The following is a 288,358-nucleotide window of genomic DNA, read 5'->3' on the forward strand; positions in this document are numbered from 1 at the left end:
TAAACCTCAAACAAATTCCATCTACAGTAGTTGAGTGTGTTGGTCATAAAAACTTATATTCACTTGTACTGACTCTATCAATAGTGAAGTACCATGGGACCAAAGTACTAAACTGCATAGGTTCAACACTTGCCATGTAGTACACTAGTGTGCAAGAGAAGAAGAGGATGTAGGTTAGTCAAAAAAAATGGTAGGGAATGCCAGAAGAACCTAATAAAACTAGACAATAGCACAACATGAGAGTGTATGATATTTAATGTAAAGAGATGCAAGATGATATGTTAAAAGGAAAAAGTTGAACAACTCCCAGAAATAAAAATAAGACAGAGAGAGAGAGGGAGAATGTAACAGTGTGTAAAAAGTGGTATAATATTTTCAGTATTATTCTTTTTATTAATACTACCTGTTTCTTAAACGCTATGGACAACTCAAGGAAGATATCTGCACAATTCACAACCATGGTTAAAAAGCAGACAGGATTTTAGATTATATTAAGAAAGGATAATACTGAAAAGTATATCATTATTACAGTCATCTTGAATATGGTGTTCTTTTCTGGTCACCTCATCTAAAAATGAAATTTATAGCAGAAACAGAACAGGTCCAGAGAAAAGCAACACAATTCACTGGATGTTTGGAAAGACCTCCACCTGATGAGCAATTAAAGAGGATTATAACAATTTAGCTTAGAGAAAAGAATAAGAGGTGACATGAGGAAGACATGTAAAATAACGAATGGCATAAAAGAGGTGAATCAGGTGCTCCTATTAACGTTTTCATATGCTACAAAACCTAAGAATCACCCAATGATATTAAAAAGCAACAAATGTTAAAATGATAAAAAAAATACTTTTTACATGATGTAAAATTAACTGTGAAACGTACTGTGACAGCTTGTGGGAGGGGTACCTGTGTCAAATTATGAATTCCATTTTAGTTTGTTTTAGAGTAGTAGCCGTGTTAGTCTGTATCCACAAAAAGAAAAAGAGGACTTGTGGCACCTTAGAGACTAACAAATTTATTTGAGCATAAGCTTTTGTGAGCTATAGCTCACTTCATCCCCGGAAGCTTCACCTCATGAAAGCTTATGCTCAAATAAATTTGTTAGTCTCTAAGGTGCCACAAGTCCTCCTTTTCATTTTATTTTGTGAATGCCTTTCACTGAGGATTAGAGCATCTGTTTTGCTGCCGGACCTTGACAGCTAGTGGAGAGACTACATCTGCGAAGCTAGGATAGACCAATTAACAGCCATCAACACTGAATGGCTCTCCCTACTAGAACAATAGGTGTGCTGCCACTAGGTGCCATTTGAATGACTCTCTACCTAGAAGTCAATGGAGGGGCTGGGCCTGGAAATTCCCCAGTGGAAGTGCATGGGCAAGAAAGGTGGCAGAGACTGACATAATTGATGTAGACACAGTGGCAAATTGAGGACTGACACATACAAGGAATTAAGCAGCAAGCTGCAACTGTTATTAGAGTTTAACACAAGGCAGGGGTGTTACCCGCCCATCACCCATACTCTCCATACTATACCAGGCATTTAATTGGTTCCAGTGCAGGAGTTACAGAGCTCCTTACCGTATAACCTGTAACTTGCACCAGGGTTACAGAGCTCCTTAATATATATCCCAAAATGCAGGGCAGGCTCTACTCAACCTACCCCCCAGGACTCAGTTCACTCTTAGTCCTAACACCCTCCTCCCTTTATGAGGGGGACAGAGGATGCATCAGGGTGGGCACCTTAGCCTACCAGGGCCACAAGGTCTGACCTTGGCCCACAAAGGCCACAAAGTCTCACCCTATCACATTAAGCCCAAGGCCCATCACCAAAATCCCAGCTCTTTTACCTCTGGGAACCATTCATTTTAGTCTCTTAACCACACTGGAAACCAGTCACAAGTTGCAGCAAATAAACACCACTACACCAGTACCTCAGTTAGATACCATGTATGTTCCTACTTAGCCCACTGTGGCTTGCAGGTGTTTTAAGGAAGGCAATACCCTCCCTGGTCCTTCATCAGTTGACCCACAGGAGAAAAAAATCTTTCCTAACCCCCTAAACAGGCATCTGTCAGGACAGGTTCCCATTCCTAGTTTGGGTGATTAAGGTGGGCTGCTGGAACAGAGCTGAAAGAGGCTCCACATGGCCCCTCCAGTATGCTAAATCCTGAGAGCTGGGGAATTCTGGCCAATCAGCATCCCTCTCCCCAGCTGGCCAGTAGGTGCCAGATTCCCAGGGGAGGAGCTACCTATTGTTGCTTGATGAGTGTCTCCCTCCCTTGCTACTGGGACTGTCCCCTTTTCACTGCCAGCCCCATCAATTTCCCCCACCCATTGATGTGGATGGGTGGAATATGTTAGAAAGGAGGCTGTTTCTTTAATCAAGGGAAGCCATTCTGCCACCTGAAGCAAGATGGCCAGGATAATACAGCTGGAAGGGCTGCCTGGCCTAAGGATTTGGATCAAGGACTCAAAGGGTAGCAAGATCAGACCAGGGGGGTTGTGTTGTGTTTAAAAGTTTGTTGATTTCCATAGATCTGTAACTCGGTTGTGGCTTGTTTAACAGTAAAGTGTTTGTGAATAGGAAAATCCTTTGCTAAGCCTGTGCTTCACCTCATGCTAAAGGGTATGCCCCTGTCCAGCCAACTTCATGCTGGCTAACGTGTGTTAGATTTAGCCGCAATCACTAGGCAGCAGATGGTAGGTGCCTACATTGCTGCTATTCAAAGCAGCAGCAACATATGACCCACAACATAGTGTCCTGGCAATACCTACAGAATCACAGCCAAATCCAGAGTATTCTTTCAGCAAAAACCCCATCATTTTGAATTGCCTCGCTGGTCAGAATATGATTCAGCCAAACAGGGATACCGTACTCCTTAGTGTACTGCTAGATATGTGACTCCAATTACTGAATTTGCTATTAAAGAATGTTTGTAATTAGTGTCACTGACAAAGTCTGAATTTGCTTTCAGAACAAATTGTCTTTCTGGATATGTGTTTCAGCTCAAAGATAGCCTTGATAAGATCGAACTACAGCTTCATTCGGAGCACAGAGACACACCAGCTGATTTCAATCACTAGTTCCTAGATAAAATATTCAAATAAGTGAAGCAACAAAGAAGGTTGAAAATCTTTTGCTTTCTGATAATGGTGTGTGTCATGCATAGTTAGGTATTGCATTATTAACATGCATGGTAATGAAGGCTTGAGGTGCTGTTATTTATCATACCTGAGTTTGTATTTTTTTCATAAAAAGATATTAAAATGATTTGCTATGAATTTTTGCTGACAACAATAAATTTTATATGACCAACTACTTCATGTGAAGGGTGAAGGTCTTCTGCCAAATTAGTTTCTAATTTTGTACCTCATCAAGAACAACAAAATCATCTTTCAGGGAAATGATGTCTTCTAGCATATGATTTTCATTCCACAAGACATTTTATAACAGACTTATGGACATTTTGAGCTGGATTTGATTTTTTTAAACGTAAGCGTATTGAGAGAAGTGTTCAAATAAAAAAAGCCTTCCCATGCAGCATGTTTTCTATTAAGATTGTTAAAGTATTTCACTTGTTGGCTATGGGTGCTAACTGCAAATACAAAAAGTTCAGAGGAGTTTTTTTTTAAAACCCAAAAATTTAGGTTTTAAAAAAGCATCATCATAATCTGGTAGTAAATTTTAATTGATTGTGAATCAAGATCCCATGTGTTCAATTAAGATTGTTCTTAGGAAATCATTTGCCAAGTCACTCTAGATAAAAGTTTAGGTTTATCCACTTGTGCAAAACTATACATAAGTGGTTTGAATGTGAGCAGCCTTGCATCAGAAACTTTAAGTTATAGTTTGGTCAGTATGTAGTATAATGGATTTGTCCTATGAAAACCTATACAGGAAAAGTCAAACCATTTTAATTATATTTTATCCAGGGACTCTAATGAAATAGAAAAAAAACAGAGCAAAAAAACCCAGAAAATAATTGCTAATGTCAGTCTATCCAGACAATATTATCTTTTATCTGCAGACTGCCTGTAATGCTTACAATAATCACTTGGTAGGCAAGGCAACACAGCTACATCAGGATATGGATGTGATCTCTGAATGGGAGTTCTCTGTAAAGTTAGCATTTCTTTCCACTATGATTCTCAGTTAAAGAATCTCTTCAGTCATCAAACAAGAAACTATCCCCTATATTGTTTATGTTACTGTTAATATCAGTGTGCACTGTTACGAAGTCTAATGAAGAAGTCAGCATCTGCTATGTGGCTTTTCTTTATTCAGGTTAAACAATGTGCATTTATTAAAAACATTATATGTCTATTAAACATGTTCCCCCCTCTGTAATTCTGTTCCATGGAATTTCTGCCTAGTGTAAATCAGTTAATCTCTGCATGTACATACACCATATGGCACAGTGCTACAAATGAGATGAGAGTAAGTTAATTGGCCGTATTAGACCAAGCAAAACAAATTTTAAGTTTGACTATCAGAAATAGTAGACTTTTCACACCTTCACACAGCATACACATTCTCAGTTGCCTTAACCATGGAAGAACAAGCATTTGCACAAGTAGATTGTTTGTTCAATCACATGTGGTATTCATTGTTCAGGAATCCCACAGTCAAAGCTGTCGGTCTCTTTCATATGTAAGAGATCAGTCCATATTAAAGAACAACATGGAAATGAAAACCTTAACTCTATGTTTGTTCTGTGAAACGCTAGTCTGACCGTGAATATTACATAGGTACAACAGGAGTGCATATAACCAAGAACGTAAACAGCAGTATTGTGTGCTAAAAGGCTAAGTGAAGTCACTCACTGATACCAGTACATGAGGACAATGTAAATTTTTGTAGTCCTGTAACCATAATGAAACATCATGAGTTCTAGGGGCATTGGAATTAGGTTCGAAGATATTGTAAACATAAATGCCTTTATCAATTTTTGGCTAAGTGGTGTAAACATTTTATTGTCTTGAGATGTATGGAATGCATACAACGTACTAAGAAATGCTCATGTGTCACTTTTGACATATGGTATATATGATAACTTATTTTTTCATTCAAATGATCACTTTGCTACAAGGCATGGCCCCTTTAGATTATAAATACTACAAATACACAGTCTCTCCCAACCCTCAAAAAGTAGCTTGTCTATTTCCTTTCAGTAACTAAAAAAGCCCCAAGACAAAAAAATTTGCCATACAATTGCCTTTAAATTTCACTTGAGCATTTGCTGTAATAAAATATGAGAGGGAACAATTTGTGTCTTTTGGGCATTGTTCTAATGCAGAGGCTGTGTTTACAAGATATTTTGTAAGAGAAGACTTTTATATTTAGCTACTGCAGAAAGTGTTAGCATTTTTCTAGGCAGGAGAAAAAGTAAAATTATTTTGGGATATAGTAACAAGTAAAAGAAATACTTTGCTCTTACCAAGCATACCATAAATCAGATGTTTGTGCGCTCCCTGCTGCTTATATGTGGTGTTGCTCAATTCCACAGCTGTATTTTAAATTTGAAAAGGCATTTCATTTTTAAAATTCAGGAAATAATTCATCTTGGTGTAACTCAAAACATTTAGTAATGGTGTGATGCAAACAACATGGCGGACAAACATAACTCGTTGAGATCATCCAGTAATTGACAATTCTCAGAGAAAACATCCAACTTCACTAGATGGGAAAATAGGTAGTTTCATGATCCGGTAACTTCCAGTGGTTCATACAGCACAACCACGAGTTCCTATTTCTGTGTTTACTGAATGCAAAATATTCATGAGTGCTGGTTAAAAATCATCCCATTCCAGCTTAGCTGGTCATGCCACTGATTTACTATTTCCCCTAGGTCAGGGGTGGCCAACCTGAGCCTGAGAAGGAGCCAGAATTTACCAATGTACATTGCCATAGAGCCACATGTAATATGTCAGCAGCCTCCCATCAGCTCTCCCCTGCTCCCAGCACCTCCCACCCACGAGCAGCCCCGCCAATCAGCACCTCCCCCTCCCTCCCCGCACCTCCTGATAAACTGTTTCCTGGCATGCAGGAGACTCTAGGAGGGAGAAGGAGGAGCGAGGGCATGGCAGGCTATGGGGAGGGGGCGGGAAGGGCTGGAGTGGGGGCAGGGCCTGTGGCAGAGCCAGGGGTTGAGCAGTGACCACCACCTGGCCCATTGGAAAGTCGGCACCTGTAGCTCCAGCCCCAGAGTCGGTGCCTATACAAGGAGCCGCATATTAACTTCTGAAGAGCCGTATGTGGCTCCAGAGCCACAGGTTGGCCACCCCTGCTCGAGGTTTTCTTTTGAGGATGCCTTATTGATATGTTGCCTGTATATAGCAGCTTCTCACCTTTTTCCATTGGGATCTTCCTACTCCATCAATATGACAGAGCTTTTACTGGGGAGGGAGGACTCTGAGGACGATGCAGGGTAAACTCACAAGAAGTTTCTTCACAAAGTTTCCCCTCACAAAAAGCCTCTTTCCCGTGGCTTTTGCTGCATGAAAGGGATGATCTGGGAAAGAGCAAGCACACAGAATAAGCAGGCACTCCTCTCAGAAAATAAGTCTGTGTGATTTCTGCTAACCTGGGGTAGGGCTCTGCCAATTAAAAATCAGAACCAATATCATGTGACCAGTGATGACCTACCAAGCAACTCAGGTCAAAGAGAGAATGAATGTTCACCACACATTTTTGAGTCATCATTTACATTGCAATTTTTTAAATAAAATTTCTTCCATTTCACAAAAATATCATAATCTCAAATTTCACCCATTTACAATATAGTTATGATGGAGGCTGGGTGAAATCTTGTGGAAGTTGGTGGGTGTAAGAGCTGCCCTTCATTCAGGGTAAAGGTCAGAAGCAATAAAGTTCCATTTTAGAGTAAGATAGCTGAGACAATAGGAGCCTCCAACCAGAACACAGGTCACATGCAAGGCTGCTCAGAAACTGCGCTATGGAGACAGAGGAGTTTCATTAAGTATTTTTTGTTGGAGGTGTGTGTGTCCATGAGCTGAAACACCCAGAAGCAGCAAAAGAAGCAGGAGAAGCATCCAGTGAAGCACTGGAAGTGTGGCCCTGAAAGAAAATGAAGAAAGAAAGCTTTTGGGACTGGCTGGGAAGTCAGGCTTGGAAATGTGAACAAAAACTTCTTTCTGTTTGATTCCTACTGTGTTAAGGGAAACAAGACTTTATGTACACTCTTTGTAAATTAACAGGACTGCATGAATAGACTACCCTGACTCCATCATCAATTTCTCCTACTAATGTAAACAACCTGCCCGCACTCAAATATTGGCTAACCACTCAGGCCAAAAAGGGTAACAATATTGTTTGAGCTGGGTTAAACCTTGTTATGGGTTGAATTGAAACCTTGTTGAAAATTATGTGTGAATGCACCCTTCATTTAAGATAGTTGTGAGGGACAGTTAAAGCACCGCACCTAAAATAAAGCATAACTGAGTCTGCCCAGAAACTAGCAACATGTAGATGGCAGATTCCACTGGGCATTGTTTCTGCTCCCACCTGGAACCCTCCCTAGAGCACCAAGTGTGACTAGCCACTCGGGTCAAAAGGGTGCAACTGTATTTACTGTGCTCCTAATGAAGTTTAGTTTGCACGATGGCACTGATACAAAAATATTTGTTTTTTCCTCATGATATGAATTTTTTTCACCAAAGTAATTCATTGTAGCGAGACAACTAAACGCTTCATCTTCCTCTTAATGAGAATTGGTTTAATAAAAGATTTTTCAAACATTTGTTGAAGTGTGACAATATTGCTTAAAATAAAAATTCGAAAGGCAAAATATAAGAAATGAGAAGGAGAAAGGATTTTTTTTAGAATTTCACTTTTTATATGTTCCACCCTCTGAAAAGCATAACCACCAAAGCAAATAAAAGTTTAATAAATAATATATACATATACACACACATTTAAATGAACAACCATGATTAACTTCTTAAGAATCATTAAGTGTATAATTACAAGGATTCTATTACATTAAGATACCAATTTCTTTAAAGCCAGAAATAATACCTGCTGAAACTTTAATTATTTAAATGAGAAAAGAAAGAGGCATGTTATCTTCTCTGACAAAGATTAAAATCAATTTAATTGCTTCTCTGCTGCATTGACATGATTCTTGCTGTGAGTCAAGCAACCAAAAAGGGAAATTAACAGTGCAGCTGTTAATCAAGTGATATTTGTGTGCTCCATCTTATTATAGCAGGAAAAAGAATAACTGCTACTTTGGGGAGAGTTTGGCCACACTGTACTTCATATAATTTTTTTACTTCAAACATTCAGCCAATTTACTTAATTTTTAGAATCTCAAGTATCTCTAGATGAAGTGCAGCCTGAGAAAATTGTATGTTGCATTGTTTGATCCCCTAATAAAATTTGTGATGTCAAGACCAAGGTTTGTTCCAAATTAAATTCACCCTTGGGTATCTGACTATAGTGTAAAATTTTGAAGTAGCTCAAAAAATAAAAAAAGAAACCAATCGGTGGGGGATGGGCAGAGGGTGGCAGCTATGAAGCATAACAGTATATTTACAAGCAAGACAGCAGCAGCTCCTAGAGGTCAAAATTCAACAATTTTACTAAAATTAGAACATGCATTTGAAAGCAAATAACTGTGGAATATGTAGCACCAACTCATGGCTTATTTCTGCTGATTTAAAAATGTTTATCCTTGCAGTGCCTTTGTTAAACCTCAGCACAGAGTGAATATTCAGCAACATCTATACTCGACAAACTAATGTATCTGATTGTAAGAAAATGGTATTGTGAAATATTTATGAATTCTGAAATACAAACCGGTGTGGTGCCTCATCATCTCTTATCAGCCCTTGTTAGCTTTACAGATGATGAGACGCACGAGAATAACTGAGGTTGTCAAAACTAATAGAATTCAGAGACTCTGCACCAACGTAGTTCAATTTCATCGAGAGCTCATTTACTGGAATTTTTAACTCCTTCACTTCTCATCATTGGATTTGTATCAGTTTCATTTTAGGGACTGTTTATTTACTATACATAGCAGAAGTGGTCATGGTACTTCCCTAATTGCAGACTGGACAATCGACTATGGGAACTTTTGGGGGGAAATAATTTGGATTGTAGTGTAACTTTAAGCATCTTCACCAGTGATGGACAAACCTCAAGAAATTTGGTTCAGATAACTGAGATCTGGATGCTTATTGTATGTGAACTTCTAGAGTCTGTGGTCAGAACAAAGCTGGAGTGAAACACTCATGAGAACTTGTGAGAACATATGTAACTGTACTTCCATGAAGGCCTGGGAATCTCGTAAAAGCAGCTTTTCACACAGCATTTCAGCTCTTGTAGGAGAGCATCCTCTCACAGTAGCTCAGTACCTCTTCTCCCAAACAACCTAGCAGAATGATAAATACTTGAACTAAATTAACTTTTTGAGCCACAAAAATTGTTTGATTTGGGTTTGTTTCAAAGAATAAGCAAAGATCAGAATCAGGTCTGCTACCTCTGAAGTGGTTGAGCCAACCCTAGTCTTTACTTGGTGCTATAGACAAAGCTTTGTAATATTGGTAATTTTTCAGCAAATACTAATCATTTCTGAAATTGATCACATTGTTGCCCAGCCTTGTGCTGTGCCTTATTCAGTTTGGCCAAATGTGGCATGTTACAGATGTCCAAAAGGAGTTTACTGCTAATAAAGCAAAGTTTCAGTGGATTTTAAATGACAATCAGAATTTCATAGGCAGTCTGATTTTATATGTTGGCAGGCTTTTATTAAAAATTATCACTTTAAACTGAAAGCCTGAAGGCTCCATTAGAAAGGTTCAAGGCCTTATGTTGAGATCTAGTAGAGAAAATATTAGATTGCAAAAACCTAGTGTTGAAATCATTGTACAATCTGAGATCAGGAATCAAGAGAGGTTACAGTTAGGGTTGTGCAAAGCATGGATTGTTCAATCTGTGTATGGGGTTCAAGAACCAAACTCTGCGCTTGATTCACAGAAGATGGATATGAACTAACTCCTAGACGTTTACTAGATATACTAAATATCACTGAACTCAAACTAAGGGAAACCCGACCACCACCGGAGCCTTCTCCTTACTCTATTGCTCCTACTCTAATGAGCCGTAGGACCTCATTTCCAGTTTTAGGTGACTCCAGATAGATCCTATTGCCTTTTGGGGGGTGAGGAGGAAGAAGAAAAGTTCTTGTGGCCAAAGTTTCCCTGAGAAAATATTTCTTAACTTTACCCAAGCATGTGCTAGGCACCTCCCAGGACAGATGGAAAGACAAGATCCCTTACTCAAGAGCTTACAAACAAATTTTGGATACAACAGTGAGGATAACAACAAGACATTAGGAAGAATGACCAGAAGCAACATTAAGGTTACATATTAACTCAGCAATATTAGTGTACACTATGGAGGAGAGTTTTTGGCACATTTTTTCCTAAATATGTAGGATGAATAAGTAGGAAATTTAACTGGCAAATTTCTTGCCGGCCTCACAAAAAGAAGTGGGTCTCCAAGGAGGATTTAAGAGAAGAGCAGGTAGTGGATCTGCAGACCAGCACAGGCAAGGCCTTCCATGCGTAGAGGGGCCGTGTAGAAGGAAGTGTAGAAACAGTTGTGGGAAAAGGTGATAAGCAGAGTGATGAAGCTGGCATCCTCGGACTAGCTGAATACAGGATAGGGTTGGGAAGATAAAAGCTGGGAAAACAGTGCAGGGATTCAAAGAGCAGCTACTGTGGTCAAATTCATGGGTAAGGGAGAAAATCTTGGTTTCAGCATTTTGTACAGACTGGAGCAGGACACTGTGGGCATTAGAAAGGTGTCAGAAAAGAAAGTTATCAAGATGGGACAAGAGAAAATTTTATAGCTCTCTGGACAAAGAGAAAAGGATAGATCTTAGAGATACTATGCAGGAAGAAAAGGCAAGTTTTGGACATGATCTTGCAACTGTAGACAGAGATTATGTACAAACACATTCCCCTCAAATGCAGAATTTGTGGGTTATCAAATAAATGCAATATTAATTTAGGTGTGGATTAATGTAACCAAAAATCTTACTTCCACGGACATGACAAATATATCCAATCCCAGCTGTGTCCTCTGGAGCTTGTAGTACAGACTTTCACATAGGAAAATTCCAAAAATGAAAAGAGTGTAGTAATGAGTTGAAAATAAAACAGAGAAGAAACCAGAAAGCACTGGTGAAGGAGAGTGACAGTATAAATCCAATTTTGTTTTCAGCAAAGGAGATACAGGAAGCCTTCAGTTTCACATACTCTGATACTGTCAGAAGGTCTCTGTCACCAGGAGACAGTCTGTCCATTTTCTAGGTTAGAAGTGGGATTGGTTTTACAGGTGGCTTCTCAACATTCTTGCATATAATCTGACATCTCTGTCTGAATAAACAGAGGAGACCCATCTTATTTTACAAGCATAAATTTTATGTTCCTTTAGTTTTCTTTTGTTTACTTCCCTATAAAGCTTACTCATCTCAACCATGTCTGCCTTCAGCAACAACCAAAGATTACAGTGATGAAAGGAGTTCTCTGAACACACACACACACACAGTGAAAACCACCTGTTATTTGGCAGTAACTTTCTGCCTAACCAAAGGGTCACCATTACTGTATGCCTTGATCACTACATGAAGAATTTGTCACCTACCATCTTACTGTAGCTTAGCAACTTCTCTAGGAAGATAGGAGCAAACAATAACCCAGGAAAAGTGGTGAAGAGCCATAAAATTATTTCCAATAATTGTGTGAGATATTTTACACATTTCTGCCTTTAAAAAGTTTAACAAAATGCCCAGAACTCTGGAGAAAATGTAATGCAGAGATTACAGTTTAGATTGGTCAGATGTTCATCTCTAAAAGTCAATTAGCTATAAGCTTCATGCCCCTTTCTAGGAGGCACTGGTGTGTCTTTAGAGAAACTTAAGAAGGGATGCAAGTGTTTTCAAATTAGTTCTTATTGAGGTACTGGAGAGTTCAAGTGCTTGGAAATCAAACATAAAGCCTCTGAGTTCTAGGACATCAATTTAAATCGAGCCCTGGGCAGTAGCATCTAAGGGTATGCCTACACTGCAATTTAAGGTGTAATGTCAAGTTATGCCTACCTGTGCTAGCTTTAATCAAGGTAGCTCATGTAACAAGGGCAGTGAAAACATGGTGGCGCAAGCTTCAGCACAGGGTAGCCACCCAAGTACAAGCCTGCCAGGGACCCCAGGTATGTACTTAGGAGGCTAGCCTGCACTGAGGTTTGTGCTGCCATGTCTTCACTGCTCTTGTTATCAGAGCTACCTAGATTCAAGCCAGCACAGGCAGATATATCCAAGCCTCAGTTACACATTAAATTGCACTGTAGATGTCCTTGGTGAGTCTTCACCATCAGATGGCTGTTTGGTGTCCTATGCAAAGTGAGCTAGAGGCCATGACCCAGTACACAGCTGACAGGGATCCACTTCACAAAAGCCACCACAATTGGCACTAGTCAGTTACACTGTTGGCATTCTCAGCATGAAAATCAAGGACTGAACGGAATCTAAAACCACCTTCCTACTGTACAGATGGTGGTTCCAGTTGAAGGGCGAAACATCCTGGTGAGGTAGGTGAATTGCAGTGCTGTTGCCTGTGCTGTACGTGTTTCCACATTGTCAATCTACAAGCAACAGGTGACCTGGAAAAAAATAAAAATAATGCATGCTATGTGCTACGTGCACCCCAAATGGCATTTGAACTAAATTAGATGGAGAAAGGAAATGGGAGATTTGAGTCAGAAAGTTTCAATGGCTAAGATGCTGAAACACATGTCGTTCCTGGGAAGCTGCCAGAGCAAGAACAGCTTTGATTGTTTATTTAAAAAAGTAGAAAGAGCACATTAAGGAGGAGGCAATTTTATGGGGCATAAATATATTCTCAACGTGCATTTTGCTACATTATGGTGCAAGTTTTCCTAACAGGCATTCTTTCCTTCCGTATACTTCATTTGCCTCAACAGTAGACGAACATGACTTTTTGTCACTAGCTGTCAGACTAATATACTCTTCAGTTCCTTTCAGCAGCCTGGATATTAATTCAGATTGGATTTCCATTGTTTTTTTCCCCCTCTCTCTAAAGATCAGCAAAAACATTTTATGGAGAGTATTATAAAAACCTCTGTGCTCAAGCTGGTGCTAAGTTATGAACATTTTAACACTTGAAACACTTTAACCGGGATATGACTATTGTTAAACGTTGATTTAAAAAAAATCTATTAAGATCTTTCATGTGAACTTAGTTTTAGTGAAAGATGATGGATACCAAAGTCCTCTATTTACCGACAGAATATATAGCTACTGTACAAGCATCTCCATACTGTCCCCTCTTATGCCCAAACCCAAACTCTGACCTGGAGCAGGTGGGGGTCCATCTCTGGAGAAAGATTTTGGAAGACAGTTCAGTCTACATGTCTATTCGGTTCTTGTTTGTTCTGCTTAGTGAGGCAAACAAGCATGTAAATTAGTTCCCTCTGTGAACGTGGTTTTTGAGTACTTGTCCACTAGGAATGGGATCATAACCGCAAAATATGAAGCACAGCTATATGAAACAGTAACATCTTCCAGCCTAGGGCTGGATTTCAACTGGCAATTTAGAGGTAAGGGACTAGATTCCATTACCAATTCCTTGAGCTGTCCAGACTTGCCAAAGTCAACAACATTGACTAAAATAATAAACAGTTCTAATAGGTGTATTGACCTCCTGTGTGCAGATAAGATTGTTGATCATGTGCAGGTGGCAAAGAGTCATGAAAATCCCCTTTCAGTATATTAAAAGTAGAAGAGAAGCCCTTAAGGGGGTCTGGTCTCCAGCTTTCTCCTTGCCATACTTAAGGCATGCACAATCCATTCTTCCCTCCACAATGTAATGTTTGTTTAAACACTGAGAATTGCAGTAGGGCTAATGGGAGTGGGACTCTGACATTTTTATATTAATATTTGCGGATTATGACTGCCCGGTTGGAAGGACAGCCACTTAAGATACATTATTCCCGATTAACAATATTACTACCAGGGAACACTGAAAAATTGCAGAGAACAATGTTAAAAGGGGTGGGAGTCTACCGGTCCGATTAGAGAACTGGGAACCAGGAAACTCCCAACTTCACCTGCCTGTTCAAATCCTATAGTGATGGATTCTATGAGAACATTTGTAACGATTAATTCTGGTTTAACCCTAAGTCACGGGCAAGTTGAGCAAATCAACCCCTCCGCCTCAGTTTCCCCATCTGCCAATTATGCATAGTACCTACCATCATAATGGTCTTGTGAGGATTCTTTAATATTTTCAAAGGATTCTAAGGATAATAAGTGCTAATGTATTATTAACCTGTAGGAACATCTCCTTTTTTGTGACACCTGTGCGAGTACTTCACAGACAGTGTAATTCATGCCTCCATAAAACGAACTTGCCTTCCTTTTTGCACAAAACATGTAATTGTGGAGCCAACAGAATCTGTTGTAAGTGGCAAATTCATCACATTTGCTTCCCACCCACTGAGTGGAAAACTTTAAACAAGTTTATAGATCTACAAAATGGGTATATAGGAGAAACATGCAGATTTCTGGAGGGAATAATAAAGCCATATTAAGCAACAATACATAGATATTTCCAAGATAATTCAAATGATGCACAATGAGGCAGGAAAGTGGGAGACCCATATTTCCAGTCCCAAGCACTATTAAGAGAAAAACATTGCAATGACATCTGCCCATTTTCCAGGGCTTTGTGAATCACAGCAAGCCCCATCAGCCAGTATGTAAAAAACTTGTAGTAACAGCTTTCAAACAGCATTGGAGGCTTTCCAATACATCAGTGATGCGGCTGTATAAGAACATGAATAGTATTGAGTGAAAAGCCCATTTTATTTCTTTTTAGATAGATACTTTGACAACTAGAAGTACAAAAAATTGCAACAGCAACTTCATTCTGAGCAGACAGTCCCTACACTCATCATATACACCAATGGTACTGTTCATTAAGTGTGACTTTTCCATTTGTTCTAGATACAGATCTCTAATATCTAGCTGGACTAAACCTGCAGGGCTCCTACTTCTTTCACAGAGTCACAATGTGGGTACACATGTGTACTGTAGCATCACCTACTGCCTGTTAGCGATATTGAGAGACTGTTTCTACTTAGGGACTCAAACAGTTTTAATTTTGTTAGGAAGTTGTAATAAATATAAAAGGAAGGGTAACCACCTTTCTGTATACAGTGCTATAAAATACCTCCTGGCCAGAGGCAAAACCCTTTTACCTGTAAAGGGTTAAGAAGCTAAGATAACCTCGCTGGCACCTGACCCAAAATGACCAATGAGGGGACAAGATACTTTCAAATCTGGAGGTGGGGGGACAAAGGGTTTGTCTGTCTGTGTGATGCTTTTGCTGGGAACAGATCAGGAATGTAGCCTTACAACTCCTGTTAAGTTAGTAAGTAATCTAGCTAGAAATGCGTTAGATTTCCTTTTGTTTAATGGCTGGTAAAATAAGCTGTGCTGGATGGAAAGCATATTCCTGTTTTTGTGTCTTTTTGTAACTTAAGGTTCTGCCCAGAGGGATTCTCTATGTTTTGAATCTGATTACCCTGTAAGGTATTTACCATCCTGATTTTTACAGAGGTGATTCTTTTACCTTTTCTTTAATTAAAATTCTTCTTTTAAGAACCTGATTGCTTTTTCATTGTTCTTAAGATCCAAGGGTTTGGGTCTGTGTTCACCTGTACAAAATGGTGAGGATTCTTATCAAGCCTTCCTCAGGAAAGGGGGTGTAGGGCTTGGGGGGATATTTTGGGGGAAGACGTCTCCAGGGCTCTTTCCCTGTTCTTTGTTTAAAACGCTTGGTGGTGGCAGCATACGGTTCAAGGACAAGGCAAAGTTTGCACCTTGGGGAAGTTTTTAACCTAAGCTGGTAAGAATAAGCTTTGGGGGTATTTCATGCAGGTCCTCACATCTGTACCCTAGAGTTCAGAGTGGGGAAGGAACCTTGACAAAAGTATACCTCTAAAGACACTAAAGGACAATTAGTGTGTCACCTAGATCTGGCCCTTAATATCCAAAATACCTAAACAAAGGGTCATAAATAAGAAAAAGGAATAAATCAAGCTATTTTATAGTCCATATTATAAGGAGTAGAACAGAACTGGAGTTAGCAATTCTAAACAGGAACAGGAGGATATGCTGAAATACTACTTAAAATAGAGCCTTCAGAAACATTAGGTGTAGATTCAACTATGTTTGAACTTCATAACACTCACCATACCATTAAAAACACATTTGTTTGAACAGATACTGATAGCAGATTTCCTGTTCCAACTTACTACATGACACTAGAAAACAGGAACTAAAATGAAATTCAGTATAATGTAATCCAATGCAAGATTATGTGAAAATGGCCTTACCGCAGGGCTATGCATTGAATGGGCATTTAAATCCTATTATGTCTGATTCTCTTGCAGTATTTGGGCACGTTTGTAAATAGCTATAAAGAAACATTATGCCTAGTGCTGTTAAGTCCCCCATGTAGCAGATGGTTTCTCTGTTGTGAGAATGTATGTTTCAAAGTCAGACCCAATGCAGAAAGAGGCAACAATGGAAACCATGGCATCTGGTTTCAAAGAAGCACAGCTCACAGCTAGTGGGAGAAATCAGACATAATACAGAGAGATAATATAACACTGATTTACCAGAACATTTGCAGCAAGTAGGGGAGCCATAAGAAAGATGTTCATGCTTTCTTTACCTTTGTCATGACTGAGAGCAGATGCACAGAACAGAGCAGAGAAGTGGGAATCCAAACAAATTAGTTATTTTAAGAGAAAGTAAGTAGTATCAGAAAAACAGAATTGCCTGCTGTAATCCTAGAAGAAGACCTGGTAATGATGAAGAGAAATGAGTGGCCCATAGAAAACAGATCTATAAGATCAGCGTAATTCAGTGAGGGAAACAAATACCTTTCTAAACATGTCAACCAGACCAATGTAAAACATAATAAATCTAGAACAAAAGGTAGAAGATGTACACACTTTATAAAAGAGAAAGCAAGACAGCCCTGACAATGGGCCATTAATTTATAATGCTTATGACATCATGTAATGCCTGTGTGTGAAAGTCTGGCCCCATCCAAGTCAGTGGCAAATCTCCTATTAACTTGAATGGGGCCAGAATTTCACCTTTTGTTTGCCTAGGTATCCTTGTAGGCAGCAGCTTTGCACCAAAGAAATTATTCCAATCATAGCATTGGGCAGTGAACAGACTAAAAAAATTTTTGGTATCTATGTCTTTCTAGAACTCAAAATAGAAGACATGATAATTAGGTTTCACAGTAGCCGCCGTGTTAGTCCGTATCTGCAAAAAGAACAGGAGTACTTGCGGCACCTATGCATCCGATGAAGTGAGCTGTAGCCCACGAAAGCTTATGTTCAAATAAATTGGTTAGTCTCTAAGGTGCCACAAGTACTCCTGTTCTTTTTGCGGATAATTAGGTTGTTCATCTCATTTTGGTTCATGCAAAGGATGGAATAAGCCAAGAAGCGGCAAGCCTCAGTTGTGCTTCATGGCCATGGTATTGAAAATGAATTAAAAATAAATTTAAAAAATTGATTGATTTTTGGAGGGCTGGGGCAGCAGGGAAGGGAGGTGTTCCTGAATATCAAACAATTGTATTGATGTGCTTTTTACCCATGATTTGTGCTGTATGCTGGCTGTGTTGTGGAAATGATGTGTGAACATGTATTTTAAAACTGTCATAAAACACATGCACAAGGGGGCCAAATTAAGTTTGCACGGGCAACCTTACTTCTGACATTTCTTAACTTTTGAGTGCTTGATTTTGTACCCTTCATAACGTTCTTTTAACATAGTATTTTTATATGTTATTTCCTGGGTTTTAATAAATTAAACTGAAAAAACAAGCTTTATCCTGTGGAACCATGTTGACTCCAACACAGTTCACCAACAGGGTGGGAAGCTTTAGATCCATAACACATATCTTTGCCACTTGATCTAACAGAGTAACTGATAGCAATAGTAGTTTATCATCCTCTGTGAGCCAGCCAATAGAGGGAGATGAGGCACATATTTTGCTAGTGGGTTTCACAGCTATTTCCTTCCACTAACAGAATAGTGAGACTGGAATCCTGGGTTCTATTCCAGGTTCTAAGGCAAATATACTCAAGTGGTCAAAGACTCTTCTCTGCCCCTGTTCCTCCTGCCCAAGCCTGATCCCTTCTCCCTCAGCTCCTCCAGCCTCGATTCATAGATATTTAGGTCAGAAGGGACCACTATGATCATCTAGTCTGACCTCCTGCACAACACAGGCCACAGAACTTCACCCACCCATTCCTGCAAAAAACCTCTCACCATTCATCCATTCCCCATCCACTTCCATCAGCTTCATGCCCTGGTCCCAGACACACGCTTACTTGCTATACCCCAGGGCCAGCTCCTCATCCCCTTCTGCATTCCACAGAAGAACTTCTTCCTCCATGCTGCCTGGGTAGCAGCAGGAAAGCATTGAGAGCACAGGAGGGATTATCCCTATCGATTCCGGTGCCCAGTGTGATGGGATGGGTCACAGAAACCCCTTTGGGACTGCCAACTGATGTGCTGAGACTACCTCTGAGCCTGTTTTCCCTGCCAGCTTGGGACTTCAGTACCTTGCCTTGTTTGAGCCAGACACGCTTGCCTGCTGCAAACACAGATCCAAGTCTGAACCACGTCCCCCACGAGCTGCGAGGCTTAACTGAAAACAGCTTAAGAAGTGTTCCTGTCTCCAACACTCAGATACCCATCTCCCAATGGGGTCCAAACCCCAAATAAATCTGTTTTACCCTATATAAAGCTTAAACTCATAAATTGTTTGCCCTCTATAACACTGATAGAGAGATATGCACAGCTGTCCCCCCCCCCCCGGGTATTAATACTTACTCTGGGTCAATTAATAAGTAAAAAGTGGTTTTATTAAAAACAAAAAGTATCATTTAAGTGGTTCCAAGTAATAACAGACAGAAGAAAGTGAATTACCAAGCAAAATAAAATAAAACATGCAAGTCTAAGCCTAATATAGTAAGAAAACTGAATACAGATAAAATCTCACCCTCAGAGATGTTTTAACAAGCTTCTATCACAGACTGGACGCCTTCCTAGTCTGGGCCCAATCCTTTCCCCTGGTACAGCCCTTGTTTCAGCTCAGGTGGTAGCTAGGGGATTTCTCATGACTGCAGCCCCCTGTGTTCTGTTCCACCCCCTTATAGATCTTTTTCACAAGGCAGGAATCCTTTGTCCCTCTCTGGGTTCCCACCTCTCCTTCTAAATGGAAAAGCACCAGGTTAAAGATGGATTCCAGTTCAGGTGACATGATCACATGATCACTGTAAGACTTCATTACCCACTTGCCAGCACACAGGTATACAGGAAAACTTACAAGTAAACAGAGCCAAAAAACAGTCAATTGTCCTGGTTAATAGGAGCCATCAAGATTCCAACCCACCATTAATGGCTGACACTTTGCATAATTAAAATAGGACCTCAGGGTTATATTTCATATTTCTAGTTTCAGATACAAAAATCATACATTTATACAAATAGGATGACCACACTCAGTAGATTATAAGCTTTGTAATGATACCTTACAAGAGACCTTTTGCATGAAGCATATTCCAGTTACATTATATTCACACTCATTAGCATATTTTCATAAAATCATATAGAGTACAACATCACACCCAACACCACAGCATTCCACAGAAGACCAAGAAAAGGAGAAGTCCTGCTCAGCCTCTGCAGGCTGTGCTCATGCTCAGTTGCAATGTCGGAATGGGATATGCACAATCCAGTCATCTGTAAGAGCTATGACAGAATGGAGCGTGCTCAGCAGAGACAGACTCTTTGGGAAATTTAGATGCCAAACTCTCTACTGAGCCTGTGAGAACTGAGTTCTTCAAAGGCTCATTACTTGGTCAAGATTTTCATGGGGATTGTAAAAGAAATGTCCAACACCAAAATTACCCATCTGCCAAATTTCTGGTCACTTCTCCAAAGTATAGGGATGGTATGGCTTCTCAGCAAAATGGCTGATGTGAGATATTTTTAATGTGGGCAAAACAATGTATTTTTCCATAACATCATTCTGAGAAATAGCTGAAGTTAAAAAAAAAAAGCAGCTAACTTCAGGCAGAACCAGCACGGAACTTCAGGCTGTAGCCTCAGGCAGACACCAGCATGGAACTTTTCAACCCAAACAGTTAAAGTTTGGGAAAGTTACAAAAACAAGTGAAAACCAGATCTTATACTAGATACTGCTGGGCAACTTTAATTACAGGCTTTGCTCCTTGCACCACCTATAATACAGTTTGTCCAAGTACACTGGAGAATTGTGGCATTTGTGTATGACTTTTTATGAGTAACAGAAGTGAGGACATTAGGAAAGCCAATGTGTTTTTAATTTGCTAAACTGTGCTTACAGGTCTATTGAATGCTATTGTGAGATTGCCAAAGAGTAAAAAAAAATTCAAGTGAACAAAGTGATGGTTAGAAGAAGGGGTCGAGATCTGAGGAATCACAATGGTCTTCCAAGAAATCAAGTAACCCTTCAGACTCCAAAGTTAAATTGACTCTAAAGCTTTGGAGACAAAGGCTGAAATTCTGTTCTCGAAGAGGTGCGGCACACAATTCACAGTCCAGGAGATGAGTGGGGCAAATGTGGCTTTAAGCCACCTTTGAGCCCTCATGATCCTGGGCTTCTCCAGGACATCCAGCATAACTTAAACAGTCCTGGGGCCTTGTTTAAGTTACAGCTGCCTCCCCAGGCTAACCGATAGTTCATGGTGCTACACACTGTGGCCCTGACCCAACATGCTCCTCATATACCCAGCATGCCCCCTGCATCAGGGCTGGCAGAGGAGTACTCAGGAAGCAGCCTTACAGCTGTCTTCTGCAGTGCCGGAGGTAAGGAAGTCCTCCCATGGTCAGAACTGGAGTAACTCTTACATGGAGTAAAGTGGCCAAAGTGGGAGTGAAAATCTCACCCAAAGGGCTGGATTTGCCTCATTGATTTCTGTGATGGTATACAGATTGTTAAATTCAAAGAGGAACTGCAAATTGTTATAAACTGTTATAACCCTACATGGGCAGATTTAAACCAGCTCCTACGAGGAGTCATGCCTAGGGAAACACTGAGTTGCCTTTGTGAAGAAGCTCAGTGGCCCAAGCAAAATCCATGACCAGGAAAAGTTAAATAAAATCAGGGAGAAGCTGTTAGATAAAATTCTCACAGTCTGCCCAGAGAAAGCTGACTGGACCAAAAATTAGCACCTGTAAACAAAGTAAAAATAAGAATTTGAATAAAACCCAAATACCCTCACCACCACATTAAAACTATGTTAATGACCTTCCAGCTCCAGAACATATAGGGACCCCATAATAGCCGCCCATTGCAGGGGGGGAAGGGGAAGGCCAAACCAAGGTCCCCACCATCCACCCCCCCTAGGGACCCAGTGATGGCACGTGTTACTATTGCAAGCAATTGGGCCATTGGATACAGACCCTACTGCCCTGGTCTATCCAAAAGCGGTAGGAGTGGGGAATACTCTTATTCCCCACCCTGCCTCTTCAAATCTGTCCATTTCTATCGGTCTTTTGTTTGACCGTCATGCTTGCCTCCTAAGTCCTTGTTCACCTGCTAACCTTTTGGGAAAAGACTTGCTGTGTAAATTAAATTGTATCAACGCGTGCTTAATTTTTCCACGACAAGATTGCTACCAGTGTGAAAGGAGAAGCAGGCTAGAGTTTTGTGTTTGATATCCCAAGTTAAAAAGGAATGAAAAAAGGTTTATGTATTTTTTCTTCCCCCAAGTATCTTCAACAAGATGGTATGGGTTATTCCACTACGGATGACTGGGCCTGTGGAAGCCCATCCTAATGTAAAGTCACCTTTGTCAATATGCTGCAGGGAAACAGTTTTGCAATGAAACTAGGCTGTATTTGTAAGGTATTACTGCATATTGCTGTGTAAGATAAGGAACAAGCACTACTATATACAACAAGAGACAGGCTGAAGTACTCAGTATGGTATGAATTCTGTATGCAATACTGTATGTCAGTTATATCTCAAAATTGAGAAGTAGTTCTTTGGTTTTCCTTTAGAAGTATACACAAGTTAAATATGCTGTTATTGTGGATACAATATTGCAATCAGTTAATCTAGAATATATTTACTAAAATCTTAAAGTAATATTTAAGTATATTATAGTTAAATATATTTACTAAAAATTTAGTTCTGATTAACATTTTTCTAAATGTTCCCCAAATGTAAAACATATGTTTGAAATCAGACATTCGATCTGCTACGTTTAGCTGTATTTTAAGAAATCAGTACGAGTTACTATATTTTTATTGCATATTACATAAGTGAGAAGTGGAGGTGCCACAGCCCATCTCTTCTCTAACTAGCAAATTGGTATTTAATTTTTTTGATACGTGGCTGTCATAAACTGAAGTCAAAATATAACTGTCTTTCATGTAACTGACATATTTAACATATGTATCAATTAAGCCCTTCCTTAAAAGAATGAATACTGAATCTATGGCATTTTCTTGTAGAAGTGTTATGGCTTAGACTTTAACGTGTTTGCAAATGTTTGTCTGGGATTTCAGATGTCTGTGTGGAGAAGTCTGTGAGGAAGTTTCATTATATATGCAGCATTTATGATCATGAAAGGCTAACTTCATATTTATAGAGATGGCTGCTGGCTGTTCATGAAAAAGCACAGAATCTCTCCCCTTCATTGCGGGAAAGAAGGATCTCACAGAACATAGAACAGTTAATATCAGCTTTATCTGAATTACGTGATTGGTCATTAACAATTAATATGGACTGCAGGATTGGGCCTTAGGTGTGAACAGCTACATCCTTCCCCCTTAAATTCCATTCACTGTTGGGAAGTAGCCAATGTCCTCATTCAGAGGGAAAAATAATAAGTGTGCGTTATTTATACCCAGCTAAGAACATTCTGCTTAAAAAAACACAAGATTCTGCCACCTTGAAATCTTCAATTACTTTAGAAGTATTACATGGGAGTTTTATATTTTGTGTGCCAGCAACTACAAATCAATAGAGTCACACACTTATCCACTTCATTATATACTCCCCCTGGCTAGACTGAGCTTGTCCCAAGCACCTACGATTCAGTATTTTTACACTGTTTACCCAATGTGCTGAACCCACTCACATAGCCTGGCTCAGTGGCTCTCAACCTTCCAGACTACTGTACCCCTTTCAGGAGTCTGATTTATCTTGTGTACCCTCAAGTTTCATCTCACTTATAAATTACTTGCTTACAAAATCAGACATAAAAATACAAAAGTGTCACAGCACAGTATTACTGAAAAATCACTCACTTTTTCATTTTTACCAAATAATTATAAAATAAATGAATTGAAATATAAATATTATACTTACGTTTCAGTGTACAGTATATAGAGCAGAATAAACAAGTCACTGTATGAAATTTTAGTTTGTACTGACTTCGCTAGTGCTTTTTATGTAGCCTGTTGTAGAACTAGACAAATATCTAGATAAGCTGATGTACCCCTTGGAAGACCTCTGCATACCGCTGGTTGAGAACCACTACTGCCAGCAGCAATCAAACCCAGGATTTTTGGTTTCAAGAGCACAAGACCCTAACTATTTAAAAGTGACATGCAGCGTCTTTACACCTTGATCTTATGAAACAGAAACCAAGGAAGTTGGGTGTGTGTGTGACGTTGCACTCTGTATGATTTTATGAAAATATGCTAATGAGTGTGAATATAATGTAACTGGAATATGCTTCATGCAAAAGGTCTCTTGTAAGGTATCATTACAAAGCTTTTAATCTACTGAGTGTGGTCATCCTATTTGTATAAATGTATGATTTTTGTATCTGAAACTAGAAATATGAAATATAACCCTGAGGTCCTATTGTAATTATGCAAAGTGCCAGCCATTAATGGTGGGTTGGAATCTTGATGGCTCTCCCATTAACCAGGACAACTGACTGCAGATGGCTCTGTTTACTTGTAAGTCTTCCTGTATACCTGTGTGCTGGCAAGTGGGTAATGATACAGTGATCATGTCACCTGAACTGGAATCCATCTTTAACCTGGTGCTTTTCCATTTAGAAGGAGGGGGTGGGAACCCAGAGCGAGACAAGGATTCCCGCTTTGTGCAAAAGGTATATAAGGGGGTGGAACAGAACAAAGGGCATTGCAGTCATGAGAAATCCCCTAGCTACCACCTGAGCTGGAACAAGGGCTGTACCAGGGGAAAGGATTGTGCCCAGACTAGGAAGGCGTCCAGTCTGTGATAGAAGCTTATTGAAACATCTCTGAGGGTGAGATTTTATCTGTATTCAGTTTTCTTACTGAATTAGGCTTAGACTTGCATGTTTTATTTTATTTTGCTTGGTAATTCACTGTCTTCTGTCTGTTACTACTTGGAACCACTTAAATGATACTTTTTGCATTTAATAAAATCACTGTTTACTTATTAATTAATCCAGAGTATATATTAATACCAGGGGTGGGGGGGCAAACGGCTGTGCATATCTCTCTATCAGTGTTATAGAGGGCAAACAATTTATGAGTTTACCCTGTATAAGCTTTATACAGGGTAAAACGGATTTATTTGGGGTTTGGACCCCATTGGGAGTTGGGTATCTGAGTGTTGGAGACAGGAACACTTCTTCAGCTGTTTTCAGTTAAGCTTGCAGCTTTTGGGGGAGGTGGTTCAGACTTGGATCTGTGTTTGCAGCAGGCAAGCGTGTCTGGCTCAAACAAGGCAAGGTACTGACGTCCCAAGCTGGCAGGGAAAGCAGACTCAGAGGTAGTCTCAGCACATCAATTGGCAGTCCCAATGGGGTGTCTGTGATCCAACCCATCACAGTGTGCATGTGCATAAGTGACAGCAAAATAAAGACCCTGGACCAAATTCCTCACCTACTCAAGTGCAATTCCTCATTGACTTCATCAGGAATTGTACGTAAGAGCAGAATTTGATCCCACCCTAACTTTTCTTAGCAAATACTCCATTAAAATCTAAAAGCAATTGATGGACCTTTCATCCAAGCTATATGCTAGACACAACTCTCCCGTGTTGTCAATGGTTTCCACAGTTCAGTAGTGATCTACACTAGGTTGTACTTCTCTGCATACCAACCAAACAGAAATCATTAGACTAAAGAGGTTTTACTCCTTGACAAAGCCAACAAGTGATCAGAACATTTGCCGGTCACATGAAGAACACATTTATACAGTTGTAATCATTTTCAGATAGTCCATATTTTAAAATCTATTTACAGTACAAGACATACAAGTCAACTATATTTTACAGTGACATCAAATAAATTTTACACGGGTTTACACTATTAAACATAACAGTATTTACTGTTTTTTAATGCCACAGTCACAAGCTGAAAATAGCAGTAGAAAAATATTTGTTCCTATACAAAAAAATTAAAACTTAATATTGTGCAAGAAAACTTCATTGGGGTTTTATCACATTTTGTCCTTGCTGAATAGTTTTGGCTTCAGCAGCTGCTATATGAAATGTAACTGTCACTACAGTGAATAAATAAGTAACTCTTGCTATAATACAGCTGACCCTAGTAACAGCATTAGGGTAACGCCTTTAGGGGTAACCACAGGCCAAAACAGAAGTGCATTTTGACTGTATAAAGACGTGCTTTCATGTCACAGAACATCTCACTCCATGGGCTATAAAGCATATGTGCCAGAACTGATAATTGATTTCCCACCTCCCAGCCCCCAATCCCCATTCAGAGCGTATAGAAGAGAACTGGTACCTTGTCTGCTCTTCACATCAGATTTTCTCCCCATAAGATGTTTCTAAATGAATAATGTTTATAGTGTTATTTACCTCTGACACACATTTGTAATATTATAGGAAAGTTACTCTTCTTAACAATTATCCTTAATAAACAAGGACCCTTGAACTTATGCCTTTTCCTATCATGTGTTATAATGTGAACTTCCACACTACCACTTAGCGGGCTAACTATGGAAGACAGACTACTTCAGTTTGGTAGGCAACAATTTGATTTACATGTTTACCTGTATCTGTTTACAGCATCCATATTAGTATTGGAAGACATATATTTTGCTTTTTAAAAAAATCAACATCAGCAATCCAATAAGCAACTATACAACAAACCAGTGCTCAGGCAGAGTATGAAAAAAAAAGCTGGCAAGGAAACAGATTTATTTAAGTTTTACATTTTCAATATATTGCTTATTTTAAATATAAGAGAATACTTTGGCACTGTCCTATTTAATTCTAGTTTGGATTCCTTCTGACAGCAAGAAAAGTACCTCTATGGTACTTCTATGGTAAACAAGCTCTCTTCATAGAAATAAAAGATGGTGCTTTCAGAGTGCTGTTCTGAGAATGTTTGACTATAGTAAGGCCTAGAGTGTCAAATTTTCAAACATCCACTCTGCACTATAAAGCAAAACAATAAAAAGTAAAGTAAATTAGTTCCTCCCAGCTAGGTTAGAAGTCTTGAAGTTGATCCACCCAACACTATCTATTAGAGAACAAATCAATTTAGTTTCCTCCTGGTTCCGTCATAAGCTCCCTGCAGGAATTATAAATCACACATAACTAACTCCCAAAGAGTTCTGTTGACCAAGTTTAATCACCGTGCAGAATAACTTCAGTCCTACTGATGGTGCTAAAAGAGTGTTATAACATAACCATATTTTTGTGAGATAGAAGGACCTGCAGCTAACATGTTAGATTTAATGGCAAGGTGACAAAAGTAATTTGAAACATGTTCATATTCATATGTGCAACAATTATTAACATTACATATTCAACAGTGTCCTATAATTAAACTTTTTAAAGCGGTTACAGGAAGAGAGATCATATATATTTATGTTTTAAAATACACCAATCCCAAGCTCTGGGCAAATGTACCAAAAAGAAAAAAAAACTATTAACTTATGAGCTGGTCAAAACTATTTAGGGTTTGTCTCAGGGTTGTCCAAAGGAGAAGTTAAAAACTATATGTGCATTTTATTTTACATTATACAGGCATCATTTTAGTTCTATATTTAAATAAGTCCAAAAAAATACTAAGCAGAATACTTTCCATGGCAGAATACAGTTCTCTTTCTTTCAGCTACATCCATGCAAATTCTAACTCCATTTATCACTCACTTATGCTTAAAGTGCATAATGACAACATACCTAAGTACATGAAAATGCTTGGGCAGGAAGTCAGTGTGTTTTTGCCTCTCTGCCAATGGTTTCTGCTAAAGACTTACCCAGACACTCTTAAAATGTGAAAAGTTGTAACAACAGTGAACAGGGACCACTAACAGGGAGTTTTGAGAGGGAGTTTTCCAGGTGAAGGAGGAGCAAATACGGGACCTTTGGGGTAAGTGGCTGTCTGTAGTGTGTGTTCGTGTTTGGGGGTTACTTGCTGTATGCTGAGCTTGTGTTTGTTTGTTTGTTTGAAGGACCATGTGCTGTGGCCAGCATTTGGAAGCTGTGAGCTTCTAAACAAGGTTTGAAATCTATAAGCCTCTGTTCATTGGTTGAGCCTTAGTCAGGGGGCAGGGCTATCAAGAAGGCCAGGGCTTTATAAAGCCATGAGCAAGCAATCAGGGAGCTTTGCGAACAGGGACTGCTAACAGGGAGTTTCGAGAGGAAGTTTGGAAGGGGGCGAGGTACACTTGCCATTCTTTAAAACCCTTAAATAAACAATAATCAAAACTTCTTGATTTAAACAAAAAGCCTATTAACCTAGGTAGCTGTAGGAGAAATGCAGGCAGAAGTCCAGCAGCAGAGTGGGGGCTATCCTGTTTATTGCACTCAGTGTAGCATGTATGATTACCTGCCCTGTGGGCGGGTGGTGTATGTGTGCATTTGGTGCAAGGAGCTCCTGACCCTCAGAGACCATGTACGGGCTCTGGAGGCCAGGGTGGCGGAATTGGAGGAGCTAAGGGAGGCAGAGAGGTATGCTGATGAGGCTTTCCGGGACACTGTAGATTTGTCCCACCTCCGGTCAGACAGCCCCTGCGCTGTTAAGGAGGATGAAAGGCCCAGAGAAGGAGAGCAGTCAACAGGAACAGAGGGAAACCTTCCCATAGTTGGGACCCTCCTTCCAGATGATGTTGGGGTATCATCTTGCACTGAGGTTACCTCCCCGGGGGAGGGAACTCCAGTCATTAGGAAAAGGCAGGTGTTAGTAATGGGAGATTCGATCATTAGAAACATAGATAGCTGGGCTTGTGATGACCGGGAGAACTGTATGGTGACTTCCCTGCCTGGTGTGAAGGTTGCGGATCTCTTGAGGCACCTAGATAGACTTATGTGTAGTCCTGGGGAGGAGCTGATGGTCGTGGTACATGTAGGTACCAATGATGCAGAGAAGAGTAGAAGAGACGTCCTGGAGGCCAAATTTAGGCTGCTAGGAAAAAGACTGAAATCCAGGACCTCTTATGGTAGGATTCTCAGAAATGTTTCCAGTTCCAAGCACAGGGCCAGGTAAGCAGGCAGACCTTCAGAGTCTCAATGCGTAGATGAGACGATGGTGTAGAGAGGAGGGGTTTAGATGTATTAGGAACTGGGGAAACTTTTGGGATAGGGGGAGCCTATACAGGAAGGATAGGCTCCACCTAAACCAAAGTGGATCCAGACTGTTGGCACTTAACATTAAAAAGGTTGCACAGCAGTTTTAAAACTAAGAGATGGGGGAAAGCTGATTGCTGCAGGGCCGCACGTGGATCAGACAGAGACGTCTCTTAGAGGAGAGTCGATTGATAGACATTCTCTAGGTTTTAGTCAGGAGGAGGGGATGGAAGAAGATAAAGTATGGGCCAGATCAGATGAGAAACATTCACATAAAGAATCTGACACATCAGAAAAGGGCAGACAAATAAATAGTGACAAGTTTTTAAAGTGCTTGTACACAAATGCTAGAAGTCTAAATAATAAGATGGGTGAACTAGAGTGCCCCATGTTAAAGGAGGATACTGATATAATAGGCATCACAGAAACCTGGTGGAGTGAGGACAATCAATGGGACACAATCATTCCGGGGTACAAAATATATCGGAAGTACAGAACAGGTCGTGGGGGGGGAGTGGCACTATATGTGAAAGAAAATGTAGAATCAAATGAAATAATCTTAAATGAATCCACATGTTCCATAGAATTTCTATGGATAGTAATTCCATGCTCTAATAAGAATATAACAGTAGGGATCTATTATCGACCACCTGACCAGGAAAGTGATAGTGATGATGAAATGCTAAGGGAGATTAGAGAGGCTATCAAAATAAAAAAACTCAATAATAGTGGGGGATTTCAATTATCCCCATATTGGCTGGGTACATGTCACCTCAGGACAAAATGCAGAGACAAAATTTCTTGATACTTTAAATGACTGCTTCTTGGAGCAGCTGGTACAGGAACCCACAAAGGGAGAGGCAACTCTCGATCTAGTCCTGAGTGGAGCACAGGATCTGGTCCAAGAGGTAACTATAACAGGACCGCTTGGAAATAGTGACCGTAATATAATAACATTTACCATTCCTGCGGTGGGTACACCTCAACAGCCCAACATGGTGGCATTTAATTTCAGAAAGAGGAACTATGCAAAAATGAGGAGGTTAGTTAAACAGAAATTTAAAAGGTACAGTGACTAGAGTGAAATCCCTGCAAGCTGCATGGACACTTTTCAAAGACACTATAATAGAGGCTCAACTTAAATGTATACCCCAAATTAAAAAACACAGTAAAAGAATTAAAAAAGAGCCCCTGTGGCTTAACAACCATGTAAAAGAAGCAGTGAGAGATAAAAAGGCATCTTTTAAAAAGTGGAAGTCAAATCCTAGTGAGATCAATAGAAAGGAGCATAAACACTGCCAAATTAAATGTAAAAATGTAATAAGAAAAGCCAAAAAGGAGTTTGAAGAACAGCTAGCCAAAAACTCAAAAGGTAATAATAACAAAATGTTTTTAAGTACATCAGACGCAGGAAGCCTGCTAAACAACAGGATGATCGAGATACAAAAGGAGCACTTAAAGACGATAAAGTCATCGCAGAGAAACTAAATGAATTCTTTGCTTCAGTCTTCACAGCTGAGGATGTTAGGGAGATTCCCAAACCTGAGCTGTCTTTTGTAGGTGACAAATCTGAGGAATTGTCACAGATTGGAGTATCACTAGAGGAGGTTTTGGAATTAATTGAGAAACTTAACAGTAACAAGGCACTGGGACCAGATGGCATTCACCCAAGAGTTCTGAAAGAACTCAAATGTGAAATTGCGGAACTATTAACTATGGTTTGTAACCTGTTCTTTAAATCAGGTACTGCACCCAATGACCCAATGGAAGATAGCTAATGTAATGCCAATATTTAAGAACGGCTCTAGAGGCGATCCTGGCAATTACAGACCAGTAAGTCTAAGGTCAGTACCGGGCAAATTAGTTGAAACAAAAGTAAAGAATAAAATTGTCAGACACATAGAAGAGCATAAATTGTTGCACAAAAGTCAACATGGTTTCTGTAAAGGGAGATCATGTCTTACTAATCTATTAGAGATCTTTGAGGGGGTCAACAAACATGTGGACAAGGGGGATCCAGTGGACATAGTGTACTTAGATTTCCAGAAAGCCTTTGACATGATCCCTCACCAAAGGCTCTTATGTAAATTAAGTTGTCATGGGATAAGAGGGACGATCCTTTCATGGATTGAGAACTGGTTAAAAGACAGGGAACAAAGGGTAGGAATAAATGGTAAATTTTCAGAATGGAGAGGGGTAACTAGTGGTGTTCCCCAAGGGTCAGTCCTAGGACCAATCCTATTCAACTTATTCATAAATGATCTGGAGAAAGGGGTAAACAGTGAGGTGGCAAAGTTTGCAGACGATACTAAACTGCTCAAGATAGTTGAGACCAAAGCAGATTGTGAAGAACTTCAAAAAGATCTCATAAAACTAAGTGATTGGGCAACAAAATGGCAAATGAAATTTAATGTGGATAAACATAAACTAATGCACATTGGAAAAAATAACCTCAATTCTCCCTACAATATGATGAGGGCTAATTTAGCTACAACTAATTAGGAGAAAGATCTTGGAGTCATCATGGATAGTTCTCTGAAGATGTCCACGCAGTGTGCAGTGGCAGACAAAAAGCTAACGAAACCGTAGGAATCATTAAAAAAGGGATAGAGAATCAGATGGAGAATATCTTATTGCCCTTATATAAATCCATGGAACGCCCACGTCTTGAATACTGCGTACAGATGTGGTCCCCTCATCTCAAAAAAGATATACTGGCATTAGAAAAGGTTCAGAAAAGGGCAACTAAAATGATTAGGGGTTTGGAACAGGTCCCATCTGAGGAGAGATTAAAGGGGCTAGGACTTTTCAGCTTGGAAAAGAGGAGACTAAGGGGGGATATGCTCGAGGTGTATAAAGTCATGAGTGGTGTGGAGAAAGTGAATATGGAAAAGTTATTTACTTGTTCTCATAATATAAGAACTAGGGGCCACCAAATGAAATTAATGGGTAGCAGGTTTAAAACAAATAAAAGGAACTTCTTCTTCACTCAGCGCACAGTCAACCTGTGGAAATCCTTGCCTGAGGAGGTTGTGAAGGCTAGGACTATAACAGGATTTAAAAGAGAACTGGATAAATTCATGGAGGTTAAATCCATTAATGGCTGTTAGCCAGGATGGGTAAGGAATGGTGTTCCTAGCCTCTGTTTGTGAGAGGGTGGAGATGGATGGCAGGAGGGAGATCGCTTGATCATTACCTGTTAGGTTCACTGCCTCTGGGGCACCTGACATTGGCCACTGTCGGTAGACAGGACACTGGGCTGGATGGACCTTTGGTCTGACCCAGTATAGCCATTCTTATGTTCTTACAACCCTTCTTTGCCCTTTCTGCCCCACCAGCTGATACTCATATAGCTAGTACAGAGTATTGCTGGAGCCATGAACATGGCTGTACAAATGGTCAACAAGGGTTGTCACAATAGTTTCCTAAGGAAAGATTTTCAAAAGTCAACAAATTAGACAGCTACCTTGACCTTTCTACAGCACTGAAGAGAATATAGCTGGAATCCAGTCAGACTGAGTGTTACAAGGCTAAACACAAGACAAGTATTTTGTTCCTTAGAGAAATTGCCCACACAGAGAGATCAAAAACCAGAAAGGAAGGAAACAAAGGTGGAGGATTATTCTTGGATGGAAGCGGTTTCCCTCAGGTGACAAATAATCTAGGGGGAATGTCTCCTTGAGCCTGGCTGCAATTTGCTGGTTTGCTGTGTTACAGCTGTAGTTAACACTGGCAGCATTTTGCTGTGGGGCTTCTGCCCCCACCAGTGAGTATCACTGTCTATTTGTGCACTCAAACTGGAGAATTTATGCTTAAAGGATGTTTGGTTTTTGTGTTTACATCTGGGTAACACTGAATTCTCAACACATTGTTTTAAACAAAAACCCGTAATCCTGAACACATATTACAGTATGGAAAAACAAAGGGCCAGATCCTCAACTGGTGTGAGTCTATTGAGCTCCAGTGACTTCAATGAGCTAAACCCATTTACACCTGCTAAACAGCTGGCCCAAAATAATGTAAAGTGAATATAAGCATTATGTGTAAGTCAAGGGGGCACAGCTGATTGAAGAATATACAATAGGGCAAGGGCTTGGTTTTCCTACTGCAACATCCCTCCTCCTCCCTCTTCACTGTGTAAATTAGACTCATTTTGTACATCCAGTGACTGCCAAATCATTTTCTGACCAACTTCTATCCAGAATGACATATCTTTAAAAAAAAAGATAAAAAACCTTGTGAAAATGTTATTTAGATTGCAGTTAAGCACTCCAAAGTTAGGAAATGCTATCTCCTTATTTCAACCCCTTGCATGTATTCAGTATGATAAGACTTTAATTACATGATCACATGTTTTCAACATAACCTCCACCTCCTTCAGTGCACAGAATAGAGGGTGCTCAGAGAATGAATAAGGGGTTGTGTAGAGAAAGACTGTTGTCTCCAGACTCTTGCCTTATTTGTTGCACATGTTGCAAGCTGCATAGTGAATGATATGGGGAACTGTGGAAAGAGAAAAGATGATCTCATGGTTTAGGGAATTGAATGCCATCCTGGAGAACTGGCTTCTATCCTTGCTCCTGCCTCAGAGTTTCTATGTGATGCCGGGCAAGTCACTTAAATCAACATTTTCACACATGGACTATATGCTCCTGTTGCTGAGTGCACCTGGGGTCTGATTTGCAGAAGTGCTGAACCCTCACAACTGCAGCTGAAATCAATAGGAACTGTACTTTGAACATATGAAGTGCTATAAATATGCTAAGTACTCTGAAAAAGAAATCAGGTCCTACGGATCTTAAATTGGGTACCCAAAAATAGTGGACACTTGACAATTTTGTCTTAATCTCTCTGTGCTTCAGTTCCCAGCTGTAATATTATGATATCATCTAATCTCAGATGGGTTTTGTGAGGATGAATTCATTACTGTTTGTGAAACACTCAGTTACTAGGGCAGTAAATGCCATAGAGATGCCACGTAGAAAATGTCTATATTGCAGAGTTTAAGTAGCAGGTAGTAAATAAGGCGTGGGACACACATTGAATAATATGGGGGGGGGAGGAGTCTCTTCTCTAAAACATGGACATGTTACTGATTCTCAATGAAACAGTGGCAAAAATTAAAAAAAACAAAAGAGCACTAAGAAAATGTATTTTTCCTCTGATCTTGTTCTTGGAAGGTGGCTGACTTGTTTTGAAAAAAAAATCAGCATGAGGTAGACTCCTGGTAAGGAACACTTCAGCTCAGACACTTAAAGTTTGCCAAAGTTACAAGTGACTGAAAAACATGTCTTACGATGGAAAGTCTGTGGCAACCTTAATTATAAAATTACCAGCTCCAGATATAATTTAAATTATAGCTTCTTTTATACCCCCACAGGATACATTTTCAGCAGTCTGGACCACATCTTAATGGCGAGCTTTTCTCGTGGACTATCACCCATGCCATTGTATTTTGAAGTGTTGGGGTTTAAATTGGAAAAGTGTCACAAATCCACCCAATTTAGGCTTAATCAATTTCTGTCTTTGCTTATACAATGTCAGATAGAATTATTGTCACTTATAGTGTCTGAACATATATTTATGCCAGACAGTGACAGCAGACAAGATTGAATTGGTAGGGGGCTCCAGTTACAACATTCCAGGGCACCTGTAGTTCATGATGGTGGTCACCTCCTCTGACTCCTTGGTCTGGTCCTTCAGAGCCATTTCTTCAGTTTCTGCTCCAGTGTTTCTACGATTTGGGCCTTGTTCACTTGGATTTATATACCTATCTATATTACACCTTTCTTACTTTTTTCTAACCAGTTTTCAGCACATCAAGCCTTTGTTTTTTTATGTAACCCATACATTATGCATGTGCAAGCTTCAGTTTACACAACTTGTGTGCGCTTTGCAGGTTATGCAAGTTTTATGTCATGTTGTTTTGTGTCACCCTGAGTCTCCCAGAAAAAGTCTTCTTGTTGTTATGGTTTTGTGTGTTTTTACCTCAAAACTTCCAGCACAACATGTTACCTTTGTTCTGTCAGCAATACCATTTTAAGCAGATCAGCAATTCTATGTAAAAAAAGAACTGGCAAAACCACACTTATGCCAGCAAGGCCTTGGGCTAAGTGTTATCTCATCTAAACTCATTCACTAGCCTTAATTACAAATTATTAAAATATAGCTATTAAAGCACTCCAAAGTTAGGAAATGCTGTCTCCTTATTTTAGCCCCAAAGTTTTGTGTTACTTTTACTGTTTAACGATTCTTCATTTTTATATTTCAATATTATATTCAGCATTCGTATCTCATCATACCCCCTTAATCTATTTGGGGGAGAGTTGTGGGGAAAAAACAATGATTCTTTAATGTCAACATTTTCTTTTTCTTCTTTAAATATGGGTTTTCAAAGGCCTTTTTATTCAAAGTCCAGTTTTGTTTGCAAATCGTTACAAAAAAATGTCATTACAAATTTTTCTTTGTTGCATTTTGAAGAGTATTTCAATTTTAGGGCCTGAATATTTAGTGACTTTTAATGGTACCCCAAGAGTGGATGATCTATCTTCCCATCTGTACTTATGTAACATCTCTGTAGCAGCTTACATAAAAATATATTAAATACTTCTAAAATAGGCAGCTGGGATTAAGGAGGAGAGCCAGCACCTGCCAGCTCTTCATAGATCACCAGGAAGGATTCTGCAGACCACCGCATGGGAAAATCTGTCCTAGACACAGTATGCTGTATTTGTCCACTACATTCCTCCATACACAGTCTTTTCTTACAGTCTCCTCTCAGCAGGTCACAAACTCAATTAACATTTGAGGTGAATTTTTAAAACCAGCAATGTAGGTATTCCTAAATGGAATATCTAAAATCAGAACTGGAAAACTAAACATAAATGTTGCTATACAGAAACCAAATTAAAGGTGTGCAGAACCCAATATGCTAGCTACTCCATTGTGAGAGGGTAGAATAATTGTGGATAAGAATTTCCCAAATAGGAAGCCAAAAGTTGAGTTCCTAAATTCATAATTAAATAAGCACGATGGTTTTCCAAAGTTTTGTGCTTGCAGCAGCTCCCGTGGTCCTGCATAGGCAATGTTGTGCACTCAGGCCTTTTTTGAACCCTGTTATACTTTTGGTCTTTACAGCACCCACGGCAACAAGTTCCACAGGTTGACTGTGCATTGTGTGACGAGGTACTTCCTTATGTCTGTATTAAACCTGTTGCCTAATTAATTTCACTGCGTGACCCTGATTCGTGTGTTGTGTGAAGGGGTAACTAACACTTCCTTATTCATTTCTCCATACCATTCATGATTTTATAGACCTCTATCATATCCCCCCTCAGTCATCTCTTTTCCAAGCTGAGCAATTCCAGTCTTTTTAATCTCTCCTCATATGGTAGCTGTTCCATACCCCTAATCATTTTTGTTGCCCTTCTCTGTATTTTTCCAATTCTAATATGCCTTTTTTGAGATGGGGTGACCAGAACTGAACACAGTGCTTAAGGTAGGGGAGTACCATGGATTTGTAAAGTGGCATTATGATATTTTCTGTCTTATTATCTATCCCTTTTCTAATGGTTCCTAACATTGTTAGATTTTTGGTCTGCAGCTGCACACTGAACAGATGTTTTCAGAGAACTATACATGATGACTCCATGATCTCTTTCTTGAGTGGTAACGGCTAATATAGATGCCATCATTTTATATGTATAGTTGGGATGATGTTTTCCAAAAGGCATTACTTTGCATTTATCAACACTGAAGTTCATCTGCCATTTTGTTGCCCAGTCATCCAGTTTTGAGAGACTCTTTTGTAACTCTTTGCAGTCTGCTTTGGACTTAACTATCTTGAGTAATTTTGTGTCATCTACAAATTTTACCACCTCATTGTTTACCCCTTTTTCCAGATCACTTATGAATATGTTGAACAGTTCTGGGCCCAGTACAGACCCCTGGGGGACACCACTGTTTACCTCTCTCCACTGTGACAGCTGACCATTTATTCCTATCCTTTGTTTCCTATCTTTTAAACAGTTACTGGTCCATGAGAGGGTCTCCACTGTGATCCTATGATTGCCTACTTTGCTTAAGAGCCACTGGTGAGGGACCTTGTCAAAGGCTTTCTAAAAGTCCAAGTACACTTATATCCACTGGATCACCTTTGTCCCTATGTTTGTTGACCCCCTCAAAAAAATTTAGTAGATTGGTGAGGCATGATTTCCCTTTTCAAAAGTCATGTTGACTATTCCCCAACACATGGTGTTCATCTATGTGTCTGATGATTATGTTCTTTACTATAGTATCAACTACTTTGCCTGGTACTAAAGCTAGGCTTACTGGCCTTTAATTGCCAGGATCACCTCTGAAGCCTTTTTTAAAAATCGGCATCACATTAGCTATCTGCCAGCCATCTGGTACTGATGCCTTACAGCATGCGTGTGTGTCTTGAAGCCCTTATTAGATTTGTGCTCCATGTTTAACTTTGATAGGTTTCTATAGCATGTCCATCACTGGACTACCCAAGTATGTCTGTCTTAATTCATTTAATTATGAAGAGGTGGTAATGAGGTATGTCAAGACACCATTGACAGAAGAATGCAATAGCTTTTGAATGTTTTGTTCTTCTAGTTGGAAAATAATTGACAGAAGAATGCAATAGCTTTTGAATGTTTTGTTCTTCTAGTTGGAAAATAATGTGAGTTTGTAAAGAGCTGGTGTATGGTTAAAATGTATCATTTTAACTGGTTTCTCTCATTTTGTCCTCTCTCTTTTCCTTGTCTTTTCATTGACTTTTACTTTCTGGTGGGATTATTTCTGAATCTAAAGAACACATTTTACAGAACACAAAGACCCTTTCTTAAAAACAGCAGTGTAGATCATAAGGTCTTTTTAGCTGGAAGTCTGAACGCAGTTACCAATGAACTGCTTAGGGAAGGTATTTTATGTTTCACATTCTAGGCAAACAGTGATCTTTTCCTCCTCTGAAACCTTCCACTGCAACATCTCAGTGTACTAGCAAACCATTATATAAACTAGTGAGAGTTGCTGAGAGAGTGACTGAGCCCTTAAAACCGAGTAATATGCCAACATGATTATACCAAACCGTGTGCTTTTCTTCTCCCATAATTCAACAAGGAAGAATTCATTTGTGCTACTGCCAACCTAAATATGTACAAAATTATAAAAACAATGAGATGACAGAAATGAGAGCTAAAAACTTCTGCCAAAGAAGAATATATGATGCTGAACTTCAAGCAGAAAGGAGTGAGCACTTATGTTATTTTACTGATTTCCTTTTCAAACAAAACATAGACAATAGCACATACCCAAAGCAAGTCGTAACAGACTGGCAGGAACTAAAACATCATAACATCCAGTAAGCAAACAATCTGCTAACAAAGTAATACTATGTGTGTACAAAATATAAAGGTATAACATACATGAAGTGCACATAAAGTTCAGGTGAAAGTCATGCAGGGAAAGAATTCCAGGTTTCAGATCTAAAGTCTCCAGTCAGAGATGAACAATGTTTTCATATATTTTGGAAAGCATGTGGTATGCCTTTTTCTTGACAACCCAATACTTTACTCTCCAGCTGAAGTATTTTTTTTACTTTGTATGATTCAGCTTTTAAAAATGTACCTTTACCCAGCTTGGTTGCTTGTTGCTGTACAGAGCACCATAGACCTGATTATAGCATTATGATTTAGTGTTTGTGGAGATCCACTGTAGTTGATAGATGTACATAGGGAAAGGCCACCTTATAGATAGATGTGAGTGGAATGAGAACGAGAGCTTGACTGAGAAAAAACAATCTTGAGAATCCATCAGCTTGAGGACACCAAAACTAAAATAGTTAAGGCTAGTGATGCAGTCATAAAAAGAGGCAAAGAAAATGGCTTAGGTCAGAATAGACTAGAAAGCAGAACATGTTATATAAGGCTTAATACCACACTGTGCCAACTAGGCATAGGCACATGTGGGACAATGCGGAGCCGTACCAGGCCAGTGGGAAGCATTTTGGCTCATGGAAATAATGCTTTCCAGCACTTCTGGCAGTACAGCTGCTATGTCACTCCTTAGGAGAATGCAGCATGAGGGGAGGAGATGAGCAGGGTCATGGCCCTGCCCCTTTTGAATGGAGTCCAAAGTCCCACAGAAAACAAGAAGCTATTTGTACTTGCTGGCTTTGGCCACTTTTCTAGTGGTTTGTGGGAAGAGGGTCCATCTGACTGCCACCAGACAATCCCAGGTAGTGAGGAGCAGATCAACCAATGGAACCTCCCCTCCACCACCACCTTTAGTTGGATTATTACTCTGGAGCAGGGTTTAATTTGTGTCAGGGCTTGCCAGGGCTGAGCCCCAGCAACTCTAAGCTTGGCAGTTCATAGCTCTAGCACCTCTGGGCTTGCTGCATCAATTATGAATGTAAAAAAGTTGCTTAAGCCCCAGCACCTAATTGCTTGAACCCTGGCACCCCTTTCATTACAAATTAAGCACTGCTCTGGAGTATGCATACTAAGCAATTATTCCAGTGGTGAGTTGTTCTGATAGGACAGAGTACCTCCAATTTACAAAGACAGTGCACGGTGGTGTGTCCAAAACAGGTCAGCTGGTAAGTTCTAGGACACATCTTTTCCCTCCAAGTTTCACATTATTAATTATGACCTCCTTGAGCTCAGCCTTACGTTTAAGATAAGTTACCAGTAATTAGCAGTTTTGTCCAATCAGCAGTTAGCTAAGTATATCCACCTACCTCATCTACACATTATAGTTCTAGTCTACCCTGGTGTTTTAGGATCATGAAATAGTACTGTGTTTAAATAAAGAGAAAACTCAAAAAACAAGAACAAAAAACCCAAACTCCTCAGTTACTTGTGTCAGCACATCAAGACCACTAACTCTTGGAAACAAAAGCTTCATCTAAACAAATCCAACAATGAACACAAAGGTCTTAGAAACACCTCACTTTACAAACGAACAACAATTTTCAATAAAACCATTTGCGCACTCCAAGTTGACTGTCACCACTGATTTACACACACTGTATTTTTGTATAATATTACCATTATAAAAACCATGTATTTAAAAAAAGTTCTTTTAAAAAAAGGAGTGTGTGTGTGTGTGTAAGAGAGAGAGAGAGAGAGAGAGAGAGAGTGTGCACAAGAGTTTCTGCTCTCACAAGAGGGGAAAACAACATGTAAACAAAAAGAAGACAGAAATGCCATTTAATTTTCTTTTCTTTCCTGGCAGAATTACTTGAAAGCTGAAAGAATACATAACCTTACAGGACAAAGAGGCATTTGTTTTGAAACAGCAACATAGATCATATTGACTTTTCACCAGAGATGCTTCTAACAGACTGAACAACACAGGAAATTAAGAATGGACAGTTCTGGGAAAGCATTTTACAATTCACATTCTAGGCGAGTGGCAATTTTTTCTTCCCCTCACAGCACCCTTCCACTACAAATAGCTTAGTGTATAAGAAGGCTGTCATCTGACAGCAAGAGGTCATGTGGATAAATTAAAGTAATACAACTGGCTGATATGGGTCAACTTGATGATAGCAAACCTTTTGATTCACTATTGCCTTAATTCAACTAACAAGCAAGACTTTTCCACTGAAAGGGTAATCAGAGTAAAAATGTACCAATAAAAACAGGGACTGAAAAGAAAAAGCACCTGTTTTGTGATGCTAGATTTCTCTTTCACACTAAAATAAAGGAAAAATCCTTAGAACATACCTTTTTATTTTTCATTAATATGCAACAGATGTGGAAGGAAATCCAAAAAGAAGCACAAATCAAGAGCTCTAACCTCTTTCCAAGGCACAGTCACGCCCCTAGAGTCAGTATGACTCTCACTCCTTAGAGTAACTGGGCTCCCCAAAATTCTTCTCTTTGAGACAGGGCCCAAATTAAACAATCCTCAGTTAACTTTTCAACTGCTCAGCTTCCAGGCTCTCTGCCCTGGTCTCCCACTTGACTGCAGAGGGGACTGACTCCCTCTTTCACTCTTCTGGAAGCCACAATTCTCAGCCCTCAAAGGACACTGAATCCCAACCCAGGTGTTCTGCAAGCTCTACTTCAATTGGCAGAGTCACTTTCATCTCCCATTTCCAGGCCTCCCAGCTCTATCTCACAGCACCTGCTGGCTGTTCTCTGCAGGTATCTGCTGTTGTCACATTCCTAAACCCGAGGTTCTTATTTACAGAGACACCAATAGCTCCTACCCACTCAGCATCTTTTCCTTCCGCAGATTAAGCAGAGACCCAATGCATATTCATTCCCAGGGTGTTTCCTGGGATCCCTAGCATAGCCTGGCTCTCTTCAAGGCATGCATTCACTTGCACACTCACTCTCTCACTCACTATCAGAGGAATAACCACTGCAATCTCTCTCTCGCTCACTGAAAAACAGTAAACTCTTATTTCCTTAGCCTCCTTCCCAGCATGCTTTGCACTCCAGCATAAAGTTCCTACAGCCTCTTGAGGAACTACATGTCCCAAAACTCTTATTCAGTGCTGAGCCAGGAATGGGGGCCCATATTTGCCCTACAGCCCCATTAAAGGGCCAGAATCCTATTACATTCCCACATTCCAGGTTTTATCCAGCAGTGCCATGACAACCCTGATGGACAACTTTAGTTTGTGAAGAGAAGACAAGAAGAATTAGAACAAGGAACACACACACCAACTAGTAAAAGGACATTAAAACAAACAAGCAACCCCCTGTATAAACATAGCCTAAAAACATGCGAAAGCACACACCAAGCCAACTATACAGATCCAGTGAGAGCAGAACCTCATAGAGTTCAGAGTTTGAAGACTAATCTGAAATCTGTGCTCTTGATTATAGAATGAAGTCCAAACCAGTAGTAGATGTACCTTGGTGATTTCAGAGGGCAAATTTCACAACTGAAAACAACTATGAACCAATTCACCTGGAGGAAAGAAAGAATTTAAATAGAAAAATGTAAGTAATAATTGGGAACTGTTTAAAACCATTTTACTAGATTACCAAAAATCCCACAACCCTACATCTGAGATAACAACCAGAAGATCAGAAAGAGTCTGGCTGGATAAAATGGGATTATTTGCAACTATGAAACTATTTAGATTGACACAAGCACCTGTTGAGGTGTCTGAAGAAATCAGGCCTGCCTACACGATCAGGGACAGTATCTTACACATAAGATAGATGGGTGTCGGCTGTTTTAAAATCCTTTCCTCTAAATGCTTTCTACTTAAAATTAAACAATACTTTGGTCACTATATTCACGCTTCCCCCACCCCACTGAAACTCAGTAAGTCATTAGAAGGAATTAGGAAGAACCCAGCAAAAGAGGGGAAAAGAAGCGCGCCTACCCTCAGACTTTCAGCAACTAGCCTCCACAATCTCAACACTGTAAGTGGGTGCCACAGCTGCCACACAGGAAAGGGACATTGAATTGAACAGAGAGTGCAGTGTCCTGGCAAGGTACAGAAATAAGAATGCTTCTGTGCTTGCATACGCCACAGCACTACCCAGGCACACTCTTGTGTCATCATGCCAATACTCTACCCAAAGGGACTGAGCAGCTTTGTGACACGCTGGGAATATGGCAGAGTGGAATCACAACACCATTAAGACAACTAGAACCCCAGTCCCAAAATCCCAGTTCTAACGGGCATGTGGAAACACCATTCAAGCAGGAGAACCAGCAGGTTTGGCCCTAGCATCCAGCATTTACCATCCATTCTCTGACAAAATCTTTGCCCACTGCACCAACAGCCTATGTAGCAGGAGATAAGAAGTTCAAACTTTTGCTGAAGAACAGAAAGTCAGCATCCACAAAGCAGCAGCATCCACGATCTGATTTCAGATGAGAAACCAGGCCTTACCTGCCTTAGCAAAATATGCCACTACACACCATTGCCAACCCAGTATCAGCCTCACAGGCATGAATGGATTATTCACAATAATACAGTCCAAAAAGGAGTTAAGAGCTAATAAAAATAAAAAGGCGTATGGAAGGATGGCAGTAGCATTTAAACTTCTCCAATTTCAGATGCAGAAGAGGCCTTACCCTGTTTACCAAATCTTTCAAGTGCATCCACATGATCTTGGGGGCAAGGGACAAAAATAATTCTTGAAAACATTCACTCACATATGGGCAGCATGAGAGACATAGGCAAGAAAACTGCAAGAGAACCAACTAAAAAAGGAAAAGAGAAGGGGGAAAAACAAGACAGAATTTCTTTCGGTATCAATAAGGTCTTATCTTAGAGCACCTATTTGCTAAAAGTGGCCTCTTGTATTTTTTCTCTTGAATTTCTAATGCTCTTTTAAAAAGCATTACAAAACACTTCAGCCTGCCTATTTATTTGTTATTTTAACTAAAACCATAAACAAATCTTGGCTGGACCTATTATTTGTTGCCAACTCTTGTTATTTTGATCTGAAGTAATCACTAAGCAAATTAAAAGTATTTACTTAAGGCCCAAATCTATTGATAATAGAGGGAGCTACAAAAAGGAATTGAGGAAAGAACATGCTCCTAAGAATTCAAGAAACTGTAAAAATGGATTGAACTTAGAACTTCCAACAACCCGTGCTCAAATCTGTGGTGATCTAGGACTTCACAGTTATTAATATGCTACTTACAATAGCCACAGTAGAGGGCAATGAAGTACATGTGTTATTTCACAAAAAAAACCTTTTGTTTAACCTTAGTTAAGGATACTCATAAATAAACTGTAAAAAAAAGTTAGGAAATACAACTTTAAGGAATAAAAAGAATTAAAAGGTTGTGGTATCAAGCACTCAAGTTAGGAAATGGCAAATGAATGTTCCCTATGCAACCTCGTGAGTTTGCATTATGACACAGTCTTTAATTACATTATTTTTATATGTATATACAAGCACAGGATCCTTGGTTCATTCAGTTCACAGGACAGATCTGTTTTGTGGGTGAATCAGGGTTGTTTAGCAAAGGAGTCTTGTCTGCAGGACCTCTGCCTCATTTATTGTGGTAGTTGGAAGATTTGCAGTGAATTGCAGGAAGGAAAAGGATGGTCTCATGATTACAGCAGTTGAATGCCATCCTGGCAACTTTGACTAAGCCACCAAGTTCCTGTGTGATCCTGGGCAAGTTACTTAAAACAAACTTTTCACAGCTAGTAATTTCTGTGTGTAGTTAAAGACAGTATCATAATGCATATGTATAAAGGGGCCAAATTAAGGTTCCATGGCTAATGTTCATTCTGTCATTTCCTAACTTGAGAGTGCTTAACTATACAACCTTTTAATCCTTCTCTTTGTATTCCCTAACTTTTCATGGTTTAGTTTACTGATGACAGCAACCTTAACTAACATTCTTTTCAATTTTTATTTTATTCCCATTGTTATCTTTGCAACATTCCATATTTGACCACTCAGTGCCATGCTGACCAATATGGTGAAACTAATTAAATTGGATTAAACGCTTCAGTTATAATTTCCCATTTTAAAAAAAGGCAAACACTCAAGAAACCCACAGTCCCCAATTTGTAAGAAGCATATAATCAATGCGCATGAAAAGTAACCCTTCTATCTTATTGTCAATAAACGCTTTTTGAGGAAAGTAACAATCAAACCATCTACCCTTTAAAAAGAAACAGTGTAATTTACCACAACACAAACCTAAAGGAGCACAGCAGGATCTTATCTAAATCCAGTCTGTTTCATTGCAGTTCCTCCTGTGACCCTTCTTTGTAGTCACGTCACAGCTGTCTGAGGTAAATCAGTTATCAAAGACAGCCACTGCCATGACAACCAGAGGAACAGTGACTCTTCCAAGGTATGCATATGAACTGGAGGGCAGTAATGATGAGTGGCTCAGTATCTCTGATATCACAATATTAGGCAGCAGCTGGGGGCAGTGAAGGTATGCTATGTGGAAAAAATAGGATTTTCGATACATAGGCTATTCTAGTTTTCCCAAAATTCCTAAATATCCATACCAAAAATACACATTGGAGATCATTCCATATTCATATTAATTAGTGGCTGAAATTTGGTTCAAATTATCTATGGCATGTTTACAAAATAGGGTTACAAAAAAAACCAAGTGGGACACCGAGATACAGATCCCATAAAACAGAAAATTCTGATACAACCTTACTATAGTCTCACTACTTGCAAGATCTTCCTATACACACACAGGTCAATTCATTACAATATCATAGCTAGTAATTCTAAGTAACAAAATATGAAAGGAACTTGATCCTCTTAAAAAAAACTCTTGAAATAATCTTATTTTGAAAAGCATAGTCACAACTAACATTGTTACAATGTGATTGAGAATTTCTTGCAGATTCTAGATACATATTAGATAGATCTCTGAAGGGAGTGCAATTTAGGATTTTCCTTCCCCTGCCCACCCCCACAATTAGAGAAACATCAACTTGCAAGAGTATCACTTGCTGGACCTGCAACAAGATTTAACAAATACTATTCACCGTGTTGATATCAGTGAGTCCAATGGAGAAACCAAGGAAGTAAACGAATGATGGTCCCCACTCAGCACTCCTCACAAATGCTGTGAATTATACTTGATCGGTCGTGCGCAGTTCGAGTCTAGGCTGAGGCACACGAACAAAGCCCACAACCGCAGAGTTCCCAAAGATATGAAGTTTATTATGCTCGAGCGTGGTGCCCCCCTGCTAGTCAGAAGGGGACCCCGAATGCAGGTTATACAAAGATTATATACCTTTTAGCAAAGCATGTTGCCCTCATGCATTGGAAACCTTAGCCAATAGACAAACCCTTTCCTTATCTACCACCTATCCCTGCTAGGTACATTCCCCGTGCTAAACTATTACTTCAACTACCCAACATGGTCCTAAAGCAATGCATCAGTAACCTTTCTTATCAGGATGGGGGGCCCACATCACGAGGCCAGGAGGCAGGGAGTTAGGAACAGCCAAAGAACAGAAACCGGGAGTCGAGACAGGCTGGAAACAAGGGGGAGGGTTTTCACAGGAATGCAGTATCTAAGGAACACTCCTCCTGGTGCATGATGTGCTTGCTTTTAGACAATGGAGGGCCCCAAACCAAAATGGAGTCACATATACTAACTTTTCCTTAACACAAAACTCTCATTGAAGTCATTTGGGAGTTTTGCTGAGTGAGGAATGCTGACAGGTCCATATGTTAATTTCAACTCCATTGAAAATGCTGTGGTGAAATTGCAATGTCTGCTAATAAAAACACACACACACAGAGAATAACACACAATATTTATATATTTTAAGAAGTTAAAAAAAAGTTTCAGGAAATTGTGTCATGAATCACAAACTGTCCAGCTAGGTGACTTCAGGGAATAAAGGGAAGAAGAGACTCACTGATGAGGTAAAGAGGAAATAATGGGAAATAATAATGCCTGTGAAACGTACCAGATTGGTGATCTTAGACTCTGAATTCCCTCCTGTGCCACAGAACTGTTACATCACAGGTAGTGGCAGTACAAGCTCCCACATTCTGACCCCCAGTGTGTTCCTAATTTGCAGGGGTAAGGTATAGGAAAGAATGGATAATTCAGTGTCTGGTCCATTCAGGCCCTGATCCAGGAAAGCATTCTGATTCAGAGCAGCACTTAAGCACAAGTTCAACTTTAAGCATACACTATGTCCAACTGGCTTCGCATAGGACTTCTTTTCTTGAAAGCAGTGCTCACTTTGTGCCAGGGCTTGGCAGTTCATAGCCCCAGAAGCTCTGGCCTCCTGGCCTGCAGCCACCATTCTCTAGCTGCCCAGTTCTGAAGACAGCACCAGCAGTTCCAGCAGCAGCACAGAAGTAAGGGTGGCAATACACCATACCACGCCACCCTTACTTCTGCACAGCCGCTGGTGGCAGCGCCGCCTTTAGAGCTGGGTGCCTGGCCAGCAGCCGCCACTCTCCTGGCCACCCAGCCAGTGCTTAATTTGTACTAGCGCTTGCCGGGGCTGAGCCACGGCACCTTTTTTTATTACAAAGTAAGCACCGCCTGTGCTTTCCTGAACAAGGATGAATTTAAGATTGTGCTTAAGTGTTTTCCTGAATCAGTGTCATAATCCATAATTTCTCTGCTGTGTAATCAGGACCAGCTGTGGGCTAGTTATTGTTGTCTGAACAGGTATCCAATGGGAAGTGGACTGAGATCACCAAATCATGAAATATGAGCCACTGTGCATCCAGAGGGTAACTTTCAGGCTTTGTTGATTTGGGCTGAATTCAAGTCAATATTGTAGAGGAGGCAGGCACTTTATATCCTATTGCCAGACCCCTGTGTCATTCATTATCCCTCCCAGCCACAACAAGGAGGCAGATTAGTTTTGGTTCAGGCAGTCTTGCAAAATTCTACTACCCGCTCATCCAAGGTGAGCACTTGTTTGGCTTTTTTACAGGTAAATAAAATATTTGTTTTAACATTATCATTACTCTTCAAGAGCAGATGAGATATTGTGTGCATGACAATTGCAAAGACTGGGTATATTCTGAAAGGAAACATAGGAAAATATTTTATGTATATGCTTCAAAAGAAAACAGTCTCTTATGAAAGGCAGGTTCTTATCATTTTCCACACACATATAATATATCCCATGCAGAACTGACCTTTCAGATAGATATTTTAACTGCATGTTCTAAGTAAATACAGCTAAGCCATCACACAAGTACAATTAATGTCAGTTCTGCTGAACAGTGATACTAAAAATAACATTAGTATCAGAAACTTTTGGAGAAAACCTCACTTCCTTTACAGAGATTTTATTTTCTATTCTGTCCATCACAATTCCTATGCAAAACCAAATTTCTGGTGTCTTCTATACTGAGATTCACTGAGCTAGAAAATGTAAGATAGGACTTTGCTGGGGTGCACCAATGGGTTGAGGAAAGGGGCAATAATAAGCATTTCAGCAAAAGGGAAGAATAATATTTTGCATTTATTATATGGTACTTTTAATCTAAGGATCCGACAGACATTAAGGCTCAAGTCCTGGCACTGTTGAAGTAAATAGGAGTTTTGTCGTTGACTTCAAAAGAGCCAGGGTATCACCCTAAACCTCAGAACATGCCTGTGAGGCGGTATTATACTCCTCTGATAGGTAGGGTAAACTATGGCAAGAGGAATTAAATAACTTGCCCTCACATGGGTCTCAATTCAGCAAAGCATTTAGGGATGGACTTATGTACGCACATGCATAAATGCTTACTGAACAGGGATGGACTGCTAAACTGAGCCAGAGTCAGCCAGCCAGCGATATAACTGATAACAACCCAGGAGTCCTGTTGTCTAGGCTTGTGCCTTTTCGACTCAACAATGCTTCCTCTCTGAATTCAAGCGGTTAGATACTGAAATCCAGACTCTACTATAAACAGGACACAAATCCTGTAACAACAACCTTTCAAAGTCCACAAAGGGGCACCAGTCAAAAACATTTAGGCCCAACATCTAGGCTTTGAATAAAAGCTTAATGAATTTTCAGTTTCAATTAAAAGAGCGTCATGGATGATTTTAACATTCCTTTGCGGTGTCTGCATCCCAGTATCAGCAGTGTACTAGAGCATAAGAACCAGAACTGTAAAATAGACCAGCCTAGTTTCACGGAGTCAAATTCACTTGTATCAGCATGAAACTAAAGTAATTCCACTGTCTGCAAAGGAAATATATATTCATACAAGTGTGCTGTACCAGAAGGTCATCACTGAGTTAAAGAGGGTCTGCAAGTTTAAAAAAAAAAAAAAAGGATTTATGCCCTATTTTGCTTCTCTAAGATGTACCCTCAATGAGACACTGGATTTCACTACTAAAAGCACCCCCTACTTCCTTTTTCATAGAATATCAGGGTTGGAAGGGACCTCAGGAGGTCATCTAGTCCAATCACCTGCTCAAAGCAGGACCAATCCCCAACTAAATCATCCCAGCTTGGGCTTTGTCAAGCCTGACTTTAAAAACCTCTAAGGAAGCAGATTCCACCACCTCCCTAGGTAACCCATTTCAGTGCTTCACCACCCTCCTGGTGAAAAAGTTTTTCCTAACATCCAACCTAAACCTCCCCCACTGCAACTTGAGACCATTACTCCTTGTTCTGTCATCTGCTACCACTGAGAACAGTCTAGATCCATCCTCTTTGGAACCCCCTTTTAGGTAGTTGAAAGCAGCTATCAAATCCTCCCTCATTCTTCTCTTCTGCAGACTAAATAATCCCAGTTCCCTCAGCCTCTCCTCATAAATCATGTGCTCCAGTCCCCTAATCATTTTTGCTGCCCTCTGCTGGACTCTTTCCAATTATTCCACATCCTTCTTGTAGTGTGGGGCCCAAAACTGGACATGGCACTCCAGATGAGGCCTCACCGATGCTGAATAGAGGGGAATGATCACATTCCTCGATCTGCAGGCAATGCTCCTACTTATACAGCCCAAACTGCTGTTAGTCTTCTTGGCAACAAGGGCCCACTGTTGACTTACATCCAGCTTCTCGTCCACTGTAACCCCTAGGTCCTTTTCTGCAGAACTGCGGCCGAGCCACTCGGTTCCTAGTCTGTTGCAGTGCATGGGATTCTTCCGTCCTAAGTGCAGGACTCTGCACTTGTCCTTGTTGAACCTCATCAGATTTCTTTTGGCCCAATCCTCTAATTTGTCTAGGTCCCTCTGTATCCTATCCCTATCCTCCAGCGTATCTACCGTTCCTCCCAGTTTAGTGTCATCTGCAAACTTGCTGAAGGTGCAATCCACGCCATCCTCCAGATCATTAATCAAGATATTGAACAAAACCGGCCCCAGGACCGACCCTTGAGGCACTCCGCTTGATACCGGCTGCCAACTAGACATGGAGCCATTGATCACTACCCGTTGAGCCCGATGATCTAGCCAGCTTTCTATCCACCTTATAGTCCATTCATCCAGCCCATACTTCTTTAACTTGCTTGCAAGAATACTGTGGGAGACCGAGTCAAAAGCTTTGCTAAAGTCAAGGAATAACACGTCCACTGCTTTCCCCTCATCCACAGAGCCAGTTTTCTCATCATAGAAGGCAATTAGGTTAGTCAGGCATGACTTGCTCTTGGTGAATCCATGCTGACTGTTCCTGATCACTTTCCTCTCCTCTAAGTGCTTCAAAATATATTATATTATATAAATATATACACACACAGTAAAAGTTTTAAACAAACAATTTAATACTGTACACAGCAATGATGATTGTGAAGCTTGGTTGAGGTGGTGAAGTCAGAGGATGGAAGGGGGTGGGATATTTCCCAGGGAATGCATTACTGCTAAATAATGAACTACCGTTTGGCTGAGCCCTCAAGGATTAACACACTGTTGTTAATGTAGCCTCACACTACAAGGCAGCAGGAATGGAGGGCAGGGACACAGCAAGCATGGCAGACAAGAGACAGAGACACACACCCTGTGTGTGGGAGAGAAATAGATGCGCACTGCCCCTTTAAGTAAGCTGATCTCATTTGTAAGTGGATCAGGAAGTTGAGACAGCAGCTGCTGCCCCAAGCTCTCTCTGTCTCTCTCTGTCCATGTCCCCAGCCTACTCTATAAGGAGAAGGAAGGGGTAAGTGGGGTGCAGGGGAGAGGGGGACACCCTGACATTAGCCCCCCCAACCCTCCCTTTCTTCCCCTCCATCCCCGCACAGCAAGCAGGAGGCTCCGGGGAGCAGCTCCAAGGCAGAGGGCAGGAGCAGCACATGGCAGTCGGGGGAGAGATATCTGAACTGCTGGCAATTGGTAGCCTGCTGGGCAGCTGCTGCCCAGGAACTTTGGGGAGCGGGGAGCTGATGGGGGGGCTGCCGGCCCACCCTGGTTCCAAGCCCCCACCAGCTAGCTGCAACGGGCTGCGCTTCCTGCAAGCAGTGGACAAAGCAGGCAGCTGCCAGACATTAGAAGGCGTTAGACGCTAGACATTGCACAACTTTAAACGAGCATGTTCCCTAATTGATCAGCAACGTAACAACGAAACAACATTAACTGGGACGACTTTAAGTGAGGAGTTCCTGTAGTTCCCTGGATCCTTCTTCTTCCCTTTTTTAAAGATGGGCACTACATTAGCCTGTTTCCAGTCATCCAGGACTTCCCCGGTTTGCCATGAGTTTTCAAAGACAATGGCCAATGGCTCTGCAATCACATCTGCCAACTCCTTTAGCACTCTCGGATGCAACGCATCCGGCCCCATGGACTTGTGCTCGTCCAGCTTTTCTAAATAGCCCTGAACCCACTTCTTTCTCCACAGAGGGCTGGTCACTTCCTCCCCATACTGTATTGCCCAGTACAGTAGTCTGGGAACTGACCTTGTTCGTGAAGACAGAGGCAAAAAAAGCACAGAGTACATTAGCTTTTTCCACATCCTCTGTCACTAGGTTGCCTCCCCCATTCAGTAAGGGTCCCACACTTTCCCTGACCACCACCTTGTTGCTAATATAACTGTAGAAACCCTTCTTGTTACTCTTAACATCTCTTGCTAGCTGCAACTCCAAGTTTGATTTGGCCTTCCTGATTTCACTCCTGCATGCCTGAGCAATATTTTTATACTCCTCCCTGGTCATTTGTCCAATCTTTTTCACGCATATGTTTGTGATTACATTATTTAAGTTACTTTAAAAATGTGGTTTCTTAGCACAGTCCCCAAACAGACACAATGTGGGCTCTTTTCTCAGTTCAGTGCTTGAGAATGTATGTAGGTAACTCCCATTAAAGCTAGTTTCTTCATTTAACCCCGATAAAAATCAGCTAAATTTGAATGAATAAAATTCCCCAAATATCTCCAAGAGACTATACCTCTGCCCTTAAAAAAATAAAGCTCAGACAAGATTGTGTCTATTTTAAGCTGATTTTAGCTGCAAACCCAGCAGGTGACATTGTAACTCCCACTACAGCCTCTGTGTGTGGTAGCATACAGGAAATGTAAAAGCCCTGCAATTGGCTGGGGGAGAATTCCGTTGACAGGAGGGGAACAGCAGAACAGTCCATAGGCAGACCTGGCTTAGGAAAGGGTACACCCTGAAGTAGAGCAATTCCAGAGGACAAAAGCAGGATGGATTGATTTAAGTCACCAAGTGGAAAGCCTCGATTTAAATCATCAATTTTAATTAACTTTTCCATTTGTACTTCAGTTATTTTCTAAAGAACCCTCACTGGTTGATATAACTATTAAAACACATTAATTTACAACAAAATAGAGCCTTTACACTAGATTTGGTAGATCTTTTTTCTACCTAGGAGGGTACACTGTAAGTATCTATGATTTTTTAATATAACTCAGTATTTTCAGATTCTTACTAATTGTACATTTTTAGTATGATAGAAAATGGCAAATGATACATTTGCTTATATACTAGATCATTAACTTTTTGCTCATGATTTGTCAAGCTGCATTAGGACAATAACTGGAATTTAATTAAACATATGAAACAGCACAAAATTTATTTGTGTTAAAACAACCTTAAAATATTTTGGATACATAGACTTCTCTTATATAAACATATTTCACATTACAAGTACATAATTTATTAAACAGAGGGATTAACTATAATCAGTGAATTAAATTGATGATTTCAGGTCAGCCTGGGAAATTTTTCAGATATGCCTTTGTGAAAGAGACTCAAACTTAAATTCCTAGTCTCACCTAAATCTCTTGAAAATGAAACAGTTTCTTAAGTTACTTAGGCTGACCTATTGTGCCATATTTACAAAGCTTGACCTCAAATGTTAGAAGCTTTTGCCCTTGATTCTTTCTTTATATAGAAAAGGAAACTTTAACTCAAAGTCTTTTTTAAATAGGCTCATGAATTCAGCATCTTTAAGTGTTTTAAGAAAGTATAATAAATGTAAGCATTCACATATTACATATTAAATTCAGATTTCATTTTAAACAGGTTAATTTTTAAAAAGAAAAAAATATAATTTAAATAAAATCCAAAGACTCTGATTTAAATAAAAAAATTATTTTTTTAATTACCAATTTTTATTCACTCTGGTTAAAAATGATTTAAAGCCACCTTTGCCCCACTCCCTCACTCCACCCCAGGTTGCATCTTCTTTGTTGCATCTTCAGAAGGTGCAGTAAATGGGTCTTACACTGTTTGTAAAGAAGAGTATAAGCTTACAGCACCCTAAGAGAACAGTACTAATCAGAGACATCCTGTCCATAGGATGGACTGGGGCAACCGCCCCAGTCTCCGCGCTTTCGGGGGGGGCCACGCTTCAGGACGCGGGGTCCAGGGCAGCCAAGGGAGCTAGTTGGGGGCCTGGCGCTGGCAGCAGCGAGCGACCTGGCCCCAGTCCGCCCCACTCCACCCCGCCGGCCCCTGGCGTCACTTGGGGGAGGGGGTGGAAGCCAGAAAGAGGTGAGGCAGGTGCGGGGGTTGAGGGAAGGGGTGGAATGGGGTGGGAAGTGGGTGGAGCAGGGGCCGGAAGAGGTGGGGTGGGGGCAGGGCAGGGGCATTGGGGGAAGGGGTGGAGTGGGGCAGGACCTGGGCTGGAAGGGGGGTGGGCTGTCCAGGGCCCCACACACCCCTGGGGACAGCCCTGGTACTAATTAATAAAAATATATGAATTTAACTGGGGAAGCAGGAAAAAAGGGTTCATTACAATTGCTAGTTTTGTACAAGTGGTAGATTCTCATGCAATAATTCATATTGTCGTGTGATCTCAAGGTTTGGCATACAAAACTGAAAACAGCTATACACTTCTTTGCAGCAGCATCCCTGATTCCTAAGTCAAACACTAACATTTTCCAATTATGACCACAAAGTAACTTATTAACAAAAATTAGCTTCACTAAAATCAGAAAACATTACCTTATTATGATCCTTTTTGCAAACCTCATGTAACGTTGTGATAGGGCGGCTGCCCCTCACTGGCAGAAAAGGCGTTAAAAGCAGCCCCAGAGCAGCTGCGCCGGAGGCAGCCAATTAGAAAGGCGCTGAAAGAAGCAGCCAATCATGGCCAGGCAGGCTCATATAAGAAGGGCTGGAGAGCAGTAGCTGACTGGAGGTTGACGGGAGAAGACAGGCTCCTAGAAGGAGGAAGGAGTGCCAGCACCTGGGACAAAGCAGTGCTACAAGCAGGGACCAGGGGAGCTAGAGAGAGCTCCTGGCTGGCTGCAAAGGCCTTCAGGCTGAGGCCCTGAGGTAAGGGAAGAAGAGGGTTATGGAGCCGCATGGGAAGCAGCCCCAGGACAATGGAGTGCAGTTGCCACTGATAGAAGTGACTGGACAGAAATTGCACGTCACCCCGGAAGGGAGTAACACAGAGTGTGGCATAGCTGGAGGGCAGTTTTACTGAAGAAGACACTGCAGTCCTGGGAGTGGCAGAGGTCCTGGAACAAAAGTGACGGTGGCAAGGCACCACCAGAGGAGGGAGCACTGGCGAACAGAGTTAATCCCCAGGACAGCCAGCAGAAGGCGCCACAGTGGTGAGTGAGCCCCATCACAGACATACACAGTAGAAATATACTGGACTCTACAGACATAATCAAATACTGAGTAATGCTATAGTGTTTTTGAATCATAAATAGACAATGCCTTTAAAAAGCACCACCCCATTTGAGCTCCATTATACATGCATGCACAAAGAATACGGTCAACTCCAACCCTGCCAATTGCACCTACGATCTTGTGCAGTGCATAATATTGCAAAACTAGGAACACAAGAATAGACCAGTGCTGCATCTAGCCCAGTATCCTGTCTCTGACATTGGCCAATACCATATGCTTCAAACGAAGGTACAACAAACAATGCAGTAGACATTTAGGGAATAGCCTGTTCACAGGAAAAACTTCTTTCTAGCCTCCATTAGTTAAAAGATGGCTTGTGCCCTGAAGCATATGAGACATTCTATGGTAATAAAATATATGGAACTCTATAGTGTCTGGTAGCGCAGAAGTGAATATTTTTGTTATTAGTGTAATCTCTCCAAGTCCCATTTTATAAGTCTGTGTGAAGCATGGAAGCATAAGCACTGACTCCATGGGTGCTCCGGGGCTAGAGCACCCATGGGGAAAAAATGGTGGGTGCTAAGCACCCCCGGCAACCCCCCTATTAGCTTTCCTGCACCCCCCCAGCACCTCCCGCCCACCGGAGGGCCCCACAGATCAGTGCCTCCCCCCCTCCCTCCCTGCGCCTCCCGCCCACCACAATCAGCTGCTTCACAGCGTGCAGGAAGCTGAGGGGAGGAGCGAGGATGCGGCGTCCTTGGGAGAGGTTGTGGAGTGGGAGCAGGAAGAGGCAGGGCAGGGGTGGGCCTTTGGGGAAGGCGTGGAGTGGGGGCAGGGCAGAGCGTAGGCAGCGGGGGACCTTGGAGTAAGGGGTGGAGTGGGGGCGGGGCCTGAGGGAAAGCCAGGGGTTGAGCACCCCCCGGCACTCTGGAAAGTCAGCATTTGTGTATGGAAGTGTAGATAGTTTTGAGAGATGGAAGTCACACACTGACATAGTCCAACAACAAAGATGGCATCAGAAATGAGACGCACCAACTGCCACACACAGTGACTACCGAAAACCTAAAGAGGTTTGGTGTAGTACCTGTACAGTGTTCTTGTTACTGTAGAAATCTCAAGACAGCTATGCCATACAAAATGCAAGATGGTTTCCATTCTAAAAGTGAAAGTGAAGGGACTCAAAACAGCAGCTGAAGTTATTCAGAAAAATCAGACTGGCTATATTATGAAGCAAGGCAGCATTATGGCAAACACGTCAGAAAGACTGGATGGATACTGAGAAGGACTAAGGAAGATGGCGAAATGTAGCAACAAGAAGAAGGAAAATGTGAAAGGAGAATCTCAACCCACCCTTAGGTTAGGATGAATAGACTGAGAAGAGGCCCAGGACACACAGTACCCTGACAAGCAAATGAAAAGGAAGCACTGAAAGAGGAACAAGAGGCAAATTACCTTGACTGATGGCTTGATGGTGAGGAGTGAGAGCTGGGTTATCTATGACACAGAAAGATAACAATGATATCTCTGCAAGGACATACTGTTCTGTAGCAGAAAAAAAGCAAGCATTAAGAATAAGGAAGGAGCACTGATGCACTTAAAGGGAACCTGGAAAGCAAAACCCTAAACAGAATTAAGCACAGAAATGTTTGCTTCACTAGCAATGCATATAAGTTAAACTGTGAGGTTTGTCCCCTATTTGTGCTAAATTTTTTAGTTTGCTTTTTCATGTCTACCTCCTTGACAAGCTACAAGTGTGTTTCTCCCCTCCTTTGCTGTATGTGGAAGCTTCAGACAAAATCCCCTGGGCTATATGTGTTTGCTTAATCCATACAACAGAGAAGAGCTAAGAGACACTATCTTGTCTTCCGAAAAGAAAGAACTTTGTACAGATTCATCAGTGGGAGGGACAGAGTTGTCAGGGTGCAGCACTGAAGTTCTGTAATCATAACAGGTGACAGATGTGTGTGAGGGATTCCTGGAGGAAACAGGGCTGAGGTTTCTGCATCCTGCAGTCTCTCTGATTTGTTTCATTGTGGCAAGAAATTCTTTTCCTTCTCACTCTCCTGTATGTGAACTTACTTCTGAGGCAGCAGAAGAGCTTTGCCAGCTAGTAGCTTGAACCTGAACTCTCTTTCTGCAGTAGAAGATATGAAGACAGAGAGTTGCAGCTTCAGGTTCCTGAGTCCCAGCAATCCCTTGTGTACATTTGTCTTGAAAGAATGGAAGGAGATGGCTTTCTTTTGAGTGTTGTGTTGGGAAACAAGATGCATGCCTGCAAGATGAATACCTTGTATTCCTCCTATAGTATTTTATTTCTGTGAATATCTGATTTCATGACTTTCTAATAATATTCACCAAGCTCATTATCAGAAGCAAGCTCCCCACAGACCTGGACACACCATCTCAAAGTGGCACCAGACCCTGACAGAACAACAGATAGGCAAAACCTGCCAACGTATCTGCACTGCTACAATGATCAACACTTCCCACAACACACCTTTCAGATCCATGGGCCTGACACATGTCTATCACAACATGTGATGTACCTCATCCAGTGCACTAAATGCCCCAACAGCAGCTATGTGGGTGAAACCTCCACACTCTCAAATGAACTCACACAGGAAAATGATAAAAGACGACAAAAAACACCCCACTCACCTGTGGGTGAACACTTTTCATAAACCAATGACTTTATATCTGACCTATCAGTCCTCATCTTCAAAGGAAATCTGCACAACACTTTCAAAAAACGAGCCTAGGAGCTTAAATTCATAACTCTGCTAGACACTAAAAATCATGGACTGAACAGAGACACTGGATTTATGGCTTATTACAACAATCTGTAACCCACTAACCCCCTCTTTTTGTGCTATGACTGCAGAGGTGTTAACAGGCCACTCTACCTTGAATGGTCCCTTATAATGTGTGCTAACTGCTTTTGCTAACAATCTGTTCCACCTTACATTTAGCTGTGATACTGGGAGCACCTTTCATAGAGACCTGAAAAAGAGCTCCATGTGGCTCGAAAGCTTGTCTCTCTCACCAACAGACGTTGGTCCATCAAAAGATATTACCTCACCCACCTTCTCTCTCTACTTTCTAATAACTCAAACAATAATAAAGTTTTGCAAATATAATTTTATTTCCTTACAATAGACCTTAAATACTTATTATTATTCTCTGTCCAGTACATTTTAAGCAAAGTTACTTAATAACACAGCATCAGTCTTAATACTAATAAATATTATATATTCCCTCCCAACTGTTTGATCTCCTTCTAACTTTTCTATGTTAATGAATCACATCCTTTGTCTGCTTTCTGTGACGTAAGGAACAAAGGGTCATGTCATTTTTTTTCACTTATAATGAGGACAAAAATCAAAAGGTAGAACTTCACCAATGCCAAGTACCTGACATACTCCTTCCTCCCTCTCTTGTATAGACATACACACAAATGAGCCTCTGAGAACCATATAGAGCTTCCTGCCACCTATCAGGACTTTGATTTTATAAACATAGGGAGTATATTTAAACAATAGTGTATTTTATATCACTGTATCTAGCCAAGGAAACTAATTTTTAAGCTTTGTTATTATTTCTCAATCTATAAATGTGCTCTTCATTAGTACCACACCCAGAAACTTTAGAATTCAATTCGCATACTTGTCATCTCTTTGCCTTTTTATCAGCCTATGAAGACTTCTCCATTTTTATGGATGAATTCTTTAACATTGCTTACAGCACCCAAGTCTGAATTTAGAATCTTCTTCCACACTAGTGTTTCCTTAGGCGGATCCTCCATCATATTCCAGAATTGGATGTGCCATATAGAAACCTGTAATAAAGGTGAGTTGTTCCACTACCAACACCATTACCAGGAGCCAAAACGGCAATGTGCAGAAGTTAGATGTTGAACCACTTTTCTCCATGTAACAAGAGCAGGTTTAAAGGGAAGATTTCCCTTGTGCCATGTGGCATGGTGAAGACATATTCCCAGTTTTCTCCTGTTCTTTCACAATGCATATTTATAGGTTGCTGAACACAGCTGAATGAATATTCCATAGGTGGAACTGTGTGATTATTCTTAAAAGTCTAATATAGGCGTTTTCTTTCCTTTGTTTCTGACAAACAGGGAAAAGCACACTCCATTAAATTCCTCCTGGCTAGTACAGTTTCCATTATCGGTTCTTAAGGCATATCTACACTACCTCACAGTTTGGAGTAAGGGGAGGTGAATAGCAGTGCGCACCAAAGTGCTGCACTATAACTCCACCGTGTGGACACTTCAGGCACAAACTTAAAGGTCTTGAGTTCACGGTGCAAATTATGTAATATTGAATATATACAAACACATATATAAACACAGAAATAAAACCTCGCGAGCAAGTGATGACATACCTGAATTAACAATTTAATCAATTTTTAATAAAACTCTTAACATAAAAGCCACATCATGGTCCCAATACACTATTCATTTACATAGGTGTAAATCAGGAGTAACATCACTGAAGTCAAAGGATTTATGTGGGAATAAAAGCAGAGCCAGTATTACCATGTTGAAAGGGAAACCCAAATTCATTGAGGTGCTCATAGGGTTGTCAAGGAATTAATTGTGGCCCTTGATTCTCCGGGTTGATCTGCACTCCCTTGAGAACTAGCCCTTAGCACAACTGGAGCACAGCATGCTTTAGCCACACTACCAGAACTGTCAATCTCAAGTATTTAAAATTATGAGACTGGTTTGAAGACCATGAAATTTTAAAACAAATAATACATGTGAGGTTCTTTCTGTTTACCTTCTGGCTGTTTAGACTTTAGGGTTCACATTTTTAAGCTTTTCTCTGTAGTCCTACATCTCTCCCACCTCAACATGCCCAGCTGCTGTGGCAGAAGTGGGTAATGGTGCAAGAGTCAGTTATGCCCCTGTATACTGGTGGATGGGATCATCAGCCTGGGACAAACAATCAGACACACCCAGTTCCATTTTCAGCCCCTTTTCTCAAGGCTCTGTTTATATTCCAACACAAAAGTAAATGCAGCTGAGATTATGGGACCCTCTGATAACAAAAGGGTCTGAACATCCCCAGCCTGAGGGTCCACAGAGCCTGCTCACCCTCACCAACTGCAGCCACAAGAGAGAATGCTCCCAACTCTCTCTTAGTTCCCTACTTCTCGTGGTGCTTTGGCCCTTTTTTATATTCTCAAGCTAGATCAGCCAATTCCCAGCACCTGCCTGCTGGGCTTCCCTCCAGAACAGGGCCAGACAACCCTGTTACACGCACCCCCTCAACCCCACCCCACCCCCCATCCTGCCAAAATTCTCAACTGACCTCACCCAGCTTGCTGGTTCATTCTAGTAGCATAAAGGGGCCAAAACAAAAATGATAATCTGATGCAAAATCTTCCGTTCCTCTTCGCCAACCTCCTGCTAGAGAAGTAGAGTCCAGCTGTTTGTCCCTTCCTAAGATAGAGGTCTGTTTATACCAGTTTACATTTTCAAGGCTATCTTGGCAAGGAGAAGTGCCAGAAAATTACTTTTTTGGGGGGGGGGGGGGGGGGGGGGAGCTAAGATCCTCCTTTACATTTCTAGTTTCCCCAAATAAAAGCAGCCCACGCTATGTGCTCAAAGTGGGGCTCAAAGTCCAGCTCTGTATAAATAAGAGGAAAAATCAGGGCCTAAATCTTCCTGAAATATATGCAGTATGTCTGTGATTACTGGTGGAAATGTGCCATAACATGCGTCAACCTAATTTTGGAAGCAAAATATCCAACTGGATGGCATATTGCTAGGGTTTTTTTCCCCCTTCCCTGTGATTCTATGCAAATCTTGTAGTTTTTTCCATCTCAGAATTGTCTGCAGCCATCAGAAACACTGACTTCTGTACATTTAGCTTTCATATGAACTTGACAAGAGCCAACACTTTTGATCGATGCAAATAATGCTGATGGAGAAATTGACAAGATTTACAGACTACAGCAGTCTGTGCCTCCCTTCTCTGCTTGTCTCCCCCACCATGCCACAGTAGACAGTCCCCAAGCAATTGTTTTCCATTTCCTCCACTGTTTGTCATTAAACCTAATTAGCCACAGGGAAGAAAGAAATCCAGGCAATATTTAACATCTTCAGTTTTCATAACAACTTGCTGCAGCTCTGTTTCATACACAAAACCATGAGTTCAACAGTCAAAAGAAAGGTGAAAGAAAACCAGAAGTTTGTTTAAATAAATCTCTTTGAATCAGAGATAAGGAACAATTTAGAGATAGAGTATTTAAACTGGACTTGTTTATTTCTGTGTTAACCTGGTTTTAAATGCATTTAGAAAAGGAAGTTTACCTTCCACTGTGTTCAGCGTTCTAAATTTTAAATTTCAGTGTGATGTAAATCCACACAACACAGAGACAGTAAAAATGATCAAGCCTTAATATTCTTTTAAAAACATAGGCTGGCCATTACTTTTTTAGCATGATGTTTGCTTGCTTTATCAGTTTAACAACTGTGATGTGTCTCTGGACTATAGGGCTAATATAATTAAATCCTATTAACACATCAGGAATAAAATCCTTTAATAGACATATGAGGCTTTGAGAGGCAGCTCATTCCTAAGCAGATTTAATATCCTTAAATTAAGCAAATGTGAATAGGAGAATGAATCTTATTAAAAACTTAAATCTGATTAAATTTAAAAATTATTGGTTTCTTAATGTAATAAATTATACAGTACAGGCTAGAACAAATAATATAGACCAGTTTCACATAACTCCACTCCGTAACAAGTGACAAATGAAATTAAGTGTGACTGTGGGGCAAAAAGGAAGGTCTTTTTATAAAAGTCATTTTGCGAAATGAAACACCTAAATCATTTTAACAAACATTTTGGGTGAAAAACGTGCAAATGACAGTGTTGGAGTGGGCGTCATTATTCCTCTTCAGAAAAGGAATGGGAGATAGTGGTGCTAATGTTGGTTGTTGGTTTTTTTAAATGCCATTCTGACCAATTTGTTATAAATTTTGAAAAGAAAAGCTGCAGCTTATGTTGTTGGTAGCTTATTCCTTTTCCAGAAGGCTAATGCAAATGTAAACCATCTGCCACACATTCTGCTGATAAAGCTGTAGTACCAAACAATGGACCAACAGTATTGGAATACTAAAACATAAACTGAACACTAAAAAAAAGTTTGAAAAGGATTTTAACTTCCAGCAAATGTAGTTTTTCGCTCTTCTTCCATCCAAAAACAAGTTATACGTAACATATAACAAGTAACATGATTACAGAGATTTAGGAAGAGGCAAGGATTTCTATTTAAATCTTATACTGAAGTACAAGTCAAGTTAAATCATTAAAATAAACAAATACATAACAGCTTACAAACTTAGCTTACTGATTTTGTTAAATGAAAACTGATCTAAATCATTAACAATTGAATACTGTATACATTTTTCTTTAATATGTTAGACGTGGATTATTTTAAAGGGTGCTGGACGGCCATTCAAAATCCATCAGTTCGACTAACAATAGTCTAATGCAGTGACCCTCAAAGCTGGTCCCTTGGCCTGCGCCGCTTCCCACAGCCCCCATTGGCCTGGAGCGGCAAACCGTGGCCAGTGGGAGCCGCGATTGGCAGAACCTGCAGACACAGCAGGCAAACAAACCGGTCCAGCCCGCCAGGTGCTTTCCCTGAACAAGTGGCGGACCAGCTTTGAGAATCACTAGTCTAATGTACTTTTGGGAAGGCAATACTAAAATTCCAGAATAGTGGGCCTGATCCAAAGTCCATTGAAGTAGATGAAAAGATTCCCATTGGCTCCAGTGGGCTTTGAATCAGGCGCCATGTCTGTTGTCCTGTTTTCAAGTGTGCAAGCAGAGGGAGGGTTTAATTCAAAAGCGCCTGAGAAAACAAACATTCTAAAATGTTATCTAACTGATCCTCGAACAACACCAAGACATTTGTATCAAAATAATTTGCTATGAATGTAGACAAATGAGTGGAAAAGAAAAATACTATAGCAATTTCTTCATAGCCATATTAAAAATCAACACATGACAAACCAATTCATTGTCTCAAAAATATGGGGTCTTCCGATACCAGGGTGATGGGCACCAGTGTAATAACCTGGGGACGCAAATAGATTGTACGACGTCACCATTGTGGCACTATTTTATTCTTGTAAAATACTCTAGTACTAATGAAACTAAGTTGAGTACAAAACATATTGCATAATAAATGTAATACTACAATATACTTTAAAGTTTTTTCTGTGAAAAGTGAGTGTCCACCACAGTAGATTTAAAATAAAGTGGTCTGAAAGCAGCAGTCAAGAAGCCAGAATGGTTTAGAGAACAATTGGCAACACCAATCATGTGCTGATTATTCACACACAGGACGGAAAGAATGGTATTTAATCATGACAGTCATATCTGCTCTAAAATTTGGTATCAGTAACATAGGAAATATTTTGCAAAAGCTGTTTACATACCTGTCCATTAATGTTGATGTAATTTCAAATAGATAAATAGGCATTATTCAAAAGGATATGGAAGAACCCACTTTAAAACCTCAAGGATGATTATACAATCTTGGCATGTGATCTCCATATGCACACTAATGATTTGAGTGGATATCGTATGAAAAAACATAATATTTCAATGAAATGACAAATCTGTTTATTTCATGAAAAACATATGCTATGTTAATTTTTGAAGGATACCATCTCCCACTTAACATAAATTCACTCTGAGGAAATCCACTAATCTCTGAGTGGAATGTGTATATTTTAGATCTCCAGTTCTTTTTTCCTAGTTCTCTTTCTACTTAATTATTTATTAAATCTGAATAACAAATAAATGTATGTTCCACAAAGCAAAATAGGTTATTCCAGAATAAAGTACATCTATTTTGCCAGAATTCCTCTCTCTTTAAATCTGAAGAAAAAAAAACAGAGAGAGTGTTCTGGTTGTTTTTTAGATGGATGACAGATTTTGTTCTAATTAATCTAGAGCACTGTGTATAGAAATGACTGCAAAAGCAAACATGTCTATTAACAAAAAGCAGTGATTACTGCTTGGCATTCAGCCAGTAACTCTACATAAGCAATGAATTGATGCCTGCAACTGTCTCAGTGCCATATGGGTTCTGCTGTAGCAATGAATTGGATCCAACGCAAGGTTAAGATGTGTCAAATTTAACTGGGGTTTAATTGATACTGGTAAAGAGGCTCTAAATAAAGAAACAGTGTGTGTGCTATTAGAAACAGGCTGCATGTCAGCCTGCATCCCCCAGCTTGTTGGCAAGAAAACTACACTGAGATATCCACAGGAGTTTCCAAACTCTACTTCTTTCAATAAAGAGAGAGAGAGAGAGAGAGGATGCACAAAACTTCAGGTTAACAAGTTTACCAGCATCTAATTGTTACTGAAGAGATACTAATCAGGTGTACATTACGACAATCCTAATTTGTTTTTGCTATACTAATTAATCTCTTTTTACAGTGAAGGCAGTCATTTTGCCAAACTAAACATTCATGTTAATGCGTCTATCTTCTCATGCAAAAAACTGCATTAAGAGAATGGCATGTTTGCAAGGTTCAGCACTGAAGAGCCAGGAACTGGCAAAGTTTTGTATAAGCAATACAATGTATTAGTTAATTACAGGATGACTTACTTTTCTCAAACAGTAGTAACAGAATATGATACAACCTTTAAACAATTTTTTTTTTTAATTCTTATGTTACTCCCACTCCTTTCTTTGTCGCAATAGACCTTGTATACAAAGGTCTTTTGACCTTTATGCTCAAAATTGTTCAATGGTACTGGACTGGTGCCCAGCAGTCTGAAAATCTAGGAGCTACAGAGATGGCTGTTGTGGTCCCCTTGCTCTTGGGCTGCACTGGGGTCAAATAGCAGGCCATCTAAATCTGGTCCATTGAGTATAATACAGTCAAGATTGAAAAAGAGCATCCTCCATGTATCCTACAGCAATCTTAAAATGAGTTTATGCCCACTTTCTCCTTCCCAGGGCCAAAATCCTGACCCCACTGAAGTCAATAGCAACACTCCGATAGATTTTATTGGAGCCAGGATTGTGGCTCAGACTTGTGCATGGGCCCAGCACTTTATCACTGTCCGGCGTGCAGGTAGGCCAATGGCTCCTCCTGGATACAGTTGTACATACTCTCAGAGTCCTGCTAAGATAAGCATGTAAATATAAGCAAAGGTCAAGCAGATCTGATAATATTTTATAAAAATTCAAGATGTACAAATGTTTGAACCTTCCCAGTTTGAAATATCTAATTTTTATCGGAAAAGTTTTTCTAAAATTCCAAAATGGAAATCTGGCAGCAAAGCTCACTAATAATCTGGGGAGGGGGGAACATATGAATGCCCTAAACTCCCACAGAAAATCATACAAACTTCTAGAAAGCTTTTAGACGTTGTTAAAATGCCCCCTCTCACCTTCACTTCAGACTGTGCTTCAGTAATCTATCTAAAACTGCAGTGATTTCCACTAAAATTTTCTTGTAGTTCAAATTCCGACTTTCAGATCTGGACAGGTAAATGTGCAGCTGTCTTGAACAACAAATAGTAGTATTTATATAATGCTTTCCCCTCTTCCTGATCACTGGTGAGGGAAACTGAGATACAGAGCAGTTAAAATGACTTGTCCAAGGAACGTAAAGGACTACCAGTTCAGTGCCCGAACACTGTGCCACCTTGCTGCCCTCATGTCCCCTAATGAAGAGCATATTTGAATAAGAACAAAACATGCCCCATCTTGAGAATTACTCAGTGTCTTCAAAACTCATCAAAGCCAATGGGAGTTGAGGGTGTTCAGCACTTCCCAAGGTCATCCATATTTTACAGGATCAGGCCCTACAAGGCTATATTCCATCAAGATATTGCACTTTATAAAGAGTGAATTTCAAAAACATTAGAAGTAGGATCAAATTAAATACTCAAATTTTGAGTGGTTAGCTAAATGTAAGAGCTCAGTATTATTATTAATAAACAATATTTCAAAGTTATCTGAACTTCTTTGAATCTCACAAAAGGGTTCACTTTCAGTTTGGGATGAAAACGTAGGTCAATTCTTATTTTATCTAAACCATTTCACACAACCCTACTTAAGGTAACAACAATAAAACACAACAGAAATTTTCAAAAATGACTGCAGACACCTTAAAGGGGACTTTCAGAGGGTAGCTGTTGAGCCATTTCTGAATATTCATCCCCTTTTAAGGTGTCTCAAGTTGGGCACCCAAAAAGTGAGACACCCAGAATCACTAACCACTTTTGTGGCTCATGCTGATCTTTAATTACTTAAATGAAATTTCCATAAATGTTGTGAAACTGACATATAAGAGCATGAGACAATTTTTTTAAGACTGAATAAATTTCTCAAACTAAGACTGCAGGAAGCTACTGTACAATCTTTAGGAAGTATTCTTCTAGTAATATGTACACACACAACTAAAACAAAATGTACCTATTTGTGGCTCGGTTTGAATTAACAATCTACTGTACATCTGAGCAATCCATGGCTAAAGTGGAAGGTTACATGCTGGTCTCAAATACATATAATTAGAAAGATGAAATAGCTAGTCAAGGAGACTGATGCCTATTAATCAAAGCTTTTAGTTAAACTATCTCAGCACTGTGCTCTTATTAGGTATCTCCCTTATTTAAGTAGCAGGAACACCATATAATTTGAATTCCTTCAGAAATTTCTGTGCTTTTGCCTCCCAAATCAGTACACTGAACATCAGTGTTTACAACCTACAATTCGGTTTTGCGTTCCTACCTCAAGCCGTATCAATGAATTTTTCTAAAACAACCATTTACTCTTTCCCCAGCATCTTATGCCTTTCTATCTTCCATTACTTCTCAGCTATTCTGCCAACTTTTTGTAATAATATCTTATTTGTGCAGCTTACTTTTTTTTTAAATTTTCTAATCTTTTTGATGGAATATTGGTACATTTTGCCAGACGTAAAAAGTTTTAAAATAAATTGTAACAATTTCTGTTTGCCCTGCTCTGCTTAGAGGGTTCTAATCCATTAGGTACGTTTTTGTTTGTTTGTTTTTGGCATCGTTTTTAAACCTGTAGGGAATAAAGATTATGTAGAACAGCGCTGTTTCTGAGATGTAACATATTAAACAGAAGAACTGTTTATACTTAAGAGACAGGGCACCATTATTTATACTTTAAAAGGCCTCCTAGGTTGGAAACAGAAGAAAAATTACTGTATCTATAGAGCCAATTCTTGATATTTGTCAGAAAGATGTAACAGAGTCGTTCTAAAATTCTCTATATGCAGGAACTTCAATCAATACACTTCTACAAATAAACCTTTACCAAGGAAAAAACTTCTGTGTTGCTTATTAACGTTCAGTAGTATTATGTGCTATAAATTTTTAACCAAAATGTGCAACCCAATCTTACGTAGCCTATAACATAAACAATGAAAAAATTATTTACTACTGTACTTTTAATGCCTCACTGAATAGCTCGCCTGGAAACTGAGCTAGATTTTCTTCCTCTCTGTCCTTTGAAAGAATGTATGTGTCTGAGAGACAAGATTGCCATGTTACTGCCAATTCTCTAATACACAGTCTTGTACACTGGAAATCAGTATGGAACACTGCACTCACATCTCCTGTAACTTTTTACAGCCTTTAAATTGCCAGTCTTCTGACTACATTTCTTCAAACAATATTGCCATCTGACTGATATCAATCAAATAGTACTGCCCTTTGATGTCAGGACTCACAGAGTCATGCCACTTGACTGAATTCTGATTACCTCTGTATTCAGGAAAATAAATGTGATTTTTTTTTTTTAGATCACAGCCATGAGCTGTGAGTATTTAATAAAAGCAATTCTGACTTCTCATTTGGAAAGAATAATGCCAAAAATATTACCCTTGGGCATATCTGCCTCCAGAGAAGCTTCTTCCTTTGTGTACTCTATTTAGTTAATCTTCATGAGGCTAGGCAAGTTTCTAGCAGCTGATGATAAAAATGCAGAAGTTTAACCTCTGATTTAAGTTTTGATCTGCCATAGGCCAAACTGGCTCACAAATCTCCCACATGCCCCTAGTACTACAGAGGAGGAGCTGTACTCGGTAAACATTCCCTGTGCTATTTTCTACTATGCTGTGATAGGGCAGATTCCATCAGCTATCTTTTTTTCTTTTAATTGAGTGTTTGTTGAAGCATGACTCAAAGATAGGAGCCCTGGCTCAGAAATAAAAATTGGAGCTCAAATTCCCCATTGCTTAATTCAGACAGGGAAAGAATCCTATTGGTTTTGCAGGGCTTGGGGAGCAATGCGCAGAAGTTCCACCCTGAGGCATTAGAAATGCTGCTCAAGGTGAGCATTGCAGCCACCTAGACAACATGGAGGTGGAAGGGGGCAAGAAGCGGGCAGGGACATGTCAGGAGGCATTTGCCCACAAAACTGTGTTGAACATTAGACTCATAATGAGGAATTCTCTGATCCTTTGGAGAAACCAACTTTTGAAATTTTTTTCCTGCATCTCCCTCTGTCCCTTTGTGTCTCATCTCTCCATTTTTTTCTCCTCTCTGATTTCACACATACACCCCATTCCCAACAAACATAAACAAAATAAACAGAACTTATAGAGGTAATTTACCTTTATAGTGCATCCAACTCCTGGATCCTGCCACAGTGTTACTTTTTGTCCTGCTCCAGTGTTGCCAGTTCTGCTGCTCCTCTGCCCCCAAATCCTGTCTGTGCCCTGGTCTACACTAGGAGTTGAGGTCGAATTTAGCAGCGTTAAATCGATTTGACCCTGCACCCGTCCACACGTCGAAGCCCTTTTTTTCGACTTAAAGGGCTCTTAAAATCGATTTCCTTACTCCACCCCTGACAAGGGGATTAGCGCTGAAATCGGCCTTGCTGGGTCGAATTTGGGGTACTGTGGATGCAAGTAGACGGTATTGGCCTCCGGAAGCTATCCCATAGTGCTCCATTGTCATCGCTCTGGACAGGACTCTCAACTCAGATGCACTGGCCAGGTAGACAGGAAAAGGGCCGCAAACTTTTGAATTTCAATTTCCTGTTTGACCAGCGTGGCAAGCTGCAGGTGACCATGCAGAGCTCTTCAGCAGAGGTAACCATGATGGAGTCCCAGAGTCACAAAAGAGCTCCAGCATGGACTGAACAGAAGGTACGGGATCTGATCGCTGTATGGGGAGAGGAATCTGTGCTATCAGAACTCCGTTCCAGTTTTCAAAATGCCAGAACATTTGTCAAAATCTCCCAGGGCATGAAGGACAGAGGCCATCACAGGGACCCGAAGCAGTGCCGCGTGAAACTTAAGGAGCTGAGGCAAGTCTACCAGAAAACCAGAGAGGCGAACAGCCACTCCGGGTCCGAACCCCAAACATGCCGCTTCTATGATGAGCTGCATGCCATTTTAGGGGGTTCAGCTACCACTACCCCAGCCGTGTTGTTTGACTCCTTCAATGGAGATGGAGGCAACACGGAAGCAGGTTTTGGGGACGAGGAAGATGATGATGATGAGGTTGTAGATAGCGCACAGCAAGCAAGCGGAGAAACCATTTTTTCCGACAGCCAGGAACTGTTTCTCACCCTGGACCTGGAGCCAGTACCCCCCGAACCCACCCAAGGCTGCCTCCTGGACCCACCAGGCGGAGAAGGGACCTCTGGTGAGTATACCTTTTAAAATACTATACATGGTTTAAAAGCAAGCATGTTTAATGATTAATTTGCCCTGGCATTTGTGGTTCTCCTGGATATACTCCCAAAGCCTTTGCAAAAGGTTTCTGGGGAGGGCAGCCTTATTCCATCCACCATGGTAGAACACTCCAGACCAGTAGCAAGTACTCGGGAATCATTGTAGAACAAAGCATTGCAGTGTATGTTTGCTGGCGTTCAAACAACATCCGTTCTTTATCTCTCTGTATTATCCTCAGGAGAGCGATATCATTCATGGTCACCTGGTTGAAATAGGGTGCTTTTTCCTGCTGGGCTGTTTGCCTGTGGCTGAACAGAAATGTTCCCCGCTGTTAGCCACGGGGAGGGTAGAGGGGCTAGCCACGCGCTGGGGGGAGGCAAAATGAGACCTTGTAACGAAAGCACATGTGCTATGTATGTAATGTTAACAGCAAGGTTTACCGCGAAAGAGTGTACCCATTGTTCTAGAAAATGTGTCTGTCTTTTTAAATACCACTGTCCCTTTTTTTCTCTCCACCAGCTGCATGTGTTTCAAGAATCACAGGATCTTCTCCTTCCCAGAGGCTAGCGAAGATTAGAAGGTGAAAAAAACGCACTTGTGATGAAATGTTCTCTTAGCTCATGCTGTCCTCCCACACTGACACAGCACAGACGAATGCGTGGAGGCAGACAATGTCAGAGTGCAGGAAAGCACAAAATGACCAGGAGGAGAGGTGGTGGGCTGAAGAGACTAAGTGGCGGGCTGAAGAGATAGCTGAAGCTGAAAGGTGGCGGCAGCGTGATGAGAGGAGGCAGGATGCAATGCTGAGGCTGCTGGAGGATCAAATCAATATGCTCCAGCGTATGGTTGAGCTGCAGGAAAGGCAGCAGGAGCACAGACCGCCGTTACAGCCCCTGTGTAACCAACCGCCCTCCTCCCCAAGTTCCATAGCCTCCTCACCCAGACGGCCAAAAACGCAGTGGGGGGGCCTCCAGCCACCCAGCCACTCCACCCCAGAGAATTGCCCAAGCAACAGAAGGCTGACATTCAATAAGTTTTAAAGTTTTAAACTTTTAAACTGCTGTGTGGCCTTGTCCTTCCCTCCTCCACCATCCCTCCTGGTGCTTCCCTCCTCCACCACCCGTCCTGGGCTACCTTGGTAGTTATCCCCCTATTTGTGTGATGAATGAATAAAGAATGCATGAATGTGAAGCAACAATGACTTTATTGCCTCTGCAAGTGGTGATCGAAGGGAGGAGGAGAGGATGGTTAGCTTACAGGGAAGTAGAGTGAACCAACGGGCGGGGGGTTTCATCAAGGAGAAACAAACAGAACTTTCACACCGTAGCCTGTCCAGTCACGAAACTGGTTTTCAAAGCTTCTCTGATGCGCACCGCACCCTCCTGTGCTCTTCTAACTGCCCTGGTGTCTGGCTGTGCGTAACCAGCAGCCAGGTGATTTGCCTCAACCTCCCACCCCACCATAAACGTCTCCCCCTTACTCTCACAGATATTGTGGAACGCACAGCAAGCAGTAATACCAGTGGGAATATTGGTTTCGCTGAGGTCTAACCAAGACAGTAAACTGCACCAGCGTGCTTTTAAACGTCCAAATGCACATTCTACCACCATTCTCCACTTGTTCAGCCTGTAGTTGAACAGCTCCTGACTACTGTCCAGGCTGCCTGTATATGGCTTCATGAGCCATGGCATTAAGCGGTAGGCTGGGTCCCCAAGGATAACTATAGGCATTTCAAAATCCCCAAAGGTTATTTTCTGGTCTGGTCTGGGAATAAAGTCCCTTCTTGCAGCTTTTGAAACAGACCAGAGTTCCCGAAGATGCGAGCGTCATGTACCTTTCCCGGCCATCCCACGTTGATGTTGATGAAACATCCCTTGTGATCCACCAGTGCTTGCAGCACTATTGAAAAGTACCCCTTGCGGTTTATGTACTCACTGGCTTAGTGTTCCGGTGCCAAGATAGGGATATGGGTTCCATCTATGGCCCCACCACAGTTAGGGAATCCCATTGCAGCAAAGCCATCCACTATGACCTGCACATTTCCCAGGGTCACTACTCTTGATATCAGCAGATCTTTGATTACGTTGTCTACTTGCACCACAGCAGCCCCCACAGTAGATTTGCCCACTCCAAACTGATTCCCGACTGACCGGTAGCTGTTTGGCGTTGCAAGCTTCTACAGGGCTATTGCCACTCGCTTCTCAACTGTGAAGGCTGCTCTCATCTTGGTATTCTTGCGCCTCAGGGCAGGGGAAAGCAAGTCACAAAGTTCCATGAAAGCGCCCTTACGCATGTGAAAGTTTCGCAACCACTGGGAATCGTCCCAGACCCGCAACACTATGCGGTCCCACCAGTCTGTGCTTGTTTCCCGAGCCCAGAATCGGCGTTCCACCACATGAACCTGCCCCATTAGCACCATGATGTCCACATGGCCTGGGCCCGTGCTTTGAGAGAAGTCTGTGTCCATGTCCTCATCACTCACGTCACCGCACTGATGTCGCCTACTCGCCCAGTATCGCTTTGCCAGGTTCTGGTGCTGCATATACTGCTGGATAATGCGCGTGGTATTTAATGTGCTCCTAATTGCCAAAGTGATCTGAGCAGGCTCCATGTTTGCCGTGGTATGGCGTCTGCACAGAAAAAGGCGCGAAACGATTGTCTGCCGTTGCCCTGATGGAGGGAGGGGCGACTGATGACATGGCTTACAGGGTTGGCTTACAGGGAATTAAAAATCAACAAAGGGGGTGGCTTTGAGAAAAATTGAATGACCCCCTCAAGGATAGAACTCAAAACTGGGTTTAGCAGGCCGTTGATTTCACAGAGGGAGGGAGGGAGGAGAAAATTAATACAAAACAAATCTGGTCTATTTCTTGTTTTGAGCCACTTCATCTATCTTTATACATCTTGCTGGCGGCAGACTGTGCAGTATGACCGCTAGCCATTGTCAACACCTGGGTGCTCGGCAGAAGACAGTGCAGTATGACTACTGGCCATCATCTTCTGCTAGCTGCAGATTAAAAGACAGTGAGGGACTGAATCGCCACGAGACGAAACAAGGGAAATGACCTGGCTGAGTCACTCCCATGTTTGCTCAGGCGCCTGGTTAAAAGAGCACCCAGGACTACGTCGATGACGGCTACCAGTCATACTGCACTGTCTGCTGCCAAAAGGCAATAAACTGCTGCTGTGTAGCAATGCAGTACCATGTCTGCCAGCACCCAGGAGACATACGGTGACGGTTAGCTGAGCGGGCTCCATGCTTGCCATGGTATGCCGTCTGCACAGGTAATTCAAGAAAAAAGGCGCAAAACGATTGTCTGCCCTTGCTTTCACGGAGGGAGGGAGGGAACGGGGGCCTGACGATATGTACCCAGAACCACCCGCGACAATGTTTTAGCCCCATCAGGCACTGGGATTTCTACCCAGAATTCAAATGGGCGGCGGAGACTGCGGGAACTGTGGGATAGCCACAGTGCAATGCTCCGGAAGTCAACGGCTGCCTTGGTACTGTGGACACACTCCGCCGATTACATGCACTTAGAGCATTTGTGTGGGGACACACACAATCAACTGTATAAAAACGCTTTCTACAAAACCAACTTCTATAAATTCGACCTAATTTCGTAGTGTAGACATACCCTGTGTCTCTTCAACAGGACTCCACTTCTGCAGGAATCTACTACTTTAAAAAACAATGTCTCTTTTCCTGTGTGATTTCTACAAACTCTACAAGAAATACACACACACACATCCTGCCACCTCCTCCTCTATATGGCATTGGGCCAGAACTGCTCCTCCAAATTGGCTGAGAATCCAAGAGCTCTCAAACCAGTCTCCTTGCAAGGAACTACATGGATCCCCTGCTCATATACATCACACATAAAGCTTCCATAATCCTAGCTGCAAGAGCAGCTCCCATTGGGCCACTTTATTTAAAGAGCCCCCTCTTTACCCAATCAAAGATAATTGCTTAGGTAGAAGTAATGACTAGTAACAATCGCAGTGCCATGAGTAACTGGTGGATACATATGAGGGACCACACCCACAACCAAATTGGGATTGAGAATAAACTTCTTGGAGAGTAAAAATTGCCTGCAGTTAAAATGTTCTGGTGTTTAATATTACACAGCACTGTAAGCAGTGAATCACCATTTTAGTTATTCTCACCCTCCTCTGTTCTCCATTTTGGACAGGCTACTTGTTGTCCCTTTGTTCCAATTTGGTGCCCTTTTTCCAAGTACTTGTCCCTGATTTGACAGTCACAGCTTTGTTGGTGTTTGAAATTCTTTAGGCGGTTGTGTAAGTAACGGATATTGTAATCTGACTGGATACTGCAGGCAAGTTTGCCCAGTAACCAGAAAGAGTGGGAAAGGACAGGTAATCAGTGTGAAAATCTATATCCTAGTGGCAGCCTGTGTTTATGTGTCATCTAGGGTTGCCAGCCTTCCAGGATTGGCCTGGAGTCTCCAGGTATTAAAGATTAATTTTTAATGAAAGATTATGTCATGTGATTAAATCTCCAGGAATACGTCCAACCAAAATTGGCAACCCTAGTCTCATCAGGGGAAAGCAGGGCTAGCTGCTTAGTACTATAGGACTCGGGGAAAGCAGGGGTAGCTCTGTTAGTACTGAAGAAGGTCACAGAAGGAGAAGACAGAAGACCAGTGTGACTTACCATCATTCCTGATCCTATCCTTGACAGAGGTGTTCCTGATGGCGAGTTCATGAGCAGTGGCTCTGGGTTCCTGGCGATGGTTCCTGGTCGAGAGTTCGGGGTTCTGGGTTGGTCCGGTGTGCTCACCTTGGTTCCTGTACAGATACAGTATTGCGTTTATGGTCTTTATATTCTTGTTGCATACTCTTGTTTTGGGGTTTGGGTTCAGCCTTCATGCCTTTGTTGCGTTAAACCTATTGAGTGGTTTGTTAATAAATTCCCTTTTGGTTAAGTATATCACTGTGATACTTTTCACTGTAGGGGAAGGTTAGTGGAGGTGGGAGGCTGACAGTTGATAGATGCTGTTAGGGGGCCAACCTAAGATGGGAGAAGTCCTATTGATTTGGATTCCTAACTGCCCAGGCAGTTCAGGACAAGTAAATGGTGTAACTCTGGGTGAATTGTGTAATGACAAAATCAGTCTGAACTTTTAAGTGGATAGATTAGTCATAAAAGCACTAAGTGTAGTAAAACCTGCACCAAAGCAAGAGGCCTACACACCACCACCAAAAGTATTGTAACCCATATTGCCACACCCTTGTCCTCCAAAGGAAATGGTACTCTCCTATTTCCAGAGACCCTATTGCTTTGCAGTAGCTCTTTTTCACTTAATTTTTTACTTTAATAACTGCTCTGAAGTCACTTAGGATGGGATTCTCAAAACACTCAATATTGACCTAACACTACGCCATTGAAATCCATGGAAGTTTTACGTTATTTCAGTGGACACAAAGTTAAACCAACATTAAATGCTTTTGAAAATCCCACTGTTACAATACAATCCAGAACATTATTTGATAGCAAACCATCAGTGAAGAAAAGCAAAACCAAAGCACCTTCTGTGTACTTCTCAGCTCACACACAGTCTTTTAAATGAGCAGCTTGTTTAACTGTTCATCATAACTTGATCATTTACCTAATAATATGAAGATTCTTCACTCTTCATATTATTAGGCTTTCTCTAAACTAGTCCAGTTCTCATAATTTATGTTTCCGCTTAAACTGTGGCCACCTTCTGCTTGTGTCTCTTATGAAAACTCAAGTTTTTGCCAGTACTTAGCTTGTGTACCGGTTGCACACTCATTCAGTCATTGCTGCTAATCTGTAAAGTTCCTTGGCAGATGAACTGTTTCTTTGGATGGGTCATTTGTCCAGGAATGGCATATGTCACAAGACAGATCAAATTCCCTAAATGCTGAATTCATTCCCAGCCAGTAAATACATCTCTGTGCCCTTGTAGACAACCTTCAGTCCCTGAGGGGAAGAAGAACACATTTTTATCAAATCCATCTTTAACACTCGTGGCGTAACTACACCCACTCGCTTATAGGTTGGACCTCTTCAAACAATTTGTTCATTCCTGATGTGGAAAAACAGGATGACTTAAAAAAATGACTTGTTTTGATTCTCACCATCCAAAATGTTCACGGGGAATATTTCAGGGATCCAGTCAGTTTCTTATCTAACTGAACTTCTCTGTCTTTCCCCAGAAACAGACATCTATGAACAGTCACAGCATCAGCTTCTATCTTTGTGTCAATGAAACATTCCCTGCCCTGATTTTCAACCAGCAGTTTGTCCTCACCTGAGCTGCACAAGTTTCTTAAAATCATATTTGGGGAATCACTTTAGAGACACAATATACTTCTATTGGTAAGCTATATGAAAACAGGATAATATGAAACCTGGCTATGCCAGTACCACTGTTAGATGTTACACTGCATGGCCATGCTTCAGATCATAGAATATTACATGTGTAGAGCTGAAAGCGACCTCAGCAGATCATCTAGTTCAGTCCCCTGCACTCAAGGTAGGACTAAGTAATAACTAGCCCATTCATAAAAGGTGTTTTTGTAACTTGTTCTTAAACCCCTCCAATGATGGAGATTCCACAGCCTCCCTAGGCAATTTGTGCTCACCTAACCTGACAGGAAGTTTTTCCTAATGTCCAGCCTAAACCTCCCTTGCTGCAATTTAAGCCCATTGCTTCTTGTCCTATCCTTGGAGGTTAAGGAGAACAATTTTTCCTCCTCCTCCTCCTTGTAACATTTTATGTACTTGAAAACTGTTCTCATGTCCTCCCTCAGTCTTCTCTTCTCCAGACTAAACAAACCCAATTTTTTCAATCTTCCCTCATAGGTCATGTTTTCTAGCCCTTTAATAATTTTTGTTGCTCTCGTCTGGACTTTCTCCAATTTGTCCACATCTTTCCTAAAATGTGGCACCCAGAACTGGACACAATACTCCAGTTGAGGCTTAATCAGCATGGAGTAGAGTGGAAGAATTACTTCTTGTGTCATGCTCACAACACTCCTGCTGATACATCCCAGAATGATGTTTGCTTTTTTTTGCAACAGTGTGCTACTGTTGACCCATATTTAGCTTGTGATCCACTATAACTCCCAGATCCCTTTCTGCAGTACTCCTTCCTAGGCAATCATTTCCCATTTTGTATGTGTGAAATTGATTGTTCCTTCTTAAGTGGAGTACTTTGCATTTGTCCTTATTGAATTTCATCCTATTTACTTCTCCAGTTTATCTAGATCATTTTGAGTTTTAATCCTATACTCCAAAGCACTTGCAACCCCTTCCAGCTTGGTAGTGTCCACAAACTGTATACATTTACTCTCTATGCTATTATCTGAATCATTGATGAAAACACTGAACAGAACCAGGACCAGTCCCTGCGGGACCCCACTAAATATGCTCCTCCAGCTTGACTGTGAACCACTGATAACTATTCTCTGGGAACTATTTTTCAACCAGTTATTACCCACCTTATAGTAGTTCCATCTAGGTTGCATTTCCCCAGTTTGTTTATAAGAAGGTCATGCGAGACAGTATCACAAGCTTACTAAAGTCAAGATATACCACATCTACTGCTTCCCCCCCATCCCTTTGTTACCCAGTCAAAGAAAGCTATTAGATTGGTCTGACATGATTTCTTCTTGACAAATCCATGTTGACTATCACTTATCACTAAGGCTACGATTTAGTCATTTTTAGTAAAAGTTATGGACAGGTCACAGGCAATAAACAAAAATTCACGGCCTGTGACCTGTCTATGACCTGTACTAAATACCCCTGAGTAAATCTGGGGTGCTCTGGGAGGCTCCAGGGGCAGATCTGCTGCTCTGGACAGGGGGCTCTGGGGTGCCCACTGGTGCTGGGGGCTCCGTGGAACCCGCTGGTACTCGTGGCGGGGAGGCCTGGGGCACCCGCTGGTGCTGGGGAGGGGCCTCAGGGGCACCCGCTGGTGTACATGCTGGTGCTGAGAGGAACTCTTGGGCGCCCACTGGTGCTGGGGGCTCTGGAGCACCTGCTGGTACTGGGGGGGGCCTCCGGGACACCTGCTGGTTCTGGGGGGGACCTCTGGGGTGCCCACTGGTGCTGGGGGGAGGCTCCAGGGCACCCACCGGTGCTCAGGGGGAAGGCTCCTGAATGCCCTGAATGGTGCTCAGGGTGGGAGGGCAGCCTGGGACTACTGCTGCTGCTGCTAGCAAGGGGCAGCCCAGAACCTTCTCCGCCGCTGCTGGCAAGGGGTGGTCCGGGACTCCTGCAGCTGCTGCTGGAGGTGGGGGGGGCAGCCAGGGACCGCTGCTGTGGCTCGGTGGGGGCAGTGCACATGGCCCCAGGGCTACCAGAGCTGCTTGGTCAGCCCTGGGGTCAGTCGCACCTGCCGGCTGCAGAAGTCACAGAGGTCCCAGAAAGTCACATAATCTGTGACCTCCATGACAGACTTGCAGCCTTACTTATCACTTTATTATCTACTAGATATTTGAAAATTTATTTCTTGATTATTTGCTCCATTATCTTTCCAGGTTCAGAAGTTAAGCTGATTGGTCTGTAAATCCCTGGGTTGCCTTATTCCCCTTTTTATAGATTGGCACTATATTTGCCCTCTTCCAGTACTCTGGAATCTCCCACATCTTCCATGAGTTTTTGAAGATAATCGCTAATGGCTCAGATATCTGCACAGTCAGCTACTTGAGTATTCGAGGATGTATTTCATCAGGCCCTTTTGACTTGAAGACCTCTAATGTATCTAAGTAATTTTTAACTTGTTCTTTCCTTATTTTAGGCTCAAATCCTACCTCATTTTCACTGGCGCTCACTATGTTAGACGTGCAATTGCTACTAGCCTTTTGGGTGAAAACTGAAACAAAAAAAGTCATAGAGCGCTTCCGCCATTTCCACATTTTCTGTTATTTTCTTTGCTCCCTCATTGAGTAATGGGCCTGCCCCGTCCTTGGTCATCCTCTTGTTTCTAATGTGTCATTAAAACATGACATATCTACATTGTTTGTGTCTTCACACTTGTATCAGCTTTACTCCCAGGCTTCCTTTTATGGACCATATTGAAAGCAAACCCGTCCTTTGAGTTATATACTACATTATGAGAGAAGCGTCAGTGTTAGCTCTCTACTTCTGCAGAAGCTCATTCCTATACCTACATGCAGTCCCACCCAACATGGAAACTTTGCATGCTTTTAAAATACATCATGAATGTCAAATCTGTATCCTTTACTCCATCTACTAGCCCACTTCTATTCTCTGATTAAGCACATTTAAGCAGAGATACCAAAGAAAATTTTTCAAGGATTGAAATAAAAATCATGGGATAGGTGCAGAACTGGGGCTTGCTCAAGGTGTTATATCATGTAAGGCCAGCTGTGCTGGAGCAGCCCAACCATCTGTCACTGATCAAAATCCTGCACTACTATTTAATTCTGGTACACAAGCCATGTGTGTGTTTTCTAAAACCTGTGAAAAATCTTATGCTTATTGTATTAGGAAATGATGTACTGCTTTCCATTTGAAAACATGAAAAGGTTTTAGGTCTACAAAATCATTATACTTTGCACTTTCCCAGGTGCTCAGCCAGTCTGCCTTTTTTATCTAGGGCTACATTTCCTCTTTATCATAAACAAAGAGAAATAGATGGAGCTCAAGCCTCTAAATCCTCAGAATAGTAACCACATATATGGAGTGCTTAACAACTGGCAGAGCACAGCTGGTGAACGGAGATGGAAAAGCAACAAGAGTGGTTGAGAAAACCCTTTAAGGTTAATTATCAAATCTTATGTGCACCCTAAAAATTGCATTGCAAAGAAATGATATTGGTGATGCATTACTGTAGCAGACATTCCTCCCTCTGAGGCTATGGCTATACCACAGCGGCTACAGTGACACTGTAGCACCATAATGTACACTGAGGTAAGGGTTTTTTCTGTCCCTGTAGTTAATCCACCTTCCAAAAGGCAGTAGCCAGAAGAATTCTTCCATGGCCCTAGCTGTATCTAGTAGGGGGTTAGGTCAACCTAACTAGATCACACAGGGCATCAAAAAAAAAATTTCACAGGTCAGTCTAATGTTTAGGTGTAGACCAGCCATCACTACTGAAACAATACCCAAGGCAGGTCTCACTCTGCACTAGACCTGGTATCTTTTGGAAGAACAACAATATCTGAATCCTGAACATTTGTGTCTATTAAAGATCTCGTTGGATTTTTTTTTTCCCCAAGAATAGGGATATTACACTTCGGTGTCCTGACCACCAATCTGGGCATTTATATCCTGACTTCCTTACTTCCTCTCGTGGTTTCAGATGGATATGGTATTCTTCTTTACTTCCCACCTGAACTGTTGTGTAGTTTTTCTATAAAGCTAAACTGCAACACCTCCAGAAGTGGCTGCATTTCATGGATGCTGTTGGTGAAATAATTCCTATATATATATATAGGCCAGGATCCTGCAAAATGTAATGCAGAAGCAGACATTTGCACCTGCACTGAAATCAATGGAACTCCACATAGGCACAAGGGTCTGTCCAAGCAGAGCCCTGGCAGGATCACAGCTATGGTTTGTAAAATGATAAGGGTGCCTTTGGGATGGAAGGTGTTGTACAAATGTAAAAATGAAAGATACTACTCCAGATAGGATTCTATTTTCCAAGTGTAAGAACTTCCACACTATATGGCCCTGCCTATATTAGGGGCATTTTTCAAAAATTGACCACAGGTGTTAACACTGGGCCTCCAGATGCCAATGCAGGGTAAGATGACACGGTCCTTAAAATTGTGATAGCTAGGGCTCCCTGCCTGTGATCAGCTCCCTGTGTTGTTAACACTGTTGGAACTGAACCACTGTTACAAATGGTGGGAACTTTGTTTAACGTTGTCCTAGTGTAGACAGCACCTATGTTTTCAGCAACAAAACCTGCCTGTATGTGAGCCAAACTCTCCTAAGAGTTAGTGATTAACTTTTTAGGGCAAGCTCAGTCAGTGTTTTCTGGATTTATATTTCTTCTTTACCAGTATGGGAGCCTGACCATAAATTTTAAGGGTATTATTGCTTCTATTGTGAGAGCAATGCTGAAGAACCAGGGGCTGTTGTTAGAGGGTGTATGACACTCAAATCCTCTGTGGAATAAACACAGAGGGGGACACAAACACTGACCAGAGGGTTACACTTCAATAACCAAAAAAACTTTTCTTACGCTTCAAACATGGCATGGACTTTAGTCCTCCCTTAAAGAGTGGTGCTTGGAGATTTTAAAATAAATATTGATTAAAAATTAAGTTATGCACATCTGAAGATGGTGTATGCTCTACTCTATTAACTTTTTAACAATGCACTGAGAAGCAATGCTTGGATGTAGATGTACACAAGCAATGCTCAGATATAGGCATACAGAAGAAAAGCTATATCTGGAGCATCTCACATTTGAAATAAACACAGCTGGACTTAATTTCAAGGATTATACATTCAAATAAATGCATAAACACTCCTATATTAGTGTGAGAACATTCAAATAAAAAGCACACTCAGAGCATTTGTTTGAATGTGCAACTGTTTGATAATTCCAACAAATGTACTCAGTGGGTCAAATTTTGTACTCAGAGATATGTCAGTTCAGCTCCCACGGAAACCAGTGGTGCTAATCTGCTTCTTTTCAAGACAGGCTCAAGTGAAAACATAGAATCACTGGACTGGAAGGGACCTCAAGAGGTGATCTAGTCCAGTCCCCTCCATTCATGGCAGGACAAAGTATTATCTAGACCAGTGGTTCTCAAAGCCAGTCCACCGCTTGTTCAGGGAAAGCCCCTGGCAGGCCGGACCGGTTTGTTTACCTGCCGCATCCACAGGCCAATCGCGGCTCCCACTGGCCGCGGTTCGCCGCTCCAGGCCAATGGGGGCTGCGGGAAGCGGCGTGGGCCAAGGGACATGCTGGCTGCCCTTCCCGCAGCCCCCATTGGCCTGGAGCAGCGAACCGCGGCCAGTGGGAGCCGCGATCGGCCAAACCTGCGGACACGGCAGGTAAACAAATTGGTCCAGGCTGCTAGGGCCTTTCTCTGAACAAGCGGCGGACCGGCTTTCTCCAGGTTGTCCAGAACATTTTGAACTTTAATCCTATCCTCCAAAGCACTTGCAACCCCTCCCAGCTTGGTGTAATCCACAAACTTTATAAGAGTAATCTCTATACCATTATCTAAATCAGGGTGGGCAAACGTTTGGCCCGAGGGCCACATCTGGGTGGGGAAATTGCATGCAGGGCCATGAATATAGGGCTAGGGCTGGGGCAGGGGGTTGGTGTGCGGGGTGCAGGCGGGGTTTGGAGTGCAGGCTCCAGCCCGGCACCACTTACCTCAAGCGGCTCCAGGGTGGCAGTGGCACAAAGCGGGGCTCAGGCAGGCTCCCTGCCTGCCTGCCCTGGCCCCGCGCCACTCCCTGAAGTGGCCGGCACCATGTCCCTGTGGCTCCCGGGGGCAGAGGGCTCCGCGCGCTGCCCTCACCTGCGGGTACCTCCCCTGAAGTTCCCATTGGCTGCAGTTCCCCATTCCCGGCCAATGGGAGCTGCGGGGGGCGATGCCTGCAGGCGAGGGCAGCGCGCAGAGCCCTCTGCACCCCCTCTCCCAGGGGCCACAGGGATATGGTGCTGGCCGCTTCTGGGAGCCTGCCTTAGCCCCATGGTGCCACGGGGAGTGGCAATCCCGCGGGCCGGATCCAAAGCCCTGATGGGCTGCATCCAGCCTGCAGGCCGTAGTTTGCCCACCCTGATCTAAAACATTGATGAAGATATTGAACAGAACTGGACCCAGAACTGATACCGGCCGGACCCCACTTGTTACGCCGTCTAGCATGACTGTGAACCACTGATAAATACTCTCTGGGAACAGTTTTCCAACCAGTTTTGCACCCACATTATAGTAGCTCCATCTAGGTTGAATTTCCCTAGTTTGTTTATGAGAAGGTCATGTGAGACAGTATCAAAAGCTTTATTAAAGTCAAGATATACCAGATCTACCACTTCCCCCCATCCATGAAGCTTGTTACCCTGTCAAAGAAAGCTTTCAGGTTGGTTTGACACAGTTTGTTCTTGACAAATCCATGCTGACTGTTACTTATCACCTTATTATCTTCTAGATGTTTGCAAACTGATTGCTTAATTATTTGCTCCATTATCTTTCCGGGTACAGAAATTACGCTGACTGATCTGTAATTCCCCAGGTTGTCCTTATTTCCCTTTTTAGATTGGCACTATATTTGCCCTTTTCCAGTTGTCTGGAACAGATCTGAATTTTGAACAAGGGAATGTTCTCAGTTGTTTGGATCTACGGTTTTCATTTGGCCCATCATAAAGATGGGCTCATTTGCAAAATCCAGATCAAGGTTTAACTATGGAACACTCCCAAAGCTCCAGCGTGTTCTGATCCAGGGTTTAGTTTGACCTACCTCTAGTTCACTTGTGTTAGAGTTTCCACATTATATGCAATCAGATCTGTCTCTATTAAAAGCAAGAAAATCAAACACAAACGTACCACATTAGAGCAACAGGACTGCTGAGATTTAAGTCAGGATGTTCAGAGGTAGGTAAATACTGGAGCACCGGTTAATGGGAAGAGAATTCAGAGCCTCTCTGCAAAAGAGCGGTTTCAGAGTAGCAGCCGTGTTAGTCTGCATCTGCAAAAAGAAAAGGCGTACTTGTGGCACCTTAGAGACTAACAAATACTCCTTTTCTTTCTGCAAAAGAGGTTTCAGCATGGAAATGGCAAAGCTATAAAAGGTGAAGGGTAAAAGAGAGGGACATGATGTGACCAACAGATGGGGAGGCCTCATTAGCCATACCTTTGTAAATTCAGTCCTGTGAGAAACACCCAAATAGTAAAAGTGAGAGGTGAGAAGGTGTGAAGACACCTGACCATTTCACCTCAAACTCTTCTCTCTTTTTGAGACACTGATGAAAAACTAGTGAATAATTAAAATGAGGTGGAGGAAAACAAGATTTTGGTTCTATAATACGTCTGTATCAGGTGATCCAGAAGGCAAAAGGTCAGTTTGAGGAACTACAAGGAATTGTTCAAATCAGTCAGAGGAGTTTAGCACCAAAAGATACAATGCAAATGGCAATTTAGGCAACTATCCAGGAGTACTTGATACCTGTTCTTTAAAAACTTGCAAAAAGCCTGGAGATTTTGTATTGTGCTGCTAGCAAACTGCTTTGATAATGTGTATTTGGACTGGCAGATCTCTGTTTTGCTGTCTATTTAGAATTGATTCCTGTTTTGCAGTTGGACACTTTAAAGATGATAATAAATGAATGAAGTGCACTTTTGTGTCACATCTCAAGTTGGTTTGGGATATTTCTTGCCTGCTTTTAAGTTTCTTTGAATGGTCAATCTCCAGACAACTTATTCTTTTGATTTTCAGGTTCAAAACAGCACAAGAGTACCACTTGGTGACTACTAGTCTTGATTATTACTTTTCCCAAGCCCCTGCCAGGTATCCCCTCCCCCTGACTTTTCATTTCTTTTCCACTCCCTTCCCTTGAATTTCCATAGCACCATATTATTACTCTGGTTTTCCCATAGATGTTCATGCTGAGCCTTTTCTATACAACTATACAATCACAAGAAAAAAAAATCTGCTGCCAACATTTGGTCCCTTGAGGCTGCTAAGTTCCTAAAAGTCAGCAGAACACCACCATTTACAGACCACTAGATGCTAGTAAATATGTGTGCACTAGAACATATTTACATTCCCATACAAATAGTATGTGGTTATTCCTATAGTGATGGTTTACACAGCCATATAGCAACTGGTACCTGTATTAATAGTTCAAATCTATTGTTATAGCAACTGTCAGGAAAAATAAACATACAGTCTTAATTTCACCTCTTGCCAGTTCAGAATCAAATATGTTATAAAAACTGCTTCAAAAATCATCCCTTGTTGAAAGCTTTTGCTAGATACTTATTTAGGAGGTGAAGTCTCTTGGGTGTGTTAATCAGTCCAGGAACCATTAAATTCCAGGTTTATTGCCTATTTTCTGAATCCAGTGGTGCTGGAACAATTTTTACAGTGGGATCCTGAGAGCCATTGACCAGACTGTAAATCCTGTATATGATGGAAACCACTTCAAGCCAGGGGTGCTGCCGCACCCCCTGCATTCCCAATTCCAGCACCTATATATGAACCTATATCTTAGAACTATTACCAGACTGCTTCTGGCTCTTCCAAAGAATTACCAGTCCCTTACCTTACTTCTGCCAACTTTTTTTCATTTCCATCTCCTCCAAGGACTTGCCAGTTCCTTTCCTTCCTTCTACCCTTGGCCTTAATGATTTCCTGGAACTGGAGATTTAGCTCTGCCAGGCCAGTCTTTTTCTTAGTCCTCTCTCTCCAAAAGAGCCTCACTCCCCATACCTGAGTTGCTCATAAAATCATTTGTTGCTTTCTCACATGCCACCAAACAGCCAACAAATGCTCACAACTTTTAGTCACTACCCAGCTACAGCTGGAGTCAAACCTGTGACTTGGCTCAGGACATTAGTAATGGAATATAGTGACTATATAAAAACAACAAGGAGTCCAGCGGCACCATAAAGACTAACAGATTTATTGGGAATATGCTTTTGTGGGTAAAAAAGAGAGGAAACAGACTGACAGAGCGAGAAGAGTACCCAGAAGTCACTTACTATAAGACAGGCCCAACAAGGAAAATAACAGAACACCACTGGCCATCACATACAGCCCTCAGCTAAAACCTCCTGAATACTGTTAGAAGCCTACAACTTTCCCTCTCCTGGAATTGACACCTCGTCATCAATAATTGGGAGTGGACTACATCCACCCTGATTGAATTGGCCCTGTCAACACTGGTTCTCCACTTGTGAGGTAACTCCCTTCTCTTCATGTGTCAGTATAATGCCTGCATCTGTAATTTTCACTCCATGCATCTGAAGAAGTGGGTTTTTTACCCATGAAAGCTTATGCCCAAATAAATCTGTTAATCTTTAAGGTGCCACCAGACTCCTTGTTGTTTTTCTGGATACAGACTAACATGGCTACCCTTCATACTTGACAGGCTATATAGGCTTTACCCTTAAGCACTCCACCCACATTTTTTCAGGCTCCAGGCAAGGCAATTACCTAATTATTATGAGCTATACAGGACTAAACATTTCAAGTATGTAAGTCTCTGCCTCTCAACCTCTTGTTTGAATTTAGATTTTAAAGTGTTAATTTACTCTGGCTGGCTGGGTAAATCCTCATACAAGCACCCATTAATGGACGTAAGCATGTCTTTAAATACTTTCTTGAATTGGGACCCTGGTGAAGGCCGTGCTGTAGGTCTGGGTGGCCTTCCTTGTGGTTGTCCCTCTTTTTGGAATGCAGGATACCAGACAGAGTAGTCACTGCAACATGTTTTAAGAGCACCATGGGTGAAGGGACTTCCTAAACCTGCATAAACTGTGTATTCCGTAGACCTGAAACCTTCCCCAGATTTAATTCCTTCCGCAATTTCTACACCAGGAAGATAGCATTTTGGAGGAAGAAGCTTTTATGACATACCAGTAATAAAAGATGGCATCTTTGGGGCAGGGACTGCCTTTTTATTATTTGTTTGTAGAGTGCCTACCAGCAGGTTCGTGGCCCATTAATGGGACTCTTAAATGCTACAAAATTACATATAATAAATAATAAAAATAAGACAATGACGACCTTGCACGTTCACTCATGCAAGCAGTCCCATTGACTTCGGTAGCCTGCTCATGTGACTAACAGTTTGCAGGATCAGGTTATATATTTAATATAAAATACTGTCTTCCTTCTAACAGTATTCAAACTTGTGCATACACTGCTGTGCTGCAAAGGAATAATAGTGCTCTCTCCCTCTCTCTCTCTCTCTGTTCCCTCCTCAACCCTAATGTGCAGCAGAACAAAGAAGGTATCTGCTAAGTGGGGCAGGATGTCTGAATAGTTTCTTCCTACAGTATTTCACTACCATTCCCATCCCATCCCTATGACTAGTTGCTTCCTTCAGCACTACCATGTTATTTCCATTATGACATAAACTGATGAGGCAAAGGGAAAAGACCTATAATCACAGAGCAGCCCAGTGATAGCCCAGCTAACAACATGAAATAAAAAGTCCTGTGTTTCCTTGCTCTTGTAGGAGAAAATGATTAAGCACAAGCCCAGAACTCATCATTCAACACTCCATCTTTTTTAAAAAATAAGGTACCACATGATGACTGAAGAAGAACAATTTTGACTAAGCGAAGGCGATTGTTCCATTTTCTGTATTACACAACCTGTAATTTTTAAGCTTGACTTTGTACACATACTTGTAAAGTAGTCAGATCAGACAAAAACAGAGGAACGCGAAGGTAACTGAAAATAGACCAACTTCTCAGCAAGCAGTAACAGCCATCATGTTACAAACAGCATGTATCGTTTAAGTTTTGCATATGGTTTATCCCCAGTAGGATCAAACTTCAACCCATTGCATTTTCTATTCACCAAGAAGTGCACTTGTGATGCCAATGAGGAGAGAGCATTATTTTCTGTTGTTTATTTGCCATAAAATTCTACCAAAAACATTTATTTCCTTGGTATTTAGTCTTTTTTTCCACAAAACTGATAGAAAAATATTGCAGTAAAGTAAAAGAAAGTCTTCCTTATCAACTTCTTGCTCTTCCAAGACAAATAATAAGTAATAATAATTCATTTACTTTTGCTCAGCCAGCACCACTGTTTTTGCTATAAGTAAAAAGAAGCATTTACCAGTGAAATTGCTTTCTACTTGATGAAAACAAAGATCTAAAACTGGCTGCCTCTTGAAATAAAAAACACGCTGAAAAATGACAAAGAAATAAAACCTTTTACTCTCCTAATTTACTGTTATTTCTATAAAGAGAAACATTTACCTTTAATATATTATTGTCTGTTCAATCTTGGGTACGAGAAAAGCCCTTGTAGGAATGAGGGAAAGTTTAAACGTCTAAACAAACAGAAAAATGATTATGATAGCTATGGAACTGAACGTAGTTCAAGTAAAATTCTGCTTTTTTAGTCTCTGTGATCATACAACTATGAAAATTCTCTGTTATCCTTTATTAAAGCCTATAAATGACCAATGAAAACAAGAGCCTAGCTAAATCTGAAGAATGAAACACTAACAGTTATTAACATCCATTTCAGTAGGAAGAACCCATTGTGAAAACCATACATCATTCACACCATAAAATCTACACTACAAAATGTTAAACTGTGAAGAACCTAACCCAGCAGAAATACAGCAAATGCACTGTAAATGGAAACAATATACCACAGCTCCTCCCATACCCAGTAAAAACATTGCACATTAAAGGTTTAATCCTGCAAAATGCCAATTGTCCTCAAGTAACATAAGTGTCTATGGAAGCTGAGGGCACTCAGCACCTACAGGACTACATCCTGAAAAAGTACTTTATGTGGGGATCTGTAGCATCAGCTGTAGTAGTGAAAAACATGCAATAGAATGTTTTACCATTAATTGTGCACTGATAATGTTTTTAAATTTTTAGTTGCCATATTACAAAGAATGGTTAACTCATTTCACTTACAATTTGTGTCAAAGATTTTTCTAAGCTTTTAAAGAGCTGGTGAAGTTTTCATTCTGTGGTGGAATATCTTGAAGGACCTCATCCCAAGAAAAGCTAGTACCCAGTAACCATCAAAGACATGAGATCTGGATTCAGTATGTTGGAGACCTAACAGGTGTTTCCTGTCTCTCATGTCTATGATTTTAAAAGTAAGGCAGAATTTCTGTGGGTTTTTTTGTTTTTTGTTTTTTTTTTAACAAGGAGCATTGTCGAGCACAGTGGACAACTTTAGTATGTATAATATGAAATAGGACTTTTCTTTGAATTATTTCCCTACATCTTAAATATTTAATATTCCATCCCAGTTACATAAAGTTTTACCTTTTGGCATTCTCTGCAGTGCACTGTGTGTACACAGATTTCATGTTCTTTGTTGATGTTTTACAGAGGATTTCTTTTTTTAAAAAAAGGAAAAGGAGAAGTCAATTTATTAGATAAAAAAGTGTATTATACTCTGAAATGGCTGCTTCCCACTATCCTGGGGGCCCACATTTCTTAGCAGCATTTTCATTTTTATCAGTGTTTCATCAGAGTGTAGCCCTGCACAAATGAATGGATATTGCATATCCTGGGGCTCACAAACAGTTGAGAAAAAGATCTACCATTATAGAAATATATAAATGACAGATTTTAATAAAAACTCTATATCATATGTATGTAGACTTTATATATACACTTGCATTACATACTGGTGTTATAGATGCATACATATTATACAACTGAAATCTGATAAAGAATTCATGTCCTGATTTATCCAGATTGTATGTCACCAGCTCAGGAGTGAGAATCACTCAGGCATATACACACACAAAAATAGTAAGAGTGCAGTAGCAGACCACATTTATACATAAAGTGAAATTCACCCCTGGACACAAAGCTAGCAAAAAGCCTATGCAACACCCATTTTGATGGCTTTTTGCACAGAGGAGAATTTCTCTCTTAAAATGCATTGCACATCAATTTGGAGGTAAATGTCGTCTCTTTATCTTTCTATCTGTTCAATTAAAGCAAGGGGAAGAAGGCAACTAATGTTAAATGTTTTTATGATGCTTTCCACACAGGATGCAATACTCCATCAGAACTCATAGAATCGTAGGGTTTAAGGCCAGAAGGGAGGGCCAGATCATCTAGTCTGATCTCCTATATATCACAGGCCACCAACACCATCCAGCACCTACACACCAAAACCAACAACTGAAATTAGACCAAAGTTTTACAGCCCGCAGGAGACTAGACTACCATATGTCCAAGACAGAGAATAGGAGGGACCAAGGTGCGCCAGTGCACTAGGAATGGAGGAAACTCTTCATCATATTTTGGCTAAGGACATTGTACTTGACCCTTAGACAGCCTTTTGGTCCTTAGTAGTTCTTAACATACCAGCTGGAGGGTTGATAAATTTTCATACCTGGAAGTCTGGCTGCAAGAAGCCTCAACATTTTCCTTTATTGGAAGAAATATATTCAAGGCAACAGGACAGCAGAACTCATCTTGCAACGTGATATTCATTTTATAACTTGATGATGGAGGCTTTACTCACTACACTGTTCTTGGATACAGAATCATGTTTTGCTTGTTTCAATGAAAAACTATTTTGGGTCTCATAAGACTCTCCCTCACTGTCTTGCTCTCACCATCTCTCTGACAAAAGATGTAGCTTTTTATGACTTGTTTTTTGCTGCAAAAAGCCCCTATAGAAACCTCATGTATAATCTCTATTGGTTCCAAAAATAATTTTATATTTGGGAAACTATTTGACTACAATGTCTTTGTACTCTTGCTGCAATGGGGTAGATTAATGATGGTTTCATTTTCCATATTCTGTGTACTATCTTTCTAGGTTATTTCAAGTAAAGTATAAAGAACAGAGTCATGCCCACAAGTACTAAATGAATAAGAGCTCTTAGCAGTGAGAAGGGTCATGACTTGGGGAAAAGCTGGTGCAGTGTGCCCAGAACCCAGGATAAAGGTATCCTGCTTGAAATGCCTCATGCACTATATTTCTATACATACCATCCAATATGCCTCATAAAGCAAATTATGCATATAGATATGTTTATTTCCTATTCATAACCCAAACCTCCATTCACTCCTAGGCACACACCTAGCCTGATACCACACTGACCTTGTGTTTCAATTATTGCAACTGTATGGTATATATGTTATTGCCAACTTTTTGAGTGGCTTTCACTTTAAAAAGCCAGATTTGACCCTATACATACATCATAAAATGCTCTTTACAAAATATCTGATAAAAGACAGAAACTGTTATAAGAACAATACTTTGACCGCAAAATAAGGAGCTGAACAATTGTCTGATTTAGTAAAAGAAGAAAAAATATAGTGAAAAGAACTAGTTGGCACTATAATAGTTTTTGTCCATCCCACAGATATTGTATAGTGAAAGAAATACTCAGTACAGACAAAAAGAAGAACACACAAAAGAGAGCCGTGCACACCAAGACTTTATCAAAATCATGTTTAAAAACTGTAAAGTACAGTAAATACATTCAGATTAATATGAGCAAGGTGCTACATTTAAGAATGTAGCATTTCATTAGGAGCAAATAGCCTTCTGATCTGAAAACCCAGCATGCAGGAAAAGTGTGGTTTGCAGTTTTTATATTCTATAAAGCATCCTATTCTGCAATTCATAACAGCCCTTCTTATTCTTCCATAGGAGAGTCCTTTCAATAACCCACCTGTGGGATGTGCAATTCCAAACCTATCTCTCCATCTGCACTATACCTTTCTAATGCACCCATCACTGTATTATCCAGCCCTCATATACACATGAAGAACAGCAGCATTTCAATTTCAGGTGGTCATATTCTGCACTTTTCCCTTATTTATACAACTTCTTTAGGTGATAATTATACTTAAGGTTTGTTTCTAGGAGAAACATGGGCTGGTTAATTCTTCCCATTCTCATGTGGCTGAAGAAATAGGTCTAACATTGAGCCACAAAGATAGCAATGCTTTGTCTTACCCTGTCTATGCTGATAGGGAATTCCACAGCTGAGAGCCTCCCTGAGATCATCCTGCACAGCTCCCAAGTATCTCACCCTGAGACCAAGTGACCACCTGTATTTCAAGAGAACAAAGGACACTGGTATGAAAAAAGGGAAAAAATAAATATTTAAGAGCTAGTATCCCACAGAGCCTTATTCATACTATAAAATTGTACGTGTGTGACTGCATCAGTGTTTACAGGATTAATACCTGGAACTTCACTTTTTATCTAATAAAATGCTTTTACCAGCTCTTGGATACGGTTGGTGGAACTTAGGCACCCCATAAGGGATGTCCTGTAAGTCAGAGGATGGGTGGGTGCTCTGGAGACCATCACGCACAGTTCCCATTGAGAGCAATTGTCTTGGCTTGGAGAAGGAAGAGGTTACCCCAGAGTTTTACAGATTACAATCAGGATCCTGAGGCAGTGCTGGAACAAGATAGTCATCATAGTAGTGCACAGCAATGACATCATGTGAGCTTGGAACTGGATACAGTCAGTGTAGTACTGCACAGAGCAATGATGTCATGTGTCTTGGAACTGGATATAGTCAGTGTAGCACAGCATGGAACAAGGTCATCATGTTAGCTTAGAACTGGAAATATAGTCAGCACACAACAGCATGGAACAATGATGTAAAGCATATTTGGATTTGGATATGGTCAGCATAGAACAGTATGGAGCAATAACATAACGTGTGCTTGGAACTGGGTAGTCAGAGAAGTACAGAACAGAATAATGACAAAATATGTGGATGAATTGAATACAATCAGCGTGGAACAGCATGGAGCAATAACATAATATGTGCTGGGAATTGGATACAGTCAGCAAGGAACAGCATGGAGCAATGAGGTAATGTGTACTTGGAATTGGATACGGTCAGCATAGAATAGCATGGAGCATTTCTGTAGTATGTGCTTGGAATTGGGTACAGTCAGCATAGAATGACACAGAGCACTGATGTAATGTGTGCTTGGAATTGGATACAGTTAGCGTAGAACAGCACAGAGCATTACTGTAATGGATACTCGGATTTGAACAAGGTCAGCATAGAATAGCATGGAGGAATGCTATAGCTTGTGCTTGGCACTGGATACAGTCAGCATAATACAGCACAGAGCAATGACACAGTCTGTGCTTGGAATTAGATACAACCAGTGTAGTGAAGCATGGAGCCAGGCCAAAGTGTGTGCTTGGAAATGGATAGAGTCAGTGTAATACAGCATGGAGCAATGACATAATATGTGTTTGTTGCGATATCCTTCTTCCCTCAAAAACAGATTGCTGACATTTGAACCAACTGAAATAACTGTGTAGCATCTACAATCAATAGTGAGTAGCACACATTGCAGCAAACTAGCTGCAAAGCCATGGAGGTGATAAAGACGTGGATTATTGAAGTTGGGTTCACATCTGAAAGGAAATGCCATAGTCTTTATACTTTACTGGTAAGCAAACACTGAGAAAGGCATTCTCTCGACAATGCTATTTGGGTACCTAAGAGCAGTTGATAGTCCAGAAGGGCCCCAAGAGTTGATAGCAGCTTGGTAGTCACAAAGACCGATGCCTGAAATAAAGGGTGACGTCATAACTCCAGCCAGCTTTGTAAAGTATTGCCTCCTTCCTACCAGCAGGCCTTCTACCTTCCTCAGGTGATTCACCGGGTGGTTCAACATTCTGATATCCATGATTCCAAACCGCATTAATTCATTCCCATTTGACTCCCTTTCCTTTGGCCCACCCCTCTCAATAATTTTTACTCTTGACTTGTGTACAGTAAATTGCAGAGATGCCTTCCGTCTGTAGCACTCTGCAATATATATTTAACTGCTGGGTAAAAGTAACACAAGCTACATCTAACAGAAAACTTCCCTGCCTTATGAATCAAAGAGCACCTTGTGTCAGGGTGTTACATGCCCAGACTTAAATGTGAATGTTGTCATCTGCTGTGAAAATTATTTGTACAGCTTGGCTATAACATTTGCCTAAGTCACAATTAAAATATGAAGAATATCATTATACTTCTTATTCTAATTTGAATATTTTTAAAAACACATGCTCAATGGAGGCAATAGCTTGCCAGAAACACATGATGCTCTAGGAGTTACCATACATCCCCTCTGTCTGAGCAGCAGCGTTTATCCCCTGCAGCTCATTGCCTGAAATGGGACAAATGTTGGAAAATCTCAACTCACAGCATCAAGGAACTACAATATAAGACAATGTTTGTTTTGAAAATAAGATTACAACATATACAGTGATTCATAAATATTTGCATTTTATAATTGTTTCTACAAATGAATTGGCAAGTCAAATCATACAGGAACTCCCCACCCCCACGCTGTACAAAGAGGATGAGCAGCAGAATTTTAACTAGTTTCATTCTCAGTATCTGTGAGCTCTGGTCACTTCTCTAATACACTGTACTGCTAAGATTAGATTCTCTTTCAGAGCTCTCTCTTCTGGATTTTATTACCCCCCCCCTTTTTTTTTTTGGTAGATCTTCTCCTTTGGTGATGTATGTGTTAGTTGAAAGTCATCCTTCTCCAAACTAGGGACTGTGTGTAGTATGAGCAGGAGTAGGTGAATGGTGCATTTAAATAAGTAGAAGATGTTTTATTAAGATCATAGCAATTCCTTCATTGAATCACATAAGAGAGTTCAAATTTGATGTTATTTTGCCAGAAAGAGGTGAACGTGCCACCTTTGTTTTGCCAACAAAAAACTCCCCACTGAATTCCTGGGGGAAAAGCGGACTTTCTTTATTAGCATATATCAACAATGATGCTTAACAAAATCACTGGCTGTTTCTACTCTGAACTAGGAATAAAAGTAATACTAAACCCATGGCTCTAGAGTGGCATGCAACTTGCCAAGGACCTGCATGTGCCTGTTCTAGAGTCCATAGGTCTGAAATGAACACAGGAGCCCTCCATATGCTGCCTGACAGACACAGCTATGGGGAAGTGCTGAGCAAATACTGTGGAGACACTGGGAGCCCTCTCTATCCTTCTGAGCAGCCAATTGGGTGTACTGGGCAGGAGAGAAACAGATGAGACACACTTTTCCACTGCCTCCCAGCATTCAGGATTGGAAGGGAAGAAGCTTCCAAAATGTCAAAATGGAGGTCAAGTCACAAAACTATTGTGACACAACAGCCTGGCAGTCACATTTTCAACGTGACATGGCATCAGGATATGATAACATTATGTGGACATTACAGCACAAACAGTGAGTTCAGTGCCAGAGGACATCAGACACCACAATGTTGTGACTTACTGCAACATCACCAGTGATGAAACCATTCTCCAGGTCTTCGAGGTCGAGTGCCACTGCTCCTGAGAAATGAGAAAAGGGCATGCTCTGGATCGCATAATTAGGATAATCACCTTCAGGGTTCCCCTCTTCCTCACGTAACCTTCCCACTCTCTCTCTCTCTCTCTCTCACACACACACACACACACACACACACACAGAGTCTCTTCTGGAATTTGGTCATTAATATTTTCCTTTTCTCTGTTGAACTGGAATCTCTAAGGAGAATTCAGATAAGAGAGACCAATGAGGAACATGCTCCTGTACTCCCAGCCTCACTGTTGATGAGTGGGAGTTGCTTTCTCATAACCTCCATAGCATTCATTCTGTTTGTTGAATAAAACATGTGGAGGGAAACTGAAGTCAAGCATGCTTGAGTTTGAAGGAAAACAAACACATACTTAAGACCACACTTAAGAAACTGTCCACTTTTATTTATAGAAAAGCAGGACTTCTATTATGCCTGAAACCTTGACCAATGACACACACTGAAACCAGGGACACTTTTAACTTATGTAATTAAACCAATATTTCAAATAAAGTTGGTTCAAACAATACATGCACAGCAACTGACTTGTCTAGGTCAGTTCTCTCCTAGTAGATGCATACTCTGCTGCATTTTGGACATATTCTCTTTCCTTTTCTCACCTGGCATACCTGGCAAGTTCCCTGAGATGCTTTACAAATTTTAGTAAGAATACCTATTTCAGATCATTTGAATGAGGTTGCTGCTTAGCAACATTTTTTTGTTGTTGTTGTTCAAATTACATTTTAAAAATCCAGGGTGTTGTGGATGTGAATAGAGGCAGAAGTGAGCTCTTAAAGTTTTGCTAATGCTATCAAAGTTTCCCTAACAAAAGAGGTTGAGAAGTAAGATTTTCAAGTTTTTGCCAAATAATACCTCACAAGAAGCTCATTTTTTATGGGAGCCCAAGTTCTGTGCAATTTTGGTTCCTATATTCTTCTGACTCTTCACAGAAAAATAAATGATAGCCTGTTTGTTAATAATAATATGATGCTATCACTTCTTGCATACAGCTCATCCTACACTTCAATGATCTCCATTGCTACCCAGCTTTCTCACATCTCTCCTTCCCCTTCCCACATATTTCTGTTCATGTGGGAAGGTATAATGGTTCCTTTCCCCTTTTGATTTCTTACATCGTCAAAAAGAAAATACAAGCACGAGCTGATCCAAAGATCATTAAGCCAATAAAAGACTTTCCTCTGATTTCAATGGGCTTTGGATCAGCCCCTAAGAAAGGAGTTGGGCAATTTGCACATCTCCTTACAGACACTGCTGATAAAATTATGAAGCAGCTTCTGCAAAGAGGCTCATTAATTTAAAAGGGTGGTTGATCCCTAAAGGGAAGACCTGCTTCAACTGGAAGGTTGTGATGTCACAATGGGATTTCATTAATGCCCTGGATAGGAAAGAAACTAAAATAAAACGTAAATAACTAGCTAATTATGCATACACTACAAAATAGAGTGCCTCCAAAGTAATTAGAAATGTCCATACAGGGCAGTCAGCACTGTAAGCTAAGCACAGAGGGTTAATGCTTGCAGGCTACAACAACTGAGTGATCACTGAGAGTTTCTAGGTTGTGATGTGCCAAAAGAGATGGCTGTTCTTAAGTGCACTGCCCATCAATAAATCTGAATGAATAAAATTACAGAGGATTGGAGCATCCCTCAGCCAAGCCATTCCAGTGCTGCCTGCTCTGGCTGAGCTCCATTAGAGGGAAAGCTGAGGTTGTATTTTAAACCCAGCAGGAAGGATTATTGTTGGCAACAGCATGTATTTGAGGAAGCGACTGAATGGTCCTGTGCATCAATGGTGGAAAACAGGGTGGGGGCTATGAAAGAGGATGAATTTAATAATAGCTCAAGAGCTGAGAGGTTTCCTCTTTCTCTTCACCAATTAAAATTCTCTAGTATTTTAATGTCATCATTCTGCCTGTAAAACTATGAGACTCGATGTAAACACTTCATTATTTTCTAGAATTCCTTGTTTGACCTTTATTATCTTTGGCACAAAGAGATGTCTTTTTGAAATTATTTTCATTCCAAGGAGTTTCAGCTTTGCTTACAGAAGTAGGAGGCTTACTCTGTGGAGCAGTGTTTCCCAAACTTGGGACACCGCTTGTTCAGGGAAAGCCCCTAGCGAGCCAAGCCAGTTTGTTTACCTGCTGCTTCTGCAGGTTCAGCCGATCGCGGCTCCCACTGGCCACGCTTCGCCGCTCCAGGCCAATGGGGGCTGCGGGAAGCAGCAGCCGGTATCCCTCGACCTGCACCGCTTCCCGCGGCCCCCATTGGCCTGCAGAGGCAAACCGCGGCCAGTGGGAGCTGCGATTGGCCAAACCTGCGGACACGGCAGGTAAACAAACCGCCCGGCCCGCCAGGGGCTTTCCCTAAACAAGCGGCGTCCCCAGTTTGGGAAACACTACTGTGGAGAATAAAACTACACAGATTGGGACTTATTCTGCTCTCGGTTACTCTCACAAAACTCCATTGGAGCCAACAAAGCTGTATGGGCATCTGAGAGCAGAGTTTGTCATATCCTGTGTAATCTCTCAATTTTCTTTACAGCATTTTCAAAATCTGTCACTTCCTTCACAGCTCTACTGCCAAGACATTACCTCTGTACTCCTACAATTTTGCATCTTGACTACTCTAGTTGTCTCCTGTTTGGCAAACCCATCTCTTATCTTCCCAACTCCAGTTAATCTTCCTCTTGCCTGTAGCTCTATCCAAAGCTCCTCGGCTCATAAATTTACTGTACTTGTTTCCCTTCTGCAGAAAGTCAGTGCCTCTCATTTCTCACCTTTTGTCTGTCTTGTCTATACAGACTGGGGCAGAGACTGTGTTTTACTATGTGTCTGCACAGCACCTAGATTAACTCAACCCTGATCTTAGTTGGGCCTCTGCGTGCTCCTGTTACACAAATAATAAATTATAAACGTTCCTTCTCACATTCCAAGTCCTTCATAACCTACCTTGTTTTCATCCATGCCCTGATCTCCTACTATATCCCTCCCACTTCCATTGGTCCACATAAGCTTCCCTTCTTACTGTTTCCTTTGTCCACTCTCCATTTCTCTACCCAATATATATCTGGAAGACCTCTCCAGCTAATGAAGGCCAAGCTCCCCCTTTCTTTTCTTTTAAAATTCACTAAAGCCAAACCTTTTCCATGAAGCATTCCAGTTAAGGTTATATCCACCATATGCCATCCAATGTTTGTACAATTCCTTAAACACCATAGCCTTCTCACTGTTCAATTCATGTTGTATCTGTGCTCAGAGTTTGTTTCACATTTTACCCAATTCATACCTTAGACTGAAAACATCTTGTGTCAATGTATTTTTTATGTGTTCAGTCCACTTCTCCCATCAAATAGCACTACTGTTTATACATTTTACTCCAGGGGGCATTGTGTCCCCAAAAATTATAAATTCTGCACAAAATATTTTAAAATTCTGCAACTTTTATTTGTCAAAATAATGCTACATAATCATGCCAATTTCAATTATTTTGTTAATTTATTTCAAAATACCTGGCAGCAAGTAGGTCTGTAACAATACAGACACACTCAAAAATTCCCCAGGGAGTAGAGAGTTAAAGAAACCCCCATGCGACCAAGTTCCGGTTTCTCTGCCCCATCTCTCACCCACCCTCAGCGCCAGAGCCCAGCCAGGGGCCAGACACCCACAACCTTCCCCCACCCCAACCCCACCTGCGGGGCCCCCCAGCCAATACACCCAAACACCCTCGTCCCCAGATACCCACATCCTCTCCCCCCAGAGTCCAGGGATCCAGAGGGAGAAACAGCCTGACGCTTGGTTCCAGGCTTGCACAGAGTTTCCTGTGCACCACCATCTCCTTCCCTCAGGGCACACTGGGAACTGCCGCTGCCAGGAGCCCTCTAGCTCCCTCTCCTTCCTCCCAGCAGTGTCTTCTATGTGCGAGTTGGGCTCTGCCGAGTCCAGTGGCCCCTACTGGCGGCTAGCAGCACTGCAGCCCATTTCTGTGGGGGAAAGGAAATTCTGCATGTGCAACGTTAATCTCTGCAAAATTCTGCATTGCTCATTGGTGCAGAATTCCCCCAGGAGTAACATTTGCAGAAGTGCAAATGACATCCAATACTCATGATATATATGTAGAGTTCTTGCACAGAAATGGCATCAAATAAGAATTTGTTTGGCATTGAGGTACCATGGTGTTAGGAGAATTAGAGATATATAGATTATAAAAGTGATAATAAAAGAATTAATATCACACGTAATTCAGAATCACAAAGCCCTGAAAAGTCCATATGAGATAAATTATAAGCAGCTTTCAGTGTATTCTACCTATATTTCCCAAACCATGCCTTAGATGTGTGTTTATAAAGAAATTGCTATGGTACTTTTTTTCTCCCCCTAACTGTGCTACTAAGTAAGCTAAAATATTAAAGTAGTGTCAAATACACTTTATGAAATAAAGAGGTATGAACAGTAGATTGAGGGAACAAGTTCCAATTTTGGTAACAAGACTGGAAGGTTATTTTGGGCTTGACTACATTCTTGTATCATCTTTAAAAGCTTGGTGATTATTTGCTTTTGTTTTCAGAAATACAGATACAATAATTTTGTTTTACAAACAAGAGGAAACATGTATAAGAACAAAAGGGGGCAAAGAAAACAGATATTGATGAAAAACACATGCAAACCCTAGCAAACCCTGCAGAAGGGCACAAATTCATGTAACATATGGAGGAGCCAGGAGGAGAGGTTTCTTAACATGAAGCTCTGAATCTCACAAGTAACGTATGTTCCATACTATGTGGCAGTTGCTATGGTAACAGCCTTTATTTTCTGAAGCAGAATACACAGATGTGTACAACCCACGAACTTGCTGGTTGTAAATTATTGCTTTCTCAGGGGTTCAATAACTTATGAAGCCTCCTTTCTGGAAATTGTTTGAAGTTTTCTTGTTATTAAATAAGCCCTTTTTGGGATACTGAAATTCCACCTGTGGCAAGAAATCATGGAGATCTGAAAGGTCTACATAGAGGCAATAGGGAATGAGTGGTCAAGAAATGAGGAATGCTGGTAGTAAAAGCACATTGTACACTATTTAGTTCAGAGAGTTCATGTAACTCCCACTGAAATAAGGAGAAACCATTTGAATGAATTATGCAGAAAAACAGTGCTATGAAAATAAAATTTAAGCCAGTCATGTTATGTATATAATTGACTGATTTGTTCTTGCAGTGTCTGACAGCATTTCCATTATAAACCCACATATCCAGGGAATTATTAATAGCATGTAATTTTTTTAAAAATCAGTGTAAAACTTAGTAGAGTGAAAATTTGCTCTAAGCTGAAACTAAGTGCAGAGTTCAGAGCAAGAAGAAAGTGTACTTATTTTTAGCAATAATGTTCAAATAAAAATAACTGTTCCTTTTTTAAGCTGTAGGAGTGAAAAACAAAGTTTCACATTTCACATGAATGCTCTGCACACTCCTAGAATTTTAAAAAAAGAATTAAAACTCATTCCTACATAGAATTACTTTATTATAGAAATTTGAAAGTGCATTTCATATAGATGATTTTATTGTATCAAATGTCTTCCATGAAACAAACCCAGAATTGTTAAGCCAGAAATCATTCCATTCTCCTCCTCTAGTCAAGGGGCGTCAACGATGGATTTTTGAAGAAATCATGCCTCCAAAGTTAAATTTCTTCTGAAAAGTGTTTGCAGTATGAGCACAGCAACCAAACTTACAACTCAACATCTTCCGCCATTCCCCATTTTTAGAAAGTAGCAAAAAAGCCTTCCCTGCATTTCAGGCTGCAACATTGTATTGTAGGTAGGCTAGCAAGACACCTCTGATTCAGAGAGTACAGTAATCAAAACTGGCTTCCTGGATAATGATACCATTTGAAAGTGTTTTACACCTAAATCACATAAAAGGTTTACAATTAAATTGTATAAATACTCAAAATAACCTTGTAGTAAAGAAGGTGAGGAATGCCAGGAGGAATAAACACATAGCAAGAAATCATGTTCGGACAAAAAGAGAGAGTGATAATGGTATTTTTCTAATAGACTTGGGTGGTTTGTTGAAAGTTTTAAATTCCTTGGTGATATTGTTAAATTATAATTATGCTTTATCTACTCAAGTCATTATGAGGGAGATTTAAGTTATCACTTGCTGATGGCTTGAGCTAATACTAGGAATACACTGGAAAAAGGAAGAGTTCTTCACTGCTTGCTGTATCCTGAAAGTATAACTTAAATTACATTTAAGTCATTAGGTAATTATGAACTTTCTTCTCCCTTATATTTATATGGAATATTTATTGAATTGCACAGTACGCTTTTACAATAAAGTGCCTTTTACGCTGATTTCTTTCTTCATCCAAAATAAAACTGACAGTTATCCTTTTATAAGCTATTCTGAGAACATTTTCTCTTCTTTGAAACTGATTGATGCACTACTTTAAATGTTCCTGCAAATATCTTTACAATTCAAGTTTCTGCATAATGTAATAAGAAGATAAAAGAATTCTATACTTCAACAAGAGACATTACAAAGCAACTAGAGACATTATCAAGGGCATTAACATGCTCCTAATAGCAATAAAACCTTTTAACTGTCTGATGTAGAACATGCTCCCACCAAAGCACCACATATTATGGTAATTGGCTCCAATTTCTGACTCTTTCATTGTAAAGTTACAAAGAGTTAGGTAGAAGTGAAAAGTGAACCAGGAATCCACAGTTTGGTAGCTTACCCTTTTTAAATTATTTTTATTATGTTTTCTTTATAGTATACAAAATCAGCTCCAGCCCGAGCTGCTGCAGCATTTTATATCCTGCTGTAACATTGCTGCATGCCATCCCATTTTGATTTCTAAATATTTAAATATATACGTTTTTAAATTACTCCAATTTCTACCATTAAAACATAATAATAATTCAAACTATGTCAAGTTTCAGGGGAATAAAGGAGGCTTATTGGATATGCTAGAGTCAGATGTCAGTCACTTTATATGTTCACTGAAGATGACATTGTCAGCTTAGAGACTCAAATATGATATAACTTTTGGGCTCCTATTTATCATGCAAAATGTCTCAATAGGATTTTTTGTGACCCTCCTCAAAAATATGCTAAAGCTGATTCACAGTTCTGTAAAAGTTAAATATTTTTACCTCTCATATAGTCAGCAGGAGAGTGGAGAATTGACTTCAGTCTCCCTAGTGATTAACCTGCAGTTTAAGGCTGTGGGTCCAGATGACATGGCTATCTCACAATAAGGTTGTTCAGAAGCTGGCAACCTGCCTGCACGAGAAGGGCAAATCTATCAGTACATAGAATCATACTTTGAAGCAGGAGCTGTCATTTCCTGTCCCTAAAACACCCCTGATTTAATATACAAGATGTCAAAAAACAAAGAACAACAAACAAAACCCTAAAGAGAGAGAACTGTTTACGTTCTGAAGCATTACTACCCCAAATCTTGGAAATCGTAGTCTGACAGATTTTGTGCACTGTCTGTGTCAAAGTGATTGCTTTTTAAAGTGATTTCTTGGTGCTTATGTCTCAGTGCAAGACAGAAGAAACACACCATCAAGACAAGACAACTGTACAATACAAACTTCTTTTTCACAATATAGATTTTATATTTTGTTACTGAAATTCCCAGCTGGCCACATGAAAGGTGTTGACTTAGAAAGCCCTTAGAAAGCCCATTAAAAAAAATCCAAACAGCATGGAATTTCTAACCATACTAAAAAGAAGCAGTTTCACATATTTTCTGGAATGTTTAAATGACACAAATCTTTTCACTACAGAGTATTACTGTAAATTAAAATAATCCTTTATTACTGCCATTTTCAAAAGCTGCTTTAATGAAACACTCAAGTGTTTCTTAAGATTTTTAACAGAATACGTAGCTAACAGATAGCTAGATATAACCATTAACCTACAAGCACAGTCTAGCGGTTAAATAACCTCCAGAAAGCCACCCAAAAACTAAAACCATGACAAACAAAATAGCTTTTCTTTCCAAAATCCTTAAAGGGCTGTGCTCTGATCCTTGCAACTATTAGGTATATGTAAAGAAGAAGCTATGGGAACAATATTAGCCAAGATATTTGCTTTCATTGTAAACTTCTTCTATATTATATCACAGAAATACCATAACTAACTATGGCTTTCACTTACAATAAAAAAAATGAAACATTTTCATTTGCTACCCGAACATTTTCCTTATTAATTCCAGTGAAATCTGTACAATGTTGTGCCTTGTTTGCTAAATTAGTCTTATTCTGATCAGCCATATCTCTCAGCGTTTTTGTTTTGTTTTCATTCCTCATTAACTATTAATAGTGGGAGATACTGAAAGTAAAAATTAAATTACTTAATGCCCCATTACCTTATAAATTACCACAGCCTACTATTTCTGTCTCTTCAACTAAGAATCAACCTTTTTGAATGGTGGCATTTTTAAGAATTTCACTGTGAAAGCAGGAACTTTTAAAACTGTGTCTTTTACATGCAAGAGGCAGAAAGGGCACAGGAACCTTCTCAGAACAAAGGCGAGGAAAGAAAGATCAGGCAGCATAATGCTTTCTTTAATATATGTTCAAGATAAAAATCACATTGATGTTGCTTAAAAGAAAGAGAGACATATTATTTCTCCCCTGTAAACACGTTAATGTTTAGATTATTGATAAGACTGAATGACAGCTAAGCCTTTCCAACAAACCGCCTGTTCTAGAATGCAAGTTTAAATCATATTAATATATTAGAGGGGAAAAAATCATCCTGGGAGGCACTTGGAAATTAATTAAAACCCTGCATTCATTTGTTTGTGAAAGAAGATAAATGTCACACATGGGAAAATAACCCTGACATCCCCCACGTAGTTTGAAAAGCCAAAATTAGACACTGCCAGCGATGTCTTTGTATTGCTTTCCTTGGGGTATGATATACAGATATATAGAATATGAAGATTTCTGATAGAAGTATTTATTACTGACACTTCCGAAACATTCCATGTACAGCATCAGAAAGACTGGTACTGTCAGATTTTTCTTCTAGATGTTTTTTCTAACATCAGTTTCTTTAGAAGTTCAACAGCAACCCCTAGTGGAAAACGATAGCACTGTAAAAACCACGCTGTACACTGTTGCTTGCGAGACCAAAAATAACTGTGAAAGCAGCACACTGAAACTGCATTAAAAAAGGCAAATTATGCTAGCGTATATACGTGGTGCCACAGAAGTGCTGTTACTGGCATGTCAGTAATAAGAATGTGACCTCCAGAACGTACAAATGGAGGCTTCTGTCATAGTAATCGTTCTAAATTTCAGTGGCTGTCACTTTGAAAAAATATATAACCAACAATAAACATCTGTCTGGAATGTCACATTCATTTTATGCATGAAGACCAATAATTACCTACTAAATAATACAGGAGGACGTACTTTTGAATAATGCTCACCACAGCTCAAGTCAAAGCAAGAGATGGCACAAGCATAAGCCTATTATCAGCTTTTGTTTAGCACCTTTTATGGTGGATTCTGCTTTGTATCTTTACAAATGAGAAATACAAAACAACTGTAATATATGCCAAAAAAGAAGTTGTTTGGGTCACTCTGCAGAATGGCACAGGTTTTAGTGAGAATGCATGGGAAGGCCTTGGAAGCTATATGGCTTGAAGAAAATATAGTCCCTTTGTTACTGATATTGCTGCTAGAGAGTATAATTTGTGTGCCCTCTGGAAAAAGTTTTGCTAACCCAGCAAATGGGATTGCCCCCTGGAATTCAACATTATAGACCAGTACAGTGGGGATATCCCATACTGTACTTCAATGGACCAATGTATGGTTTATGCCGATATGAAATCCCCATGAATTAAACCCACTTTACAAGAGAAAGAGAATTCACTTCAGCATTTAGTTGCCCTGCTGAAAGTCCAGAAAAGATTATTTCTTCTCTCTACAGTCCCACCCGATTTTCAACTTCTGGCACTGATGGTGTATTGAGAGAAAGCTAAACAGGAAATGTTCAAAACAGCTTCTCTTTTATCCAGATAAAGTCCTCTCATTAGCAACCCTATTCTTTAACATGAGGACTTTAATGGGCCAGACTGGAGCTTATGAATTCGGAACAGAGTGACCAGCTGTCCGGTTTTCGACCGGAACACCCAGTCGAAAAGGGATCCTGACGGCTCCAGCCAGCACCGCTGACCGGGCCATCGACTGTCCGGTTGGCAGCCCCGCGCAGCAGGGCTGGCAGGCTCCCTGTTAGCCTCCGCACCGCACGGCTCCCAGGAAGCAGCCAGCATGTCCCCACTCCAGCTCCTACACATAGGGGCAGACAGGGGGCTCCACACACTGCCTCTGCCCCAAGCACCACCCCTGCTCCCATTGGCTGGGAACCATGGCTAACGGGAGCTGCAGGGGTGGTGGCTGTGGATGGGGCAACACGCAGAGCTGCCTAACCATGCCGCCGCATAGGAGCCAGAGGGGGGACATGCCGCTGTTTCCGGGAGCTGCTTGAGGTAAGCACTGCCCGGAGCACCCTCCTGCACCCCAAACCCCTCATCCCCACCTCCACCCCAGAGCCGCCACCCCCAGCTGAAGCCCTCACCCCCTCTCGCATCCCAATCCACTGACTCAACCTGGAGCCCCCTCCCACACTCTGAACTCCTCATTTCTGGTCCACCCTGGAGCCCGCACCCCCAGCCGGAGACTTCATCCCCTCCCGCACCCCAGTCCCCTAAGCCAGCCCAGTGAAAATGAGTGAGTGAGGGTGGGGATAGTAAGCAACAGAAGGAGGGGGGATGGACTGAGAGGGGGTAGGGTGACCAGATGTCCCGATTTTATAGGGACAGTCCCGATATTCGGGGCTTTTTCTTATATGGGCGCCTATTACCTCCCCACCCCGGTCCCGATTTTTCACACTTGCTATCCGGTCACCCTAAGCGGGGGCAGGACCTCAGAGAAGGGGTGTGGCATAGGCGGGGCCTCGGAGGAGGGACGGGGCAAGGGTGTTCAGTTTTGTGCGAGTAGAAAGTTGAGAACCCTAATTCGGAATAATATTGAAAATCTAATGGTTGAAACTTAAACAATGCAACTAGTTTTCTACAAACAAGTGCATTTGACCTTTAGGGCCCAATCCTGTAGTCCTTATTCAATTTAAGTTTCTTCTGAATAGGAACTACAGGGCAAGAGCGCAAATATCAAGGACAAAGTGATCTCCTGGGTCACAGGCACCTGTTTTTTCAGTCAGCTATTCTTACAATGGGGTGTCCTTTGCAGAGACAGTTCTGTACTACTCCACACCCGAACAGCTATTGGAATGCACTTCTGTACTATCATCCAGCCAGCTGAGCAGTAGATGCAAATGCCCAGTGGCTTGGGCTTAACTGTGTTTGTAAAGAAGATTGTTTAACTTACCATGTCTGGGCTGGGCCTTCCTTTGCGTGCAAGGTAACATTAGGGTAATGAGACTAAGTTCAAGTTACAGAACCAGTTTGACTATTACTCAGAAAGATCAGGGAGAACAGACACTCAATTTAAAGAGAATAAAGAGCTACTTTTTAAGATCCCATAAGGTGGAGCATTAGTTGATTAAAAACTGCTAGTTAACTGACATCAACAGGTACATGTAAGTTTATGGGGGACACTGCGCCCCTCAAACGCCTGGATCAGTCAGGTTCCTTGCCATAGATTCTCTGCCTTACTCTCTTCTTTTACACCCCTATAATGTCCATGTACTATCGCCTGGATGTTCAGGAATAAGGAAGTAAACCATGTAATGTCCAACACAGGGTGGCCCAAACAACCGTATGGAGACAGGTGAGCACCTCATGTGGACTCCAGGCCATGTCCAGTTAGCTCAGGAGATCAGACTAAATGATCAGAATAATCCCTCCAGCCTTAAAAACTATTAATTATCTTCTTAGAAAAAAGAATAAAGTGACCACAGCAAGGTATCATCTCTCCTAACCTGCCCTCCTTCCCTGTATCATAGGCAGGGAAGCATGGGCTAGAAAGTAGCTAGTAACTCCAACAAGATGGCTGAGTCTGTTTTGCACACAAAAAGAAAAACCTGAGCCCTCCTGTGGAGCTTAGGGGACAATGGCATCAAAATTACACAAACATGTTCCTATCTTTGCTTAATGGTTTTTTTTCTTGTTGTAGAAAAGTAGGCCAAGCACTATTCCAACCTGTTATTGGAAATCTGCTATTTAGAGCAGTTATAGAGTATTTAAAATGTGTCCCTGCTCAGGAGATAGAATTCTCAAATGCATTTTGGCAAAACAAGAAAACTATACCAAAGAGACTTGCCTCTGTGAAATCCAAAATCTGCAATTACGAATACATTGCAAGGATAGTTCCAAAACATCACCACTGGAAAAGCAAGAGTCTGATAGGGACATTCCAAATAATACCATCTAAAGTAGATCATGATATTATTTGGGGGAATAGATGGATGAAATAAATGTAGGTTACTGAATATAATCTAAGGAAACTGCACTATATAAACTGTGTTCCAGGATTTTTGGAATTTTAAACTGCTGTCAGTTTGTCTACAAAAAACACAAAGTGTAAAGTTTTTAAAAGTTAACATCAGAGTTCCATCAGTGATGCTCTGAAGACAACTTTAGTTCTCGAAGTTCGTTTTTTCCCCATTCTTTACTCTCCCTCCATTTTAAAACCTCTTTCTCTGGTACAGACACAATGGACCTCCCAGCAGGAGACACCAAGGTTCAAAATCTCTGTTTCAATGACTCAAGTATCAGAGGGGTAGCCGTGTTAGTCTGTATCCACAAAAACAACGAGGAGTCCAGTGGCACCTTAAAGACTAACAAATTTATGTGGGCATAAGCTTTCGTTGGTAAAAAAAAACAACTTTTTCAGATGCATGGAGTGAAAATTACAGAAAATTTCAATGACTGTGATAGAATGCCTAAGGCCCCATAATCATCTGTCTTATGGAAAAAGCAGCACTTCCCCAGGGGAAGAAGTAGGGAAAATCAAGGACACCACAGGAAGGCCCTAGACATGGTCTGTACAGACATAAAGGAGCCTGTGATATCAATTTTCAATAACTATATGCCTGTTAGTCAACAAGACCAGGCAGTGTAAACCTCTAACTGCCAGAAGATGGAACTGCACGACAAAGGATGGAGCACTCAGAATTGTTTGGTTCTGTTCATTCCCTCTGAATCATCTAGCACTGGCCAATGTCAGAAGTCAGGATACTGGGCTAGACGGACCATTGGTCTGACCCAGTATGGCCATTCTTATGTTCTCTGCTTTCCCTAGTTAATGCTTTTTTTAATCTTCTGCCTGGAGAGTTAAGGGAAATGTCCTGTTCAGTCTCTTGTCTTCTTTGGTAGATATAAAAAGAAAAGGAGTACTTGTGGCACCTTAGAGACTAACAAATTTATTTGAGCATAAGCTTTTGTGAGCTACAGCTGTAGCTATAGCTGTAGCTCACGAAAGCTTATGCTCAAATAAATTTGTTAGTCTCTAAGGTGCCACAAGTACTCCTTTTCTTTTTTGCGGATACAGACTAACACGGCTGCGACCCTGAAACCTGTCATTTTGGTAGATATGCATCACCTGAGTAAATCTGATAGCTAGTTTGGCTTCTGTCATAATTGTTGACACTTGTGTCAGATTTAGAAAGGTTATTGTCAAGGCTTGTTTTTATCATAAAATTTCCATGGCCTACTTATGCCATTAAAAACAGAAAATTATCACAGAATGAAGCATAAGGGAATTTCAAAAAAATTGAAAATATGGGATTAGGAAATTCACCAACAATATCTATTGCATTGACAGATGACTTTATTAAAGTTCATCAACCTTAATTGACTTATTGTTGAATGACTTCTGCATGTAATTATCAACAGTCTAGAGATTGCCTCAGGTACAATATCTAGTGTGGTCATGTACTTTGAATCCTATTAAAACCAAAGAGATCTAGCAGAGATTATTCTTCCCCTAAGAGTAAGGAAGTGATAAATAACAGCTGGGGATAATATTTTGCTCAACCTAAACAATAATGTTGATTTCTCTATACCATTCCATGACTTCCCGGGCTGTTTTGGTACCATAGATACAGGAATCAAGACAATGAGATGCCAGTTCTAGAGCACTGTCATTTATCTCAAGGACAAATGAAAATTCTTACACCCCACTAGAAAGAAAAGGCCCGTGGCATGATTGCTAAAATGGGATTTAAATGTCATCTTATATTTAACAAACTAAAAGATGGATACATCAATGTCTAAAATAATAATTCTTAGATTATATTTATCATAACTAGGCAGAGCTGGAATTATAATTTGAGAAAGTCTAGGCTCAAATATTTCATGAAAATACCCAAGGGCTGATGAAACAAAATTCTTCCTTTGAACTTCTGTACCAGGGATCTTACTTTCAGAATTTAAATGTTCACTATCAAATAAACTTTTTGTAGAGGTTTTATACCAATACAATGTCTTGGAACCCCCTTCTTATCCCGCTCCTACTACATTTTTCCTAGAAAAAAAACTGTAGTTCCTTTTGCTCCATTGCACCAGACTTAAAGACCCCACTGTAACAGTATACAGCCTACTGCTCTGAATCACTGAATAGAACAAACAACTGAATAGTCAGTAACTTAAAAATCCATACCATATAAAAAATATCAATTTGTGATTATACTGGGAGATTTTTTTTTCAGTTGTCTTTAAAATGTAATCAAAAGCTTTAATATAATTTTCTATTGTTGTTTCCATATCACAGAAATCTTATCTCAAAACAAAAATCAAACAATTAAATTATGTGCAGAAAAAAATCTGTTTCAGATCTACCAGAACTCTGCACAAGGGACCTTCTAAGGAATTTGATAGCCGGAACAGTGTTTCTGCTGTGAATATAGTACCAGTAGATTTCAGAACTATGTGCTATTTAGTAGCTGAAAATACAACATGGAAAGCTGTATTGCATAATGCCTTGCAAGAAGAAAAGGGTTGCATTGTGGCAGACAGACCCATCAACGGAAATACTTTACTGCACATTACAGCTTTATCAGGTTGCTCGATTTGATGTTGTATGGTACACAGGATATTACGCCCCTTCTATAAGGAAAGTAGCTCCAACAATAAATGCCTGAATAAAGACAAGATTTCTCACATATTATTTTCCCTTGCCACTCCTCGTGTTGCTTTTTTCCCTGAGTTTATTAGCATTAATAACTGCAAACACTGATGTAGCCTTTTAGGGTATTAGACCAAACCTGTAAATTAATGCATTGGTTCATCACAATTCATTAATCAAGCCTGTGCTGGATTTAACAGACAGCAGATTATTAAAGTCACCAAATTACACAGATGAGAAAAGCCAGCTCCCAAAGGGTCAGATGTAATATGAATGGTTTTGCATAAAACCATAAACCTGCTATTAAATTAAAAACAGGCAAAAATTATGTCCGCTGCTTATCTAAAGTAATTTTTTTAAAAGGGATGTTACGCTAATTTACTTCTTAACTGGCCCTGGTTACACAGCAAAGGACTAAAGGTTAAATGCAATGGTTCCTCTGATGCATGGTTAAGCAACTTACACTTACATATCCTGACTGAGGTGAAGAAATTAATGAAATTACTACTGTAATTCATTACTAATGGAAAATTGTCAATCCTTTCAGCCAACAGTTCACACAAATTCTCTGCAGACATGGAGACCTAGCACTGTGACTCACACTATTGGACTTGCTACTCCTATTTCAAGTCCTGGTGCCATTCATCAAAGCAGGACTTTATGCCATGCTATCCAGTAAAGTTTACCAACCTTTGACCTCAATAGCTGAGGTCACCACTTCTGTGACAGAGTTTAGTCTCCCCATGAAGGAATCAACAATAACATGTAATTTTTACCATCAATACAGGGAATACTAGAATAAAGAGGGAATAGAGGCAGAACCATTCCAGAACCCAAGAAGCAGTAAAGCAACAGAATATTGTAATTTGCCAATTAACGGCACTGAAAGCAAACAGCCCACATCAGTATAAAAGACAAACTTACTTTTTAATGAGGAGAATGTTAAAAGAAAGCAGAGGTAGGCTAATGAACTTGAAGGAGACTGGCTCTTTGTGCTACATAGTCTTTTCCTGTCCAGTACTACTTTATGTCTTTACTAAAATACAGGATAGAATATCAAGTTGATTATACTGTCTGAGTTAGGATAGCAAAGTCTGTCAGTGTTTAAATCTATCTCCAAAGATATATTCATCTGTGACTTGAAGCAAATTACTTGAGTACAGATACAAGGTGGGTGAGGTAATATCTTTTATTGGACCAACTTCTGTGGGGGGAAAATGCAAGCTTTTGAGCTACACACAGCTCTTCTTCAGGTCTGGAAAAGGTACTCGGAGTGTCACAGTTAAGCACAAGGTGGAACAGGTTGTTTATCATAAGTAGTTAACATGTATTCTAAGAGACTATTCATGGCAAAGTGGCTCCCATTAATGCTTCTTCAGTCATATGACAAAAAATGGGGGTTAGCAGGGTTGGTCTAGTAGGTTGTTGTAATAAACTACAAATCCAGTATCTTTATTAAAGACCACAATTTTTAGCATCTACCAAAGTTATGAATTTATGCTCCCAAGCTCATTTTTTAAAGGTGTTACGCTGGTTTCCTTTCAGGAGAAGGACTGAGAGGTCAGATATGGAATGATCGTTTTGTGAAAAGTGATATGGTGTTTTTGTCTTTTATCATTTTTGTGTGTGAGTTCATTCGACGGCATAGCAATTGTCTGGTTTCACCCACATAGATATTATTGGGGCATTAAGTGCACTGGATGAGGTATACCATGTTTTGATAGGCATGGATCTTGAAAAGTGTGTTGTGGGGGTGTTGATCATTGTAGCAGTGGAGATATGTCTGCAGGTTTTGTACCTGTTATGGCAGGGTCTTGTGTCACTTCGAGCTGGTGAGTCTTGGTCTGTGGGGAGCTTGCTTCTCATGATGAGCTTGGGAAGGGTGGAAGGTTGTTTAAAGGCCAGAAGAGATGGTTCAGAAAAGACTGAATACAGATGACAAACTCCCAATAGGAGTACTCTAATACGTCAGCTTATAGTATGATGTTGTTTTATGGTTGTGGTGGTTATGCTGGAAGGAAAGAGCAAGGTGAAAATCCTATTCCTTATGATTTTCCTGACTGTATGTTTCTTTTTTCTGTCTATGAGGAAGAAAAATACTGTGTATGATGGGTATCCATACTGAAAAGAGAGAGCAGAATTGTTTATGATGGTCCCTTGAGTATAACGAGGAACAATGGAATGAAATTACGTAAATTAAAATTAAAGTTGAATATTAGGACATTTTTCCTTAACAACAAGATCATACCATTGGCACAAAGTGGACACAGCAACTGGCTATGGGCGACTCACACCAATGCAGAGGGGTCCTTCACTGAAATAGAGCCAGCAAAGTAGCTGTTATGTCACGCCTGTGGCAGCCCAGGGGTTGTGGCTGAGAGTAAGTGAGCATGGCCAGTATGTCCCTATTAACCACTTATCCAAGCTGATCTATCAACCCCTCGGGGCTACAGCCAGCCAATGAAAGCTAGAGCAGCCTTCAGGTCTTCATAGTTTAAATATTAGCATTTCTCACAGCTTTCTCTCTCTCTCTGCAAAGGGTCTCTCAAAAGTTCTTTTAACGTAATCCCAAATGGTACTGGGGAACCAGTCTATTAGTACTGAAATGTGCCAAAGCACTGAAGAGACTAATTTCTTTCCTTTTTTTCCCTCCATTTTGCAGATGTTATTTTTGCTGATTAGAAAAACCATAAACTCAAAAATTAAGTAATATCATTTAGAAACCACAGTAAAGAGCGACTGTAAAAATGAAGTGTGTTCCATGTTTGCTTTATCAAAATGTCTACAGTTATGTTGTCTAATACATTAATACAAGTTAAATTTTTAAATCTGTCATTTTAATTAAAATCAGTCATCTGTTGCCTTTGTTTATATATCTATATCAATATCAATGTTATATCAATCTGTGGAACTCTTTGCCAGAGGATGTTACGAAGGCCAAGACTACAACAGGGTTCAAAAAAGAACTAGATAAATTCATGGAGGATAGGTCTGTGACGTTACCTGATAAAATATGACCATGTAGATCATTGTTGCTACCACTGTTATATAATTGCAACAAATCTTGTATAAATTATGTCAAGTGTCTATGGAAAGGTTATGATTCACTGAATATGATTATGCTATTTGTATGCATGTATCACTTTTGTAGATGAAGTTAGGAGTATTAACTACGTGCCTGTATTTCTATGGTGTTTGCTTCAGGGTAGCACGAACAAGATGTTTAGCCAGCACACTGTGAAGGAACTATTCAAATAGATTTCAGAGTGGTAGCCGTGTTAGTCTGTATCAGCAAAAAGAACGAGAAGTACTTGTGGCACCTTAGAGACTAACAAATTTATTTGAGCATAAGCTTTCATGGGCTAAAACCCACTTCATCGGGTGCATGGAAAATATAGTAGGAAGATAGATATATATACAGAGAGAACATGAAAAAATGGGTGATCTGTTAAGGTGATCTATTATCAGAAGGAGGAAAAAAAAACTTTTGTAGTGATAATCAGGATGACCCATTTCCAACAATTGACAAGAAGGTGTGAGTACAGTAGGGGGGAAAAATAAGCCTGGGGAAAATAGTTTTACTTTGTGTAATGACCCATCCACTCCCAGTGTTTATTCAAGCCTAATTTAATAGTGTCCAGTTTGCAAATTAATTCCAAATTCAGCAGTTTCTCCTTGAATAGAATGGCCCATTGAAGAACACTTAACTCATAATGGAAGACACCTACAGGAATCCCTAACTTAAAAGTCGTCCAGCGTTGCTGATCAATTAGGGAACATGCTCGTTTAAAGTTGTGCAATGCCCCCTTCTAACATCGTTGGGCAGCTTCCTGCTTTGTTCACTGCTTGCAGGAAGAGCAGCCCATTGCAGCTAGCTGCGGGGTGGTTGGAACAAGGGTGGACTGGCAGCTCCCCGCTCCTCTAAGTTCCCTGTGCGGCAGCTGCTCAGCAGGCTATCAATTGCCGGCAGTTCAGCTGTCCCTCCCCGCAGTGCCATGTGCTGCTCCTGCCCTCGGCCTTGGAGCTGCTCCCCGAGACTCCTGCTTGCTGTATCGGGGAGAGGGGAAGAAGAGGGGGGCTAATGTAAGGGTGTCCCCTTGCTCCTGCACCCCGCTTACCCCATCTTCCATAGAGCAGGGGGACACATGAGGGAGGGAGCTGCTGCCTTAGGCAGCCCTGCCAGTTGGGTCTCAGCTTGCTGATCTAATTAACAAGGCAGTGTACTTCTGCCTCCACTCTTCATACTTAAAGGGGAAATGCGCATCTCTATCACTCAAACACAAACTGGGGTGTGTGTCTCTGTCTGCCCTCCCTCCTTTCCTGCTGCCTTGTAGAGTGTGAGAGTTAACACTTGAGGGCTCAGCCAATTGCTAGTTCATCATTTAGCAGTAAGGCATTCCCTGAGAAATATTCCACCCTCTGACTCCTCCACCACAACCAAGCTTCACAATCATTATCGCTGTGTACCAGTATTAAATTGTTTGTTTAAAACGTATACTCTGTGTGTGTGTGTGTATATTTATATACATATATATATATATAATATAGTCTTTTGTCTGGTGAAAAAAATTTCCCTGGAACCTAACCCCCTCATTTACATTAAGTCTTATGGGGAAATTGGATTCGCGTAACATCGTTTCACTTAAAGTCGCATTTTTCAGGAACATAACTACAACGTTAAGTGAGGATTTCCTGTACCTACTCTTAATGGAATTTCCTGCTATGACTAAGCGAAGTCATGCCTAGATATGTGACTTGCTCATGTGACTCCAAACTCCGTCTTTTACCTGTAATATTCCACTAGCTGTGCTGAGGGCTTTGTTTGAAACAATGGATTTCCCTCCATGTGGCAGAAGCTATAAAAGGTGCTAAAAACATCTCAATTTTGCCTCTTTCCTGCTCAAACCTCTGGACTATGAACTTATAATAATGGGAGCATTCTAACCAACGGACCAAGGCCGTCCCTAGCCATTTGGGTGCCCAGGGTCTGGGAGGCAGGAGCTATGGGGAGACACTTTTGGGGGGCCCCACAGGTCCAGAGGATTAGCGCGGGGCTGGGAGCAGCCTGCTCTGCTTCCCCTGCCCTGGGCCCAGCCGTGTCGCTCGGGGGAGGAAGGGATCCCCCCCGACACTCACCGGCAGTGGCGGAAGTGGAACAGCCCGGTCCCAGCCCGCTCTGAGAGCAGGGGGCAGTCCTTTCCCCAACCCGAGCGACATGGCTGGGGCCGGGGCAAGGGAAATGGAGCGGGCTGAGGCTGCGTCGCTCCGCTTCCCACCACCAGTGAGTGCGGGGGACAATCCTTTCCCCAACCTCCCCACACTCACCGGCGGCAGGAAGCTGGCAGAGTAGAACGGGCTAGGGTCAGGTTGCTCCGCTTCCCACCGCTGCTGGTGAGTGTGGGGTTGCTTGGGGAAGAGGTGAAATGGGGGCGGGCCAGGGGCAGAGCAGGGGGGAAGGTTAAGAGGCAGGGCGGAGGGAGTTTTCCGGGGTCCCACCCCACCTAGGGACGGCCCTGCCCCTTGCAGTGGACGCAGCCCGTGGGGGGGCCAGCCGCAGGATATGGCTGGTCACCGGGGCTGGTGCTGCCCCACATGCAGCACGCAGCTGCCTAGGGCACCATGAAATTTGGGGCAATTTGGTGCTCCAAATTTCATGGTGCCTTATGCAGCTGCATATGCTGCGTATGCCTAGGGACTGAGGACCTTCCAATGATTTGGAAGCAACCAGAGACTTGACTTAAGCCAGCAGTTTATTCCACCACTGCTACAAGCCTGAACCAAGAACTTTGCATTTATTACATGTATTTGATTCCTTTAACCAATTTTAACTCTCATCTTTCTTTCTTTTTTTATAAATAAACCCTTAGATACTAAAGGATTGGCAACCACATGATTATTGGGTAAGATCTAAGTTATATATTAACTTGGGTGTGTGGCTGATCCTTTGGGATCAGAAGAACCTTTCATTTGATTAAATTGATTATAAAGAACCACTCATCTTAAAGTTTAGTGTTTTTGCTGGTGATATAAGAACTGGAATGCCTAAGGAAACTGCTGTTATGACTTCTTGTTAGCCAGTGTGGTGAAACAGAAATTTACTTTTGTTGCTGGTTTGGTATATCTTAAGGGAGAATAAAAAACGGTTACTTACTTTCTCGTAACTGTTGTTCTTCAAGATGTGTTGTTCACGTCCATTCCACATTAGGTGTGCGCGCACCACGTGCACGAGCGTCAGAAACTTTTTCCCTTAGCGGCTCCCGGCAGGCCCCCCGAGCGGCACCACTGTGCCCCGCTGGCCCAACCCCCTCCAGTTCCTTCTTGCCAATGACTCCGACAGAGGGGTAGGAGGGTGGGTGGTGGAATGGACGTGAACAACACATCTCGAAGAACAACAGTTACGAGAAAGTAACCATTTTTTCTTCTTCGAGTGCTTGTTCACGTCCATTCCACATTAGGTGAATTACAAGCTTACCTCTGGAGGGTAGGAGTCACGGAACAACTGCTCGGAGGACCGCTCTCCCAACTGCCGCGTCCTCTCTGGCCTGCTGGTTGACTGCACAGTGGGTCGTGAAAGTGTGCACCAAGGACCGGGTGGCTGCTCTGCAGATCTCCTGGATCGGGGCCTGTGCCAGGAAAGCCGTGGAAGTCGCCTGCATCCTGGTCGAGTGGGCCGTGACCACCGGGGCCGGAACACCTGCAAGCTCATAGCACGCCCGGATGCAGCTTGTAATCCAAGACGAAATCCGCTGCACCGACACTAAGAGGCCTTTTAACCTCTTGGCCACAGCCACAAAAAGCTGGGCGGATTTGCGAAAGTGCTTGGTGAGCTCCAAATAGAACGCCAGCGCTCGACGCACATCTAAGGTGTGCAAGCTGTGGTGACTCAGGTCCGTATGGGGTTTTGGGAAGAACACCGGCAGACAGATGTCCTGGCCCAGATGGAATTGGGAGACCACCTTAGGGAGGAACTTGGGTTGCATCCGGAGCTGCACCTTGTCCTTCTGAAATACTGTAATCGGTGGCTCAGAGGTGAGGGCCCTCAGTTCGGACACCCTTCTGGCCGAGGTAAAGGCAACCAGAAACACCACCTTCCAGGAAAGGTGGAGGACAGAACATGTAGCGAGGGGCTCGAAAGGGGGTCCCATGAGTTTAGAAAGGAGCAGGTTAAGGTTCCATGGAGGGACTGGGGGGCGGGAGTATGGGAACACCCTCTCCAACCCTTTAAGAAACCACCCCACCATTGGATGGGAAAACACTGAGTACCCCGAGAACCCCGGACGGAAGGCAGAGATGGCCACCAGGTGCACTCTGAGTGAGGACGGGGCTAGCCCTTGCTGCTTGAGGTGCAGGAGGTACTCCAGAATGGCCTGCACCGGGACCTGGCCCAGCCACACCTGTCGGGGTTCACACCAACACAAGAACCTTTTCCACTTGGCCATATAGGCCACCCTGGTAGAGGGCTTTCTACTGCCAAGCAGAATCTGCTGCTCAGGAAGAGAGCACTGGCTCTCCAGGGCGTTTAGCCACAGAGCCTCCACGCCGTCAGGTGCAGTGACTGCAGGTCGGGGAGGAGAAGCCACCCGCCGTCCTGTATAATGAGGTCCCGGAGTAGGGGCAGGACTACTGGGGCCTCCACCGACAGCTCTAGGAGTGATGTGTACCAGTGTTGGCGGGCCCAGGCTGGGGCGATGAGGATCACCACCGCCCTGTCCCTGTGCACCTTGAGCGGGACCTTGTGCACCAAGGGGAGCGGGGGGGAAGGCATACATCAAGCCCCCTCTCCACGGGATCGCAAACACATCTGCGAGTGAGCCCGGGCTGCGGCCCTGGAACGAGCAGAACCGCGGGCACTGGGCGTTGGCCCTGGTGGCAAACAGATCTACCCAGGGAAACCCCCACCTGCAGAAAAGCAAAAGCACGACATCCACCCTGAGCGTCCACTCGTGCATGCGGTACGACCTGCTGAGGGAGTCCACCAGCTCGTTCCACACCCCCGGGAGATAGGACGCGTTGAGGTGAATCACATGGGCTATGCAAAGGTCCCAGAGGAGGAGAGCCTCGCAACAGAGTGGTGAGGAATGAGCCCCGCCCTGCTTGTTTATATAAAACATGGCAGTAGTGTTGTCTGTCAGAACTGTCACGCTCTGACCACTCAGAATGGCGTGAAAGGTCTGGCAGGCGAGATGAACCGCCCTGAGCTCCTTCACGTTGATATGGAGCGACCGCTCTGCTCCAGACCACAACCTCTGCATCATGTGGGCCCCCAGGTGAGCCCCCCATCCCTGGTCTGATGTGACCGTCACCAGTGTCAGGTCCGGAAGTGGGCAGCAAAGGGGATGCCTTTGCAAACCACAGGCTGGGACCGCCACCACAGTAGGGAGTCCAGCACATCCCTTGGGGCTGTCACTACCAAGTCCAGGGGGTCCCTGCCTGGGCAGTACACCCGAGCGAGCCACGCCTGCAGAGTCCTGAGTCTCAGTCTGGCATGCCTGACCACGTGCGTGCATGCTGCCATGTGGCCCAGCAGCCGCAGGCAGCACCTGGCTGTTGTTGTTGGAAACTGGCGCAGGAAGGTCACCGCTTGCTCGATAGCCCGGAATCGGGATACTGGAAGGCTTGCCCTGGCCTGCACCGCGTCCAGGACTGCCCCTATGAATTCCACTCTCTGCGTGGGTATGAGTGTGGACTTGGGGACATTGACCAGGAGCCCCAGCTCGCGGAACAATCTCAGGGCCACCTCCACATGGCCCCGCACCTCCGCCTCGGATCAGCAACCAGGAGCCAGTCGTCGAGGTATGATACACCCGGATTCTCTGCCTCCATAAGAAGGCCACCACCACCGCCGTGCACTTCATGAACACCCTTGGGGCCGCGGCTAGACCGAACGGGAGAACTGCAAACTGATAATGTTCTCGGCCCACTGTGAAGCGTAGGAACCGCCGATGTGCTGGGAAAATGGCGATACGAAAGTACGCGTCCTTCCTATCGAGAGTGGCGTACCAGTCCCCCAGATCCAGGGAAGGGACGATGGTGCCCAGAGAGACCATGCGGAACCGGGCCTTGACCAGGAATTTGTTGAGCCTGCTCAGGTCTAGGATTGGGTGAAGGCCCCCTTTGGCCTTGGGGATGAGGAAGTACTGGGAGTAGAACCCTTTTCCCCTTAGACCATGAGGCACCACCTCTACCGTCCCCACCCGTAGCAGCGAGCGGACTTCCTCCTCTAGGAGATGCTCGTGAGAGGGGTCCCTGAAGAGGGATGGGGAAGAGGGGTGGGAGAGGGGGAGGGAGGCAAACTGCAGCGAGTACCCGTTCCGCACCGTGCATAAGACCCAATTGTCCAACGTAATGGTGGACCACGCACAGGAGAAACAGGACAGGCAGTTCAGGAAACAAAGGGACGGATCCGGTGAATGGTCTGGTACACTGTCCTCGAGCGCACCTTCAAAAACCTGGCTTAGTGACCAGCTGAGGCTTGTGCTGGCCTTGGTTCTGGCCCGACGCATTATTGTTATTGTTGTTGTGCCGTCGCCTGTTATCCCTGCCTCACCTACAGTAAGGCTCATGCCTATGGGGAGGCTGGTACTGGCGTTGAGGGTGAGGCTGCGGCTTAAAGGGCTTCCTCTGGGTCACCGGGGTGTGCATACCCAGCGACTTGAGCATAGCCTGTGAGTCCTTGAGGCTATACAGCCTCGCATCTGTCTGGTCCGAGAAGAGCCCGGACTCTTCGAAGGGGAGGTCCTGGAGCGTATTCTGGACCTCAGGGAGCTGGCCTGACTCCTGGAGCCTCGCCGAGCACCTCATGACCACCCCTGACGTGATTGTTCTAGCCGCCGCATCTGCCGAATCCAGGGAGGCCTGGAGAGAGGTCTTGGCTACTGCCTTGCCCTCATCCACCAGGGCCATGAACTCCTGTTGGGAACCTTGCGGGAGGTTGTCCTTAAACTTCCCCACCGCCGCCCAGGAGTTGAAATTGTGCCCGTTGAGGACGGCCTGCTGGTTCGCAATCCTCAACTGAAGGCCCCCAGATGAGTACACCTTTCTACCAAAAAGGTCCAGGCGTTTCGCCTCCTTGGCCTTAGGGGCCGGGGCCTGCTGTCCATGGCACTCCCTTTCGTTCACCGCCGAAACCACTAGGGAGCATGGACTCGGGTGGCAGAATAGGAACTCATAGCCCTTAGATGGGGCAAAGTATTTACGCTCTACTCCTTTAGCCACTGGAGCACTGGAGGCCGGGGTCTGCCATATAGTCTTACAGTTAGACCGAATCATCTTAATGAGCGGGAGCGCTATTCTGGATGGACCTTCGGGGCTCAAAATGTCCACCATGGGGTCCTCCTGCTCAACTGTCTTCTCAGCCTGCAGCCCCAAATTTTGGGCAACTCTGCGCAGCAGTTCCTGGTGGGCTCTATGGTCTATTGACGGAGGGCCGGATACCTCTGTACCTGCCACCGCCTCATCGGGGGAAGACGAGGAGGTTAGCTGCTGCTCGACCCCTTCTGGTTGGTCCTCCTGCTCCCCATCTCCCGTGGTAGGGGCCCCCGGCTCAGGCTGGGGCGAGAGTCCATGGGACAGGACTGGGCTCAGTGCCGGACTCTCCGGTCTATGCTGGGGGGATGCTGGAGGCCTGGATACTGTTGCCTCCGGCACCGTCTGGCGTCGGTGCGGGGACTGGGACCGCTGCACCGAGTAACCTGCCCTGGACGGGGCCCCTTGGCTCTCCTGATAGGCCCAGGGGGTCCAGAAGGGCCAATGATCTAGCGGCCCTCCCATTGAGGTTGCCAGCTCCCCTGAGGGTCCCTGCTGTCCGGGCCCCGGTGCAGGTAGCTATAGCGGCCGGAGCCAGCGCCGGACTGTGGCGACGCCGATCGCGAAGGCCATGGCAGTGCCAATGATCTGCGCCGGCAGGAGAACGAGTGGCTCCTGGCTGAGCGGGACTGGGAGCGGTACCGGGAGCGGTACCGGTACCCCGGAACCGGTGCCGCCGTTCCCTGGACCGTCTGCGGGAGACCTCTGGCGAGGGCCGTCTCAACTCCTCCTGGTGCCGGTCTCTGGGTGGTGCCAGAGAGCGGTGTGCCCTTTCTGGCGCTTCTTCACGTCGACCTGCTGCCAGTGCCGCAACCTCCTTCTGGGCCACTGGCAAGTGCGAGTCTGCGGAATTGGAGCTTGACCGGGACCAACTCCAGGAGTGGTGCCGGGACGGTTCTTCGAGTGGCACACCATTGCCAGCTTACCCCTCAACGGCGCCCAAGGCATGGGTGCCGGAGGGTTCTCCCCATACAGGACGGGGCTCACCGCCGACAGCTCGATGAGGTCCTTTGCGGGTCAAAGGTGCCAGGCGTAGAGGGCTGATCCGTTATGCCCTCGAGCCTGTCGTCCACACTGAGCTTACTTAAGTCTGGGCTCGGTGCGGCTTGTGCCGCCGGGACCACCTGTGTCAGTGCCAGTACCACAGCCTTTCCGCTCTTGTTGGTGCTCGGTGCCATAGGAGGCGCCAGCCTCCTGTGCAGGGAACGACCATGCCTTCCTTTAGGCTGCGCCGGGGGCCGCACCGGGGAGAACAATTTGTGCCAGGGCCTAGCCTGGCGCTCCGGGGCTGACAGTTTACGGTGCTTCGCCGGTGCCGGGTCTCCCGACGGCTACGGGGCACTATGCACTGAGGAAGCCTGAGCTGGCATCGGGCGCTCCGGGCCCAGCAGCTGCAATGCGGCCTCCCTCAACAGTTGCTTTAGGCAAACGTCTCTTTCTTTCCCTGTCCTTGGCTTGATCGCCTTGCAAATCCTACACCTTTCAGTTTGATGTCCGTCCCCCAGGCAACGTAGACACGAGTCGTGGGGGTCGTTAACTGGCATAGGTTTGCAGCACGTGGCCTCCAAGCACCTAATCACTTAAGTGTTCACAATCTATATGTAAAGGAACTGATTACAGCTACTCTAAAGGCTAAGGGACTGCTCTTCTACACAGTCGGTAAGAAGGAACTGGAGGGGGTCAGGCCTGCGGGGGTATATATGCGGGGCGCAGTGGCGCCACTCGGGGGGCCCGCCGGGAGCCGCTAAGGGGAAAAGTTTCCGATGCTCGTGCACACGGCATGCGCACACCTAATGTGGAATGGACGTGAACAAGCACTCAAAGAAGAACCACCAGTTTTGGAGTGTATCTGCCCTATTTCTCAGCAGTTTGTCCTGAATTTGGTATTCTCAGTTGCAACCCACAGAGGCATGGTTAAAAGGTCCATCAATAACTATTAGCCAGGATGGGCAGGGATGGTACCCCTAGCCTCTGTTTGCCAGAAGCTGGGAATGGGCGACAGGGGATGGATCATTTGATGATAACCTATTCTGTTTATTCCCTCTGAAGCATCTGGCATTGGTCACTGTCGGAAGATTGGATACTGGGCCAGATGGACCTTTGGTCCAACCCAGTTCTTCTATTCTTATGTTCTTTATTAAGAACTGCACCTTCTGACTATATCACAATTTCAGAATATTTAGGATCTGAACTTTTATGTGCTCCAAACTCAGAACTCACAATAAAAAACAGTTACTCACTTCTCATAACTGTTGTTCTTTGAGATGTGTTGTTCATGTCCATTCCAAACAGGGGTGTGCGTGCGCAGGTGCACATTGGCTGGAAGATTTTCCCCCAGCAGCATCCGTCGGGTCAGCCTGAGCGCCCCCTGGAGTCGTGCCTCCATGGTACCTAATATAGAGCCCTGCCAACCCACCACCCCCTCAGTTCCTTCTTGCCGGCTACTCCAACAAAGAGGTAGGAGGGTGGGTATTGGAATGGACATGAACACCACATCTCGAAGAACAACAGTTATGAGAAGTGAGTAACCGTTTTTTCTTCTTCGAGTGGTTGTTCATTTCCATTCCAATCAGGTAACTCCCAAGCCAAATTTAGGAGGTGGGGTCGGAGCTATCCACTGATTGGAGTACTGCTCTTCCAAAGGCCACATAGTCCTGCCCTGCCGGGTAATTGCATAGTACATGGTGAAAGTGTGTTTGGAAGAACACGTTGCTGCTCTGCAGATTTCCTGGGTGGAAACTTGAGCCAGGAACGCTGTCCATCAAGCCTGTGCTCTGGTAGAGTGCGCAGTAATCGGAGGCACGGGAACCCCTGCCAGGTTGTAGCACTCACTGATACAGGACACAATCCATGATTAAATGTGTTGAGCCAAAACTGGGTGACCTTTCATCCTGTCCACCACTGCCATGAAGAGCTGGACCGACTTCCTGAATGGTTTCGTTCTCTCAACATAGAAAGCCAGCGTTCTGTGGACATCCAGAGTGTGGAGTCTCTGCTCCCTGTTGCCAGAATGAGGATTTGGGTAGAAAACTGGGAGGAAGATGTCCAGATTGATATGGAACTGCGAGACAACCTTTGGGAGGAAAGCAGGCTGGGGCCTGAGCTGAACCTTGTCTTTAAAGAACACGGTGTAGGGCAAGTCTGAAGTCAGGGCCCTGAACTCAGACACCCTCCTGGCTGAGGTTATCGCCACCAGGAACACGACCTTGTAGGAGACGTAGAGCAGGGAGCACATTGCTAAAGGCTCAAATGGTGGCCCCATGAGCCTAGAGAGGACCAAGTTGAAATCCACACCTCTGGAAGACTAAATTTGCAATGTCCAGGTGAAAGGACCACTCGTGGCTGCTGAGGTGGTCCGCCAGTTCATTCTGAATCCCGGGCAGCCCTATGCAGCAACTGCTGAAGTACTCTGTTGTCCTCTAACGCATGGGGCAATGGCTGTCCCCACCAATGCTTCGTCCGGTGACAAAGAGGAGGAAGCATTTACTGGGAGTGGAAGCTCCCTGCCATCGACCCCTGAGGGGTCACCAGACTCTCGGGTAGCATTGGTGGTAGCGGTAACTGCAACGGTGCCAGGGCAGTGGACAGCGAGGTACACGTTGGTGCCGTCGTCAGTATGATGGGAGGGAGCTGCATCGGTACACTCACAGGAGCCAAGGGAAGTGGAAGGCCCAGTGCCGACATCGGGGTTGATGTCAACAATGGTGCCAGAATGGGAGACGGGTGTGAAGACACTGTCAAGGGCGATGCCGAGGTCGGAGCCGAGCACGGTGCCGGAGTCAGAGGCGTCAGGACAGTAGGCGCCGAAGGCAGGTGCGCAGCAGATGGGGGAGCGAAAGTGGCGGATGCCACAGAAGACGTCGCAGAGCGGGGACCCTGGGTTCCTCCTTGTCCTTGGTGAAAGGCCCGGGGGTCCAGGAGGGCCACTGAGGTGGGTTCTGCCACTGAGGAGGCCACGCCTGGGGTTCTCTCCTGGACCTCGATCTGCGACTTCTGCTCCTTCCAGAGTGACAGGAATCGGACTCGGACTCCGAGGTCTCTGACACAGAAGCCCATGGAGGAGCCAATCGTCGGTGTCTCGAACGTCGAGAGCTCGGGGAGCAGGTAGGCTCTCTGTCCAAGTGAGTAGGTGCCAAGGGACATGGTGGGGGGGAGCGCCTCAACATCAGAGCCAGCTTCACCTTCGACTGCACCGGAGGATGAGGCAGGTCTGCTGGCGTTGGGGGTTCCTCCCCCCCGGCCAGCGAGAACGGTGCCGTAAGATGGAGGAGGTCCCGAGCAGCCTGGTACGCTTCCGGCATTGACGGGAGCTGTAGCTATTCTGTAGGCACCGGTGACCGAGGTGGGGCCGGACTCGACTACCTCACTTGGGCAGGAGTTGACACGGCCCCGGCAGGGGATCCAGAGGAGTGGCCTCCCTGGGGTCTCACTTCTCTTGGCTTAGCCAGAGGTGAACGACTGTCTGTTTTTTTCTTCTATTGAGGCACCGGCGAGTGGGAACGGTGTCTACTATCAGACAGGCCCCACGAGGAGCCATGTCGGTGCCGAGCATCTCGGAAGGAGTTCTTTCTCAGCACCGAACTCGACGATGGTGCCAGGGCACTCCACATCGAAGACGACGCACTGGGAGTTGTGTCCCCTGAGCCTAAGTCAGAGTGGGGGCATAGAGCTGCCTCCCTGAGGATCACCGCGGCAGATCTTACAACGATCTTTCTGATGGGTCTCCCCAAGGCACTGTAAACAGGACGAGTGCGGGTCACTCTTCAGCATGCGCTTCGTGCAGGCCACATAGTTCTTAAAGCCCGAGGACCACGGCATACTACAGTTCCGGGGAGCTGGAGTGGGGGGAGGAACCCCCAACAACTGTATACTAAGATACTAACAACTCTAACAAACTAACTATATACAACTAGATAAAGGATGAAGTTGCTAAGCAAGAGCTAGGGAAGTTCCAGCCACCGTCACTGGTGGTAAGAAGGAACTGAGGGGGTGGAGGGTTGGCAGGGCTCTATATTAGGTGCCATGGAGACGCGACTCCAGGGGGCACCCAGGCTGACCCGATGGATGCACGTTGGCCGGGGGGAAATCTTCCAGCCAACATGCATGTACGTGTGCACACACCTGACTGGAATGGACATGAACAAGCACTCGAAGAAGAACTTATGCTATAAAACATATCACATATATATATCTTCTCTGCCAACTGCATAAAAATCAATTTAAAAACTTGTTTTATAATTCAGTGGAATTGTCTATAAAGTTTCATTCTGAATGCTAAGATGTCCTTAAATACTTAAACCATCATTCAAAGGTTTAGGAAAGAAGCTGAGTGAGTGCACATACATTACACCGGTGTAAAAGCTGGACTTTTCTGTCACGTGTAGATGAAAACGAGGATTAGTTTAACAACAAAGCTCATTTCCTAGCACTAAAAAAATTATACAATTTTAATGTTTAATGTGTTCTTAATTATATAAAATTCTGCAAAGAATAACATCCTTTAAATTTACTATGCAAATGCTCTTAATTTATGACAGATTGCTACTTCAAATACAAGTATTAAATCTCTATTAGGTTTGTTGCGGAAATGCACTATTCTCCATCACTAAGGTCTTAACTTTCTAAGTAGCAATAGCATTTGTTCGATGCAAATAAGGATTACCTTAATTAAAACTCTATCCCCAGCATCTCAGAAGATTTAGTCCAAATCTTTATATAGGGCAGGTTCATTATCTGTCTCCTGTTAATAAAAATATGACCTAGTTTGGTTACCTTTTAGAATTTAATGTTGATTACTGTTTTGTTAATAGAAATAAAATACTAGAGACTTTAAAGACAAGCTAAAAGCAATTTTGCCAGTCTAATTAAAATACTATTTAATAACCTCATAAGGAACTTTAGGTGTATACATAATTATATAATTAGTTAATTTTTTAGAAATGTTAAAAATAGACTACATAAGGCACCAGACACCTAAATCATTGATACTCATCACATTTGAGATATATAAGAACATAAGAATGGCCATACTGGGTCAGACCAAACGTCCATCTAGCCCAGTGGCCAACATTCAAACGGAATGATCAGAACAGGTAATCATCAAATGATCTATCCCGTCACCCATTCCCAGCTTCTGGAAACAGAGGCTAGGAACACCATCCCTGTCCATCCTGGTTGGACGTATCCTCCATGAATGTATGTAGTTCTTTTTTTAACCCTGTTATAGTGTTGGCCTTCACAACATCAATATTCAGTGATCTAAAAATACAGCTCCAAGAGATTCAAACTAAGGCTCCTACTGCCCCATGTGCTCAACTTTAAGCATGTGAGTATTATTACCACAGAATTAAGTCAGTGCAAAAGTAAGTACATGCATATGAGTCTTTGCAGGATCAGGGGCTAACCAAATCATAAAATTCCAAATGTAACTTAATTATTTTGCAAAGAAACTATAGGAAGTAGTTGTTTTAAAGGAGAACTGATACATCTGAATATTTTGATATGCATTAGAGCCTAGCAAATACAAGATAATATCAGAATAGATTAAACCATGTGCTTTCAGAAATTGCAACTCAATCACTCTAGATTAAATTCTGCACCGAACATACTGAGTAAAAAGAACGTGCTTGGGGGAAGTCCAGTGAGTGTGCATCCTCCCCCCAATGCTTTGCTAAGACCGTATTGCAGCACCCCAGGACGTGGATGGAACTGAAGGGCTTTGGCCAATGGAATGATATGGTCACAGATCCATTGGCCTCCCAAGATCCACAGAAATGCTGCCTCCAACCTTTCCCCAACCCAGAGTACAGATATCCCCCAAAGGGCTGTGCAGCAAAAGGCAGAGACACAGCATACTATCCTCCTCATCCATACAGCAAAATTGGACCAGGGGCCTCTGATCCTCTAGAGATGGAAAGGTCAGGCTTTGCCTTTTAAGGACCTGTGCATAAGAACACAAGAATGGACGTACTGGGTCAGACCAAAGGTCCATCCAGCCCAGTATCCTGTCTACCAACAGTGGCCAATGCCAGGTGCCCCAGAGGTAGTGAACCTAAAAGGTAATGATCAAGTGATCTCTCTCCTGCCAATTAATTGGTATTCTATTAATTATTCTGTCAACACCACATTTTTCTATGCAAATACATAATTGAGAAAGGACTGAAGAATCCTGCTGTTTTCAAGAGACAAAACGTTTGTGGCACTTCACTAAAAGTTATTTGCCAATTCTATTGCTGAAAAGCTGCAAGTACTATGGATGAATAATGCCACATATATATCACCAGAATACTCACCGCAAGTAGAAATTTCCAATTTAATTAAAAACAATGGATATTTTTTTCCAATTGATCTCATGTGATAGAAAAGGCATCTGTCCAGACAGCAAGGGATTCGAACACTTTCAGGGCTGCAGCTAGGATTTACTGTGGCTGGGAGACTATGACAGGCGATCCAGGAAAAGCAATGGAGGCTACTGACATTTGAAAAGGAGTAGACAAAAACAACATGTAATGATGTGCGCAGAGTCTATCAGCTGCTGGTAAAGCTCCTTATGGGAAAAAAGAAGGGTCTTAAAAGAAGGGTTTAAAACATAAGATTCAATAACATACCAGATATTAGCATTTAGGCTCCAGAGCTACCAAGTTTTGTGCTGCTGTATGTGTGACATTTTATGCAAATTAATGATAATTTTCATATTTGCATATAAACATGAATTTCAGCTTATGGTCAGTGCACCTTGCCCCAACCAGTGATGGTGGTAAGACACAGATGAGGCAGTGAGAGGTGTGTGGGTGCTGGGGCAGACATTGGGGGCTACTAGAAGGTGTTTGGAATTGCTGGAGTAGGTAGGTGGGTGCTGGCGTGTCTTGGGCTGCTTGGGTCTGAGAGTGCTGGAGGTGTTGGGTTCCTGAGTTGTATGGAGGGCTGGGTGCTGTCAGGGGATGGCTAGGGGTAGGTGGGTGGGTGCTGGAGGAAGCTGGCCCTGCAGTAGGGGCAATGTGAGATGTAGAGCTCTAAAGAGCCTGGGGCTAGAGTCTCCCTGGGGCCTGACTTGGAGAGTCTGGGACTGGTATTGAGCCTCCACACTTTCTGTCCCCACTGCCACTGCTGCTCTTTCTCTGTTCAGACCCAGCTAGTGGAGAAGCCAGAAAGGAGGTAGACAGGCTGCCTGAAGTTGAGTTCCACAGTTGCATCTAGTGCCCTCAGGAGAAAATTCATCATGCTCGCAGCTGGATGCGTGACAATCCAGCTGAGCTGCAGGAATGCGACAGGGTTGCCAAAATCATGACTGCCACACAAAATGCATGATACTTGGCAGACCTGAGGCACTGATCCTGTAAACTACTCCAAGTGGGTATATCCTGACAGCCACACAAAGCCACATTGCAGTCCTTTTTCTCCAAATTTTCTTCCTTCAAACATATTCTTCTCTATTTGGTGGTCTCTCTTCCTCAGTCTTTTCAGTGTCAGTTTCCCTGCCAGTTTACTCTTCTTTTCTATTTTAGTCTTTCCATTCATTCATCTCTCCTGGTGTTTATTCCCCTTTCTCTCCTGATCCATGATTAGGACCCCTAGCCTCTACTGTAAAACAAATAAATAATCCCCTTCTCCACACTACTTTTTCTTGGGCTCCTCTCCACTTTATTCTCTGTTGGCTCTCCCATTCTGCCTAACTCACTATCTCCCTGGTAACCAGGTTCCTCTTTTGCTTCCTCTCCTCCTATCCCTCCCTTCAGCACTTCCTTCTTTCCTCTCCCTACTTTCAGGGTCATAATGGGCAACAGAATTTTCCCTCAGCCTCTTCCACCATTGCATGACTGAGGTGAGTTCTACCCATCCCCAATCACCACCTGCAATATCCAACAACTCTTCTCCCTTCTGAATGGCTGCAGACTGTAGCTGCTGCTCAGGCCCAGCATGATTCAGGGGAGGGAAAGATAAAGATCTCTATGATAACACTGCTCAGAGTCATAGAGTTTAAGGCCTGAAGGGACTGCTAGAACAGGGATACTCAGACTTCAGTGGTTCAGGAGCCAAAAGAGCCACAGTAGTGTGAATTCATTGTTTCATTTACTATAGTGCTATTATTCATATTTAAACAGTATGATGGGGTAAATATTAAGTTATATACATATATATTATTCTCAAGGCAAAATGACTGACCAAGTATTATCATCAATTACAATTGGTTAATAACATAGTAAAAACATCCTGATTTAATTATTAACCAATCTAAGTTATTAACCAATCACACCGTATTTTAATATCATGTGCTGCAAAGAGCCTCAGGAGACACATTAAAGAGCCACTTGAGGTCGCGGGCTTCTATCTGAGTATCACTGCGCTAGATCATCTAGTCTGAAATCTTACATATCCAGACCCCAAATCCCTAACCAGACAGTTTCCTGCTTTGCCTCCTGATGGCACCCCTGAGCACTATATCAGTTTTGGCATAAACCTGTGGATCTGGTCTTCTGAATATTGGACATCTAATCATTAACCACAAGGAGTTAAATTTTATTAGAAGATGAACTTTTTTTTTTAAACGCCTAACAAACCTGATGACATTAGAAAATGCATTGTAAATTCTACATTAAGAGATTATTGTCTTTTCATCATGTACATAAATGTCACCCGCTGAAAGACTGTTGTCACAGATGTCTCCCAGAAGTGCTGGATTTAACTGTAACACAGCTTTGGCCTGGTGTCTCCAGGAATTAAAGATTAATCTTTAATTAAAGATTATGTCATGTGATGAAATCTCCAGGAATACATCCAACCCAAAACTGGTAATTCTAAGCTCACTAGATGCTCATTCTTCTACTAACCTGCACTTAACAATTACTCATTCCTCAAACATTTAAAATAGGCCTTTTCAATTGTGCTTTCATCTCCCTTGGTCTCTGCAAGAATCTAAGCGTACGCAGATCACAGCTCCCTTTTTTAGCTCTCATTTTCCAAGCTGAAGAAGATGCCCAACCAAGCCAAAAGTCAAAAACAGACTTCCCCAGCAAAAATCAACCTCCCAATAATCTTTAACAATCTAAATCCCAGGTCTTGAGCCTGAGACAAGGGGCTCTAAAATGCCATTAAGATCAGAGAACACATAAGAAGCAAGGATTTTTTCTCCTTTCAGTTATCAACTTTTCCTCCCCTAAGAGAAGGCAGATTGGGCAGAGGAAACAGACACTATTCCAGCAGGTCTTTCTACACTGATTTTCATAAACTGAGAATCTGGAGCTTCATGTTCCTGCCATTTCACTGTGTTGTCCATTTACAGCTTTTTCCAATCACTTTCTTGCATTTAGCAACCATATTTCATAACAAAAGCGCAAAGGAACAACGTGTTGGGATGCAAAATTCTGTGTACAGCACTATACTTTTTTAAATCCCTTCATTCCTCATAACTATAGAATGCACCAGAGTTCCAACTCCAGAATTTCCCCATGTAAATATAAGTACTTTGGCATCCTGGGTAGTTACGGGGATCTACTGTAAACATGTTAGCTTGTAACATCCAGTTCAAGAAAGCTATGGCCTTTTAACATTTTCTAAACAAATCAGTGCCTTGGTTTCTCCCCTCATAAATGCAGAAGTAGACAGCAGTAAACATAAGGAATAGCTGTCACTCCCATACCGAGACCTTCTGTACTAAATTCCATCCTGCATGACTTTTTTGCGTTGAAATTATAAACCATGGATAACAGAGATTTATAATGAAAACACGGATAAAATTTTGACTACATTCCTGTGATCAGCAACGCTCAGATTCAGTATATGAAATGCTTATTTACGTTAAATTATGTGTAACAAATACAAAACAAAGAAAAATGTAAAGCTTGCTGACATACAGGCATCAAATTAAAGTCCCTGAATGCATAATAGTTCCATACCCAAAATATTATGGGATTTTATTCTTAGAGTCCAAAGAATCCCTTAAATTAATATACTAAATTATCCTATTGTATAAGTAAAGATTTTTTTTCTCTGTCTCTCTGAATAGACAGCTCTTTGCTGGAGGATAATGCTGTGAGTGAGGCTAGACAACACAAACTAGTATTGCTAGAAAAGCCCACATATCAGTACAGCAAAAAACAATAACTGCAAAATGCTATTAGCATATTTACATTTCAAGTTCCATTTATGTCTATAAATCCTATAATTTAGCTAGACAATACGTAATTCCTGCATAAGATAACATAAAATTAAGTTTACATGTAAAATAAAAAACAAACTACACAGTGGCAGCAACACTACTGGTGTTAAGCATGAAGGGAGACATCATAATAATATTTAACAGTATTATAAAATATATGACAGTTGATTCCAACATTTGAGATATTTTGTAATAAAGGCAATTTCAGCTTTAAATTCTTATAAAAATACAAGATGTACAACCTTTTATCATCTTATTACAAAACTAGAACATTACAGACTAGAACATTATTGTCTTAATATTTTTACAATACAGTCAGAACAAGTAAAGGGATTCTGTCAACTTAAAAATCATCCACTTCTGAATTTTTTTAAACCTAGTGTTCTTTAAAGTAACACTTCAGATGACCATAACCAAAATATCTTTCGCTTCTTCTCAGTTAATTTACTTTGTGCATTTGACAGCACTTTGTACATAGTCCCCAACAGTTTTGGGAGGGGTCTTTCACCAAGAAACAAGGAGAAGAGAAATATGTTTTCAATCACATTTTTCTGTTTTAAAGCCACAAAAATTGGCAGAGGACTCGGAGGCAGATGTAGTACCTGAAATTACTTTCAGCTTGTTTTTCAAGTAACTAGATCAGGAGTTCTCAAGCAGGTAGTCACAAACAGGTAACAGGGAATTATGACCATATGTCATTATCATAATGCTAAACAGAAGTGTGGGGGGGGGGGAACCAGGATGTTCTTGGTATGGAAAAGGGGGTTGCAGAATGGAAAAGGTTGAGAAATTCTGGATTATATTGATAGTAGTCCCTTAAAAATCTATTTTCTCCTAGTCTAGGCTATTGCATTTATTCTACTTGCAGGTAGGTTATTCTCATGAATGCGAGGCTACTTTCCAATACAATAAAAAGTGTGTATAGTGATATAAAGGTTTCTTTGCACACTTATGATGCCACAGAAATAATGAACAATTAACCAAATATAAATACTATAAATAGTGCTGATACATTCCAGGGTTTCTTTCCCCTTCTCTCTTCCACGCCACAAAAAAAGAACAGTTTTTTACCCACAGACCTCAGCCACGATGGGAAAGTAGCTGTAGGGAGTTATCCTAATCAAAGGCACTATAAAAGAACCAGGTTCCTGTAGTCTGTGAGCGGCCTCACTGTGTTCTGTGTTTCAAAAGCCAGGACTGGCACGCTATATGTGGTTATTTGGACCGCACTGTGCCCCTGTGGTTCCTTTATATTATGTTTGTTGTGTAAAGAATAAAAGACACAAAAGTTCCTCAGAATTCCTGACTCTGGGCTATACCTGTTTGAGGCTATGGGGAAACCCTGCTTGTAGCTGTTTGAGAAACCCCTTGCTGTGCTCTTTTGACTACATTTATATATTGATAAACATATAGCCTTGATTGATCAAAACCATTCTGATTTCACTGGAAACGGTGATATCAAGATGCCCTTTTGCTTTCATTCATTATGTTTAGGTTGTCAGAAGGCTGGCGTGTTACATATATTTGAACTACAAACCATAGACTGTTTGGCCTCACCTGGCCACATCTGATCAGATTTACTACACAGGCTAAAAAACAATGAATGAATAAGCATGCTTGCCTTTTGCTTCTTACAAACCTGTCTGAAATAGCTAGTGAAGTGGGTTTGGAGTTCTCAGTCTAGTCACTAGTGTCTACCTATCCATATTACAAAACTATGTAAGTTTAGTACAACCTGTTCTTGGCTCAGACAGGCCTGGACTCTGCAATGGCCCCAGACATGCCTGGACTTGTGGTCCCCAAGCACATGGAACTGAGGGTACAAAACAAAACACAGTGGCCACATGCTGGGCCTTTCTCCTTCACCCACCTACGCTGCAAGCAACAAGGACACCCTGAAGACTCCTTCTGAGGGGACTGGCCCATATTTCAAGGGTGAAATCTGTGTACTATGAACTGCAATGTCCAGTGGGGTGAGAAAAACTGCTTAATCTAGATGTTGCCCAGTCTAATAGGGTTGAGAGTTTAGACAGCGTGCTTATATTTTATTTTATTTTGGTAACTAACTCTTTTTGCCTATAACTTATAATCACTTAAAATCTATCTTTTGTAGTCCATACATTTGTTTTACTGTTTATCTTTACCAGTGAGTTTGCCTGAAGTGAATGGTAAATCTGCTCAGGTTTTACAAAGGCTGCTGTAAGTCCACTTTCCATTGATTAAGTGGCGAACCAACTATTAAGTTTGCATTGCTCATCTTGAGCACTGCAAGACAGTATATTCCTGGGGTACGGTGCTGGGGGGATATGGCTCTGGTGCCTTTCTCTGTGTGATTCATGAGTGGTTCTGGGAGCATTCATGCAATCTAGCTGGGTGTGGGTCTCCACAAGCGGTTGTGCTAAGTGATAACAGCCTGGAGGGGCTTGCTGCTTGTCACTAGCAACGCATTGTGAGAGACAGCCCAAGCTGGAGAAAGTTAAGGGGGCACAGCAGTCCCACAGTCCAAGGAAGCACCCCGGGGATCCTGTCAGTTTCTTATTGCCCAGTCCCCACAGAGCACATCACTAATGGGCAACTTTATGTGACTGGATCCACCCCTGCTCCACTCAATGTGCAGAACCAAACAGACAGCTAAGGAACTTGGAGAGGGTGGATGTGTCCAGATTAAGTGCAAGGTCGGAGATGCATAACTGAGTTCCATTGTCTACATCAAGATACCATAAAAGGCTTGAAGATTAGGCTGAGTATTTCACTGTTCCTGCTCCAAAAGTTATCTGATCATGTCAATTATGAGGAGAGGGTTTGGGTTTTTTAATATTTTGTAACATTTCCTTATAATTATTGTAGCTGGCCAGTACACCAAAACCGTAGGGTGCCAGTAGCGTGCCTGGTGTGCCACAACTCAGGCAAGCATTATAGGTGTCTGAGCAGCTAGGCCTCGTAGGTGCTAACCCTGGTGGGTCCCAGTAATCATTCAGACATGGCTGAGTGAGTGTATTTTAGTAGGGCTGGCAGGAAAAGGAAAGTCAGCCTCTTTACCTAGAATATCTGCAAAAACAGTTCAAAGTAAGTAACAGTTCCTGTCTGAGTTCTTGGGCAGTACAATTGAGAGTTAGAGGCCTCTTCACACCAAGTGTCTTGCAAATTGGGGCTTGCAAATTTCCAGCCCAGGCTCAGCTAGCGTCTCTCATTGGGGCTCCTCTGCACCAGCCCCCTGCCCAGCCCCTAGTGCTCCCCCAACTCCCACACAGACCTGCACCCAACTGTATCACCTGGCAGTTACAACCTGTTCCACATGCAGCTCTACCCACAGTTCCAGGGGCTTCTCTACAGCTCTCTGCTACCATGCAGCTCCCACTCCAAGAGCCAGGCCACTTCCTGGTTCAGTACCTTTCCCTTTATCTGGCCTGGGGAAGGGGAAATGCAAAGGAGGGGTGCTGGTGGGAGTTGTAGTCCCCTGCTTTGCAGATCCATCACATACGCTCTTTTTTAATTTGGTTCAGGGTTCAAAAACCCACACACAAGAGCTCAAAGAGGAGGAGGGAGGGGACCAACTAAACCTCAATTCTGAATTATTTAAAATTGACCAGTCAAATAGCTAACTCTCAGCTTTGTTTCTATAGGTATTGCACCAGGAGCCTGAGCTCTTATTTGCTAAACTTGGCCTTTTTTTTTTTTTTTTTTTTTTTTTAAAACATGTGAACTGCTTGATTCAGATGGCTATAGACAGTATATGCTTTTTACATACTGCCATGTGCATTCCCATAATTTTCTGGAGTTTGCACACTGTTCAGCTACTGACACTGCACAAAGGTAATAGATGATCAACATAATCATGGAGTATCACAATTCTTCATGCTATAGTGAAGAACACTAGCTGAGAGAGGTCTATACAGTTTACATATAAGGCAATAGCATAATATAATAATTAGCAGGTTACGTGTTTATATACTATTTCCATTACCAGCTATAATTGGAGCTAGCCAAACTACAACCTCCATACCAGACCCAGCCTTACCAAAGGTGGCTCATAGGCCAAAGGGTGTGAGAGTAGCTTACCCAATGTTTGCACTCCCTGAAGCTTTATAGCAACAGCAGCACATGAAGAAGACAACAGACCAACACAGATAAGGAAAAGCAGAGAAAGAATGAAGGTTTAAAAAAAATCAGAGCAAGGAGAAAACATAGAAAAAATAAAAGTTGAAAAAAACCAAGAAATGAGAAAAGTAAAATCCCAAACATTTTGCTAAAACGTAGGTGTGTATTTGCAGAATTTACTTATTTTTCACAAAGATAAAGGTGTTTCAAGACTACGTGATATTCCTTCTGCTCCTCCCAATTCCTGCTGCACTCTTCTTTTTTTTCCATTTCTCCTTTCTCTTTGGAAGTCACTGCTATTTGGCACCTCAGCGTGTGCTTCTTGGGCCAAAAGGTTTCCCCACTTTTGCCATAAACATACATACAGCACATATAAACAAGTCATCATTAATAGATAACTCCAGCCTTTTCAGAAAATAACCACCTTTAAAAATACTATTTGCCTGAATACAAGATACCCTCATACTCTTCAAACTAAATGACTGATTGATGGGTAACAAATAGCATTTGCTTTGATAGAATCAGGCTGCCATCTAGTTTGTTGTTCTTGTTCTTCTGTCTAAACAGTAGCATACTGATCAGATTTGTAATTCTTTAAAGCATGTCAAACCAAGCAGAAAAACTTTAGTCATTTCTTATGCTGAATGGATTTGTTGATTTGGCCAATTTAAGTAAAATGAGGAACAAATTAAAGAGAGTACAGAAGGCTAGTGCATAAAATGCCTTTGCTGACTCCTGAAACTGACAGATAATCAAGCTTCTTGGAAAAACTAATCAACCGTTTTTGGTAAGAGGATGAAGACAGGTACCAGAAGGGAAGTGCAAGTTTCCCATGTCCCATTTGTGCTACAGCTTTTCATACTGGCTGGGAGTGTGACAGGAGTACCCTCTTGGAGGAACAATACAACTTCTTATTGTTGTCAGAGTTCGAGGTGCAATCCAGACCAGTGAGGGGTTTAGTCACTGACTGCCCTGTAACCCTGGGTGCCTCAAATGCTTTCTTACTGAAACTCTCTGCCCGGGACATTCACAGTCAGCAACACTCATGCAGGTCACACGCTGAGTGCCAGCATATAACTGCAGACCCTGGTCCAGCAACTCTGACCTCAACAGCCAGCCAGCAACACACCACACTCCCTAGTCTCTAGCAGTCTTGGTTACTACTTAGGGGGTGAATACAACACATTCCCAGTCCCAAATTTTCCCAGAACTGCATCCTCTGTAATGTCCAGCCCCCTCCTAGACAGTTCAGAAAAATAATAAGGTTTATTTGTTCCTTTAAAGACACAAAAGCACATCACAGCTTGTTGACTTAATTGGGATAAATACACCCTTCCATTTAAACAGCACTGGATTGGTTTACAGCAGGGGTCGGTAACCTATAGCACGCATGCCAAAGATGGCACACGAGCCGATTATTAATGGCACGCTGCTGCCTGCCGAGTCCCAGCCACCAGCCCCGCTCAGCCCGCTGCCAAACCCAGGCCGGGACCCCAGCAGGCAGCAGCGTGCCATTAAAAATTCTGCCAGCCCCGGCCCGCTCTTCTCTGCCCCCCCTCCCCCGGGGCAGGGTGAAGAAGCTTGGTCCTGCCGGCTGTCGCTGCAAGGCAGGCAAGCTCCCAACCACCTCTTCCCCCAGCGTGCTGGGTTCCTGCCCTTCCTCCTCTCCCTCCCTGCCGCTGATCAGCTGATGGCCCTTGCAGCTAGAGGGAGAAGCAGAGCCCTAACACCCTGGGAGGAGGCGGAGAAGAGGTGGGGACAGGGACGGGGTTGGAATCAGGGCATATCCCCTCCAGCCCCCTGCCATGAGCCGCTCAGGGCAGGAGGCTGGGAGCACCCCCACGACCCCAGCCCACATCCCCAGCCCTCTGCCCTGACCCCTGCACCTCCCCACACACCCTCCTAGCCCTATGCCCTGACCCCTGCACCCCCCCACACACATACCCAGCCCTCTGCCCTGACCCCTGCACCTCCCACAGACCTCAGCCCTCTGCCCTGACCCCTGCACCCCCCACGACCCCAGCCCTGACTCCAGCACCCCCACACACACACCCAGCCCCCCCACAGCTCTTGCCCTGACTCCTGCACCCCCTCACATGCCCCCAGCCCTCTGCCCTGACTCCTGCATCCTCCTCACACACACCCAGCCCCCTGCCCTGACTACTGCACTCCCCGCTCACATACCCAGCGCCCCCACACCCCATGTCCTGACTCTTGCACCACCTACATTCCCACCCCAACCCCTCACACCAAATGGGAGCTGCCCAGGTAAGCACTCCATCCCCAAACCTCCTGCCCCAACCCTGAGCCCCCTCCCTCATTCTAGCTCCTGGCCAGACCCTACACCCCAAACCCCAGCCCTGTGCTCAGTGCACTCAGTGCAGTATTATTGCTGATTTTTTTTAAGTTATTGAATAGCAAAAGTAATAGATTTTTCTAGCTGTGCAAGTTAAAGAACCAGCTTCATAAGGATATATTTGAAAACAGAAGAATGAAAACAAATATCTTGACAAATATACTTTAATTACAGGACAATTGGAGATGATACAATTCTAACTGAATCTCAGAGAAAAGGAATGCTGACTTTCTCCACCATCCTTCATATTTGACCTAACAGTTCAGCTGTTAAACTCAGCATTTCCTGTCAAAAGTCAACGCACAGTCAAAAACATGATCTTTTCATAACATGTGAATTGCCTTTTGTGTCTTGCAAGTAGATGTCTTCTTCTTTGGCATTTTGCTGCAGAGAAGCTTTAAAGATGTTCTCCAACAAACATTTCTTTTTATCGTCTCACTTTTTACAGTCAACTGCTGTTATAGTCAAAGATTCCAATGTCTTCTTACAAATTTACTTTAACAAAGCAGGCACAAATTCAGAGAAAAGCTCAGTAAGTCCTGCAGCTTCAAATTCTTTTTGTAGCTCATCCAAAGTTGAATATTCTTTGACTTCAAATGCCTGAAACCTACATTGTACAAGAAAATACATGAATATGCCTAGATTTGTCACAATGTAATTATCAAGTCGGTTGCTTTTCTATCTGCAATAATACTAAATTATACCTTTTATGCTCTGTCTGTACTTTTGTTTCACACAGTACACTAATCATTTTCTCTTTGCATTTCTTTCCACTTGAGTCCACATCTACCTTAGAGGTTTTCTGAAGGATCAAGTATTCCTAAATGACAAAAAAATCAGAGTATGAAATGTCAGCTATAACATCTTGGAGATATACTTTAAGATCTATTCTACATGCACAGAGACTATTTCAGAACATTCCAAACAAACTTGGAAAGTGCTCATCCCAAGTATACAGAGCCTGATCGGATTTGACAGGATTACTCTCAGTGCATAAAATTAAGCACATTCTTAAGTGCTCTGATGGACTGGCGCTTCACAAAGGAAAACATTGTTCTAGCACAGGGGTTCTCAAACGGTCAAAAGGTAATTACATGGGGGTCACTAGCTGTCAGCCTCCACCCCAAACCCCGCTTTGCCTCCAGCATTTATAATGGGGTTAAAGGTGTTTTTAATTTACAGGGAGGGGTCGCACTCAGAGGCTTGCTATGTAAAAGGGGTCGCCAGTACAAAAATTTGAGAACCACTGTTCTAGTAGGGCCAAAGAGATAAGACCTCAAAAGCGTTCAGTATAAGCTCATAGCGTTCTGAGTGATAGAAACACTTCTGTTATTAATCTTTCACCACAGGTTTTCTGAATTGGACTAATATAAAAAAAACAAATTATTAAATGCTTGGAGCTGCCTCAGAAATGGCAATATGCCTATGCTCAAGTGAGCTACAGTTCAATATAGACTTCCTCTCCTTTTTTGATCCATATGCTAAAAGACAGGTTTCAGAGTAACAGCCGTGTTAGTCTGTATTTGCAAAAAGAAAAGGAGTACTTGTGGCACCTTAGAGACTAACCAATTTATTTGAGCATAAGCTTTCGTGAGCTAAGAGACTAAGCACACTGTAGCGATAACACATACAGAATCTGAAATTATTTGGTTTTGATGGGCGCAGATCAGACAACTTAACTGGGGGGGGAAGAAGGCACCAAGCTGACAGAAGAAGAGGTTACTCATCTTGTAGTAACTTGACTTCTTCTGTTCTCCCTACATGGAGTGCACTTCAGTTCCTTCAGGTTGCACATGCACTCAGAACCAGAGATTTTTCTCTAGCGGTGTCTGTGTCGTCCACTCACATGCCTTCACTCTCCTCGTGCTCCTATCAAGGCAATAAAGAGGACCGCTGCCATTTTAGTTCCTTCTTTACTGTTTGTTCCCAGTAGGGGGAAGCCAGGTAGCAGGAAAGGAGGGTGGGTAGTGCACTATACATAGGGACAACACATCTCAGAGAACTCAAGTCACCCCAAGGGAGGAATCCCTCCTTTTTTTGAGTGATTGTCTCTATGTGTAGTGCAATTCAAGTGATTCCCAAGCAGGAGCTTTATGAAGACTCCAGGCATTGACCTCCTATGATACAACAGACTGCAGAACTGTCCTGTGATACAACAGACTGCAGAGGCATCAGAAGCAGCTGCTTGCACCAGTGCATAGTGTTTAGTAAAACCATCAACAGAACTCCAAGCTGCTGCTCTGCAGATGTCAGTAATAGGAACATCTCTAAGGGAAGCTAACAATACTGCATTAGCTCTATTCGGGTGAGTTTTTACACTGCCCTCAAGAGAGATGTTCATCTCATAGCAGAAAAGGATGCACCCTGAAATCCATTTTGACAGCCTCGGGGAGGAAATGGCCTCTCCTTTCATACAGTCCATGAATGAGACAAAACAGTTTAGAGGACTTTCGGGAAAGTCTTATTCTGTGCAGGCAGAAGGCAAGAGTCCTATGCACGTCCAGTGAGTGCCACACTGCTTCTTCTCCTTTACTAGAGAAGAGTTGAGGGTAAAACACAGGTGGATGGATCCTTTAGTTGATGTGAAAGTCTGACACCACCTTCGGGACAAACTTAGGATGCAGCTCCTCAGAAACCTTGTCTTTATGCAACACTGTACAGGTATGGTAAGTCATGAGCACCCCAAGCTCCCTGACTTTTCTGGCCAGCACGATATTAACCAAAATTCTACCTTCATAGAAAGATGTAACAGAGAGCAGGATCCCATGTCTCAAACGGAGACTTAGTGAGGGCTGATAAAATAAGGTTCAAGTCCCAGGATGGTACCAGTTTTGATACCAGAGGGAAGTCTTAAACCCTTCAGGACACGGGCAGTGACTGAGTGGGAAAATACAGAGTAGACGTCTATTGGAAAATGAAACAAGCTGATGGCCAACAGGTGTACTTGGAGGAAGCTAATAGGTAACACCAAATATTGTAAGGACAAGAGGTAGCCCAGTATGTCTGGGGTCTTAGCCTGTAAAGGGGAAATTCCTTGTTGTTTACACAACAACATAAACCTATTCCACTTCACTTTATAACATCTCCTGGTAGAGTACTTTCTACTGCTACTCAGGATGTCCTGGACTTCAGATGAAAGGGCCCTCTCTAACTCCAACAGCTTCCAAATACTATGTCCTCAGATGAGGCATGACTGGGTTGAGAAGGCTAGTCCATCCTTTGTCCTGGGTTAGTAGCTGATGTATCAGGGGAAGATAGACAGGTCAGGCCGATAGCTGCAGAAGCACCGGGTACAAGGCTTGTCAGGCTCAAGCTGCCACTATAAGGATGACTTGTGTTTTGTCGGGGCAACAATCGAGGTAAGAGGGGAATCAGGGGGAATGCGTACCACAAGACTCCCAAACATTGTATAAGAAACATGTCACCCAGAGAGCCCAGGCTACAACCACCTCTGGAACAGAACTCCTTGCACTTATGGTTCAGATGGAACACAAACAGGTGCATGGATAGAAGACCCCGCACCTGGAACACCACCTACAGAGTTACATCATGCGGCTCCCGCTCATGTTCTGTGGAGAAAGGTCTACTCAGAGAATCTGCCAGGTGTTACGGATCACAGGGAGGTAGACGGCAGTTAGGGTAATCTGCATGGGAATACACCAGTCCCAAAGGGCAATGGCCTCTGTACAGAGCTGTGAGGAGTGTGCTCATTGATATAACAGCCTGCCATAATGTTATCTGATAGTACTTGGACTGACTATCTGCAGATGCAAGAAAGGAATTGTTTGCAGGCCAATCTGATTGCTGTTAGCTCCAACTGAAATGAAGCATAGATCCCTGAGTGGACCACGTTCTTTAGGCAACCTGACCCTCTGGAGGTGCACCCCCAACCTAAATGGGATGCAGCTGTGGTGATAGGCCTTGTTGGGAACAGTAGGTTGAATGTTACCCCCATTACGCACACCCTTGCTCTGTCCTCCCATGAAGTAAGGGAGGTTAAGACGCTGTGGGAATCATATCAAGCAAGTCAAGACTGTACTTGTCTGGAGTGTAAGCAGGCCACAGCCAGCCTTGTAAACATCTGAGATGAAGCCTCATGAATGGGGTCACATAAGTGCTCATGGCCATATGACCCACCAGTGTCATGCAGGATCAGACAGATGTTCTGGAGCTCAAAAGATTTGTACGATGATGGAGAGGAAGCAGCCATCTGGCAAGTATGCTGTAATAGCACCCAACCTTGCCCTGATGAATTCTATTGACTGTAAGGGTTCCAGGGTGGACTTTTCCAGGGTCACTCTGAGGTCCAGCATTCTGGTTGCATCCCACATTTCCTGGTAAGACTGCACTTTAGCTGTCAGTCATCTAGGTAAGGGTAAACAATTTCCTGTTGCCAGTGAAAGTGAACTTCTACCACCAATAACACCTTAGTAAACATGCACACTGCCGTCAAAAGCCCCAAAGGGGAGGACCCTGGAGGGATAGTGCTGTTGTCTGGCCAAAAATCTTAGGAATTTCCTGTGTGCCAGCTGAATGCCTATATAAAAGTAGGCACCTCTGAGACTGAGGGCTGTGAATCAATTGTCTAGATCTAGTGATGGGATAATAGATGACAGGGTCACATTCCTGAACTTTACACAGTGGATAAACTTGCTCAGTTCCCTGAGGTCCAGAATGAGTCTCCATCCCCTGTTTTCTTGTGGACAAGGAACTATCTTGAGTAGAATCCCTTTCCCCTTGCTGCTGGAGATACTAGTTCTATTGCCTCCAGTTCCATTTTCCCTCATGCAGAAGAATCCTCTTGTGAGAGGGGTCCCTGAAGAGGGTGGGGAGGGGGATGAGGTTCGGCAGGGAAGAGAACTGGATGATGTACCTTGAGGAGATGACCTCTAGCACCCATTTGTCCACTGTGATTTCTGTAGTAGGAAAGTCAGCCTCCAGAGGAGGGGAAAAAGCAGAGAGGTTGTGTAGATCTGGAGGGACAGTTGGTGTACAGCTCTCAAACGTCCCATCAAACACTGGTTTCAAGGATAGAAGAGGTTGGAACATGAACAGTTGTTGACTTTTGGCACCCTATGTGTCTGACGCTCCTCTGGGATTCCCAAGGAGAAGAGCCATGACAAGCATCTCATCACCACTGCAGTCGCAATGTATCTTGCCAGTGTGTCCGCCACGTAGGGCCCTCTGAAGTGCCGATCTCGTTACCAGCCTACCTTTATCAATCAGGGCATGGAACTGGTTTTTAACATCCTGAGGAATCTCCACAGCGAAGCTGGTAAAGATGGTGAAATCATATCTGGTCATTAGAGTTTGGCAGTTGAAAATTCAGAATTGTAGGCAGGCTGAGGAATACTCCCTTCTCCCAAAGAGGTCAGGCCTCTTAGCTTCTTTCTCATGCAGATTAGACCTAGATTGTTTCTGTCTAGTATTCTTGGTGGCCACTGACACCATCAAGGAGTTGGGAGATGGATGAAAGAATAAGTATTCTAACCCAGTGGTTCTCAAAGCCGGTCCGCCGCTTGTTCAGGGAAAGCCTCGGCGGGCGGGACCGGTTTGTTTACCTGCCGCGTCTGCAGGTTCGGCCTATCGCGGCTCACACTGGCCGCGGTTCGCTGCTCCAGGCCAATGGGGGCTGCGGAAAGCGGCGCAGCCCAAAGGACATGCTGGCTGCCCTTCCCACAGCCCCCATTGGCCTGGAGCGGTGAACCGCAGCCAGTGGGAGCCATGATCAGCTGAACCTGCGGACGCGGCAGGTAAACAAACCGGTCCGGCCCGCTAGAGGCTTTCCCTGAACAAGTGGCGGACCGGCTTTGAGAACCACTGTTCTAACCCATTCATTGGTACAAAATACCTTTTTTCAGACTGCTTGGACATTGATGCACTTATGGCAGCTGTATGTCTGAGGGCCTTGGCAGGTTCGAGGATGGCCTTAATTATAGGAAGAGCCACTCTGCTTGGACTCAAACTATGTAAAACGTCCAGCAGTTTGTGTGATGCTTCCTGGACCTCTTCAAGAGGAATCTGAAGTGACTGCCGTTCTGCTAATTAAGTCCTGAAAGGCTTTGGGATAGTCACGGTGCAGCTGGGAAGTTAGAATCACCACGTCATCAGAGCGAGAAGAGGACAAAGTCGCAGAAAGATTCTCTCCCCTCACTCCTCTTCCTCATGCTGCTGGAGCTGTGGCTCTTGAAGAGGTTGATAAAGTTCCTATTCTACTCTGGAAGCCCTAGAGTCCCTCAGGTCTTCACTATCACGGGGTTGATATATTGGACAGAGATCTTGCGAGTCTTCCAGGACACAATACTGCCACTGTAGGATCTAACTGCTCAGAACCAGCTCCCAGGGTATTGGGTACCAGTGGCTGTAGGGAGGTAATTCTCTAGAATTAGAATAGTAAGATGTGCTGGATGCTCCTGATACTGTCTGGGCTGAATCCTCTCAAGGAGCCTCTCTGGGCAGGGTGTCTATCGTAGTCCTCTTCCAATTCCAAAGTTTCTGATCCTGGATCCAGTAGGGGAGCCTTCAGTACCAGAAGAGGCAGAGATGGCCTGCCTCTATTCGCTCACAGTACCAAAGACAGTCTGGCTCAACCCCTACATGAGGGCAGGGATGGAAAAGTGTACTGAACTGATAATTGGTATTCGCTGGAGTCCTGGTTCCAGCCATTAAAGCCTAGAGAGGGTGCAATGACACTGGTTCCAGGAGCAGTAGATGATCTTCTAGATCCAGGAGGCAAACTGGAGTTGATAGAGATGTCTCCACTGCTCAGATTTCCAAAGAGGATGCCCTATCCAACAGTAACAACAAGGGTTTTGGTGCTGAAGAAGCAGCCCTCGTACTAGCGGATGCTGCGGTTTTGCCCTTAGAAGAAGTCCCACTCTGGAGCACAAAGCACGCAACGACTTGGTATGGGTCAGGGACTTCTGCCTCTTTTTAGAGGACTTGGATGGGGAACCTTTCCTCTTGTCCTTATGAGAGCACTTATGTCTCCCTTCCACACCCCACCGTACCCCGCGTCTGCCCTAGCCCTGCTCTCCAGAGTCTCTTGGAGCCAGGGAAGTGAGCACGGGGAAGCAGAGGTCTTGGAACCACTCAGAACTGAAGAAGAAGGAGAGGGGCCACTCCTGCCTTCTTCAGGTAGTAATACAGGTGGTCTCTCCACTAAGAGGTTGCTCCTGCCTTCATGGCTTGCTCCATCAGGAACTTGCAGCACCAATACTTCCTGGACGGTTTAGTCCTACTCAGGAACCACCTGCAGATACTGCACCTGGAAGGGATATGCTCTTCCCCACGCAGTACAGACAAGTGTTGGGATAATCTGTGACTGGGAATGACTTGTAGCACATATTGTAGCTCCTAAAGCTGAGGATCCTTGGCATACTTCACACAACTGTTGGAAGGCTGGGGCAGGGCAGATATGGAAAATGGCTCCTCACCTCAAACGGGGATTCCCAAGGGAACCAACCCTTAGAACTATCTCCTAATGAAATAAATTAAGAAAATTAGCTAAGAAGAATTTTAAAAGTATTTTGAACAGGAAAAGTCTGAAGTAGTTAGCACAAACACTGAAGCTCCATCCTAAAGCATAAGTGGTAAAAAGGAACTAAGATGGTGGTGGTTTGGCAACCCCCTTTATTCCTTTGGTGAAGAGCACAACAAGAGCTGTGGTGAATGCACAAACCACATGGACATTGCTAGAGAAAAATCCCCAGCCCTCAGCGCATGCACAACCTGAAGGAACAAAAGTGTACTACACATAGGGGCAATCAATCGAAGAAATAATAGTTCCATTCTATTGAGTGTAAGTCTATATTTTTAAGGGGTTTACTTTTCCCAGATAACATGAACTTATATAGTCATTTTATATCATATTCCTCCACACATCCTTACCAATGGGAAAAAACAACCTTAAGATTTTATCAAAACACAGTATATTTTAGTAATTTTCCAGTCATTTTAAGATATCCCCCACTTCTGCTCCTGCAAGTACAAAACTCCTATTGGCCTTAGAGATACTTTTTGTTTTGTTTTTTAAAAAACACAGCATTTATAATCCAAGACTTTTCAGATTAGTGATGATGAAAGATGAAGTAAAGACAGCCACTGAAAGAAAACTGGAGCTTGCAGGAATAAAGAAATGACTGGCCTATGTATGCCCCAATCATCAGTCAACCTGCTTCCAAAATTGGTAATGTTAGAAAAACAAACACAAGGTATTCTATTCAAACACACAGCTCTCAGCAGTAAATCAACAGGACTAGTCAACATTCAATGTTTTTGCACCTTAATGCCGGTTCTGTCTCCTTGCAGAAGAATCAGTATCATCTTGCCCATAAACATCAGTCTTCCAGTCAGCCTTAGATCTGAAGTCCATTTTTCCACAGTTTTGACATATTTTGCCTTAGCTCTCATGTGATCTAAATGCAAAAGGATAGTCCATATACCATCCTCTGTATTTATGCATCTTGACAAAGTACTTTTTTCATTGCAAACTGAAGTTTCTGATTGCCCAATGATGTGCTTAATATTCTGTTGTATCCAGAGGACCAGCTCATGTACCATGGGTTCAGAAAGATGTCTCTTGGCTTGCTCAAGTAATCTTTCTTTCACATCCTTACACTGTGCCCTTGTAAGCTGTTCTGAATTAATGGAGATATTCGGCAGGCTTGAGGGATAACTGACCGGCAAGTGAAATGACATCTTTAACAGTATATCTGAATCCAAAAGTCCTTTCACGCTGGTTTGAATTCTTAATGTGATTCCATCTGTCTCTGGAAGGCATCCAAAAATAATCATAAACTGCATATAAATTACAAACTTCAGTAGCACGTAAGTAAATTAATACATTATTTTCTTTCTTAAAAAATGCAATTCAAATGACTGATACTCTTCATAGAAAATTTCTGAAGTCTCTTACAACTCGTGACTTAAGCTGCAAGTCTCTTGCTTACATGGAATCCTGAATGAAATATTTGCATTCCATTCTAGCAGGAAAGTTATTAACATATTCTAAGAAAAAGAGTCTTGACAAGTCAATAAAACAAACGATTTTCTCACAAGTAAAAATCTGTATGAGGGGGGCAACAATGAGGGCAACTGAAATAAAGATTTTTTTCAAAAGCACTCAGCATTGTCTTAATTCTGCTCCTACCAAAGCTGATAGGAGTTTTACCATCAAATTCAGTGCGAGTGAGGTTAGGCCAATGGTGAGTACTTGTGAAGATTCCACCTTTAAAGAACAGTTCTACACTAAAAATAACATTCTGGGGTTCCATGTTCTCAGTGACTTCCAGACCAAATTTTCTCAATTTACAAGTTAAAAGGTGTTTTTTCCAAACTCTTTCTTGGATTCAAGTCAAGCTTCGTTTGTGGCTCATCATGAGTAATAAAGGTTCTGAAGGCCAAATTCTATCCACAGTTATACTTACACAGCCTTCAGTGTAGTTGGACAGTTAGACACCCGAACAACTTTAACTCTGCTCTGTAGTGACACTATAAGAAAACAATATGGAATAGATCTTCAAAAATCTAGTTAATCTCAGCTGGACTGACAAACACTCAAATACCTCCATCATACTCATATGGTTGTTGCTTGATGTCACTACAGGGAAGAGTTAAGGTTGTTTGAGTTTCCTAATTGTGCGTTTCCATATCCTAACATGTTTAGATTTCTTTGAAGTTGAACCTTAGCTCTGAATTTTCAATGTTTACAACACTTGGTTTGGGAGAATGAGAATAACAACATTTCTGTAGTGCATTTTACCCTAAATTACTTGTATGCATTCTCAATCTTAACTCCCTCAAAATAGTTTTTTGTTGGTTTGGTGGGTGGGTTTGGTTTGGTGTTTTTTTGGCCTGGAAATATTTTAGAGTAAAAATCATACTTGAAGTGTTATAAAGGGACATTTTCGAGTAAGTAACGTACAGACCTTGCTCCATGCTAGAGTTGGGATAAAATGACTCTAGACAGCATTACAGTTTGATTCCCACATAAGTATAAAACTGACGGTCACATAATAAGTCACATAAACAAAGGCAGTGAAATTGGAAATTGCATATACAATTATTTCTGTTATAAAACCCTTTTTTGATTAAGATATGGTTCAAAGAGAAATAAAACAAAACTTCATTACATAAAAGAGGGGACAAAGACCTAATCTGGCTACACAGCAATAAGAGAAAAAGAGGGTATTCAAAAAAGAAGCTCTTCCTCAGATCATCTCTGCTTCAACCTTTTGATGTATTCCAAACACTTCACCCCATTTCTTAAAGAATTGCTAAAATGTCAAGTTGTTTTTAAAATGAGGGCAAGAGGAGACAGATTTGAAAGGCAGAGTAAAGCTGACTTAAGTTTCAGATGAGTTCTTTTGAAGTGACTTGTCTTCTCAGTGCCCTTGTTTTACTTTCCCTTACATGATAGGCAGTTGAAGAATGTCTAATTGTCATTGCTGACATTGCCAACCAACCTCAGTACCCTCTATAAAATAACAGTTGAGCCCTGTTTAATAAGTGAAACAGCCTGAAAATGATCTGGACACTCTTTTAAGAGATCAGCCAGAGTTTTGTTTCCAAAGCCTCATCCTGGTTCATATGCAGAACCCTCTGTAACACTGTAGTAGAAAAGAAAAAGAAAAAGAAAAGAAAAAGAAAAGAACCAAGCCCTTCATACCGAATGATCAAACACTAACATTACATTCAGAAAGGTCTCCAAACACTCTCAGTCATCCTTATTCTGAATAAAAACACAGGGCCAAATCCACCAGTGGCACCAGCAGATGCAAATCCATTGAATTCAGTTGAATTGTACCGTCTTATGCTGATAGTTTGTTTGGCACCTGAGTACTAATACCAGGATTTTCAAAAGTGCCTGTGGGCATTAAGGGCCAGATTTTTAAAGGCATTTAGGCACCTAACTCCCATTTAACAGCCCAATCCTCATTCGCTTTCAAAAGGACTCCTTTGAAAATCCCAGCCTTTACAGTTTTTTAGAAGCAAATTTAGTGTTCATGAAAGGTGCAGGTTGAGAGCAGATTAAAGTCTCCAGATCTATGCCTAATGTAGACACATCCAGGCTCTCCCTCTACAGGCAGCAGCCCGCTGGCCAAGCAGTTGTTGGCCCACAACACTTCCAATGAACCTCAACCCCGACCTAGAAAGATTGCTTCTCAGGGTAAGAAATGAGTTCAGTATTCATCCCCTTTCAGTCCTTGGCCTCTCTGCTGAAATTGCCCATTATTATTATTATTATTATTATTATTAGTTTTATTATTGTGAGAAGTTTGTGTATAGTTCACATTTGTTTGTTCTCTCTCTCTGTATACATATAATTTCATAAAAAGTTAATAGGGAAAAATATTATTTGTTTTGTAGTAGCGCTAGGCTCTGTACATACATATACACACACGATAAACCCTGCCCTGAAGAGTTTATAGTCTAAATACTATAATGTGTAATTACAATCTAAGTAACTATGATGGTAGTTTTGTATAACATGGACAACTGGACAATAAGAACTATAATAAGACCGTCATTTTGTCTCACACACATCACTAAATAGCAATCAATGGTAATTACTTGGTCATTACCACCTTAGGTCAGACTCAAACTGGAAAAGGGCTCTATATTCCATTTCCAATCTTTGAGTCACACAGTCCTCCCCTCCCCACTCTGCTTTCTGACTGAAACAATTTATATTATATTCATAACAAAACATAAGTGTTCACCATTAATGTCCAGACTCTCTGGGCTGACATGAAGGGGGAGGAATCCTCACACAGACCACAGTTCTGCTATGGAGTCTCTATACAGCCTTCTCATTGGGGAGACAGGAAGATCCATCTAGCAGCAGATTCTCCAGCTTTATCACTGGCCTCCCCGTGCCCCCAACATCTTGTGTACTGCCACACAGGGACCTGGCACATACTTTAGCTCTCTACTGCACATGGGATAACCTGCACATCCTTCTCACTCTAGCCTCTGTCAGCACAACAGGTGCATTGCCAGCAAAATTGAAGGCTGTATTTGCCCCTAACAGTACTAATCATTTTTATATTCCTCTCCTTGAACCATCTTACTTAACAGTGTTGCCAGTGAATTTTAAAGCTCAGACACTAAAATCAATTGGAGAAAAATTCATTTCCTGTTTAATTACTGCAACAGAAAAAGATGTTGCCATTCTGGTAATCCTACCATGTTTTTTTCACTAATTTGTGGTCCCAGATCTCACTGACTCAGAAGTAACTGATAGGGAGACAGACAAGCCAATCTTACCCCTCCGGCAAGAATCTCATGCTGCAGCGATCACATCCTTAAACCTACAACAATCTCACACCTTTTACTGTGGGAAACACATTGCTGTGATGGTGAACTAATCTGAAAGAAGCAGCACAGCAGCAAATCTAGAGGTGTATCACTCTGAGCCATCATGAAAAGGGCAATAAAAACCAGCCACACTCATTTATGTCTGCTGGAGGCAGTTACTTTTAAACAGAGGACTCGTGCAAAATCTTTGTGGTCTTAGAATATTTAAAAAAATCTAAGTATATTTACAGTTGATTTAAGCATGATATTGGCCCTTTTATACACTCAGGTTGTAGACTGCTTGCAGCACAAAGACAGCAAATGATCAGCACCCTTCACAAATGTATTCTACAGAAACTGTTCCTACGTTCGCACAAACTACAGCACCTGAGTTGACTTCATATCAAAATGTGATAGCCGAAATAAAGAGCAGCGTATTACCATTCTGATGACATTTAATGTGCTAATAAAACTGAGCCCAGTACAATTTTTTTCAAACATGTCCTCCTTCCCCTTCCCACTTACCCCTAGCATGCTTATCAGTAAATTCAGCTCTGGCATACTTCAGATTTTTTTTTATGTTCCATGTCAGGCAGAGAGATCCCCTCCTCCTCTGCCAAAATGCACTGTATGCAACACATACATTCCATTTTTAACTCAGAAACTACCTACAAAAGTACAAGCTTTGAATATGTACATATATTTTTATGGAATTTTATCTGTAATACTAATCCTTCCAAAGAGGCATGTAAAGTAAGAGAGACATACTGTAATTAGCACATTTAAATTAATCAACACATCATTTTTAATAAAAAACATCTTTTGCATGTTGAGCACATCATTGTTAAACCTTGGAAAGCTAAAGGTTTTAGTCTACCAAGAGATGTGCAAGAGCTTCTCCTTACATCCCTCAAAACCATCAGTCCCTAAAGGCCCCTTTTCTGACCATGTGAATCAACCCAGGAATAACCTAAATTTCTCAGAGATCACATCATTTAACACAGAAACCTTAATGTAAAGTATCTCTGTGCACTGTTTATTAAGGACAAGTTGTATTATCAGACAAAATTAAGCATAAGCAAATAGCATAATATAATAAATAACATAAGCTGTAAGACCTTAGTTTGCACAAACTCAGGGATTCTGCATCTCTAATCCAAAAGAGCTGGAAATTCCCTACAAAATCAATCAATTACAAAACAATGTCCACACCCAAAGTGTTTTTCAGATTCCAGTGGAGAATGCTAGAGATCAGTCTGAGAAATAAGAGACCAATGGATCGTAAAGAGAGCTTGGTTAAAAGCCATGCAAAGTCATATAACATTAAGGTAATTTAAATCTAGGAAGGCTTTTGAGCCTTTTACATTTAATCACTTATGAACATCTGAGACTATTCTCTCTATATATGAAAAAAGGCACAACAACTCTAATAGAATCCAAGAAATACATGTGCGCAATATTTGGGAAAGACTGGTATTTTAATACAATAACCCACTAAATTAGTTAACTATAGTCTGGATGCTACAGTTTAAAATCATGCTTGGAATAATTTTTCTGAAAAATCCAATTTTTGTTTTGTAAAAATTAAACTTCAGCTGTTTCAGTTAAAATGTTTTAGCTAAGATGTTTTAAAACCATGACTTTTAATTCTAGTCTAGGAAAACTTTAATGTGTGTCATGTCAAGGGTACCCAGTTACAATACAATTCTATTTTGCAGTGCAGATAGATCATTAAAAGTGCCCCTGATTCGTGCTAATTCCTTTGGCTGTCTAAGAGTTTGTGTACAAACTACCACTGAAGTAACTCAATCAGTTTAAATCACACCTTTTATTTTGGTGCAAGTCTGTGTGTGGACATACATTTCATAATAAAACTGTCTTACTTTGATTTAGTTTAAGTCAACTGAAAGAAAAGTGACATGGTAAGTGAGGTAATATCTTTTAATGGACCAACTTCTGTTGGTGGAAGATACAAGCTTTCAAGCTACATGGAGCTCTTCTTTAAGAGCATCCACACACAAACTTGCACCAAAATAACAAAGACATGAATTAAAACCAGTTAAGTTATTTCAGTCCCAGTATGCTTGTAGATAAACTCTAAGGCTTGATCATGGTTTGGGGATAAAGCTATGGTCTTCTTTAAACGGGGTCCTGCAGCTCTGATTGTAACTGTAGGGTAGGCCCCTTTATATCACTCCAGCAGCATAAAGGGATCTTCACGTGGGTAAAAATGGCCCCCTCAGAATATCTTATGTGCAGGGGCCACCCTGGAGGCTCTAACAGAACTAGTGTAATGGCTCTACATTTACCCTCTTCCCAAGACTCCAGCATAGGGGGCCTGACCATAGTGCATATTATGGCTATTCTCTGCTTCCCCAGGGCTCATAGGGAGTCCTGGGAAGCAGAGCATAAATTACAGAAGACCTGAGGATGGTCTAACTTACACCAAGCAGACCCCATGCAGTTCAAGAATATGGGGAACACAAACGTGCACAAAGCCACCTGTGATCACCGCACCAAGTGTAGGGCGGGAGTGACTGAGATTCAGGCCCCATGTGCGTAATGATAACTACCACCTATTAAACATTATACAATGCTATGTGGCCTCCAAGCCTTGTTACTTATCTGAAGTATAACTGCTAATCAGTTTAGTTTACTACTGGCAGGTAGCAAATTCAGATTGGTGTCATTAGCCTATTGTTATTTACTGAATGCAGGTGAAATGCTGGGAACTAGAGGAGATAGCAAATTGTGACAGGAGAGTGACACCCATTACGATTTACCCTGTGCCAGAGATGCAAACAGTAAAGATACATGGTAGGAAATTTACAGGCCTTTCTGAATTTGCTACCACTAATAAAAGGCAAGAGATTACATGAGTACTTACAGTAGCATTTTTTGTGATGGGAAAACATGCAAAAATAGATTAAGATGTCAGAATTTGCTATGAAAAGCAAATTCTGACAGTCACGCATTTTATAATGCTACAGTCCAGAGAAACTGTTTCTCCAACATATTGGAAGCATATTTTATGGGCATTCGTATTGTTTAGTAGCCTAATAGTGAACTTCAGCAAAGCACCACAGAGGAGTCTAGCGTTCTTCAGCGGTGGCCGGCAGCAGAAAAGAATGTTTAGCTCAGCTCACAAGCAGATGCTAGGAGACAGGTACAATACAAGGGGTAGTGCTTGCTGTGAGGGTATATTATGGAAAGGTTTTTAATTTTCATAGATATTAGAGACCTCTTAGATCATCCAGTCTATTGCCCTGACAGCACAAACCTGGAGAGAAAGTGCATCCAATATTAAACAGACAAAAAAAGGAACCTGATAAAAAAGGAACAAGCCTGGGAAAATCATTAAGGGCATGGAACAGCTTCCATTTGAGAAGAAATTAAAAAGATTGAGACTGTTCATCTTATAAAAGAGACAGCTAAGGGGGATATGAGAGAGGTCTATAAAGTCATGAATGGTATGTATGGATAAAGTAAATAAGGAAGTGTTTTTATGACTTCACATAATACACAAACCAGGAGTCACTCAATGAAATTAATAGGCAGCAGGTTTAAAACATACAGAAGTACTTCTTCACACAACACACAGTCAACCTGTGGAACTAATTCCCAGGGGATGTTGTGAAGGCCAAAAGTATAAGTGGAGTTTAAAAAAGAATTAGAAAAGTTGATGGAGGACAGGTCCATCAATGGCAATTAGCCAGGATGGCCAGCAACACAACCCATGCTCTGGGTGCCCTAAACCTCTGCCTGCCAGAAGCTGGGAACAGATGGATCACTCTGTAACTGTCCTGTTCATTCTCTCTGAAGCATCTGGCATCAGCCACTGGCAGAAGACAGGATACTGGGGTAGATGGACCACTCCCCGACCTTATAATCCACAGAACAGCAGAGAGTTAAAGGAACAAGATACCAGTTTTCCAGAGGAGAAGACACCCGAGGAGGTATCCCTTAGAACTTGTCTGACAATGCTTTCCACAGACCAGCACAACATCCTGCACAGGATGGGATCCCTGAATTCAGGACAGACTTGGCAAAAGTCTGCTTAGGACTGGGTGGGAAAGGGGGAGCTATGCCAAATACTGGTCGGATTAGACACCCACCACCTTTGCCCCATCCCACCTTCACTGACCCGCTCACCCACTACAACTGATAGGAAATCTCCACGGACACTCAACCCGCGAAGGGGCCAAGTCAGTGGGCAGGAAAGGAAAGGAGGCGGGGAAGGGGGCAGTGGGGGACTTGCTACGAAGTGCTGCCTAGCGGTCAGAGGCTACTGGCTACTCGGCCTTGGGCAAAGTGACATGTCTGCGGGGAGAGGACCGGGGGCTGCGGAAACAAGCGCTGGCGTGCGGCCTGACCCAGCCTCGCCCCACGGGACCCGCGCAGGCCGGGGACTCCCAGCTCCCCGAGCAGGGTCTGCGCCGCTGCGGGTCGAGCCGTGCGGGCAGCCGGCACAGCAGCCCCGCCTGCGGCCGCGACAGTCACCTGACACCGCTAGCACCGCGCACTCATCCGGCTGGCAGTAAATAGCCGTCAGAGCCGACAGCTCCTCCAGGGCCAGCGCCGACATGGCGACCACCGGCCCCTGCCAAGCGCTCCGACGCCCGCCGGGGCGGCCTCCACAGGCCTCCTCCCCTTCCGCCGTCGCTAGAACCCGCCTCCGCCCTGCGGCGGCGTGAGCCGGACCCGCGGCCGCCAGGGGGCGCCCTGGCCCCTCCCCTCCTGTCGCAGCCGCCGCAGGTCAGTGAGCCGGCCGGGCGGAGCGAGCCGCCTGACTCGTCACCTTCCCAGCGCGGCTCTCAGCGGGGGGCATTCCAAGGCAACGGGCTCACTGGCCGCAGAGCGCCTTTGATGGGCCTTGTTCGTGTTCAGCTCTGCCACCTCCTTGTTGGTGGCCTTGCACAAACTCCTTGAACCTCTCTGGGCCTCAGGCTACTCCTCTCTAACATGGGGATAAAAACATTTATCAGCCTCACAGGAGCGTTGTGAGGCTTAAGCAGTGAACAAAGCTAGCAAAGTGCTTTGGGACAGGCCATGAAAAGCACCATTTGGTACTAAACAGTAATAATAAAAATAAATAGTGTAAGCAGGGGGATTATAGTGTTTATCTGGTAGCAAATGCTATAGTTGAAATGTCCAGTGAGGGGAAAGAGACTGCAGGGCACCTAGCACTTTTGCCTGAGAGATCAAGTACGGTTTGTGGAATCCTAAACTGTCAGTGAGTAGCTTTTCTAATTGCCCCCATCTGAATGGACACTTCCCTATATTTAGTGCTGAATCAGCTTAGTAGAGACAGAGCCAGTTGTCAGACTTATTTCCTTTTTTAAATTGTTGCCTTTAATCAACATAGTGATAGCATTAACAAAATTCTTCTAAAACCATTAATTCCAAATATTATTGTTTGTATTGCATTGGCATTTAGTGAACCAAACCATCATGCTGTGCTAGACATAGTAAGAGACAGTACGTATCCTGTAGAATTTACAATCTAAACAGACAAGGTGGGGAAATTATCTTCTTTTTACAGATGGGAAACTGAGGTACAGAGAGAGGAAATTACTTATTCAAGATCACTCAGCAAGTCTGGGCAGAGCCTAGAACTGAACCTAGGTCTCTTAAATCTCAATCTAATACCTTCATCACAAGACCATCCTTCCTTTCTAATGGTCGGTCTAGAGAAGGCCCCTCTAAATTCTCTCTCATAGATATAAACCTGATAATTCCAGCTAACACCAAGATAGTATAATGAACAATAAGATAGTATTAAATATTTTCGGTATTTAAAAGTCCCCACACTCCATATGTGGCAGGATGTTATAAAGACTATACAAAAACTGACATCAGTGGGGCCCTTTTTTTTTTAATTAAAATTTTATTTTAAAAGCAGTTTCTGAAAACTGCAACATAAACCCGCTGCTATTTTTAATTCCTTAAATCCTGTTAAAATAATGAAGAAATATTGGGAGGCTGAGCTGCAAATGAGTGAAATAGTGTGAAAAAAACAGAACTGAAGCTGTCAGAAGAGTTGCTAGGTAGTTCCTGAAGCTGTCAGGAAAGCATCTGTGGAAATTAGCCTTAAAATCGCCTCATTCTGTTATTAAGAACGTTCTTACCACTAGTTCCTCCTCCACACTTTTCCTAATCCACTTTGCATATTTCATTTTACATGTTTAAATAAAAAAAAGGTCAATGTAAACGTCTCTTAAATTGACACTATCACAAGACATTGAGGTCTCCATGAATAAGTTACTGCACTCTGACATTTGGAAGTCATCAGATAAGACAGTATAATATTAGCTTGATATTTCTCATAGTATGAAAATATCAGCTTCACGTCAAAGATCTAAATTCCAACTTAATGTAATAAATTTTCTTGTATTCACAGACTGGTGAAATTACTTCACATTTATATGTGAACTGAACTTCTGCAGTACAGCCAAGCTTTCATATTCCATTATTATTAAAATGTAAGTCAAGATCTCTTTTCCTCTTTTTAAAAAATTCTTCAAACATTATGTTTGATAGAATATCATTAACCGCACTGACTTCTTCAAACGGATGCTCTCCCAGCAACACAAGAGAAATAGTTCAAAATTCCTCAGTTCTTTTGAGTCAGTCTATCTTAAAACAGCTCTGGCATCCTGTCATAAAATGGATTTTACTCTGATGGAGCTAATATTTTCCACACATAGCATACAGCATTTGGGCCTTAATATATAAACACCAACAACTTTGGCAAGACTCTGATCTTCCCAGGGCCTTTAAAAAAATGATATTGTCCTACACTATGATCACCTGCCCCAACAACTGAGAGACTGCATCATCACTCATTATTGTGTATATATAAAGGGCATTTTAGACCTCTCTATTCCCCCAAATTATTTGACTTGAAGAGGAACCCACAGCAGAGCAGCAGGAACCCAGCTGGAGAGGAAAGAGTAGCATGGAATGTTACACGCCATATATTTACCACCAGCTTCTCCACTTATTCTCCATACAGGCTGCCTGTACAAAACTGAAAAGAGGGCGGCCTTGCTACAGTGGACTGCCAAGGAACAGGTGGTCCATGTGCTCCATTTCTCTTTGTAATGGACACCTGGCACTTTGTAGGCATCCCTACAAATGTGTAGAAGAAGGATTTCATTCATTATGCTCAAAGTGTCATTATCTTTCCCCTTTTAGCGGTCACAGAACACAAATCTTGACTACAAGCCAATAATAGCATTGTAACTTGGATGGCTTAGATGTGGGGGTGAAAGAAGCATTGAGGGGTAAGATTCTCTGTATAACTCGGGAGGGTTCCACTTAATTTGATCCAGGTTTCCAATCCCTGACCTATGTCTCCCACCCTCTACAGCACAGGCACTAATCACACCAGAATATGGGCTGCTGCTTCTGAAACAGATCCTCTAATCCTCCCCAACCCTTCGGGAAAATGCTACCCCTTGTCTCCCCCCGCCCCCCAACTCCAGAATCTTTTTATACTGAGCACAGAAAGTGAGAGCCATTAGACTCTGTTCTGACAAACACATACATGAGTAACTTTACACGAGTATAAACTATGAGCTCAAAAGGACTAGTCACCTATGTAAAGTTACTCGTGCCTAAGTGCTGAATCAGAATCATAATTAACTTGTGGGACTTTTAATAATAGCATAGTTGCTTTATGACAACATTGTGGAGTGCTATGCAAACGTGACTAACAGAATAAAGAGTGCATTTTTAATAAAAGCTTTCCATTACTCTGTAATGTAAAAAATGCATAAAGATCTCAAGTAATTTGTTCTTGGGACAAAGCCAGAGAACATATGGTAAACACATATGGTATTTGTAGCCTTAGCTGAAATGAGAAACCACAGGTTACCTAATCCATCCAGGGTATGAATATATGGCTTACAATTTCCAAGCAGATGCTTCACCAGTTTGGAAGAGCTTATTTTACAGCTTCAGATTAGATGTCAAAACAACAAGCACTTGTAAGTCTCTTTATAACAATAAAGTTACTGATGAAAAACCAACTGCACATTATACATTGTAAAAGAACTTTGATTTTAACTTTAAAAAGTACTTAATATCTACCTGACAGACACTGTACTTCTCAAGGAACTCAATATGCTACTGTATTATACTGCCGTTTATGTTAGGAAAAATAAACCTGTTGTGCACATGTCATTCCCAGACTTTCTAGACAAACATGAAATTCTACTAACTTGACAAAACATTTCTTCTCTCACTTTCCCAATACACACATTGATAGACACCACATTAATTTTGTCTACAGTAGCATTTGTTGGCAAATCTCCTCCTGTTGCACCAGGAATAGTGCAGATCCTACAATCTCTGCTGACAGAGCACAGGCATTTTTACCACATAGACTTGTTCTGTGTAGGATTAGATAACATGGAGGTTTGAGTTAGCAAATGGTCGATATTAATACTTCCACTGTAACAGTCTTTTCAAAACAAAATTGGTCTTTTCAAAACAAAAATTTTGTCAGAAAAAATTATTTAATTTGAAATTAAAAAATAATTGATGACAAACTGAAAAACACTTTTACAAACAAAAAATTGTTTTAAATGTTGGTGTTTGTTTTTTGAAACTGAATATTTTGGTTTTTGTCAAAAAGGAAATAAAGGATCAAGATGCCTAAGAATATAGAAAATATCCGATGGTATTTGGCAAGATTTCAAGGATAGGCAAATATACATGAGCTAAATTGATGGGTGGCAGCATTTCAGTAGCAGACAAGAAGATCCCTATATATCTCATTGTTACCTCAATGTATTGTGGTAGTACTGGAGGCTTTCAGCAGGCAGCAAGGTTCCATTAGGGTAGGCACTGTATACACATCTAGTAGAAAGACTGCTAGTCTCAAGAAGCTTACAATTTAGTTATATGATGACAGAGAACAAGACGATTAAAACAAATAAAGGGCGCACAAGATAACGGAGACAATTATGATAAGCTTGATAAGCTGCAGTCATGGCACACTAGCTGCCCAGCCACAACCACTGTGCTGTTTCAGGCATTAAGTAATTATTTATAAAGCACATTTAAATCCTGACAATAAATTCATTATGTAAATATCAGGATTTGTATGGAAGAGATGTGCTTGTATGTTGTGCTTTGCATGTTCTGTACTTCTGTATTTTACCAGTGTGTGTCAGCAGAAGCTATGATAGCAACACAAAAGTGTATTTCATTCCTGTATATAGTTTGTAAAGTACTTTGGTAGCCACTGTGAAAAGAGCACAATAGTAATAAAGAAAAGGAGTACTTGTGGCACCTTAGAGACTAACAAATTTATTTGAGCATAAGCTTTCGTGAGCTACAGCTCACTTCATCGGATGTATCATGAAAGCTTATGCTCAAATAAATTTGTTAGTCTCTAAGGTGCCACAAGTACTCCTTTTCTTTTTGCGAATACAGACTAACACGGCTGCTACTCTGAAACCTGTCACAATACTAATGTAAGCTTATGCCTCAGGTAATACCATTGTTGCCAACTCTTGCAATGTTATCTCAGTGTGCTGTTTCTCTTAAAGCTAAATGAGAATCTCAACTTTCATTAAAATAATAATAAGTTGCTAGCTGTCGTGGTTGCAGAGAAAAGCTTGAAATCATGAACCACATACACACTAAAAGCTAAGAAATTGGAAAACAAAATGAACCCATTTTTAAAAAACCTCATGATTTTTTGAGGATTGACTGGTTTTTGAAAATGTGGGATTGGCAGTGCTGTAATATATAGAGCTTTTCAACCATAGATTTCAAAGAAGTTGGCAGAGCTGGATAAGTATCATTATCCCCATTTTACAAAGGGCTGATAGTATAGTAAATATGTTTTCGCTCACAAAGCAAGCATCTGGCAGAGCCTGAAACAGAACTCAGGTATCTGGACTTTCAGTCTGGTGCACTATCAGTTGGGATAGGTTCCCTCACCATGGAGCCACAAGAAGAAATCTGTCCTTTCTTTTCCCTTCCTTGTCTGGTTTCTCATTTCTTTCCTTGGGCTACCCTCATTTTTTCTTGAGCTTCTTGCCCTCAAAACATCCCAGATCCAACTGCCTTCCCCTACTCTAGCATTTAAAGCAATAATTCTCCACTATACAGAATTACCCTATAAGGACTTCAATCCCTTCTAAAGGTGACCCGCAACAGATGAAAATGGACTTGTGACTTGGACATTTAAAGGTGTGAAAATTTGGGTTTGTTTGTTTTAAACAGGGATGTTTCAGGGCCGGTGCAAGGATGTTTTGCGCCCTAGGTGAAACTTCCACCTTACACTCCCCTCCGCCCTGAGGCGCCCCCTCCCCCCCGCGGCAGCTCCCCGCCGCCCCCCCCTCCCTGAGGCGCCCCCCCTGCGGCAGCTCCCCGCTGCCCCCCTCCGCCCTGAGGCACCCCCCCTGCAGCAGCTCCCCGCCCCAGCTCACCTCTGCTCCACCTCCTCCCCGAGCACGCCACCGCCGCCGCTTCTCCCACCTCCCAGGCTTGCTGCGCCAATCAGCTCTTTGGCATGCAAGCCTGCAAGAGAGAGAAGCAGAGCGGGACCACGTGCTCAGAGAAGGAGGCGGAGCAGAGGTGAGCTGGGGCGGGGAGCTGTTCCCCTGTGCGCCACCTCCCCCAGCCCCGTTACTTGCTGCAGGCAGCCCTCCCCGCATCCCTCTGCCCCAGCTCACCTCCGCTCCACCGCCTCCCCGGAGCGTGCTTTTGGTTGCCCCCAACCACTTGGCGCCCTAGGCGACTGCCTAGTTGGCCTAGTGGTTGCACCGGCCCTGGGATGTTCTGCTTTTTTACATTACAAATTCAAGTCCTTTTTTAGCCTGGAATACAAAATAGTAACATCACAAGAGTTAAGAAAATGTAAGCTGAGTAACTCTGGGGGGAAGAACGTTTTAGATCAGGCTGTTTAAATGTTTGCGGTTCTGATGTATGAGAACTAACAACTTCATACTCTGAGATACTCAAGTTCTCCAGCAAAACTACAAAAGACCTGTGATGATGTTTCTGATATTCCTCAGATAAAATCAACACTTACCCTCGCTATTTGGAGCTAACATTAGTCCAGTTATCTGAAAAATAAAATGATCTTGAAGTATTTTCAGGTCTAAATTTTTATGACCTAAAGGGACTCATTTTATGAGAACACTCCCCTTCCTTAGTGTTTGAAAAAAGTAAAGCTCTGGCTACACTGCTAACAAATCTGGGTCTGTGCGACCCATGCCTGGAGACTTGGTGTTTCCAAACCCGTGCTTGAGCATCCACGCTGCATTGGAAAGCTGGGCCTCACAACCGTGCTGGCATGTCTATACTGCACTACAGACCCATCACAACTTCTGGGGGCTTATCCCAGGGTTCCTAGTGCTCTTGCCAGCTGTAGCCACTCTACAACTTGGTTCATAATGGTTTGTGGGAGAACTTATCTGTCCAGCTCATTGAACTTGACCAGAAGTGGGTTGAGCCCAACACATCCAGCTAAGACACGTCTGTATCCGAACACTCCGAGCAGCTAGGAGTCATCAACATGAACCCTGACCCAGTGGAAGAATGTCTTCAGCTCACACTGTCAGTCCTATTTCAGGAATCAGGCAGAGCATCTGTGAGACACTGGCAGTGATATCTGATCTGCCAAAGGCAGATTTCAGAGGATGCTATTGACATGGCAGCCATGACGCAACGGATGCAGTTCATGCCTGTTGCCGCAACCTCACATTCCCCAGTGCTTCTGGAGCAGAGCCACAGACACAGACTGGTGGGATCACATCATCATGTGGATCTGAGATGACAAGCAGCAGCTCCAGAACTGTCATGAAAAAGCAGACATTCTGGAGGTTTGTGATCAGCTTGTCATGACCCTCTAACACTAGGGTCACACATTAGGGAGGCCATGCCAGGCCAGAAATGAGTTAATATAACCATCTGAAAAATGGCTATTTAGGACTGCTATAGGTCAATGGCTAACCAATTTGGAGTTGTCAAGTCACCTGTGGAGGCTGTTGTGGCAGAGGTTTGTGAGGAAATCAGGAGTGATGTACCCAAAGGTTGTGGGCACTACAAATGTTTCTGAAATAATTGCTGGCTTTGAGAGAATGGGCTTTCCCAACTGCACCAGGGCCATTGACAGGATTCATATGCCCCCAGTTTGCCCTCCACAAGAAGCACGAATACATAAACTGCACACTCCACTGTTATGCAGGCACTGGTCAACCACAGAAGCAGATTCATTGGACACTAACATGGGATGCAGCAGCAAGGTCGAGGGACGTGATCGTTCCCCTCTATTCGACATTGGTGAGGCCTCATCTAGAGTACTGTGTCCAGTTTTGGGCCCCACACTACAAGAAGGATGTGGAAAAATTGGAAAGAGTCCAGCGGAGGGCAACAAAAATGATTAGGGGACTGGAACATGTGACTTATGAGGAGAGGCTGAGGGAACTGGGGATGTTTAGGCTTCAGAAGAGAAGAATGAGGGGGATTTGATAGCTGCTTTCAACTACCTGAAAGGGGGTTCCAAAGAGGATGGCTCTAGACTGTTCTCAGTGGTAGCAGATGACAGAACAAGGAGTAATGATCTCAAGTTGCAGTGGGGGAGATTTAGATTGGATATTAGGAAAAACTTTTTCACTAGGAGGGTGGTGAAACACTGGAATGCGTTACCTAGGGAGGTGGTGGAATCTCCTTCCCTAGAAGTTTTTAAGGTCAGGCTTGACAAAGCCCTGGCTGGGATGATTTAGTCAGGGATCGGTCCTGCTTTGAGCAGGTGGTTGGACTAGATGACCTCTTGAGGTCCCTTCCAACCCTGATAGTCTATGATTCTATGATTCAAGGTGCATGATGCCAAGAGTGTCTGGAGATTGGGACTTTATCTTCATGGACAAATTGGGACATTATTTCCACTGAATGACATTGTTATAAATGGAGTTCTCACTGTTATTTTAGGGAAATTCCTCTTAATTCTTTTGCCATGACTTCTGAAACAGTATCCTGAATTTCAGAAGACCTGGCAATAGAAGGTTCAACGGCACACTCGGTAGCTGTAGCATGATGGTACAATGTCTGTGAGGACAAAGGAAAATCCTTTCACCTGGGTGAACTTGACACTGCTGGACTGCTGAATCAGTACACACAGCCAGAAAGTGCACCTGTCATTACTGGAGCTGGATCCACACATGCAACACAAATCAGGGTTTGCATGGTACCATGCATGAGGGGGAATGAAATGGTATTTTTAATTGTGCTGTTTGTGGATGTGGGGCAGCTCTAGGAGATGTGTATTATTAATTGTGAACACTTGTAATGTACTTCTACACACAGTGTAGTGCTCACTATGCTGACACATTGGAGTTTTTAGTGTATTTTATAAAAACTGGCTACATATATAGCAACAGCTTATGGATTACTGTAATGAGATTTATTGAATTTTACTGAGACTGGACATATACATCAACCCACATCTTATGGATTACTGTGATGAAGTTCTACTTCATGACACATAATTAAAACTTGCTAATGAAGCCTTGTGTGGAAAGTCAATACGTTACTTCAACTATGACATGGCACTGTAAAAACCAGAAAGGTAGGCTAGCTGCCATCATAACATACAACACAATAGCCAAACAGTGCAAAAACATTGAAAGATGCATATTAATGCAATGGACAACTATTTTTGGGTGTCACCTGTCTGTTATTCTCAGCCTTTCTAGTTCATTTTTGTCACGGGTGCCACAACAGGACTGGAGTGGAGGAATGCACTGAGTATATTTGACTGTTTCATGTACTAGTACTCATTACCTGTGACATGGTCTAGCCAACACCTGAATCATCCAAAGGCCGCATAGTCTGATAGCATGGAGGGAACTGACTGTGCATGGCTGAAGCAGGAACTGGAGCTGGCACTAGAGCCTGCAATCTGGTGGACATGAGTCCAAGTAACCGCTCAAACAGCTCTTTGTGCTGCACAGTCTTCCTCCCTCAATCTGCTGTCATTTCCCCAGAACTGTGCTGCCACTCTCTCCTCACACTGTGTGGTCTCTTTTCCCATCTTTCTTGCATCCTTATTTTTCTGACACTCAATCTGTTGATTGGTTTTATCAAGAACCTCTCCCAGGAACTCATCTTGCCTATAATTGGAGGGTCCACTCCCACAGGTTCCTAGCTTACCGTGTGTGCCATTCAGAGGTGACGCTCGAGGACCTTGAAAGGAAAATAAAAGAGCATGTTATCTGACCATGATAAAAATAATTACATTTTCTACTCTTAAAGGAGCTGCTTCAGTTCAAGGTCAGAAGATGATACTTTTTAATCAATGGATTTTATTTTATTCACACAAAAATCACTGGCCAATTTAGACATCCTTTAGAACATGGTAACATACACGTACAAAATTCAATTAAAATGATTAATAAATCCCCACCATTATTTTTTGGGCAGGACAGGAGGTGTCATGAGGGGACCTTGTCTCTAGCTAGTATCCTTTGTGCCTGGCAAGCTCTGGAGGACATTGATATTCTGAAGGTCCCCGAGTAGAAGCGGGAACTTTTGTTCCAGACCAGTGGAACACAGCTATCTGTGTATGCAACAGAGCTTCTTAGGCACCTAGTGGCTGACCAGCACATCGCCAAAAGGAGGGAGCTTGTGAGCTAGAGGCAGCCCTAAGTAGGCCCTGCCCTGGTGCATAACCAAGCATCTGGAGTTCCTACTCTGTGAGAGATTTTCCATTCATCCCCAGCCAGCAATGGGTGAAAATTCTCAGTAAAAATCAACAAGATGCTCATTTAGCATGGAGACATAGTACAGCCTCCTCATATGAATATATACAGAGTATTCTCCAGCGAAGGCTCTGACACAGTTCTGTGTAGTTATGTAACAGATGTAGAAAGGCTAGTCAAGTACAGGGTGTAAACAGGATCATTTCATTAATCACCAAACTTGGGAAAAGCCATCACCAGCTCTAACAGCTTGAGTCTAAAACTAGAAAATATTACAACAGCAAAGTAAAAAAAGTTCACTTTATTAAAAGAGAGAATCAAATGACAAGATATCACATTTAAGTAATAGTATTCAAGCATTGCAAAGAATAAACCTGAATCCATACCACAGTCAGTGGAGCATACTAGAAAACAGGTAAACTCAAGTCGTGGTGTATATGACATCTTCTGGTTCTTCATTAAATGAATACTTCAATGATAATGAAGCCACTATGTTTCTGCAGTCATTGAGGTAGGTGAGGGTTTTGGTTTTGGCTTTTGTTGTTTGTTTTTTTTTGTTTTTGTTTTTGTTTTTTAAAGTTTTTGAATACCGATTTAAGAATTGCTACCGTTTCTGTTTTGCATGAGACATACAGCATCAGGACTGTATGTATCACAAGTTATCAAAACTGATTTGTAAGGTGTGAGGACACATCATACAGGGAGTATTGACGTCATAATCTCAACTGCTTATGTTGGGTTTGTAACCCTTCCACTAGCAAATGTAAGATTTTATGGGCTGTCCACTTATCTTCCTAGTAGCTCTGCCTCTTCTTGCACAATAGTAAATCAATCTCAGGTGAATTATTTATTGTCCAAAACTGCCTTCAATTCAGATGGCTATAGAACAGGATTATGCTGAACAAGGACAGAGAGAGAAAATGCACCTCAGTTATGTTAGACTTTAGGCTATGCAATACTTTCTGGAAGCCTCTGAAGGGGGATCTTTTCCTCTGGACAACAAAGGTGGTCTCCACTACAAGCATCAAAGTAGGAGCTATATGAGATCACTTCCTCATGAAGTGAAAGTCAGTTGATTGCAAAGCAGCTCTCTGAAGGCAGCTTCCTATATAAATCCAATTACACACAGCCCTTCATCCAAAAATTAGGATTATGTACATATTGGAGAAATTTCCCACCAGAGGGACTAGAATACAGTATTCAGTTACTCCTATCAATCCAAAGTGACATGCATGGATGGATCAGTCTCAAGAACAGGACATGCAGGAGGGAAGGAAAGATTAATTTAAACTTTACACTAAGCTCCTGGTGCCATAGAACCCCGAAGTATGATTTATAGGGTATATCAAGTTTGTAATAGTTTTCTAAGTAATTTCCCTTCCTATACACATGTAAGATTGTTCAAATTGCTACACGATATGCAATAATTTTAAATATCTACGTTATGATAGCAAGAAACAGCAAGTTAAATCAATAGCTTAACATTTCTGACACTCTACATTTATATCTTTTACATGACAACACATTTCAGCATACAGTAATTTACTGTCTACCAAATCTTCAAAACGCTGCCTAGAAATTTTAATTTAAAAATATACCCTATAAAGTGTGAAAACTGAACACTGTGTCCAATTATCTTTTAAGAGAGGCAGTTACTTGCCACAAAAATTAAAATTTCACACACAAGACTTAATTCTGCTTTTCACCGTGTCCATGTAACACCTACTGAAGGCAATGGGCTTTTAAGTACCGGTATATATACACAATTAACTCAAACCCTATGGATTTTTCATAACTTCAAAAATGAAACTTAACTACTCTGAAATGTCCATTTTATTTCCTGCTTTTTGGAATACAATACAGAGGCAGCATTTTAAAAGAAAAAAGTAACCATCACACTGTTTCAAATTATTAATTGCATTTCTTTTTAAAAAAAAAGTCTCTTGAAAATAGGCACAACTCTTTCTACATTAGTTTCAGTTGAACATACCTTTAAAAATATTCACATGCCATATTTTTTATTTAAACAGTTAGTCCAACTGAAATCATCTCAGCAGATTTAGATACGGATGAGTAAAATACGGGTATATAACTGTATATAAATTAATTTGCAACAATAAGTTCTCTACCTAGATTTTTACACCACACCCACCATCATGGTATCCATATACCACTTTTAATGACCAAGTAAAAACATTTACAAAACTCCCTCTTTTTGCCATCTATACTGCAGTAGTGCCTAAAGGCTAAATTAGCATCAAGCCCCATTGTGCCTGGCACTTTGTGAGAGTCACTAATTTTGTGTAGTTTAGTCTTAATTGACTGTAAAGTACACAAGATTTTCCAGCTAGGAGAGAACTTGACCACTGAAATAAACCTAAATAGAGAAAAGCATGTACCTTACTTTTAAATTAAAGATGGTATGAAGTATCTGTTCATACAAAACTGCATAGTGTTTTCCCCCAGAGAGAAGGACAATGTTGGTTAATGAAGATAAGCACAATTACTATAATCTTTATTTAAAGTTCAAATGGCAGCTCATCTTCAATCTGAGAAAGTACAGTTTCAGTGTAGTTATGAAGTCCAACGCCACCAAGCTACTTTCATTCTGTCCCACACAGCAGAGAGAGAATCAAATGCAGGACGGACATCCAAGATGGTGAACTGATAAGAATTATCTACTTCACCACCATCATAATAATCAATAACATATCTGACTTCCTTCCCACAACGATCAATAATCCAATCATGTCTGTCAAAAGGAAGTTCATATCTGGAAAGAGAATTCAGTAAATTAACACCAGCTATGAAATCAAGATGACATTTCATAAAATGGGCACAAGTCATATGTACTATATAGGCTACTCCTGCCTCTGTTCTGGTAAATATAGTTTAAAATTGTCATTCTAAAACATTTTTAAAAAAATCTACTTCTACATCACATTTCAACATATAAGGAAAAAACCCCACATTTCTGGTCCTGTAAACGTACCCCATCCATGAGCGAATTCTGGCTCTGGGTGAATACTCTTTAGCTTTACCTCCAAACCGGATCAATGATGGTCCACTTGGGCATTCCCTAAATACATTTTAAACAATTAAAAAGACACTTTCAGTTTTAAGACAGATAACGTACAGTTTAAGAACTTGTTTTACTGATACATAAATTGTATATTAGAAAAAGTTGTGGTAAAAAATCAGTTATTCAAATAATAAAAGTTACTTTAATAAATCTTTAAAATAGATTTACAAGTCAGCAGTAAGCCCTCAGTAAATGTGAAACTAACAGTGTGACTAACATATCTCATCGGTATCTCCATCGGGAAGGACAGCAATAAGAGTACCCGTGACAGAAGAAAACACTAGAGATCATTTCTGGCCAATGGGATCACACTGGGTCAGATTCTCTTTTTTGAATAGACCACTCAAATAAAGGAGGAGACTGTGGCCAAGCATTACCCACAGCAGGGGAGCTCTCAGTTGGTGTAAAAATGGCAGAGTTGGATCCTACACCAAACAGCCGCTCACCCCAGTGTAAAGGGTGCGTCAGAGGGAGATGGTGAGGTGGACCTCTGCTGATTCTCAGATGACATATGGCTCCCTAGGGTGGACACAATAGAGGTCGATAAAATCATGAATTGTGTGGAGAAAGTGAATAAGGAAGTGTTATTTACTCTTCACAGAACACAAAAACCAAGGGTTGCCCAATTAAATTAATAGGCAGCAGATATAAAACAAGCATAAGGAAGTACTTCTTCATACAACACACAGTCAGCTTGTGGATCTTCTTGCCAGGGGATGTGGTGAAGGCCAAAAGTATAACTGGGTTCAAAAAAATAATTAGATAACTTCATGGACAAAAGGTTCATCAACGGCTACTAGACAAGATGGTCAAGGATGCAACCCCATGCTCTGGGTGTCCCTAAGCCTCTGACTGCCAGATGCTGGGACTGGATCACACAATAGTTTCCCTATTCTATTCATTCCCTCTGAAGCAATAGCATTGGCTACCATCAGAAGACAGGTTTTAGAGTAGCAGCCGTGTTAGTCTGTATTCGCAAAAAGAAAAGGAGTACTTTTGGCACCTTAGACTAACCAATTTATCTGAGCATAAGCTTTCGTGAGCTACAGCTCACTTCATCTGATGCATAAAAGTGGAAAATGCAGTGAGGATGTTTTTATACACACAGACCATGAAAAAATGGGTGTTTTTCTCCCCCCACCCCACTCTCCTGCTGGTAATAGCTTATCTAAAGTGATCACTCTCCTTACAATGTGTATGATAATCAAGGTGGGCCATTTCCAGCACAAATCCAGGGTTTAACAAGAACATCTGGGGAGGGGAGGGGAGGGGAGGAAGGGGGTAGGAAAAAACAAGGGGAAATAGGTTACCTTGCATAATGACTTAGCCACTCCCAGTCTCTATTCAAGCCTAAGTTAATTGTATCCAATTTGCAAATGAATTCCAATTCAGCAGTCTCTCGCTGGACTCTGGTTTTGAAGTTTTTCTGTCTTTCATCAGAAGACAGGATACTGGGCTAGATGGGCCATTGGTCTGACCCCATATGCCCAGTCTTATGACCATATATTGCCAACACGAGTTAAAGAAGCCCCTAGGTTATTCTAACTTACTCTGAGAGACTGGAGCATTCTGACCCACATGACAGGATCCGTAACCAGCTTTCAGATAGCCTCCGCCACCAATATCCTGCACAAAGGGCATCTCAGATGTATGATAATCTAATACAATAGATTTTAAGGCCAGAAAGGAATTTATGATCCTCTAGTCTGATCTCCTGTATATCACAGGTCATAGAATTTCACCAGTAATTCCTGCATGTAGCCCCAGCATCCTCTGGCTGAATTACAACATATCTTCTAGAAAGATAGATCATTTTGATTTGAGGACTCCAAATGATAGAGAATTTACCCCATCCTTGATATGTTCCAACTGTTAGCTTACCCAGTCAATATTTTCATCTTGTTTCCAGTTTAAAAACGTTGCTGACTTAAACTTCCAGTCACTGGATCTTGTTAAACTTTTGTTCCTAACTAAGGGATTTTGGTACTACAGACAAAAAACACACAAGTCTCAAAGTCTTGGAATTATAAACATCAGGTCATTTTCTGGATAAATTGAAACCATTCCGACTTTTAAAGACTTACATTAGCAAGAACCAAAGAAATTTGTTTTTCCATCTCAAATGTACTTACCCAGCATGAAGAGCTTCCCACTTTAAAATCTCTTTCCAAGCCTGCTCATTGTTCTGATTGTGAATCTTGATAATATTATTCATATCTTTGGGGTTTATGTCATCATCTTTCCACCTCCATCTAAGAAAGGAACACTATTTTGGAAATTTTTACAAATATTGGAGCTTAAATTCCCCACCTCCTCCGAGAGGTGAAAGATCTGCCCCAAGGTTACAGAGCAACTCTGTCAGAGTCAGAAGTCATGCATTGCTAGCTTCCAGTCCCCTGCTTTAGTCCTCTTAACTTTCTACGTACAACTTATAGTTATCTAACACTAATCATAGCTTGAACAAACAGCATGAGCTAAGTCATGGTATTGGAATGTGCTGACAAAGCTATCTATAGTTAGTTTACATTTCACAACGCTTAGAAAATTCTGTGCAGGATGCAACCCAAATTCATTTTTGATAGATACATGATTTTTTTTCTTTATCTAGTACATTTAAGAGTCATGTACAAATAACTCTCTTATTCCCTAATCCGGCACACACGTATACATGCGCTTACATTTAAGTTAAACATCTGCATATGGGTTTGCAGGATAAGGGCCTTAGCGTTAAGATCGTTTATAATAAATGGACTAAAGTTTTACTACTTTGAATACAGTGATATAAATAACTACTGTATTTTATCATCAATTGGACCTTAAAAGATAAGTTTAAATACGACAGTTTCAACAAAAACCCACTTTACACATGTATTATTTGTATGAAAAAAAAAAGTTGTCTCACTCTCCCATTACTGATCCAAAGCATTTTTTAGGCTAAGAGACTTATGTGCTTCATTCAGGCCTCGTCTACACTTAAAAAAAAAAAAAAAAAAAACCCACAACACAGAAATCACACTATTGCTAAACCCATTTCTATACTAGTCAACACTAGGCAACCCATATTGCTACCCAAAGCTCCTGCAGCCACCAACATTTTTAACACCACTTTCTCTTAACCTGTTTAGTGAATGTCTAATTGATACTGACAGACACAGAAGCCTTGTCTACACGAGGGGTTCCATGTTGCTAACACCAGTGGACCTGATCTAATGTTCACAATGGAGGAACTTTCGTTAAAAAAAAAAAAAAAAAAATCCACAGTGACCAAGTTTTTAAGACCAATTTCCTCTTGGGAAAACTTTTTAAAGGGATACTGACTTCTCTGAACAAGCTGACTGATTACTGCCTGCAGCCCACCAACCCCTTAATTAAATGCCTACAATATCAACACATAATGATTTATTTTGCAGTCTTCTGGCTAGCACACATTCTACTGGGTAAAATCAGTTTACTTACCCTTTCCTTAGCATAGCATTCCAAAACATTTGTTCTGACGGATAAACCCATTTTTGTTCTGAATGCGCTCTAGGAATGGAAGACTCTTCTCTGATAGTTGATAATGGAAATGGTTGATTCAGGGATGGCATTTGATTAGGCGGTGGCATCTAAACACAAATGATTGCTTTAACAAAATCTCAGAGCCAAAAGTGTTTTGATATATCATAGTATTTTTTAAAAAACAATCACAGTATAACTATACAGTTGCTACAGACATCAAAAAGCATGGCCCTCTGAAGAAATAACTATTTCTCTTCTGAAGTTGGTACTCCTCATCCATGCCTAAGACTGCCAGATGTCCTCTTTCTCCTCTTTAAACCCAAAGCTCCACATCACGATTTTACTTTAAACAGAGAGAACCTTCCTGAGGCCCTGCAAAAGACCGATCTGAGGAACTCCATCAGGTAGAGCTCATCATTCAACATACCACAGTGCTCACATCCCTGTCAGCCTTGGAAATATTAAACGAACCCTTAACACACATATAGCAGTGGCTCTATGGGCCATCTTGTCTTTGTTGTTAAGTAGACATTTATAATTGTGAGGGCATTCCCTACCCAAGTGGAATGATTTTAAAAGAAGATCGAATTTTAGGCCTTAACTATTCAGCAGTTTATCTTCAAGTGTATTCGCAACACAAAGATAGAACAGCTTTAACATCGATAGTTCTTTTGTCTGTGCCAGTGCTACTACTGAGATCTTGTTTTCATAGCCACTTTAGAAGGGAACAGGTCTTAAGACACACAGACTACACAAAAGTTACCATATTTCTAGGATCTATGTCATCTTTCATTTGAGATGTACTAGATTTCATCGGACACTCCACATATTCATATGCTCGTTCCTGATGTGCAGGAATATTATTATTTTGGTTCTCAGCACCTTGGTCAGGAGATTTCATGTGCATTGGACAACCTGAAAAAAAGAAAACATTAAACCATGCATTAGTACAAAAATACAATTCATAATCAAATGTAATGGGACTTGGAAAGGGAAGAACATGGTGTGCAAGTAGGTATACAAGTCAATTTTCTTAGAGCTCACCAAACCACAATGTAAATATAAACCAACCCCCTCCCCCCATCACCCCTTTGCTCTTTTCAGTTGAGAAATGGTTCCAACTCCCTCTGAACAAGAGGATATTATTTCTTATTTTTTAAGGGACAGCAACATAATGATATTGAGAGTTCCAATTACACACAAGTACTCGTCAGTCAAATAATTGGCAGCTTTTTTCATTCCTGTGCTTGTCGTTTCAACACACCTCTTGAATTTATATTACCAATAACAAATTTTGCAGCTTTTGTATAAGTAATCTGATGATTCCTAAGAGAATGATATCCACAGATTTCGTCTGATAAGTAACACACCAAAGTCTCTTGTTAAATGCTGACACCAAGCAACATGAAAATAATTCACCTTATTTTTTTACATCCATATACAACAAAAACCCTGTTCCTGAAATCCCAGACCCAGGTGGAGCCCCACTGACTTAGTTCAGACTCTCTACAGGTCTGCCTATACAGATGAGATTGCCTGGGCCTAAGGAGGGAATGATGAAAAAAACAGACTTAATAGAGAAGAGTTAAAACACTAATTTTGTAATCACTTGATATAACAGAGCAGGTCATTAATTTAATGGAGAACCTATAACAGTTTCTGTGATGAACTCTCCTTAAAAACAGAACTCCCACAATTATTATTGCAAGTGCCTAGTCGTGACCAATACAATTCAAGTTCCAAAAGAGTTTCTATTATAAAACCTTTTCCACATATTCAAATCTTTCAAACCCAGTTTATTTGGGACTGATGTTTCCATGCTTGTTTCTGCTCAAACATGAATTTATTGGGATGTTTTCCCCCAAACTTTGTAGCCATCCAAATTCTCTAAGGGTATCAGATTTGCCCTGGAAGTTATAAGGAAGCAGACAGAATTTCACAATGCTATACTTACAGTCATTTCAGAGAAGACGCACACTTCAAGAACATATATTTCTACATCCCACAGCATTTGAGGCATCTTAAATGCCAAGACCACATTAAAGATTTTTAATTACTTTTAAGAATTCTAAAAACTGTGCAACTTAAGATTCATAGTTAGTTACCAACAGTCAAGAAATACAAATGCTAAGGTTTGGGGGAAAAAGAAAATCAACTCTGCTGCTTTGCACATATACTGTATTTTCTGCTTCTGTTTTTCTGATTAAATGTGTAGTCTAACCATGTTTGCAACAGTATATACATAAGACTACAGGGCACGCAACACAGCTATGCAAATATTGCTGTTTGTTGGAACCTAGTCTTCTGCATGTAAATCATTATAAGTCAGAAGACTTATGTTCTTACTGTGGAACCCCAAACTTTAAATTAAATTAAAGTAGCTTCTGGCATTTACAGTTTAAAAGATCTCAAGTCACTAATACTAGCCAGACTTAAAGAGTACATGCCTACACATTTAAAGAATGCATTTGGGAATCAGCTCCTCTTATCTTCCAAGACCTCAGTTCAGAGTTCTGTAGTTGAGGACACGAACAACAACTATAGCAATGTAAGAAATGAAACTTTAGACATCAGACACATCAGTCACTGTTACAGGAGACAGAATCCTGAACTATCACTTTAGCAGGTAAAACAGCTTGGTAAGAAACTCACACCTCTTTACCTTTAAAAATACAACTACTTGCAAGTTGCATTTTTGTGAAGGAAAACACTTGTCATACTAATATGCCTTTACTGATAAATAGCTTTCCTTTCTTGCCAAATATCTTTCAAAGCACTTTTCTGAGATTTAGATTTTGTTTCACTCTATTATGGTAGGTAGTTACCTTCCATTTTTTCCTGGTGCATGGGACATTCTGAAGGTGGAGATGCTGTTTGAGGGTGTACAGATACATTTTCTGACTGAGCAGCAATAGATGGAGATGAAGCAGACAAACCCATCACAACTTCTAATTTTAGATCAGATTTGAAGAGAAAAAATTGTACATCTAAAAGACAAAACCATAGGTAATTCTTACTAAAACATAACCATGAATACATTTCCCACAGCAAATCACTAAAAAGAAATTAAAGTAAAAAACAGGGATTGGATGGTCAGCATATATAAATAGTTAAACAGTCAGCATTTACAATTAATGATGAATTCATAAATACCAGCAAAATATCTGGCTTTTTAGCAAATGTCCAAGACTATATCTATGAAGCTTTATCAGAGCAATGTAAAAATGTTATTCCAAGTCCCTCAGTCGTCAATAAAAAAAATCAGAACTATTATTTTTATGACAGTCACAAGCACCTTGAGTTATAGTCCGGTTCAGCCCCAATTTACCATGTGACCCCCAGTAAGTGTGGGTCTCCTCTGAAGAGTATCTTTAAAAATAGCACCTTAGGCAAGCCATCTGTTTCCTCTGTGTATACTGCCACATATACCAAACCTGGTGAAAAAAAATAATTCCTTTCGTTGTTCTTTTTAGACCTACATGAACTAATTAATACTAGTATAAAATTCAGTTCATGCTCCGTTACCATTTCCTATATCAACAAAACTGCTTGTTTAATTCTATTTGTAAGGTTAAATTTTACCCTCACCGTACTATAGCCTAATTTGAAGAGAAGAACAGTCCTGAGGTTAAAACACTGTATGTGGATTTGGGAGATCTGCATTGAACTCCTAATCCTGCCAGACTTTGGGTGACCTTGGACAAATCACTAGATTTCTCTGCACTTCGGATCCCCAGCTGCAAAATGGGGAAGATACTTCTCTACCTCCTTGGGTGGCTAGGAGAACAAGTGTGAGCGTCTCCGGCAGGTGCCTAGAAACTACGGTGATGGGGCCGTACACATCCAGCCGTAACCCAAGGCCTACCTTGAACAGGCGGGGGCCCAGGTCTAAGTGGGGCCCTAATCTGGCCCGGAGAGGGGCGCCCCTCGCAGTGTCATGCGGGGGGCGAGAGCCCCGGCCGCCCGGGGGCGCAGGCAGCCCCGAGCCCCAACACACGCGCGGCTGAGGGAGCCCGAGGGGCAGAGGCGCGCAGAGGTCACAGTGTGCGGTCTCCTCCGGGCGGTGGTGCCCTGCCGGCCTGGCGGAGCGGCAGGGAGACGGCGGACGGGCTTGGGGGCCCGCGGAGTAGGAGCGCCCAAAGGCCCCAGTCCGCTCGGGTCGGCGCCAGGAACACGGGGGTGCCAGGCCCCCCGAGCCCGGCGGCCTCCGCTCTCCCAGCGGGACCTGGGCAAGGTCAGGGCCGACTCCTGGCTGGCCCCCGCAGCGCCTCTCCCCGGAGAGCGGCCCACGCGCCCGCCCAGCCACGGTACCGCAACGTCCAACGCACCCGGCCAGTACCGGCCACCAGCCCTCCCCGCAGCCAGCAGAACCCAGCACGCGCCGCTGCTTCTCGCGCGGTTCGGCACGCGCCGCGCGATCTGCGCATGCGCCAAACCGGACCGGGCGGGGGGGGAGCTAACGCGATGACAGAGGGGCGGGGCCTACGGAGCAGCCGGGTGTGGCGCTGAGTTTTGCCCGTGCGGGTCGGGGACGTGAGGGGCGCTGGGCGACCCAGCAGCCGTCGGGGAGGTATTTGACCACTTCTGAAAGGAGTGTCATGTAAACACCTTCCCTTGTTCCCCAAGCGGTGTCAGGCTGCGACCAGCCGGTAACAGCCGCAGGGGTGGTGAGAAACGGTAGCACCTCATGATAAAGGGGCTGCCCAGTTACTTCCTTTAGCTGCGGGTCCCTGAGGCCTGACCTGAATGAGCTCTTCATTCCCCGCTGCAGCGTTTTAAAGTTGTGTTTACTGTGCAGCTGGATTTCCTGCCCTACTAGCCTTTGCTTTTGTTTGCAATCTGTAATACACCGCGTCATATCAATTTAGAATTGGAGCTCCGTCAGCTTTCGTGGACGCTGGAAAATGACAGTACGATTCGTGGATTTACAAAGCCCTGACCACTAGCCCAGCCCCTGTAACCTAAAGTAGCTGAAGAAACCTCTCATTTGTGTAACTGCTTCCTCAGCTCTGTTCAGTTCTCGCAGACAAGTGGAAGTGGGCAGCTTATTTAATGCTGCAATGCAGGTCGAAGCAGGAGAGGTTGACGCAGACTTACATAAGGAACCAATTCTTCCCCTTGCACTTAAGCATGTAGCATGAAAATTGTTATGATGAATTCTCTAAGTCAACTACTATTTCTTAATTTAATAATTAGGTCACTACTATGATAGAGTAACATGTAAAATGTAACTGAACATAGTTGAATTATCACTAGGAAATCAAAACACATTACCTTGCTATTGGTTGTGGGTACAGCACTGTTCTACTACATTTCAGATGAAGTTTCAGGTTGAGAAGTGAGCGATAGTATTTACCTTATGGTTATACCAAAGAGAGAAGCCTATTTAACAATGTAGTAGTAGTTATAAAAGTTACAGAAAAAAATCCAAGTACACGAGCCATAAAACCTTGTGCTGAAATCAACACACCTGCCAGTTTGGGTAGAGATTTTTTTTTTTTTTTTAGGAGGAGTTTAAAAAGAAATGAGAGAAGGAGAAAGTGGGAGTGGTGCATTGAGAACTTAGCATTTTGGGTGCCAAATATTTGTCTATGGAAGAAGGAAACTATCCCAATCACTTTCCTGCTGGTGAAAAAGTTTTAGTTTAAAGCATTAAAGAAAATGTAACTATATGATGCATTTTACCCTATATAGTTAAGTGTGACTAGTAACTGAATACACCAAAAATAGCTATAGAATATTCTGATTCTAGCCTCACCAGTGTTCACAGGAATGACCAGAGTCCTCTCATTTAGGAGGTAACTTTCATCCTCGGTTAAGGCCACCCACTTGAACACATTTGCTTTGAGGAAAAATATGGATCAATCATGACCTACTTCATTCTGTATGGCAAAACAGAAACACAAGTATTACTCATCTAGTAGTACTATAAGGAGGAAGCATGGATGTTGTCTCAGATGCACTCAGGAAAGCCTCTTCCTTGATAACAAATCTCTCTCAATTCTGGGATATACTCTCTGACCTAGTGTAGTGGGTGACTTCCTTGTGATTCATATAGGAGTTGATGCCCCACGAATTGCTTTGAAATTTGCTAAAACATCCGCTAACGTGATTATGTATGTCAGGGCTCAGATTCAGTCAGTACTCAGGCTACTACCTATTTCTCTAGAACCTCAGTATTCAGTTTTAAAAAATACATTAAGGCTCTCACGGTTATGACTGCACAGAAAAGTTAAAAAATCTGAACTCTGTAACCAGTGCAGAGATGTCTACTAGAGCCTACAGAGAGCCTGGAACAATAACTCAGAAAGACATGCACTCCACATTCATCTCAATGAGATGTTCATTCAGGGTACATCTACAGATTTCTTACTCCTGGGGAATTCTGCACCACTGTGCACACACAGAATTCATGTGCCCTGCAATTTTTTTTTCTCTGCAGAAAATACATTCTGCCAGAGAGACTCTGCAGTTATGCCTTTTGCCCACAAAGGGCTGCTGTGGTGCCAGAACAGAGGCAGCTGGCTTACCACTTACAGGCTGTAGCAGTCAGCAGCTGATAAGGAGAGAGCAGAGCCTGCATTCCTCACAGTACACTGTCCGTAGGGCCAAGTGAGGAGGCACAGGATATTGGGGGCAGGAGACAGAGAGAGCAGAGCACAAGGGGCTGCTGGGAGGTCACATAGACAGGGGTTCAGAAGGGCTAGTGGGGGGGGGACAGCCTGGAGCAGGGACTGGATGGGAGTGGGGTGGCATGGGGGGCAGAGCCAGACAGGGGATGGCTGAGTGGGGGGGGTGCAGGGACCCATGGAGATGCGGGGCAGGGAGGAAGGGACACATGGGCAGATGTGCCTGAGTGAATGGGAGAGGCTAAGGGTCAGCCAGGATCTCCATGGGTGGGGGAGCTCCCTAACGATCCTCGCCCCTCCACTCCCCACCAAAAAACCTGTTCCATACTTCTCCCACTAGCACCCAACAACCCTCCACTTTCACTCCCCGGCTCCTTCCCAGAAATTACTTCCCTTTCCCTCAGCTCCTCCATTACCTCTGACTCCCCAACATTTGCACTGTTTCTGAAGGGGTGCAAAAATTTGTTTCTGTATTGTAGTTCAAATGAATTACTCAAAGTTCTGTATTAATATACCTAATAAGGATCTATTTGTCAAAAAAACATTTCCTGAATCTTTTATATTGTCTATATTGTTACAGACATAGTTGTTGACCGGTATTTTGAAATAAATTACCAAAATAATTGAAACTGGCATGATTATGTTGTGTTACTTTGACAAATAAAATATGCAGAATTTTAAAATATTGTGCACAGAATTTTTATTTTTTTTGGCACAGAATTCCCCGAGAAGAAACTTTTGTTGGCATAGTTATATTGGTCAAGGGATGTGAAGAGGTGTGATCCCTGATTGACATATAGTCATGACAGCAGAAGCCCCTAGTGCAGGTGCAGTTATACCAATGAAATTTGCCCTTAGCAGTACAGTTTGTTTTGTTTGTAGGGAGCAGTTTTACTATTCCAGTACAAACTGCAGCTTTGCCTGTATATAGACATTATCATCTCAGGAATCTGAGGCGATAATTTAAATGTCAACCTTGTTAACTGTTTTATTGCTTATGTAAGAAAGGAGCAGGAGGATTACAGATCTGCACAATTTACTGCAAGAGCTATCTCAATTTGGTGTCACAAACAGGTGCCGTCCCCTCCCCCCACATCCATGAAAGAGGTAAGCTGAGGGAGCCACCAAATCCTGTAGGCATATTCAAGCTTCACCAAGGGGCGACCCAAGCTCAATGAGCGTAGTGGAGTTCACAAAGCAAGCATGATCATAAGCAACCATGAGTAGAACTGCAATTTGGTGTCTCACATAGGTGCTTATTTTGTCGGTAGAGCTTGAAAGACTTCTACCACCTCTTCCCCCCAACCCCAATTTTACTCCTGCATATGGTAAAACCTAGATATGCAAGTAAATGGAGCAGGAAGAGCGGGATACAAAACTAATGAGACTATAAGACTGTCCACAAATGACTTACCAAGGAAAATGGTCAATATGTTGGATCATATTAAAGACGTTCTGTATTAAAATCACAAATGAGTTTGATTTCCCCATAGTTTAAATTTCAGGGTATTACTAATTAAGAGGTCTCTTGGTTTTTAGTACTGTTTCTCTCCCTCTGTGTGTGAAAATTGCAAGCTGCAAGTACATTGTAAGACCGAGTCTGTTCTCAAAGCAATTCTTTGTAACAACAACCACCACTCACACAGAGAGAGACTCAAAGCAATACTCTGTAACAACAGAAACAGCACCCAGAGACTCCCCGCCCTTTTGTTGTATTCATCTCGCTTTGTTAACAATTGTGATTAAAATAGAGATAGAGGATGTATGTGGATGGATGTTTGGTGTGGATAATAACTGAATGCTCAGGGAGGTGCCAGCCTAAGAATCCAGTGTCCATCGGCTGAAGAAGGCGTCAAGTAGAAATAACCAGAGAACCCCCGGAGGGAAGACTGGAATCCACCCACCAGCCTCAAGAATGGGAGAACCAAAGAACAAGATAACATCTGGCAGCACGGAGCCGTCAGGAATGTGACATCTGCTGATTGATTCAGCAACAGCATGATGAAGCAATTCCCATAGACTGACATAGGAAGAAATTCCTATAAAAATGGACTCTGGAAAGGGAGAACTTTGGGGTCTGATTCTGCAAACCAACTTCCAGGAGCATCAGATGTGCATCTGACAAGGCCCTGCTCCCTCCTCATGTCCAGGCCACCTGGCCAGTGGCTTGGCATGAGCAACTCTAAGGCTGGTAACTATGATAACAACCTTGCAGAACCTGTGTGTGTGTGTATGAATGAATATATGAATAAATATGAGATTGAATGGAATGTTATAGCTATAACTAATTGCTTACTATGATTCTTTCTGTATTCACAGTAAATGTGGTATTTTGCCTTTTCCCCTTTAATAAGATCCTGCTGGTTTTTATTTTATTGGTATAACAAATATACTACTAATGCCACAGGAGAAAGTCAAGAAACATGCTTTACACATTCAAATTACAAATATGTTTCACAATCACCCATTTTTGGTAGGAGTCACTGTCCAATAAACCCATTAAAAGTAGTTTGTTTATAAGAAGATCAAGTTCTAATTCTAACCTCTCCAAATTAGAATTTCTCTCATTAAAAGAACAGTCACAATTTGAAATGTGGATAGTTTCAAAAATTGAGTTAGAAAGAGTGTCAGGTGTTATACCTGCCCAAGTCCCCTCACCAACTGTTGCCATTTTAATCACTTTTAAAAATATATATAAAAGAAAAAGTCATCTTTTTTGCTGTGAAGAAGAGCTACCAATACACCAAGGTGAAAACAGACTATCATTAAGACAATGAAACTGTCTATAGCAGGGGTGGGCAAACTATGGCCCGTGGGCCAGATCCGGCACCTCAGGGCTTTGGATCCGGCCCACGGGATTGCCACCCCCGTGGCGCCGCGGGCCCCGCACCACCCAGGAAGTGGCCAGCGCTACATCCCTGTGGCCCTGAGAAGGGTGGAAGAAAAAGAGAGCTGAGCGCACTGCCCTTGCCTGTGGATACCTCCCCCAAAGCTCCCGTTGGCCATGGTTCCCCATTCCCGGACAACGGGAGCTTCGGGGGAGGTACTCACAGGTGAGGGCAGCACGCTCAGCCCTCTGCCCCACACCCCAGAGGCCACAGGAACGTGGTGCTGGCCGCTTCCCGGAGTGGTGCAGGCAGGGCAGGCAACCTGCCCTGGACCTAGTGCGCACCACGGCCACCCCAGGGCTGCTCCAGGTAAGCAGTGCCGGGCCAGAGCCCGCACCCCTCCTAGCCCCTGCATCTCAACTCCCTGCCCTGAGCCCCCTCCCTGCATCCTCTACCTGCATCCAAACCCCCTGTCCTGAGCCCCCTGCCGCACCTCGCATCCCTCCTGCACCCCAACCCACTGCCCTGAGCCCCCTCCTGCACTCTGCTGCCCTCCCTGCAACACTGTGCTGAGCCCCCTCCTGCACTCTGCATCCCAACCCTTTCTCTGAGCCCTCTCATACATTCTACACCTCTTCTCTGCTCCAACCCCTTGCCCTGAGCCCCTTCCTGCACACCACACCCCCTCCCACACCCCAACCCCCTGCCCCAGCCCTACATGGCCCTGCATGCAGTTAAATTTCTCCACCCAGATGCAGCCCTCAGGCCAAAAAGTTTGCCCACCCATAGTCTATACAAAACGTGCTGTCAACTAAACAAAGTAAAGAAACTGAAAAATCATTTCCCTCTAGTCTTTGTTATAGAAATCTTGGGTATTACTAATTTCAGACAGAAGTGTGATTTTTAAGTTGGTGTTCTTTTAAAAACTTGTACTTGATACCCCTTTTATAAAAAAAAATAAAAGCTCTAATCCTGTAGAATGAGCAAGGGGAGCTAACCTAAAATACTCCACTCCACAGGCTTTGAAACGAGAATCAGACCTTCATGGTCCTCTCCACTTCCATAAGCATCCTTATTTACCATAAATCTGTCTGTTTCTAAGTCACTCTTAATACCAGCAGAGAACAGACTGATGGGACTAGAAAGCTATTACTTTGACCTTTACTATCTGCATCAAGTCATGGAGTGTGCCTTGCTACCTATATGAGAATAGGCTTGACTTAAGTTACCTGTAGCAAACCCATATTCTACCACTGAAGGATAAAATTTTCTGTAACAGCAATAGACTCTAAATCTCAGGTGGTCTAGTGGCTAAGGGGGAGATTTTTAAAGGCACAAAGGACTGTTAGGTGCCTTACTACCATTTGTGCCTTTGAAAATCTGGCTCCAAAAGCTTTGTTAAACAGGCACATGCATGGTCATTTGTTGTGAAGTTCATGGTATTTAAAATTAAATTTTAGAGCAGGGCACTCTCCTTTTCCTCCTCACTCTATACCTGTGTGACGTGCTCTGGCAGATTGTCCTAATAGACCATTTTCCCTCCCATGAGCACCATGTGGAGTTAAAGCACTGAAATCATGTGAATGCTTGCTACTGTTGCTTGGTAAATCTGGCATCCATATTTTCAATGGCAGCTTTATGCATACATATCTGATTTTTCTGCAGCTTTACCTCTAAAGATACAGAAATAGTTAACCCTTGAAATTTGCCATTCTTAAGTGTATTTCAGATATAAGGGCCAAGTCGGTCTTGCACAACTGAATTCCAGTATAGCACTTTCTAGCTTTTGCAAAACCTCAAACAGATCTTCTCTTTAAAAAGTGAGAGGGAGATTTCAGTCATAATGGCTATTAAGCCCATCTTAAAAACAACAAACAGCGTGCCCACAATTTGCTTGTCTTGATCGCCTTAAGAATTCCTATCATACAGGCTACATCAGGTTCTGAGTCAATTTCTACAAATCTCTGCATGGGCAACAGCCAAATAATCATTTTGATCATTGCCTTCGTTCCTGATAAACAAGCCCAGAGTATAGCAAGAATATCTAGCTCTTAGCTACCTCAGAGGCATCAGCAAGGGCTTGAAGTTGCCAAAAAATTGAAAACATCTTTCAAAATAAACTCAAGTCTTTTTAAGAAAGAATCTATTTTGAGATGCAAATAAGCAAATTCAAGGTTGTGATTGGTGTAGTGCACAAATGCCACCATGAGAAGTGTCTTGTCTGTCTTTGGCTGCATACTACTAAAACAGCCCATATTTACTGCTGTACCATCTTAAATCAGGCAAACAGGCCAGTTTTGATTTGAGCTTTTCTGCAGTAATCCCAAATCAGTTTTTATTCCTTATGCACTACCATCAGCGGTTTCAAATTCCCAGTGTATTATGTCAGTAAAGAGAGCATAAGGTTTCCCTTCATGCACAAATTGGATGTATACTCCAGACTCTCACTCAGTTACTGACCTGTCAGTGGATCCACCAGCAAGCCCAATAATAAATTTAACTTTCCAGATGGATTTCTAAAGACACTTCACTGAAAGAATTTATATTTGCCTCTTTCGAGTCTTTCATTCAGAGGGTTATAGTTAGATACAAAATTCTGGGCACATTTGGAGTGCAAGCTACAGAGTATTGCCAAAATCTTTGACTACATTCATATTTAGAAGCTATGTAAGCACGGTTTAACGCAGCAAACATTTGGCTCTCTTCTCCTCATGTTGCATTTTACAGAGCAATCCTGGTCATAAGGGCTTCTTGTGAGCAAATTGGAACCTTTTCTGCATCTAGGCATTTAACATAACAGGGGTGTCAATAACTGTTTATTTGTGGAGACTAGAGTTAAATAATAAAACAACAGCTGTTGACTATCACTTCAATGAGTAGTTTTGTACCATGATTAAATTTGTCCACTTTTAATTAAGTGATCTTAGTGATCACACTAGCAGACTATCTAACCACAGTGAAATGTGGTAAACTAAGGCAGACTCTCACCAAATACAGGATCAGTGACCGTGAACTAGAGGTGGATATTGGAAGGCACAAAGTAGTCTAATTCCAAAGAAGAGCAACTGTGCACCCAAATGTGATAGAGGAGAGTGAGATACAAACACACACTTTTTATATCCATATCTCAAATACAAAGTAGTACAAGAAAAAGATTTTACACTCTGGCTACACTTGGCTAGCTTGTCATGACAAAAAAAAAAATCTCACTGAATTAAATCATACATTTGTCCTAATTCCATTTAGCTCCTCCTTTTTACTTTTCCAAATCCAACAACTCAGTGCTGATATTAACGCCTTCCCTGAGACTGAGACTTCCTGCTTGCTGAACAGGGAAATAAGACACTTGTCCAAATAACACTTCTGGGCCATTAGGTTTTCCACAGCATGCCTTACTCATAGTAACGTCTAAAAGGATACCAAGTTATTTAGTAAACAGGTAGAAGAGGACCCATTTAATAAACAAAGACTATTACCCAAGAATGCTATCTACCAATTCAGGTAATTTTGCATAGTTCAGATTTAAAAAAAAAAAAAAAAAAATCACAAGCAGGGGAAATAAAACCCTTGAAGCACTGGAGTGCTTTCATATTTTCTCGTAGTAAACAATGTGTGGTATAATATTAAAGAAAATTTAAAGCACGAAGAACATTTGTGGGGTCAGAGAGATTAATGAGTAAAATAAAAGGTAGCTTCCTCTGAGGAAGTCATTTCATGAATTCTTTATAAAAATTCTTATAGCTATCAGGTTAAAGATTACAGATTGAACCACCTTCCTTTAAAGTCAATAGTTAAATTCCTATAAACTTCAGTGGAAATAGGATTAGAGCCTGCATTTTTTTTTTTAAAATCAATCACTTCAACTTGGAAAGATGCCTTTTTATTTGAGCAGTTACACAGACAATTACATTGTATAGACATATCCATCTAATGGTCTTGGTGCACATACATTTGTCAAGAGCTTCAGAGATTTGTAAACTCTGGGGGCAAGGACTGTCATTTGTTTGTACAGCACTATAGGGTCCAACCGGATTGCACCCATTTGGCACTATCACACTACAAAATGTTAAATAGTATCTGGCTCTAGGGTATAAGCAAAGAGCCTGATTAAATGTCCTCTGATTCCCATTGGCTTCAATGGACTTCGGACAAAGCCCAAAATAGGCACACAGGTCATTCAAAATGTTCGGTAACTGTGGATTAATAAGTAATGATGTTCACCTAAGGCAGCAGAATCCCTACTCATGGATCTCTCTTCCTTTTCCTTCATGCTCACTAGCTTTACATGGTATCCATATGTATGTATCTGTTTGTTCTTGCCCACATTAGGTGGCATTTATATAGTCTCAACATGATCTATACACTCAAGTTAAATACAACTTAAATTATTTTGTATTGCAGTTAAACCTAAACTGCCACTGGAAGTACAGCATAATCAAGATGTAGAATCTCAGATGAGCATCCTAAACAGAGAATTTCAATAAATAAATTCTTTTTTTGGTCTTTTTAATGGCAACCATACACTGTACAATAATGCAATTTTTAAGTTCAGTGTAGTGTAGTTGAATAAGCTGACATAAGCTGGTACCATTGATTTTTTTACTTTTACTTTTCCAAAAAGTAGTATTTCTGGCACTTTAGAAGCTGCCCAAGCAGTTGTGCTGCCAGGTTTGGAGTTGTTCTAGGCCTATAATTGCCTGACCGTATGGCATTATACTAGATGCCATATTCCTCGGATGGAATTTGATCCTGGGGGTTTATGGAGGCAGTCTTTTCATCCACCAGTAAACATGACTCTGTAAATCTCTCTATCCAGGTGGCTTTTAATCATAAGGAATCCTCTTTGCTCATGTTTTAAAATGACCACCACCTCACTATTTGAAGCGTCAGTACAGTCTCCTGAAGTTAAGCTTCATTTTCCCATCTCTCCCCTCATGTTCTTCCCCAACCTTAAAGTGCTGTATTTGCTTTGAGCTATAGCTACTCCTTTGGCAGGCTCTCCCCATTCCTGGGCAGTCTGGAAAATGTTCATGCTGCTCTTACACTGTCAGTTCACTTTTGCAGCATTTCTAATCAGATCTCTACTAGATACAGGTTTTGGAGAAGTTGTGGATCTCAAAACCACAATTAAACTTAGAAAGATGGAGATGTGACGAAAGGTGGGAAGAAGATGGGGACAGAAGAGGTGGCAAAACAGTTCTTTGGGTACTTGCGAGACAATACCTGAGGCCTGAAAGCAAGAGTGAGGAGCCTTTAAGTAATCTCAAGTCAAGAGGAGAATATAATAATAGGAGCTCTAAGATGTGAAAAAAAAGAGTGAGGTGCATGGCCTAAATTAAGGGTGGTGTTTGCTGGGAATGGCAAAGGCAGTAGTTAAATGGTTTTTGTCCAACCAAAATCCAGTTATTCAGTTTATACATACATGTGCAGTTACATGTAGGCTTCTAAAGAAATTAACTCTCCAGGGATTTAGCTTCCTTTGTATTATATCCATCTACTATAATAAAATCTTACTTTAATACATACACACAGTCACTTTATGATTGTTAGATCATCTTTGTTATCAAGATAACTGGAAGTGAGCAGGTAACTACATATGAACAGAATGTAAGAACATAGGTTAAACTGGATTATAACAGTGTTCTGTCTAGTCCAGTATCCTGCCTCCAAAAGGAAGATGCAACAAATCACATTTGGAATGATCTGCCTAGTTGCCATTTTTTTCTTAACCCCTGTGATTTAGCACTTCTGTCCTGAAGCATGTGATATTTTATCTGTGATATATTTATCCTATCTGACGTAATTTTGGGCATCCTCAATATCCATATAAAAGTGTAAATTTATTTGAATCCTTCTAAGCTCTTTGCCTCAGTGATATCTTGCATACATATGCAGCCTTAAAATGTAACCCTTAAAATTTAGCCATCGCAAACAAAATTCTGACTACATTCTTCCATAGCACAGAACTATATTTTATGAATGATATATAACATGCACAGTTTCTAGCTACTGTACAAAACACAAGGCTTTCTGAAAGGAGCACAAAAATCCCAGTCCCTGGGGCAGTTATTTTATTAACCAAACCACATCATTTTAAAGAAAGAATCCCACAAAGGTAAAACTGCATTCTCTTCCTTTATTATGAAGTACTAGTACCTTGTGTACAACATGCAACTTATTGCTTAGACATTATTGCCTACGTCAATTTCAACCTACAAAAATCAGTTTACATCAATTTATACAAACTGCAAGGCTGTTCAACTAAAATGTAGAAATACTTACAATCCTAGTTGAATACAAATATTGTTCATATGATTATTCTACAAGCAAAACCCATAACATTTAATCATTCACACATTCATCTTATTACAATGTATGACTTTTGTAATCAATCCACAGTATCACCATTACCTTCCTAAATTCTTGAACACTACAATGGTTGCCATACAAACAAGATACATTATAGTTTGCAATTAATAAGGTTTCCATGATCTTCTCAGGCAATGCTGCAATATTAATTTTACTGCAAACAAAACTGTAGAGTTAATGGCAGTCAACGTAGCAAAATTTAGTTTTTAACTTCACTCTACATAAGGCATTTCATACTGTATTTACCAAGTTTGTGTTTAGACAGAGGCCTATGTAAGGCCTTTAAGGACTCAACTGCAGTTGTCTAAATTGCAACTTTTTTTTTTTAAACAATCTGTAAAATCAGTTTTGTATTTGGTTAGTTTATCTCAAATACCTATTTACAATTAACATTTAAAGATCTGTAAACATTAATGGTATATGTATAAATATATTTGTTAGGGTATTTGAATATACATACACTACACATGAGATATATTTATGCCAGAGTTTATTAGTAGCCAAAATCTTTTTTTTTTTTCCAGTGTACTGATTGCTTTCAGTTGAAATTCAGGATAAATTAAAATAGTAATTAACTTGAAAATAAATTCTTCATTACATTCAGAAGTTGCCTTTATGCCTATCACATTATATAAAATACTAACTTTCAAACTTCAAAAAACAATTCTCATGCAACTTGACTCAGTCAGGAGCAATTCCTCAGAGCGCTAATATTTCATATGCTCAAAAAAGTGTGTTACAAAACCAGTACAATATTTGACAGCCAAAGCATATACCAGGAGAATATACTACAAAGGATTTTGTTTGTGTCCATGTTTTAGATTTTACTTTCCAGGCATATAGCCCTAATGTATATTGAATTATAATATGGTTCAAATTGAGACAGTAAGGACTGAATTATACTGAGTTCAACACATTTCGTTCACAGGCATTTCCTTTATGCAGAGAAAAAATAAACTATTTTAAAGTAGACATTTACTATTATACTCCTGGGTGCCAGGCACCACATTATGACACTGACCTCAGATCAGCCAGGCACGTGAATAATTTTGTTTCCTAAAATCAGTTAGTTACTCTATAGCTACCTTCGGTTCATCACCAGCTGCAGCATGCCTTCCCTTTTGCTATTAATTTAAAAAAAAGCAAGAATTTCAGGGTAAAATGTAGAGAGTAATGAGGTGGCTAGTGGAGGTTTCTGATTACTCAGGATGTGTTTGGGTTTTTTATATAAAAAAAAAAGTGTAGTAATCTGCGTGCTGATAGAAAAGGAGTACTTGTGGCACCTTAGAGACTAACAAATTTATTTGAGCATAAGCTTTCGGGAGCTACAGCTCACTTCATCGGATGCATTCAGTGGAATGAATGTGCTGATGTTATATACAATGTTGTTGTAACCATCTCAGTCCCAGGATATGAGAGAGACAAGGTGGGTGAGGTATTATCTTTATTTCTAGCTCTGGTGTAAGCTTGAAAGCTTGTTTCTCTCATCAACAGAAGTTGGTCCAATAAAAGATATTACCTCACCCACCTCGTCTCTGCTGGTATTAGGTCATACACATGTCACCACATAAAAGTATGGTTTGGTGCTTGTCCCTAGAGCGCTACACAGCGCCGAGTGGCACACCACTTCTCTGTACAGAGAAACTTGAAATTGAATCAGGCAGTGACTGATTTCGCTCATTGTTGGGTGAATGCTAAAGTTCATGTAGATCCACCATTTCCAGTTTATTGACATCAGGATCTCACTAGTGAAGCAGTGTTTTCTCCATGTATTAATTATTTGATATAATACATAGGTTGTATTACAATGGGTTAGGAACAAGGAATGCTTCTTCATCCTTTGTTGTCAGTTGATGAAGCTGTAGAACACAGGCCTTTTTAGGTCCAGTGTTCTGTGAAAGGCTCTTAATACCTTTGCTAAAGCTGGATCTTTGTAAAAGTTTCAGAATCTTGACAATTCCCCTTCAAAAGTTTGTTTCAGATATATTTTTTTTCAGTGATAAACATGGCCACACTTGGAGTCATCTTGGAGTGACCCTTCTTTTCTTGAAGATGAAGCAGGAAAAACCTTATAGATTTTTCGATTAATCATCTTTCATATACAACCTACAAACTGATCAATAGCCATGACAAAAACCCCTTCCATATGTCTGTCAGTGACTGATAATTCATCATACATAGTGTATATCAAGAGAGTGTGGTTACATTCTAAAAAGACCCCACACAGTTCAAGTATAATTTTGTGTTTCACATATCCCCAAACCTCACGCATGAGCCAAAGACGGATATCTCCCTTCCCTGATATTTGCCATTCTATAAACATCCTACTTAGATCACATATAGGACTCCTGGATTCTTATGCCCTGGACCCCTTCACTCCTTTTTACAATAGTGTTGCACTTATGTTTGTTACTTGTGTAAGAGGTTTTGTTTGGTTGGTTTTGCTGATTACAGTAGCTTTTTAATACTAGAAAACCTCTAATTTATTTTCAAAATAAATCTAGAAGTATTTTTATTTAAACATTGTCACTGTAAACCATCAGTGGAGAACCCCTGAAAAATGTGGACATTCTCTGTACCTTGGCAGCCACCTCTCCCAAACAGCCAACATTCACACAGAAATTGAATACAGGATCTGCTCTGCCAGCACATCTTTTGGAAGACTACTCAAACGAGTCTTTAATGATAGGGATCTACAAACGGGTACTAAGATCTTGGTTTACAAGGCAGTTGTCATCCTCACCATTCTCTATGGGTATGAGACCTGGGTAACCTACAGATGACATCTCAAGCAGCTGGAGTGGTCCCAGCATCGCTGCCTCGGGAGGATTCTCAGGATCAGCTGGGAAGACCGTATGCCTGACACTCACCTCCCGAAGCAAGTACTCTTCTCTTAGTTAAGACAGGGAAGAAGGGCTCACGGAGGGCAGTGGAAGCGTTTCAAAAGCGTACTGAAAGTACATCTTAAAAAGGGAGGCATCAACCCAACAAACTGGGAGGACTTGGCACAGAACAGAACACAGTGGCGCCATACCATACACCAAGCCACAGCTCACTTTGAGGAGAACAGATGTGCTCATGAGACACAGAAGTGACAGAGGAGGAAAGAAAGGGCACAACACTCCAGCCAACAACTATGCCTCCTCCAAGATTACACCTGTCACTTCTGTGGGAAAATCTGCAGGGCAAGATTTGGGCTCCTCAGCCACTTAAAAACTCACCAATGAACCCCCGGGCAGACATCATCCTCGCATTGAGGGATAGCCAAAGACAACGACGACTGTAAATTTAGAGCAATTTTTAGTAGATTTAAAAAAAAAATCTTACCAAAATTAGAGATTGTTAAGAACTAAGGTCAGCTTGTCTCATCTCTGTCAATGGGATATTTTTTGCTATAAAGAGATGGTACATTATAGTTTAGAAATTAGGCTGAGAACTTACTGAACAACTTTGTATGGGCATATATTTGTAAAGACAATATGATCCACACGCAAAACTTAAAATTAGACTAGGAAAGAAAAACTATTATGGAATTCTTACCACTTTGAAGTAGGATACAGATATCCATTCAGAAGCTCTCTGACATAAGGCTATAAAACTCTGGCTCCTAACTCAGTTGAAAATCTATTAGAACACACATCAGGCAGAAAATCTTTTCCTGCAATAAAAACATTTTGAAACAAATTCTCTACTCTATGTATAGTATACATAATTATGAATGGGATTAACAGTACAGTCGAATATGCCATAACACATCCAATTGTTTTGAAAGTGGCCATTCAAAAATGCAAAAAAAAAAAAAGTCAGAAAATAGTACATCAATGCAAGAGAAGCTATGTTTCAACATTTGCAGGTAACATCCTCCCACATCATATTACGTCTATGCCACATGCTATTCACAGAACAAAAGGCAAAAAAAAAAAAAATCCCCCCCCCCAAGTTATTTAGGCACAGAATATTATACATGACTAACTCCATTAATCTACATTAACGAATGGAGATGAGGCTAGGACCAAGACATCTGATGCCATAGCAATCTTTTGATATACAAGACAATGATTGTCAAAAATGGAAGATCACAAAATGTGTTCATATTTCTTACATTATGAAGATAGTGTTCTACTGCAAATGGATTTAGCCAATTTGTTTTTTTCTAGGAAATATAGAAAAGATGGTAGGGAACAAGGCAAATTGTAGACAGAAAAATAAAGCAAATATTTAAGTCTTCTATATCAAGACTCTACATATTGATTGTGAAAATGTGTGCAGGAAAAGCTCCTCAGGGACCATCTTTGGGTATGTCTATACTGAAATGTAAGCCCAGGCTCAATGTTGTGAGCCTGAGCGTGCACGCTGAGCATGGACCCCAGATGGAGAATTTCTGCAGCCTGGGTACCACACCTGTGCTCAGGCATTTACACTGCATTACACAGGCCCAAATCAGACTACCCTATCCCAGGCTTTGTAGCACCCTCCTCAACTGTAGATGCTCTAGCCCTTTGTTCGTGGTTCACTGTGGGAAAATGTCCAACCCACACGTTACGGGAAGCTGTTGCAGCCCGCCAAAACATCCTGCTGAGCCATCTTTTGGGTCTGCACACTCCCAACAAGCAGAGCCACCAAGATGAGAATCACCATTTGAAAAATTTGTTTTGATTGGGCTTTCACTCCCGTTTCGGGAAACGGGTAGAGCATCCATGAGACAGTGGTGAATATTTAAATTGCGTTTTCTGACCTATCGAAAGCACCTATTAGAGGAAGGAGGAGGATACAGACTTGAACTGGCTGGTGCTGCTCATGACGCTCCCTATGTAGACTGGCACTTTTGGACTAGGGCCACAAGCACAGACTGGTGCAATCGTTGTCATGCAACCTGGGATGACCTGCTGTGACTCCAGAACTTTCGCATGAAGAAAGCTACATTTCTGGAGCTATGTGAGCAGCTTGCCCCAACCTTTCAGTGTCACAACACACACTTGAGGGTTGCATTGCCAGTCACAAAGTGGGTTGCTATAACCATCTGGAAACTATCACAGATTACCCAAAGTTGACTTTCCAATGCCAAACTGGCTAGCAATGGACCTGTAGCAATCAGGCATGTGATTTACCTAAAGGTGGTTGGTATAAAGAAACAATATCCATGAAGTAATTGCTACTTTTGAGGGACTGGGGTTTCTAAACTACACCAGGGCCACTGATGGGAATTGTTTGTCCATAGTTTGGCCTCAAGGAGCACAAATACATAAACTGCAAAGGGTACTACTCCATAGTTACGTAGTCCCTTATGGACTACAGAGGCTGTTTTATGGATGCCAATGTGGGCTGTGCTGGAAGGTTGATGATGCCAGGGTTTTTGGCCAATAGTGAGTCTACCTTCATGGACAGGCCAGTACACTATTCCCACCAAATGACATTGTCATAAATGGAGTAACTGTCCCCACTGTTATTCAAGTTTGGTTACAATTTGCAGGAGACAATGTCACCTGAAAGTGAGAACAGGTGTTCACATGGCACTGTTGTAGTCGGCGTCGCAAGATATTTACATGCCAGATACGCTAAAGATTCATATGTCCCTTCATCTTCAACCACTATTCCAGAGGACATGCATGCATGCAGATGATGGGTTCTGCTTGATAACTATCCAAAGCAGTGTGCAGCGACGCATGTTCATTTTCATCAACTGAGTCAGATGCCAACAGCAGTAGGTTGATTTTCTTTTTTGATGGTCGGGTTCTATAGTTTTCACATCTGAGTGTTGCTCGTCTAAGACTTCTGAAAGCATGCTCCACACCTCATCCCTCTCAGATTTTAGATGGCACTTCAGATTCTTAAACCTTGGGTCAAGAGCTGTAGTTATCTTTAAAAATCTCACATTGGTACCTTCTTTGCATTTTGTCAAATCTGCAGTGAAAGTTCTTAAAACAAATATGTGCTGGGTCATCATCCAACACTGTTATAACATGAAATATATGGCAGAATGTGGGTAAAACAGAACAGGAGACATTCAGTTCTCCCCCAAGGTGATCAGTCACAAATTAAATTAACACTTTTTTTAAAAAACGAGCATCATCAGCATGGAAGCATGAAGGGACATGCAAACATTTAGTATATCTGGTACATAAATACCTTGCAACACCAACTACACAAGTGCCATGCGAACGCCTGTTCTCATTTTCAGGTGACATGGTAAATAAGAATCAGCAGCAGTATCTCCCATAAATGGAAACTAGCTTGTTTGTCTTAGCGATTGGCTGAACAAGAAGTAGGACTGAGTGGACTTTTAGGCTCTAAAGTTTTCTATTGTTTTGTTTTTGAGTGCAGTTATGTAACAAAAAAAAAATCTACATTTGTAAATTAGACTTTCACGATAAAGAGGTTGCACTACAGTACTACTATGTGGTGAACTGAAAAATACTATTTCTTTTGTTTATCATTTTTACAGTGCAAACATTTGTAATCAAAAATATATAAAGTGGGCACTGTACACTTTGTATTCTGTATTGTAATATAGATCAATATATTTGAAAATGTAGAAAAACCTCCAAAAATATTTAATATATTTTAATTGGTATTCTATTGTTTAACAGTGCAATTAACTGCGATTAATTTTTTTTGAGTTAATCGTGTGAGTTAACGGCGATTAAATTGACAACCCTACTTGTAATACATTTTGCATTGGATCATAAATCTGAAGTTTCTCCCATTCCTATATTAAGAGCAAGAAACATGGATCCAGAAATGTACCAGGCTCTGGGGCTACTTATGTCTCTTCTGTTTCTGCAGTTTCTACTAGTTCTGCAGCAGGCTCCTCCCTGGGAGTGGGGGGGGGAAAATCAAACAGCTCCTTGGAGTATGGACCCAGCATGTGCTGCAGCTGCTCTGGTGGTGGAACCTCTTTGGAAACCAGTGTGAGCACCAGAGTCACTTCACTAGCTTGATCTGGTGCCTGCTGGTTCCCCTCTAGTATAGGAGTAGTTCAGGGGTCAGAAGGTCACCATCCCAGCTGACCAGGCTATCGAACTGCTGTTGGTTCCGTGCTTGATGCAGTAGCCAACACCCAGTCAAACTCCTCATTAAAGAGGCAGGATGTTGGGGAGTTCCCAAAAGGTGTGGTTTTCAACCCTGGCTTTCCAATAGTCTTGAGCTGCCTAATCCAGATGCAGCACTGGTCACCAGTCCGGTGAATCCTGCACACTGCCAGTTCATCTGCAATTTTGTAGTGAAGAGAAACTTGTTGCTTGCCTCACACCAGAGATTAACCAATATCTGACTGTGGTCCTGTCATCAGGGAACAATGTGTTTGTCAATGGACTTCTTATCGGTGGCCATAGCTAGCACAGGAGATGGTTCATTCTGTTGTCTGCAGCTCAGCATTCAGAATACAATGTTAAACACTGAGCAGCTATACTTGAACAAGGGGAGGCTTCCATTTCCTGGGAGTCAGCTGGTTAGTCTTGAGATAGAAAGAACAAGGAACATTGGCCCATGGGACTGTGTGATAGAATTGGCAGACTATCAGGACATGAGTCTGGGGGACCCAGGCCCAAGCTACATCCACACTACATAATGATGCACTGTGGACTAGTGGGGCTTGTGTTTGGATGAACTCCTCTTGCTGGATCCTAAATTCTGGATCCAGGGGCTTACTGGCCTTAGCTTTGTGTGTAGACAGAAGGGGGGTTAGCGCTCAAGCCTGAGTCTGAGCCCAGGCTTACATTGCACTGTAGACATACCCTCAGTGTTGTCTCTTCTACAGCACTGAGTGCCACGTATGTAATAAGGGGAAGTGCCGTGGTATTCTCTTAACACATCAGCCAGTAGAGCTCGCTGAATGCAAAGATGGCAGGGGAAAAGGCAAACAATAAGCTGTGCTTTGCAATGGGCTGTTCAGGTTACTACCTCTCAGCTCAAAGAGGGAATCACTGACTTCTTTTTACTTCCTAGGATGGCAAAATTCTAAGGAGAAAAATCTAGTCCCAAATGAATGTCTGCACACACCCCTTCAGATCTGCCACCCCAGACATACACCCACCAAAAAAACCCTGCAACTCCTCCTCCTCCTGCCCAGGGGAAAAAAAAAAAAAAACACAAAAAACTCCATGCTGCTCACCACAGACCTATAGAATTTTGCAAGACTAAGGTGCATATGTGTATTAGATATTAATCATAAGTCCTTTACAAGACAGATGCTTGTGATCAGAAATTCTAGCAACAATTCTATTTTGAATAAAGGAGACAATTTAATCTGTTTTAATCAGTTTAATCAGTTTTAGATTGATACTTCAGATAGAGAAATGTAACTAAACTGAGTCTAGTAGAGGAACAAAAACAGCAGCTGGTTTCAGTATTATATAATATGCTGCATCATATATAATCTTAGTGGCCTGTGAAGGAGCCCTAAAAATAAAGGATAGGTGTATTCTGTCCATCACATATGTGCAATCTGTATATTTCTGTCCTTGCCCAATACATTGGCAATCATGACCATTTAAAAATTATTCTAGCACACAACTGCTGTGTGGTTATAGTATAGCCTTGTAACACCAAATAAAATAAATCAGAACTTAATTCAAACCAAATGGACATAGCAAATATGGTTGGATATATTTGCTGATCTTCTTTTACAATGCAATTGAATCCTAGAGGATAAAAGCTATTCAGACCAAATGGATTAGTAGGTCATCTAGCCCATTCCTCTTCCACTATAGATTGTTCCCCATGCTGTATTTTCTAGGACTTTGTCCAATCTAGTTTTAATATAATCTTTCATACTTTTATGATAAACCTGAGTCTTAGTCACTATCCAAGATTTATGTATAATGGAGAATACAAGGGAATAGACTATTTTAAAGTTTATAGCTTTAGTGAAGACTCTACATTGGAAATTAGGAATTTAATTTACTGTATGTAGGATTCAAATGCCATTAAAGATGAACGCTTAAAAAAGGATAGACTTCCAATGCAGTTGTCATGAAGTCCTTACTTCCTGTAAAATCATTTTCCTTATGAAAAATGTTTCATCCTACTGTATTTTCAGAATTAGTAAACACCATACTTCTATGTTCAAGGTGTGTTTTATCCAAAGTGCTTGAGTCTACTCAATTACTGATTTTGAAACTGGCTAAGAGAAAACCAAAATGTAAACATAAAAGTTATTACAAATGTGCAAACTTAGTTATTAATCAGATTACCAAAAAAACCCTCTCTTTCACTAGTTATCATCTTGAACACTAATACATTAGAACTGCCTTGGTGTACATATTGAATTAAATCACTATTTTTAAAAGTATCTGAATCTATATGTTGATAAAAAGGTTTTCCTTTGTTTTAATAAAAAATGTAATGGAGGGCAATTGACTGATAATATGAATTTATTGGTACCAAAGACAAAAAACAATGTGCTAATTCAAGAAAATAAAACACACACTTCAGTTACTATGCTTTCTAGGACTGAACAACTCATCTACATAATAAAGCAACGGGACTGCCAAGAATATAGTGTAAGGAACTGAATGCATTAGCAATCTTTGCCTCCCACCCATTGAAAAATAAAGATAATGCTGAAAAAAAATTACTGTTAAATAATGTAACTATGCCTGTAAAAGTGAGTATTATATCAACCCATATAACGATCTATTATACTCTTCAAAGAGAAGAGCTGAACTGCTTTAGCCACAACTGCCTTGGCTATACGGCAAGACAACGCAAAAGACCTTTGCTAGCAGTTTGTGGAGTCTTCTTGGTGACCTAGGGAGACACAACCCTGATTTACACTACAAACTTATGTCAGTATTACTGCGGCACTCAGGGGTGTGGAAAATCCACACCCTGAGCGATGTAGTTATACCGACCTAGCCTCCAGTGTCGACAGTGCTATGTCAACAGGAGGGCTTCTCCTATTGATATAGCTACTGCCTCCTGGGAAGGTTGAGTACCTATGCCAACAGGAGAAGCTGTTTCATCAGTGTAGGCAGTGTCTTCACTAAGTGCTACAGTGAAGCTGTAAGTGTAGACAAGCCCTCAGTAAATCATAAAGGGACAGCTAGTTCCTGGAAAGTGTGTGTTTGTTTTACAGCTCTCCCTTCTAGCCTACACTAACTAATAGCCAGACACCTGCATTTGTTTAGAGGAAAGAAGAGAACAGCACACACACACACACACACACAAAAACACATATCCCAACAAGACAAGAATTTGATAAATGTTAACAAAAGAAGTTGCTTGAATAGTTTGCTACAATGTTTTTACGTAATAGCACCACACTAGTGAGTGAAAATGCAGTTTCAGCAGCACATACTAGCAGATGGTATCACAAACTACAAGTGATGACAAATCAAGTGAAGAAAGCATTGTTCCAACAAACAAAAACCACCACAAAACATCTAGCCCCTCCACAACAGTTATATGAGAGAAAACAAAATTCTCTCAGGTTGGCATCTCTTCCATATTCTGATCTTCCCACATTCTCAAATTTCCCCCATCTCCCATGGACATCACTGGAAGTTCTAGAATTGAAGAGAAAGCAGAATATCTGACAAGGACTATGTGGATCCAAAAACAGAATGTTGTCCCTACCAATGTTAGCTGCTTCTGTGACCCACTCTATAAATCTTCTCAACAGTTTTGAAGAGAATAACAGAAACTATTCTCTGTTGGGGCCACTGATAAGTCTTCTTGCTTATAAGATGGGATTTCTTTGGCGAGCACCTCAAATTTCCAGGCATATGCACAACAAGGAAACAATGACAAATACATATTTATGAGCATTTGAACACAATATGAGCATTTTCATACTAAGGTGGCAGTTCTGGAGGGGAGAGGGTTACTGTGACATAGCCACATATACAAAAGTATTTAGTCTCCTATACTTAAGTTGTTTACACCCTAGAAGTCTCTTGGTTAAAATAATAATAATAATAATACATTTAGAAGCAGAGTTGCAATACTTTTCAAAAGTAGTAGTAGCAGCAGCAGCCGCCGCCTTCACAGTGAGAGCACTGTAGTAAAAAGGAGTTTGTTTCCACACACTGTTTATCATGGTAACTTTGGATCAGAATTCTGATCAGATTTAACAGTAATACTACTAGAAGGACATTAGCACAGCCGTCCCTCCACATAAAAGATTTTTTTAAAAGATAAACAGTTTTACAGATACTGGTATAACGTATTCATAAATCCCCAAAAGATTGTGTCCATGCATAAGGCAACAAAGTCAGTAAAATATTCATAGCATCAAAGCTAAATTCTTAGCCTTTGTTGCAAAAAAATAAAAAAAAAGTTGTCAAGGATGAAATCTTGATTGTTAACACCAAATACTAATAAGAGAAACCACAGAAACATGGCAGGAAACTTGCCATATCTGCATAACTTACAACAAAAGATCTTAACATTCACAGGCTTTTAAAAAAAAAAAAAAAAAAAAAAAAAAAAGCCACACACAACACATTGAGAAACCTGAGTGAAAACATTTTAGGAACATACTGATAGAAGACCACCAACTAATCAGTCTGTTCCTTTTTAAGTTCATTTGTCAATTAAGTGCTTAGAACACAAGCTAGACTCATTTGTATGAACCTATATATACAGTATGTCATATGCCATTGTTTCCCATTCCATAGAGTGGGATTGTCTTTAAATGAAGTGACCCTGGACATGCAGGCAGTGTGGCAAGGGAAAGGTTAAGATCAATAAAGAGGCAATACCTTGTTTCCTTAAAGGAGCATTTTATGGCAAAAGTGTGTATTGTTTCAATGAACCCAAATGATCTTTATAGAGAAGTTCAGTTTTACATATATGATTTCTAGTCAGATTTTCCATTCTTACACATTTTGACTTCTTCTTGTCTAGTGAGACAAATAACTTTGTAGCATCCCTTTGTAATTTTGACCATCCACATCAAGTTCATCACATCCAAGACAACACTAGAGATAATCCAGGCGCTTTGGGCTGCAATTCCTACTCTGTGGAAAGCCTCTGTTCCAAACACAGAAATGACGTTGGCATAATAAACAGGCATGACTACAATCCTCACCATGAAGAACACGACCGTCATCAGCACCCCATTGATGATGTTGGCTTTTGAAGACCTGGGGTACCCCAGCACTTCAAAGAACCACCTGCAAGAGAGAAGTGTTCACAAAACCAAACAAGTTTCAGATTTTTCAAATCCCTTCTTATGAACAGTCACTATTCAATTTATCCTCAAGCCCTCCCAATCCTAAAATGCTGCCTTGTATTGTGGCTTCATCTAAAAGCTCTTTAGGCCAGTTAATTGTCTTGGTGCAAAGCATCGTGTAATCTCCATTACTACATTAAAAAGTTTCATAACAATATTTTAAGGAACAGCATGTACAATAATCTCCTAATTTGAATTGTAAACTAATATGTAATAAGTATACATGTTAGTTGCTATTACTGTAGTGTAGAGGAGTGGTTTTCAACCTTTTTTCATTTGTGGACCCCTAACAAAGTTCAAATAGAGGCTTTGGAAATCTTAGACAATCTGTGGACCCCTAGGGGTCTGCGGACCACCGGCTGAAAACCACTGCTGTAGAGCATGGATAATTTGTTTTGTAAATTAACTTTAAAATGACTACTGTGAAATAATTTTTTGTTCTTTGAACATTTTAATTTGCACTTTTTTTTTTTTTTTTAAGAAGTGAAACTAAGCTGAGAAATTTAGCTCCAAACTTCCTCAGAATTATAGATTAAGGCCCCTACCAAATTCATGGTCCATTTTGGTCAATTTCACGGTCATGGGATTTTAATGAAATTTTACAATTTTTATTTCAGATATTTAAATCCGAAATTTCACAATGTCGTAACTGTAGGGGTCCTGACCTAAAAGGGGGCTTTAGAGCGGGGGTCTCAAGGTTATTGTAGGGGGGTGGGGGGGGTGTCACAGTATTGCCACCCTTACTACTGCGCTGCTGCTGGTGGCTGCGATGCCTTCAGAGCTGGTCAGCCGGAGAGCAGCGACTGCTGGCTCGGATCCCAGCTCTGAAGGCAGCACTGCCGCCAGTAGCAGCATAGAAGTAAGGATGGCATGCTATGGTATTGCCACCCTTACTTCTGTGCGGCTGCCTTCAGAGCTGGGTCCTCGGCCAGTGGCCTCTACTCTCCAGCCACCCAGGTCTGAAGGCAGCCCCGCAGAAGTAAGGGTGGCAATACTACAACCCCCCCCTACAATAACCTTGCGACCACCCTGCACCCCCTTTTGGATCAGGACCCCCCAATTTGAGAAACGCTGGTCTCCCCTGTGAAATCTGTATAGTATAGGATAAAAGTACACAAAAATGAGCAGATTGCACGGTCCGGGACGCATTTTTCACGGCCATGAATTTGGTAGGGCCCTAATTATAGGGCAAGAAAGAAGTTTGGAATTGGTGTTGTGAGTAGGACCCCCATCTGTTATTTCACATTTGCTGGATTTGGGCTTTTGTGATTGGTGCCTTGCTACTGTCCTAGTAAGATCCTTGGGACCAGACTGATCTCTAAGCCAAAACCTCAGCTCTAAACATTACAAGTTGAATTCCATTATTATATTAATGCTTAGCTGTATGAAAAGTGTCAGTGTGGCGGAGTAATTTTGAATAGGTTTTCTATATTTTGATGCCCTACTAGAGAGGTGTAACTATTACATATAGCCTATTGCCTGGCAAGTAGAACCTGTGGGTTGGGTTCTTAAGAAAGTATTTATATTATTGTATGTTCCTCTCTTTCCCCTTCACTCACACAATAAAATCACTGCACTGAAGATTTGTACAGCTGTGACAGGTCAGAGAAAGGACAGAGAGGACCAAACCATAGAAAACAGCTTAACTGCTGAACCTGTGAAGGCATAACCAGCTAAAACTATTGACCATTAAGCAACAGATGTAATGATTGTTAGAACTTCCACTTTGTAAAACTAGTCGTATAGCCTGTTACAAATTTATTACTAGGGGTCATAGCCATATTGACAGATACTTGTGATATGACTGATTATAATTACTAGGGATCTATAATGTCCAAAGTCAAATATTTTCTTAGATATGCATCAAGATGCTGATTAGGTACTGTGCTGTGCCAGCATATTCATTTATAAATGCTTTTTAAACAATAAATGAAAAAATGGTAATAGCACAACTGCTCACAACCAAAGTCAGAATGACAATTTATGTTTTGCCTATCACCGACTAAATCCATGCTAAAATTAAACTTGCCTTTTATATGGACAAGCCCAAATCAGAAAACAGTAGAAGAACAGAAAGGAGATGCAAGGTAATAATTTAAGAAAAAGTAAAACCTCTATTTACTGTTATGACAATTGTGCAATTCCTTTGTAATTTTTTAAAAAGTGAATTTAATGCTTGTGAAAGTGCTGGATTATTAGACAGCGCTGGAGACTCCTCACTATAGAACAGATATAGCACAGACAGCGTCAGGGCAGTTCATACTGCCCTCACTATTCTACTTATGTGCTTAATGCTGAGAAGAGTGACAGTCTCTAGGGAAGAGGGAGGTTCAGTCTCTAGGTCCATTTAGATCTTTGTCTTTATGCCAACAAGAAAGGAAATTGTGATAGTGGTTTTTGTGAAGTGAGCAGAGTAGTGCTCTGCTGGACTGTGGTTTAAACCTTTAAATTTTAGGCAGACAATTCAATTCTACAGCTCAGCTATTCCAGATAGTGTAGGTTCTGTCAGCTGGGTAAAAAAAAAGCATACATCTTTCAAAGAACAGAAATCTGCTCTTATAGAGCAAGACTTTAGTGTCCTGTACTATACTTTTTTTGCATTAAGTTAGTCTTTAGGAATACTGAACAAACTCTTTTCGGTAGTATTCATATTTACAGCTCTCCAGAAACAGTTTCATTTGAGTCATAAAATTACTTTCTCAAAATATAAATTCAAGAGGTATATTATACCAATATTTTTCTAATTGCAAGATGGAGAGGAGAGGCAAGACTTACACTAAAATCCAGAACAATGGTCTGCTTTTTCTTCTATGGTTTTATTGTTCTAAATTTTGTCTTTAGACTACAGTTTTTAGAAGAAATTATTGTAAATAAGAGGGTGAAAATATTTCACTTGCCAAGTATGTTATTTCATAACATTACATGCTACTATTAATTGGGCTACAAGATTGTTACAGTTTTCCTTTAGGGTTGTATTATCCCTACATTCAACTCTGGCACTTTCTGACAAGCTAAACAAAACAAATTTCTTATGTTCTTTTAAAATTAAAATAAGGATATAGTGAGGTACAAATAGTTTAAAATGGTGAGATGAGATTTTTCATATGTTACAAAGAATCCTAAATTGAACTAAGTTGACCTGTATTTTTATACCGTCTGGTGAGAATTTAAGCCAAATCATGAGTGATAAGTCCTGGCACAGTCAAAGAATTATGATGTGATTGGAACAACAGAGACTTGGTGGGATAACTCACATGACTGGAGTACTGTCATGGATGGATACAAACTGTTCAGGAAGGACAGGCAGCGCAGAAAAGATGGGGTAGTTGCATTGTAAGTAAGAGAGCAGTATGACCGCTCCGAGCTGCAGTATGAAACTGCAGAAAAACCTGAGAATCTCTGGATTAAGTTGAGAAGTGTGAGCAGCAAGGGGGATGTCGTGGTGGGAATCTGCTATAGACCACCAGACCAGGGGGATGAGGTGGACGAGGCTTTCTTTAGGCAATTTTAACAGAAGTTACTAGATCAAAGGCCCTGGTTCTCATGGACTTCAATCACCCCGGTATCTGCTGGGAGAGCAATACAGTAGTGCACAGACAATCCAGGAAGTTTTTGGAAATTGTAGGGGACAATTTCCTGGTGTAAGTGCTGGAGGAAGCAACTAGGGGCAGAGCTCTTCTTGACCTGTTGCTCACAAACCAGGAAGAATTAGTAGGGGAAGCAAAAGTGGATGGGAACCTGGGAGTCAGTGACCACGAGATGGTAGAGTTCAGGATCCTGACACAGGGAAGAAAGGAGAGCTGCAGAAAACGGACTCTGAACTTCAGAAAGCAGACTTTGACTCCGTCAGGGTACTGATGGGCAGGATCCCCTGGGAGAACAACATGAGGGGAAAAGGAATCCAGGAGAGCTGGCTGTATTTTAAAGAATCCTTATTGTGGTTGCAGGAACAAACCATCCCAATGTGTAGAAAGAATAGTAAATATGGCAGGCGACCAGCTTGGCTTAACAGTGAAATCCTTGCTGATCTTAAACACAAAAAAGAAGCTTACAGGAAGTGGAAGATTATACTCCTCCTTGGTCATTTATCCAAAAATATTGCTTAGGCATGAAGGAGTGAAATCAGGAAGGCCAAATCACACCTGGAGTTGCAGTTAGCAATGGATGTTAAGAGTAACAAGAAGGGTTTCTACAGTTATATTAGCAACAAGGTGGTGGTCAGGGAAAGCGTGGGACCCTTACTGAATGGGGGAGGCAACCTAGTGACAGAGGATGTAGAAAAAGCTAATGTACTCAATGTTTTTTTTCGCCTTTGTCTTCACGAACAAGGTCAGTTCCCAGTCTACTGCACTGGCAGCACAGTATGGGGAGGAAGTGACTAGCCCTCTGTGGAGAAAGAAGTGGTTCAGGACTATTTAGAAAAGCTGGACAAGCACAAGTCCCCTTGGATGCAGTGCATAGGGCCCCATGTGCTAATGGAGCTGGCAGATGTGGTTGCAAAGACATTGGCCATTATCTCTGAACACTTATGGCAATTGGGGGAGGTCCTAGATAACTGGAAACAGGCTAATGTAGTGCCCATCTTTAAAAAAGGAAAGGGAGGAGGATCTGGGGAACTACAGGCCAGTCAGCCTCACCTCAGTCCCTGGAAAAATCATGGAGCAGGTCCTCAAGGAATCAATTTTGAAGCACTTTGAGGAGATGAAAGTGATCAGGAGCAGTCAGCATGGATTCACCAAGAGCAAGTCATGCCTGACTAACCTAATTGCCTTCTATGATGAGAAAACTGGCTCTGTGGATGAGGGGAAAACAGTGGATGTGTTATTGCTTGACTTTAGCAAAGCTTTTGATACGGTCTCCCACAGTATTCTTGCCAGCAAGTTAGAGAAGTATGGGCTGGATGAATGGACTATAAGGTGGATAGAAAGTTGTCTAGATTGTCAGGCTCAACAGGTAGTGATCAATGGCTCCATGTCTAGTTGGCAGCCAGTATCAGAGTGCTCCAAGGGTCAGCCCTGGGGCCGGTTTTGTTCAATATCTTCATTAATGATCTGGAGGATGGCGCGGATTACACCCTCAGCAAGTTTGCAGAGGACACTAAACTGGGAGAAGTGGTAGATACGCTGGAGGGTAGGGATAGGACACAGAGGGACCTAGACAAATTAGAGGATTGGGCCAAAAGAAATCTGATGAGGTTCAACAAGGACAAATGCAGAGTCCTGCACTTAGGACGGAAGAATCCAATGCACCGCTACAGACTAGGGACCGAATGGCTAGTCAGCAGTTCTGTAGAAAAGGACCTAGGGGTGACAGTGGACAAGAAGCTGGATATGAGTCAACAGTGTGCCCTTGTTGCCAAGAAGTCAAATGGCATTTGGGGCTGTATAAGTAGGAGCATTGCCAGCAGACTGAGGGACATGATCATTCCCTTCTATTCGGCATTGGTGAGGCCTCATCTGGAGTACTGTGTTCAGTTTTGGGCCCCACACTACAAAAAGAGTCAAGCGGAGGGCAACAAAAGTGATTAGGGGGCTGGAGCACATGATTTATGAGGAGAGGCTGAGGGAACTGGGATTAGTCAGTCTGCAGAAGAGGAAAAAAAAATGAGGGGGGATTTGATAGCTGCTTTCAACTACATGAAAGGGGGTTCCAAAGAGGACGGATCTAGACTGTTCTCAGTGGTACCAGATGATAGAACAAGGAGTAATGGTCTCAAGATGCAGTGGGGGAGGTTTAGGTTGGATATTAGGAAAAACATTTTCACTAGGAGGGTAGTGAAGTACTGGAATGGGTTACCTAGGGAGGTGGTAGAATCTCCTTCCTTAGAGGTTTAAGGTCAGGCTTGACAGAGCCCTGGCTGTGATGATTTAGTTGGGGATTAGGTCCTGCTTTGAGCAGGGGGTTGGACTAGATGACCTCCAGAGGTCCCTTCCGACCCTGATATTTTATGATAATTGAGTTGTTTTATATAAATCAATGGAATTCGGAGATTAAAATGCAATTGTATATTATAACTGCAGCTTGGTGTTATTTTTGTTAATACTATAGCAGAGTACAAACAACAAAAAGACATAATATAAACTAATCTTTATGAACAATTTACATTAGTTACTGTCTCAGAGGTCTGGTTCTTCTCAAATTTAATTAAAGTTATATATATAAATTTATGGGACAATAAATCCCTTAATGTAATAGACTATCACCATCTTCTGCAGAGATTCCTGTTTGTCTGCTAAGATAATAATTCTGGGTATTTGAGGACACTTGGCCTCAGTCAAGGAACTTTTAAACAAACATTTAAAGTAAATTGTGTATCTTTAATGATATGATATGTTGTGATGCTTCATATCACAATCTTAAAAAAAAAAAAAAAAAAAGAAAGGACTGGTACAGATACCACTGAAAAAATCTGGGTGAAATCCAGGCCCTATTGAAGTTAATGGGAGTTTACCCATTGACTGCAATGGGGGGTAGGATTTCATCCCAGAGAGGCAAGAATACCTTTTTATATAACCTTGATAAGGCCACAACTGGATCTTTTTCCTACGGACTCCTCAATACCGAAGTAATATTGATAGATTAAAGCAAGAACCACCACCTTGCAGTTTCTGAACAAATAAAAAGTAACCTTTATGGATCATTATAATCTCACTCCTTCGCTCTAACTGAAAAGCTGAGCTTGCCAACCCAGTGTTTGAGACAGACCCCAACATGGCACCTTCTCATAGAGCTACTAGAGACTATGTAGTATACTATACTCTACTATACTCAAACTTCATTGCACCGCGACCACCTTCTAACAAAAAATTACTACACAACCTCAGGACGGTGGACTGAAACCAGAGCAGTATTATAAAATATTGACCGCAAGTAATCTAGAACAATGATGAAGGTTTCTAAATATCAGAGGGGTGAAGTTCTGGAACAGCCTTCCAAGTGGAGCCGTGGGGGCAAAAAACCTAACTGGCTTCAAGACTGAACTTGCTAAGTTTATGGAAGGGATGGTATGAGACTACCTAAAATGGCATGTAGCTGATGTGCGACTGCTTGAAGCAAATATCTCCAATAGCCACTGATGGGGAGGGCTCTGAGTTACTATAGAGAATTCTTTCCCAGGTGTTTGGCTGGTGGGTCTTGCTCTGGGGTCAGATTGTCAGAGACTGTGAGGGTGGTTTTTTCCCCCCCTCCCCCTTCCTCTGCAGCACAGGGCTCTGGTCACTTCCAGGTTTAAACTAGTGTAAATGGTGGATTCTCTGTAACCTGAAGTCTTTAAATCATGATTTGAGGACTTCAGAAACTCAGCCAGAGGTTATGAGTCTATTACAGGACTGGGCAGGTGAGGTTCTTTTTTATCTAATAACCTATTTATACCCATCTAATTTATACACTTATGCATACTCTTTTGTTCAATACATTTATGCCAACTTCATGTTGCATACAGAATGCTATTTACAATAAGGAGGAACTCCTCTGGAATGCACTGGAACAGTTCTAGAAGTACAATAGCCTGAAATTTTCATAGCAAGCAAGCTTTTTTCAGCTTATAAATCTAGCTATGTTCAAGTGTGACTACAGAAAGTGAATCAAATTTCTATTAGTTATTTTACAGTTAAATTCAGTTATCTAACAAGACACAAGTTAAAGTAAAATAATTAACAACCACCTACCGCTGATTCACAAAAGGAGTAGAGAACTCTGCAAGCAGACGGAAGTTACCAAAATATGCCAACATTCCTTCATCCTACATAGCAAGATAAATATTAAAAAGAAGAATCAGGGATGTAAACTCTAGTCAGAAATTTAAATCTGAAGAACACATTGACCATTTCCATTCTGTTAAATTTTCCCAGCATTTGTAAAATTGTATAGGATCTCAAATACTTTACCAAAATTGAAAGTGTCAAGTAAATGTAATAAATTTCATAATCCTCTTTATAAAAAACTTTAAAGTAAACTGTTTAACATCTAATACTGCTGCCCTTTGATTTTTTTAAAAAATGATAAATTAAGAAAGCAGGGAAATATGCAATGTGTCTTGTGACTCCAAATCATTGACCAAGTATTCAAAATACTTTAGTTATTTGTGGAACATTAAACAAATGCCAAAAGTTGGCTAATAAATGATGGCACTCCCTAATCAACATAAAAATAGTGGTAAGTTATGATAAATTAAAATGGATCTATTTTACAGTGATGATCTAAAATGATTCAAGAACATTTTGAATTTCTCATGTTTTAAATAAATCCAGCAGAACCATACTTTAAACTCAGAGAAAAGGAGTACTCGTTTAAGTAAGTTAGCCAAAACAGAGCCTGAAGGTCAGATTCTTGGTTCTGTTCCAACTCTTCTTCACTGCTCCATCACTGCAAAAGAGCTGGAAAGCCTGCATAACTAGCCAGCTGGATTCTCTCAGCTCAGGGGAAATCTGTAGATGGTGTAGAACAGACTATGCAAGCTCTACTCTAATCTTGTTAGAGGCCCCAGCAAAGGGGATAGGTTGGAGGAAGGGCATGTGGCTAGAATCTTGCTGTTCTCTGGCAATCTGCAGCTGGCAGAAAGGCACCAAAGCACAGCTGCACAATTAAACTGAGCATTTTGTAAACTGTCAAATTACCCAGAATAACTTTGGATTGAGGTTTCCACTTATAACCAAATCTTCCACTTATCTGCCCTGGTTCTTTCTGTCTACAGAGGAGTAAAGATATATTCTTCATCTCTATTACTTTTTTGGCAGCATCAGACGCTCCTAAGAGCGGCAATTAAATGTTTGTGGGAGAAGCAGTTTGTGAGGCTGAATTCTACACTGGAACCCATTAAAAAGGTAGCATTCACCAACACTTGCCATACAGCAGTAGGTCAGGTGCCACGGTTTTTCCCCTATACTTGGAAAGAGGTAATAACGGCTGGCAAATATTGACTTCTTAATGACGACCACTGTATTGCTATAGTTTATTAGTGTGCTCAGCATGTATAAAAAACTGAAAAATTGTACATCCCGTGCTCTTACATTTTAAGGATCAAATTCTGCCACAAGATATATGTGCACAACTTCCACTGAAGTCAATGGTAATTTTATGCATATATCTGAGGGCAGAATTTAAACCTCGATTCAGTGATGACAATGACTTTTTTTTTTTAAATTCCAAGATCAATGTCAGAGATCCTATTATTTACCTCTTAAATCTCTGGGACTTGTTTTATTGTCATTGCAACTAAAGGAAGACAGTAAATATTTGGCATTCTTTGACTGGCCCTGGGAGGGATAATGTTGAATTTCTCTAATCTGGTCTCAGGAGTTCCATGATTCTACTGATATATCTATTATCTTCAGCTAGAAATAGTCATCTTCTCTGATCCAGGTAATAGGAATCCTGAGACTAAATCCAAACCAAAGATTTGGACATGCAGATGAACTAACAACAGGCACACTGAATGATTTCAAGTGGCAGTAAGCACCTTTATTTAACACAGGGGAAAGCACTGTATGTGAGAATGGGGGATGGCATATCAGACATTTAATGGGGTCTAGTACAGGGTTACAGGATTCCTGCCATAAAACCAATAACTGAGGATAGTTTGTTTCTGAATCTTCTTTAACAGCCCCTGCCCCTTCCCCTTCTCCCTCCCCCACCCCATGTCTATAGAAGGTGTAAAAGTTACCAAGAGAGGATTTCAGTGCATCAAGACTTCTTGTCTCCCCTTTTTCCCCATAGGTAAATGGGCCACCAGTGAAATCCAGGATCTCATTTACCTCTGGGAACTGGTCCCTTGTAGCCTTATCTGTACTGGACACTGGCTGCAAGTTGCAAAAAGCTAAAACATTTAACAAATTTAATATTAGGAAAGGAAGACTTAATTCTTATAACCTAACTGTGCTTCCATGATGCTGTGAGGAAGGGGGGGAAAAACCCACACTTTTGCCAATTAGGTCCAAGGCGAAAAATTTCTTCCTGATGCAGGTAGTTAAGTCAGACTTGCAGCATCCTAAAAACAAAGCTGTTATGCTACAACTAAGAGGGGTGAGCGCAGGGCAACTAGCTGGAACAAGAGGCTTTTGAAAACCCTGGGTGGGGGGAGTCAGTCTAAATAAGTGTGGGTGAAAGAGGCACTATGAGTACCAACTGGCTAGCCCATGCCCCTGTCAATGGGAAGCCTGTGGTCTCTCCCCCACCCCCATTCCCACCATGGGTGTGTTCTTGCATCCACCTCTCCTTCCCCACCTCCTGCTAGGACTGTGTACATCAGGGTGGGGCATTAAGAGTATTAGTTTGTCAAACTGTAATTTTATATAAAAAAAAGACAACCTCAGCTTTTATTTACATATAGCCTCCCCCTGATGTTTACAGGAAGAAGGTAACAAGTGAAAGCTTGCTGATATATTTGTATTACTGTATACTAGTTGCTCTCTCCATATTTACTTGCAAGGAACACCATTAGCTTGTGGGGGGAGGAGTCATTGGTCTGAAAAATTTTTACTTATGGGATTTTCAAATGTGCCTAAGTGATTTAGGAACACCACAAGACTTCCAATGGAAATGGTCATCTGTGCACTTAGAAAATCCTACCCACTATAGTTAAAATACATAAGATTAACTGAAATCAGTTAGTTTTTCTATTTCCCTTCAATTTAGTTTGTGTATTCAAACAGCATTTTGTGTATAGTCAATACCACTGTTCACCCAATAAAGTCATTTTTTCCCCTTGCTGAAGGCACCCTTATCAATAGGAAAGAAGAAAAAGTGTCTACACTGCATTTTAAAAAAAATTAAAATATTTTCAGGGACATTTTAAAGGATTCCGTACCAAAATCTGGAACATTTAAAATTAGCTTTGTCAAAAAGTTGACAGTGTCTCTTTAATAAATACTTAACAATTTACATCTTCAAAGCACTGTACCACCAACGTTAAATATTAACATAAAGTGACTGAGTGTCAGATATTAAAGAGACACCAACATAAATTAAAGTAGGATTCATTTCAGAAGTCTGCCAAAATAGGGCAGAGTTCCATTAACAATGAAAAGTGCTGTTGGGCTAAAATATGAAAAAAGTAAATTGGGACAAGTAGTTTTAAATCCCTTTTATCATAATTGGATTTTTTACACAGTAAAAAAGAAAAAACACTGGATATTAATACACTACACTTAGAGATCACGGACTTGTGGAAATGCATTGCAAATACAATGAAAGTGGAAAACATGCAATAGCTTTTGGCTGTTTTGTCTTCTTCCTATGTGCAGCAAGCTACAGCTAAAAGTTGTAATCTACTTTTGGTCAGAGTGATTTATTTTAAGTAGTTTCCTACCGCTGTGTGTGTCACCTAAATAATTTGTATCAAATATCTAGTTTAACAAAATTAAGAATTTTAATTCATCTCATTAAACCAATGATTCCCAAATCATATCACAATCACAATCAAAATAGAGACTGCACTTAATCCCTTTTCTGGTTCCTTCTTTTGCACTTTCCAGTTGTTTGTTCCTCTTTTGTTTAGTCTTTCCCTGCCCCCCTTTCAGTCTCTCCTTCTAGTGTCTTTGGAGTGTCAGGGGACAGAGGCTACTCATTTGCGAGTGTAGTTGGAGCACCTTTCCATTCCAAAGTCACACTACTGGGGAAGTGTGCCTGGGAACTAGCAGCCCCCAAACCATCTAGAAAGCAACGACCACTGAAACTCTATTCATGCCCCCTCATAGACCTAAAATGTCTAGTGCAAAAAACAACAATTTTTCATTCCTTTCACCAAATTCAGAACATTGGGTAAGGACTTCAAAGTAGTAGGATCTGCAGAAGCCATATACTGGCAATTCTCCATCAAGAATTGCCATATATATCCATCCCCTCTTGTATCTTAATTCCTAGGTTTCAAAATAACTTGTTGCACCTGCTCTGTAATTTCAAGGTCGACTAGATGCAACAAGTCTGGATCAGGTAAAAAATGTGGCCATCCTTTTGAGACAGAAGATCCGAAGACATTAGAAGAATGGCTCCACTGCTATTGCTAGGAAGTCAGATTACCCCCCCCACATACACACACAGAACAACCAAACCCCGAACAGCAGTGATCATTGAAAAGTCAAATATTTTATATTAAACCTGCCATTAATTTAAAAAAAAATTTAGTACTTCTGAGGATGATTAAAGTCAGATGTCCAGTTACAAATGTACAACTTAAAGTATTAACTGACACCAGTTTTATACCTAGTATTTAGGTATCAGTAAATAAACATGGAGAGAACAGTACACAGCAACAACAATGAAGTGCAGCTGCAATCTCCCACCCTATCCTCAATATAACTATTGTCTACACTTTTAGGCAGCAATAAGCCTATGATAAAATGAAACTCACTGTTAGTCATGATTTGGAAGATTAAAATGTGCATGCATCATTGTATGTTATGTGGATTTCTTCGAAAGTGTGTAGAAGTACTTCATTTTAAACAGATATTTGTTTCAAACTTTATGATGGGCGGTGATGCCTAGTGGATAGAGCACTAGACTAACTCTGGAGACTTGGGTTCTACTTCTGGATCTGCCACTGGCCTAGGGGGTGACTTTGAGCAAGTCACTTTGCTGCTCTGTGCCTCAGTTTCCCCATCTGTAAAATGGGGGAAATGATACTTAACTCTTGTGTAGCGCTTCATCTGTAGATCACAAAAGAGGTAAGTATGAAATACAAGAGCATTGATGTTTCTTTCATTCATTTTATCAAATTACAATATATTCTTGACATAAAATTAGAGTCTTTCATAAGAAGGTATACAAAAGGACAATGCTGGTACACACTAGCAAACAGTTTAGAAACTTAAAAATAATCAGTACAATATGAAAAAAGGAGATTGAAGTTATTACAAGTCCTAAATTAAAATGTTAAAAGGTCTCTTTGAAACAAACAATAGTAAGGAAGTTTCAGCATTCATACTGACATTTCATACAAATAATCGTTTCCTTTTTTATGTAAAACTTCACCTGGGCACCTGTATAGCATTTTGCTGACTGTATTGGGATAGATTAGATGGCTACATAAAATATTTTTTTAAAATACTACATTCAGTATACTCTAAAGTTGAACTTTAAAAAAAAAAAAGTTTAAAAAATCCCAGTTGCTGTTTTAAAAGAGTTATATATTTATAAATCTATATCTCCAGAGCTATTCAAAATGAATCTCAGTAAAAGTTATTTTACTGCTATTCTCCAGTAGGAAGTTTATGACCTCCCCCAAAAAAGTGTTAATGAGCAGGCAGATGCTAAACACAAACTGCGAGCTTTATAGTTAAACTTATTATTTGGTAGGAGAATTGTAAATATGTAAGTATCGTCGTTCATATTAAACAAAACCATTAGAATTTACCTTGACAAAAAGGTGTTGTGAGAATTTGTTATTTATAAAAGCACTTTGAGGGTAAGTGCTCTGCCAGTGATAATTTCTGGCAGAGTCAAACCTCTCTTGTGCATGCAAGTGATGAGTAGTACATTCTGCGTGACCAGCTATGGACTTGGTCCCAATCCCATTGAAGTCAGGGTCAAAACTCCTACAAAGGGAGGAGGTGTTAGATCAGACAGCAAGCTGATATTTTCCTGAGATTTAATCATTGTCAAGCTGAAAGATGAAATAAAAGTTACAAGGCTTTTGAATAGTAGGTTTTTACAGGCAATATGTGCTGTAATACCTAGATAAATAGTGCTGGTTAAGTGCAAATTTTCAGCATTTACTCTGAATTTTGCAGCTTTTGTTGATGTAAGCAGCCATATACTCTTGCTGCAACTATATCCTTAAAATATATTATATACACTGTATGTTTAAACTAAAGACATTAAAGACCTTTCCCCCACCAAGGAACAGGAAATAAACTTATGTATTAGATATCAGTTGATAGCTCAAGTTAGCTCCCCCACAGCCCTTATGTAGTACTGCATAAAAATTTATTGCAATAATTTGTAAACACCACACAATTAACAAAAGTCATTAGCTCATTCCAAAATAAAGTCTGAATAATTCCAAACTATGTCATATGTAGAAAAAAGCTTTTTGAAAAGTCGTCTTAATTGCTGACATTCATGGAAAGTTTTAAGATTTAAAAGAATTCTAAAAAAACCTGATTGTATTAAGATCCTGATTCAGCAAGATACTTAAGCACATCAAAGCAACTACCCATAAGTTTAAAGTTCCGTGTTTTGCTGACTCAGAGTCACGTTTTAAACTGAAGACGTTTGAGTTTTGGGAGTGGGAGGGTAAGACATTGAAATGTTCTCCTTAAGCTACAGCCCTTTAACACAGAGCATATTTTTGTACTGACAAGCAATAAACTGGTAGAGAAAGTATCTTGCATTAGAAATCAAGTCAGTCTTAACTTTGTAAAAAGAGTTTTAACAGCATATACAGTAATTTAATCTGTGAAAGAAAAATGTACAGTTCAAAAACACATACTGGGTCAACTAACTCAAAGCTTTATCTGGTGGCCAAAAAATAACACTGAGAAATACTTTATAGGATGAGTCATTGTAACCCAATTTACTGAAATTGCAAATATGGATAGAAAAAACCACCACCAAGAACAAATGTATGCTACCATTACATAGCTCAATACAGCTCTAATATTAGTCTACTGACTTTTAAACAACTTACATAATAAACCCTGTTTCAGAAGCCAAATTGGGATCAACCTCCTTGAGCTATTGAACCCAGTATTAGAGTCCACCAGCTTTGGAGTTTTAGAGGCACTTATTACTTCCCAGTTTCACAGTTTAGCTAAATCCATGCTGTTTGACTTACTGTTAGAGATGAAGAGATGTTAGAGGTATAATAAAGTTCTGGACATGAATGCAGAAGCCACCAGTGAAAGTCTAATTAATGGATTTTAGGATCTCAGATGATTATGCTGTGGGATTTAAGGTCTTAAAGTAAGCGTGCCTATGCGTGTTTAGGAACGCCTATGCAGCTGCTGGGAGTGTATTTCCCAGTGTGGATAGACAAACTCTCTCAAACTAGCTCTGCTCAAACTAGTGTCCTAAAAATAGCTGTGTGGCCACAGCAGCACGGGCTAGCAACACAAGTCCATACCCATGAGAAGAGGGGTCAGGCAGGTTTGTACTTGGGTGCCTAGTCTAAGCCACCATTGACATACTGCTATTTTTAATATGCTAGCTCAAGTATAGCTAGCGCATGTATATCCAGCCAGGCTAGGAAGCACACTCCCAGCTGCAGCGTAGACATACCTACCCTTGCCTGTATGTAGAAATATAAAAACTGGAGTTTCTTGGGGCAACACTGTTGAAACACCAAACAGCCTAAATTCAGAGCAGTGATATTCACCCTTAGTCACTATTCCCAATCTTGTCTGGTTGTTAGGATATTGGAAAATATGGCACTCACCAGTACAAAGTAGTAGGCATACAGAGCTGCCAAGTGATGAATTACAAAAAATTTATCACCAATTGCCTTCCAGTAGTAAGTAATAAGAAACAAATCTGTAAGGGAAAAAAACCCATTACTACAACGTAAGCTACCTAAGGACTATAATAGTTCTCTTTAAAGCTTTCAATATTACAGCAATCGAAAAGGAAAAACCCTTTTTGGTTATCTGAGCTATGCATAGATTTTGAATGACAAATGGTGTCCAACTCAACCCACAAAAAGAAAAAAAAAATCTGAATTGTCTTTGAATAGAGCATTTTAAGCTCAAGACTTCTGTATTCCCTCCCCCCCCCCCCATCAACCTGCACTTCAGATGGACATTAAATGTGAAAGGAAAAATTAGGCCTAATCACTGGTTAAAATACTTTAGCTCTTCAAAAAAATGTTCATAAATCTTTATATTTCCTACGTGAAGGGAGCTGCCTGGCCATAGGAGGTACACTGTGAGCAAGAGTAGATCCAGGTACCCCCCAGTTACAGGTCTTGGTCTGGAAGAGGACTCATGAGCCCACAGTAATTGTATCAAGAAACCCAGAGAGAAAGGAGCTTGAGGACACTGCCAGAATATGACTAGGTCCACTATGGGAATGGTGGAGCAGCAGATATTAGCAGGGCAGGGACCCCTAATGCTAAAAACATTAGCTCTTTGATTTGTTGGTTTCATTTAGTCATAGTCCACCAGTGATCACAAAAGATAATGACAACCTATGTCAGATTATTTAAGAACAAATAATTGAGTGAAAGAGCACAACTGTATGTAAGGATGACAGCCACATCAGATAAAATTATTCAAGATATTTTCAACCTCTTTCACATAGGATCAGACTCTGGCTTTAAAAATGTATAGGAAGACAGGGACAATGGGGAGAGGAGTAAGTATGCAGCTGTTTCCCCCAGCTTTGTTGGGATTGCTAAAAACTTGCAGCTTGCACTCTATGGGCACAGGGGAGAGTGAGGACGTTAAAACTGCCAGCAGCAGTAGACATCCCAAAAGGGGTTGGGGTTACAACTCCCACCCCTTCTGCATTGTCTGGAGGGCCAGAGCCGAGTATTAAAGGGTGTTCACTGGACCATCTTAAAGCATGCAGTAGTAGCCACACTACTGCTGGGTGTTCCTTCAGCACCTAATAAGGCAGTATTTCCATCTCTCTCCTCCACTAGCAGGTTACCTCCAGACATTGTACCACAGCTCACGAACACAGCAGTAGCTTTAAAAGCTACACTGGAACCTATATTGTTTATAGAAGCTCATCACATCTTCAGAATAAAATTTAGATGTATCTTTGTAAGTGATAGACAACGTATAGTTACCAGAAATGAGGTAGCCTGTGGTAATAGCAATATTCAGTTTCACAATTGAAGGGTCACCCCTGTAAACATAAAAACGTACAGTTTCAGCCTTTATAATAAAAAGTTAAATTTGCATAGGACATACAAATATCACAAACCATTCCCCTCCCCCCAGGCCACTCATGCTTGATCCAGCCATGTAGCATCATGGGAATTCGGGTAAGAGGGAGAGGAGAAGTTGCTAATTAGGAAGACTGATTCCGAAGACAGAACACATCTGCTGCCCCAGGGAGGCCAGCAGCAAGGATCACCTCATGCCTTGGGCAGCTGGCAAGGGAATGGAGCTGAAACTCAATAAGTCCCCCAGCATACTGAGGAGATGAACAAAGGTCAGCTAATACAGAGTGCTTGTCAGCACCAGGGCCAGCTCTAGGTTTTTTGCTGCCCCAAGCTCCAAGAGCACAACTGCCCAAGCAAAAAAAGGGAGGTGGCGGGAATGCCGCCTCTGGAATTGTGCCGCCCCAAGCGCATGCTTGCTTTGCTGATGCCTAGAGCCAGTAATAATGTCAGCAAAGGTGCTGACCAGGAAACACCCCCTTTTATGCCTCTGATCCTGCTCTAATTTTAAAAAATGTAGTTTGGGATGATAAGTACCAGTTGAGTGAGAAGTGATTTTTAAAAAAACCTAATCATGAGATACCATGTTGACAGCTAAAGTGCAAGGGAACATGAAAATTACTCTCCTGTAACCAAACTATTTAAGAGGACCTCAGCACATTCTCACTTTAGGGAAGTGCTGAAATTGTAACTTGGACTGATGGAACCTTCTAACAGCAGTACCCACCGCTGCACTCTGTGCCCCCTGCACCTCTCCTCATGGCTCCTCAAAGGGCAAAGCCATAAAAGCATACATGATGTGCCAACCACCTCAGTTCTTTTACCACCTCAAGTCCAAAGTTGTAATTAGGACTCAGAGGGAAAAGGTGGGAAGCGAGTGTCATTATGCAGAATCCATCTCCAGGAGCTCTGGTTACAGGTGAGTAACCTTCATTTGTTCTTTGAGTGGCCTCGGCACATTCCCACTCCTAGGAGTCTGGCAAGCAGTATTCTTCACTCTATGCAGTGATCCAATGAGGTCTCATTAAAAAGATTGTAAACTGCTTTACCAAATTGTGCATCTGATCTAGATGCCACACGTAAGGAATGTTTTATGAAGTATGAATTGAGACTAAGTAAAAGCTGTACAGATGCAGCTTTGTTCTCAGAGTGCACTCTAAGGTCTTTTGGAAAAGGTGTATTTAAAACAAACACACTCTTCAATACAGAGTTCAACCCATGTAGAAAGGTGTTGGGATGTGACTGCCCAAACTTCACTCTTTCCCCATAACAGACAAATAGTCTTGGCAATTTTCTGCCAGTCATATAAAAGGCTAATGTTCTGTTAGCATCCAAGGTATGGAGTTTACCTAGAATGTAGGAAAAAACACTGGCAAGTTTATGGATTGATGGGGATGATAGATGTTCATTAAACCCTTCAGAATCTTTTTAATTTATCATGACTAAATACAGTATTTTGTTCAACTAAGCTATAGTGAGCAGACATGGCTGCGAGATGTATTTTTACCAATGATATGGAGAGTCTCAAGCATTTCAGATTAATGAGATACTCCCATATGAATAGGAACTAAACACAGGTTGATTGTTAGTTGCCCACAAAGAGAACCTTTTCCACTTACGATTGTAAAAGTCGATGTTTCCTGGAGTTTAAACAGAATTCCTGTGCTTTTTACTCAGAACAGAACTATTCTATATCTGTCAAAATACTATTCTGCCCCATGGAGGCCTGGATGGCAAATCTGACCTCTATGCTGGGCCCGTAATTCCATGGAGAGACAGAAACTGTTTATGATCGTTGCAGTAGATCCCACAACCGCTGTTGTCTCACACAGGCCAAAGTAACTTTAGCTTTCTCTTGTTTGAATATTCATGAGAACCCTGAATTAGAAGAATTTGAGGCTGAGGGGACAGAGGAGGAAACCTACTCCCTAGTCTACAAGAAATGAATCAGAGATGGACCGGTTGTCCATTCCTTCTCTGGAGCAATACCTCGGACATTTGGTGTTACATCTTGTTGCAGATAGTACCTGGAGATGGACCTCCCATGGGAAAGGGATGTCACTCTCTATAGAGTTCCCAAGTGACCACCTGTGCTGATTATGAAAGTCTCTGCTCAACTGATCTGCCAGTATGTTGTCCTTGTCTGCAAAGTGAGGAGCTATATGATAAATTTGGTGTGCCATGCACCATTCCCACAGAGCCACCTGCCTGGAGCGGGCAAGACTGAGCTGCAGTTCTTCCTTTTCCTTCACCGAAACACAAAATTGCCATATCACATCAGACCAGTCGTCTTTCGATTCTAAAAAAAACTTCCATAGTGGACAGTGCTCGTTGGTGAAGTTTCATATTAATTCCTGTCAGCTAGTGATTTACTTATGACCTGAAGCATACCTTCCTCCTCCCACCAATTTATCTCTCCTATTCTCACAACCTCCGACTTCTCCCTCATTTTCATAACCTTAAACAATACCTAAGTAGTCTATAAAGTCAAATGGTATTAAGAAGAAGTGGGGAGGGGAACCTACTAATATGGAACCATTAGAAATCAAGGGAGCTTAGAATCTTGCAGGACAGAACCCTAAACAATTATAATATCCCTGTGAGGAAATAGTGAAAGCATTATCCTATTCTTATCAATGAAAAACAATAGCAGTATTAAAAAGAATATTCCCAAAGCCACACATCAAGTCAGTTGCAAAGCTGTGATTAGAACTCCTAACTTCATAGCATCCAGTCCTGTTCGGTAGACTAGACCATATTGCATTCTATTACTGATCTGTAAACTGAACAATATGAAATGCAAACATTTGTTCTGTTCTTTTAAAACCAGATGAAATATTTTTTGCATTTGAGTTTAGTCAGATTCCCATGTTGTGATTCAGTTTAAAATAAAGTTATGGTGGAAAGAAGAGTTAAAGCTTTAAAAAAAAAATAAAAAGTTTAATTATACAGGTAAAATCAACAGTATTTCTTATATTTAAAGAAAGGGAAAAGTCAGTCCCAATAAAGGGTAACAGCTTCAACTTTCTGCTAACAATCTCATGAATCAACTCAAAAAATCCTGTATTATACTGCAAAAGTCTGTTGGGGGGTGGGAAAAAAGGACAAACGCCAAGGACTAAAACTAGTAAACTTATTTTCTTTTGAGTTTTTAAGTTGTAATGCAGAAAGATCTTCTAGTTAGAGGAACTACTGGAAAAAATCAGTGAAGGAGGAGCAGCAGCAGCATTTATTAGAGAGAGTACCTCTGTTGTACCACTATTGACAAAAACCTTTTCGGAGGGGGTGGGGAGCTGAAGAAAAACTGTTATAGTGTCTTGGTTATACTAAGGAAACCAAAAAAACCCCACTAATCTCATCTAATCTAACTTTTGGTCATAATCCGCCCACCCCCGACATTCTGAGGGTGCAACCAACCTAATTCTCAATTACTAAGGGACAATCTCCACTCATTGATATATTTTGCTTTCCACAACCAAATCTCTGTACAGCTTTTCATGAGTGATGTACCAGAGTATTCAGATTCTAAAATCTAAACTGTGTTGTTAAATCTATTTACCTAAATTTGGGTTATTGCCGATTATGTACGCTATGTATCGTATGACATTTAAAAACTAACTTTATATTTGTGGATAATCTAAGCACTATATAAAGATGTACAGACAGACACTTTCCCCAACCTATTATATTTTTTTTTTTAACATTAGCTTTAATAAAATTTATAATTTCGCTGTTTCACTTTACAAGCAAAATAGTGAATAGACGCAAATAATGATGTTAAATCTTCAGTCACCTTTTTGACTGTTTAGGGTTGTATTTTCAGAACTGTGCATTAAAATTGGAGATTGAAATTCAGTTAATAGTCTTGAGAAGTGTGTCTGTCTGTTTATACTAAGTTGTAGAAACAGTTATACAGTAGACTTAATGGCATTTTAATTGGCAAAATATTTTGGATTTTACCAGAGATAGTCAGGACAGACCTAAAATGGCTCTCTACATTTTAAGAGAAACTGAGTGATAATTTGGCTAGTTAATACTCTAACATGATAGCAACATCGTGAGACAAAGATGTGGGGAAATGGGAACAAAGAAAAATGTCATTCTTAAAAAGTCAGTTTGATATAACTTGTCTTACCAGACATGGTCAGCATTAACAGCTTCATCATACAACAAGATATATACACAAAAAGCACCAACCACCAAAGCATGGAATGTGGATACGGTCCTGAAAAAAAGAAATATTACATTTGTGATTACCATTCTGAACGATACCACAATTTAGAATATACCATCTTAGTGCAAGATGGTATATTTCCAAGGAAATACTAAATGACATACAGAAGTTCTTGAATTATAAAGACATTTCATTTTTATATTATATCTATCAGCTCACGGAATGACTGGTTTTTAATACAGACAGCAAAAGTATACATGGGAAGCAGGTATTTTTTTTTTATAATGACAAAGTAGTTAATTTTATGTTTTAACATACCTTGATAGCTGTCCTATTCATTGACACTTATCTGAAAAAGCAAACTCATGATTAAGCTCTTTAAATTCATTCTTCCAGCAGTGATCAACTTGTTAAATGGACCAGAAGACGTCTTGTACTTTATACTGAATTCAAACTGGTCCATATATGCTATGTTGGCAGATTTCTGTTTGTAAGCACTAAATTTAACAGCTGAAATGCTTCCCCCCGCCCGCCCCCCCCCCCCCTTTTTTTTTTTTTTTTTTTTTAAAAAGGTAGGTGGAGAGGGCTGGAGATTAAACAGAAACTCTAGCACTGACAGCTTCAGAGAGGGACAGTCTTGTGCATATGACCCAGCTTCTAGGTCTCACAGAACAAAATTTAGTAGTGCAAGACTGCAGTACACAAATATGAGCATCATAGGTGTGCTGAGGGAATAGCAGCTATAGTATAAATGATCATGCTTATTTTGACACACAGCTTCATCTTCAGCAAGATTCCTAAACCCAACATATTCCCTCCCCTGCATTAAAGATGGCTTTGGAAGGGGGTCTGGCAGCATCTATGCTAGGCCAAATGCCTGCGAATTTCAAGTTGGATATATTCCATAGAAGACAGCATAATAAGGGGTGCATAGATCCAAAATTTGTGAAATGTGCAAACTAATCATTGTTCATCCAGTTGTGGATTTAAGACACTGCACAGTCAGACACAGGGAACACCATTTTCTCTCAGATTAGCACTCACCCCTACCTTTTTTAAATTTTAGTGCAAAAGAAAAAGCAAGGTGCAAAAATTGTGTTTACTGTAACAAATATTTCAAACATGAAATTTCAAAATTATGTCATACAATCAAGTCTAAGTGTCAGACATTAGACAATTAAGGTTATATAATGCAATGCACACATGTGCAAGGAGGCAAAGGGAACCCTATATTTGCCTTCTGCATTTAAAATACTAATAATTTGGAAAAAAATCAAATTTTCAATATATATAAACATTATCAGAGTCCCAAACACGTCTCTGCAGGATTTAAATGGAAAACTACTTGTTCCTCTCAAGCCTTTCCCAAAGTTAGTTTCTTACTCTCCCTAGTTACAAAAGCCATTCTTTCCAATCCCAATGGATTATACTGTAAATCTCCAATAAGAGAGGTCTGGATGGTTTCCACTCTAATTTGTGTTACTGTGCTGCTTTCAGCAATTGCTTTTAATGGAATGTTCTACCAAATGGATAGAATACAGTCTTTTAATTAATCTTCAGAACAGTTAAATATAGCTGTATTGCACAAGTGTATTTACTGCAATAGGTTTTTTGGACAAGTGTACAGAGTTGCCCACTCTTGTGATTTTATTGAAAATCTAATGAAAAACTGATGCTTTAATAAAGGTCCACCTCCTGGAGACAAGCGATTACAGGAGAACCTCAGTTTTTATGTTAAAAAAGTTTCTAATCTTCATGTTTAGATAGAAAATGTAATCTGAGAATACCCTGAAAGCTCATAAACTAGAAGGCAGATATTAAAAAACCCAAAAGGTTTCTTTTTTTCTCCCTTTAAATACATTGTGATTTTTAAGCCAGTCCCATGGGGTTTCTGCTCAGGATTTTTGAACATTTGGAGTGGTCAGTACTGAAAGTGGTAAATGTTAGATAATTTGTACAGATCTAAAGTACAGATCTTTACTTTAGAATCAGTTTCTTTTAAGAATGGCTGTTTTATCCAGAGTTTCAGAGTAGCATCCAAAGTTCACATTTTAGCACTTAACTTTTAAGATACACTACTGGTACAGAAACTGCAGGCTTCCTCCTTATCTATACACATCAGAGGTCCTCCACAGGGAAGAGGGGAGGAAAAGTACAACTCCTTACATTTACTTACAAATCTAGATCAAGTTTAATATATGCCTTGAAACCACTGTCAAATCCCACATTCTGAATCTATACACTTTAAAAATGTAAAGGAATACTTTGCATAGTATTATTTTACTACAGTATCAATATTAAAATTATTTTTTGCAACTGAATCACGACCACTACAACCAATAAGAATCAAATTATATGAATGAAGATTAAAATTTTAAATAACAACTGTGATGCAGTACAAATTTTTGACTTCACACTTAAGAATTGCAGAAGCAGTTACTGTAATGAAGCATAATTCCAAATGATTGGAATACACAATCCAAATGAAGGCCAAACATCTGATCTATTAAGTCCTCTGAATTCTAACGGCTTATCTACACCACATCAGTTAGCTCAAATTAGTACACTCAAGTGACTGCACCCATACTAATCTAGCTTGAGTGAAAGCAACCGCACTAGGAAAAACTCAAACCATGTAGAGTAAATTGGATTAGCAGTACAGAGTGATGAGATAAGCAACTGATCGAGCATCAGCGGCACTAAAACTTCAATCCATACTCCCCAATAGGCCAGCCACCTTGAGCTTAGAGTACCACTTAACTCAAGCTAAACAACTTTCAAAGAATAGCATTCGTGGAAACGGCACTGGAGCAGGATAGTCGATAGTGTAAAGCAGTGTTGCAGATGCCTTACGATACTCTGGTCAACCACAAAACCAAGGAGTCTTGGTGACTTTTGGACCATAGAAACTAAATGAAGAATGGAAGGAAGAAAGAAAAAAGTATGCTGGCTCAGTCATTGCCCAGACAAACAAGTGCCAGAAACTGAGGCGGGGGTGAAAAGTGTGCAATTGGAATAAATACAAACTTAATATTCAAAACAGGAAATTATGTGCTTAACTTCAAGGAAAAATACATTTATTGGAACATACGAACAGTATATCAGGCTGGAGAACTTGATGCACAAGTTGAAAAGATATGAGTGGGAAAACATCAGTCTATGCCAAAAGAGATGAGAATGCAAAGGAGAATTCTACCATGATAAACATAGGATATTGACATTGGGAAGAGAAGATGGTGGATACCAGGACAGAGCTGAATTGTGCTAAAGCCAAAGACAAGGCAGGGTCTTATGGCATTTAATCCAATATCTTCTCATATATCGAAGGTGAGATTTGGAATCAAACTTGGTACAGTTACAATAGTACAAATATGTGCCGACCTCAGTAGTGCCCAAGGAAGAAATTGATTAATTTTATAATGATCTGCTGAAAACAATACAAGATGTTTCAAGACAAGCTCTGTTATTGGTGATGGGAGACATTCATGCCAAAGTAAAAGCAGACTGGAATTCCTGGGCTGGAGCAGTAACCAGATTTGGAACAGATGAAGAAAACAAAAGGAGAAAGACTTCTAAGGCTATGTCTACACTACAGCTTATGTCAGAATAATTTAAGTCACTCAGGGGTGTGACTAAACCACCTCCTTAAGCAACATAAGTTAACTGACATAAGCACTGGTGTGGACAGTGCTACGTAGAGGGGAAAGCTTCTCCCGCTGGCATAGTTACTGCCTTTTTGCGGAGGTGGTTTTATTATGCAACTGAGGGAGGGGTCTCCTTTTTGCATATAAAACCTTCACCAGATGCACTGGAGCAGTGCTGTAAGTGTAGATAAGCCCTATATCTCTGCGTAAGCAACAACCTGGTGATAACAAACATACTATTTCAACAAAGCAAGCTGCAGAGGATGTGGACATGGACATCACTGACACTGGCAAACCAGGTGCCAGCTCTTGCCAAGGCTTTAGGCCTCAGCTGTGCACTGACAAAATTAATTGCTGGAAACTAGTCTGTTTCACCTGTGCTTTAGTATGTTTAAAATGGGTATTAAACTTGTAACAATATGTTTAGAGTTTATGAAACACTTGTAAATTGCTGCATGAATTAGTCTCACTTATAGTAGATTTATTACTAGGTAGAAGGTAATTATTAAGTTTTTGCTTTATAAAACTCTTTAAAAAAGTTTGCTCTGAAACTGAATCTGTTAGGAGGGATCATCTCCTGCTCATCAAGGCAACTATCAAAACTAAAGGGGCAATTGTGGGATACCACAATACAAAGACTTTGTTAATTGCCCCTTGACACCCATGAAGAGGCTAAAAGCAAAAGGGCTCCTCCCATCAACATGAATTCTGGAAGAAGAAGAGCTGACAAGAAATTCTCTCCTCTCTTTTGCTGTTTGGACTATGACAGGGCGAGAGCTATGAAACAGAAACAGATCTCAATGGTCAACCTAAAAGGCCTTCCGAGTGGACAGATTACTACAACTCTGTCACCTTTTGGAACCATAGTCTGTAACTCATTTGTTTATAGACGTTTACTTGGAAGTGTTATGAGAAGGAGTAAACACATGAACTAGGGATCACCAAATAAAATTAAATAGGCAGCAGGTTTAAAACAAAAAGTATATCACAATGCACAGTTAACCTGTGGAACTCCTTGCCAAAGGATGTTGTCAAGGCCAAGATTAGACTAGGGTTCAAAAAGGAACTAGATAAATTCATGGAGGATGGTCCATGAATGGCTATTAGCCAGGATGAGTAGGGATGGTGTCCATAGCCTCTGTTTGCCAGAAGCTGGGAATGAGCAACAGGGGATGGATCACTTGATGATTGCCTGTTCTGTTCATTCCCTCTGGGGCACCTGGCATTGGCCACTGTCAGAAGACAGGATACGGGGCTAGATGAACCTTTGGTCTGATCCAGTATGCCCGTTCTTTTGTACTTAACCTTGTAATAACTCATTTCTTTTTTAGTTAATAAATGCTTAGTTTATTACAAGATTGGCTACAAGTGTTGTCTTTGATGAGATATAAAGAACAAATTGACTGGACTGCGAGAAACCTGAATATTTTGTGATCTTTGGTTTACAGCAACCAACTATCACTAAGGCCTTCTTGCCTGGGTGGCAAGATAGACTGGAAGGCCCAGGGAGACAGTGACTCTGTGTAAGGTGGTTATAGCGCTTTAGGAGTTCACATGTGTTACTGGATTGGCGAAATCCAGTTATAGATTTCTCCCAACTTGGGGCCTTTGCCCTGTTTCTTGAAAGTCTGCCTTGAGGTTGGCACTCATGGTTGTGAACCACTCCAGACAGTGTAACAATCACCTGATAGGTAATTAAAGAACATGATGGACTTTGTACTTGTGAATCACAGGTGGAAAACAATTGTTGTGCAGATCATTTGCAGTTGATCATAAGTTAGTGCTGGCATCAATTGGGATGAAAAAAGTGCCAAGAACTAAGATCTATGATGTGGACAAATTGAAAGAGACAGGTATGAGGAAAGGATACAGAAAAGCCATGCAGAAAATCATCATACATCTGGTGAAAGAATAAATGAACATTGAAGAGACATGGAACAGTAAAAAAAATGGGATTACAGGAGTGGTTGAACAAATATTGGGCTACAAGGCCAAAATGAAGAAAAAAGGTGGAAAATGGATTAAATGCTGCAAATGAGTGACAAGTGTAGGAAGCTGAAGGAGAATAAAAAGGAGGATGGAGAGTTTAAGAGCTCAGTACAATAGGCTGACTAGACATAAAACAGGAAGCAAAGACTGATAGGAACAACTGGATAAGCGAACAGTGTAAAGAGCCAGAAGACTACACAAAGAAATGCAACACAAGGGTTGTATTGCAAGATAAGAACTGTGTAAGACATGAACTGCAGAGGTCAGTGGTGAAAGACACGTGTGGAGACATAATTGAGGATTAACAAGCAAAGAACAAATGATGAACAAAATATTTTGAAGAGACATACAATGTCTAGAACACAGAAGATGAAATGGTCTTGAACAAGCTTCCCAGCACAAATGAGGGAAAGCAGACACCGGAATCCTTAGAAGTAAGGATCCCAATGGAAAGTTTCAAAGAAAAAAGGAGCCAGGGAAGCAACAACATAACCAAAAGCTGCTGCAAGCAAGGAACACTTGGTAAAGGCAATGCACAAGCTATTCAACAAGATTTACAAACAAGAACAAGGGCCGAGTGAAAGGGGGAAAGCGACTGTAGTACCAATCTATTAAAAAAAAGTGAATGCAAGAACTACAGAGGACTCAACTTATCAACTGTGCTGGTAAAAGCATTCACCAAGATATTGCAGAGATCAAAGAGGTGTGTGGAAATGGCACTTGCAGAGGAACAGACCAGATTTAGACCAGGACAATGTACAGTATATCCGTTATTTGTGATATGATAGATATAAGAGGTACATGTAACAGGTTTGGTTGTGTGCTAACAACTGTATAGACTTCAAAACAGGCTTTTGACAGCACTTGGCAGAAACAGTTATGGCAACTTATGAGAATACATGGCATCTCAAAGAAAACTTCTACAGCAAGTTGATGAGTGCAGTAAGGGTAGACACGAAGCAGAGTGGATCAGGACAACCATAGGAGTGAGACAAGGATACACACTATAATCAGTTTTGTTCACCTTGTTACTGGAAGCATTAATTAGTGTAGTACTGAGAGATGAAACAGGAGGAGTCATATGTTTTAAGATTATGCAGAACCTTAGATTCTCATACAATATTACAGATAAATGACAAGGTAGATCAGGAAAACAGAAGAGTCAGACTGAAGAACACCATGGTGAAGAGAAAAATTATGGCAACTGGAAGACAAGATCAAACGCAGAGGCAAAAAACCAGAACGCATGGGGAAAAAATTGTGTACCTTGGAGGACCAGTATTGAAGAACAGGAATTGTGAAGAGGATATCAAAAGAAAAAAAATTCAGACTAGTAGTATCTGAAGGGAGTCTGCCACTCATTTAAATGACATCTTGGAATGTCTAAATTCATCAGCCATTGATGGAGGAGAGGGCATTACCACTTCATCTGGTGAGTGCTGATTAAAAGATAAGAAACAAAAGGGCAGGAATAAATGGTCAGTTTTCAGAATGGAGAGAGGTAAATAGTGGTGTCCCCCAAGGGTCTGTACTGGGACCAGTCCTATTCAACATATTCATAAATTATCTGGAAAAAGGGGTAAACAGTGAGGTGGCAAAATTTGCCAGTGATACAAGACTGCTTTGGACTTAACTATCTTGAGTAGACTGAAGAGTTATAAAGATATCTCACAAAACTGGGTGACTAGGCAACAAAATGGCAGATGAAATTCAGTGTTGAAAAATGCAAAGTAATGCACATTGGAAAACAATCCCAAGTATACATATAAAATGATGGGGTCTAAATTAGCTGTAACCACTCAAGAAAGATCTTTGAGTCATTGTGGATAGTTCTCTGAAAACATCTGCTCAGTGTGCAGCAGCAGTCAAAAAAGTGAACAGAATGTTGGTAATAATTAAGAAAAGGATTGATAATAAAACAGAATATATCTATTGTCTCTATACAAATCCATGGTACGCCCACATCTTGAATACCACTTGCAGATGTGGTTGTGGTCACCCCTTCTCAAAAAAGATGTATTGGAATTGGAAAAGATTGAGAAAAGGACAACAAAAATTAGGGTTATAGGACAGCTTCCATATGAGGAGAGATTAATAAGACTGACTTTTCAGCTTGGAAAAGAAACGGCTAAGGGGGGATATGATAGAGATCTATAAAATCATGACTGGTTTTGGAGAAAGTAAATAAGGAACTGTTATTTACTCTTCTCATTACACAAGAACTAGAGATCACCAAATTAAATTAATAGGCAGCAGGTTCAAAACAAACAAAAGGATGTATTTCTTCACACAATGTACAGTCAACCTGTGGATCTCCTGGCCAGAGAATGTAGTGAAGGCCAAGACTATAACAGTGTTCAAAAAGGAACTAGATAAATTCACGGAGGATAGGTCCATCCGTGGCTATTAGGCAGGATGGACTGGGGATGATGTCCCTAACCTCCGTTTGCCAGAAGCTAGGAAAGGGGAACGGATCACTTGATGATTACCTCTTCTGTTCATTCCCTCTGAAGCACCTGGCATTGGCCACTGTTGGAAGACAGGATACTGACCTTTGGTCTGACCCAGTATAGCCGTTCTTATGGTACTTTGAGGGGTGGTCTCCTTATCTGTCCTAGCTTGTGTTCCGTCTTTTCCTGCTAGGGAATGGTTTGAGGTGGTAAAGATTGTGTCTCCCTATCATCCCAGTGGGCTAGGCTCAGAGCGACATAAAATTGCTGTTTGCAGGCAGCCCAGGGATCCCAATATGGCCATTGTGGGGCTCCATATGGGAGAGGAGGTGGCATCCAGGATTGTCCCCACCATTTGGAGTGACCTTCCCAGGCTTCCTCCTTGTCTCTATGACTAACATGGAATGGGTTCCTATGAAGGTGGGTGGGAGAGCCCTACACTGAAATAGGAGAGGCTGAATAGACTCATTGGAGGTCCCCTTCATCTTCCATTGAACTATGAGGAGGAAGAGCCCCAGCTGAAAACAGTGCAAGGAGCCAGGCAGTACTGGTGACAGCTGAATGTCTGGTGACCAAGCGGGTCTCAATGCAAAAAGGCATTTGGTGCCCATGATCAGCAGCAACTCCTGTTCCTCTGCTACAGTCAACTCCTTCAAGTACTTAACTTTTTGAGGTACCAAATAAAGCATTGGTACCAATGCGATGATTGCTCTCTAAGTGGACAGTACCAAGGGTTTGGATTGCTCTGACAAGGACACAGACAGAGGCAGATGCTTCAACTTACAGCATACCAAGGGACCTGTCATGGGGCAGTACAGGAGGTAGGGTTGTGTACAGTAGTACCAGCTGGAGGAATGTCTCTCCTTGCCATCTCTGACATGCCCAGATGGTACTAAGCTTGCTTGGAGCTGAGTTTGCTCTTAAAAGAGCTATGGAGTTTCCTGGCTCCACTGGTACTGCCAGGGTAGCCTGAATGGTACTGGGCAGAGAGGTTGATGATCCTGAGACCATTGACCCAGTGGGAGATCGAGATCTTTTAGGAAGAGACTCCCTGCAAGGTGAGTTGGAGTTCCTCTTCCTGGGGCTTCTGGAGGTCTCAGAAGCCTTCCCTTTTCTGGGGGAGTGATGAACTGAGGTTGACAGGACACTGGATGTGTCTGAAGACCGATGTACTGGAGGGGGAAGTCTCCTGACCTGCCTCTGAAGCAGAGAAAAGAGAACATGCCATCATAAGCCTCAGCTTGATCTTTCAGTTCTTCCTCACCCTGAATGTAAGGGCTAAACAGAAGTTATGCTCCAGTGGGACATGCAAGTCTTCCAGTCAGTGAACACACTTGGAGTGGTCATTGCTATCCGGGATGGCCTACTGACAAGTGAGGCACCATTTAAAAAGAGGTGGACATGCCCTCCCCAGGAAAGGAGAAAAAAAATGTAAAAACTAAACTAAACAGCTATACTAAGCTAAGACAACAATAAAATTTTAATAAATGAGGCACACTCAAGGTGGACATGCTAGAGCTCCATCTCAGGCTAAGGTGGATGAAAAGGAACTAAGGGCGATTCACCTGTCCAGCTTGATGTAGCCTCAGTGCGGAGCATGAGGCCGTGTAGGGTGCATGTACAAGTCGAATGGAAATTTCCAATCGAAGGCATATGTGCATGTAAGCAGAGTCAGAATGAGCTCTACCCTGACATCTGGTGGTGAGCTGCAGAAAAGGACTTCAGGGGCTGATCTCGTTTGCCAGGGCACACCCACTCTGCCTAGCATGATGGGACTGCTTGCTCAAATGGTTGTTTTGGCTGCTGTGCGATCCTCAGTCTTCGTTATAGGGGCAGGAGTAATAAAGTGTTATCCTGGTTATGTGAATCAAGGATAGTAGAACTGTACTTGGCATTTTATGATGGAGGGACTCACCCTCAACTAAGTAGCACTCACTAGGCAAGGGACATGGGTTCCAAAGCCCAGTGAATTGAGAGAGGCTGGCGATAGGTATTTGTACCTGGTAGTGTGGGCCCCAAACACCTCTTTGACCCCCTCCTCTCTCCACTGTGTAACAGAGCTAATTTTGACTCCATAAGAAGTCTTGTTACATGCTGCAGGGCTGAAATCACTGATACCTAGGTATAAACATTAGACCTACTTTGAACTAGTGGTTGAGTGCACCAGCACTGAGGCTCCCCTACTAACATAGCTCTCAGTGATTTCAGCTGTTAAGTGTGAGGGAGGGGGCTGAAGACATATTGGTGAGCAGCCAGCAAGGCAGCTGGTAGTGAAGACTGCAGCAGAATCCCATGGAGAGGTGTGGCAATTGGTTGTCGACCCAAGGAGTGGAGCATGTAAGGTGCCCCCATACCTCCCCCTACTTCCACCCAGGCTGGGAGGTGAACTCTGCTGATGAGCTTCTGAACTCTGGGAACTGCACTGACCAAGGACAGAAACTGTGGGTGGGGTGACTTTTGGGTCGCTGGACTTAAGACCCTGAGGGGAAAAGGACGCTTCCAAACTTACTTGGGAGTGGGTCTTTTGCACATGGTTTGTGTTATGAATCCTGTTTGTGGTGTTTCCCCAACATAATGGACATTGTTTCCCTCCTTTATTAAAAGGCTTTTGCTACACTCAGACTCTGTGCTTGCGAGAGGGAAAGTATTGCCTCTTAGAGGCGCCCGGGGGGAGGGCGGTGTGTGTGTGTGGTATGTAATTGTCCCAGGTCATTGGGTGGGGGCTTGAGCCTGTTTTGCATTGTGTTATTTAAAAGGAACCCCTAGATACTAAACCCGGCCCTTGTTGCTGCCAACACTGACAGGCAGAAGGGTTACATGCACGTGAAGCAGAGTACCCATAAGATGGACACTATTCAAAGGAAGAAAGATGATCTCTTACATACACATTCCTTCTCTGAACTCCTTAAAGCCAGATGTAATCCAGCATTTACAGTAAAAGGGAGGAAATTTTGCTTAGATCTTCTCATATGTTTTGGGAGATGCGGGGGGGAGAGAAAAAGAGACCTTCCAGTCTCTTCCCTTTTCTAAACTGCATTACAATGAAGAAACATTCTAGAAATTCATTAAATATTGCTTCTCACCTTAGCCTTTCATTGCTTTTTAAACTTTTCATTCAAACTTCATCCTGTATTCTTTTAAAAGGCGTTTATGATCTACAGGAGCATTTGTAATGTCATCTGTTCAAACAAACCCAGAATCCTGAATTCAGAATCTGTCAGGTGCTATAGAAATTTTTGGTTTAACATGTATTTTCATACTTTACATCCTCAGTTATATGCGGTTATATATTTGGGAGCTTAAAAACTGCTAAATTTCGGAATCAATTCATCATTTGTATTTAGTTTTAAACACTTTACCTTGAATTCCATTCAATCTTCCTTTTTTGGTTGAGATTATTAAAAGCAGGAGTTATTCTTGTTGATGCCCAAGAACTTAGAACATGGAACAGAAGCTGAAATATGGTAAAACTGGCAACAGCAATGCCAGTAATCAGTGTGTTGAAGGTAGCCATTATTCTTCAGCCTGTTAATTGGAATGGCAGAATTATTGTCTCAGTCCAGACATTGATTAAACTATTTTGTTTAAGTAGCTGCAAAAAGAATTTTCAGCCTCCAAGATAGTATTTTAAGTAGAAACAAAAATAAAATGTAGTGCTACACAGAACACAACCACCTTCAGATGTAAAACAGTGATATATTAAGCAGCCATTTGAGTTGCCCTATTAAAGAGTGAAAGGTGCAGACTGAACACAGAGGGGAAAGGGGAGGAGAGGTGGGGAAGAAGTGCAAACAATTTTTTGGACATTCTTAGATATTTTCTAGACAGACATTGCAGACAAAGGCTCCAGTTATGAAACTATTATTTCAGAACCATTCTCGGGGATTTAACCATTTGACTTCAATAGAAGTTACAGGGATTTGCAAAACTAAATTCCCATACACCATGGGGGAGGGGGAGAAGGGGGAGGGAGAAGAAAACACACACACACACTCAACTAGATGTTCTATACTGAACTCCATTTACATTCCTGTATCCCAAAAATAATCCAACCCTTTCACAAGAGAAGCCAAACAAAAAACAGGATAACTCATAGTAATTAAAGGATTTAAATACTTTCAAAGGCAATATTCTTAAACTGTCTTAAGAGACCAGTGTATAGAAATAGCTTTTAAGTGTATTTTGAAGACCTTAAATCTAATTAAAACACAGCTGCTTAACCAAGACTTTGACTAATATTTCACACATGGTAATAATGGTCTAACAGTCAGCATCTTTTTCTAGAATGTCCTAGGAGTCTTTTTTTTAAAATAGAAAGGGGGGGAGAAAATGCCCACACCACCTTCCCTCTGTTCCCCTGGAGCTGGCAATAGCCAATTGGAATTATTTGCATACACTCCAGCTGCAGTCAGTGTGTTAGGTGTACATACACTAACTGGTGGAAGCAGTAGTTGGGCCTGTTTGCTAAATGTGTGAAATACTTTGAGGTGCGTGACAGAGCTGTGATCATGTATGAAGAGATCTGTATCTTGCTCCTTCATGCGACGACTGGGAAGAGGTGCATACTTCAGCAGGCAGTATGAATAATTTCTATGCAGAATTATGTAGGTTATTACAAGAGGTATTGTCAGCAGTGAGGTGGAATATGAAATGATTCTTATGATGGTTAAGTAGAGTGTAGGTTGAGATGTTATCCTGTGTAAGAGGTATAAAAGGCTGTGAAGCGATTCTTAAATTGTACATGTGTGGTATTCTTTCTGGGGAGTTGACCAAGTGTGTGAGCCTATGCCAAGATCTGGAACCTCCTGAATTTTATAGTGCCACAGGCCAGCATGAGGTATTGCTCAAAGAGAGTAGAGGGAAGGTGGCATAGACAACTTTTAAACAAACCTTTAATAGTGTTAGATGGAATCCTGTGGGTGAGAGTGAATGTGTTGTAAAAAAGAGGGGAAGAGAAACTGTGGGGTTCGCAGAATAAAGTTATTAACGGAGTATATTGGTACACTGCTAAAAGACAGCAGAGTTAAGGTTGCATGGGCACCTTAACTGTACATTTCATGTTTTTCAGAAATTTGAGTTTTGCTCAACTCAGCATTCTGCAAGGATATGACATACTACCAAGTAATCTTCACTCTGCATTAACGTAGTTTATTGACAAAGAATTTTAGCTTTTTGAACAGGCAAAGATAAGTTGTTGGTAGGAATTAATAGTCATTTAGGCAGTTGTACATATCAAGCCAGCAAGGCCTAACCACCCCAGTCACAAAGGCCCCACCAGCCCTGCTTTGACACATCCACAACCATACCACTGACCCATTCACTGCATTTCCCCCTCCAACCTGGCCCCCCTCCCACTACTGCACCCAGGCCCTCACAAACAAGCAGGGATACTCCCTGATATCCAAACATTTCTATTGCTGTTACTTCCCACCTCTAACCTCTACCCCCAATAACATGACTCACATGGAGTCCTGGAGGGAAGGACACGTGTTATAGTGGACTGGTATTCCTGGTCATGTTTCAGAATGATTGGAAGGTGAAGTGCTGGATCTGCCACACAAGAGATAAAATTGTCCGTATTTTGGAACAAAAACCTTATGTCTGAGAAATAGATCCTCTGATCCCTGTCCAACGGATGTACCCTATCTCCAAGAAACAGTGAGGCAACAGAGCTTGTAATGTTTCTATGGCAAACAGTACACATTTTCCAGTCATCCATGAACCCTCCAATTTCCCAATTAATGTTCTTCCAACACTTACTACTAGCTTTCACATTGCCCCTGTAGTCATTAGTCAGATGCTCAGATAGAGAAAAAACTTTCACAGCTCTCAGACACCAATCTCTGATGTGGTCCAAATCTTCTTTCATACTTTGTCCGACGTGTACACCAGGAATATGATCCAGATCATTTACATCCAAGTAAAGCACCACAGTGTCCAACAGATCACCACCTCTTCATCACCAGTTAGATGCTATAGAGTGGGCAAGACTTGATGCCAACACAAGCCACCTCTCTCCACCCAAATCAGCAATCCCCTGTTATGGTGTACTCCTTGCTCTCATTCAAACTTCTGCAACATCATGATCCAGGAATCACCCAGAATCTATGCAGTAGGAAGCCTGCAGCACACACATTTATTCCCCCTCAGAGGTCCAGGTGCCTGTGCTTCAGTTCCAAACTTCCATGCTATGTGTCTTGGAGAGGAAAAACAAAAAACCCCCCCACACAGATCTGCCCCAAGATCAGAAAGTAGCCACTTGCTGCCCTTGACCCTGCCCCTCCCCGGGGCTAGTAAAATACAGGTTTTCCCAAACAACCAGTTCAAGGCTTGCCTACCACCCATCCTCATTTCCTGCCCTCCTCCACAGCCACAACTCCTCTCCCTGTCCCCATTCTTTTGTCCATCATACACAGATGTTTGTCTCTGGCTTTTCCCCACCTAACATAACAAAAATTTTGGTTAGACTATTCTGCTGTCTTCACAGTCAACCTCCCCACAAAATAAAAACACATATCATAATAGACAACTTGCAGCAAGCCGCATGAGTTGTTAAGCCTTTATTGCACAGCTATACAAAGGCGTGAACTAGAAACATCAGTGGCAGGTTGTTCACCAGGGGGAAATTGCATTGGCACATTCCCTTGTACTTCCAAGGTAAGCATGAAATGGCTGTGTAGAAACCCTCTCGTTTTTTTTCTTTACTGGAGCATTTGCACTGTAATCCTTCCAGACTGCACATCTGTGCAAGTGAAAAAATTCTTTAAAAACCATTCACAGGTGGATCCCCCAGAGACTTAGTGAGTGCCATGCACTGCCCTGGGTTTAAAAAAACCACACACACTAACCAACCGAGACCATTTTGACCTAGATCACAGCAATAGTTTGATCTCATCCAGTCATTAGTGCCTTTCAGTTTAACAGTACAACACAAGGCAGAAGGAGGAAAACTTTGGGGGGGGGCATGCCTTTAACTCAGGAACCCAAATGACCCCATACTTGGATCACTAATGATACCCTGCACCCCAAGGCACACCAAATTTTAAAGCAATCGCTTGGATTTTACAGCGCTTACAGGAGTCAAGCTTTAAAGCACATAAAATGGTGAGAAGAGAAGCACTCTAGCTTTTTTTCCTGTATTTGTGCATGTGCACTATAAAAAAAAAGTACATTCTTAAATATTGTTCTCAATTTGGGTAACCCAAAGATTTAGTGGGTGTCATGTGCTACCTTGGGTAAAATTCAACAGACATTTTGACCCCCAGATCTCTAGCTCTGCACAAAAATACTCACCTAGAAACTTTTTTGAAAAATGGCAATTTTGGCTGTTTATATCTCCACAACCCCTAGATCAAGTGACCCCATATTTGGATCACTATTCTTACTCTGCATCCTCCTAAGGCACACCAAATTTCAAAGGAATCCAACTGAGCATGTTGATTTTGGAAGACTTCAAAAAGTCAAACTTTATACAGAAATCATGACAACCTTTAGTGGTGCTGTTGCACCACTACATCTACACTTCAAACTGGGGTGTGATTCCCATCTTGAGGACACATCTGTCCTAACTCCGATCGAGCTAGTGAGCTAAAAATAGCGAGTAGCCATAGCTGTGCAAGCAACAGGAGGGGTTACTCACCCAACATATCTATCCAAGACAGTAGGCACATATTAAGGGCAACTAGCCCATTGTGGTGCAGAGGCTACAGACCTATCAAAGGTATGTCTCAGAGGGGGGAGTCTGATTCCCAGCTTGAAGTGTAGATGTACTCCATGATGTACAAAACAAGTAAAAATGTGAAGGAAATTGGTTCAGTAATTCTGAAGCTATGAGCAGTTGATTTTAAAGTGGAGTGCCCCAGTGATAGAGACTTCCCAATGTTCTAATGTAGTGATCCCCAAACTTTTTCCATTGAGCCCCCCCGCCCCTTACCCATAATGGAACCTGTCTGAGCTTCCCCCTTGGGAGCTGTGGTCAGGAGCAAAGCTGTGAGCCAAGGCCAGAGCTGCAGCTGGATCTGTGGCTGGGAGCAGGGCCATGGCTGGGAGCCCGAGCTGCGGATGGGGATGGGGGCAGGACCAGGACCAGAGTGGTGCTCCCTCCCCACCCCCTGGATATTTCTCCAAGCTGCCTAAGGGGATGCACCCCACAGTTAGAACAGTGGTGCCCAAATGCCTGTTCGCTCTCAAATGAGACACAAATAATCCTATTTGTTTATTTCTAATTCAAATATGTTGACTATCATTTCAAAATATTATGAAGCAAATTTTCCTCAAACTTAATTTAGCCTTTATTAGAATAACCTTATCTCAGAGATGGTTTTTCCTATGTGGTACCCTCTATTGTAACAGTTACTGTACTTGCAGTGTAAGGGAGCATATTTGCATGCAGACAGCACCCCAAAGTATGTAACTTCTCCCAAATGGAAATGGCTCATGAAGTAATTTGTGAGTAAGTCAGGTTGTGTGTTTTTGGAGAAAAAAAATGCATGCATGCAACAGCAACACTAGTTGCCTGTTTACTCTTTTCCAGTGCTAAAGAGACCCTTTGTTTTGTTTAAATGAACTTGCACTTGCTGTCATTTCTCTGGGGATTGCGCCACGCCAAAAGGTTGTATAACTAGTACATTAAAAATTGCTCTTAGATAGCACCACTGCTCAAACATTTACAGATATTAATGAATTAAGCCTCAGTACCCGGCAAGATTAGTGCCATTATCCCCATTTTGCAAATGAAGAAATAGAGGCTCGGAAAAGTTAAGTGCCTGGAATGCACTTAGATCCTGTGGTATAAATGTGGGTCTAATCGTTGAGATGCCTGGGGCCAGATCTTCAGTTGGTGTACCTGGGCACAGAGCCTTCAAAGTAAAAGGAGCTATAACAGTTTTCACCAGCTGAAAATGTGGCCCTATGTTCTAATCCTGCTTCTGCGGTTGACTTGGTGAGAGGTCTTGGGGGTGGGGGGGGTCACACGACAATCATTTAATCTGTCTCAATTACTCCACCTGGAAAATGGGTGATAACATTTACAGGACTAGAAAAATTCACCTGACATCTTAGCATGACCCCCCCCCCACCCCATATACCCTGTCCCACCATGCTCCTCCAGAGTGATACACCCAAAGTCATATCCTCTACAATATATAGAAATTAAACAGTTGTGTACTGTATTTAATTGTAACACTGCCAATCAACTTTCCATTCACACATTTTAAAATATGTAATTTACTACTAGGGCTGGTAGAGTAGCAGAAAATATATTTTTCTATTATTCAGTGCATTTTCACTGGTGTTCAAGTAATATAGTCACCATCTACATTGTTGGTCAAATACAAAAAACCACATTTTTGGAATAAGTTATTTTATGAATACTAATGACAATGTACTTTTCAAATATTAATGAACAGGCACTTACTACTACTTCCTTGCTTTTGCTGTACCTTCACTGTCTTGTATCCTTCATTCTTTCCTTTAAAATTTCTCATCTCTCCTACATTTTGTCACTGCTTTTCTGTTCCACTTCTCCATGCAGAAATCTCTAATTCACATCCATCGCCAGCCTTCAACACACAACCTTGCATGCATACCCACCCTAACATATATAGGGTTTGTACAGACACTTAATAGAGCAAGGGTTCTCAAACTGGGGGTTGTGACCCCACATGGGGTCACTAGCTGCACCTTCCACTCCCAAACTCTGCTTTGCCTCCAGCATTTATCATAAATTTCAGTATAAAAAAAGTGTTTAATTTATAAAGGGAGGGGTCACACTCAGAGGCTTCCTGTGTAAAGGGGGTCACCAGTACAAAAGTTTGAGAACCACCGTAATAAAGGACTAAACCTACTAGCCAAAGTCATATATGAGATGCTTGTCTACACTGTCTAGGGGACAAAACAAAACTGAGGTGCAAAACAGGAGGGTGCCTAACTTTCATTGCCTTCTACCTGATGAATGTGAACCTTTTCAGCACCTTTTGCTGCTGCAAGTCAGAAGTTGGCTCTCTCTCACCACCCCCCGAAGCTCCCCATGTGCTGTGAAAGTTGGTGGAGAATCACTGTCCTTCTATACTCCAGAATCCTAGCTGCTGCAAAGGGGGTGGGTGTATGACTCAATCCACTATTCATCCTCTTCCCAGCCTCCATTTTGGGTCCTCCCCCGTAGTGAATAGTTTCAAGTGGTTACCTAAGCTACTGCTCAGAGCTTTCCTCAGGAAGCCAGAGAGTAAAAATTTATCTCATTGTCAGTTTCACTGTTACCCATGGGGTTCTGAAAAGGAGAAATAAAACTCTAAAGATTCTGGTCGAGAGTTTTCAGCTCAGCATAATGGCTGTAGGATTTGATTTTATTTTAAATTGAAGCTTAGATTCTCCAAAAGTTAGACACTCAAGAAAATTTCCTACTCATCCCAGGGGAGTGAATTTTTCAAGCACTAGATATTTGCTTACTTCATAGAGTGGTTATGAGGCCTAATTAAGTATTTGCAAGCTGGTGTATACCTACAATGTATTATTAAGGTCAGTCTCTCCCAGCCCTATGGTAATTTCCCCAAAGAGCATTGTGGCTTCTGGGAAAACATCATCATCTACTCTTTTACAAGATCCTAAAACTTCCTAGAACAGAGGTTTCCAAACTTTTTTTAAAATGTGCCTGTTTGGAGATTTATGTCCCATGTGTGCCCCCAGTCCAGGTGACAAGGCTCCACAGTCTGAAAGTCTCTGTTCTAGAGTGATCAGAAGGGTTGATCAAAACTTTTAATTAATGTAAAGCACTTCATAACATTGGCAAGTCTTTGAATCTATTGAAAAATGTATATTTTGTGGCAATTTTTTAACACACACTTTAAATTCTATTGAACAGGAAAAAAATCAGTAGTGTTTATGGTACATTCAACAGCCCCCATCTAAGTCTTAGATAAAGCAGAAACCAAAACAGCAAGTCATACTATGCACTTTTTAAAAAATTGGTTGAGCACTACAGAACCATTTTTTTCTTAGTCTCTGACAACATCAACAAGCTAAGTCTGAACAAAATCCAGGTAGCCACATGCTCAAATTTTCCTATTGAAACAAAATATTCAAAGTTTGTTGGGTTTTTTTTAAACAATCAGGAAAAGCTGAGTGGATTTGCTGACAACTACCTCCCTCTCCAAAAAAGGTCTATACCATCGGGCAAAGGACGAAGTATGGACAATTTCATACTGAAGTATTTGTTTGATGAACTTGTGAGCTTAAGGACATGCAAGTTTGTCTGTGCAGAACATCAAGGTTCCAGAGCTCAGTTTTGAAGAATTAATACCCAAGAGAAAAAGTGAAACAATTTAACTCCTAACGTACATGAAATAAAGAAGCTGAATTACCTGCGGAAGCCAGTTTTCCAGAGAAAAGCAGCAAACACACTGTACATTTACAATAGCTTCTTCACTCTTTCAACTAGTACATTACAACAAATAGTTCTGCAGGTCCCATTCCTATTGATCTCATGTATGTAATAATATACTCCCAACTATTTATGCTGTGTTTTGTACAAATATTGATGTTACACTTATTAATGGAGAAAATCCATTTTTGCTTACTTACTTTCTGTAGCACCAGGGATTTGCTTGATTTTATATGCATGTCTGGTGCTATCTACTTATATGTAATATCTTGAAACAAACATTCATTGCAAGAGAGGATATCTAAGATGTCTACAAAATAAACCCTCTTTCAAAACAGTCTCTAGAAGGAATTCTACCCCTGCCTCCAATTCCCCACTCCCCCCCATTCTGTAGCATGATTCTCACAGGTATTAGCCATCCAGAGCTCCTGCTGATTTTAATAGAAATCATAGGTAAACACCACCACTGGAAAAAAATCAGGCCACATACAGTTGCTAAAACATGCACCTACAAGAAAATTTTGTTTCCCTATGGCTACAGTCTGGTCTGTTAGAAAGCCACGAAGCATTTAACTGTGCAAAGTTCTCCTCAGACTTTTTTTTTTTTAAATGGGCAAGAAATTCCTGTCTCGGTACAACCATTATTATAGAAAGGGGCAAGCAAGTAAGTTTTATTCTTGGTCTGGTAAACATTCATGACAATTTTGCCAGACTGAGTTCAAGAGCTAGTTTTACATAGGTTCTCCCAAAAGACTTTTGTACATACTGAAATTAAAATCTAGGAGCTAACTTGGAATTCCACTTGAGCAAGCGGAAAACAGTGTTGGATTTTAACTCAAATAAAATAAAGGAGTTGAGTGTGTACGTAATTTCATAGACAGACCAGTTCAACCATAAAAATATTCATATGAGCAAAAATTTAATCTTTTAAGTGAGGGGGTTAAGTTAGCCCTAATTGTGTGTCTTGTTTAATTTAGTAACTTTTACTAAACATGGCTTTTTAAACACAGAGGATTATATTGACAAAGAGGACATAGGTGCTTAAATCCAACAAGTGCAACAGGCATCCACCACTTAGCTACCATCTAATCCTGTAGGCACCTAAATTTTCCCCACTAGTGAAGTCCACTCAGTGCCTAAATTTCTGCCTGTGCTCATGTGCAAAGCTGCCTAAGTCCTGGTGACACCAAGCTACTCAGCACCTAACTCACTCCTAAGCCCTGGCACAATTTACAAACTAGGTGTTCCCCTGCCTATCTGGTAGGCATGCTCAGAACACAATTGACCTGCACAAAAGATAGGAGATCTACACCTCCTTATCTAATAGCTCCATGATGATGCTGTTAGTGATTCTGAACAGTATGTCATTCTACACTAATTATCTGATGTAATGCTTCCACTTAAGAAGCAATCAGTTGCATACATACAAAATGGGAAATGAGAGCCTAGGAAGGAATATTGCAAAAAGGGATCTGGGGGGTCATAGTGGATCACAAGATGAGACAACAGTGTAACTCTGTTGCAAAAAAACAAAACATTCTGGAATGTATTCATAGGAGTGTTGTAAGATATGAGAAGTAATTCTTTCACTCTACTCCATGCTGATTAGGCCTCAGCTGGAATATTGTGTCCACTTCTGGGTGCCACATTTTAGGAAAGATGTGGACAAATTGGAGAAAGTCCAGAGAAGAGCAACAAAAATAATTAAAGGCAGGGCTTTCGAGCTGTGCTCTGGCTCCGCTCCAGCTCCAGGCAAAAACCTGCAGCTCCACTGCTCCGGAGCTGCTACACGCTCCAGCTCTGGGCTCCGCTCCAAAGCCCTGACTAAAGATCTAGAAAACATGACCTATAAGGGAAGACTGAAAAAATTGGGTTTGGTTAGTCTGGAGAAGAGAAGACTGAGAGGGGACCTGGTAACAGTATAAAAGGTTGTTAGAAGGAGGAAGGAGAAAAATTGTTCTCTTTAACCTGTGAGGGTAGAACAAGAAGCAATGGGCTTAAATTACAGCAAGGGTAGTTTAGGTTGGACATCAGGAACAAACTTCCTAATAGTCAGAGTAGTTAAGCACTGGAATAAATTGCCTAGGGAGATAAAAATCTCCCATGATGGAGATTCCACAAAGAGCAGGTTAGACAAATGCCTGTCAGGGATGGTCTAGAGAGTACTTAGTCCTGCCATGAGTACAGGGGACTGGACTAGATCAGTGGTTCTCAACCAGGGATCTGTGTACCCCAGGGGTACAGAGAGGTCTTCCAGGGGGGTACATCAACTCATCTAGGTATTTGCCTAGTTTTACAACAGGATACATAGAAAGCACTAGCAAAGTTAATACAAACTAAAATTTCATAGAGACAATGACTTGTTTATACTTCTCTATACACGATACACTGAAATGTAAATATAATATTTATATTCCTATGGATATGATAAAAATGAGAATGTACGCAATTTTCTGTAATAGTGTGCTGTGACACCTGTGTCTTTTTAGGTCTGATTTTGTAAGCAAGTAGTTTTTAAGTGAGGGGAAGCTTTGGGGTATGCAAGACAAATCAGACTCCTGAAAGAGGTACAGTAATCTGAAAAGGTTGAGAGCCACTGGACTAGATGACCTCTCAAGGTCCCTTTCAGTCCTATGAACATTTTATTTTATAAACTGTCTTGCTTCAATCATCATAATAGCTGGACAAGTGACAACAGACTGGATAAAATTTTTCCAAACTTTTTTTCCCTAGTGAAAAATGCATATTTGGCTCAACTGAAACATTTTTCAAATTCATGTTGAATTCACCAAATTGTTTTGAATAAAAACACTGAAAAAGCTAAATGCTTTGCATCAACATTTTTGAAACAAAATGTTTCACTTTTCTAATTTGAAATTGCTTTTCCTTTCAAAAGTTTGGTTCAATTAAAAAAACCCCTAAACTAAACATTTCATTTTGAGTCAAATGAAAGATTTGTAGGACCCTAAACAAAGTCTGACATTTTCAGTTCCACAGCTGAATTAGAAAAAAAGCAAAAAACAAAACAAAAGTAGTTATTTGCATAGCTCTAAATGATAAATACAGATTGCCCACAGCACAAGCAGCCTCCTTCCTCTTATAACTCAGTCATTCATTCCTAATGACAACTTGTATTCAAATAAAACAACTAAAATGGTTAAACAAAAGCAATGTGTTTTGTACCTGCTCTGAAACTGCAGAGATTAGTCATATTCCCCTACCAAAAAACAAACTGTAAGGTGAATTACGTTTTGCAAATTATATCACTTATCAAAAAAGCTTTTTTCTTCAAAGCTTTCAGATACATCAAGAGTCTTTAGTAGGAAAGAGAGCTATTTTAAAAAAAAATTCCCACTTTTCCTCTCTAATTTAAAAAACAAACAAAAAAAAACATATGGGTACTGTTAGTTCAGGAAGATAAATTTCTAAAGATCAGAAAGATTAATAAAACATTTCCTGAAATTTCAGTTTCAGAGTATTAGATGGGTGGAGGAGAAGGGAGAAGAAAATAAATCAATTAAACCTAATTTTGTAATTTGTTGAGATGCGAACATTTGCAATGTTCAACAATCAAACATTGCGATACTAGCTAGCAGACGAAAGCCAGACAGTAAACAAACTGGAAATAAAATGTAATTACTAGTATTATTTCTTTGTCCAAGAGGACAGATATTCAGACACACCAAAAGTTAACATTCCATTAGTATTTACAAAGTTCAGTTTAAACAACAAACAATCTAAGTAGGGAAATGAGGACATCGGATTTTAAAACAGTATTTTGAATCTGAAAGTGTCCCTTTAAAAGCATTAGTTTCTTCAGTGCAGCATTTCAGAGAGGCTGGACCAGTTTCACAGCATTATAGCGGTAGCATATTGTAGAGACAGGACTTGATGCAATTTGACAGCAACCCCGCGGTTCTAGTGGGCAAAACCTGGAGCTGCAGTACCAGCTGTCTTCCCCAACTCCAGCTTTCATTTCCCCTCTCCCTGCTAGGACTACACAGCCTCCCCTCCCCCGCGCCACCATTCCTACTGACCCGCTCCCTCCCGGGGCTGCACAGCCGCCCCCGTTTCCCCATTAACCCTCGCCCTGCTGGGGCAGAACCCCCCGCCCCCTGTCCCGTTCACCCCAGACCCCCTGATACACTGCCCCGAGCCCTTGCTCCCGGCAGGCAGGGGGAGAGGCTTAATGGGAACCTGCCCGCCGCCTGCCCCTCACACGGAGCGGGGCGCCCGGCCGCTCCCGGTTCCACGGCCCCAGGGTGCCGTGCCCCGCCCCCACCCGAGGCGGGCCGGACGTTTCCCTGTGGCCAGCAGCCGGCGCTCCCTCCGGAAGGCTGCGGGCACTGCCCCACCCGAGCCCCGCGCACCCCTACCTGCGGTGGGAGGGCAGGCGGGGGCTAGTGTGGCCGTAGCACCTCCCCCATCCCTGCCGGGAGAGCCCTTCGCTGCTTGCCACACGCAGGATGCTCCGGGGGCAGCGGGTGGCGACAGCTCCGAGGGCTCCTCCGACAAGCCACTCACTGCGGGATCGGGTTACGGCAGCCTCGGCCTTAAAGGGGCCGAGCCTCCGCCACCTGCGAGGGATGCTGCTGCCTGTAAGTGCCCGGGCTGGGTGCGCTGAGGTGGAGCTAGCGGCCTCCGCACGCACACGGTGCCCGGTGGGGATGGGGTCTGGGGGAGGTAGGCGGATCGAGATGGGATCCCGTGGAGATGGGATTCAGGATTTGGGGGGGCAAGTCGGGGTGACTGCCTCCTCGCCCACCCGCAGAGCCCCCTGCTGCTAGGATGTGGGGGGCCTTCCCAGTTGGCTCCCAGTCTCCACCGTTCTGAGATTTCGAGACCCTAGGCACGAAGTAACGAATGTCTGATGTTTGGTTTTAAGGGCTGCTACGATACGAGATATTAACAGGGGGTGTGGAGTGACTAGGACAGCACAAGAATTAACGTTCGAGATTTTAACTACAAAGCAGTCAGACACAGCTGAAGTTATAGGTTCCACAGCAAACAATTTAGTATCTTCCGTGCAGGACAAAGTGTGTGTATGTATAAACAAACACACACACGGGATATTCTAAAGAAACTCAGCCTTGATTTTCTGAAGTCTCAATTGTACCATTGCATTAAAATAAATGCAAAAGCTACCTAAAGAGACAACGATCAAAATAAACGTGATCTACAAGAAATATGTAATAGAGCAAAAATAGGCGCAGCTCATAGTATGTGCCTATCCAGATCTCAACTCCGGCACTTGGTTAAGTAATTACTGTACCTAGGAATAGACATAGTGGATCAGACCAGCGCTCCATCTAGTTCAGTATCATGTCTTTCTCACGAATACCAGAGAGAAACACAACAATAGGAACTTCTAAAATCTGCCCAAAGTTTCTTCCTTAACGCACATCAATGTAGAAATAAATGCACCATACCAAATTCCACCTATGGCTATGTTGGTATGGAAATAAATTCTGATTGAAAAAGACCCGGATCTACACAGATTTTATAGTTTAGGGGCAGACAGCAACATTAGATCATTCACACACCATATATGTCAGACTAAGTTACCAACAGAATTTGGCCCACTATACTTGTCAACGTACAGTTTATATAGCTGAATATTCTCATTGTCTAGAAGAAATCATTTGCTGATTTTATTGTCTGCGGTCTAGATGTACATTCATGCATGCCTCACTACAGTCTGAAAAATACCATAAAACAAAGCGCCAGCTCATCCAAAGGAACAGGTGCATTAGCAATATTACCCTTGGACTTTCTCCACAAGATTACAGGAATAGAAGTGGTTTCATTTTAGGGCCAATCCTGCAGGACTTACTCAGAGTTATAACTGAAGTCAAATAGAATGCTGCATGAGTAAATACTGTAGATAGATCCCAACCCTGCAGTTTTACAGTAGAGCCTCAGAGTTACGCTCACCTCATGAATAGAGATCATTCATGACTCTGAAATGTTGGTAACTCTGAGTAAAACGTTATGGTTGTTCTTTCAAAACCTTACAACTGAACATTGACTTAATACAGCTTTGAAACTGTACTATGCAGTGGGAAAATGCTGATTCCCTTTATTTTTTTTAAATTAGTTTACATTTAACAGTACTGTATTGTATTGGCTGGGGGCGGGGGGGTGGAGGTCTCTACTGCTGTCTGATTGTGTGTATCTGGTTCCAAATGATGTGTGGGGTTCACTGGTCGGTTCATAACTCTGGTGTTGGAAACTCAGCTTCTATAGTAATATTCATATTATAAACAGAGGAAAAACAATGGAAACAGTTATAAGCATATAGGTTTGTTGTGTGTGAAGTATGGAAATTCCATTTCACTAAGGATTGAGATTTTTTTTAAATTTGGCTTCATTTCAAATTGGAACAAAAAACTCAAATTTTGAAATTCTCCACAAAAGAAATTTTTTAAAAAAATTGTTCCATATCAGTTGAAATATTTCATTTTGACTTTAACCTTTTAATGTTCTAATAGAATATATAAAATACAAAATTCAAAACAAAAAGTTGGTTAAAAACAAAAAAATCAAAATGTTTTGTTCCAAAGCATATTCCAACTAGTTTAGAGATCCAAAGGAAGATGTAAATATTCATAAAGAAATATTTTATAATAAAAAGATGTAAATAATGGATTGGTATATACTAAACAGAGCTGGTCAGAAAAACTCAATTGAAAATGTAGTTCTGTCAAAATGGAAACACTTTACAAAACCATATTGATTTTGCAGAAATTTCATTTAACAGAAAAAACTAGGGAGGAAAGGTCTGACAACTTCCCATTTCAACATAGTTGGAATAAAATATTGTTTTTTTATTTTGTTGTAGCATGGCAGGCACTCACCACCAGCACCTCCTGCTGGTCATCCAGGAATTAACTCAGTTCCAGCTTTGGAGCTCCTCCTGCTGACTGATGTCTTCCTACCAATGCTTGTTTCCTCCTGATCTCCACCACTTATAGCACTTCAGGCCCCACATCCCTCCCAGACTCCAGTGCCCCTTACTTTGGGGGGCTGCCCTACAGCAGTGCCCCGACACTCTGGTTCTCCCCTTCCCAGGAACCCCAATCTTCTAAGACCACTATGCCCCAGTGACCCACTACCAGGCCTCATCTAGCCCCTTCCCTCAGGGGCAAACTGCTGTCTGAAGTGGTCACTCATTATCAGCAAGGGGGTTTGGACTTGCTTCCTTTCCAGCCCCACCTGCCTCCCTGTAGCCCTAGTACCTCCCCTGGCCTTTAGCAAGGCCTCAGCCTGGGGGGTCCCCAGCTCTGCCTGCCCTTCCCCAGTACTGCTGTCTCAGGTACCCTGCTTGCTCGCCTAGTCCTCTCTACTTCTCAGCTAGAGCAAGAGTCTTCTCTCACTCCCTCAATCTGCCCTTTTATCAGGGTCAGCTGGACCCTAGTTGGGTGTGGCCACACCTGTGACTGTTTACCCAACCAGCCTCCCCAGGCTGCTTTTAACCCCTTCCTAACCAGAACGGGGTGACCACCCCACTACATTTGTATTATATTTAAAAAGTCAACATCCAAACAAAACCATTTTGTCAAAATTAAACATTCTGATCTAAACAACTTTTTTAAAAAAATTTTCTTTCATGGAGAATTATGAAATTTTCAGGTTTTGTTCCTATTCAAAATGAAGCTAAAATTCAAAATTCTTTGAAAAATGGAATTTCCATCATCTGCACAGTTCTTATACTAGGAATATATTTTGTAATAAAAACAATAATTTAATCCCTCCCTTTAAACACACACACACACAACATTCAGGGTATCCCACCCTAAAGAGACATTCAGATAGTGCCAAATTCATCAACAGGATTTGGAGAATAGCCATTGCCTTTAATAAAGTAATTTGCAGGGTCCTGTAGCCTCATTCTGATCCTTGTCATAAATGCTGGTATTCACATTTGTGATCATTTACGGTCCCAAAATACTTATACTGGAATTGGGTAATGTGTGTCTGAGCTACTGGAAGATGCTATGTTGCTGCTTCCACAGATTTTACTATGTCTGTTTTTGTGCCCTTATCCTATACACTGCATAATTAAGTCTCAAACAACAAATTTTAAAATCACTTTTTAAGTTGTTATTCTTTATTAAGGGTTCTGTATGTAAAATCTTGTTTTTTCCTCCCTCCATATTCCCTACTCCTATGTTGCTTTGTATGCTCTTCCCTCAAACTATGTGACATAGGTAAATCAAAAACCTCATACTCCACTTTCCCTATTCTGCCTCTTTATACAGTACCATTAGTCTCAGGACAGAAAACAAGCTATTTTCCTTGTTTACAGGCCCATCTTTACAGGCATTAAGGAGGCCAAACATCCATTGAAGTCTGTATGAGTTTTACCTGAATAAGGACTGCATGGTGGAATCATAAAGTACTTCCAGGAAGAAACACACTACAGAAGTGCTAAGATAATTTTTCTTCACTATTCCAACAGAGAGCAGCCCATCTACATTATTCAGCAGAAGACCATCAAACCCTCAACATTTCCTTCACCATACTCCTTCCCCTCCTCAAAGCTGTGAAGGCTGCCTTCTTTCTAGATAAAGAAGTGGTCTTCAGAATTCTGGAAGGCTTTGAAGTGACAGTTAAGACTGTAACTGTCATTGTCAGAGCTGACAGCTATTCAGGTTGTCTGTGGGCCCTACGACTAGGGAGAAGGCTTTTCAGATCAGGATTCTACTTCCTGGAAGTTGTAGACTGTCAGGATAGCCCTTATCCTGTCATTCAGGAGTTACAGAGCTAGAATACAGCAAGGGCATCAGAGATTGGATTTACTTCCAGCCTCTAGATCCTTCTCCCAGCTGAAAGTGATTTTCAGTGGGGCACTATACACGTTAAATATTTAGGGCCAAATTCTGCTCTCATATGATCACCTGCAATTCCCATTAAAGACAGTGGGAAAGATTGGGTCATTAGTGGAAAATCATTCTATGCATTCGCAGTACACATTTTTCAAAGACTTACAGCTTTGTTATTTCAGAACCAAAATTCTCTACCTCTGAGGCACTGCTCCTCAGGGATGGTTAAATCTATATCAAGTTTGCTGTGTTCAAAAGTAAGGCATTTGTGAATCATTCAACTGCATTTGAAAATGGCTCCAGTTATGAGAAACTCTTTTTTTATGTTCATCTTACTGAGAAACAATCTAACAGAATTTTACCCAGCTTTCCACACAATATGCAAAATTACTTTTGGTCCAAGAACAAGAATGAGAAGTTTCATTCTAGAGAGAATTTTTTCAATAAACTATCATACAAATAAAAAACAAGAGCTTATAATGAGTGGGGTGCTGTAGTTCACAGAGTCAGAATTTGTTGTATGCCTAAATAGAGTTCCTGGGTCTCATTGTCAGCAGCAGAAACCACTTCCCAAAAATCAGTAGGGCATGCAGGCAGAAATTTCATGAGGATGGAAAAGCACATAAAAGGTAGAACCTGAGTCTCCTGTCACAATGGTGTGGATCCGAAGTAACTCCAATGAAGCCAATGGAGTTACACTGGTGTAAATGAGAAGAGAACCACACTCATAGTTTAGAAGCTGCTTAGCCCCCAGTGGAGTCCACTCATAAATCTCTGGCAGGTAACTATGGGCAGCTAATATCACAGCAGCAGTTGATCCAGATAAACCAAGGGACAAAGGAAGAAGAGATGGCATGGGAAGGAGCTGAATTTGATATTGGTTGTAAATCCCATGTTGGTGGAGGCAGCAGAGGGAATGAGGAGAAGAAAAAAAGGGGGAGGCCTTAAAAAAATACTTCTGTAGAAAAAAATCCAACCTTCATGCCTTTTTTAATATGGCCCTTATGCTTGGGATAGACTCCCAGTTAATGGTTGCCAAGTTTCTTCTCTTCACCAAAAGTCTAAAAATTATCCAGTTCCATAGGCCTGAATGCTTCATGACATGATCCCATTCTGTGCTCTACCAAGTCAGACTTTAGGCTACAAGGTCTGTAGAATATTAATCTTATGTTTTCAGCACAGCTCACCTAGACCAGTGGCTCTCAACCTTTCTAGACTACTGTCCCCGTTTCAGAAGTCTGGTTTATTTTGCGTACACCCAAATTTCACCTCACTTAAAAACTACTTGCTTATAAAATGAGACATAAAAATACAGAAGTGTCACAGCACACTATTACTGAAAAACTGCTTACTTTCTAATTTTTACCGTATAATTATCAAATAAGTAATTTAGAATATAAATATTATACTTACATTTCAGTGTATAGGGCAGTATAAACAAGTCACTGTCTGTATGAAATTTTAGTTTGTACTGACTTTGTAGCCTGGTGTAAAACTAGGCAAATATTTAGATGAGCTGATGTTCCCCAGAAGACCTCTGCATACTCCCAGGGGTCGACATACCCCTGGTTGAGAACCACTCACCTACACCATGTATATGTATGGTGCTACATAGTAATTCGATAAGCATTTCAGTGTCCAAAGAAGCTACACTATTCATTACTTTGTTCCTTCTTCACTGCATTTTTCCGCCTCCCCTCCCTTGATTTATCATCTTTGATCAGACAAGTGGGGCTCTCCTGTGCTTCTGCCACCTCCCATTGCCTGAAATCATTTTTCTGGTATCAATGCTTCCTGTCAGTAAGTGACCAAAAGTGCTGTTTCTGGCAAGATGTACTCTTGGTCCCTAACCTTTTTCTCTGTCTGAGCATCACCCCTTCATAGACTCACAGACTCATAGATTTTAAGGCCAGAAGGGACAATCATGGTCATCTAGTCTGAACTCCTGCAGGCCACAGAACTTCACCCATCGACTCCTACAACAGGCCTTTTGGCTGAGTTAATGAAAGCCTCAAATCTTGATGTAAATACTTCAAGTTACAGAGAATCCACCATTTATTCTAGTTCAAATAGCAAGTGACCCATGCCACATGCTGCAGAGGAAGGCGAAAACCCCCCAGGATCTCTGCCAATCTGCTCTGGGAGGAAATTTATTCCTGACCCCAAATATGGCAACCAGTGAGACCCTGAACATACGGGCAAGACCCACCAGGTAGACACCTGGGAACTCAGAGTCCTCCCCCTCTAGTGTGCCCTCACCAGACATTGGAAATATTTGCCAATAAAAGGCTTAAAACAAGTTAGGTTTTTTGCCCCCACTACTCCCCTTGGAAAGCTGTTCCAGAACTTCACTCCTTCAGTGGTCTCATTTCAAGTCTAAACTTATTGATGGCCAGTTTATATCCATTTGTTCTTAAGCACTGGTGCTTAACTTAAGTAACTCCTCTCCCACCCTGGTATATCTGACATATTTATAGAGGGCAATGGTGTCTCCCCTCATCCCTTGTTTGTTAGGCCAAGCTCCTTAAGTCTCCTCTCATAACGTAGATTCTCCATTCCTCTGATCATCCTAGTAGTAGCCCTTCTCTGCACCTGGTCCTGTTTGAATTCAACTTTCTAAAACATGGGAAACCAGAACTGCACACAGTATTCCAGATGAGGTCTCATCAGTGCTTTGTATAATGGTAAGAATACTTTCCTACCTCTACTGGAAATGCTTTGCCTGATGCATCCTAGGACTGCATTAGCTATGGCTGCATCACATTTGTGGCTTATAGTCATCCTGTGATTTACCAATACATCAGATCTTTCTCTTCCTTTATTGCATCCAACTGATTATCCCCAGTTTATAGCAAAAATTCTTGTTGTTAGTCCCTAAGTGCATGACCTTGCACTTTGTACTACTAAATTTCATCCCATTTTTATTACTCCAGTTTTTAAGGTAGTCCAAATGTCTTTGTATGATATTCTAGTCCTCCTCCATACTGGCAATGCCTCCCAACTTTGTATCATCCACAAATTTTATTAGCATATTCCCATTTTTTGTGCCAAGGTCATTAATGAAAATGTTAAATAACATCGGTCCCAAGACTGATCCTTGAGGAACTCCACTAGTATCATCCCTTCAGCCAGACAGTTCACCTTTCAGCATGACCCTCTGCAGTTGTCACTTTAACTAGCTCTGTATCCATCTTGTGATTTTTATATTAATTCCTATCTTCTCCAACTTAACTAATAATTTATAATGGAACTATATCAAATGCTTTACTGAAGTCCAGGTAGATTAGGTCTACTGCATTTCCTTTGTCTAGAAAATCAGTTATCTCCTCAAAGAGATCAGGCTGACCTGGCACGATTTACCTTTTGAAAAACCATGCTGTATTTTATCCCAATTACCATTTACCATTGTGTCTTTAATAACTCTTTCACAATTTGTTCTAAGACCTAGCATACAGCTAAGATGAAACTGATAGACCTGTAGTTTCCTGGATCACTTTTTTTCCCTTTTTAAAACATATTTTATTTGCAATTCTCCAGTCATAGAGTACACCCTCTGAATTGATGGTTCATTAAAAATCCCTGCTATTAGGCGTGCAATTTCATGTGCCAGTTCCTTTAATATTCTTGGATGGAGGTTATCTGGGCCCCCCAATTTGGTCCATTAACCTGTTTTGAGTTTGGCTTCCACCTTGGATATGGTAATTTCTACTTCATATCCTTGTTCCCATTGGCCACCCTGCCATTTGCCCCAAGCTCTTCATTACCCTTATTGAAAACTGGCAAAGTATTCATTTAGGTGTTGGGCTACACCTAGGTTATCTTTAATATCTACCCCATCCTCAGTGTATAGCGGTTCCACTTCTTTCCTTGTTTTCTTTTTATTTATATGACTAAAGAATCTTTTACTAGTGGTTTTAATTTCCTTTGCAAGGTCCAACTTTGCTTGGCTTTTGGCAGTTCTCACTTTTTCCCCTACACTTTCTGACCTCTAAGAGGTGGCGTTCCTTGCTGATCCATCCCTTCTTTCATTCTTTGTATGTTTTCTGCTTTCTCTTAATCACCTGTTTGAGATGCTTGTTCAGATTGCAGTTTAGTCTGTAACCCTGCCCTACAAACTGTTTCCTCTTGCTTGGAATGTAGTCTTCAGCTAGCTTCTGCAACTTTAACTTTAAAGTAATTCCAAGCTTCCTCCACATGAAGATTCTTGACTTCTTCAGTCCAGTCTACATCCCTAATACCCTTAATTTTTTAAAGTTTGCCCTTTTGAAATCAAGGAACCTAATTGCAGACCTTTTTTGTTTATTCTTCCATTGAGTTTAAGATGAATTAACTCATGATCATTCAAACCAAGATTGTCCTCTACAACTAGTTCTTCTATGAGGTCCTTCTTACTTTACCAATACTAAACCTAAAATGACACCGCCTCTTGTTGGTGTGGTGACTATTTGGTAAAGAAATCAGTTTGCTACAATATCCAGGAATATCTGAGCCCTACCATTATTAGTAGCACTTTTTGTCCAATCTATATCTGGGAAATTAAAGTCTCCCATAATCACACAATTCCCAATAGTATTGATTTCATTACAAATATTAAAGAGGTCTCGAACCATATCCAAATCAGATATTGGCGGTGCAACAATTTCCAAGTGCTATCTGAATCAAGCATCTGTTGCCTTTCTTCCCCAAAGTGATTTTGGCCCACACATATTCAGTTTTATCCATTCCATCACTTCTAATTTTTTAAAATCTACCTCATCATTAATATATAATGCTACTGCAACACCTTCCCCTATATTTCTATCTTTCCTAAACAGCACGTACTCTTCAATATTTATATTCCAGTCATGACAACTCTTCCACCAGTTTCTGTTATCCGTAGAATATCTGGTTTCACTTCCTGCACCAGTAGTTCTAGTTCCTTCATTGTGCTACCAAGATTCTTTCCATAGGTGCACAGACATTTTAATTCCTTCTTCTTGGCTTCACCCAGATTCCTCATCTGATTAGGTACAGTCATTTTACTGACAGCATTACCTACCTGACTGTTACTGTCAGTGGTATTATCTTTCCTCTTGTTGTCCATTCTCCATTGCTCTATCCTCTTTTACTTGATTCTCCCCCATCCCTGTCAATATCAAAATCTGGATTGGAAATTACATAAGCATCTCCCAACCATCTCCGCTGAATTTCTAGTTTAAAGCTCTTTTAGTCAGTTGTGTCACCTCCATCCCAGAGGTCTATTTCTCCCCCTACTCAGGTAGAGTCCATCCCATGAGAACAGTCCTCTGTCCAAGAATGCTTCAGAGTGGTCAAACAGAGCCCTCATTGCAGAACCATTACCTCAGCCATCTGTTGATCATCATAATCTTGTTTCGCCTTTGCTCTCCTCCTCTAGGAGGTAAAAGATCACCTGAACCTCCATTTCTTTAAGATAGGGTTGCCAACTTTCTACTCACAAAAACCGAACACAGTTGCTCCGCCCCTCCTCTGAGGCCCTGCCCAGACCCCACCCTTCAATGAGGCCCCACCCCCTGCTCACTCCATCCCCCCCGCTTCTGTCGCTCGTTCTCCCCAATCTCACTCACTCATTCATTTTCACCGGGCTGGCGCAGGGGGCTGGGTGCGGGAGGGGGTGAGGGCTCCAACTGGGGTGTGGGCTCTGGGGTGGGGCCAGAGATGAGGGGTTTGGGATGCAGGAGGGGGCTCTGGGCTGGGGGGTGATGCCAAGGGATTCGGAGCATGGGATGGAGCTCTGGGCTGAGGCAGGAGGTTGGGGTGCGGGGTGTGTGTGAGGGCTCTGACTGCGGGTGTAGGAGGGTGCTCCAGGCTGGGACCGAGAGGTTAGGAATATGGGAGGGGGCTCCGGGTTGAGGCAAAGGGTTGGGGTGTGGGAGGGGGTACGGTCTCTGATCCACCTCCTGCACTCCGAATCCCTCATCCCCAGCCCGGAGCTCCCTACCTTCTTTTCTCCATTTATCTCCTGCCCCATGATCTCTTTCCCCTACTTACTCCTAGGGTTGCCATCTGCACTGGTATGATTGTCTTAGTTACAAAGGGGCTGTTACCCGCAGTGACTTTATTATGAGTTTGTCATGTTGCATCACAACCTGATATTTTGATGCACTACAATAGCATTGTGGTAAAACATTGAGTTGTGCTGTGAGAGTCGTGTTGAGTTTGTTCCAGAGGATAACTGTCAAAAATGTTACCCCTTCTGTCTATTCCATGTCCTTCTGTTTCCCTTTTCTGTCTTCCTTTTCTTCTTGCTTTTTCCCTCCTCATCACAATATCTTTTCTTTTCATCCTCCCTCACATTCACTCTCTCCATTCCTTCCCCCATTGTCCTTCCCATCCCACCTTCCTCCACCAATCTTCTCCCCTCTGATGTGCTCTCACAAAGCACCATAGCGGAGGCGGCACTGCAGCTTTACTGAATGGAACACTTCCTCTTCACAGTGCTACCATGGATGCGTGAGCGTGACAGGCAAGCTGGGGGTATGGAAAGAATCAAAGGCCTAAACCTGAGGTCTCCATGGTTAATCTGACTTCTCAGTTCCCATGTGTGTGACACTGGCACACCAAAACAACAGAAACTTGAAATAATGCAAGATTATTTTCTTTAACAGGCATAAAATTCATTTTGACTTTGTGACAGTCAGTGCTCTTGTCATCTCATTCTATAATCTCCCTGTTGCCAATAGTGAATAGAATCCGGTGACATCAGAATAGCAGCAAATGAAAGGGTGTACTTTCTAATAAAATAAAACCGTAAGGCATGCTGCCTGGAGCAGACCAGCACTAAACAAAACAAAAACAAAAAAACAAACAGCTTTTGCAACACAGCCCCAAAGATTAGCAACTATTCAAAGTTCAAGTTGTCCAAAAGAACTGCCTTTTTTGTTAATATTCCAATTTGTTAATTAAAATAGGTGTAATATGGAGCAGAGAACAAACAGTTTTTGTAGCTGTAGTTTTTTGTCTTAAATGATAACATCAGATTTTGAAATAAAGCACAGCAATTAGAAATATTTTATACAAATTCAAAATATTATTGACTATCTGTAGAAGCCTTGCTATAAACCAGTCAAAACTTAATGATCACACAGTATCACATGCCCTAAAGACTGTGTGGCACTTAACTTTACATCTTTCAAATGCACATCAGTATGTGATTAAGATAGCTACAGAAGGAATGGTTTATTAAAATATTATAAAAGATACTAAACCTGAAATATACCCAAATTAAAAAAAGTTAAGTAGTTTCAGATGATACACTTATCTCTGAGTCCCCATGCCAATTTCTGTGATTCTGCAATCACTTTTCTATTATTTTTTATTTTTTTATCTCCTCTATTGATGTGTGAAAGACCCAAAGAAACAAGAATAGAAAACTATTTGATTTCATAGGAGAGACAGAGAAGCTCAACAGTTTGTGGGATTAAGTCGATAATGATCTTTCTAGTGGACCTCTATCGAAGACATCCTTATACATATCTCTTCAGGGCAGGGACAGTCTCTTTGTTCCATGTTTGTATCATGCCTAGCACAGTGGGCTCCTGGCCTCTAGATGCTACCACAATACACATAAATATTACTACTATAATTGTTATTTATTATTTGTATTACTGTAGTGTCTATGAGCTCCTAATTATAAACCAGGGCCCCACTGTGCTAGTCACTCTGTACAAACACAGAATAAAAAGTCCCTGCCCCCAAAAGTTTACAATTCAAGTAAATAAATTAATAAATAAATAATCCTTAAAAGTGCTAAGTAATTGCTACTCCCATCAACTTCAGCGGGAATGGCAGGTGGTCATTGCTCCTCAGGAACTGGCTCATCTACTAAAAGATACATAACTTAGGGAGAAGATAGCATATTATAACAAAATTTCAGAATCTTGTACTATGAGTTTCTGATTAATTGTTTTTCCTTTTGCAGATGATGCAGTTCAGAACATTATTATTAACTATTTTGCAGAAAAATATATGGAATTGTAAAAAATATATGCTACTACAACTTCATATTTGACTGTCTTACATTGAAGTAACATATTTATAATTGCAATTATCTTCAAGTTTAAAGATTGTACTCACAGAACATGGGATATTTTCTCTTTAAAATATTGTTTAAAAAAAATCAGTGAACATTTGGTATAGAATTTACTTTTGTAGGACATCATTTTGAAATTTATCTGTATATTTTTTATTGGTCAAGTGTTGGTAAATCAGCAAATGGATTTTTCTATAAGCTAATATGAAACCTTATAGGTGTTACCAAATGCAAAGTATTTAATTCTATTAAACAGTGTATAAATGAGCTACCACTGGTAGTCAATAAAATAATTATTATTGTCGTTTAATTCTAAGCACCTATTTCTTTACATTTTCATGATTTATTTCACTTATAACAAGAGGAACCCATCCAATACACTGGGCACCTTTACACTCTTTAAAATCCACAATATTGGATACAATCAATAAATACATTCTAACACTGTCATTTCATTTGTAATACATCCTTTAAGCACAGAGCAGTGAAGATTTTTAATGTACTGTATCATGCACTAAGAGAACACAGTAATGGAAAATGCTATGCACGTACATAAGGTTACTGAAAAAATTGTAATTATATTGTATTATTTGTGAAAAAGAGTATGTGATCGTGTAATTAAACACTATATTAAAATGCATATGCATAGGTGGGATGGAGTTATTTTTGACATTTCCTGACTCTGAAATGTGAAACCCTAACTTTTTATGAACGCAGCTTATTGTGTATAACTTCATAAACATTCTAAAAGAAAGAGATATAAAATCAATAGAGGACGCTTCAGACTTCATGATTTCAAAGTTCTGCTGCCTTCCAAGAATTATAGACAACGCACAGAAATTCAAAAATCCAGACACTTTGCATCAGCTCCTGTACACTTGACAAAGGGCCCAAATGGCTCCCTTTAGAGTCAGTGGAGAAACACAACTCATTTTAATGGGAGTTGAATCAGGCCTAAAATCCACAGACCTACCTGGCAACATCCTCAAAACAAAAGCCAATTGATTGCATAAATTTAAATAAATCTGCAAAGAGAAGGAAAGACTCAACATTTCTTTCCTCCACCTTTAATATTTAATTCTTACTCCCTTCTTTCCCCTTTAGGATCTTCTACACAGCAAAAGCTGTAAGTGAACTAGCCTACCTGAGCTAGGTTGAATCCAGCTAGCACAGGTCACAATAGCAGTGAAGACAGTACTGTACAGGCTTCAGAGCATGCTAGCAAGCCAAGTATGTACCCAGGGTCTCTTCCAGGTATTTACTACCCGTGCTGAAGCCCATGTTGTGCTGTTTTCACTGCTGTTGTTACCTGCACTCATTGGATTCAAGATTGCGTGGGTTAGCTAACTTGTGCACATCTTTTGCTGTGTAGACAGACCTTTAAAAGCCCAGGCAGGTCCTGGAAGTTCTCTTCACCCCCTTTCAGGCACAGGAAACTCCCTTCACACACACAAAACCCTTTCAAGCAGTGGGGTTGCAGGAGCAGGTCCCTGAGGCTGTCTTCACGCCTCTGAAGCCTGGGGGATGGAGCAGCACTGGACGCTCTCTCAACCTTCTCCCCCTGGGGCCTAGTAGAGTGGAGGAGTAGAACACTGGGAGTCAGAGAAGTACCTGCAGACCCAGCAGCTTCCCAGCTTCCCAACTAACTATCTGCCCTCCAGCAGCAGGAGGGGAAAAGAGCACTAGCTGTTACCTATGGTGAAGGTCTCAGCTGTCCCTCAGTACAAGCAGCAGATCTGATTGGCTGCACTTCGCCATAGGGTGGCCAACTTTCTAATTGCACAAAACCGAACAACCTAGCCCCGCCCCTGCCCTGCGGCCCTGCCCCTGCTCTGCCCCTTCCCCGAGGCCCCACCCCCACTCACTACATTCCCCCTCCCTTGGTGGCTTGCTCTCCCCCACACTCACTCACTTTCACTGGGCTGGGGCATGGGGTTGGGGTGCAGTCTCTAACTGGAGGTGAGGGCTCCAGGGTGGGGTTTAGGGTGTAGGAGGGGGCTCCACACTGGGGCAGGGAGTTGGGGTGCAGGAGGGGGTGAGGGCTCCAACTGGAGGTGAGGGCTCTGGGGTGAGGATGAGGGGTTTGGGGTGTAGGATGGGGCTTCAGACGGGGGGGTAGGGATGAAAGATTTGGAATGTGGGAGCAGGCTGGGGGTTCATAGAATCATAGAATATCAGGGTTGGAAGGGACCTCAGGAGGTCATCTAGTCCAACGCCCTGCTCAAAGCAGGACCAATCCCCAACTAAATCATCCCAGCCAGGGCTTTGTCAAGCCTGACCTTAAAAACTTCTAGGGAAGGAGATTCCACCACCTCCCTAGGTAACGCATTCCAGTGTTTCACCACCCTCACAGTGAAAAAGTTTTTCCCAATATCCAACCTAAACCTCCCCCACTGCAACTTGAGACCATTACTCCTTTGTTCTGTCATCTGGTACCACTGAGAACAGTCTAGATCCATCCTCTTTGGAGCCCCCTTTCAGGTAGCTGAAAGCAGCTATCAAATCCCCCCTCATTCTTCTCTTCTGCAGACTAAACAATCCCAGTTCCCTCAGCCTCTCCTCATAACTCATGTGTTCCAGTTCCCTAATCATTTCTGTTGCCCTCCGCTGGACTCTTTCCAATTTTGCCACATCCTTCTTGTAGTGTGGGGCCCAAAACTGGACACAGTACTCCAGATGAGGCCTCACCAATGTCAAATAGAGGGGAATGATCACGTCCCTCAATCTGCTGGCAATGCCCCTACTTATACATCCCAAAATGCTATTGGCCTTCTTGGCAACAAGGGCACACTGTTGACTCATATCCAGCTTCTCATCCACTGTAACCCCAGGTCCTTTCTACAGAACTGCTGCCGAGCCATTCGGTCCCTAGTCTGTAGCGGTGCATGGGATTCTTCCGTCCTAAGTGCAGGACTCTGCACTTGCCCTTGTTGAACCTCATCAGATTTCTTTTGGCCCAATCCTCTAATTTGTCTATGGCCCTCTGTATCCTATCCCTATCCTCCAGCGTATCTACCTCTTCTCACTGTTTAGTGTCATCTGCAAACTTGCTGAGGGTGCAATCCACACCATCCTCCAGATCATTTATGAAGATATTGAACAAAACCGGCTCGAGGACCGACCCTTGGGGCACTCCACTTGATACCAGCTGCCAACTAGACATGGAGCCATTGACCACTACCCATTGAGCCCGACAATCTAGCCAACTTTCTATCCACCTTATAGTCCATTCATCCAGCTCATACTTCTTTAACTTGCTGGCAAGAATACTGTGGGAGACCGTGTCAAAAGCTTTGCGGGAGTTGTGGTGTGGGAGTGCATATGGGCTCTGGCCTGGGGGTGCGGGCTCCAGAGTGGGGTCAGAGATGAGGGGTATGGGATGCAGGAGGGGGCTCCAGGCTGGGGGGTGGGGCCCAAGAGATTCGGAGTGCAGGAGGGGGCTGTAGGTTGAGGCAGGGGTTGGGGTGCAGGAGGGAGTACAGGCTCTGGGCTGGGGGTGTGGGCTCTGGGCTGGGGATGGGGATTCAGGGTCTGAGAGGGGGTTCTGGGCTGGGGAAGGGGGTTGGGATGCAGGGGCGGGTGAGGGCTCTGGCTGGGGGTGCAAGTTCTGGGGTGGGACTGGGGATGAGGGGTTTGGGGTACAGGAGGGAACTCCAGGTTTGGGGGGGGCTCAGGCCTGGGGCAGGGGATTGGGGCTCGGGGTTTGGTGCAGGCTTACCTCAGGAAGCTCCCAGTCAGCGGTGCAGCCGGGCTAAGGCAGGCTCCCTGCCTGTCCTGGCTCCACGCTTTGTCCCGGAAGCAGCCAGCAGCAGATCTGGCTCCTAGGCAGAGGAGGCCAGGAGACTCCATGTACTGCTCTCACCTGCAGGAACCTCCACCCCCCAGCTCCTGACCAATGGGAGTGTGGACCAGTGCTCAGGTGGGGGCAGTGCATGGAGCCCCAGGCCCCCCTCCTAAGAGCCGGACCTGCTGCTGGCTGCTTCCGGGGCACAGCACTGTGCCAGGACAGGTAGGAACTGGCCTGCCTTAGCCCTTCAGCACCACCGACCAGACTTTTATTGACCTGGTCAGCAGTGCTAACTGGAGGTCCCTTTTTGACCGGGCATTCTGGTAGAAAACCGGACACCTGGCAACCCTACTTCACCAGCCTGTAAGAAAATGGAGGACACCCAATCAGATGGAAATATCCCCACAGACCAATGGTTTTCCCCATAGACCTATAGAAGTGTTCGGATATCCATAGGTTAGGGGGGAAACCCATATAGATAGATCTGCACAGGAATCCTTACCTCAGTCCCTGAGCACCTTACAAACCTCAGTTTATGCTGCAATTAAATTTGAGGACCAAGATTTTCAAAACTGGAGATTAATGTTAGAGTTCTATGTCTATATTTAAACACCTAAATAAGTGGCTTGATTTTTGTAAGTGTTGAGCAGTTGCTTAGCTAATTCCTGCTTTTCACTTTCAGTTAATGGGCAATACATAGTGTGATGGGTTGAGACACAGAAACCCCCTTGGGACTGCCACATGATGTACTGAAACTACTTCTAAGCCTGTTTTCCCTGGCAGCTTGGGACTTCAGTGCCCTGCCTGGTTGTGCCAGACACGCTAGCCTGCTGCAAACACAGACCCAGGTTTCAACCACATCTCCCAAAAGCTGTAGGTTTAACTGAAAACAGCTTAAGAAGTGTTCCTGTCTCCAACACCCAGTTCCCAATGGGATCCAAATCCCAAATAAATCCGTTTTAGTCTGTATAAAGCTTATACAAGGTAAACTCATAAATTGTTTGCCCTCTGTAACACTGATAGAAAGATATGCACAGCTGTTTGCTCCCGCAGGTATTAATACTTGCTCAGGGTTAATTAATAAGTAAAAAGTTATTTTATTAAATATAAAAAGTAGGATTTAAGTGGTTCCAAGTAATAACAGACAGAACGAAGTAAGTTACCAAGCAAAATAAAATAAAATACGCAAGTCTAAGCCTAATACAGTAAGAAACTAAAAGCAGGTAAATCTCACCCTCAGCGATGTTCCAATAAGCTTCTTTTACAGACTAGACTTCCTCCTAGTCTGGGTCCAGCAATCACTCACACCCCTGTAGTTACTGTCCTTTGTTCCAATTTCTTTCAGGCATCTCTTTGGGGTGGAGAAGCTATCTTTTGTGCCAGATGAAGACCAAATGGAGTGGTTTCCCAGGGCCTAATGTAGTCGCTCTGGTGGGTGGAAACCCCTTGTGTTCTCCTATGCAGAATCACAGTTACAAGATGGAGTTTTGGAGTCACATGGGCAAGTCACATGTCCATGCATGACAGTTCTTTACAGGCCAACAACATTGCTTACATGTTAGTTTGAATGCTCCCAGGAAAGCTCAGATGTGGATTGGTGTCTCTTAAAGTCCATTGTCAGCTTAAGTGTTTCTTGATTGGGCACTTACTGAGAATAGTCTTTTCTCAAGAAGTGACCAAATGCTTCACTGAGGCTACCTGAAATCAAACAAGTACATAGCCAATATTCATAACTTCGCATAAAAAAAAGATACACACCTACAGACAGCATAATCATAACCAGCAAACTACAACCTTTCCATAGACAACCCACTTGGCCTCCCCTGTACAAGACCAGGTGCAACAATGATCTATATGGTCACAGTTCCTGTCAATAACATCACACATAGCCTGGGGATTTAGGTATTTGAACCACCGCTGCTGAATGTCTTTCCATTTCTTCCACTGATTCAACAGGCTCATCTTCCTCATCCAGGAGTTCAAACACCAAACTCCCTTCTCGATCCTTCACCATTGTACCAACAGTATTGTATTTAGCTCTATATCTCTGTTTTCTAATCACTTGTGGACACCTTACGGGTATATCAATGTTATGGTATGAAGGCTGACTTGCTGCTTCACTCCTATACTTTTTGCCAGGCCATAATGACACACACACCCTTTAGCCATTCTTTCCCTCTTTCATACATTCATATGGAGATGGAGGGGCACTTGGCTTTACATATTCCCCCTCCTTCTCTTATGCTTTTTCCCTCTGCCACTCCTTCACAACATTTTCCCATTCCTCATCATTCCAGGGATTATGATCAAAAGCCATGCTACAAATAGTTTTCCTAGTCACCAAAGCAGACTCCAGATTATTAATCACTTCAATGTATTTCTTATGATTCTCTTTTCCAGGTGGCTTTGTGGCCTGTTCAGTTAAAACTAACACAGCCCCTTTATATAGTTTTGCCTCCAATTTATACTTTTGTTTTTCCTGCATTTGTGCATCCATATCACATTCCAATTCCTGACAAGTTTGAGTAAAAGCAGCCATCTGCTGGACATTAGTTACATTTTGCATCAGAGCAGTTTGCAAGTCTCTTTTCATCCCCTCATTTTGTAATCTCAGCTTCTCCAGCTCCTGTTGCAAACTTTCTTTCTCCTGTTTCCAAATCTCATGCTCCTCTGCAATCTTATTCACAGCCTGATACATAATCCAAACAGCAGCATTTGTTATTTGTTCCTTTTTAGGAATAGGAGTGCCACATGTCTGATATTTTAACAGCATTTCATTCAAACACCCTGCCTTGTACTGGACAGGAATAGCGTTTGGCAAACATGGATCAGAGCTAAGATCTTCACATGCCTGTCTCAGTAAGCATCTCTCAACCATACCCAGGGGCTTTGGGATGTCCCCCTTGTCTCCCAGTACGATGACCCTTCCCTGTCTGCATTTGTGAAACATCATCGACTCCAAGAACGACCAATACAACCCTGCTAACTGGTGTACTTCCCTCTCTTCGTACTATAACTAAATCTGGCCCCTGAGCTATAATTAATGTCAGAACTGATTCAGAACAATATTCGTATTAGTCAAACAATAATCAAATTAGTTAACACCAAGGATTCAAGATACCAAGCTCTTAACGGGCAACCAGTTCAGACACAGTTTGATTCAGTTTAAAGACGTATTCACTTAGACACGATAGTAAACTGTCATCTGCTACCAAATGTTGACAACAGGGGGCCCTACTACCCCATAAATGGATCTTTACTGGCTCCCGGTGGAGAAGATTACTGTCATAGCAGTGAAAAAGGTCCACAGTAGTTATCTGCAATACACAGCAGTTTATTGAGAAGGAATTACACAAGCAGTAAAGGGTTATATTAAGCACATAACTCCTATGTTAGACATTAAGAGCTGTACATTAACAGCTATACATTCCTCTTAATGAGTCTCTCTTTCACAAACATACACAAACAGGCCCTGCGCTAGCCTCATGCAGTTCCTGCTTGGCAAACAGAGAAGGTAGTTACCAATTTTATAAACAGCTTCTTCCCTCCTGGTCTGTTCTTCTCAGCCCTCTGGTCTGTCTCAGATTCCATTGGTTGTCTTGACACCCACCTGTGGTTCACAGTCCTACTTGAGCCCACGGAGCAGAGTTCTGGCTACTCTGTCGAGCAGCGTTGCTTCTTCAAGCGTCAATCAACGAATCCCAACCACAGTAATTTACTTTGCTTGATTCTTATACTCTTTTTCCTCAAAGGAGTCACATGTCTTAAAAGCATGCCCCATGGGCGTGTGGTTACTAATTTTTACCTAATTTGTGTTTTAGAAGGGGCTGGGGGTGGCCCTGAATGAAGATCACCCCACGTTGACTCACTCATCAAACATTCACTCTGGCTCTCTGTGTGATGTCCTTGCTGTAAGGTCACTATAACCAGGTCGACCTGTGCTCCATGCTGGAACTTTATACATGTGATACTTACTTCTGCATGGGGCCATATTTGCCAACTAATAGGTTCAATATCGATCATACATGCAGACTTTGCCAGTTCTTTATCAAATTTGCGTCTGCTTCAAGGGAACCTGCTCCCAGGATCCTCTGCAGCCATTCAGCCATGTTTGAGTCATGTCAAGTTATGCTCTCACAATTCATTCAGTATGGCCACACCAATTTGGCACCATCCCAACAGTAGCTCCCATTGACTTCAGTTAGAACTCCTGGGTGCTCAGCATTTTTAAAATCTTGAGCAATAGTTTCATTCTCAGAATCCTGGGCTCTTGGGGAAATAAAAGAAGATTGAGTTATATTATCTAACAGAATTCACCCTAAATACACTAATCAATAATAAGAGCAAGTTGCAATCTATAATTTCAAACCTTCCTACCTCCTCTGCAAACCTTGGCAAATTTTCTTGCTTCATCAAAACACACTCTGAATGCCTCCAGATTGTCACCCTACATTGCCTCACACAGAGACAATGTGAGACTGTTCCTAACTCCTTATCTGTAGCCATTCTGTCAGGTGCAATAAGTTAAGGAAACAACCTTTAGCCATGCTGCCTGCATACAATAGCGTAGATCATGCTTGCTGGAGTAAGACATTTTTCCTCCAAATTGCTAGTCCATTGAGTACCTCCTATGAGTACCTAAATCATAGAATCGTAGGACTGGAAGGGACCTCGAGAGATCATCTAGTCCGGTCCCCTACATTCATGGCACTAATGTGCTGCTATAAAGCATTAAGGCTCAATGCTATAAACACTTATGCATGTGGGTTTACTCACATACTTAATGTTGCCAACTCATGATTTTATCACAAGTCTCATGATTTCAGCCCCAACTAAAAGCTCCAGCTGCTGGAATCATGATATTATACCAGAATCTCAGCTTTCATTTTTTTTAAAAAAGTAAGCTTCTAGCTAGCCTTCATTGTTGTTGAGAAAAGCCTGAAAACCTGAAGCAAGTATACCCTAAAAGCTCAAAAACCAGAAGGCAAATAATAAGAATCCAAGATCTATTATTTTTTTTAAATCTCACATTGGGAGGTGAGGCTGATCTCATGCTTTTTGAACATTTGGGGTTGGCAATATACTGTAACATAGTAGCTTTCCCCTTTAAGGGCTAGAGACCTGGGGCCAGCCAACCCTAGTTACTAAGCAGACACATCTGATAGGGTCAGGTGATTCCCTTATAAAAGAGCAGCACCAAGTTCTAAAGGGACAGAGAAGGCACGCTTGAGAGAGAGAGACTGAACAAACAGAAGAAAGGGATTACAAAGCTTTCCAGTCAGGGAGGCCTGGGAGAGACATTGAGAAACTCTGAAGCTTTACAGAAGAAAGAGCTGCTGTTGAAACTCAGGGCTTGTCTACACTACCCACCGGATCAGCGGGCAGCGATCGATCGGGGGGGGGAGGGTCAATTTATCGTGTCTAGTATAGATGCAATAAATGAACCGCTGAGCGCTCTCCCGTCAACTCCAGTACTCCACCAGAACGAGAAGCGCAAGCGGAGTCGACGGGAGAGCATCAGCTGTCGACTTACCGCAGTGAAGACACCACGGTAAGTAGATCCAAGTACATCAGCGTCAGCTACGCTACACATGTAGCTGAAGTTGCGTATCTTAGATCGACCCCGCACGGTAGTGTAGACAACCCCTTATCAGAGACTTTGTTTTGGGACTTTTACATTTTGTCTGGGCTCTAAGGTAAGAGCCTGTAAACTCATAAGTGCTTTTCCAGAAGATTCCATTAAATAGTGACACACTGACATAGAGGAAACTACACGGTGCTGCAGAGTGCCCTCTGGTCACCAGAGGGTGCTCAAGGAAGCCGCTCCCCTGCTACAAGCATGTTTAAGTGTTTGCAGGAGCAGTGCCTATATTTATAAGGAAATATAAAAGGGAACATTAAGCACATTTATAGAAGTGGTATTATATCAAGAAGGGTAATGTAGTCTCTAATGTTAGTGTAGATAGTGTTGGCATAACTGGTTATGTAATCCCCTGCTTGCTTGGAGTGACACTTTGTCCCCTTCTAGTGGTGGCTACACCAGCTAGAGATTGATGAGCCTACTACAGCCCTGGCTAACAGGGATGTGTCTTTTAGCTCATGAAGTAGAGGCTCATGCATTTAGCTCCGGCGGCCCCCGGTTTGATCCCACTGCTGACACCTCTGTGTGGGTGGGCGTTACAGTTATAAATATAGGATTTTAGAAACTTGGATTTGTATCTGTTAAAAACTAGTCATATTACAAAAATTTTGCGCTATGTAATGCAGAACACTAGCAATTAATGTAGTTGAATCAGTTGAGCAAACTGATGCAATCCAAAACACACACACACACACACACAAATTAAGCTTTCCACTCCCTTTCCTGTGATAATATTGAGAGAGGTTCAGAGTGGACCATACCCTGCTGTTCAAGTAAAGTTAGTCAACTACAACAAAGACAATGACTGGGAAGTGAGAGAAGAAACAAGAAGCGATACAGGCAGGAACTAGCGGGGAGAAAAAGAGAGAGAGAGGGAAATATGATTGGGAAGGAGAGAGAAAAATCATAGGAACATAAAACATATTGACTGTCTACAGACATAAGAGCAATAATTAATTGTTCCTTGGGTACATGCTGTTCCCACCCTTCAGCTCAGTTCCACAAATTATTTTGCAGTCAGACAATAGATACACATACACGAAAGTATTTAGTAGCAAATAGAGTCTGACTACTTGTGCAGCCTAAAGTTGGTAAAATGGAAAACCCCTAGGATATAACTGAATACAAAACGTGCTATAACTATTAGTGTAATGAAACCTCTAGCATAAAAGTCTAGCTTTTTACTTCTTTTTTAATTTCAGTACTTCACTTTATACCTTTACGCGGGACTTTATAGACTTTGAAGACAGGACTAAGCACAGGCTCTCTTCTTTTCTTCACTTTCATCTCTAATTATATTTTCAAATCTTATCATTTTAAAATCTCTTTTTTAAAAAAAAGTGGATTTGTTCAGTGTTATGGAATCAAGTGCAAATACACATGTAATAAAAAAATCAGCAAAGAGTTTGCTAATGCTTTATACTTGTTACAGATGACCTACTATGGATTTTTAAAATAATTGGACTGGTTTCCTTTTTTTGCTTTATAATATAGACCAGAATGTGTCCCTGGCTTGTGTTTTTACCTAAGAAATATCATAGAAATGTAGGACTAGAAGGGACCTCAAGAGGTTATCTAGTACTCCAGTCCATCCATCTCTCCCATTCACTTGGGCAAGGCCAAGTATACTTAGACCAACTCTGTCAGATGTTTTGTCTAACCTGTTCTTAAAAACCTCCAGTGATGGGGATTCCACAACCTCCTTAGTTAAGTACTAGAATAGGTTACCAATCCTTATGGTTGGACAATTTTCCCCCCGAATATCCAACCTAAATTTCCCTGGCTGTAGATTAAGCAGATTACTTCTTGTCCTATCTTCAGTGGACATGGAGAACTTCAGGCAGGAGAAAAGCAAGCATGTCAAGTCTGCCTTCTCTAGTTTTGCTGGAGGACCTCTCGGGATCTCAGAGGATTTTCATTGCCATCTCTCACACATTAAATCGACACAGTGAGGTCAGTGAATCATTAACAAAGAAGCCTTCCTCCCAGTTGTTAGTCACTGATGCTTAATAGGTGTTGCCAAAACAGAGTTTACCAGTTAAACAAAAATCCTCCGCCTTCTTTTGGTGTAGACACATGCACAACTAGGCTGATGCAAACCAATTTTACATGGACCTAACTTTGTAGCGTAGACTAGACTTCAGCTGCTCAACATTCACTCACTTGACTTTTGTGATATTACCATTTGACTAGTTAGGAACTGAATTTCTAATGTTAAAGAAAAAATAATTAAACCCAACCATGGGCTTTTAGGTTGTTTTCATATTAGGGTGACCAGGTGTCCCGATTTTACAGGGACAGTCCCAATTTTTGGGTCTTTTTCTTATATAGGCTCCTATGAGCCCCCCCCCCGTCCCCTCTCCATGTCCCAGACTTGCTCTCTGGTCACCCTACTTCGTACAAAGAACAAAAAGGATACAAGCCCATTTTCCTCTTCCCTCTTTCTTGGCAGATTGCCTTTAAGATTCTAAATCCACCATTGCCACATACAACTCATTAGAGAATTACCTTTTTGAAGAATTCAAGTTTACTGAAGCAGCCCAAATATCCTACTGTACTTTTCAGACCACTTATCCTCTACAATTCTTATGTAGAAAGTAAAGTTCCTGGGACCACTAATTCTACTGCAGCACTACTTTTCCCAGGAATCCAGTATTGGCTCAGAAATAGCAATTTCCTAAATGGTATATTGCCCTTCACAGAGAAGTTTTACATCACGTAAAAAGAATCGAATAAGAAATCTTCTATTATACAGAAAAATCTATAATCTATAGTTAATAGATGTCTTAATATTAACATGAGTCTGTTAAAAGGGAACACTCTCAAGTTAGTGCACACCATAAGTCAGATCGATATATTTCAACTTGAAACACATCAAAATCCAATGGAGCTAGAGAATATTAATAAGACATTCCTAAGTATCTAGGAAGGTATTAGAAACAAAAGATACACAGGCATTCATTGTTTCTTTCAACAGTTACTTATAATTTAATAATTTAATTTAAATATAATTTAATTTAATTCCTTCAACAAACCTTTTCACTTACCATTTAAACTGGTATCAGTAAAAACTACATCAAACTGTACTAAGAATGTCAGACAGGGGATCTGACCATTAGACAAGCAAAGTTATTTACAGCTCACATTTTTTTCTCCTCTCAGGGTGAAAATACTTTCAGCATATTACATTTCTAGCTTTCCTCATTAGAGGAACAGGAAATTGTAATAGGACTATGAACAGGTTGAACTTGCCTCAAGTTAATTTAACACTTACAGACCAGTATAGTTTTCCAGATAGATATTGAGTGTACTAGCCAGCTCTCTCAAGGAGTAGTCACATTTCAAAAAGACAATAGTTTTCTTCTCCTGCTTTTTCCCCTCTTATCTTTGGATAACACAACACTGCCTTAGGAGTGAGCATAAACCATCTTAGATTACAAGAGCATTTTTTCCATTCACTTGCTCTAAAGTAAACTGAATACATTAAGTATCACTTTCCTTAAAGACAATGCTGACTGACTTTAAGGTGGGAATGGTTTCCTTCTCCTAAATGAGAAGTTCAAAGCTAATTTCCTGCAGCCATGGCACAGACTTTAATAGTACTCTGAGGTAGCCATTTGAAGTGACAGCCCTTATAATCATAATATAAACTATATGTAAAACTTGGCACTTATAGATCTCTTAATTCCAAAGAATGGTACAAACTAACTAATCAATAGAGACCCTTCAGGATGAACTCACACCTTCCTTTCAGACATTGTCAGGGTGAGTAGATTTCACATTCTCCTGGACTATTAATAAAAGTTTTTTGGTCCCAATAAAAGAGCGCAACAGTAGCCAACACCTTCCTTGGTCAAGCATCCAGATTTATAGGTACCCCACGACTTTTCAGCTAAAGTGGCTACTTTGGGATTTTGGGAGACTTACTAGCTCTAGCCATACACTGTTACTTGCAGGCATTACTAATATTGACCAATACTGAGACCAAGTATTGTACAAGGATTTAGTAATAATGGTGAGGGCTACAACCAAAGACCAGATAGAGTTTGTCAAGGGGAATACGTTGGGGTCTACCAGATACAAGGAGACTTGCTTCCTGACCCCAATGGCTCCATCGCCTACAGCTATCTGTATGAAATCCCCATCTGATATTTGCTGGGACATGGAGCACTCTAGACTACTGAGAAATTGTCATAATAAGGAAACACAAATGCAGCTAGGTTACCATTTATTTAGAGCAGGAAAAGAGGCTGCTGTATCAGAAAGGGCTGCTAGAATAAGTCTTGATGTACCTCCTCCAGTCAGATGAAGACCTGCAGTTTTATTATTATTTACCTAGAATAAAAAGAAATGACCAGATTCTATTCCAGTAGAGATTTGCTGCCATTAGATTACAGGATTGTCCTTTCAAACCTCAAAGGCCTTACTTTAAGCAGTTTTACTCAAACTTTGAGCCTTCCCCGACGCCAAGCAGTCTGCTGTATGTCCTGGTTGAAAGGCCATACTCCTTCCTCCAGCAAAAGTCCCAGTGAGTAAGGACAGTAGCACTTGAGCTTCTGAGTTTATTCAGCAAGATCACCAGTTAACTTTCCAGACTTCCTACAATTCACTAGCTTTTCTCCCCCTTCAAGGCCAGAGATCTGGCAGATCCTCAACATATCTCTTCAGCAGCAAGAGCAGGTTTTTCAAAGCAGATCCCTCCCTCCAGGCTTCTCTTTTAATTTCACCCTTATTTTTAATAACCTGTCTTGACACAACACCCCTCCCTTATTTAACTCACATTTTTGGATGAGTAACACCAGTCTCCAATAGTACGTGTTATCTAAAAAGAGGACGTATACAAAATAAGTAATGTGATGCTGGAGAAAAGAGGGAATCTGATGATCAAGTCTGACTCTCATGCTCTCACAGCTATTTATAGATTCCAAGATTGTTTCAACTTTCAGTAGTGGTTGCTCACTAGGCCAAATGATGAGGGGGGGAAAACAAGGGAAGAAACAGTGCTGGAAAAAATTATTGAAATAAAACAAATCCTACCTACCCTATCTCCCAATGACCTGCAACATGAAGACATTTATTTTCACAGTGTTTTCCTCTTGTGCATTGTCTACATATAAAATTAGCACTTAAATTGTTTTGGGTGCTAATCATTTTATTTTAAAGGGTTAACATGTAAATATGGCACTTCTTGCTAAACACATGTTCCCTGTGCCTTACATTAGGGACAAAAAATAAGATTCTACTACCCGTACTCCTGCTAGTGCTACATAGACAACAAAGCTACAGAGAAGTAAGCAAGATTTTTTTTATCTAGCTCCTGTGTCATCAATGGAATTAAGTAAGAACCTGGTTGCTTCCCCACATTGAAAAACCATCTGCAAATGACAAGAGAGAAAGAAATCTTTGTGAGGTCCCTCTTCATAGAAATCTCCCTCCAAATATTCAGTTGCGGTGGTGGAGGATCCATGCCTTTGTGCTAACTCTGTGTTCCTGATTTCCCCTGCCCCAGCAGAATGACTGCAAGACAATTGGTTGCATTTGTGTATATATGGACAGGATTTTTCCTGTAGAATGATGGTGCATTGTTACCAGATGTGCCCGTTACTTTGGGGTATGCTCATTTATTCGGGTTACTCTTTGGGGTGTTGGGGGTTCTGTAATTCTATTAATGTACTGCTTATGTCACTTGTGTGTTCATATGGAGCTCTACTCCTCCCTTCTGCAAGTCCCCTCCCAATGGAGCTATCCTGCAGGACCTAGGTTCCCCAGGACTGGGTTCCTCCAGCCCTAGAACCAGATGAACACGCACACACTAACAGAGCAAGTCTGAGCGGACCGGGTCAATCAGCACTCTCAAACTGACCCCCTTATATGTCCCTGTACTCAATGGTCTGGGTCAAGCAGCACTTTCAAGCTGTCACCCTTATGTGCCCCTGGTTTCAATAGGCTGGGCCAAACAGCACTTTCAGCTGCCACCCTTATGTGCCACAGGTTTAACATGTCCCTATCCCCACTTTCATGTCACAATTGTACCGGTAGTAACCAACTTGATGAGCAAACCCCACAGTATTTTGGGCTCTGCAGGGATCTTTAGCTTAGATAAAAGAAGCGTTGCTGCAGAGTAAATGTAAAAGAAAAACACAAAAGAGTAAAGTTCAGAGAGAGAGAGAGAAGCAACCAGCTTAACCATAAAAGTTATTTATTGAATAATAGTGATAACTACACAAGGAGGGCTAAACAAATATAATGGTTACATTTTTAAAGGTTAATCCCTGAGGTATAAAAGAAAACAGAGACGGGGCAGGGGGAATCTCACCCACTCCATAAGGCTTGAACTGGTGGGGGTTTCCAGGTGATGGTGGTAGCTCAGGGTCTTGAGTGCTGGAGACAGGCAGAGCCCCCAGCACGATCAGTCAGGAGATTGAGTCCCAATGGAACTGATGCAGAGTTTGGATCCATGCATCAGAACATTGACTGGAGGGTGAGTAGGGATTTTTGTAGAGAAAATACAATGGTTCAAGGGAGAACACTAGATTTGTTTATAGGTAAACTGATGACTCAAGTTTCAGAGTAGCAGCTGTGTTAGTCTGTATCCGCAAAAAGAAAAGGAGGACTTGTGGCACCTTAGAGACTAACAAATTTATTTGAGCATAAGCTTTCATGAGCTCACGAAAGCCTATGCTCAAATAAATTTGTTAGTCTCTAAGGTGCCACAAGTCCTCCTTTTCTTTTTTTTGATGACTCAAGGGTTTTCTTTAGGCTAGACAATAGGAGCTGATCACTCTTGGCTATGGGTGGTGTTTTTTTCCCGGGGAGCTCACAATGCAACTAGGCTGCTTCACTATTTTGGATATCAATCAAGGATTTACAGTATTATTAGAATTGGTCTGATAACTGCCAAGCTGGGTGTGTGCAGGCATAGATTCATTAACATCTGGAGCAGAGATCCCCCATGATGCAGTACTTCCCTGCTTTTTCTGGTCCCAGAGTTCAGTGGGATTCTCTGTTCTCCATTCTGTATGCAAATGGAGATGTCTCCCTATCCCATCTTTCATGCAGATGAGGCTAGGGGAGTTGTTTCTGTTTTTGATTCTGTATGCTAATGGAGATGTCAATCTTGTCACCCTTGTCAGCAGGGCTCTAGGTGTGTCTCCCATCCGCCCTTCATTGCTCTCTGCAAGTCTTTTCTCAGATCAGTTTTGGTTTAAGCAGAGGCTGGGGGTGGCGGTGGCGGTGTCTTTCATAGAATCATAGAATATCAGGGTTGGAAGGGACCTCAGGAGGTCATCTAGTCCAACCCCCTGCTCAAAGCAGGACCAATCCCCAACTAAATCATCCCAGCCAGGGCTTTGTCAAGCCTGACCTTAAAAACCTGGAAGGAAGGAGATTCCACCACCTCCCTAGGTAACGCATTCCAGTGCTTCACCGCCCTCCTAGTGAAAAAGTTTTTCCTAAAATCCAACCTAAACCTCCCTCACTGCAACTTGAGACCATTACTCCTTGTTCTGGCATCTGCTACCACTGAGAACAGTCATGAGTCAGACAGGCTAGATACTGCGCCCTGGTTCCCCAAAAACACAGAGCTGACTGGTATCAGCATTAGCCAGAAAGACTCAACTTACTTCAGATGCCAAGATGTAGACTGGCAATCAGAAAGCATATTTTTGTTTGTAAACTGCAGATTTTATAAGGAATCCATGACTGACATGAATCTTATTAAAAATGAGGATGAATTAATCTTCCAAGATTGATGGGCTGGGAACATGACCCACAAAGATTCTGAAGGGATGAATAATGGTGAGGGAGCCAGCCAAAAAATAGGGTTGACAGGCAAGTGCAGGACTCTTTGGTCAATAGAAAGGCTGGGCCCGCAATAGGGTATCTGCAGTGAATTACTGGAGGAATCCTGTAGGAACTTACACTTCTGCATTAATAAAATATCTCCTATTGAAGTGATACTAAAGTAAATACCTTTCTAAATACTAAAACCATGAAATATGTTACCTCAGTTTTATACATTGTTATAAATTCAGAGGCATATTAATTGCATGTACATATTACTCCAAATATGTGTGGTTTGTGAGATCCTGAGGGAATCTGCACACTTCAATGGAACTATATGGATACTTCAGAGAACAATGGGTAGATGTCCCCATTCAATTTCTCATAATTTAAGCAAGTTGGACACTCCTTTCAGCTGACGGCAATGTGCATGCCGAAAAAGATAAACTCGTAAGATTGGATGGACATACTACATCTCTCACAATTAAATTCAGTAGTATTTATTTGTACATGTTGCAGAATTTGTCACTGAAATAGTGTAGAATTCCAGGAACTCACATAGCTTAGTAACTGTGGCAGTGAAAGCAGATGCCAATTGCTGCTGTTCTCATTAATAAATGAAAATACTTGTAATTTTATATAGGTACAAACCTGCTCTGCCTTTTCTTTATGCAAACTCTATTTTATTGGCTTTTATTTAAAAAGACTCTAGCGTTTGTTTAGGAATGCATATGTAGTTACTTACGTTCAACTGACTACCTCTGTGCACTAATTAAAAACAGAACTGCAATAAGGACATTGTTAAAACATTTTCTTGATTACTAAATTTCAGTGGACCTACTGCTTAAGCAGCAACTACACCCACAGAGTTTGCTGGATCAGGCCTTCATCAGTCAGGGTATGACATTGCTTTGCAAATGTGAAGCGCTAGATAGACATTTTTATTCCTCCCGCTGAGCGCCCGCTAGCTAAAAAGGACTCCAACTTTCTTCTTAAGCAAGTGTGCTATCCGACCCTGTGTTCAGTGAATACCGGCTGCTCCCATCTCTGACCTAGCTGGTCCCACTTGCTCACATGCATCCGTCACCCACTGACTCCTTGTCAACCAGGGGCAGGTTCACAGAGCTTTTCACCAGCCCGCAGCAACGGCGGCGCTGCAGGCCCAGGCGCCTCACACCGAACCCCGGCCTCCAGCTTCAGCTTCCTACTAGCTCACTGCATGGGAGCCCGGCGCCCGCTTCCGCAAGGCGCGCTGGAGCCGGGGGGAGGGCGGCGGGTCAGGTGCGGGGGGGCAGCGGAGGCACTCACTGGGGCGCGCGCGGAACGACCTGCGTTGACTTTCCGCGGGGGGGGCGAGAGAAGGGAGATGCTCGCTTGCCACATTACGAAGCGCATATACAGAACCGAGTAAGTTTGAGCTGCTACGGCCCCCGTAGTTTTCGCGTCGTGTCTTCTTGGTCTTTGGGATTCCGTGTCCGCCCCTGTCGGGCTGTTATGGATGCCCTCCCGGCCGTACTGGGCGCCGCTGCCCTGACGCTGCTGCTGCTCACTGCGCGGCTTTTCCTATCGAGGCGGAACAGCAGCCCGCGGACAGCTCCCCTCAGCCTCCTGGTGGTGGCCGGCTCCGGTGAGTAGAGGCGGGCCCGGTCCCTGTCCGGCCGGCAGAGGGCAGCACAGCGCACCGGCAAACTCCCACGGGCTGTCGCCGCCGTGAACTACAGCTTCCAGCGTGGCCTCCGGAGCCCTCGGGAGCGGCGCATGCTGGGACGTGTAGTCCTGTGGGTGGCAGCTGGGCGGTGGGTAGTCTGGGGCATGCTGGGACGTGTAGTCCTGTGGGTGGCAGCTGGGCAGCGGGTAATCTGGGGCATGCTGGGACGTGTAGTCCTGTGGGTGGCAGCTGGGCGGTGGGTAGTCTGGGGCATGCTGGGAAGTGTAGTCCTGTGGGTGGCAGCTGGGCAGTGGGTAGTCTGGGGCATGCTGGGACGTGTAGTCCTGTGGGTGGCAGCTGGGCGGTGGGTAGTCTGGGGCATGCTGGGACGTGTAGTCCTGTGGGTGGCAGCTGGGCAGCGGGTAATCTGGGGCATGCTGGGAAGTGTAGTCCTGTGGATGGCAGCTGGGCAGCGGGTAATCTGGGGCATGCTGGGAAGTGTAGTCCTGTGGGTGGCAGCTGGGCGGTGGGTAGTCTGGGGCATGCTGGGACGTGTAGTCCTGTGGGTGGCAGCTGGGCGGTGTGTAGTCTGGGGCATGCTGGGAAGTGTAGTCCTGTGGGTGGCAGCTGGGCGGTGGGTAGTCTGGGGCATGCTGGGACGTGTAGTCCTGTGGGTGGCAGCTGGGCGGTGTGTAGTCTGGGGCATGCTGGGACGTGTAGTCCTGTGGGTGGCAGCTGGGCGGTGGGTAGTCTGGGGCATGCTGGGACGTGTAGTCCTGTGGGTGGCAGCTGGGCAGCGGGTAATCTGGGGCATGCTGGGAAGTGTAGTCCTGTGGGTGGCAGCTGGGCAGCGGGTAATCTGGGGCATGCTGGGAAGTGTAGTCCTGTGGGTGGCAGCTGGGCGGTGGGTAGTCTGGGGCATGCTGGGACGTGTAGTCCTGTGGGTGGCAGCTGGGCAGCGGGTAATCTGGGGCATGCTGGGAAGTGTAGTCCTGTGGGTGGCAGCTGGGCGGTGGGTAGTCTGGGGCATGCTGGGACGTGTAGTCCTGTGGGTGGCAGCTGGGCAGTGTGTAGTCTGGGGCATGCTGGGACGTGTAGTCCTGTGGGTGGCAGCTGGGCGGTGTGTAGTCTGGGGCATGCTGGGACGTGTAGTCCTGTGGGTGGCAGCTGGGCGGCTGGTAGTCTGGGGCATGCTGGGAAGTGTAGTCCTGTGGGTGGCAGCTGGGCAGTGGGTAGTCTGGGGCATGCTGGGACGTGTAGTCCTGTGGGTGGCAGCTGGGCGGCGGGTAGTCTGGGGCATGCTGGGAAGTGTAGTCCTGTGGGTGGCAGCTGGGCGGCGCGTGGTCTGGGGCATGCTGGGAAGCGTGCTCGAGCCCTGCGCGGCGGTGCTGCTTGGAGCTGTCCTGTCCCCGGGCAACAGCTGTGTCCCGACATGGAGAGCTGGCCAGCGGGGCCTGGCTTCTGCGGCAGGGCACCCGCCTCGGCGGGAGGGCCATAGAGAAGCAAGAGGCAGCTAAGGGTGGAAAGTGGAGTGAGGTCCGCGGGACAATATGAGGAAACCCGTGGGGGCGTTAACAGGGATGCCAGGATGATGCTCGGAGATGCCCCGGGAGTCATGGTTCATGCTTCGGCAACCAGGTGGGCCAAAGGGCAAAATGCACCTAGGCTGGGGGGGGAAGGCGTTATACCCCACACTACGGCCAGTAATGCTATTAGTGCGCTGTTGTATGTTTCTGCTGTAATATGCAAGACTACTTCATCCACCACTAGGTGACAGAATAGTATTTTATTATGTTAAGAGTGTAACCTTTCCATTGCTAGGATTGCAAAAATCAAGCTCCAACGGAGATGGGGCCCTTTGCGTGCTTATTTATTTATTTATACTTATTTATTAATAATATTGACATGTATCTCCTGCTGGGCTGGAACTCTGGGGCTATAATACAGCTTGGCAACACTACACAGCTGTATGGGCAGCATGTGAAGTATAGGATGTGGAGGGAAATTATGTTAAATATGTCTTTTAGGACCTTGCTATGCTTTCAAGGAAATAAACACTAACTGTATCACTTATTCTTAAGGCACAGAAAACTAAGTGTGAAAGACACCCTATACAAGGAAATGTGGGGTTAAGAACAGAGGGAATGGGCCTCTTCTGGAATGACAACAGAAGAGTACATAATACAACACACACAAATCTAAAGAGAAGAATTAAGAATGTGGTAGCACCTTTTGCTCCATTTTTAGCTTTTTTTTTTTTTTTTACAAGCCACCTGCAGTGCATACTTAGGTTTTTTACTTATAATTTTTTTTCTTAAACTTCATTTTTGCATACTTTTAAAAAACAAACAAAAAACCACAAGATACATTATATCTGCTATGTGAAAATCACTCTTACATCAAACCCAGTGAAGGATAAGGTAATTATAAAAATAAATAAACCACACTAATAAAGATACACGATTGAGTTTGAACCTGGGAGCCTCCTCCTATAGTGCCATTATAATAGATTTAAATATAAAGATTTTAAACTTTCAATCCCACTACTGATGTAAGGAGATCTCCTTCAGAACACATCCAAAATATACTGTGCAAAAATATAAGTAAAATTGACGATTATGTGTTTTTGCATAGGTGTTGAAATATGGGAGTCTGGATACCATGGTTTTTTTTCTGTCAGTCTCCTGCCATGTATAAATGCCTATGGCATGCATCCTAATGGCATATATTGGGTCTTAGAGTCTTCCAGATGCTATTTGCCACCAGTGAAAATGGACAGCAGCTGCCAGAGTACAACTGGTTTTACTTACTTTAGTTTGGTCTATCTCTGCAATTCCATGACAGAGTGAAAGTAACTAGGGCCCCAATCCTGCTTCATTTGAGTACATAACTGTTTGCAAGATCAGGGCATAAAATAGTACTGTCCTAGAATCTGATCCCGTATGCCCTAAGGACAGGGAATTCCTGTCAGCTTTAATGAGTGTTGCACTTGCAGCTTACAGGAGTGGGGTCATATTCAGTTTCAGTATTTAACTGGCTACCTGGGTTGTGTGTCTTTGCATATGAGCATAGTGTAACTGTGTGCCTGCTCCTCCTAAAAAGAGAGAAGAACATGCAGGAGGAAGAAAGGAATAAAAATGAGAGGTACCTACATTTTAAGACTGGCCTACCAAAATTTTGGTACCCAAAGTTGTCATGTTATTAATGTATAAATGAGGTTACGTATATAGAGTCACATGAGGTTCTAATAACAGGCAAATTGACCATTTCAGGGATGATATGATAGTCCTCCAACTGTTATAGTTGCCTTACCTTGACATTCAGGACCAAACTCTGTTTTAACCATATTATTAAAATCACTTTACAGCCCAGTGAAGATCAGGTGCTAGATTAGTTACACTGGTAGAAGCTAGTGAAAAGCAGGTGGCAGGGAAGAGTTGGCGTGATACAAGGACATTTGTAATCACAGTATCCCACATTGCTTCCAGATGGCCAGTATAGACCCAAAAGTGTTGGTGCTGGCTGGTAAGGGGATCATGACCTGGAATGGCTTGCATATAGTGATAACGTGTCCAAGGCTTTAAGTCTGACCATAGGACATAGTTAAGACAGGTGTCAAACCCCATCCTCTCTGCAACTGGCAAGTGTGCTATAAACAGGTCAAGATTAAACTGTGCTATAACCAGAACAGTTGGCTCAGCTGTATTTGTGGCATATACAGGACATTGGAAAACAAAGTCTCTGCAGTATGTCCTCTGTATGGGCCTGGTCCAATTCCCATTTAAAATCAGTGAGTCTTTCAATTAACTTCAGAGAGAGTTGAACTGTCTCCATATTATCTTAACCATCACAAACAGCCCCTAATTAAATTCCCAGCTCTCAGAGGAGGGTGAGCGATGCTAATATTAGCAATGTTTCTTAAAGGAGGAAGTGACCCCCAGCAGCATGTTTTCAAATGGAAGTTGCCAAATATTTCATATAATAACTAGCTTCGATGTTTTTTCCCCCCCCAGGAGGACACACAACAGAAATCCTGAGGTTACTCAGCAGTTTGTCCCAGTCATACTCTCCTAGACATTACATTTTTGCAGATTCAGATAAGATGAGTGAAGATAAAATACGTACTTTTGAACAAAAAAGAGCTGAAACTTTCTCCAATTCCCAGGTAAGTTAAATACATACTCATAAGAAAGCTTGATCATTTGTACATGATATAGTACAGTAGAACCTCTGAACACCAGCATTACAAACTGACTGGTCAACCACACTCCTCATTTGGAATGGGAAATACGCAATCAGGCAACAGCAGAGACCAAAAGAAAGCAAATACAGTACAATACTGTGTTAAATGTAAACTACAAAAAAAATAAAGGGAAAGCAGCATTTTTCTTCTGCATAGTAAAGTTTCAAAGCTGTAGTAAGTCAATGTTCAGTTGTAAAACTTTTCAAAGAACCACCATAATGTTTTGTTCAGTGTTACGAACATTTCAGAGTTACAAAGAACTTCCATTCCTGAAATGTTTGTAACTCTGAAGTTCTACTGTAGTTTAAAATCACCTCTTAAAGGATTACTGAAACCAGTAATGTTACTCTTTTAATATTGGATCAATTTGAAAAAAAGTTCTCAGCTAAAATTCTTAAGGTGCATTAATTTGCTACACTTGTTCAATAAGCATGATATAAAATTGATGGCTCTCTGTATATTGATACTTCATGTAACATCTGTCATTTCTGAAAAATTAAGTGAACAGAACTGGTTGCATTTATATTATAGGGACACTGCAAACTTAATATAGTAGATTTAAAAAAAAATTAAAAGTAGTTTCAGATGCCAGACTTGTTCCCAAGTCTCCCTGCCAGTTTTGGTGACTCTCTCACATATATCTATCTATCTTTTAATTTTTTTCCTCGTTACCTTGTGAAAGACCCACATATACAATAAGGAAAATAACTATACATAACTCACTATCCAATACACAGAGTAACCAAACAAAAATATTTTCTTTAGTTTCTTAAAGTTGTGGTAATCATTGTTACTTCTAACAGTAAAAATTAAATATTCAGGCAAAAGTATGGTTTAAGTTGATGGTGTCCCTCTAAATAAGAGAATATACATTAATTTTCTCAAATATCTGAAGTGTTTTATATTAGAAAAAACTAGAACAATGACAATAAATTTGATTTAAGTATAACTTTGAGTTTTGAATTTTATTGTTGCATGTTTTCATACTTTGGGCTTTCAAACTGAATGCATGTTACACATCTCTTGAGTTCTGTATTTTTGTAGCATTTATTAGTGTTAGATGTATCGGGCTACAAATCAGAATGCAATCCAATTGAATTCTGTTGGGAGTTTCTATTGACTCCAGATTAAGCCCTAATTCTCGTGGACAGAACTTTTATCTTGTTGCAACTGAAGAGGCCAAGGAAAGCTTTTTAAATGTAAGAAAATCCAAACACACCTTCACATTATTCCACATACTTAAAATAACTCTCTCCCCCTCCCTTTAATTTACTAATTTCTAAAGAAATTTACAATATTACTTTTCTCAATTATTAATTTCTTTATTCAAACACTTTTTCTGTCAGTTTTGTTGCAGATCCATTCATTTAAAGGATAGGAATATCATTTATTTAATAAATATTTTTTGAAATCGTGATTAAAACAACAGAGTATGCTGGCCACTGACTCATTAGATTCTCTTCTTGATTACCTCTGTTTTTACACTACTGTAAGTCCACTCCCCGTTTACACTTGCAAAAGTCAGAAAATTGTATCTGATGAGTACAAACACAAAAATGTCTTAACAATGCTTTGTGTTGTCCACTAGGTGGGGCACTAAGTTAACATACTGCAGATGAAGTTGCTCTTTATGTGTACTTTTATTGACCTAGAAGTGTTTTAAACTAATGTGGGATGGGATGGGGGAGCAGAGTTCTGGTATTGTTGTTCTGGTATTCTGGTATACAAGACGTATTGTTTTTACAGCACCCCAAAGTGTACTATTCACTTTACACAGCAAGGTCCTTGACCAAAGGGTTTACACTCCAGATTTTAGAAATAACAAGTGCATGTAATAAGGAAACATACAAAATGAACAACAAACAAATGTTTTTATAGAACATGGATATATATGCTGTCACATATTCTGCAGAAGGAATGTAATTTATTTCAGTTGATCCTACTCTCTTCCAGTTTACCCTTAATCGTATTCCCAGATGTCGGGAGGTGCGCCAGTCTTGGAGCTCTTCAGTACTGACAACACTGTATTCCATACTTTACTCCTTTCCTTTGACTTTCAGACTAAAGCCAGATTTGGTATGTAAAACAAACCTTGTTAATGATGAAATGCTAATCTGTTCTAAACGGGAGTAGCTGTTTGGGATATCAAACCATTAATGAATATACAATAAGTATATGCTTAGGCTTACGGTCCTTACTCAGGTAAAACTCCCATTAAGAAAGGACCACAGGATCAGGCTATAATGGTATGCTAGAACAAAATCCATGCTCCTCCTTACCAATCCAAAATTCTGTGTTTCTCGTTCACAGTAGACTAAATTCTTAAACACATAAAGCTGTGTAGTGCTTTCACTCTCTACTATTTAAGATGCCTATGGTATCATCTACAGCAGCAACAGAATTTTGAACTGATGTCAGGGAAGATATTTCTCTGTAGTAGGATATCTGAGTAATACCCTGAACATGCTTAATAGAGAACCTTTGGCATTGTAGTAAGAAGCGCAGTTGTCAAATATGACACCGTGGCCTCACAGTCAGGAACTGCATGTTGGAAAGGACACCCTGCAGATTTCTTAATAGCCACTAAAAAGAAGGGAAGTGTTAAATTTTATCGTGGAAAATCTACAGTTGGACTCTGTGGCTGGGGACCGGTAAAATATCTGTAGTCCTGTGGCTGTGGAGGATAATAATTATTTACTTTAGCACAAAATGTGGCTTAATTACTTATTGAATGATGTATGGCAAAAAATATTTTATGAAATTTGCCAAATTTAATTGACATACTGTATGTAATTTTACATATTTTACGGTAAAGTAGAATCTTTGTAATTGGCACTTTCAGGTGTCAAGTAAATGGTTGTCCCAGTTAAGAAAATTTCTTAGCAGTATGTCATGCATATTCACTGTAATGAATTACTTAGTGTACTAAGCACCTAAGAATATATTAAAGTAAATTTAAATCTCTTGTCATCCGTATTAGAATAGGGATGCAGCAGGAAACAAACATAGGGTTGCACATTAGAAACCTAGGATACCAAAGTATCCCATTAGGTTTGCAAGGTAACTTGGTAACAAGGTAATTTGTAAGGTAACTCCCTTCTCTTCATGTGTCAGTATATTTATGCCTGCATCTGTAATTTTCACTCCATGCATCTGAAGAAGTGGGGGGGTTTTACCCACGAAAGCTTATGCTAAATACATCTGTTAGTCTTTAAGGTGCCACTGAACTCTTCATTGTTTTTGTGGATAGAGACTAACACAGCTACCCCTCTGATACTTTAGGTTTGCAAGTAACTTAGAAAACTTCATTGAAGCTCACTGCACTCCCTCCATCATGCTGGTAGAAGCTGACACAGTCCAGGTTGCATGTACTTCTTGATGGTTATCTCTGCAAGGAGTAGGAATGCAGTAGCACAAGCTACCTGCAATCCCTGTTCTTTAGCCTTGAGAGTGGGTGTGGCCCATCTGGGCAGGGAAGGTTCAGACCAAACAGGGATTCAGTACTTCACTTGAGCAGTACATGTCAGTAGGGTTCGGACTACATTTTAAAACTGCCCTCTGTTTCTGTATTTCTCTCTTTGGCACAGAGCCTCGAGGCACTTACTGGCAAATCTAGCTTCAGGTGCCCATTTACATGAACTTTTCAACTACATGTCAATTTATTCAATTTTAGAGTCACTAAAATTAATTACTTAGCCTGTTCCCTGGCAATGATCTTATTTAAGCAGATATGCCACTTACCAAAATGTAGATTAGGATGTAACCTATTGTAGTAATTATTTTCATTTGTCCTCAAATATGTAAATTCATGCTATTTAAAGCCAACGTGTTTCTGTTACTATCACCCAGTGTAATTTAATAAATCATAAGCATTCACAATTTTGTCATTCTTGGATTTATGAATATATTTAGTAAAGATGCGCCAAACACAAAAATTTGAATTGGAACCAAACTTCCCCAAAGTTAGTGTGCTTGGATTCAGGGTTTTGGTTCTGACCCATCTCTAATATAATCTTCAGTTATCTAGTATAGTAATTCTAAATAGCATCAAGATTAACTACATATGCAGTACACTGCAACAAGATAGTTTCTTTAAATCAGTGGTTCTCCACCTCTCCAGACTACTGTATCCCTTTCAGGAGTCTGATTTGTCTTTTGTACCCCCAAGTTTCACCACTTAAAAACTACTTGCTTACAATATCAGACATAAAAATACAAAAGTGTCACAGCACTATTACTGAGAAATTGCTTACTTTCTCATTTTTACCATATAATTATCAAATAAATCAATTGGAATATAAATATTGTACATACATGTCAGTTATAGTATATAGAGCAGTATAAACAAGACATTGTCTTTATGAAATTTTAGCTTGAACTGACTTAGCTAGTGCTTTTTATATAACCTGTTGTAAAACTAGGCAAATATCTAGATGAGTTGATGTACTCCCTAGAAGACCTCTGCATACCCCTAGGGGTACATGTACCCCTGGTTGAGAACAACTGCTGTAAATGATCTGTTTATGGGCCTGATCCTGATCTCATTGGCTTAATTGGGTCCAGATAAGTTTGTGTCACAGGAAACCTGACACGCAGTTTAAATAAAACAGAAGGTCAAGGAGAAGTCATTGTGGAGCCCCCTGCTGTTCTCTCCACACATTAATTAAAAAAGAAAAGCAAAGAAAAGGTAAAAAGAAAAGGAGTACTTGTGGCACTTTAGAGACTAACCAATTTATTTGAGCATAAGCTTTCGTGAGCTACAGCTCACTTCATCTGCATATGTATGTATGTAGTAGCTGTAGCTCACGAAAGCTTATGCTCAAATAAATTGGTTAGTCTCTAAGGTGCCACCAGTACTCCTTTTCTTTTTGCGAATACAGACTAACACGGCTGTTACTCTGAAAAGAAAAGGTAAAATGCCTTTTATCCAAATTAAACAGACAGCCTGTAGGAGATCGGAGTAACGAGTACATTAGGAAATTTAATGAGTATCTGTTTTATCGAGTTATCATTATGAGTGAAATTGACTGGAAAATCTAACTGAGCAGCTTAATATGCTACCAAAGGAGCCGACATGAAAAATCATATGAGAAGAACACTGTGAAGTAACTAACTGTTATATAATTCAATTGATCCTTTGTTTGTAAGAGGAACTTAAAATAACTGTGACATTTCTTGGTAGAATTGTCAGAACTTGTGTCAAAATTGCTAATCTATTGATAGTTGAGTATACATGTAATGCTTTTAACATTTAAAAAAAAAGTCTGTCTTGATAAAATGAATAATAGTTTAAAGAAAGAGTACATCTTTGCCAAGGTCCATAAGCCCTCTGCACTGTAATCCTACACAGTTTTATTTATTAAGAAAATTTAAGAACATTGTAAATTTTTAAACGGCATACATCAGTGATCACTTCAAAATATGTGAGAATAAAAGTTAGAGTGCTTGTAAAGATTATAGAATAGTTATGAGGGCAAAAATAGAGACTAAAATACCTTTTTTGCCTATAAAAAGATTCTAGATGTGCAGTACGTGAAACAATTGCTTATATTTAACTTTCCTTGGGTGAAAATGTGGTTAGTGGTCCGCGCCTCCCTACATTCTTGGCAGAATATCATGTTCCGTACTTTGTAAGACTTAGGAGAGGGGGAAATGAATACTAGAATTGAGCTGACAGCATTTGTGTAAAATTTCTGATATAAAAATCAGCACCCAAATATTACTTTGCTTAGTGTTCCAAAATTTATCAGATCAAGTAAAGAACCAAGTATTTGTAACATTGGAAGCTATAGAGACTTTAGGTTTTATCGGTGCAGGCAAATATTTTTCTGCTGTACTTTTTCTTGGGAAAAAGGAGGAGTTTGGAATACTTCTAAATCATTTATATATAGGAATGACTGATCCTACAAATCCTTGTACACCTAAAACCCCTGTTGACTTCAGTGGAAGTTTTTAGGAGCATGAGGAATGCAAGATCTGGCCTTCGTGAAGTGAAACATGTCCTGGGCATCAGAAAGTCCCAAATGCAGCAGAACTGCTGCAGTTCCACTCTTCAGTAGGTGGAGAACAAGGAGAGTCCTGCAGTGAGCTCCCTGTGTACCGCAAAGGCAAGCTTTGCAGTGGGTAGACTTACAATGGCATAACTAGTGGGTCCATGGACCAAAAAACTATAAGGGAAGCAGCAGACTCAGCTGCACTTTTCAGAGTACCAGCCATGTTAGTCTGTATCCGCAAAAAGAACAGGAGTACTTGTGGCACCTTAGAGACTAACACTTGTGTTACGTGCCTTGTCTCTTAGTTGTGGGGAGGATAACATCTCCTTTCATACCTTGCCTTGGGCTCGTGGCAAAGCCCTGTAGCTTGTGCTTTGTGCTAGGGAGCAGAGTTCAGCGTCCTATCCTGAAGTCATTAGGAGTTGAGGATGCTGAACAATTCTCAGGAGGCCTTTCCAGCTCAGGTGCTTGGTTTGAAAAAAAAAAAAAGAAGAAAAAGCATTTTTCGTAGATTAGGTCTAATCCTTTTCAGACATATTCTGTGGCTAAGATTTTCAAAAGTGACTAGTGATTTTTGTTGTCAAACTTGAGACATCTTAGAGGGGCCTGATTTTTAGAGCACAGTGCTCATCGTTTTTTGAAAATTACATCCCTTTAAAGTGTTGTATCAACCAAAATCACAAGTAACTTCTCAAAATCTTGACCTATATTTTTATATCCAAGTACAATACCTTAGAAATAATTAAGCATTGTAAGATGCCCAGTTCTTAAGCTAGTTAAGTTCACCATAACAAACGCTGATAAAGCCTCACACAATGAAACTGTATATGAAAGGAGACCGTTATTTCACTTAGCTAAGATTTTTCCATTCTCTGTACTATGTTCAAAATGTCTTAAGTTCACAGCACTTGAGCAAGTTGCTATGATGGACAATAAGTTGTTGTTCCTTTATATCATGATTCTCATTAGAGCTTTGTGGTAAGCCTTTCCTATTTTTCACTTTTTAAACAAGTGCACTGTGTGTGATTCTGCTAGTAAGGGGAATCTGGTAACTTGTTTTGTGTGCCAAAGCATTCCGCCCCACCCCCCATAGTTTGTCTGGTACTGTACTGTTTTTATATTATGTCTCATCTATTATTATCCTTTTTTAGATAAAAAACACTAAACATGTACAACAGAAACCAAAGTAGGAAAAGGGTCAGCTGTGTAAGTTGCACAGTATATAAAAGGAAGGAAAGTTTAACCACACAAAATTAAGTCTAAGTTCTCTTCCGGGATTTACTAAAACATGGGGGAGTCTTCTGTTCTTTGTTTAATACTTTACACATATATAGAACTTTTCATCTTCAAAGCACAGGGGAGGAGTGGGGGCAGAAAACCTAACTGGCTTCAAGACTGAGCTTGATAAGTTTATGGAAGGGATGGTATGATGGGACTGCCTACAATGGCAGGTGGCCCATTGGCGGCTACCAGTAGCAAAAATCCCCAACGCCCAGAGATGGGATACTAGACGGGGAAGTCTCTTGAGTTACCTGGAAAAGAATTCTCTGTAGTATCTGCCTGTTGGGTCTTGCCCACATGCTCAGGGTCTAACTGATCACCATATGTGGAGTTGGGGAGGAATTTTCCCCCAGGTCAGATAGGCAGAGACTGAGGGGGCTTTTTGCCTTCCTCTGCAGCATGGAGCACAGGCCACTTGCAGGTTTAAACTAGTGTAAATGGTGAATTCTTTGTAACTTGAAGTCTTTAAACCAGATTTGAGGATGTCAGTAACTCAACCAGAGGTTTGGGGTCTATTACAGGAGTGGGTGGGTGAGGTTCTGTAGCCTGAAATGTGCAGGAGGTCAGACTAGATGATCATGATGGTCCCTTCTGACGTTAAAGTCTATGAGTCACTTTACCATTGTTGACCAGTTCTTACAACAACATTACCAATGACATAACTCAGGTCTCCAGAGGGAGACAATGTTAGGGTTAAGGTTAGAGCTGGGTTCCTGGCTCCCAGTCCTATGATCAGCCTCTAGATTTAACTTCTTTCTAGGTATAAATCTATCTCACTCATCCTCTACCTCATGAAAATAATTAGTGTTTTACTTTTCCACACATCACATAGTTTTATATGTACCATATCAATTGCTATCTTATGAACATGTTTATATGCATATAACAAAAGTCACACTTAACTACCTCAAAAATACCTTTTTCAAAGTTTCTGATCCATGCTAATGAAAGCCACATTGAGAATTGTGTTTTTTAAAGTTCAATTGTAGGGTCGTTGTCAAGCAAGCATATGTATATACAGTTTTTAGGTTTTATTATCCTTTTTTCTCCTTGGAAGGTTTACTTTTTGCCCACCCTAGTCAAAAGAACTTCTTAATGCTATTTTTTGTAAGCTCCACATATTGTAATTTGCTGTTACATATTGTAAAACTTTTTATTTAAGTATTTTTATACAGCTCCCAACAGTACAGCATATGGGTGCCTCAGTTAAAAACATGTAGTTAAAATAAACTGCATACAATAATACTGCACACAACTGGTATACAGACTGCAGCTGCTTTGGTACAGTGGCTGCCTTCTCTAAGGAATATCTGTCTTCTGAAAATTAATTCCAGAGTCTAGTTAGCCAGTTGCACCTTACAGAGGGCCCTAAAGGCCACTAAACTGTGGCTCTGGTGATCTGTTTGAAGTAGTGAGTTCCATAAGTGAATGTGAAAGTCCTCCACTGAAAAATGCTGTGGGTTAAGAAGTTTGGTCACTTTCAGTCATTTTAATTTCTTGATCTCATTGAGGATCCTGGTTTATTTTGGTAATTCTCTTCTTTTTCTCCATGGAAACTGTTCTTTGGCATTTCTTACCAATCCTCCTTTGAGCATACTGAGACAAACAACTAAACACTTTTAAAGTAATCCCTGTCTTTCAGTCTATAACAAGTTAGTAATATTTTTAAAGGCCCTATTTTTTTCTTGCTGACTTCTTATTCCTTTTGTACTTGAAACTTCTCTTACAATTTCTTAAATGAAGCCACAAAGGCTCTTTTTAAAAAAAAACAAAAACAAAAAAACTGGAATTTTGCCTTTTTTGATTCTTTCTTATGTATAAAAAGAGGATCTCCAGGATTTTTTCCCCCTTTGTTTCTTATTCCCTTCCTTCCCTCCCCCTGCACTTTTTTTTACCTTTAGAATATCAAGAATGTGAATTTGGGACTTCCCTAGTGTTGCTGGAGGACCATGGGAAGATCTCAGAACTTTATTGTGAGCTTTCACACTTTAACTGAAGTGGCTGTGGTGTTAAAGATTCAGCAAATACTTCTTTTTCCCCCAAACACATCAATTTGCTATTGAACTGTGTCAACAAAATCAAGGAGTTTTTAAGTAGTCTTACAAAGTCTGTTCTCTGCACAGATCCTCAGCTTTCAATCTCTTGGCTCTTCAG

The 288,358-nt window shown here is 41.6% G+C and overlaps 4 protein-coding genes and 2 long non-coding RNA genes across 18 annotated transcripts in view; 1 reads left to right on the forward strand and 5 right to left on the reverse strand.

The window, feature by feature from the left end:
* Positions 1-7,097: 7,097 nt before the first annotated feature.
* RWDD3 (RWD domain containing 3) lies at positions 7,098-153,959 on the reverse strand. 5 transcript variants are annotated; one of them, XM_043521477.1, is made up of 9 exons: positions 153,698-153,829; positions 124,951-125,028; positions 101,028-101,157; positions 93,789-93,847; positions 90,486-90,580; positions 73,527-73,660; positions 55,585-55,626; positions 25,896-25,938; positions 7,098-12,695 (listed from the first exon to the last, which is right to left on the reverse strand). In XM_043521477.1, exons 4-9 carry the CDS (start codon positions 93,812-93,814, stop codon positions 12,673-12,675), a joined length of 363 nt encoding a protein of 120 aa, XP_043377412.1. In that variant the 5' UTR covers positions 93,815-93,847; positions 101,028-101,157; positions 124,951-125,028; positions 153,698-153,829; the 3' UTR covers positions 7,098-12,672. The 5 variants fall into 5 exon arrangements, with proteins under 5 accessions (XP_043377412.1, XP_037763885.1, XP_043377409.1 ...); XM_037907957.2 differs by lacking the exons at positions 7,098-12,695; positions 25,896-25,938; positions 55,585-55,626; ... (3 more) ...; positions 101,028-101,157; positions 124,951-125,028 and adding exons at positions 137,046-137,504; positions 137,602-137,717; positions 145,181-145,668 and having other exon boundaries at positions 153,698-153,959; XM_043521474.1 differs by lacking the exons at positions 7,098-12,695; positions 25,896-25,938; positions 55,585-55,626; ... (4 more) ...; positions 124,951-125,028; positions 153,698-153,829 and adding exons at positions 137,046-137,504; positions 137,602-137,717; positions 145,181-145,668; positions 153,332-153,469.
* LOC122461541 lies at positions 36,875-52,630 on the reverse strand. Its single transcript, XR_006283488.1, has 3 exons — positions 52,618-52,630; positions 48,259-48,263; positions 36,875-37,098 (listed from the first exon to the last, which is right to left on the reverse strand). It is a non-coding gene; the product is annotated as an uncharacterized LOC122461541 (long non-coding RNA).
* On the reverse strand, positions 59,683-67,975 carry LOC119566999. The gene is made up of 2 exons (XR_005226623.2): positions 67,784-67,975; positions 59,683-64,315 (listed from the first exon to the last, which is right to left on the reverse strand). It is a non-coding gene; the product is annotated as an uncharacterized LOC119566999 (long non-coding RNA).
* Positions 153,960-165,852: 11,893 nt separating the features above from the next.
* Positions 165,853-174,952, reverse strand: LOC102929734 (holocytochrome c-type synthase). 4 transcript variants are annotated; one of them, XM_037906965.2, is made up of 7 exons: positions 174,829-174,952; positions 173,326-173,487; positions 171,264-171,415; positions 170,459-170,607; positions 169,135-169,254; positions 166,913-166,999; positions 165,853-166,693 (listed from the first exon to the last, which is right to left on the reverse strand). In XM_037906965.2, the coding sequence occupies exons 2-7, from the start codon at positions 173,438-173,440 to the stop codon at positions 166,495-166,497; spliced, it is 822 nt and encodes a 273-aa protein (XP_037762893.1). In that variant the 5' UTR covers positions 173,441-173,487; positions 174,829-174,952; the 3' UTR covers positions 165,853-166,494. The 4 variants fall into 4 exon arrangements, with proteins under 4 accessions (XP_037762893.1, XP_037762894.1, XP_043377415.1 ...); XM_037906966.2 differs by having other exon boundaries at positions 174,366-174,882; XM_043521480.1 differs by lacking the exon at positions 174,829-174,952 and adding an exon at positions 174,083-174,318.
* A 17,897-nt stretch (positions 174,953-192,849) lies between these two features.
* Positions 192,850-246,412, reverse strand: TLCD4 (TLC domain containing 4). Of its 4 annotated transcripts, none has more exons than XM_043521481.1 (8): positions 246,402-246,412; positions 245,812-246,286; positions 230,937-231,102; positions 219,456-219,545; positions 215,225-215,283; positions 213,872-213,966; positions 206,169-206,242; positions 192,850-198,442 (listed from the first exon to the last, which is right to left on the reverse strand). In XM_043521481.1, the coding sequence occupies exons 3-8, from the start codon at positions 231,089-231,091 to the stop codon at positions 198,127-198,129; spliced, it is 789 nt and encodes a 262-aa protein (XP_043377416.1). In that variant the 5' UTR covers positions 231,092-231,102; positions 245,812-246,286; positions 246,402-246,412; the 3' UTR covers positions 192,850-198,126. The 4 variants fall into 4 exon arrangements, with proteins under 4 accessions (XP_043377416.1, XP_043377418.1, XP_037762896.1 ...); XM_043521483.1 differs by lacking the exons at positions 245,812-246,286; positions 246,402-246,412 and adding an exon at positions 243,331-243,726 and having other exon boundaries at positions 192,850-196,831; positions 198,358-198,442; XM_037906968.2 differs by lacking the exons at positions 245,812-246,286; positions 246,402-246,412 and adding an exon at positions 243,331-243,703.
* Positions 246,413-274,364: 27,952 nt separating this feature from the next.
* The window catches only part of ALG14 (ALG14 UDP-N-acetylglucosaminyltransferase subunit), a 19,991-nt gene continuing 5,997 nt past the window's right edge, over positions 274,365-288,358 (forward strand). The window contains exons 1-4 of one of the 3 annotated variants that reach the window (XM_043521484.1): positions 274,555-274,666; positions 276,769-276,898; positions 278,701-278,852; positions 280,884-281,006. In XM_043521484.1, coding sequence (XP_043377419.1) covers positions 276,832-276,898; positions 278,701-278,852; positions 280,884-281,006 — 342 coding nt within the window. In that variant the 5' untranslated portion in view covers positions 274,555-274,666; positions 276,769-276,831. Of the gene's footprint in view, positions 274,667-276,023; positions 276,326-276,768; positions 276,899-278,700; positions 278,853-280,883; positions 281,007-288,358 lie in introns of those variants that run through there. The other 2 variants (XM_037907424.2, XM_027827519.3) reach the window with 2 other exon arrangements.

Source organism: Chelonia mydas, chromosome 8, assembly GCF_015237465.2.
Source record: "Chelonia mydas isolate rCheMyd1 chromosome 8, rCheMyd1.pri.v2, whole genome shotgun sequence".
Lineage (NCBI taxonomy): Eukaryota > Metazoa > Chordata > Testudines > Cheloniidae > Chelonia > Chelonia mydas.

Bases quoted from the DNA above. Each gene is read 5' to 3' on its own strand.
- RWDD3 (XM_037907957.2), bottom strand. From the start codon at position 153,782: ATGTCGGCGCTGGCCCTGGAGGAGCTGTCGGCTCTGACGGCTATTTAC. The intron at 137,718-145,180 runs GTGCAAAAACAT...TTTGTCATTTAG, and splicing joins GAGACAGAACCGGCATTAAG to GAATACTTGATCCTTCAGAA. The intron at 137,505-137,601 runs GTATAATTTAGT...TGTACAATGTAG, and splicing joins GTACAGACAGAGCATAAAAG to GTTTCAGGCATTTGAAGTCA.
- LOC102929734 (XM_037906965.2), bottom strand. From the start codon at position 173,440: ATGGGTTTGTCTGCTTCATCTCCATCTATTGCTGCTCAGTCAGAAAAT. The intron at 167,000-169,134 runs GTAAGTACATTT...AAATGTATTTAG, and splicing joins TGGGAAGCTCTTCATGCTGG to GGAATGCCCAAGTGGACCAT. The intron at 166,694-166,912 runs GTACGTTTACAG...TTCTCTTTCCAG, and splicing joins AGAATTCGCTCATGGATGGG to ATATGAACTTCCTTTTGACA.
- TLCD4 (XM_043521481.1), bottom strand. From the start codon at position 231,091: ATGGCTACCTTCAACACACTGATTACTGGCATTGCTGTTGCCAGTTTT. The intron at 219,546-230,936 runs GTAAAGTGTTTA...TCTTTTTTTCAG, and splicing joins AAGATTGAATGGAATTCAAG to GACCGTATCCACATTCCATG. The intron at 198,443-206,168 runs GTAGGTGGTTGT...TCTCTCTTGCAG, and splicing joins ACTCCTTTTGTGAATCAGCG to GTGGTTCTTTGAAGTGCTGG.